General features: G+C 55.3%; 3 protein-coding genes across 8 annotated transcripts; all 3 read left to right on the forward strand.

Moving 5' to 3' along the window:
* Positions 1-22,914: 22,914 nt before the first annotated feature.
* Positions 22,915-146,020, forward strand: PRKCB (protein kinase C beta). 2 transcript variants are annotated; one of them, XM_054180544.1, is made up of 17 exons: positions 22,915-23,244; positions 23,787-23,818; positions 80,925-81,007; positions 96,354-96,465; positions 98,892-99,020; positions 111,559-111,715; positions 112,077-112,211; positions 113,792-113,888; positions 120,113-120,259; positions 125,058-125,231; positions 127,632-127,723; positions 128,770-128,832; positions 129,562-129,700; positions 133,317-133,397; positions 133,666-133,773; positions 134,691-134,831; positions 140,183-141,408. In XM_054180544.1, the coding sequence occupies exons 1-17, from the start codon at positions 23,072-23,074 to the stop codon at positions 140,339-140,341; spliced, it is 2,022 nt and encodes a 673-aa protein (XP_054036519.1). In that variant the 5' UTR covers positions 22,915-23,071; the 3' UTR covers positions 140,342-141,408. The 2 variants fall into 2 exon arrangements, with proteins under 2 accessions (XP_054036519.1, XP_054036520.1); XM_054180545.1 differs by lacking the exon at positions 140,183-141,408 and adding an exon at positions 145,857-146,020 and having other exon boundaries at positions 22,916-23,244.
* A 12,506-nt stretch (positions 146,021-158,526) lies between these two features.
* Positions 158,527-195,099, forward strand: CACNG3 (calcium voltage-gated channel auxiliary subunit gamma 3). The gene is made up of 5 exons (XM_054180550.1): positions 158,527-158,704; positions 159,766-159,987; positions 189,721-189,804; positions 191,576-191,716; positions 193,787-195,099. The coding sequence occupies exons 2-5, from the start codon at positions 159,777-159,779 to the stop codon at positions 194,296-194,298; spliced, it is 948 nt and encodes a 315-aa protein (XP_054036525.1). The 5' UTR covers positions 158,527-158,704; positions 159,766-159,776; the 3' UTR covers positions 194,299-195,099.
* A 21,398-nt stretch (positions 195,100-216,497) lies between these two features.
* On the forward strand, positions 216,498-250,760 carry RBBP6 (RB binding protein 6, ubiquitin ligase). Of its 5 annotated transcripts, XM_054180553.1 has the most exons (18): positions 216,498-217,139; positions 225,594-225,693; positions 227,723-227,761; positions 228,422-228,458; positions 233,210-233,254; positions 235,833-235,921; positions 236,042-236,138; positions 237,394-237,533; positions 238,663-238,835; positions 239,807-239,910; positions 240,343-240,719; positions 241,834-241,924; positions 242,004-242,082; positions 242,183-242,240; positions 243,344-243,706; positions 244,172-244,273; positions 245,783-247,528; positions 248,827-250,760. In XM_054180553.1, exons 1-18 carry the CDS (start codon positions 216,974-216,976, stop codon positions 250,442-250,444), a joined length of 5,424 nt encoding a protein of 1,807 aa, XP_054036528.1. In that variant the 5' UTR covers positions 216,498-216,973; the 3' UTR covers positions 250,445-250,760. The 5 variants fall into 5 exon arrangements, with proteins under 5 accessions (XP_054036528.1, XP_054036530.1, XP_054036529.1 ...); XM_054180555.1 differs by lacking the exon at positions 244,172-244,273; XM_054180554.1 differs by lacking the exon at positions 227,723-227,761.
* Positions 250,761-256,490: the final 5,730 nt, after the last annotated feature.

The following is a 256,490-nucleotide window of genomic DNA, read 5'->3' on the forward strand; positions in this document are numbered from 1 at the left end:
TGCTTCCTCCTCAGAGGGACACTGGGGGGATGTGGGAGCTGGGGGGATGTGGGGAGCCATGGTGGGGAGCCCCAGCCCCTGCTGGGGGTGCAAAGCTCTGCAGAAGTGGGGCTGCGGGCAGCTGGGGTGTGCTGAGGGTGATGGGTGCCCACCTTCCCCTTTTGAGAGGAACCACGGCCCTGTGGCACTGCAGGAAACCAGCTGCTGGCTGCAGCTGCCTCTGCCTGGGGCTGGCCTCCTCCTGCCCCCTGGCTCCATCCTGACCCTGGCTCCATCCTGCACCCCGGCTCCATCCTGCACCCTGACTTCATCTTGTACCCTGGCTCCATCCTGACCCTGGCTCCATCCTGCACCCTGGTTCCATCCTACACCCTGGCTCCATCCTGACCCTGGCTCCATCCTGACCCTGGCTCCATCCTGCACCCTGGCTCCATCCTGCACCCTGGTTCCATCCTGAACCCTGGCTCCATCCTGAACCCTGGCTCCATCCTGACCCTGGTTCCATCCTGCACCCTGGCTCCATCCTACACCCTGGCTCCATCCTGACCCTGGCTCCATCCTGCCCCCTGGCTCCATCCTGCACCCTGGCTCCCTTCTGCCCCCTGACTCCCTTCTGCCCCCTGGCTCCATCCTGCCCCCTGACTTCATCCTGCACACCCTGGCTCCATCCTTCATCCTGCCTCCATCCCGCACCCCAGCTCCACTGGGACCCTCTACCATCTTCACCCTAGTCCCATGAGGGTGCCAGTGCCCCCCAGCTTCTGCTCAGGCCCCCTGGGCACAGGTGAGGGTGGCAGGGGCTGGCCCATGCCTGCCCGTGTTTGCCTCCCTGGCTGGCTGCTGCTGCGCTCGGCACAGCCCTTTTGAATCCATCAGGGTGACTTTTAATAAAGCATCTGTAGCACTGTGTTGTGTTTTTCCCTGAGTATTATTAAAGAGCTTAATTTATGCTAATTAAATACCAATTAACTTCCAAGCACTCAACGTGCTTTAAGGACATACAATATCTCTCATTCCCCTTCAATTCAACGTGCGTCAGGCTTGGCCATGGGTCTGCACCAGGGGTTTGTTGGCACGTGGCCTCTTGCAGGGCTGGGATGGTGCTTTCCAGCTCCTTGATGCCCCTTGGGATGGAGAAGAGCTGCACAGAGGGGCAGGCACTGGGCACCTGTACCCAACACGGAGGTAACTGCCGGGGTTTGGGGCCGGTGAGGGCACCGACACTCACAGCCCTGCATTTGGGTGCTCGAGGAATGAGTAGATCACAGAAGCACAGAATCACCGAGGCTGGAAGAGACCTCAAAGATCATCAAGTCCAACCTGTCACCACAGACCTCAGGACTACTAAACCATGGCACGAAGTGCCACGTCCAATCCCTTGTGAACACCTCCAGGGACGGTGACTCCACCACCTCCCTGGGCAGCACATTCCAGTGGCTAATGACTCTCTCAGTGAAGAACTTTCTCCTTACCTCCAGCCTAATAGATGTGGCAGACTGGGATGTGGTTTAGTGGTCATGGAAGTGTTGGGTAGAAGGCTGAACTTGATGATCTTAAAGGCCTTTTCTAACCTTAATGATTATATGACTCTGTGAGTTGGGAGGCAGAGATGTGGTGCTGAGGAACAAGGGTTTCTCAACCACTCCCTGAGAGGAGGTTACAGTGAGGTGGGGGTTGGTCTCTTCTCTTCTATCAGGGGACAGAATGAGAGGAAATGGCCTCAAGCTGCACCAGGAGAGGTTTAGGTTGGAGATTAGAAGAACTTTCTTTGCAGCAAGAGCGGTCAGGGGTTGGAACAGGCTGCCCAGGAGGTGGTGGAGTCCCTGTCCCTGGAGGTGTTCAAAGAATATGTGGCCATGGCACTTGGGGACTTGGTTTGATGGCCATGGTGCTGTTGGGTTGATGGTTGGACTGGATGAAACCTCTTAGAGGTTTTTGTCCAACCTTAATGCTCCCCTGATTCTGTGAAGGGTCTGGGGATTGCCCAGGGCACTGCTTGGTCTGCAAGAGCCACCAAAGGCTCACCTGGCTCACCTGGGCCATGGCGGTGTCAGCACTTTGGAGACACAGGGAAAAAGATCCAAGGGTGCTCTGGGAACAGCACCAGAGGATGTTTGTCTGTCCCTGCACCTGTCCTAGCCCCTGCTGCCCTCATTGCAGCTCTTTCCCTCTGGACAAACACTCTGGTTAAATATTAATCAGGGGAAGAAAGCCCCACTGCTGCCAGCCTGCTGCCAGCCCTGCTGCAGGGCATGACCTGGAGTTTATCCATGGTGGAGGCTCCTGCTGCAGCCCCAAGTCCCAGATTCTCTGGGTTTTGCCAGCTTTTACCCTGGGAAATGTCTGTTGCTTTCCCAGTCCCTACAAGTGGGCTCTCAGGTGCCCCTGGGGAGGGGGCTGTGCTGGGAGAGCTGTGCCCCTGTGTGGGGCTGCCCAGTCCAGCAGCTGGCACACCAGTCTGGAGACTGGGCTGGAGGGAAGTGGGAATGGGAAAGGGCCAGGCTGCTACAAGCAGGAGCATAAGCATCTCCCCAGGGCTGGGGCCTGGGGCCTCATGATGAAGCCCCAGACCCCAAGGGATGAACACCATGCCAGACTGGCATGGTCTAGCTGACTACTTAGGATTAGGTGTTCAGCTGAACTTGATGATCTTGCAGGTCTCTTCCAACCTGGCTGACTCTGTGATTCTTATGGCCAAAGTCCAGCAGTGGAGGAGCCCCAGTTTGTGGGCTCCAGTTTGAGCCAGACCCCTCCCTGACCTGTGTGAACCCCCCAGCTACAGAGGAGCTCCCAGTGTATTCCATGGCCTGACCTGGGGGCAATGCCCCAGTGCCTGGTGAGGGTGCCCCTGCCCACCCTGGCTGGAGGCTGTGGAGGATGCAGCCCCTGGCAGCAGCATCAGGCTGGCAATAGCTGCTCAGTGGCATGCAAACGTGCCAATTAATGAGCCAAGTAATTGGGCTGAGTCTCTGCTTCCCCAGCTCAGCCCTGCCCAGCAGCACCCCCAGGAGCAGGGAGCTCACAGTCTGCTGTGCTGTGCTGGGCAGGCCAGGGTGGCAGCAAGGTGCAGCGCAAGCTGCCCCCAGCCCTGGCATGGTGCTGGCTGGGATGTTGCCCACCCGCTGCCCATACACTGGGCAGAGCAGCTTGGCACTGGGCTCAATGACACAGTGCTGTGCCCACTTTGGGGGCATTCCCTGTCCCCCTGACCCTCACACCCACCTGGGAATGCCCTGTGGCCATGCCTCTGTGTGGCCTTAGCTATGAGGGCAGCCTGGTCCTTGCTGGGGCTGGCAGTTCGGTCCTGCTGTCTTCTGAAGGTGACTTCTCCTTTCTGCTGCACATGAGGGGCTGGCACCCCAGAGGCAGGTGAGGGATGGACCAGCTGGGAGGGAACTCTGCCCTCCTGAGCTGCTCTGGGAACCCCAGACATGGACACTGCAGGACCAAGCCTGTGCCAATGCCTGAGCACCCCTCTGCTTGCCCCCAGGAGCGAGATGGTCCAGGTGGTGAGGGCAAAAGGGCTGAAGAATCAAGAACTCTCCATGCTCAGACAGCAACACTCCCAGCAAGAAGAACTCACCAGAGCCATGGGCTCAGGAGGCAGCAAGCAGGGCTGGCCCCGTGGTGGGTGTCTGAGGTGGTGGAACCTCACCAGGAGCCACGTCAGGCTCACCAAAGGCTTTCCATGGGCAGGCAGAACGTCTGGCTGTTCCCACCTGCTCACCTGCCACCTGAGCCCACCACCACCCAGGAAAGGAGCAGACCCCAGGTACTGTCCTTCCGAGTTGTCCCCTCAGAAGGGGCAGGGGCGGCCGGTGATGTGCTCCCCAGAAGCCTCCTCTGGAAGCAGCAGCAGCACCCCCGGGCAGAGGCAACACCTCGGGACACCAGGGGGGACATGGTGGCTGAGTGCCCCAAGAGAGCAGCTGGGAGCTGTCCGTGTGCGGGGCTGCAGGGTCTTCCTGCGCCTGCCTGCCGCTGGAAACAGCACAGTATCACAGTATCACGGTATCACAGCCTGGAGAAGCGAAGGTGCTGCAGTCCTGCATCTCCTTCTGTGCTCCCCGAGGAGCCACAGGGCCCGGCAGCAGCCAGCTGGGCACCACGGGATGCTCTGCCCCTCACCGGTGCCCACCACTTGAGGTTGGACACCACCCCACAGCACCAACCTGCTCCCCCGCTCCCTCCTGCCTGCAGGAGCAATCTAGGGAGGCTCTGGCTTCCAAGGCTGCTCCTCATTCGGCTGGCACGTCTCTGCCAGCCTACCCCATGCCCACCTCCCGGGTCTCTGAGTGAGCCCTTGGAGCCTCCTGTTCATCACCCTGCGCGCTGGTGCCACAGGGAGCTCCCACACGGGCACTGGTGCCACAGGGAGCTCCCACGCAGGTGCTAGAGCCGCGGGGAGCTCCCATGGGTGCTGGCTGCTGGGTGGGGGCTCCCCAGGGACGAGCGTGGCGGCGGCTGCGTGGGCAGCAGGGTGGGGGTGCAGGGGACAGTGGAGGTGGGCGATGACGTGCGGAGCCGGTGCCGCGTGTGAGCTGGCAGCTGCATGTAGGAGACAGGGAGCGAGGCGATGGATGGGGAGTGGGAGTCGATGTGTTCCAGGGAAGCTTTGCAGCCCTGGCACCAGCGCCGTCCAGGTGGCACAGGCGTGGGGACGGGCTTGTGCCCTCCAGTGTCTGTGGGGCTGGGGAACAGGTCCTGAGGCCAGGCAACATGTCCCTTGTCACCATGCCACTTCCTTCCCTGCCGTGCCTGTGCCTTGTCACCCTGTGATGTTCCTCAGCACTGTGCCATGTCCCTCCCTGCCGTGCCTGTCCCTTGTCACCCTGTGATGTTCCTCAGCACTGTGCCATGTCCCTCCCTGCCATGCCTGTCCCTTGTCACCCTGTGATGTTCCTCAGCACTGTGCCATGTCCCTCCCTGCCATGCCATGTCCCATGCCACCATGCTGTGTCCCTTGCCACCATGCTACAGCACTTGCTTCCATACTGTGTCCCTCACCTCTGTGCCATGTCCCTTGCCATCGTGCCACCCCGGAGCACCTTGCCAGCCTCTGTTTCCTCTCAGCCCACGGCGAGGCACAACCACCGAGGAGCACTAACGAGCAGCACCGGCGCACACAGAGCGCTGGGGGCTCCGGCAAGCCATGGCAGCCAGAGAGATGAGGGTGCTTCATGGGGGGCTGCTGAGGATGTCCCCAGCTCAGGTCTGGGGATCCTACCAAGGGATGTCAGCCTTGACCCCCTGTGGAGAGAGCCGCAGAGCAAGGCTGGTGGAAGGGCAATGTGGGCAGAGGGGCTCAGCCCTGCGCTCCCACCCCCTGCTTCTGCCTCTGCTCCTCACGTTATTGATTCTTCACCCCGCCGGCAGAGCAGCAGCCCACTCAGGCTCCCCGGAGAGGAGCCAGCGCAGAGCTGGGTCTCCTGAGTGGGAGCCTGGGGATGGGGTGATGCGGGGGCCTGGACCCCCAGAGCCCCATTGCTCCCCTGGCTTGGGGGGAGCTGAGCAGCGGGGGCTGCACCTCCTCCTGCACACCCGGTGACATTCAGCATCGCTTCCCCCAGCGCCAAGCGATGCTGGAACGGGAAGGATTTCCATTTTAAAGGGGTTTTTAAACACTCCCTGCGATCTTTATTGCCAAGGAATGTTTTATTTAGGTTTTTATTTTCCCCAGCTTTTGCTACTTGGAATGTTTGTGGAGAGGAACCAATAAACAGAAGCCACAGAAAGCAAAGCTTTGGGTAAACTCAGTTGTGCTTCGTGCAGATGTGGTGAGAGCGGAAGCCCAGGTTCAGACACAGATCTCCTGACACTCACCATCAGGTTTGGGTGGGATTGTCACTGGTGGAGGTGTGTGAGCAGCCTGTGGTCCTGCTGCTCCTGCTCTCCAAGCCATGGGGACCCTCTCCACCACACCATGTGTCCCCAGCACTCTCTGGTTCCAGCCGGGAGACCCCAGCAGCATGGCCGCTGCCTGCTCTGTACCCCTGCATCTGGCACCAGAGAAGACACCAGCTCCTGGTCACCATGGAGATCTGGAAGGAGGATTTTGAACCATCTTAAAGAAATTTCTGCACCCCCCAGCCGTGCACAGCCTGTTCTCTTGCTGGGCTGCAGCTTTATGCTGCCTAGCCCCACGCAGGGGCTGCAAACCCAACTGCACAACCAAAACCATCACCACGCAGTCTGTCCCTGTCCCTATCTCTGTCCTCCTCCAAGGCCAGCCATGGAGTCATTGATGCTGACCCTCAATACAAGAAGGACATGGTCCTGAGGGAAAGGGTCCAGAGAAAGCCATGAAGATGGTCAAAGGCTGTAGCAGCTCTGCTATGGGGACAGGCTGAACGAATTGGAGCTGTTTAGCCTGGAGAAGGGAAGGCTCCAGGGAGACCTCAGAGCTGCATGTCGATACCTGAAGGTGACCTACAGCACGGCTGGGGAGGCACTGTCCAGAAGGTCCTGTGATAGGATGAGGGGCAGTGGTTTGAAACTAGAGCAGGGCAGATTTAGTAGAATAGAATAGAATAGAATAGAATAGAATAGAATAGAATAGAATAGAATAGAATAGAATAGAATAGAACAGAATAAACCAGGTTGGAAGAGACCTTCGAGATCATTGAGTCCAACCTATCACCCAATACCATCTAATCAACTAAACCATGGCACCAAGCACCCCATCCAGCCTCTTCCTAGACACCTCCAGTGATGGGGACTCCACCACCTCCCTGGGCAGCACATTCCAATGGCCAATCTCTCTCTCTACGAAGAATTTCTTCCTAGCATCAGCCTAAACCTCCCCTGGTGCAGCTTGAGACTGTGTCCTCTTGTTCTGGTGCTGGTTGCCTGGGAGAAGAGACCAGCCCCCACCTGGCTACATTTAGGTTGGACACCAGGAGGAACTTCTGCACAATGATGGTAGGGAGACACTGGAACAGGCTGCTCAGGGATGTGGTTGAGTCTCCATCCCTGGAGACATTCAGGATCAGACTCAATGCAGCCCTGTGGGCAGCCTGCTCTAGTTGGAGGTGTCCCTGCTGAGTGCAGCGGGGGGTGGACAAGAAGAGCTTCGAGGGTCCCTTCCAACCCAGTGCAGTCTGTGAGTCCATGAAGAAGCTGTGTCCAATTCTGGGCCCCTCAGGTTAAGAAGGACATTGAGACTCTTGAACATGTCCAGAGAAGGGCAACGAGGCTGGGGAGGGGTCTGGAGCACAGCCCTGTGAGGAGAGGCTGAGGGAGCTGGGGTTGCTTAGCCTGGAGAAGGGGAGGCTCAGAGGAGACCTTCTTGCTCTCTACAACTCCCTGAAGGGAGGTTGTAGCCACGTGGGGGTTGGTCTCTTCTCCCAGGCAACCAGCACCAGAACAAGAGGACACAGTCTCAAGCTGCACCAGGGGAGGTTTAGGCTGGAGGTGAGGAGAAAGTTCTTCCCAGCGAGAGTTGTTGGCCATTGGAATGTGCTGCCCAGGGAGGTGGTGGAGTCCCCATCCCTGGAGGTGTTCAGGAGGGGATTGGATGTGGCACTTGGAGCCATGGTTTAGCCATGAGGTCTGTGGTGGCAGGTTGGACTGGCTGATCTTTGTGGTCTCTTCCAACCTTGGTGCTGATTCTGTGTGAGCCTGGGGAGGGGCTGGAGCAAAGGCTGGGTGGAAGGGGAATGCTAATCAGGTTGTGTGCTGGCAGCAGCCAGAGCGCCGCACAATAAATAGCGACTTTAATTACCGCACAATATTTACAAGATTGCTTCCTCATTTGGGAAATTAAAACAAATGCTCCATCAAAATGATCAACATTGTGCAGGGAAGCACAGGGGCTGAGGAAAGAAATCCATCGGCTGCTAATGAAGGAGTAATTGGCACCTTGGTGCTGGCGAGGCTCCCTCCTCCGCTCTGCAGCCAGGCCAGGGCTGCTGGAGAGGGGAATCCCCAGGCCTGGCAGAGGAGCCCTGCAATGACAGAGAAACATGGAAGCACGGGGCCAGAGGAACATGGAATGATGGAAGGACTGAATCACAGAAACCTGGAATCACAGGGTCAGAGAAACATGGAATCCTGGAATCAGAGAGAACCATGGAACCCTGGAATGACAGAATCACAGGAACATGGAATCCTGGAATCAGAGAGAACCATGGAACCCTGGAATCACAGAATCACAGGAACATGGAATCCTGGAATCAGAGAGAACCATGGAACCCTGGAATCACAGAATCATAGGAACATGGAATCCTGGAATCAGAGAGAACCATGGAACCCTGGAATCACAGAATCATAGGAACATGGAATCCTGGAATCAGAGAGAACCATGGAACCCTGGAATCACAGAATCATAGGAACATGGAATCCTGGAATCAGAGAGAACCATGGAACCCTGGAATCACAGAATCATAGGAACATGGAATCCTGGAATCAGAGAGAACCATGGAACCCTGGAATGACAGAATCACAGGAACATGGAATCCTGGAATCAGAGAGAACCATGGAACCCTGGAATCACAGAATCACAGGAACATGGAATCCTGGAATCAGAGAGAACCATGGAATCCTGGAATCACAGAATCATAGGAACATGGAATCCTGGAATCAGAGAGAACCATGGAACCCTGGAATCACAGAATCACAGGAACATGGAATCCTGGAATCAGAGAACCATGGAATCCTAGAATCACAGAATCATAGGAACATGGAATCCTGGAATCAGAGAGAACCATGGAAGCCTGGAATCACAGAATCACAGGAACATGGAATCACAGAGTCAGAGAAACCTGGAATCCTGGAATGACAGAATCAGAGGACCATGGAATCCTGTAAGGACAGAATCAGAGAAACATGGAAACCTGGAATCCTGGAATGACAGAATCATAGGAACATGGAATCCTGGAATCAGAGAGAACCATGGAAGCCTGGAATCACAGAATCACAGGAACATGGAATCACAGAGTCAGAGAAACCTGGAATCCTGGAATGACAGAATCAGAGGACCATGGAATCCTGTAAGGACAGAATCAGAGAAACATGGAAACCTGGAATCCTGGAATGACAGAATCATAGGAACATGGAATCCTGGAATCAGAGAGAACCATGGAACCCTGGAATCACAGAATCACAGGAACATGGAATCCTGGAATCAGAGAGAACCATGGAACCCTGGAATCACAGAATCATAGGAACATGGAATCCTGGAATCAGAGAGAACCATGGAACCCTGGAATCACAGAATCACAGGAACATGGAATCCTGGAATCAGAGAGAACCATGGAATCCTGGAATCACAGAATCACAGGAACATGGAATCCTGGAATCAGAGAACCATGGAATCCTAGAATCACAGAATCATAGGAACATGGAATCCTGGAATCAGAGAGAACCATGGAACCCTGGAATCACAGAATCATAGGAACATGGAATCCTGGAATCAGAGAACCATGGAATCCTAGAATCACAGAATCATAGGAACATGGAATCCTGGAATCAGAGAGAACCATGGAACCCTGGAATCACAGAATCATAGGAACATGGAATCCTGGAATCAGAGAACCATGGAATCCTAGAATCACAGAATCATAGGAACATGGAATCCTGGAATGACAGAATCATAGGAACATGGAATCCTGGAATCATAGAATAAACCATAGAATACATAGAATAAACCAGGTTGGAAGAGACCTTCAAGATCATCATGTCCAACCCATCAACCAATCCAACAGCACCCAAACAACTAACCCACGGCACCAAGCACCCCGTCAAGTCTTCTCCTGAAAACCTCCAGTGATGGCGACTCCACCACCTCCCCAGGCAGCCCATTCCAATGTGCAATCACTCTTTCTGTATAGAACTTTTTCCTAACATCTAGCCTGAACCTCCCCTGGTGCAGCCTGAGACTGTGTCCTCTTGTTCTGGTACTGGCCATGGAATCCTGGAATCACAGAATCAGAGAACTATGGAATTTGGAATGACAGAATCATGGAGTCATGGAATTCTGGAATCATGGAATCAGAGAACCAGAGAATCACAGGATGGTCTTGGTTGGAAGAGACCTTTAAGCTCATCAAGTCCAACCCTTACCCCATCCCTGCCAGGTCACCACTAAACCATGGCCCCCAGCACCACATCTCCACACCTTTGAAACCCTCCAGGGATGGGGACTCCAGCACTGCCCTGGGCAGCCTGGGCCAGGCCTTGACAAGCCTTTTTTGGGAAGAAATTGTTCCTCATGGCCAAACCAAATCTTTCCTGGTGTAACTTGAGGCTGTTTCCTCTCATCACTTGCTCCTTGAGAGAAGAGCCCAACCCCCACCTGGCTCCAGCCTCCTTTCAGGGAATTATAGAGAGCAGTGAGGTCTCCCCTCAGCCTTCTTTTCTCCAGACTAAAGAACCCCAGGTCCCTCAGCTGCTCCTCCCCAGCCCTGTTCTCCAGACCCTTCCCCAGCCTTGTTGTCCTTCTCTGGACCCAGTCCAGCATCTCAGTGTCCTGACCCCAGTGCTGTAGGTGTAGCCTCACCAGTGCCCGGGACACAGGGGCACAGTTCCTGCCCTACCCCAGGCTCTGTGCTGTGTCTGTCCTGCTGTTGCCACCAGCCAAGCTTTGCTGCCCACCCCCTGGTGCTGTCTCCCCAGGTCCTGGGCTCCGTTGGTGGTTTGGGACCCACTCCTTGATTTAAGAACCAAACAGGGACATGGAGAAAAGCCCTCAGCCTCAGCCCCGGGAGGGCAGGTGGAGGGCACCGTGGACTCAGCCACTCCATTTGGGGTTTCTGGGTGTTTGATGTGGCTGATGCTGGGTGGTACTGGGAGAGATGGCTGTCCCCAGCCCCACTGCAGTGATTCTGCTGCCCTGGGGGGTTCTGGATCCAGGGTTCCCCCACCGCGGGCATCCTATGGCTCGGCCCGAGAGGGGACTGTCCCCAAGGGTGAGGGTACCGATCCCAGGCACTCCAGTTGCCCTTCCCTTCCCCATTCCCCCTCTCCCCAGCCCCCCTATCTGCCTTCCTCAGCTTCTTTCTCCTTTTCTTCCTTTTTTTATCCCCGCAGCGCTTCCGTTGCCGTGGGAACGGCGACATCCCTGGGGGGGCTGCGGGAGCGGCGGAGACAGCCCGGGGCTGCCGGACACGGGGGGGATCCTGGCGGGGTGTCCCCGGGCAGTGTGACCCCCGTGGGGACGGTCCCGAGTTGTGTGTCCCCGCTTTAGGGCATCCCTCGGCTGGGGGTCCTCGGGCTGGGGGTTCCACGGATGGGGGGTCCCCGGGTGGGAGGGTCCCATGAGTGGGAGGTCCCTGGGGAGGCGTCCCCCGGCTGGAGATCCCTGGGTGAGAGGTGTCTGGGTGGAAGCCTCCCGGACAGGAGGTCCCACAGGTGGTGGGCTCCTGCGTGAGGGGTCCCCCTGCAAGCACCATGGCCAGTCCCCTCCCACCCTCGGCTGGTGTCATCCTCCCCGCCCCGACTGGCACATCCCTTCCTCATCTGCTCACTAATTACAGCCCCTGTCAGCACCCTTTCGCCTTTCCTCATTAACCCTCCCCTCCCACCGAGCATCGATGGTGAAAAGGCAGGGTGCAGGCAGTGGGATTCAGGGGGAGCAGGCAGGCCACTCCTTCCCCCACCCCCCCAGCACTGTCATTGCTGGGATGCAGCCAAAATGGGTCAGGCAGTTGCCTTCCAAGGACATCTGAAAAAGCAGCAGGATTTAATTATGTTCAGAATCCTGCTGACAGCCCAGAAAGTCCTTTCTGGGAAGAGACTCCACCTGGATTTGACTGGGGAGGAGGAAGTAGCAGGATGGTCCTTGCTGTGCCAAGTGTTCATTCCCAAAGGAGCAACCAGGATGGATGGATGGATGTGGTCCAGGCTGAGCTGGGAGCACCGAGGATTTCACCACCCACTCCTCCCAGCATCCTGCAGCAGAGAGAGCAACTGGGGAATTCCAGGTTGTCCTTGTGGGCTGTCCTCAAGCCCCAGCACTGCTCTGTGGGGCTGCAGATCAGCTGGACTTCATGGAGAGGTTGGGAAGAGAGATGCAGAGGGAGAGCTGGGGCAAGCAAGTGGCTCAGGGGCTGCTGCAGAGCACAGACCCTCCTCTGGTGTCACTGTGAAGGGTTATTAGCAGCACACTTCAGCAGCTCTGGGTTGGTTGGCCATGGCCTGGTGTCCACCAACAGAAACAGTTAAACCCCACCCTGAAGACAGGAGTTTCCAAGATGATTTTTACCCCCCTGGACTTGCCCCTCCAGGGGTGAGACCCCTGGCAGCATTCAAGGCCAAACTTGATGGGGCCCTGAGCACCTTGACCTAGTTGGAGGTGTCCCTGCTGAGTGCAGGGGGGTTGGACAAGATGACCTTTGAGGATCTCTTTCAACCCAATGCATTCTGTGATCCCCACAGCCCTTCCAGCAGCCGTGGGGCAGGATCTGGCTCATGCCCTGCAGAGCTGTCCAGGTGCTGTGGAGCTCCCGGCTCAGGGAAGGACAGGAAGGAGCTGGAGGAGCTGTGGTGGGGAGGAAAGAGCCAGAAAAGAATTTACAGCTTCCTGCAGATGGCAACCGGTGAGAGCTGGAGGAGAAGCTGGGATGAGCAGGCGTCAGGGAGGGGATAACGCTCCCAGCTCTGGACTCAAGCAGCCTACAGCAGAAATGTCCTACTTGGCCAGAGCTGAGCTGGCTGCCCTGCGCTGGGATGTGCTGCTGGGGCAGCCCCCTGGGATCCAGAGGATGCTCTGGGGCAGCCTGGCCCCCATAGCCCTCCAACCCACCCCCCACCCCCCACACCACCACCAGGGCTTGCTCAGGGGGTGAAGGAAACCCAGCAGCAGCTGAAGCACTGCTGTCCAAGCCCCAGGCTGAGTCACTGAGGTGGAGAGGAGTGAAAGCCTCATGCAAATGCTCTCCATTCAAAAATCCTTTTCATTTCCAAATCAGTAAAGCAGCAAAAACCTTTGGGGTGGGGGGTGGTGGTGGGGGGAGAGTTGTGGTTTGTTGTTTGGTTTTTTTTCCCCCTTCTTCTCAGCTTTTTTTTGATGAAACATTTGCAGATATTTCTGGAACTTCACCACCAGGCTGGGCTCTGTTTTCAGGGTATGCTGGGGTTTTTTTTTCCCTTCCCCTCTTGCTTTTCCTCCCCAGCTTTGTCTGACTTGAAACGGGAATAATCTGCAGTGGAAAAAACAAGAGGAGATAAAAACGGTGAGAAAAGGCAAACACCCCACCCCCCACCCCCCCCTGCTACCAGATCTGTGCTTTATCCCACACTGGGTTTCGCTGGGAAGTGACTGGATCAGCTGGAGAGAGGGAGGCTCAGGAGCGGAGCAGCTGGGGGAAGGAGAGCAGGGCATGAACACGGTGCTGCAGTGGTGGCAGCAGCAGCAGACCCGTGGCACTTGAAGTGAACAAGCAGGGAAGAGCAGCTGGATTTGCAGGGAAGCATCTGTGTGAGGGGATTTAGGTGCTGAGAACGTGCCAGCAGCCATGCCAGGGTAAGCTGGAGGGGGTGGGGGGGGGTGGACAAAAGCCAAAGCCATCGTAGGAACATCTGAGGATTTCCATCCCCCAGGATTTAGGGCAGCCAGGTGATGGCATTCCTGAGGAAATGGGCACCAGAGCATCCCCCCTTCCCCCAGAGCATCTCTGACCTGCAGCTGGGCTCAGATGGGCTCGGTGGACTGAGGATTTGCTGGCTCAGGGAATGATCTGCTGAATGTAGAGCAGCAGAAGCAGCTGTAAGGAAGAGGTTAAAGGCTCAGCTGCGAGGGAAGTCCTCCAGGCAAAGCTCTGTGAAGAAGTCATGGTGTGACTTGCTGGCGTTTAAATTAGCTCCTCCAAGGGCTGGGGAGCAGCTTCAGGGCCCGGTGATGCTTCTGGGTGGTGTGATGGACCATGTGTGGAGAACCCCCCCTTGGGAGGGGGAGTGCTGTGGAGAAATCCCCTTCCTGGGGGAGGGGCAGCTGGGCTTTGCCATGGCACAAACAGAACTCTTTTGTGTGCCAGAGAAAGGAGGTGCTGCAGCCCGGGTAGGGACAGGGTTAGGGTTAGGGTGGCAGGGACCTCAGCACCACCAGTGGGTGTGGGGGCACTTCTGCTCCCCCTCTGCTCTGCCTCCAGAGTACAAGGCTGATCCTCAGAACCCACCTGGATGTGCTCCTGCCTGACCTTCTTTAGGCTACCCTGCCTTGGCAGGGGGGTTGGTCTGGATGGTGTCCAGAGGTCCCTTCCAAGCCCTAGCACACTGTTAGTCTGTGAAAGGAAGAGGGGTAAAGAGCTGCCTGGCCAGGACTGTGCCCAACACCCATGAGACAGGGGCTGAGTCAGAGCAGCTGATGGGGAAGTGGCCAAGCACCTTGGACCAGTTTGGGTCTCACTGTCTGGTTTGAGTCTCACTTTTATAAGCCAGCAGAAAAGTTTAACGTTCTCCTTGACCTGAAATGCTGCTGCTTGGCTGTCCTGAGCCTGGAGCTCCCCTTTGCACACCAGTGGGAGGCACGGAGGAGGCAGTGCGGTGCCAGCACTTCGGTGGCTCCTACGCCTCTGTGGTTCCTGCCACCACGCTGAATTCACCAGTGGCCTAACCCAGCTTGGGAAGCACTGGGAAGTCCCCACTGGCTTGGATCAATGGCAGGAAGCAATGATCCTTTGCTACCAATCAGGGCACATGAAAGCCACCCATGATCCCAGGGGGTTGGAAACAAGCAGCAGAACCCCCCGGGGACTGGAGCTGCAGCTTTGTTTGAGCAGCGGTGCAGGAGGGTGGTTTGATGTGGGCCATTTCTGGGGACATGAAACAGAATGAATTTGTTCTCCCTGAAAGGCAGCAAGACAGGGATATGAAATATTTAAGCAGCCTAACCATGTTTGTGATGTTCCAAACCACGCAGCCACCTGACGGGCGGCTGCTCCTTCCCGGCGCTCGGCTCCCGCTGCTCCCGGCAGGATTGGTCCTGGGCCCCTTATTGGAGCTCCTGGAGGGGACTTGACCACGGAGCAGGGAAGGACATGGGCTCCCCATCTCATGTATTCACCTGCTTTGCCTTGAGGAGGGCTGGGAGGAGCCTTGGTGGGCCTGGCAGATAGCAGTGGGTCTACAGAAGCTCAACGCCAGGCGCTGCCAGCCTGAGCCAGGGTCTGGCTGGCTTCTGGCTCTGCCCCACTGCTCTGCTCAGCCTGGCAGCTCCTCACTGGGCACTGCACCTCCAGGCTGTCCTTGTGCCCTGTCTTTGCTCTTGGGTGTCCTTGAGTCCTAGGCAAAGGAGCACAGACCACCTGGGAGCCTGGAAACAGGGCACAAGCTCTGCTTCTGGAGGGGGTAGTGCACTCAGGAGATGGGGAGATGCCTGCTCTGCCCCCAGGGGGTGGGCTTGGGGTGGATGGAGCCTTCACTTGCTCGTGTCCTCCTACCCCTGGGGGGCTGGGTGGAGGGTCAGCACGTGCCAGCTCTCTGCCAGCCAAATAACTGCGCTCTGGAGACCATTAGGGACAAGATCCCTTTGTTTGCTTTGCCCAGGTCTCCTCTCTGCCCAGCATGCCTGACCATTGCCTTTCCTACCAGCCAGAGTGATGAAGTGACAACAAAACTGAATCCTCTGAGAGGACCCCAAGGTCCTCTTTGGAAAGGGTGGGTGGCTGCTCTGTCACCTACAGAGGCTCCCTTTCTGTGCTGCTTTGGTGAGCTGGGATCTGCTTTTATGTAGTGAGACACTGGAACAGGTTGTCCAGAGAAGTTGTGGAGGCTCCAAGCCTGCAAGTGTTCAAAGCCAAGGTGGATGGGGGTCTTGAGCAAGCTGGTTGAGTAGGAGATGGCAGGGGGGGTGTGGAACTAAAGCACAGAATCACACAGGGACCTCTGGGGATCATTAATGATTTGTAAGAGATCATCTTAAGATCAATGATCTTTAAGGTCCCTTCCAGCCCAATCTGTTCTATGATTCTCTGATTCTTTGATCCTATGATCCTATGATTCTTTGATTCTGTGATTCTATGTCTTTGCTTTGTGTTTGGAACCCCACCTGGATGAGCAGAGATGCTCTGCAGGGCCAGCTGGAGCCCTCAGCGTTCCCTGGCAGCCTCATCAGCACAGGACATGGTCCTGATGCTCTCAGTGACAGATTCTGGGACACAGCCCCAGAGCACAGAGCCATTCAGCACAGGATCACAGAATCTTCCAGGTTGGAGAAGACCTTCAAGATCCTGAAGCCCAACTATTAACCCTACTCTACCAAGTTCACCACTAAGCCATATCCCCAAGCACCACACCCCCATGGCTTTGAAACACATGCCAGGGTCCAAGATGTCAGGTGGAGGGAAGGCAGCTGAAGGAGCTGGGTGGATGGAAAGGGGCAGGATTGCTCTGGGCATCTGAAGGCAGAGCTGTGGCTGTGCCAGCCAAGCACTGCTGCTCTCCTGTGCCGCTGTGGCTCTCCCCAGTGCTCGGTGGTGAGGGTTTATGTAAGGCTCAGCTGAGCTCTGGGCTGCATTTTCCCAGCCAGCAGCTGGCTGTGAGGGCTGCTGCTGCCCATGGTGGGTGTGTAACTGGGTCTCTCCTCACACGAAGGCAGCTTCCCTCTTCCTGGCTCCATCCTCCCTGCACGGAGGACGTGAAACTGCAAACATCTGCCAAGGCAGAAGGGAGAAAGCAGCACAGCTGATGTCACCTCGCTGTGGGGGGACTGCCTGTCACCCCCTTCATCCCCAGTGTTTCCTGGGGGCCTGGGCAGACTCTCCTCCCCAGTAGGTGGCCAGTGGGGCCAGTGCTGCCCAGAGCAGCAGCAGCCCATGGATCCTGGCTTTGCCCCATGGGCTCTTTGCCCCATGCAGCATCACTGCAGCCACATTGCCCTCGGGTACCACCTAGGCAAAAATCTGCTGGGGGCCTCAAGAGCCAGCTGCTGGTAGCAGCAAGAAGCTTCTCCAAAGTTTGGTGGGACCAGGGCTTTCCTCCAAGGAAAGAAGAGCACCAGTGTGGGGGTTCACATCTTCCATCTCCTGGCACAAACATATGGAGTGAAAGCTTTTCAAACTCTGCTTCTGCCTCCTAGCCCCAGAGCAGCAGTGCTGGTGCCTTAGCACACTCCTCCAGGTACAGGGAGACCCCTCTCAGGACCCTACCAGCCTGCATCCAGCCCACTCCAGGGTGTCCTCAGGAAGCTTCACAGGAGTTCTGCAGAGCTGTGAGGAGGCGTGAGGAGATGAGGAGATGTTGGCGTGAGAGCCACAGCTGAGTCTTGCTGCCCACAGAGTGATTGCTGCTTGGCAGGTCCTGGCTCCAGGGCCACCCAGCCCGGCTCCAGAGTCCTCCCTCCCTGCTCCAGAGTCCTCCCTCCTTGCTTTAGAGTTTCCCTTCCCTGCTTCAGGGTCCCCTGTGCCTGCTACAGGGTCGCCAATGCCTGCTCCAAAGCCTCTTGTTCCTGCTCCAAGATTTCCCCTCACATCTCCATGGTCTTCTCTACCAGCTCCAGGGTCCCCCCCTCCCTGTTCCAGGGTTCCCTGTCCCCATGTCAGCCCCCTGGCAGGCTGTGGGGGGGTGAGATGACATCTGCAAAGGGAGGCAGTGGCTGCTGAGACACCTTTAGATTTCATTAGAGTTTGGCTCTTCCTCCACCTGCTTCCTGTGGCCTTTTTAGGGCCCCGAAAAACAAGCACTCAAAAAACCCAAATCAAAACAAAACAAAAGGAGAATCTGTTAAATCTGTTCTGTTAAATCTGTTCTGTTAAATCTGTTCTCCCTCTTTGCTGAATCCTTTGGAGAAAGCCTGAGTGGACCCTGTGGGAGCAGCAGCCCCACGTCCACGCAGGGCTGGAGGCTGCTGTCACTCTCTCCCACGCCAGCTGCTGCTGCAGGGTGACAGCTCCAGCACAGCTCCCACCCACCCCAGCAGAGCCTGCTTGGCAACTGAGGACAAACTGCCCTCTCCTTTGGCATTCTGCCCCTTGGCTGGGCTTGGGGGCTGGGTCTCCTCACCTGCAGTGTGTCTTGGTGGGGTTGACCTGCTGGAAAGCAGCTCCACGGAGAAGGACCTTGGAGTCCTGCTGGACAGTAAGTTATCCAACGTACCTGGGGGCTGAGGAGGCAAATGGTCTCCTGGGGGTTCATGAAGAAGAGTGTGGCCAGCAGGTCAAGGGAGGTTCACTGCCCTGGTGAGGCCACATCTGGGGTACTGTGCTCAGTTCTGGGCTCCCCAGCTCGAGAGGGTCAGGAATATATCAGAGAGTATCCAACAGAGGCTATGAGGATGATGAAGGGTCTGGAATGTCTGTCTGATGGGGAAAGGCTGAGAGACCTGGGGCTGTTTAGCCTGGGAAAGAGCAGCCTGGGAAAGAGCAGCCTGAGAGGGGATCTTGTGAATGTTTACAAATATCTGGGGGGCAAGAAGAAGGGGCCAGGCTCTTTTCAGTGGTGTCCTGTGACAGGCCCAGGGGCAATGAACACAAACTGGAACCCAGGAGGTTCCATCTGAACAGGAGGAGAAACTTCTTTGGTGTGAGGGTGCTGGAGCCCTGGAGCAGGCTGCCCAGAGAGGTTGTGGAGTCTCCTTCTCTAGAGTCCTTCAGGACCCACCTGGATGTGTTCCTGTGTGACTTGCCCTGGGTGATCCTGACTTGGCAGAGGGGTTGGACTGGGTGATCTCCAGGGGCCCCTTCCAGTCCCTACTATTCTGTCCTTTTTTGGTGCAGCACATCAGGTCGTGCAACTGCAGCAGGTTCTTCACCTGGACCCTGGAGGCTGCTAATTGTGGTTGGGTTTTTTTGTTGGAATGGGGCTTGTGCTCCTTGTCTCCTGCAATCCCAACCCTGCAGCCTTGCTCCAGCCTCTCCACTCAGACGCTTCCTGACACTTTCCCTTCCACAAAGCAGCTCCACCAGTTGCCTGGTGGGAGGATGAGGGCCCTTCCTCAGGATGTGAATCATGTCTCTATGGGAGCCTGCTCCTGAGGTCTCAGCAGCTCTGGAGGCTGCAGGTCTCCATCCCATCCCCAGCTGAGGAGGGAGGATGCATAGCCCACAGGAAAAGCAAGCTAGAGTTTGGCAGCACTGTGCTCACTCGAGGTGCTAGGAAGGAGACCTCATTATCCTTATCACTGTTGGGGTTTGGTGCCCCCCTTTAACCTGCACCTCAAATCCTAGGTTCCTTGCTCCAAGAAGGACTTTGAGGAGCTGGAGTAGGTCCAGAGAAGGGCAATGAAGATGGTGAAGGGTCTGGAGAACAGGGCTGGTGAAGAGCAGGTGAGGGTCCAGGTGTTTTTTAGCATGGAGAAGAAGAGGCTGAAGCTTCTGGTTCTTCCCTGAAAGAAGATTTGAGACAGGGGAGGGTTGGTATCTTCTTTCAGGTAAAAAGTGATGGCACAAAAGGAAATGGCCTCAAAATACCCCAGGGCAGGTTTAGGTTGGACATGAAGAACAGTTTCTTCCCCTTGGGGGGTGTCAAAGCCTGGCACAGGCTGCCCAGGGCAGTGATGGAGTCCCCATCCCTGGAGGTGTTCCAGAGCCATGGAGATGTGGTGCTGGGGGCCATGGTTTAGTGGTGACCTGGCAGTGCTGGGGTAAAGGTTGGACTCCCTGATCTTAAGGGGTTTTTCCAACCCAAACAAGTCCATCAGTGAGTGACTCTCTCTGCTGGCAGGAGCTGGGATGGGAACACACGATCCAGAACCTGCAGTGTTTTGGCAGCAGGAAGGGATGGAGCTGGTTTCCCTTCACTCCATGCTCTCTGCTCCCCTGGGAGTGCTGACCCAGAGCTTTGCACCTGTGGGGACTTGCATTAACACACAGGACAGTTTCCTCAGAGGAAGGAGCTGCTGGGATGTTCAGCCCAAGGTTTCAAAGTGCTGAGGGGCTCTGGTTGCCCACCCCTCCCCCCCCCCCCCCCCCCCCCCCCCCCAAACTAGCCTGGTCTTGAAAATCTTCCTTTAGTATGATGAGACTCTGAGGATGTTAAATAATGCAACTGGGAAAATAAAGGGAGGGGGAAAGAGAAGCAACATCCTGAGAGCAGGAATTGAACCTGGGTTTGGAATGCCTTGGCCCAGGAGAGTGATGACATCTTGGTCATCAATGGCAACTTGATCATCATAGAATCATAGAATTGTGTTGCTTGGAGGAGACCTCTGAGACCATCCAGGCCAGCCACTGACCCAGCACAACCATGGCCATCGAACCATGTCCCCAAGTGCCATGGCCACAGGTTTCTTGAACACCTCCAGGAATGGGGACTCCACCACCTCCCTGGGCAGCCTGTTAGAATAGAATGGAATGGAATGGAATGGAATGGAATGGAATGGAATGGAATGGAATAGAATAGAATAGAATAGAATAGAATAGAATAGAATAGAATAGAATAGAATAGAATAGAATTAACTATGTTGGAAAAGACCTTTGAGATCATCTAGTCCAACCCATCACCCAACACCATCTAATCAACTCAACCATGGCACCAAGCACCCCAGCCAGTCTCTTCCTAAGCACCTCCAGTGATGGTGACTCCACCACCCCCCTGGGCAGCACATTCCCATGGCCAATCACTCTCTCTGTGCAGAACTTCTTCCTAACACCCAGCCTAAACCTCCCCAGGTGCAGCTTGAAGACATTCCAGTGCCTGGCCACTCTTGCAGGAAAAATATTGTTCCTAAAGAGTGTCAAAGGCTTTATCAACACTTGCAGGGGGAGAGGAAAGACACCGTGTGGTACCTGCTGCTGCTGGGTCCCCTGTGCAGCAGCTTTGTGAAATGGGTGCCTGCAGCAGGGGCAGCAGGAGGAAGAAGCAGCAGCAGCAGCAGCAGCAGGCAAAGCTCAGGGTTTGCAGCTCAGAAGAGAAGAATTCAGCCCGGCTACACGTGAAGAGCAGCATGTGCTCAGGGGAACGGGAGGGGCAGAGGGAAGGAACCCAAATGGGCTTGTGATTACCTTCTATTCTTCTCCTGATGCCTCCCAGCCCTCCCCGTGCAGGAGGAGATCTTTCTGCGGCGCTGATTTCCATGTGCAAGCCAGCAGTTGAAAAGTGCTCCCTCCCCGGGCAGGAGACCCCTTGCAGCTTGATAATGGGGAGAAAAAGCCCCATTTGCAGCCCCCGCTTTCCCGGGCAGGGTGTGGGAAGCTTGCCTCCATTTCCCCGTGTTTCAAGGAGGGATGTGGCAATTTGCTTCTCCTTCAGAGCATCACAATCACACGGTGCTGGGTGTTGGTACCAAGCCTGCCTGTTCCTGGTGGCAGCAGCAGGACAGGTCACCAGGCTTGATTACTGTAATGAACCTCGTCACAGAGCTGCCTAATAACAGCTCCAGGCCTATTTCTGGAAGGTCTCCTGGGTGTTTAATTCCACAGAGCTGGAGGAGCAATGCTCAGGAAAGGAACTGGTGGGATGGAGGGCTGGATGGCAGTGGAGTGGGGACGGTCTGGGGCTACAGAAGGAAAAAGATCAGAGGGCTGCAGAGCCAGAATTAAATCCCACAGATGAGAATTTGGAGTTGTTGCTGTTGGCAGAAATATTCTTATGGCTGTGCTTCAGATAAAGCCTTCTCCTGTTCTGACTGGAATTTTCATCCCTTCAGCTCCCAGACCAGGCATGGAAGGAGGGATTTCCTCACAATGAGGGTGGTGAAACGCTGGAACAGATTGCCCAGAGATGTGGTGGAGGCCCCATCTTTGGAGACATTCAAGGTCAGACTTGATGGGGCTCTGACCTGATCTAGTTGGAAATATCCCTGCTGACTGTGGGGGTTAGAGAAGATGACCTTTGAGGGGCCCTTCCAAACCAATGCACTCTATGATTCTATGGCTCCCATGGTCCTCTTGGAATGTTGGTTTTAACCTTACAGCTCAGATGTTGACCATATTGTACCCAGTTCACTGAGGACACCCCTCAGTGCACCAGGCCCTGGGAGGCCTGGATGGCAGAGGAGGAGGTTGACAGACCTGAGCTCCAGATGCCTGCCAGCAGATGTGGTTTGAAACCCCTCTGAGCTACTCAGCTGGGATGTCCTTGGTCAGCTGGATCCAAGATAGTCAATATTTGAACTGTGAGCTTAAAACAAATGTTCCAAGAGGACCCTTCAGCTGATGGGATTTCCATCACCTCTGCCTGTAGGTTTGCCCTGCCCTGTCTCTGGGAGTTTGGCTCCGTGAGCCGTGGTCACCTCAGCTTCCAGCCAGGCATGAAGCCACCTCTCCCTAGATCCCTCTAAACTCCCAGGTGCTGCTCCTGACTTTAGTGAAGCTGAAAACTGAAGCAGAGCAGAATAATTCCAGCCTTGATGCTGGGAATCCTCAGAGTCCTGAGGGAGTCTGGCAAAAATCCATCATTCCCAGTGCCAGTCCTGCAGTGAGCATCGTCCATGGGGAACCCTCCCCCAGGACTGGCTGGAAGGGAGGATTTCCTTGGGTTCATTTTGACTGTTAGTGTAATCATTATCACCATAATTACCATTATTGTCCTCTTTATTCTCATTATTCTCAGCATTATTACCACTTATCCACCTCCCCCCCGCCACTGGCTCAGGCCACAGCAGCAGCAGGACAGGAGGGACGTCCCCACCGCAGCGTCAGAAAGATAGGATGATGCCTCCGTTGTAGTGGCAGCTGGACAGGACAGTGTCCCCACCACAGCTGGACAGGACAGGACAGGACAATGTCCCTACCGCGGTGCAAGCCAGGGGACAAGCAAAGCTCCCAGGGACCCCCAGCCCCCAGCTCCCGGTCGCCGCAGCATCCCGGCGGGATGCAGGGGCTCTATGCTGCGTCCGGGAGAGGCCTCGCCCGCTGCGCCCACCGGATGGGAGCTAGGAAGGCTCCCTCCGCGCCCCGTATGCAAAACAACATGCAAATCAGCATGCAAATCAGCAGGGCGGTGCACACCCGAGCGGCGCGAGCAGGGGGCGTTTCTCGCTATGCAGATGAGGGGGCGGTGCGCGCCGTTATGTAAATGAGGGGGCGGGGCGCGGCCGGGTGTGTGTCGGAGGCTCCCGCCAGCTGCAGCCAGAGGTGCTGAGTATCGCCGAGCCCCGGCCCCAGCTGCAGCGCACGGGGCCGAGCCGAACCGAGCCCAGCCGGGCCCAACCGAACCCAAGCGGGCGGAGCCGGCGGCCGGCAGCCCCGGGTACAGCATGGCCGAGCCGCCGGCAGCGGCACCGGGCTCCGAGGGTGAGGAGGGCCCGGTGCGTTTTGCTCGGAAGGGAGCCCTGCGGCAGAAGAACGTCCACGAGGTGAAGAACCACAAGTTCACGGCGAGGTTCTTCAAGCAGCCAACCTTCTGCAGCCATTGCACCGACTTCATCTGGTGAGCGGAGCCCCCACACGGGAACCTGGCATCCCCCGGAGAACCGGCCCGGGCCGGCGGGACCCCCTCTCAACCGCTCCGGGACGCCTCGACCCACTCCGAGACCCTCTCTCTGCTTGGCGAGGCCCCATCACTTTGTACCCTCCAGGGCTCCCGACCCGCTCCGGGGCCCTCGACTCAGCCTGACAGGACTCCCCTTTGCTCCCTCCGGAACCCTCGATTCTGCCCGGCAGGACCCCCCCTTGCCTGTTTTGGGACCCTCACCCTCTCCGGGATCCCCACCTTCCCCTCTTTAGGACCCTCGGCTTCCTCTGAGACCCCACCTTGTGCCTGCCTTATGACCCCAACCAGCTTCGAGACCCCCAACCCAACCCGGTGGGGTCCCCTCCGCCCCAACTCCATCAGCCTCCTGTGGGGACTCCCTCCCTGGCCAGCTTTCCTGAGCCCTCCAGTGCCCCCAGCCGGTGCCCATCCCGGGCAGGGTCGTTGCGCTGTGAAGCCGGTACCGGGGCCGGTGTCTTACTGCTCTCCTCTCTCCGCAGGGGCTTCGGCAAGCAGGGCTTCCAGTGTCAAGGTGAGTGTCGCGCCGGGGGGGGGGGAACGTCTCAGGGTGGAGGTAGGGTGTGTGTGCAGGTACCGTCCCCCACCCCGGGGACCAGCCCCGGCACCGCTCCCGGAGCATCTCCACCGGGGCTGAGCAGCAGCATTCCCCGGCCACACCGTGCCCAAGCCGGGGAAGCAGCTTAGTCATAATTTTTTAATTAAGTAAGCAACCGATGGGTGGGTTTAGAGCTGTTTGGGGTTTGTTAGTGGTGGCCGAGACCTCAGATAAACGCCCCCTCCCCCTCTAAACGAAAAGGCAGGGGGAAGTTTATCATTTTTAATGTGCTCAGCCCAACGCGGGCGGGGGGGAGGTTAACGGCAAAGCGGCGGCGTGGTGACACCGGGATGCTGGAGGAACTTGGGATGGCTTTGCTGGTGCTGCTGGGGGAAAAAATAAGGCTGGATAACAAAATATGTTTGCAGAAGCTTCTGGGTTCCCACAGCCAGAATTCCCTGTGCTAGTAACGCTGGGATTCTGGGGGGTGTTCCTCAGGGATTGGTGGTGTCGTCCCCCCCCCCCCCCCCCCCCCAGGAAATGGTGATGAATTCCCTGGGCTTTATCTGGTGTCCCAGTGCTCGTGGAGGCTGCACATGCTGGCTGTGTCTGGCTGCCGTGGTGGGGTCACAATCTGCTGGAGGTGAAGGTCTGGGATATGGCTTGCAGCCAGGCTGGTGCCTGCAGCTGCTGGGGGTGAAATTTTGCTTTAGGAATATTTGGGGTAGAGCTTTGGGTGGTTGAAGCCCAGGCTGAGGTATTTAGCACGAAAATGAACCTGCTGGGTGTCTCTGAGGGCTCCACAACAGCTTGTCCGGCTGTGCTTAGAGTGTGAGGCAGAAAGCAGCAACCCTCCCCGACACCACACACACACCCCCCGCCCTGAGCTGGGCTGTGGTGTGGTACAGAACCAAAACTCGAGGTGTTCAAGCCTTGGGATAGCAGCTCTGCCCCCTAGGCTGGCTGCAGGCAGGAGGGCTTTGCTCTCAGGAGCATCTCCACAGAAGCTCCTACAAGCAGTGTAAGTCTAGCTGAGCCTTAGGAGTACAACCTTAAAATACCAAAGAGATCTCCCTGCTGCCTCTCAACCAAGGGCTTGGGCTGGGGTTGGTTAGCAGAGGGCAGCAGATGTGTGGGGACTGAGATGTGTCTTGGTGGTGCTACTCAAGGTCACAGCTTCCCCTGGCACCTGAGGTTTTGCACATGGGCAGCTCAGTCACGCTGCTCAGGAGAGTTCTGTGCAAGCTCCAGGCTCTTGCTGTGGCTCTCAGGCTTTCTTGGCACAGGCAGGGTCATTCCAGCTGGACTTGTGCAGACAGCTTGCTTCAAATACGAGGTGTGCTGGGGAGGGGCTGGTGGGGATGTTCTGCTGGTGGGGCAGGGCTTCTCCTGTGCATTCCTGGTGCTTTGCTCTGCTCTTGCTATAGAGATGCTAGAGAGCGTTGCTGTCAGACAATCAGAGCCTTTCCAAGTCTCTCTCCCAGCAATCAGGAACTGCTGTCCAACCTGTAATTGTGCTTCTGCTCTGAGCTTCATCCTGAAATGATTCATTTAACCAGAGTTCAACCCCTCCTCAGTGCCAGGGCGGTGTGTGGGACCCATGAAACTGGTCTCAGATATGCTAACACAGAGCAGCTGGCCTCCAAATGAGGAGATCCTCCCCATGGAGATGTTAAACAGCTGAGTTCTATCCTGTGGGTCTTGGAGCAGGACCTGTCTGTGGGGCTGCCAGGAGCATCCTGTGCTCAGTGGTGTCTCCCAATGGTGCCTGGTCTGCCATGGCATTTTCTGCCTTCAGAAACCACTTTGCAGGTTGTTGTGTTGCAGCAGACGTGGAGGCTGCAGGACTGCATTGCAATAGGAGATTTTGCAGACTGCAGCATGTGGAGCAGACCAATCTTTACCCCAGATACCTTCCTAAAACCAGTGAGCCTTGGTGGGCTTTCACACACACACACACAGGTGCCCCTCTGTGAGGTTCCTTGCTTGGCAAGGCAGGACTGCAGGCGTGACTCTCGCTGCCACGACAGTGCCATGCACTTGGTGCCCCTGTGATGGAGGGCACGGCACAGCTCCGTGCCCAGCACTTCCAGGTTGGAAAGTCAAGCAGGAGCTAGAAGTTGCTACCTCCTGCCATCTGCTTGGAAATCACAGCTACCCTGGGGAGGCTCTGGGAGGAAGAGCTCAACGTGCCAGGGCTTGGCACCGCGTGCTGCTCCTGCCCCCGGATGGCACCTCGGTGGTGCTGGGTCCTGCTCCTCTTGGCGAGGAGCTTCTGGGGGTGGTGCCCCTCATGTTCTGCTGCAGCTGCTGTTGAACTTGGGAGTTAAGTTGTATTTACATGGAAGGGCTGGTTTGGTTCAGGGGTCCTCAGCTCTGCAGGGCTTGCTCTGGTTGTGGTGTTTGACTCTCCCTGTATCCAGTGCAGCTTCAATCCAACTTTAACAACTTCCACAGCTATTTTTATGCTGCTTTTCAGTGGGGCTGGCTGGAAATGTAGCTGAAGCACCTGCCTGCCTCGTTTCTCAGCTGTTTCCCACTGCCCTGCTCGCTTTAAGTAGGTTTTCACCTGTGCCCTGATTTCTTTCTAGGCCGTTTGCAATAATTAGACTGTTAATTAGCTCATTACTTGTGACTTTTGGCAGGAAGTTAGCAGAAACTGACTCTTTGTAGCTTGAAACACTAATGGATGCCGCAAATGCCACTTAATTGCTTGCTAATCTGCTTCTTATCCTCGTAGACAATCTCCCTCTTATCCTTTTGTGCATCTCAAGACTTCCTGGGCTAACATTGAGCCCGAGAGCCTGGTGCTGCTGGGCAGCAGGAGGGCTGTGTGTGGGCAGCTCTGAGGAACAGGGCTGCCTCTTGTGGGTTTAGCAGCAAATGTCAACATCTTGAGGGTGTTGGGAGTCTGAGGTGCTGGGATGCCTGGAGCTGCCCAAGAGGTGAGCTCTTCTGGGGGGAGATGCGCTGGCAGGGCATCGGCAGGGCTTTCTGCTGGGTTCTAGTGATCCCCTGTGCCTGGAAGGCATGAGAGCTCTTGTGTGAGCTTGTAAATAAGAGAGAACAGGGTGTCAGTGCTGTTCCCTTCCCAAGTTTTAGGATCCAGCTCTCCCATACCATTACCAGGGAACCCATGAGGAAGGAGAGAGCAGCAGCTGGTTCTCTGCAGCCTCTGTGGCGCAGGAGCGACCTGTGGCTGAGCTACAGCCTGTGGTTTGGTGTCTCGGTTCTCTTGGCTGAAGGAGTGCTTTGAGGATGGGAAAGGGAACTGATTTGAAGTCTGAGGGTGAAATTCTTATTCTCCTCCTCAGAATATGCTGCTTCTGAAAACTGACAGCTTTCTCTTTGCTCTGCTTGTGTTCCCATCCTTGGGATGCCTTTTCCCTGCTGTCCCAGCAGCTCTTGGTCCCTCTGCAGATCAGGGTACTGGCTGCATGAGAGGTGTGAGGAGGCACCTCACTGATGGCCAGGTTGGTTTAACCTGAGGGTTGAACTAAATGACCTTTAAAGGTCCCCTCCAACCCAAACTGTTCCATGATTCCTTGACTTGGAGTCATCATTGCGGTTCCTGGGCTGGGCTTGGGCCCTGGGAACTGGGGAAGGGCAGGGAAAGAGGTGCTCCTGGAGAGGTGAGGAGCCATGTAATGTGATTCTCATTTAGGAGCAGGAAAATCACCTGCATCTGTTGCTGCCTTCATGTGCACAGAGTAGAAGAGATCTCAGAGAGAAGAATCTGGATTCCTTAAGAGGGGAGGGGAAAAAAAGCATCCTTTGGTAACAGATCCTTCCAGCCTGCAGTAACTTTTCTGGAGCAAATGTTTAGCTCTTCTCCCTGGTTATGACTCAGGCTGAGCAGAGAGATATTCCTCAGCTTGAATCTCTTCCCAAACTTCATACCACTTCTCATTCCTTCTGCCAGGTTTTCTTCTCCCCCCTCCCCAGCGCTCTCCCTTTTGTCTCCTCACAATTCACGGCTCCGACACCCAGAGCTGAAGCAGCTGGAAAATGTCAGCTGGCTCTTACCTTTTCTTTTTTTTTTTTTCCCAAGCAAGTCTTTTGTGCTTTCTTATTTTCCTTCTCTCCTTGCTCTCTGCCTTCACAACCCACCCTTCCTCCCCTCCCCCCACCCCTTCACCTCCTCGTTGCCCTCCAGACGGAAACGAAACCCTTGAGCAGCGCTGGTCTGAGCTTGCAGCTCCTGCTTGCCTCCTGCTGCCGCTGCTGCGGGCTTTGGGTTGTCGCCATTAGCTCGGCACAGCCGTTCAGTGCCTGCTTTTTATTGACTGGCTTAAAGCAAAGGAGGAACAAAAGCAAAACAAAACTCCAATCGTTCAGAGTTGCCTCCAACCCGGCAATTTGGTGTCAACACATTATGTGCACTGGAGGAACGTTGGTGGTGCAAATAAGGCTAATTAAAAATGTTTCTGCAATTACTTTCTGGGTTGTGTTGGGTTGTTGTTTTCCCCCCCCCCCTTGCAACACAAACGATGCTAATTATATAATGCAGCAGAAATGGGAAGCAGCAGCAGCAGCCCAGGAAGGGGGTTTTGGTGCTTCTTGCAGAGGTGATGCGGCTCTGGACGCCGCGCAGGGCGTTGGGCAGCGGCGGGAGGCCCGGCTTGCTGGCCGCTGGGAGCAGGTGGAGATGGAAAGGGGAAGTTGGTCTGGTCCCAGCGCTGCACCAGCTGCTCTGTGCTTCTGCAGAACTGTGAGTGACAGCAGGGCTGCTGGGGAGAAGGGGAAGGTGCCCCTCCATGCTCTGGTCAAAGCATCCTGCTTCCTCCGAAGCCGAGTTTTAACACCCGCAGCCTGAGCTGGAGTCCCTGACCCTGCTCTTGCCTGTGCTAGGGACCTGCAGGTTTGTCTGGGGAGGAAACCTGTACCTGCAGGAGGTTCTTGACCTGCAAGTTCTTGCAGGTTCTTCTGGGGTTCATCAGGGACCACCTGCTCTGTGGAGCCCTCTCATGCCTCCTGGCAGCTCAGGAGGGCTCATCTGAGCTTCTCAGTGGAAGTGCTTTCTCTTTTCCCTTCCCCCCCTTGCAGGAGAGATTTTCTCTCTTCCTTATCTCCTGAGGTAGCTGACCTCCTAAAATGATCTTGGGCTTTGGTGATGAGGGGTCCACCTCCTTCTTGGGCTATCTGTCACTGACCAGTGTCAGCAGGAGCAAGCTGGGCAGAGGATTCCAGAGCTGTCCCCAGAGGGACTTTGGGTGCTTTTTGGGGGTGGGGTGGCAGGAGGCTTTGCTTCACACCCAGTTGGTATCTGTGAGCTGGGACTCCAGTGCAGAGGTTAAACCACCCCACAACACGAAGCTCTGCCACGCTTGTTCTCCAGGCACTGAGCCTTCCAGGGGAACTGAATGTCTGGGCTGTCTCTGAGGAGGCTTCTCAGCAAAGCCTCCAGACATTTCTGTAGTCTGCTGGCTCATGTGCCTGCCAGCCCACTGATCCTGCAGCACATGGGCTCCTGGCAGGGTCTGCAGGGCACCCTGGTGCTGGCACTGAGCTGTGGGTAGATGCTCACCTGTCTCAGCGCCAGCAGAAGGTGGTGGGGCTGCAAAGCAGAGTGAGACCCAGAGGGTTGGATGTGTAGAACAGGAGGAGGGGTTGAATCTCCTCTCCCAAGCTGGTGTGAATTTTGTGGACTGATGGGCTTTTATCTAGAAGCTGAAGTGAGAGGAGTTGCACAAAGCCCTCCCAGACAGCAAGCAGAGCTCCTCCTCTTCCTCCTGACTGTGCTGCAAGTCTGAAAATGCTGGAGATGCTGGTCAGGGACATCCACTCCCCTCCTGGGATTACCAGCAGATAAGATGTGTGATCCCAGTGACTGGGAAATTCACTTCTAGCTGTACCCATAGCTCAGCTGAGGGCAGACCTGCCTGGCACATGTCATTATGATGTGTGAGATCCGAAGGGGAGCGCTGAAATGCTTTCCCCTGGTCTGAACTGAATCACAGAATGGTTTGGGTTGGAAGACCATCCAGTTCCAACCCCCTGACAGGGGCAGGGACACCTCCCACTAGCCCAAGGCCTCATCCAGCCTGGTCTTGAACACCTCCAGGGAGGGGGCAGCCACAGCCTCCCTGGGCAATCTGATCTAGTGTCTCCCCACCCTCACTCTCAAGAATTTCTTCCTCATCTCCAGTCTCAGTCTCCCCCCTTCAAGCTCATAAGCCATTGCCCCTCATCCTACCCTTGTCAAAAGTCCCTCTCCAGCTTTCTTGTCATCTCCCTCCAGACAAGGACCCATGTGGTAAGGCAAAGGGATGCTTACAGTGCTGGGTGGCATGGGATTCCACCCAGGAGAAGTGCTAGGGTGGATTTTGCTCCTGCAGAAGCCAGCTGTGCAGAGGATTAGTGCTGCACATGGACACAAACAGAGCTGTGGAGCTGCTGGAGTGGGCTGATTGCCTTTCCCTGCATGTGGTGAGGCTCTAAGCACAGGGCAGCCATGGAGGGTGTTTGTGGTGCTGTGCCAGTCATTCCCCCAACCTGCCTTTGTGAGTCATTGTTCTCAGAGTCCCTAAGTTGGAGCCATGTGGAGAAGGTGAGTAACAAGCTCCTGCAGGACAGGGGGAGCTGCAGGTCCTTCAGGCAGTGTGTTCCTCACCTTGTGGGGGCTGCAGCTTGCTAAGAAGCAGCCCTTTGGAAAAGGCAGCTACAAATGGGCATGAAGGAGTCCTTGTGTGGTGATCCTGGGTGCAGTCTTGGGCTGCTGCTGTCGTGTTCCGGTGCCTCCTTGTGTGTCAGCAGCACAAACACTGCAGATGATGCTGTGCATGCTGTCCCTAAGGGCTGGGCAAGGGGGAGAGGCAGGAGAGCACAAAGTGCTGCACAGACACTCCAGCCCTTTCAGGTGAGGTTGTAGGAGACTAAGAATGGCCAAAGGACTTGTTCAGCCCCTGGGCTGATGCTCCTCTACACCTCAGGTTTTAGCAGGAGCTCTTATTGGGAGCAGAGCTGCTGTGCTCCTCAGAGTGGGACTCTTGCAAGGACTCTCTGGAGTGAAACCTTCTTCCTGAGCAGAGATGAGGACAGGCTGTCAGGACTCAGGTGTTGTAGGCAGCACAGTCTGTCCCTTGGGGTTTCACATTCTCCAGGGAAAGGACAGCTGTGAGCTGCTGCTTCCATGCTCCAAGCCAACCCCACCAGCCAGCCAGGGCTGGGCTGTGGTGGTGACCTCAGGTGTTTCTTGAGCCAAGAGGCAAAATAATACTGGAAGAGAAGTGAAGTAGACACAGTGCTCTGGTCCTCCAGACAGTGACCTAATGGATGAAGGTGGAAGCATCTCAGGAGCTTTTCAGCCCACCAGGGCTGGTGCAGGGGGGTGTTGCCTGAGCACATGCACTGTGGCCCCAGCAGAGAAGGGGCTTTCACCAAGAGACTTGCCCCTGGCAGGTCTGTCCTGCCAGCCTGGGGCAGCCATCACCAAGAAGTCAGTTTTTCCACAAAAGCCACAGGAGGGGTGGAGGAGAGGAGAAGAAAGCTCTGGTTGTGTGGTGCTCAGCAGCAGCAGCCAAATGCTTCGTGTTGAGCAATTCCCAGAAGCAGCCCTGCTGGCTGGAACTCTTCCTGGGAATAAAAATATTCCCAGCCACAAGCTGCTGCTGGGAGCCACACTTGATGCTGTGCAGTGGCAGAAGCACCCAGGGTGATGGTGTTTCCTGTGGGCACCACGCAGAGGAGGAGCTGTGGGGTTTGGATCTCTCCTGGGGGGGGGGTTGCTTTGTGTCCCCCTGGCGTGTTTCATACCAAAAATTCATGGTTTCTGGGGCAGCAAATGGCTTCCTCAGTGAGGAGCTGATGCCACAGCTTCCAGGGGTTGCTGTGGAGCTCCCTATGCTGTGGACCCTGCAGCTTGTTCCTCTGCTTGTGGCCCAGGCTCCCCTGAGGCAGCCAAGGATGTCCCTGGCCGAGCAGCTTCCTTGGAAGTTGCTTGTTTGTCTTTTCTGGATTCAATCCTGACCAGTCAGTCCTGAGAGATGGCTGGAAGCTGTTGGCTCCTAAAATACCTTCTTGCCCCATGAGAAGCACTTCTGTGGGTTGGTAGCTGGTGAGCTGAAGCAGAGTGGCAAAAGCCTTCCCTTCCTTGGGGAGCAGCAGGAATCGAGGGTGCCTGGTGCTGTGCGGTGCTGGGGTGGTGGTTGCATGGCCCTGGGGTGCTGATGAGACACTGGAACAGGCTGCCCACTGAGATCATGCATGTCCCCTCCCTGCAGGTGTTCAAGGGCAGGCTGGATGAGGCTTTGAGCAAGCTGGGCTGGTGGGAGGTGTCCCTGCCCATGGCAGTGGGGCTGGAACTGGATGATCTTTGAGGTCCCTTCCAACCCAACCCATTCTGTGATGTGGGCTGTGCCTCAGGGCATCTGCCTGGCTCATGGGTGTTTGTGTCAGCACCACCACACTCTGTGCTCCACTTTCCTTGATGCAGGCTGTGAGTGATTTATTGCTCCTGCTCCTGGACCAGCCTCCAGTGGGAAGATCAAATCAATTAAAATCTCCTTATGAGCAGGCCACCTGCAAGCTCTGCAAGGGGCACAAGAACTCCCAAGCAGAGGCTTTTTTATTCCCCTCCCTGCTGAGGGTTACTTCATAGAAGCCTAGATTGGTTTGGATTGGATGGGACCTTAAAAGAGCATCCAGTTCCAGCAGCCTGCCATGGGCAAGGACACCTCCCACCAGCCCAGGCTGATGGAGGCCTCATCCAACCTGACCCTGGACACCCCCAGGGAGGGAGCATCCACAGCCTCCCCGGGCAACCTGTCCCAGTGCCTCCCCACCCTCATTGGGAAGAATTTCTTCCTAATCTCCAGTCTCAATCTGCCCTCCTCAAGCTTTCACTGCTCAGTGTCAGTCAGGGAGGAAGCCTGAGGAGTCGTCCCAAGGTCCCCCTGTGTGCAGCAGGTCAGCCCTGGCCACCGCTTCCGCCAGCTGCTGCTGGTTCCCTGTAAAAGGAAGTGGATTTCATGAGCCCTGACAGCCCTGCTCCAGCAGCACTGTGCTGCAGATGCTGCTGCCACTGCTGCTGCTCAGCCAGCAGCTGCTGGGCATTGTCTGCTGCCCACAGGCTGCTCTGCAGCCCCCACATCTCTTCAGGAGGCTTCCTCTGCCCTCTCTACTTCAATGCTCACTGCAAGCTGGGATAGGACTCGCCCTACCTTCCTGCAAAGAGGTTACTGGAAACCAGTTACCTTCTTGTTTACAGAGCTCCTCTCATCCTGGAAGCTGTCCAAGGCTGGGCAGACCTGGGCTGTGGCACTGGCTGCTCTGCTGCTAGGTGCTGATAAATGCTGTTTAGATGAAGATGTGATTGTTTGCCTTGCAGCTGCTCCTGCCTGCACAGGATCTGCTGAGGGGGAGCTGGCAGGCAGCAGGGCTGGCCCTGCTCTGGCCAGCTCCGTGGCTCGTGGTTGACCCAAGGCACAACTGTGGCTCTGCTCAAGCTGTTTCTGTTTTGGCTTGGGCTGACTTCCTCAGCTGCTCATAGCTGTCCTGCTCTTCCCATCAAGTGGAAGAAAAAGGCCAGCATGGTACTTGAATCAGCAAGTGGGGGGGTGAACACCTGTGACCTTGTGGTGGGAGACCTTGGAGCAGCCTTCCAGGACTTGGAGGGGCTGCAGGACAGCTGAGGAGGGACTTTTAACAAGGACTTGGAGTGACAGGATGAGGGACAATGAGCTGGAAAAGGGGAGATTGAGGCTGGAGGTGAGGAAGAAATTCTTTAGAGTGAGGGTGGTGAGATACTGGAGCAGGTTGCCCAGGGAGATGGTGGATGCCCCCTGGGCAACACCTGGAGGTGTTCAAGGGCAGGTCGGATGAGGTCTTGAGCAACCTGGGCTAGTGGGAGGTGTCCCTGCCCATGGCAGGGGGGTTGGAACTGGATCATCCCTTCCAACCCAACCCATTCTATGAATCTATGACCTCCTGCTTCCAGAACTGAACTCCAGTAGCAGAGGAGCAGAAGACCTCCTGCCCTGGCTGAAGGACATCTGTGGCTCAGGATCCAATACCTTGCAGTGATGTCAGTTGGAATAATTTGCTTCCATGTTTGGTCTTGCTTTTGTGCCAGATTTCTACATCTTGTTTAAGTGTGACAAGCAAAATAGTCTCACAGCTAATCCAGGCTGGACAGGCAGAGCCTGCCAAAAGACCCAGAATTAATAGGCTCCAGTGCACGCCAGTTACTGGGCTCGTGAACGTGAGACTTGTTACAGCACAGCCTTCCTGGAATTGGCTCTTCTGCAGCCACTTAAAGCCTGTGTTCTTCCAGAGTCAGACACAGAATGCATCAGGTTGGAAAGGATCCTCCAAGGTCATCTTATCCAACCCCCATGCAGTCAGCAGGGACACTTCCAACAAGAGCCAGCTGCCCAGGGCCACATTGAGTTTGACCTTGGGTGTCTCCAGGGAGGGCACCTCAACCATATCCCTTGGGATATGTGTGGCTCTGTGTGAGCTTCCCTCTTTGGGTGGGAGGGAGGGCTCATTCTCATGGTGGTCTTCTAGGTGAATGGTTTTTGGTGTTTGGATAGGGAAATGGGGGAAGAATTCATGGCTTTGCAGGGAAGTCTTTGGAGCAGCTGGGGTTGAGCAGGATGTGTAGTTGTGGGTGCAGGCAGCTTCAGTGGGGCTGTGTACAAAGGACAAGGTGGGTGCTGGAGCTCCTCAGTCCCCAGCAGTCGCCATCACTTGGGGTAGATCAACCCAGTTGTCAGCTTCCCTGTGTGGATGAAGATTTATCCACAGCCTGAAGCAATCTCCCAAAGGATTCACAGCCCTGGAGCAGGCTGCCCAGAGAGGTTCTGGAGTCTTCTCCTCTGGGGAGCTTCCAAAGGCACCTGGCCATTGTGACCCTGAGCAAGCTGCTATGGGTGACCCTGCTGGAGCAGGGGCCTGGGACTGGATGATCTCCAGGGGTCCCTTCCAACCTCACCATGCTGGGACTCAGGGATTCTGTGGCTCTCCAGAGCCTGACAACATCTTTGCTGTGGAGCAGCCTTTGCTCTGTCACCATGATGGAGACAGGCTTCATTTCTTGTTGTCTTGAGGGCTCCTTTAAGGGAGAAGAGAGTCAGGTTCTCCATCTTCACTTGAGCATTGAGGGTGATGCCAAGAGCTGCCTGCTCAGGGTGGCCCTGCCACTGTTCTCAGCTGGGTGTCATGTTTCAAAACTTCAGTCTCCTGCAGTTCTGAGCTGTTCTTCCTACGTTTGGTATTGAGTCAGCAGCAGGGAAGCTAAAAAAGATTGATGCCTAAATCTCAGCCTTCAGCCACTCTTCTTCCTCCCGCTGTGGTGCTGGGGTGCTATAGTTACAAGAGTTGGGGCTGTTCAGCCTGGAGAAAAGAAAGCTCCAGGGGGAACTTGGAGCAGCCTCCTGGTATCTGAAGGGGCTGCAGGAGAGCTGGGGAGGGGCTTTTGACAAGGGCTTGGAGTGACAGGCTGAGGGGCAATGGCTTTGAGCTGGAAGAATGAGACTGGAGATAAGAAAGTGAGGGGGAGGGTGGGGAGAGACTGGAACAGGTTGCCCCAGGAGGGTTGTGGCTGCCCCCTCCCTGGAGGTGTTCAAAGCCAGGCTGGATAAGGCCTTGAACAAGCTGGTCTAGTGGGAGATGTCCCTGCCTACTGAGGGAGATTGGACCTAGGTCATCTTCAAGGTCTCTGCCAAGCCATTCTATGAGGCTCCGCCGGTAGAATCCTCTCCGTGCTGTTGCCAGGCGAAGCGATGCAGCAGTAACAGCTTCACCTTCGGAGGGAGTAGCTGCAGCCCTTTTATTCTGCTGGGCTGTGCAGCCAGCACATCGAGTAGTTGACACTGAGCAGATGAACAAATGCATTTTCATGACTGCCAATTATAGCAGAAGAATGTGAAAGTCAGGTTGTGAAGAGGAGGGGAAGTCGGCTCCTGAATGGCTTCGTGCGACTTTGCCGGGTGACATCGCTGTGAAGTCAGGAGGCAGCACCGGGATTGTTTTAGACTCTCAGGGAGAAGCTGGAGTGAGGGGGAAGTGGCCCACGGGCTGGATTTGCATCAGCGAGTGGCTGAGCTCCTGACGCAGTGCAAAGTCATCACTGACTGCTTCGGAGAGGCTGATTCAGAGAGCAGCACCGGCCGGCAGCCTGCCCGGCGGGGACCGCGCCGCCTGCCCTGCGAGCGCTGCCACAGCCCGGGCTCGGAGCGCCTGCAGAGCAGGGAAAGGGGCCTGGGGGTGCTGATGGACAGCCGGCTGAACACGAGCCACAGGTGTGCCCAGCTGGCCAAGAAGGCCAATGGCATCCTGGCCTGTATCAGGAATGGTGTGGCCAGCAGGAGCAGGGAAGCCACACCTGGAGTCCTGTGTCCAGTTCTGGGCCCCTCAGGTTAAGAAGGACATTGAGACTCTTGAACGTGTCCAGAGAAGGGCAATGAGGCTGGGGAGAGGCCTGGAGCACAGCCCTGTGAGGAGAGGCTGAGGGAGCTGGGGTTGCTTAGCCTGGAGAGGAGGAGGCTCAGGGGAGACCTTCTTGCTCTCCACAGCTCCCTGAAGGGAGGTTGTAGCCAGGTAGGGGTTGGTCTCTTCTCCCAGGCAAGCAGCACCAGAACAAGAGGACACAGTCTCAAGCTGTGCCAGGGGAGGTTTAGGCTGGAGGTGAGGAGAAAGTTCTTCCCAGAGAGAGTTGTTGGCCATGGGAATGTGCTGCCCAGGGAGGTGGTGGAGTCCCCATCCCTGGAGGTGTTCAAGAGGGGATTGGATGTGGCACTTGGTGCCATGGTTTAGTAGTCATGAGGGGTTGGGTGACAGGTTGGACTTGATGATCTCTGAGGTCTTTTCCAACCTTACTGATTCTATGATTCCTTGGGATGGGTGCTGTGCCGTTGGGATGGGTGCTGCTAGGAACAAGTTCTTTACCATGGGGGTAGTGGAACACTCAAACAGGTTGCCCCATCCCTAGAGATCTTCAAGGTGAGGCTCAAAAAGACTGTGGGCAGCCTGATCCAGTTGAGGATGCCCCTGCTGGCTGCAGAGGGGCTTGGACTAGGTGATCTTTGGAGGTCCTTCCTGACCCAAACCACTCTGTGATTCTAGGTTGTGTCAGGGTGGTGTTGTGCCTACCCCAAGAGGCTGAGTAATTTGGATTTGGAGTTGTTTTTTTGCCTCCCTTTACATTCACTCCACTAAATACTTCAGCTTGGCTTAGGGAAAGGATGCTTGGCAATGCTCCAGAACTTGACATTAACTTGAGCAGCCAGGAGGAGAAACGTTGCCTAAGGGATAGAAATGGTGCAACCTGTGTCCCTGGTCTCTGAGACAGATGCACCTCCACCACCAAGCTTCAGTCAATGTTTTGCAGCATTATGTTCCAGTCAAAGAGGGATTAAGGTTGGAACAGGTTGCCTAGAGAAGTTGTGAATGTCCCCTCCCTGGAGGTGTTCCAGGCCAGGTTGGATGAAGCCTTGAGCAAGCTGGGCTAGTAGGAGGTTCCAACCCCCATGGCAGGGAGTTGGAATTGGATGAGCCTTAAGATTCCTTCCAAGCCAACCCAGTCTGTGATTCCATGAAGCTGTAGCCAAGCCATGCTGCTGAGCTTGCAGCAACATAGTCTCTGCAGTGCTTGATGCTTCCAGCCCTGGTCATGGTGCTGGAGCTCCTCAGTCCTCAGCAGTCACCATCACTTGGGATAGGTCAACCCAGTTGTCAGCTTCCCTGTATGGATGAAGTTTTATCCACAGCCTGAAGCAATCTCCCAAAGGATTCAGAGCCCTGGAGCAGGCTGCCCAGAGAGGTTCTGGAGTCTTCTCCTCTGGGGAGCTTCCAAAGGCACCTGGCCATTGTGACCCTGAGCAAGCTGCTATGGGTGACCCTGCTGGAGCAGGGGCCTGGGACTGGATGATCTCCAGGGGTCCCTTCCAACCTCACCATGCTGGGACTCAGGGATTCTGTGGCTCTCCAGAGCTTGACAGCATCTCTGCTGTGGAGCAGCCTTTGCTCTGTCACCAGGATGGAGATGAGCTGTTTCCAGGCTTCATTTCTTGTTGTTTGGAGGGTAGCTTTGGGCAAATGCCTTTTGAGGGAGAAGAGAGTCAGGTTCTCCATGCTTGGTTCCAGAAGGGCTTGGCTTTGTTGGAGGGCTGACCAAAGTGTCCTCATGCAATAGCTGCAATTGCCAGTGGAGAGTTTCTGAGGTTGGTAGAGCTGCTGAGAGGGGACATCCCTCTGTGCAGGAGGAAAGAAGGGCTGAGCAGGAGGACATCTCTGCTGCCTGCCTCTCCATCCTCAAGCCTGGCATGAGAGATTCTGCTGCTTTCTGCCCCGGGAGTGGCTGCAGAGCTGTGCTGTTGCACATTGCCTAACGACCATCTCCAATAGCTCAGTCCATTAACTTCCAAATTTGTCTCACTCGTTTGTCATTGATGGAGAGGAGCCTCGGGGCCAGGCTGTTCTGGAAATGAGGCTTGTAGGTCTGTCACAGCAGTGAGTGATCCTCCTGGGTACAACAAAGTGACCTTCGTGGCAGCTGAGAGGCTGATTTCAATTTGCCTCTGGGGCTTCTCCTTGCCTTGGGAGTCTCTGTCTACACACTCGTGGCCTGATGGACTTGGCCTTTCTGGAGGCTGAGAGGTGTCTGTCCCAGAAGGGCTCTGCTGTCACCTCCTTAATGCCATCTCCTCCCAGCTGGAGTGGGGAAGCCCATGTCCTGTGCCATGGTGATTGCCCGCTGCTAGAGAACTTGTGCTGAAACAGCAGAGCTCTTGCTTTGCTCTTAAGTCTCCTGAGGCTGCCCCTTAGCCTCCAGGTCTCTCCTGGAGCTTCTCTGTGCCACCATGTGTGGAGTGGGCTGAAGGATGCCCTTTGGCCTGGAGAGCATGTCTGCAGGGCTGGTGCTGGGAGCTGTGGCCATAAGGACATCTGGGGAAGGAGAGCTGGAGGTCTGGCTCTCTGGTACAGGCAGTGGTGGCCCACAGACAATATGTGGGACTGGCCACCTTCAGACCAGCCTCTTGGGCCTGTCTAAGGTCCATATGCAGTGAGGTGTCCACTCTGTCTGCAGCCTCTGCTGGGCTTGTAGGAAAAGCTGCAGAAGGTGGGGTGCTGGTTGAGGAGGTGTCCTTGAACCTCTGCTATGTACCATGTAGCTGGGAGAGGAGCTGGACCCCAGCCCGTGTCTCCTCTGCCCTAGACACCACTGCTGGGTAGGGCATGGCAGATGTACAGCCACAACGGTGGCCAGAGCACAGATCCTGACCTAGAGTCTCCTAGGGCTTCTGAGGTGGAAAGAGTCTCACTTGCTGGGTCATTTAGAGACTCTGAATCTGGGGTTTTGGCAGGTGGAGAGGCTTTAATTAGCTGCTGCTCAGTAGGGCTGCCATTAGATCTTCAGAGCAAGATGCTGCTGGGCTGGAAAGAAAAGAGGACAAGAGCTCATTTGCTCAGGGTGGTGATTTGCATTTGGTGGAGTGCTGAGCCCTCGTGGAGGAGTCTTCTGAAATAACTTCAGATTTCTGCCTTCCCTGAGAATCTGTCCTGGTGCCAAGCAGCTTGGAGCCTGAATCCCTTTGCCTGCTCTTGCCAAGGGAAGGGAATGTTTGTCTGGGATGTGGATGGTGCTGGCATCAAAGGCTGCGTGAGGAATGACGCGCTTCACCCCACCTTGCAGCAGGACTCACTTCCCCTTTATCACACCTCAGAGGACTCCCCCTCCTCCCCTCACCAGCAGCTCTTCTACTGACTCCTGAATGCTCAGGAGACATAGAATCATAGGATTGTTTCTGTTGGAAAAACCCCTGTGAGATCATTGAGTCCAACCAGCAGCCAGCATGGCCGTGAAGCCACCTCCCAAGTGCCATGGCCACGTGATCCTTCTGCTGGGGTGGGAAGCTTTGCACCCTGGACCTCAGCTCTGCTGCTGGTTGAAAAGAAGGGGCTTGGAAACACATCTGGGAGCCTTTTGGGAACCAAACCTCCCCTGGCACAGCTTGAGACTGTGTCCTCTTGTTCTGGTGCTGCTTGCCTGGGAGAAGAGACCAACCTCCACCTGGCTACAACCTCCCTTCAGGGAGTTGTAGACAGCAAGAAGGTCTCCCCTGAGCCTCCTCTTCTCCAGCCTAAGCAACCCCAGCTCCCTCAGCCTCTCCTCACAGGGCTGTGCTCCAGACCCCTCCCCAGCTTTGTTGCCCTTCTCTGGACACCTTCCAGCACCTCAACATCTTTCCTAACCTGAGGGGCCCAGAACTGGACACAGGACTCAAGGTGTGGCCTCACCGGTGCTGAGCACAGGGCAGGATGACCTCCCTGCTCCTGCTGGCCACACTGTTGCTGAGCTGGGCTGTGAAGAGCCTGGGGCTGGAGTTCCTCGTGAGGAGCTGCTCAGTTTGCTGGGGAGACTTTCAGCATGGAGCTTTCTGGCCTGCATCACTGGAGGGTGGTTTTCCTTTGATTTAAGGCTTTGACTCAAGTGGTCATCTTTCCTTTCCCAAATGGAAGTTGGAACTCTGCAGCTGTTTAGCCCTCAGTGTTGCCAGGCTCCAGAAGCCAAGTTCCTTTGGCCTTCACCTGCCTGCAGGCTGGCCAAAATAAAAGTGGCCAGGCAAGAGCTTTGTCTCTTAGGTCAGTTTGGGTCATTTCCCTTGGTGGTCCAACAGGACAGGCACTGCTGGTTTGAGCTGAAAGAGGGAGATTCAGCTTGGAGAGAAGGAAAAGAGGGGTTTGTTTTGGTTTTGTTTTTTATGCTGAGGGTGATGAGACCCTGGCTGAGTTTTCCCAGAGAGGTGGGAGATGATCCATCCCTGGAACCATTCCAGGGCAAGGCTGTGTGGGGCTCTGAGCAAGCTGCTCTGGCTGCAGATGTCCCTGCTGACTGCAGGGGGGTCAGGTTAGATGAGCTTTAGAGGTCTCTTGAACCCAAACCAGTCTGGGATTCCATGATTCTAGGGTGTGAGAGTCCCTCACTTGAGTGGGTAGCAAAAATGGGCTGCCAGCCCTGTGACATAAGGAGCTGCCTATACCTGCTGCCAGGAGGTGGGAGAAGGTCTTGCAGGAGGAGGGATGGGGCAGGAAGCTCTCCCTGCCTCCTGGTGCGCTTGCATGGATGGGGACGGAAGCTGAGGCACCACTTCACAGGCTGCTGGTGAATCCCAGTGCTGGTGGTGCATGGCAGGGTGAAGTTACCCCTTAAAGCCTCCCTCCCTCCTTCTGGGGTGTGTGAACTGGGGAGAAACTGAACTTTTCTGCTGTCACTCTGAGCTGAGGCCGAGAGGATGAGAACCAAGGGCTGTTGGGAAGGGCAGACTGAGTCACTTTCTCATCCTCTTGGATGAGGAGGAGAGAAGCACATGGCTCCTGCTCACCTTCTGCCCACTTCCTGGGGCTGCAGAAGGAGAGGTAATTCCATTAGGATGTGAAGATGCTGGGCTCAGCCTTTGCCATCCAAAATAAGGTGCTTCTCATCCTCCTTTCCATGTGAAGTTTGGGTTTAAGCTCAGGCTGGAGGGCAGTGGAAGGTGGCAACTTGTGACAAAGCCTCCTGGCTTGGTTCCTGCCAGCAGAACTCCCCTTGGGGCTGTAGGAATCATCAGGCTCTGCTTCCTGGGGAACTGCTGCTAGGGTGCTGCACTCCTGAGCCACCACCACAAGCTTGAGGCTGGTGGGACTGGATGAGCTTGAGCTGTGGGGGCTTGGTGCTGTTCACCCAAGCCAAGAGCTGCAGGGGGACAGGCACAAGCGAGGTGCTCTTGGCCTTCCCACCACCTGAGCAAGCATCTCCTCTTGATTGCTTTCACTCCCAAGCCACCAAGATGAACTTCAGGCTACTGTACAGCTTGAGCTGTGGAGCCTTGATGCTATTCCCTGCCATGACTCTGCTGCTCACCCAACCCAAGAGCTGCACAAGCAAGGTGCTCTTGGCTCTCCCACCACCTGAGCAAGCACTTTCTCATTTGCTTCTGCCTTTGCTGCTGCTGGCTTTCTCTGTCAGCCTCTAGCTCTGGTCCTAATAGAAACAACTGCCCATCCTCACCTCTGCAGTGCCAGCTAGGGTTCTGTAGGCTTTATGGTGTCCTCCACCACCTGTCCAGGCTGTAGGGTTGCAGCCTACTCCATACCAGTGGTCTTGAAGGTCTTTTCCAACCCATGATGTACCAGCAGCTGGGTCATTTTGACCCCCTCTGCCCTGAGTGCTGCCTCAGGGATGCAGGAAAGTCAGGGCCTTCAAAAAGGGCAAGAAGAGTTTTCTGGCTGCATCACAAGGAGTGCAGCCAGCAGGTCAAGGGAGGTTGACCAGCAGGATGCTGGAGCCCTGGAGCGGGCTGCCCAGAGAGGTTATGGAGTCTTCTTCTCTGGAGAGCTTTTCCAACCCTACCTGGCCATTGTGATCCTGGGCAAGCTGCTGTGGCTGCCCTGCTGGAGCAGGGGGTTGGACTGAATATAGAATCATAGGTTGGAAAAGGTTGGAAAAGACCTCAGAGATCATCAAGTCCAACCTGTCACCCAACACCTCATGACTACTAAACCATGGCTCCAAGTGCCACATCCAATCCCCTCTTGAACACCTCCAGGGATGGTAACTCCACCACCTCCCTGGGCAGCACATTTCAATGGCCAACAACTCTCTCTGGGAAGAACTTTCTCTTCACCTCCAGCCTGAACCTCCCCTGGCAAAGCTTGAGACTGTGACCTCTTGTTCTGGTGCTGGTTACCTGGGAGAAGAGACCAACCCCCACCTGGCTACAACCTCCTTCAGGTAGTTGTAGACAGCAAGAAGGTCTCCTCTGAGCTTCCTCTTCTCCAGGCTAAACAACCCCAGCTCCCTCAGCCCCTCCTCACAGGGCTGTGCTCAAGGCCTCTCCCCAGCCTCGTTGCCCTTCTCTGGACATGTTCAAGAGTCTCAATGTCCTTCTTAAACTGAGGGGCCCAGGGCTGGACACATTCCCCCAGAGGTCCCCTCCAACCCCCACCATTCTGTGCTTCTTTGTGATTATTTTGTTTTTCTAGACCTTTTCCTGCTCTGTGAGGGCTTGAGGGCAGCAAACCTCTCCCCAAGTGGGTGGAGAGCCCACCCTACATCCTCCCAACCCCATGCAGCCCCTGGGCTGGGCTTTCTGGCAGCGGTGGGGGCCCCTTCCTAGCTGTGGGGCACAGTGACTTTATCTTCCTCCTGAATCAGGTGCCTTGGTGGCTGTGGGTGCTTCAGGCTTGGCAGCTCTGCTGCAAGTTCCTCCCTTATCTCTGCCTGCTTGGCTGTAGTTTTTCTTCCACCGTGTCAGAGTGAAAGAAGAAGACTTCTTTAAAAAGCAAGAGGAAAATCATGTGAGTGGGCAGGGTGCTGTCAGCAGCCAGGGTTCAGAGGAGCATGGCTCATCTGGTCACTTCTGAAGGAGGAAGCAAAGGGCTGCCAGGCTCTGCCTCACCCCTGCCCGGGGTCCAGTCGGATGGTGCTGCTGGTTGGTCAGTGCAGAAAGCAGCTCTGGGGCAGAAGGATGGAGCCTGCTGGCCCCCCCATGGAGCCTGCTGGCCCCCCCATGGAGCCTGCAGACATGCTGACTGGTGTGGGTGACAAGAGGAGCAGAACCTGGTCCCCGTGGCATGGCAGTGGGAGCAGTGGGCATGGCTGGCTGCTTGAAGCAGGGCAGGGTGATGCTGTCAGATGTCTCCTGGGTTTGTCAGCATTGCTGACAGGAGCTCCTCGGGGCTGTTTGGCTGCCTGGGTTGTTGCTGTCTTTAGAGCAGGATCCTCTCTTGATGCCAAGTGGCCCGGGGTGCTTGTCCCTTGCTGGCCATCGTCCTGGCTGTAGGGTGGCTGGCACAAGCCTGTGCAGTGGGACACCAGCCAAGGTCTTGGCTGCTGGGGCTGTACCCAGCACACTGCTCCTCTGCACCAGGCTGTGGGGTAGTGATGGCCTCAGAGCTCTGGGTCTGCTGGCGGTGCTTCTCCCCCTGCAGGTGTATGGCTGTGGAGAGGGCCCCCTCAGCTGCACGGTGTCCCTTCCTGTGCCCTTTCTCTTGCCTTTGGGGTGGGTGCTGTGTGTGCCTGAAACTGCAACATGTGGGAGCAAGAGGCACCTTCTCCCTCCAACAGAGCACCATGGTCCCGTGGGGTGCTGAAGGCAGGGTCCTCAGGAGGGTCTCCTCAGCCCTTCTTCCCCTCTCTCTCTAAAGAAACCCATTCCTTGAGTGTGTTTTTGGGATGTGGGAGCTTGGGTAGTGGTTTCTCATCTCCTCTTTCTGCAGCTTCTTGGGTTTAACAAATGGGCTGAGCAGGGTGTGAAGTTTTCACAGCATTTTGCTGCTGAAGCTGGCTGGGAAACTACAGAATCCCAGACTGGTTTGGGTTGGGAGGGACCTTTGAAGCTCATCCAGTCCAACACCCTGCAGTCAGCAGGGACATCCCCAGCTAGAGCAGGTTGCTCAGAGCTCCAAACCACCTGACCTGCAATGGTTCCAGGGCTGAGGCATCTCCCACCTCTCTGGGTGCCCTGGGCCAGGCTCTCAGCACCCTCAGTGTCAAACACTTCTCCCTTCACTCTGAATCAAGTCATTCCCCAGGCCCTGCTCAAAAGTCTCTCCTCCGCTTTCTGCTTAGCCCCTTTTAAGTTCTGAACTGCTCTGTTGTTCTTTGGACCTGGGGGTTGGAAACAACCATCCCCTCCAAGTCAGGCTGTGCCCTAAATTAGAGCTGCAAGATGCTGCAGTGGGTCCATATGGAGACTCCTAAAATAATAGCTGTCAGCTCACTGCTGACTCGCATGGGGTGCAGAAGCTTTGGGCTTCAGCACGTCAGCAAAGGAAGAGGCTGGTGGGCTCCAGCCAGAGCTGAGGTCTGTGTGCCTTGGCCCTGCAGGGCACGTAGAATCATAGAATTGTCAGGGTTGGAAGGCACCTCAAGGCTCAGCCAGTTCCACCCCCCCTGCCATGGGCAGGGACACCTCACACTACAGCAGGTTGCTCACAGCCACCTCCAGCCTGGCCTTCAAAACCTCCAGGGATGAGGCTTCCACCACCTCCCTGGGCAACCTGTGCCAGTCTCTCACCACCCTCATGGGGAAGACCTTCTTCCTAACATCCAACTGGATCTACCCATTGCTATTTTTTATCCATTCCCCCCAGTCCTATCTCTCCCTGACACCCTCAAAAGTCCCTCCCCAGCTTTCTTGTAGCCCCCTTCAGATACTGGAAGGCCACAAGAAGGTCTCCTCAGAGCCTTCTCTTCTCCAGACTGAACATCCCCAGCTCTGTCCTCACAGCAGAGCAGCTCCAGCCCTCTGATCACCCTCATGGCCCTTCTCTGGACATGCTCCAGCACCTCTAGATCCTTTCTGTACTAGGGGCTCCAGAAGTGGGCTTGCTTTGGGGTGGCCACTCTCAGGAGCACCATTGTCCTGTCAGGATATCTTCTGTTAGAATGCCCCACAATTCTGGAGGAGCTCTGATGCCCTGCCCATCAATTACAGGGCCAGAGCTGAACTTTGAGGAGGGCTGGGGGTCAAACATCTCCCTTTCAGCACTTTTATTCATTCCATTTCTGGGGCAGGTGGATGACCCTGAAAGGTGGCTGTCTGGCCAGCATGTGCTGGGAGCCCTGGGGCAGCTGCTGCGTAATTGCCGGTATTTTAGTGCCAGAGGTGTCTGGAATGGCTCCCTGCTGCTGGCATTTAAATCCCAGTTTATTGGCTGCTGGGTTTGATGTTGCTCTCCCTCTAATGAGCGAGGGCTGACGAACATCTAATAAAGAGCTCGCATCTCCTCTCCTCAGCGCTGCAGAGATCGTTGGGCTCCTAATTGCTCTGCAGTGGCCTTCTGGAGGTGGCTGCCCATCAGGACAGCTGTTCCTTTTGATGAGGTTATTGCAGATTCAGGTCTTGTCCTGCTCAGGTTTTGTTTGCTGTCCCTGCCTGGCTGTGTGTGAGCTGCCAAAGCCGTTGCACCAAAACGAGCGGCGTGATTGCCGGGGCTTGCTGCTCGCCTCTGCTGAGGGCTAGCTGGGACCATCCACGGCGCTGCTGCCAAGCTGGGGAGCAGAGCTTGTACCCAGTGAGACTGGCACAAACCTGAGCTGAAACAGCTGAGGGAAGCAGCACTTTGTCTTCCAAACCCCCAGTTTTCTTTTGTTGGTGGAGGCTGCTGATGTTTGGGGCGTGCGGCCATGGGCACAAAGTGGAATCCAGGAGGTTCTATCTCCACAGGAGGAGAGACTTCTTTGGTGTGAGGGTGCTGGAGCCCTGGAGCAGGCTGCCCAGAGAGAAGAGAAGAGAATTAACCAGGTTGGAAAAGACCTTTGAGATCATCAAGTCCAACCTATCACCCAACACCATCTGATCAACTAAACCATGGCTCCAAGTGCCTCATCCAGGCTCTTCCTGAACACCTCCAGTGATGGTGACTCCACCACCTCCCTGGGCAGCACATCCCAATGGCCAATCTCTCTTGCTGGGAAGAACTTCTTCCTAACATCCAGCCTGAACCTCCCCTGGCACAGCTTGAGACTGTGTGGAGTCTCCTCTGGAGAGCCTCCAAACCCACCTTGTAGTTGTGATTCTGGGCAAGCTGCTGTGGGTGTTCCTGACTGCAGTGGGGTTGGACTGAACCATTCTCAGCGGTCCCTTTCAACCCTCACCCTGCTAGGATTCTGTTGAACAGGATCTGGGACAGCTTTTGGTCACAGGAGCCTTGGAGGAGATTCTTTCAAGTCTGGGATGTTCCTGTTCTGGTTTGTCTGGCCAGGGGGTTGTGCTGCACCCTTTGGATGGTGTTCATGTGCTTAGGGCAGATCCCTGGAGCTACTGATGCCACAAGAGGTGATGTTGCTCTGCCTGCTCCTGGGGTGCTAGTGGTAGAATGGTAGGAGGGCTTTGACCATGGGATGCACCATCAGAGTCTTGGCTTGTCACCAGCACTCTCTGCTTCTGGTTGTGCTGGGGACTGTGCTCCCTTGGTCCTGCTGTGCACTAGGAGGCTGAGCAGAGCCCTGTGCCACAGCAGCTGAACCATGCTGGGTGCTCTGGAGCATTCCTTATGTGGTAGTGACCTGGGAGCTCTTGAACCTTGTCCCTGGGCTGTGGTGGCTGGAGCCTGGCCATGCAGTCCCTGCAGCGTTGCCCTTCTGGCCAGATCAAGACCCTGAGGGTGTTTTTTTCACCTTCCTCACCCTCTAGGCTTTGGAGAAAAACCAAAGACCTAAATTAGGACCCAAACCACACCTCCCAGGGCTCTGTGTCATGAGTGAGAAAGGGTCATTTGTTTGCATGTCTGTGAGTGGCTGGGGAGCTGCCCTGTTGGGTGGCCAGCTGGGGCTTGGGGTATCTTATCTGCCTGTCTGGGGGAGGTGACCTCCAGCCTGGCTGCTGTTGTTGTACCCAGATGAAAACATTTCCTGCCTAGCTTAGCTCACTTCCAGGGGCTGCCCTGCCTTCTGGCACCAGCTGCTCAGGGCAAGCTGGACTTGTCCCAGTGTAACCATGTAGATGTGATGCTGCTCTTGGGCCTTCCAAAGCCAGGAGCACACGTGCTGCTTTAGGCACAGCCTTCACCTCAGCGTCCAGGAGATCAGCAGAGGTGGCTGCAGCCTTCTGGCTGAAGCAGCATGGCACAGAAATGACAAAACCTGAGCCCAGGAAGCATATTGTGTGGTGGCCCAAGTTTGTGTGCTGGCAGGAAGGGATGGGAAGCGCCAGAAGATGAACTGCATAGAAAGACAAAATGATTTTGGTAGGAAGAGGGCATTAAAATCCAACCCTTACCCCAGCACTGCCAGGTCACCACTGAACCATGGCCCTCAGCACCACATCTCTGTGGCTTTGAAACCCTTCCAGGGATGGGAACCCTACCAGTGCTCTGGGCAGCCTGGGCCAGGCTTTGACAGCCCTTAAGGGGAAGAGATTTTTGCTCATGTCCAACCTGAACCTCCCCTGTGCCAGCCTGAGGTCATTTCCTCTTGTCCTGTTCCTTGGGAGAAGAGACCAACCCCCACCTCACTACAGCCTCCTTTCAGGGAGGTGTAGAGAGCAATGAGGTCTCCCCTCAGCCTCCTTTTCTTCAGGCTACACAACCCCAGTCCCCTCAGCTGCTCCTCCCCAGCCCTGTTCTCCAGACCCTTCCCCAGCTTTGTTGCCCCTCTCTGGACCTGTTCCAGCTCCTCAATGTCCTCCTTGGAGAGGGTGACCCAAAACTGAGCCCACTATTTGAGGTGTTGCTTCCCCACTACCTAGTACAGGGGGACAGTTGCTGCCCTGGTCCTGCTGATCCAAGCCTTCAAACTCTTCACTTCTTAACAAGCCCTCTGAGGAGCAGCTTGAGCTTCTCTGTGACTCTGAGCTGATGCCACATCCACTTCTCAAGTGTTTCTTCCCTCTGAAACCCCAGCTGCCTTCACCACCAGTCTCTTTAAGCTTTCCCACAGCTTTTGATGTTTCTGCACAATCAATACCTGTCTCTGCTCCTGCTCCTGCCTTGACATGTAGTGATTTTTCTTTCCATGAAGGCTTCTGAGGGATGTTGACTGGAAGAAGGGGTGGATCACTTGCAGGCACCGCTGCAGAACAACTATTTTGAGGCAGCGTTTGGAGGTTTGACTCAACTTCAGCAGCTGCTCTGCAGGGAAGGCTGAATTGAGAGCCAGGAGTGGTGGCAGGTCAGGTAGTTCTATTTTGAGGAGTGCTCCTGGCTGGGTGGTTTGTTATCTGCTGCCCAAGGCTGTCAGCCAGGTCTTGTTGCTTACTTGTGTTCCTTAAATAATAGATCTGGTGTAGGGTCTTGCGGAGAGCCAGAGCAGCTCTTCTCAGCCTCCTGTTCGCCAGTTCCTTCAGCTGCTCCTCAGAAGGAGCCATCAATCCTTACCTCTACAATTTCCTCACAGGAGGTTGGAGCCAGGTGGGCTGGAGCCAGTGATAGGACAAGAGGAAATGGCCTCCAGCTGCCCCAGGGCAGGTTTAGGTCGGACATGAGGAACAATTTCTTCCCCAGAAGGGTTGTTGACACCTGACCTAGGCTGCCCAGGGCGGTGGTGGAGGGGTTTCAGAGCCATGGAGATGTGGTGCTGAGGGCCATGGTACAGTGGTGACCTGGCAGTGCTGGGGCAAGGGTTGAACTCCATGATCTTGAAGGTCTCTCCAACCTTGATGACTCTCAGATCTTGTTCTCTGCATGGACTGGAGCGATGCAGCTTCCCCATCTCTGTCCTAGTGCCAGAGCAATGCTGCAGAGTGGCCTCAGTCTCCTGAGGTTCAACCCCACACCTTCCCTGTGTGCTGCTGGGCTCCTGGCACCCACCCTGGGGAGGCTGCTGTTGGAACTGGGTGCAAGTGATGGCTGTGGTCAGGTTCTGCTGCCCTCTTCTGCTCCTGGCTAAATCTGGTCCCATGCTCTCAGCCCCACCAGGGAAATGTTCTCCATGGCAGGGAGGGCTTTCACTAAATGCTTTTTATTTTGAGGTGCTGCTGCTCTGCATTGCTCCTCTGCTCCAGGACAGGTGGCTGTGGTGCCTGAGACTGCACCAGACTGGCCCAGTGGGCTGTGTGGGTGTCAGTGGGTGGATGGAAGGTGCCTTCTCCACTCATCTGCTGATGTTCATGTTTGGGATGGGTTCTTTCCCACTTTCTGGGCCCAGGCAGCCCTGGTTTTGCCAGCCCCTGGGGCTGTGCGGTGCTCACCAAGGCTTGCAGCAACATGTGGCTCTGCCTGGCTATTCAGAGCTGTCCCTGTAGCTGCAACCCTGCATGTGGATGGAGAAGCTGAGGTCAGGGAACAGGTGAGGCTGGGCTGGAGGTGATGGAGATCCAGTGGCAGCAGGCTGCCTGCTCCTCGGCTTTGCGGAGTGCTGGAGGAATCGCCTCCGGCCTCTGTGGAGTCCAGAAGGGTGGTGGCATGCAGCTCAGCCTTGGCTTTCCCCAGTCCCTGGGGCAAACACCATGGTTTGATGAAGGCTTTGGGAGCTGAGCTGCCCATCAAGTGCTGCTGGTGCCCGTGGGAGAGCAGGAAGCCGGCAGAGCAGAGCGGTGCCAGGCGCTGAGCCGCGAGAAGTCCCCTGGTGCCCTGAAGCGTTGTCTGTAGTATCGCTTCCCCAAAGCTATTTCTGAAGCCTGGAGGCTCTCACTAACCAGCCTGAACTTGTCTTGCCTGGCATCTGGTGAGCTTGAGCAGTAATGCTGTGGCCTGACAGTGTGTCCTCTGCGTGCAGATCATCTGTGCTCCAAGCAGGAGGTTTTGGGGCGGGCGAAGGGGCGGTGTGCCGGTGCTCACAGGCAAGGTGTCGGATGGCTGCAGCTGGTGAGCGTGGTGAAGCCTGGGCACCTGCCTGCTCTCTGGTCTGCTCCTGGACATCCTGCACTGAAAACACTCACTCTTTGGTGCCTGAGGTTTGAAGGCCCTGGATATGCCCCTGGCAAGAGGTCAGGACCCTTCCCTTTGCAGAGGAGCTCTGTGCTGTGCTCAGCATCTCTTGCTGCCTTGTGTGGTTTCTGGCTCTCAGTTGTCTATCTTCTTCCATGCTGGAGCACTGAGCTCCTGGATCCTCCCCAGCAGTGCCATGGGGTTCACCTCCTTTGCCCTCTTTGTGACATCAGGGCCAAAACAGGCTCAGTCTGTAGAGATAAAGCTTCCTGTGAGAGTGGGTCAGGATCTGTAGCCAGGAAGGCTCTGCAGGGGCTTTACAGAATCACAGCATCACCAAGGCTGGAAGAGACCTCAGAGATCATCAAGTCCAACCTGTCACCACAGACCCCATGACTAAACCATGGCACCAAATGCCATGTCCAACATGAACACCTCCAGGGATGGTGACTCCACCATCTCCCTGGGCAGCACATTCCAATGACCAACAACTCTCTCAGTGAAGAACTTTCTCCTCACCTCCAGCCTAACCCTCCCCTGGCACAGCTTGAGGCTGTGTCCTCTTGTTCTGGTGCTGGTTGCCTGGGAGAAGAGACCAACCCTCAGCTGGCTACAACCTCCCTTCAGGTAGTTGTAGAGAGCAAGAAGGTCTCCCCTGAGCCTCCTCTTCTCCAGGCTAAGCAACCCCAGCTCCCTCAGCCTCTCCTCACAGGGCTGTGCTCCAGGCCTCTCCCCAGCCTCGCTGCCCTTCTCTGGACACATTCAGGAGTCTCAATGTCCTTCTTAACCTGAGGGGCCCAGAACTGGATGCAGTTCTTGCCCCCATTCAGAAGGTTTCACTCCAGCCCTTGGATCCTCCACCACATCGGAAGGCAGATGCATGGCTCTCACGTCAAAGAGGACTGGAACCAGATGGTCTTTCGGGTCCCTTTAGAGCCCAGCCATTCTCTGCTTCCATGGAAGCACAGAAGGGTGCCTCTTCAGGAGAGCCACCCCTGCTGGGGATAACAGAACCCCGCAGAGTCCCCGGGGACACCGCTCAAGGCAGCTCCTCGCTCAAGTACAGAAGTGGGAGAGCAATTAGGAGGAACGGCAGCGAGTTTCTCTCCCCCCCTCCAGCCTTCCCACTCCATCCCCCTCGGTGGTGCTGCAGTGCTGGAGCACAGCTCCCCGCCGCAGCAGGAGCTCCCCGCACCTCCCAGCCGCTCCGCCCCGGCTCTGCGCACCGAGCCCAGCCCGGGCAACCTGCGCCCCTCGGCGCCCAAGGGCAACAGAAACATCTGGCCCCACAAAAGAGACGACAAAAGACTTGAGGAGGTTGCAGAAGAGCCGGGGGGGAGCTGCTGCCCGGTCTCACCCATGGCCAGAGACTGGCCTTTTGGAAAGCAGCAGTGACACTAGCAGCAAAGCAGCTCTCCAGCCCTGCCTGCCAGCTGGGGGGGGGGCTCAACAGCACCTCTTGTGTTTCAAGTGAGCAAAGAGACCTCACAGCAGTGAGAGGAGATGGCAGAAGTGCCCAGGATGATGGGGAGGGGTCTGGAGCACAGCCCTGTGAGGAGAGGCTGAGGGAGCTGGGGTTGCTTAGCCTGGAGAAGGGGAGGCTCAGGGGAGACCTTCTTGCTGTCTACAACTCCCTGAAGGGAGGTTGTAGCCAGGTGGGGGTTGGTCTCTTCTCCCAGGCAAGCAGCACCAGAACAAGAGGACACAGTCTCAAGCTGCACCAGGGGAAGTTTAGGCTGGAGGTGAGGAGAAAGTTCTTCCCAGCGAGAGTTGTTGGCCATTGGAATGTGCTGCCCAGGGAGGTGGTGGAGTCCCCGTCCCTGGAGGTGTTCAAGAGGGGATTGGATGTGGCACTTGGTGCCGTGGTTTAGTAGTCCTGAGGGGTTGGGTGATAGGTTGGACTTGATGATCTCTGAGGTCTTTTCCAACCTTATTGATTCTATGATTCTAAGAAGTGCTCTTGCTGTGCAGCCCCAGAGATGGAACTCCCATCACCATGTTTCCCAGCTCCTGCTGAAATGGTGGCAAGCTCTTGCCCTCAGCTCCAGCAGCTTGTCTTCTGAAGAGCATCATTCCCTGTGCCAGCTGGATGCTGCTCTCAGCCCTTAGAGCTCTCAGCCCTGGCGTGGGGACAACCAGGCTCTTGGTTCTCAGCTCTGTTTGAAGCTTTTCTGGGGGGTTATCAGACCTGCTCCATGTGACAGAGAGAAATGAGCCAGAAGCACTCAGCTGGGCATCAGGCTTTGCACTGCTGAGCGTGGTGGGAGCACGGTGGCACCAGGCTTTGCACTGCTGAGCGTGGTGGGAGCACGGTGGCACCAGGCTTTGCACTGCTGAGCGTGGTGGGAGCACGGTGGCACCAGGCTTTGCACTGCTGAGCGTGGTGGGAGCACGGTGGCACCAGGCTTTGCACTGCTGAGCGTGGTGGGAGCACGGTGGCACCAGGCTTTGCACTGCTGAGCGTGGTGGGAGCACGGTGGCACCAGGCTTTGCACTGCTGAGCGTGGTGGGAGCACGGTGGCACCATGCTTTGCACTGCTGAGCGTGGTGGGAGCACGGTGGCACCAGGCTTTGCACTGCTGAGCGTGGTGGGAGCACGGTGGCACCAGGCTTTGCACTGCTGAGCGTGGTGGGAGCACGGTGGCACCAGGCTTTGCGCTGCTGAGCGTGGTGGGAGCACGGTGGCACCAGGCTTTGCACTGCTGAGCGTGGTGGGAGCACGGTGGCACCAGGCTTTGCACTGCTGAGCGTGGTGGGAGCAGGGTGGCACCAGGCTTTGCACTGCTGAGCGTGGTGGGAGCAGGGTGGCACCAGGCTTTGCACTGCTGAGCGTGGTGGGAGCAGGGTGGCACCAGGCTTTGCACTGCTGAGCGTGGTGGGAGCACGGTGGCACCAGGCTTTGCACTGCTGAGCGTGGTGGGAGCATGGTGGCACCAGGCTTTGCACTGCTGAGCGTGGTGGGAGCACGGTGGCACCAGGCTTTGCACTGCTGAGCGTGGTGGGAGCACGGTGGCACCAGGCTTTGCACTGCTGAGCGTGGTGGGAGCACGGTGGCACCAGGCTTTGCACTGCTGAGCGTGGTGGGAGCATGGTGGGGCTTTTTCTCAGTACTGCTGTGAGATGATGTTGGGGCACTCGTGGTGCTGAGCTGGCTGAAGAATGAAGATCAAAACGTAAGTGGAGTGGAGAAGCTGAAGAGTTGCATTTCATTCTTGTGGCCACTTTTGGCTTAAAAAGGAGCTTTTTCTGCTCCAGAGGCATCTGCAAGCTGACTCCAGGCAGGCCCTACTGAAGACAGACATCTCTGGTCTGTAGAAGAATCGGTATGTAAGTGCTGTCTTGCCAGCTGCTCAGGAATTCACTGGAGAGTTGGTAACTCCCCAGAGGGAAAAGTTCATCTGCTGGTGCCTCCTGATTCTGGTTGCCCACCTGGCTGCTTTTTCCCTGGAGACAATCAGTGGTGGTTAAACACATTCTCCTCCCTGCAGATGCCACCAGCCCCTCTTTGTGCTGGGCCATCAGAGCCCATCTTTGGACACCCACTATGCAGATGGCACTGAATTGGGTGGTGCAGAGGGATCTGGCCAGGCTGGATCATTGGGCTGAGGTCAGGTGTATGAGGTGTAACAAAGCCAAGTGCTGGGTCCTGCACCTGGGTCACAACCACCCCATCAATGCTCCAAGCTTGGTGCAGATTGTCTGGAAACTGCCCAGTGGAAAAGGACCTGAGGATGCTTGTTGACAGCAGCTGAAGATGAGCCAGCTGGCCAAGAAGGCCACCAGCATCCTAGCCTGGATCAGCAATAGTGTGGCCAGCAGGAGTAGGGCAGTGATTGTCTCCCTGTACAGGGCACTGGTGAGGCAACACCTTGAGTCCTGGGTTCAGTTGTGGACCTCTCACTCCAAGAAGGACATTGAGCAACTGGAGCAGGTCCAGAGAAGGACAACAGAGCTGGTGAAGGGCCTGGAGAACAGGGGAGGAGCAGCTGAGGGAGCTGGGAGTGTTTAGTCTGGAGAAGAGGAGGCTGAGGGGAGACCTCATTGCTCTCTACACCTCCCTGAAAGGATGCTGCAGTGAGGTAGGGATTGGTCTCTTCTGCCTAGTCTCAGGTGATAGAAGGAGAGGAAATGGCCTGGGAGGTGACAGAGTCACTATCCCTGGAGGTGTTCAAGAAATGCGTGGCCATGGCCCTCGAGCACATGGTTTGGTGGCCATGGAGGTGCTGGGTTGCTGGTTGGACTGGATGACCTCAGAGGGCTTTCCCAACCCAACAAGTTCGGCGGCTTGTGCTCTCAGACTCCTGCCAGGTCAGGCTGTGCTTTTTCTGGGAGGCTTCTGCTAACACCCAACCTCCCCGGAGGCTGCCTCGGGGGTGGGGGAGGCTGGGAGGTTCCCTGGCCCTGTGGGCGCTGGGTGATTAGCAGAGATCTGCATGCAGCAAGCCCCCTGCCTGCGCTCGGCGCCAGCCCCGCCGTTGCCACGGGAACAGGGCTGCTTGGGCTGCAAACCTGCTGCAGCTCCTTCTCCTCCTCCTCCCCGCTCCCTGCTAGTCAAGGCTTTCAGAGGGATTCTGAGTTTCGGGTCTAATAAATGGCCTTCCAGGGCTGTGTGAGGAGCTCAGGAACGTCTTTGGGCTAATGAAGGAGCCGCCTGAGCTCTCAAGGGCTTGGATGGGTTGAGGTTTTTGCTCTCCAAAGCCAATTCCCCAGCCCTGCGTGCCCAGGGCTGCTTGCTGTGCCACCTGCATGGTTAATGGAGACCTTTCAGGTTGCCATAGAGAGTATTTTTGGCTCCCACCGTTGCATCAATTGACATCTGGGGTTTTTTTGCTGCGAAATAGCAAGGGCTGGGCCCTGCCTTTGTGAGGGGCACCGGAGGCAGGTGCGGAAGGGGAGGGCTGCAGCGAGCCTGGTAATTTGTGGGATGGAGGTGATGATCCAGGATCTTGAGTGTGGGGTTTGGAACAAATACTGCCCAGAATGTTCCTTTCTTAGGCTTCAGCAGCCTGCTGGAGGTGTGCTGGGTTTGTATGTAGGGCAGATCCAAAGGAGCCGGTGCCATTATTCCTCAGGTGCAGCAGCCCAGCTGAACAAAACCTGCGCTCATCCTGAACCTGGCACACAGGAGCAGGCACCGCAGCTCTGGGGGAGCAATGCTCTGAGGGGAGTGGTGAAACCCCCCCAGAGTTGGTTTGCTCTGCTCCTGGGAGCTTGCTCACCCTCTGCTGCTTTCTGAGCCCCCTGTTCGTGGCAGTGGCTTGTTTAGGTGGTGATGGAAACCATGCATTTGTGTTGGGACCATAGCTCCACAGCATGCCCAGGGTCCTGCTGCACTTAATCACACAATCATTCATGTTGGAGAGAACCTCAGGATCCTCAAGTCCAACTGCTAAGCCAGCACAGCCAGGTCACCTCTCAACCATGTCCCTCAGCACCACATCTCCATAGCTGTGAAAGCTCTCCAGGGCTAAGGGCTCCACCACTGCCCTGGCCAGGCCTTGACAACCCTCTTGAGGAAGACCACAGGGTTTGGCTAGTTGCTCTACCTGCTTTGGGGCCTTGCAGCACTGAAAAGGAGAGCAGCAGCACAAAGCACTTGTGTTGAGTTTATAGCAGAGAGCTTCTCTGAATGGAGAGTCCCTGCATGCTGAGGTTCTCCTTGCATTAAGTCCTGAGATGCAGTCTGGGACAGCAGCTGGAGAGCAGCCAGGGGATGTGGTGGGGAATGGGGGCTGTGGGTGTGTAAACACCACCCTTGGAGAGGACAAAAAGGCTTGAGCAGCATCCCAGCCTGGCTTTGGTGGACTCCTCTTTGCTTTTGGGTGGTCAGGCTCAATCACAGAACTGTTTGGGATGGGAGAGACACAGCTCTGGAGCTTGCTGGCTCTCACTGAGGTGTTCAAGGCCAGGCTGGAGAGGTCTTGTGCAACCTGGGCTAGTGGGAGGTATCCCTGCCCATGGCAGGAGGGTTGCACCTAGATGACCTTTAAGGTCCCTTCTGACCCAAACCCTTCTATGAATCTCTTGGGGGTGCAGCAGGTCAAGCAGCCAGGACCTGCTGCAGGAGAGGAGCACATGGCTCCTGCTCACCTTCTGCCCACTTGCTGAGGCTGCAGAGGGAGAGGTAATTCCATTAGGATGTGAAGATGCTGGGCTCAGCCTTTGCCATCCAAAATAAGGTTAGGAAGGAATAGAATTAAAAAGTAATTGGTCATAATGGCACCCCAGTGGGAGCTGGGCTGACGCAGGCAGGGCCCTCCTGGGTCAGGGCTGAGCAGGGGGGAGGAGAGACAGGGCTGGGGGAGAGGGGCTGGGGAAGGAGGGGGGAGGAGGGGGATGGATGTGGGAGAGGGGCTGGGGGAGGAGGGAGAAGAAGGAGGGGGATGGATGTGAGAGAGGGCTAGGGGAGGAGGGGGATGGATGTGGGAGAGAGGGGCTGGGGAGGAGGGGGAAGGGAGAGGTGAGCAGCAAACCCTGCAGTCTAAGAAGAGATGCAGCCACCCAAATTTGCTCTGAGAACCATGTTTGCAGCCAATCAAAATCCTGGCAGAGTGCAGAGCAGAAATTTTGGGGGAGAGCACCTTTTTGTGGGTGTGTTTGATGATGTTTGATGTTCCTGGAGTCTGAAGGGCACATGAGCTTCCCCTGGGGGTGGCTGGCAAAAGAGTTTGCTGTCCTAGGCTGAACCTGCTTTGTGGCTCCCATCTCCATCAGTCCCAGGAGATGGGGACAGGCAGGAGATGCAGCAGGAAGGGGGAGATGAGCCTGAGGGCTCCTGTCTTAGAATCATAGAATCAACAAGGTTGGAAAAGACCTCAGAGATCATCAAGTCCAACCTGTCACCCAACACCTCCTGACTGCTAAACCATGGCACCAAGTGCCACGTCCAATCCCCTCTTGAACATCTCCAGGGAGGGTGACTCCACCACCTCCCTGGGCAGCACATTCCAATGGCCAACAGCTCTCTCTGGGAAGAGCTTTCTCCTCATCTCCAGCCTAAACTTCCCCTGGCACAGCTTGAGACTGTGTCCTCTTGTTCAGGTTCTTATGGCAGTTGGAGGTGGGGAGAGGTGATGGGAGATGATAGTACAAAGACATTCTTCCCCATGAGAGTGGTGAGGCACTGGAACAGGTTGCCTGGAGAAGCTGTGAAGGCTCCAAGCCTGGAAGTGTTCAAAGCCAGGTTGGATGGAGCCTTGTGCAGCTCTGGGTGGCAGTGAGCTCCCAGGACCTTCACTCTTCCTGCAGTGTATGTGGGAGGCTGCTGGGCAAAGCACTTCTGGGGACATTTCTGTGACTGTCCCTGGGCTCTGCAGGTGCTGGGAGGTGTTGCAGGGTCTGAGGTGGCTGGGTGGGGGTGATGGTGCTGCACCATGAAGTTCTATAAGGAGAAGGGGAAACTTCAGATGACTCAAGGGGAGATCACCTGGAGCTGCTGCAGCTGCTTTGCCTGCCCTGCTAGAGGTGACCTGGCCCTCTAAGGCATGTCACAGGTAAAGGGTGAGCACCTCTCCTGCTGAAGATTGGCTGTTTCCTCCAAGAATCAACCACGTGCTGGTGGAACACGGCAGAGAAGCTGCTGGTTTGCCAGGCTGATGAGGGCAGGCAGGAGCTCAGGGCTGCTGCAGGCTGTCAGCTGGTCCTGTACCTTTTGGTGAGCTGCTGGAAGCTTCTGTGCTTTCTCCCCCCCCCCCCAGCTCCACAGAGAACTTTTTATGGCTCAGCAGGGAGGAGAAGAGGAGGAGAGACCAGTTTGAATTGGAGGGACTTGCTGGGGCTTCACAACTCCGCTGAGTATCTGTGAGGTTTGCCCTACTTTGTGCCTCTGAAGTGCTGCAGAGCAGCTGGGAGAGATTTCAGGCGAGCTTCCAGATTTGTCTCCTTCCATTTAGCATCTTATGGATGGCTTTTGTTCCTTTATTGCTGCATCAAACGGGACGTGGAGCTGCCTTTGGGCGAGCTGCTGATGGCCCACGTTCATCAGGCTGAGGATGGGGGCGGGGGATGCTGTGCCAGCTGCAGCAGCACAAACCTCCTCTGAAGCGATGCCCACAGCCAAGGGCTCGCTCGGTGGAACAGCTGGATTGCAGAATGCAAGGCAGATCCAGCAGCAATGGAGGGGTTGGCAGTGCCCAGGCTGTGTGTGTGAGGGTTGTGGAGGTTGCTGTTCTGGGGGAGAGGCTTCAATTGCTTCTCCAAATGTCATTAAAAATGCAAATGGGCTCTTCCAGTGGGACGGAGCCGCGGGGAGAAGTAGGACACAGCACAAACATGAATAAAGTCCTGCTGGCCAGCAGGGACCCAGCTGTGGGAGGGGAGCCAAGAAGGCTCTTTGCAGAGCTCCCTGTGAATAAAAGGACTCTTCTCTTCTCCCCCCCCTGCAAGCTGACAGCCTGGGTCATGTTTTGATTGAACACAGCGGCAGGGAATCGTGCAGGACTGGTGTCCAAGCAGAGCAAATTCAATCCATGGCTTGGTGAAGCGTTGCTGGTGCAGCAGAAGCCAGGTGGAGTGGCCACTTGGAGCTGGAGCAACATTCACCCACTCAGGCATTGCCTGAACAAAGGTGAAATCCTGAGCAGGTCTGCTTCTCCCTCCTCCCCCCCCCCAATGTGTTTTGAAACACTTCCCTTAACATGATACTGCAGGGAGTGTCTGGTTCCTGCTTTCTCAGCTGACAGTGCTTGAGCCCTGGAGCTCCTTGGTGCCACCAGCTCCACAGCCATCCCCTCACACTGGTTCATAGATTCATGGTATGGTTTGGATTGGAAAGGGACCTTAAAGATCACCCAGTTCCAACGCCCCTGCCGTGGGCAGGGACAATTCCCACCAGCCCAGGTTGCTCAAGGCCACCTCCAGGCTGACCTTGAACACCTCTAGGGAAGGGGCATCCACAGCCCTCCTGGGCAACCTCTTTTGGTGTTTCCCCAGCCTCACTGTCAAGAATTTATTCTTTATCTGCAGTCTCAGTCTCCCCTCTCCCAGCTCAAAGCCACTGCCCCTTGCTCTGTCCCTGCAAGCCCTTGTCAACGCTCCCTGCCCAGCTCCCCCGTAGCGCCCTTCAGGAAAGGTTTCCGAGTGGATCCCGGAGCTTCCCTGGGGGGAAAAGCTGAGGCCCAGCTGCATGCCGGGGCCAGAGGTGCCCTGCCAGCCTCCTGGAGCAAGGTGACTCTGCCGTGGGACTCGTGCTGCCGGGTGCAGAGCCTGCCTGGCAGCAGCAATAGAGGCTGGGGCTGAGGCGCGAGCGGCCGCGGCCAAGCCCCGCGCTGCCGCTGCCGGTTTAATGTGCTGCCCGTGGAGCAGCAAAGGAGTGCCAAGCACAGCACACAGCCTGCCAGCTGCAGCCCCCTGCATGTCTTCAAGGCAGGAAAGGTTGCTGTGTAATAACATTGCCTGCTCCACGCTGTCAGCAGATAATGGGCTGTTGGCAGGGAGGAAAACCAACGGAGCCTGCTGTCAGCTGCACCCTGCTGCTGCAGGGGAGCTGGGGGGGGCTGGCACTGAGGGGCCGGTGTTTGTGGAGCCTCTCCTCACAGTCACAGAGTGGTTAGGGTTAGAAGAGACCTTTGAGATCATAGAGTCCAACCCTTACCCCAGCACTGCCAGGTCACCACTAAACCATGGCTCCCAGCACCACACCTCCATGACTTTGAAACCCCTCCAGGGCTCCACCGCTACCCTGGGCAGCCTGGGCCAGGCTTTGACAACCCTTTTGGGGAAGAAATTGTTCCTCATGGCCAACCTAAACCTGCCCTGGGCCAGCTTGAGGTCATTTCCTCTTGTCCTGTCCCTCGCTCCTTGGGAGAAGAGTCCAACCCCCTCCTGGCTCCAGCCTCCTTTCAGGGAGGTGTAGAGAGCAATAAGGTCTCCCCTCAGCCTCTTCTTCTCCAGGCTGGACAACCCCAGGTCCCTCAGCTGCTCCTCCCCAGCCCTGTTCTCCAGACCCTTCCCCAGCGTTGTTGCCCTTCTCTGGACCTGCTCCAGCCCCTCAATGTCCTTCTTGGGGTAAAGATGTGGTGCTGAGGGACATGGTTTAATGGCTGTGGTGGTGTGACAGTTGGACCTGATGGTCCTAGCAGGCCCTCAGTGATTCTTTGGAGCTGCTGAGCAGCGCTTTGGGGCTCTCCCCTTTGCCACCCCAAAAGCTGGCTGCTGGCTATGGCAGAGGCATGATGGTGGCCTCCAGATTAGGCTTGGCAATCTGTGACCTTGCCTCGGCCTGGTGCACCTGCAGAGAGCTGTCTCAGTGGGGACAACCCCTTTGTGTCACCACAGGGGCCCCTCCTGAGCAGGGCAGCTGCCTGCTGGTGCCTGGGGCTGCCCCTGTCCTTCCCCACCTCGTCTTGGTGCAAAGCTCTGGGCTGCTGCTGTCCTACTGGGGACCAAACACCTGGAGCTGCTCGTGCTTGATCATGGGCATTGGTCTGGTTGTTCAGTGTAGAGATGAGAAGGCTCCAGGGAGGCCTTCTGGTGGCCTTTCAGGATTTCACAGGGCTGAGCAGAAAGCTGGGGACAGCCTTTTGAGCAGGGCCTGGTGTGACAGGACAAGGGGGGATGGCTTGAACTAGAAGGGGGAGATTCAGATTGGCCAAAAGGGAGAAATGTTTGATACTGAGGGTGGTGAGAGCCTGTCCCAGGTTGCCCAGAGAGGTGGGAGATGCCCCATCCCTGGAACCATTGCAGGTCAGGTTGTTTGGCAAGCTGCTGTAGTTGGGGATGCCCTTGCTGGCTGCAGAGGAGTTGGATTAGGTGACCTCAGCAGGTACCTTCCCACCCAAACCAGTCTGTGGTTCTGGGATCTTTTAGCCTGTTTGAAGATGCTGCAGTGGGGGAATAGCTGCTGGTGACCATGTAGGGAGGTCCTTCAGGGGAAGCTGCTGGTGGAGAGCATCCCTGGTGTCACAGGATGCTCTGCTTGCAGCATCCTGGCACTTTAGCTGCTTCTGCCTGTGGTCTTTTTAAAGCAGAGGCAGTGAGGGCCAAGGCAGGCTTGAATTTTGCTGTCTTCCCCATTTCAGATGAGTCTCAACGAATGCAACACAACTTCTTGAGGTGTCTGCTCAAGGAGGGTGGCTGCTGGCTGCCAAGTGCTGCTCAGACCTTCCTCCCTGGTTGGCTGCTGATGCTTTGGTGGGGTGTGAGGAGGTGCAGAGTGTGGGGGGATGAGGTGGAGTGTGGGGAAATGTGAGTCAGCAGCTGCCCGTGCAGATGGAGCTGCTGCCTCCAGAACACAGCAGGAGGCTGTGGTGCAAAGGCACTTGGACATCAGCCACCCCAGGGTCCTTCCTCTGAACCCCCCCTTTGCTGTCAGCTGTACAGTTTGGGGCATGTCTTATGGGGGTAGCCTGGGAGATCAAACCCTGCAGGAAACTTCTGCTGTGTTTCAGAGCTGTGTGAGAGGAGCCTGCTCGCTGCTGGGCTGCTGCAGGAGGAAGTGGTTGAAATAACAAGATAAAGTCCAGTCAGCTGCTCTCCTCTGGCTGGGGTGTGGGGAGCAGCACAATCCCACATCCCCTGGGACTCCAGGACCCTGCCTGGCCATGCTGGGGGAGGAGACCAGGTTCACAGAAGTGTTTTCTGGCTTCCCACCACCCGGGGGGAGGGATGGAGCTTCATTTCAAGTTGCCCCAGTTGTTTAGGTTGGACATGAGGAACAATTTCTTCCCCAAAAGGGTTGTCAAGGCCTGGCCCAGGCTGCCCAGGGCAGTGCTGGAGTCCCCATGCCTGCAGGGGTATCAGAGCTGCGGAGATGTGGTGCTGAGGGCCATGGTTTAGTGGTGACCTGGCAGGGATGGGATAAGGGTTGGATTTCATCTTAAAGGTCTCTTCCAACCAAACCCATTCTGTGGTTTCCTGCTGCCTGGCAGGTCCTGTAGCTATCTCCAGAGCTTGCATGCTCCAAAGCATGCTGGCTGATGTTCAGCTGGATGAGTTGGTGGGGAGACTACAACGTTGGTGGGCTAGAAGTGCTGAAGGACACGCTGTGCTGCGGTCTGACCCTCTGGCTGCAGGTTGGTGCCCACCAGCGTGTTGGTGATTTGCCCAGCTGGGTCAGAATGTGACACTGGACAGCCTGCAGAAAAGAAGAGCCATAGGTAACTGAAAAAGGCTCTTGATATGGTCTTGAATGTTTGGGGTTTGATAGTGTGATGGAGTCCTGGAACGGTCTCCTGGAAGGGACCCTAATGGTCACTTAGCTCCAGCCCCATGTGTGGGAGGTAGGTTGCTGTCAGGAGCTGTTAGTGCCTCTTGGGGCAGATTCAGGCCCTCCCCACGGGCTGGTGTTGGGGAGCACTTGGTGCTTTGAGGAAACACTTGGCTGGTGGTGAGGGAGCAGGGAAACTGTCACCACTCTGCTGGAGGAAACCCCAGGCTGTGGCACAACCGCCCAGCACCACTGTGGCATTCCGTACATCCTGTGTGGGAAGCTTCACCTTGGGAGGATCTTGGCCAGCTGCTGCCTTCCCTTGTACTTCAGCTGCTCTGGCACTGTTTCTGGGTGTGGAACAAACCCTTCAGACATCACTTGGTGTGCACAGAACAAAACCTCCCAGGATGCAGCCTGCTCAGAATCAGCAGCAGGGAAGTCATCGCTCTTCGTATTGGCCAAACCCTCATCTCTGCTAGCTGGGAGTTATATTTCCTCCCCTGCTCCCCTCCCCCTGGCCTCTCTGCACTTGCCAAGAAGTGAAGGGCCCAAGCAGAAGCTCCAGCAGCTTCTGTGAACTGAGGGGTAGGCACCTGCACCCTCATGGTGTTCTGGAGAGCTGTGCCTGGCAGATCCCCCTGAATGAGGATTCTTCTGATGCAAGCTGCACCAGGGGAGGTTTAGGCTGGGTGTTAGGAAGAAGCTCTTCCCAGAAAGAGAGACTGGCCATGGGAATGTGCTGCCCAGGGGGGTGGTGGGGTCACCATCACTGGAGGTGTTTAAGAAGAGACTGGATGGGGTGCTTGGTGCCATGGTTTAGCTGATTAGATGGTGTTGGATGATAGGTTGGACTTGCTGATCTAAAAGGTCTCTTCCAACCTGATTAGTTCCCCTCTCCCCTCTCCCCTCTCCCCTCTCCCCTCTCCCCTCTCCCCTCTCCCCTCTCCCCTCTCCCCTCTCCCCTCTCCCCTCTCCCCTCTCCCCTCTCCCCTCTCCCCTCTCCCCTCTCCCCTCTCCCCTCTCCCCTCTCCCCTCTCCCCTCTCCCCTCTCCCCTCTCCCCTCTCCCATTTGAAGCCTGGTTTTGAGCAGCCCAGGGGCAGAGGCTTGGGAGGTCACCTTGCTGCCTTTGGAGCTGGGTGTGGAGAACACCTCCCAGACTTTGCCATGTGGTAGCTCTGTGTTCATGGTCTGCTCTTGACGTTGTCCTGGCCAAAGACCTTAAATCCTTCATGTTTGTAGGGCTAGTGGTGAACTCCAACTCTTGACCCACCTGGTTAGAAGATGCTGGAGGTAGCACAAGTGCTCCCAAGTGCTCCTGGAGGGTGAGTGGGAAAGAAGAGCTGCCACTTCTGGCCAAGGGAGCTGGAGAAACTTCTCACCCATGTATGGGCTCAGCCCTGTGCTCCAAATAGACTGTCCAAAGGAAATGAGGGCTTTATCTTGCAGCCTGTGCTCAGCAGGAGTTCCTCTTGCTGCAAGCTCCAGGCACACACAGCAGCTCAGCCCCTGCATCTCCAGAGCCATGGAAAAGTAATGTTGATACCAGGATTATGAAGCCCCTTGGCCAGGGGCTCATGAGTGGAGTGGAAGTCTTGCCCTGCCTTGACTTCCATCTGCAGGTTTCAGTGTGCTGCAGGTCCAGGAGGAAGACATGGGCTGTTTGGGAGACACCTGCACCCCAGACACCATGGGGCTTTGGGGCAGCTGATGAGGTGAGGACACCAGGGAGAGAGGCTGGGTCAGCTGCTCAGACCTCCTTGTGGGCACGGGGTTGACTCCAAAGCCACCATCCTGATGTCTCCAGGATTTCTGCAGGGAACTGGTGCAGTGTTGGTGGACCTGCCTTAGCAAGAGGTCCCTGTTGCCAGGCTGCAGCCTCCTGTGTGCTTGCTCCCCCATGGCTTCTGGTGCAGCAGCAAGCCTGGAGGAACACAGCATTGCTGGAAAGGATCTCTGCAGATCCTGTTCCTTCACATGACTTGAGCAGGAGCTGCCCCTGCAGACCCTGCTGAGGTTGATGAAGGGAACTTGCAGGAACCTGCCCACGTGTCCTCCATCAGCTGTGGGAGTCTCTGATCCTCTGCACAGTCTGACACCCTGTTACTCCCAACAGGCTAATCCTGGCTCTGTGGCGTTTGAAAGACATCTTCTGTCGAGGAGCTGTCATTGATCTTAAATCCCATCTGGGAAAGCATCCCTGGAGGTTACCCTGGCTGTCAGACAAGCTGCTGCGGCAGGGGGAGCAGCTTGAAGCGCTGGTGGGGCACAGACAACATTGTGGTCAAGGGCAGGGACTCAAAATAACCACCCCACGGGCCTGGGGCGGGCAGGCCTGGTGCTGGGAATGGAGGGCAGTGGCTGCAGAGGTTGGGGATGGCTTTTCACTTGATGCTGCAGAGGTTGTGATGCCCTTGCCATGGGCCAGGGGGCTGGTGCCCGCTGGGCAGCACCAGGAGAGCTGTGTGGGCACCAGCTTTCAGGCAGTGCTGGAATCAGTGCTGGTTTCAGGCAGTGCTGAGGCTCTGGCCAGCCTGATCAAGTGTGAGGTGTCCCTGCCCATGGCAGGGGGCTTGGAACTAGCTGATCCTTGTGGTCCCTTCCAGCCCTGACTGGTTCTATGATGATCAGGGCACGGTGGAACAAATTGGGAGGTGGTGGGATGCAGGCACACAGCAGTGGAAGAGAGGAGATGATGTGTGCACCATGAACTGTTCACATGCTGCAGGGTCCTTCCCAGACTGATCTATGCCAGAAGCCTCCTGGGGCTTTTTTGGAGGAGAAGATGGCACTGTCTGGGCATCACTACTTAATCCTCACTCCTGTCTCTGCTTTTGGAAGTAGGGCAACGTTCAGGGTGTTAAAATCTAAGGAAGAGGGATGCAAGGAGGAGAATGGGAGCAAAGTTCCCCTCTTTGTCTTGGAGATGAGTGACAAAGTCCAGCTTTAACCAGGCGGTATGATGATGGCTTTGGTCTTTATCTTCCTCGGGTGGGATTAATGCAGTTACACAAGGAATGCCTTCAAAGCCAGCCAGCAGCCCTCTTCTGGGGCTCTAGGAGTGGGCTGCTGGTGGTGGGTGATCACTCTGGTGCTTGCCTGGGTCTGTGGCAGGGCAGCTCCTGCAGGGCTGCTCTCCGGAGCCCTGCCCAGGCGTTTCAATTACAGTGTTAAATTACCAGGTCAGCAGCGCTAGAGGAGGCTGCCAGGGCTTTAATGATCTTCCCTGGCCATGTGCAGGCTCGGTGGGGTGGGTTTGCATCTTTCCCAGCCGCCTTTCTGTGTGTTTCCCTTTCAGTGGAGCCCACCTGCAAGTGACCACATCAGCGTGGTGAGGTGGAAGAGAGAGCAGTGGGGTTGTGGAACCAGCCCACGGCTGGGGGGAGGATTCAGTGCTCCCCCCACCCCCCACCCCCCCTGGTTCTGCTGCAGCTTTCCACCATCTTCAGAGGAATCCAGAACTAATTGCCAGCATGGTTTAATCTGCTCCCTCGGGGCCTTGATTAATCACACAGAGCTCATTCTGCCTCTCGCGCTGGTGGAGATGCTGAAGGTGGTGTTGGGGGGCTGGCACAGCTCTTGAAGCTGTTGTGGGGGTGTGTGGAACAGAGCTGGCTGCAGGCACCAGGCTGCCCCCAGCGCTGTCCCCGGGGACCCAGGCCCTGCCAGGCTCAGAGGAGTGCATCAGTTTCCCCCATGCTGCCTGCCCATGCCAGCCTAAGGTAGAAACTGAGTTTGTCCCTCAGTCCTGCACCTCAAAGCTTCTCATCTGCCCAGCCTTGGCCAGCACCTGGCTGCTCTTCCTCCACTGCCTGCAGCCATAGACTCACTGACAGGCTTGGGTGGGAAGGGACCTTTAAAGGTCATCCAGGGACCTTTAAAGCTCATCCAGTCCAATCCCCTGCAGCCAGCAGGGATATCCCCAACTAGAGCAGGTTGCTCTGAGCCCCAGGCAGCCTGACCTGCAATGGTTCCAGGGATGGGGCATCTCCCACCTCTCTGGGCACCCTGGGGCAGGGTCTCACCACCCTCAGTGTGAAAGATTTCTCCCTTTTGTCCACTCTGAATCTCCCTCTATTTGTTCAGGCCATCACCCTTTGTCTTGTCACAACAGGCCCTGCTCCAAAGGTTGTCCACAGCAATCCCCAGGACAGCTGCTGAAGTGTCACTGTCCCTGCTTGCCTCAGCCCTGTGAGGAGAGGCTGAGGGAGCTGGGGTTGCTTAGCCTGGAGAAGAGGAGGCTCAGGGGAGACCTTCTTGCTCTCTACAACTACCTGAAGGGAGGTTGTAGCCAGGTGGGGGTTGGTCTCTTCTCCTAGGCAAGCAGCACCAGAACAAGAGGACACAGTCTCAAGCTATGCCAGGGGAGGTTTAGGCTGGAGGTGAGGAGAAAGTTCTTCCCAGAGAGAGTTGTTGGCCATGGGAATGTGCTGCCCAGGGAGGTGGTGGAGTCCCCATCCCTGGAGGTGTTTAGGAAGAGACTGGATGGGGTGCTTGGTGCCATGGTTTAAGTTGATTAGATGGTGTTGGGTGACAGGTTGGACCTGATAATCTCAAAGGTCTTTTCCAACCTGATCTGATCTATTCTATTCTATTCTATTCTATTCTATTCTAGTCTAGTCTATTCTATTCTATTCCCATCTCAAGATGGCTCCATAGCCCTGGAGCTGGGACCAGGAGCTGGGACCCTCCTGCTCCAGGCTGGTGCCATCCTCCCATTGTGAACTTCTCCGCAGGCGCCATCACGAGGCTCGTAATTGGAGCTGTTCAAACCCAGCTTGGAGGAGATGCTAAGGTGGCAAGGAACAAATTCCAACTGGAGAAATGAGCAGCTGGGGTTGTCACCTGGCTGCCAATGAGAGGTGAGGGAACAGCACGGCTCCCTCCATTGAATCGGGGCTGCTGCGTGGGCAGCGTCACGGCCGGGGCCCTTCCCCGTGCGTGGGTCTCAGCTGCGGCACCTGGCACCGGGGGAAAGGGCCCAGAAGAAAGGTGGCTGCAGCTCCTGCCTGCTTCCTGCAGGCAAGGGCATTGCTGGCTTCCTTCTCCTGCCTCCGAAGGGCTGAGCCGTGCCCCAGGAGGGGCTGGCGGCGGGCGGATGGTTCCGCTGGGGTCTGCCCCCCCCGGGCCGGCGCTGGGGCTTGCAGCGCTGCTGGCTGCCGGCAGCCTCTCTGCAGAGGGTCCCGCAGCGGGGCAGCTCTGCCAGGGCCTCTTCATAGCTTCGTGGTGGGACTTGGCCGTAAGCCTGTGTGACCAGCCCTGCCTGCAGGGCGCGATTCCTTACGGCATGGCTTTGGATGCTGGGGGTGGAGCTGCTGCTGGGCTCTGCTCGCTGCTCCAAAGCAGCTTCGGAGACCTTTTGGAGATGAAGCAGGAGCCGGACTTTGGCTGTGTCCTGGGTGGAGGGAGCCACCCTCTGCCACGTCCAGAGAACCCTGTGCCTGCAAGAGCTGCAGAAGCTGCACAAGCCATGGCACCCCTCATGCTTTTGGCAGCCCCCCCATGCCTTGCAGCCCTGTCCACCTCCTGCTCCCTGGAAGACCCTCAGTCCCTTGCAGCCCTGTCCACCTCCTGCTCCCTGGAAGACCCTCAGTCCCTTGCAGCCCTGTCCACCTCCTGCTCCCTGGAAGACCCTCAGTCCCTTGCAGCCCTGTCCACCTCCTGCTCCCTGGAAGACCCCCAGTCCCTTGCAGCCCTCCCATGCCTGGCAGCCTGTCTGCAGCTCAGGGTGTTCCTCAGGCACATGTGGTGGCAGAATGAAGATCCTTCCCCAGCCCAGCTCTGAAGCTGTCATTGTCCCTTCCCCTCCCACACCTTTTCTGCGGAGGATGATGGATGTTCCTCACCCCCCTGGCCTCCAAAGGCTCATTGTCATGCAGTGGATGTTCTCAGATCGTTTGTGCTACTTGGTGTAAAAGCTGCAGACTGTTTGGGGGATTTTTGGATGCTCTGGGGGTTTGTGCCAGGATCCTCCTCTGCATGTGGGGTTGGGCTCAAACGTTGAACCCCTTTCAAAGCAGAAAGGAAGGAATCTTAAAGATCTTCTGTCAGAAGGGAGCAGCAGAGGAGCCTTCCTCTCCCTGCTCTTCAGCCCAGCTGCAGAGGGCTGCTCCTGGCTGGTAGACACTTGCAACGCTGGGTTTGTCTGGTGGCTGTTGACAGGGTCACACCTTGAGGAGTCACAAGTGCCAGTTGTGCCCCCAGGCTCTAGCACCAGAACTCTGCTGATGAGGCTTGGCCATGGATGGTGATGTTCCCGAGCTGCTGGGCTGGGATCCAGGCAATCCAGCGGCCCCGGGAGGAAGGGACAGCCCTGCTGCATCTGACTCAACATCTCTGTCCTGCAACTGCCAAGGGGGCAGTGAGGCTGTGTTGTCCTCCTGCTTTTGTACTTATGGGGTCTGTAATTAGTGGAAGGGCTTGGGCCCTGGGCTGGGCACTGGGGAGGCCACACCTCCAGCTCTGGGTGCAATTTCAGGCCCCTCACTCAGAAAAGGATTGAGGGGCTGCAGCAGGTCCAGAGAAGGACAGCAAAGCTGGGGAAGGGTCTGGAGAGCAGGGCTGGTGAGGAGCAGCTGAGGGGACTTGGGTTGTTCAGCCTGGAGAAGAGGAGGCTGAGGGGAAACCTCATTGCTCTCTACACCTCCCTGACAGGAGGCTGGAGCCAGGAGGGGGTTGGGCTCTTCTCCCAAGGAACAAGGGACAGGACAGGAATAAATGACCTCAAGTTTATGTTAGGCATGAGGAGCAATTTCTTCCCCAAAAGGGTTGTCAAATCCTGTCCCAGGCTGCCCAGGGCAGTGCTGGAGTCCCCATCCCTGGAGGGCTTTCAAAGCCCTGGAGATGTGTTGCTGAGAGCCATGATTTAGTGGTGACCTGGCAGTGCTGGGTTCACAGTTGGACTTGATGAGCCTTAAAGATTTCTTCCAACCCAAATGTTTTGCTCTTTCTATTGCTGGAGTTTCACTGTTCTGATTTACTGCTGTGTTGGAGGGATCTGAACCTCAAGCACCTCTCAGGAGGTGGAACTGGAGTATGTGGAAAAGTCAGCTGCTCCAGGGGCACAGATGCAATGCCAGGGGGGAGTGCTGGGTCCTGCTGCCACCATCTAGGGACTTTGCTGACCCTGGTGTGACATCCAGGGACCTTGCTGGGGGCCAGAACTGCAACATGGGGACCCTGGACAGCTGAGTGGTGCTTGAACTCCTTCACCCATCACATCCTCATGCTCCTGAGGACCAAAGGTTGAGGCAAAACCTTTGTTAGGATGTTCTGAGTTCACCTGGCCCTCGAGTGTGAGAAAGTGGAGGAGCTCCTAGAGCAGCCAAGTCCTGTCTGGCTTGTGAGGAGGGGGCAGAGATAACTAACTGAAAGTGAGCATGGGGGCCATGGAGGGTGGCCATGTGAATCTTCTCTGCTGGATGAGGGGAAGGGCTGGGTGGCTGCATCTGAGCCAGCCTTGTCTGGGAAATCAGGCAGGTGCTGCCACGCTGAGCTGTGTTTGGGAGATGCTGTGGGAACGTGGATGAGCAGCAGAGCATGGAGACAGCAGGAGCTGCAAGGCTCAGTCATCCATGAAGTGCAGGAGGAGAGAGGGGAGGAGATAATGATGGTGGAATCTACAGGAGCCTTCCAAGAAAGCCAGTGTGAGGAGCAGCTCAGCTCCTGTGCTTAGCAACTGGATGCATTTTGCTTCCCATCCTGGGGCACCAGGGACAGAGGAACGTTCCTGAGCAGCCCTCAGACTTGTGCTTTGTGAAGGGAGCAGGGATGGGGTAAAGCTGGGCTAGCACAGCCAGGACTTCTGCCCAGCTCTGGAGCAAGTCCTGCCTGTGCCAGAGCCTGCTTGCCAGCTGGGCTCTGCTGCCCAGTGCTGCTGAGAAGTGTCTCTAGCTTGCGCCACCCTTGGTGCTCTGGCTGTGCAGTTGGGGCTGAGGGGCTCAGTGGGGCTCACCAAGATGCTGCTGGTTCCTGCTGGCACAGCTGGCAGAGCCACAGCTGCCACTTCGTGTGTGGCACCAGCCAGGAGCATGCAGGGGGTTAAATTATTCAGTCTGAAAGTGAATCTCTGTTCCAGCTCGGCCAGGAGCTGCTGATGAAGTATTTAAGGTCCGGGCTGAGGCTCAGCTGATGCAAAATTCATGTCTGGGTGTCTCTGGAAATAGCCACCAGCCCTGCTGTGGATGTGCAGAGCAGTGGGTGCTGCTTGGGGGCTTTGGGAGATGGACCCTAGGTCTTCCCTGAGGGATCCTGGATGTCTTCAGGCACAGGTTGTCCCTCTTCACTTCCCAAAGAGCATGCAAGCAGGACAGCAAGGGCTCGATTTGCTTGCAGAACTGGGAGATGTGAGCTGGAAAGCCTGGAGCTGGTGTCAGGTGGCTGGGCAGGTGAGGAGCCCAAAGAAATGAGGATGTTTCAGTTTGCCCCTTCCCCAGCAGGAGTTGCACAGAAGAGAGGATTCCAGCCCTTCAGATGCCTCTTCCCTGGATCTTTGCTCCTTGCCTGGAAGGCTCCATCCTTCCTGTGGTGCTGGGGACCAGGGGGAGCAGGATCATCCTCCTCTGCCTATGGAAAGGGGAAATGGCATCAACCAAGGGGCTGCTTGGTTGGGGATAGCTCACGGAACCCATGGCAGGGCCTGATCCTGTGTGGGTGAGGGCAGGGGTTTGAGTCTCTGGCTCTGTCCTCAGAGCAGACTCAGACACAGGAGCAGTGCTTCAGCCCGGCCTGCTCCCCGGTGCCTTTCTGCAGGGGACACCCCGAACATCCCAGCGCAGAGCGGGGCTGGGTGTGCTGCAGCCCTCTGGCGCTGCCAACAGGAAAACCTCTGGAGCCTGCTGAGGAGCTGAAGTTGTCTGCTGTGCTCCAAGCACTCCAGCAAGCTCTTCAGCCAAGCTGGGGATTAAATCCAGAGGGCCCAAATTTCAGCTCAGCCTCTCTCTCTCTGCGCTGCAAGCGATTAAAACGCTGCAAAGAGCTGTCAGAAATTCAGGACCTCCCTTCCTGGAAACCTTTTTTTCCTCCCCCCCCCACCCCTCCTCCCTTATTTTCTGATTCTTGTGCTTCATTGCCTTTGTTTGGTGTAAAAAACCCAATAATAATAGTTGTGGTTTTCTCCTGTGGGGCTGGAAAGTGGTGGGCAGCTGTTGGCTGGGACAAAGCCTGGCCAATGCAGCTGACCCCATGGGGGTTTGTCCAGCGGAGGTGGAGCAGCACAAAGCTCCTTTATTAAGAACAAATTAAATCCTCCCTTTTTTTGGGGGGGGAGGGAGGGGGGGAGGGGTTATTTTGGGTTGGCTAATCCAAATTCCAGGCTGTTTCATGATTCTCTTGTTCTTTTAGAAGTGGAATCCAAAGGAGAATCTGTACAGGTAGTATGGGAGCAGCTACGCACGGAGATGTGCTCCAAATAATCTTGGAGCTCCCATGATCTTGGAGCCATCTGCTAAAGCATCTCTCTGGCAGCTCTCTGGGGAGGCTTTAACTCCTCCTGGGGTTTGATGGTTTATTTTTTTTTTGAGATGAACCTTTCTTGAACCTCCTTCTGTCTCTTAGCTCTCCCATCTGTCTGCCTTCTTTCATGTACCGTAGCTCAGACTGTTCCTGGTGCCTCCAGACCTTGCTTGGTGGAGGTGGACTAAGGGCTTCCATGCAGTGGGGACTGGTGTCCTGGGCCACCAAGATGATCAGAGGGCTGGAGCACCTCCCCTGTGGGAACAGGGTGAGAAAGCTGGGACTGTTCAGCCTAGGGAAGGCTCCAGGGAGACCTTAGAGGTGCATTTTGATATCTGAAGGGATCCTACAGGAAGGCTGGGGAGGGACTGGTTGGAAGGGCCTGTGGGGATAGGGCAAGGGTCATTGGTTTGAAAGTGGAGCAGGGCAGATTTAGGTTGGGCATCAGGAGGGAGTTCTGCACAATGAGGGTGGTGAGACACTGGAACAGGCTGCCCAGGGATGTGGTTGAGGCTCCATCCCTGGAGACATTCAAGATCATCCTTGATGTGACCCTGGGCAGCCTGATCCAGTTGGAAGTGTCCCTGCTGAGTGCAGGGGGGTCAGACAAGATGACCTTTGAGGGTCCCTTCCAACCCAATGCAGTCTGTGAATCTGTGGATGTACTCAGGGGGAGGCTCTGGAGATGACTTCCTTGAATTATTCATTTCATGAAGGACTCAGGCAAAATTGATGAGCCCCTTCTTCAGAACATCAGGACAAGGAGTTCAGGCAATGAAATTAGAGCCACAAATGGAGATCAACTGGAAGGGAGCAGCATGTTCTGCAGCAGGGAGTTGCTAGGCAGGGTTCAGTCCTGCAGGAAGCCATTTGTCACAGAGCCTGGGTTTGGAGGAGGCCTGGCACCTTCCTGCCAGCTAAGAGGTTCTGTGTGGGAGATGAGGTTAATCAGAGCTCCTGTGGGGGGCCCCCAGCCGACGGCATGCAGGGGGCAGGAAGGTATGGAGCATCTCCAGCCAGCTGGGCTTGGCTTGCCCAGGCCATGCAGGTTTGTGCTCCCCTGGCATGTCTAAACCCTCAGCTCTAGGCTGGTGCCAGGGCCACAGGTAGGTGGCACAGAGCTTGTGTGGCTTGGAGGCAGCTTTGGGGCTCATCTGGCTTTGATGGGCCACATGGAGATGTGGTGCTTTCATGGGTTGATAGAATGTGTTGGGTTGGAAGGGACCTCAAAGCTCATCCAGTTCCAAGCCCCCTGCCATGGGCAGGGACACCTCCCACCAGCCCAGGTTGCTCCAAGGCCTCATCCAACTTGGTCTTGAACAGCTTCAGGAAAGGAACACAGAATCACAGAATCAATAAGGTTGGAAAAGACCTCAAGGATCATCAAGTCCAACCTGTCACCCAACACCTCAGGACTACTAAACCATGGCACCAAGTGCCACATCCAATCCCCTCTTGAACACCTCCAGGGATGGGGACTCCACCACCTCCCTGGGCAGCACATTCCAGCAGCCAATCTCTCTTTCTGTGAAGAACTTTCTCCTCACCTCTAGCTTAAACTTCCCCTGGCACAGCTTGAGACTGTGTCCTCTTGTTCTGGTGCTGGTTGCCCGGGGAAGAGACCAACCCCCTCCTGGCTACAACCTCCCTTCAGGGAGTTGTAGAGTGCAATACGGTCTCCCAGTCTGAGCAGCACTGGCCGCTGTGTCAGGCAGAAAGGTGTCTCAGCACAGGCAGAGATGCAGCTCCAGCTCTTGGGTCTGCTGCTGTGTGGTGGTGTCCAGGATGGGCTCTGCAGCCTCCAACGTTTGCAGTCTGCAAACAAATCAGCAGCCCTGAGGCTCCGCAGGGCTTCCGCGTTCCTGGCAGTGCCGGCGCAGCCCTCGGGCTGGCTCCGCGGGCAGCCTGATGCCACTCTAAGGAGCTTAGAGCTTTGCTTAAGGGCTTTTCCTGGGCAGAAGGCACTGGGCCGGGGAGGATTTTGTATGCTGAGAGCAAATCTTGCAGCATTGTTGTGTTTGGGCAGCCTGCCCAGCTGTCTGCTGCTGGGAGAGCTCTGAACGGGGACGGAGCAGGCGAGGGGAGCCCTGCTGCTGGGGAAGCTCTCTGCAGGGCTTCCCAGTCTGGAACCACCAACTCACAGGCTGCACTGGGCTGGAAGGCACCCTCAGAGCTCATCTTGTCCATCCACCCTGCACTCTCCAACCTCCCTGTACTCAGCACTGGTGAGGCCACACCTCGAGTCCTGTGCCCAGCTCTGGGCCCCTCAGTTTAGGAAAGATGTTGAGGTGCTGGAAGGTGTCCAGAGAAGGGCAACAAAGCTGGGGAGTGGTCTGGAGCACAGCCCTGTGAGGAGAGGCTGAGGGAGCTGGGGTTGCTTAGCCTGGAGAAGAGGAGGCTCAGGGGAGACCTTCTTGCTGTCTAGAACTCCCTGAAGGGAGGTTGTAGCCAGGTGGGGGTTGGTCTCTTCTCCCAGGCAAGCAGCACCAGAACAAGAGGACACACTCTCAAACTGTGCCAGGGAGGTTTAGGCTGGATGTTAGGAAGAAGTTCTTCCCAACAAGAGAGATTGGCCATGGGAATGTGCTGCCCAGGGAGGTGGTGGAGTCCCCATCCCTGGAGGTGTTTAGGAAGAGCCTGGATGGGGTGCTTGGTGCCATGGTTTAGTTGATTAGATGGGCCATCAGCCATGAAACCTCCTCATATGGATGGTCTTCAGCACCCAGGCTGGGGCTGCTCCTGTGTGGGGTGGGCAGGAGTAGGGGGGGCCATGCTCAGATCCCCAAACAACCTGACCTGCAGTGGTTCCAGGGATGGGGCAGCTCTCACCTCTTTGGGCACCCTGTGCCAGGCTCTCACCACCCTCAGTGCTAAATGTTCCTTCTCTCCAGTTTGAATCTCCCTCTTTCAGTTTCAAACCATGACCTCTTGTCCTGTCACAATAGATCCTCAAAAGTCTGTCCCCAGCTTTCTGCCCAACCCCTTTCAGCACTGAAAAGCCACCAGAAGGTCTCCCTGGAGCCTTCTCCAGGCTGAACAACCCCAACTCTCTCAGCCTGGCCTTGCAGCAGAGGGCTTCCAGCCCTCACAGCAGCGCCATGGTCTCTCTGCCCCCCCTCCCAAAGGTCCCTGTCTATCCTGTGCTGAGGACTCCAGAGCTGGACTCAGTATTCCAGATGATGTCTGTCCCCATCAGCTCACCCCCATGTTCCTTAGAACCTGCCTGCCTGCTCCCAGAGCTGCTTCAGCATCCTGGAGCCTCCTGCTCTCCTCCAGTGCCACTCTGGTCAATGTTGTGCTCTCTCCTCTCTTTGTACTTTCACTGAGAATTTTGGTATCTGTTCTGTCCTGTTGACCTCCCAGGTCAGCTGCTGGGGTCCAGGTGTCGTGCTGAGACCTTGCCCTCCAGCAGGACACACACAGAGCAAAGTGAGGCAGGCAGGGCTGGAGAGGATTCATCTCCAAGATGAACATTCAGTGACAAAAGTCCTCAGCAGTCCCAGATCCCATCGTGGTGTGGCTTGGAAGAGACCTCTGGAGCTCCTCTTGTCCATTCAGGAGCAGGGTCACCCCCAGCAGCCTGACTCAGGGAACTTCCCTCCCCCCAGCTTCTTGCAGCAGGATTTCCACTCCAGAGCTGGCTTTGTCCTTCCTGCCATCACTGAGGGCTCGCCCAGGGCTTCTGTCTGCTGCAGTCATTTGTGGTGGTGTTCCAAAACATGGGAAGATACAACTGCTGTTGGGTAAAGCTCTGCTCTGCTGGCCCATTTCCCTGCCTTCAGCAGCCTGGCTTGGCTGGCTGTCAGCAGCCTGCAGCTGATGGATGCTCTGCCTGCTGCTGAGCTGCTCCGGCAGCCCTCGTGGCCGCGGGAGGTCCCTGCCAGGGCTGGAGGTGCAGCTGGATGTGTGCTCTGCCATGTGTGGAAGGTGTTCTGAGGAGGTTTTTCTGCTTGGCAGGTTCTGGGAGCTCTTTGGGGAGCTGCTTGATGGTTTTCCTGGAGGAGTTTTGAGCGGAGGTTGAGCCCAAGGCACCTTCAAGTGTCCATGTGTGTATTTCATAGTACCATAGTATCACAGTATCAGTCAGGGTTGGAAGGGACCACAAGGATCATCTAGTTCCAACCCCCCTGCCATGGGCAGGGACACCCCACACTAGATCAGGCTCAGAGCCTCATCCAGCCTGGTCTTAAACACCTCCAGGGACAGGCCTTCAGCCACCTCCCTGGACAACCATCAGCATTTCTGTCTTTTCATCCTTCACAACAGGGCCAGTTCCTAGGCTCTGCAACTACCCTGCTTCTGGGGAGCTCGTTTGGTTTCTTAGCTCTGAAACCCAACCTTTCAGAGCTCCAGGAGCTCTAAAACCCAACCTTTCTTGCCAAAAGGACATCAAGACAATGAGGACTGAAGGTGCCTGACCCTGCTCTGATGGCTTGGTGCAAATCTTCCCAGATCTGAGAAGCTCTGCTGGGGCTGCTGTTGGAAAGGTGTCTTCCAGCAAGCCTCTTCAGCCTGTGGAGAGCCAGTGACCTCCAGGGCTCTGTCTCTTGTCCTTCACAGGGTTTTGTGTCCTTCTCTTGCTCCAGGAGAGAGAAGTCTCCCCAGACAGTGGAGATAACTCTGAAGAAGAGTTTAGGGCCAGCAGCTGTTCAGCCCTTGTGCAGTGATGAGTGGTAAAGGTTACTGTGTGGGGTTTGTGGGGTAGAAATGACTCAGGACATTTGCAGCTCAGCAGCAGGGTTTGATTCACTTTATTGCCCATGTAATCAGATTTACAAATTAACCAATTAATGACCTGGGGAAGCTGCTGCTTGTGCTGCAGTTTCTGAACTGGCAAAGACACAGGCTGGAAATGCTGAAGAGCCAGGAGCCCAGATGAGCTCCTAGCAGACCTGATCCCTGTCCTGGTGTTGTGCTCCTGGAGATCCCACACCTGGCTCCTGCTTGGCATGGTGGAAACCAACAATCTCTTCCCAGGATAGCACACTGGATTAATGATGGGAGGAGAGATCATAGGATCATAGAATCAAACAGGTTGGAAAAGACCTCAGAGATCATCAAGTCCAACCTGTCACCCAACACCTCAGGACTACTACACCATGGCACCAAGTGCCACATCCAATCCCCTCTTGAACACCTCCAGGGACGGTGACTCCACCACCTCCCTGGGCAGCACATCCCAATGGCCAACAGCTCTCTCTGGGAAGAACTTTCTCCTCACCTCCAGCCTAAACTTCCCCTGGCACAGCTTGAGACTGTGTCTTCTTGTTCTGGTGCTGCTTGCCTGGGAGAAGAGACCAGCTCCCTCCTGGCTACAACCTCCCTTCAGGGAGTTGTAGAGAGCAAGAAGGTCTCCCCTGAGCCTCCTCTTCTCCAGGCTAAGCAACCCCAGCTCCCTCAGCCTCTCCTCACAGGGCTGTGCTCCAAACCCCTCCCCAGCTTTGTTGCCCTTCTCTGGACATGTTCAATGTCCTTCTTAACCTGAGGGGCCCAGAACTGGACACAGTACTCAAGGTGTGGCCTAACCAGTGCTGTGTACAGGGATACAATGACCTCCCTGCTCCTGCTGGCCACACTATTCCTGATGCAGGCCAGGATGCCATTGGCCGCCTTGGCCACCTGGGCACACTGCTGGCTCATGTTCAGCTGGCTGTCAATCAGCACCCCCAGGTCCCTCTCTGTTTGGCAGCTCTCCAGCCACGCTGACCCCAGCCTGTAGCACTGCATGGGGTTGCTGTGGCCAAAGTGCAGCACCTGGCACTTGGACTTGTTGAATGCCATCCTGTTGGCCTCTGCCCATCTGTCCAGCCAGTTGAGATCCCTCTGCAGAGCCCTTCTTCCCTCTAACTGATCAACACCTGCTCCCAGCTTGGTGTCATCTGCAAATTTACAGATGACTGACTCCATCCCCTCATCCAGACCATCAATAAAGATATTGAACAGGATGGGGCCATGGTTTAGTTCTGGGAACAAACCTCACTGCCCCCAAAGTGCAAAAGCTTCTCAGGAGCTGGGGAAGCACCAGAGGAGCTGCTTTGCCTTCCCTTCCCTTTGCATCCAGCAACCTTCTCCTATGTGGCACGGAGGAATGGCCTGAGGAAGCTCAGCCTGGCAGCAGCCCTGTTTCTCCTGTTGGACCAAAATCGTTCTGGCTCCTCTGGGACCCTCTCAGCACAGCCCAGATGCTGCCAGCAGCCTGAAAGCCTTCCCCCGAGCCTGCGCCCCGGGAGCCTCTCCGAGTTCCTGCACACACTTCAGGACAAATCTTTGCTAATAAGAGTTCTAATTTCTTCCTTCCTGCTCCCCAGATGCTTCTGTCTCTGTAGGCAAACGACAGAAACAGTGAACCAAAAAAAAAACCCCAGACCCTGGAAATGTTTGTTTGTTTGTTTGTGAGGCTCAGAAAAGCAACTGAGAGGTTCTGCCAGGAGAGAGAGCTTGGCAGCGTTGATGCCTTGCAGACCTTGGGGGTTTGGTGTTTCTCGTGGTGACAAATGTGAAAAAGAAAACAAATTTCAAGCTGGATGCAGCAGGGCACAGGGAGGGGATCAGGGATTTAAAGGCAAATGTCACTTGGTTGTTTTTTTCCCTTGCTCCTCAGAAAAGATCTGGCAGTGAGGCTCTGAAAGCTGCTGCGTCTTTAGCCTGGGTGCCACAGAGACTGAGACTGGAGAGGAGGAAGAAATTCTTGACAGGGAGAGTGGGGAGACACTGGGACAGCTTGCCCAGGGAGGTTGTGGATGCTCCCTCCCTAGAGGTGTTCAAGGCCAGGCTGGATGATGCCTTGAGCAAGCTGGGGCTGGTGGGAGGTGTCCCTGCCCACGGCAGTGGGGTTGGAACTGGATGAGCTTTGAGGTCCCTTCCAAGCCAAACCATTCTGTGACTCTATGATTTTTCCACTGCTTGGTTCATTTGATGTGCTTGGTTTCTCTGGCCCCCAGCAGGCTGAGCAGCTTCATCTTCTAGGTGCTTCCATTTAGTGTCCCTGCAGCTCTTGGGAAAGGGATGTGGCAAGTAAGAGAGCTCTGAGACAAGCTGAGTTTGGTGCCCAGGGTTCCTGCAGGTGAAGTGCAGCCACTACCCAGCTTGGCTTTGTTCACAAAACCAGCACTTGGTGGCTTCACTTCACTCCCATGTGGACAGCTTGCCTGGTGAAGCTGAAGATGCCCCCACCCAGAGGTGTTCAAGGCCAGGCTGGATGAGGCCTTGAGCAACCTGGGCTAGTGGGAGGTATCCCTGCCCATGGCAGGGGGTTGGAACTGGATGAGCTTTGAGGTCCCTTCCAACCCAACCCATTCTGTGGTTCTCTGACCCCTTTCATATGTGGTGTTGCCTTGGAGTCAAGATGCTATCCCTTGGGCTGGGCATGATGTGGATGTAAGGGAGGAGAATGGTTGGACCTGGAAGGGCTGACATCCAGGGGCGCAAGGTGGTGCCTCTGTTCCCCAGACCTGGGACACCCCAGCAGCAGTGCCACCTCCAGCTGCAAGATGAGGGGGGCTGAGACCCTCAGAGAAGGACCTGGGCCATCAGTTGAAGTTTATCTGCAGCACCAAGTGGCCTTTTTAAGGTCTGCCACTGAAATTAAGGTGCTTGGTTAGTTAGGGTTGGGCGATTGGTTGGACTTGATGATCTTGGAGGTCTCTTCCAACCTGGTTGATTCAGTGCTGCTTTGGTATTTGGGGGGAAACATAGCCTGGAAGTGCAGCTCTTTGACTGCACAGCCTGCAAAGGTGCTGTTGGTGGCTTCAGGTCATGTTGGTGGCTTCAGGTCATGCTGGGCCTGGTGGGTGAGGAGATGTGGGGTTAGCTCTGGATGCTCACACAGCAAATTCTGGGCAGCACCACGTTGGGATCAGTTTTCCTGCAGTGTGCCCAGAAGGGTGCCTTTGTCATCACCCTGCCTGTGTGAGGAGAAGACATGCATGTCTTCTGGCCTGGGAAATGGAGGCTGTGGAGCTGCTGAAGGGAAGCAGAGGTGTGGGAGGAACGTTGCCCACCTGTTCCCAGCTTCTGTTTTTGGCCACATGCACTTCTCAGCTCTGATACCCACTGATGCCAGATTCTGCCTCTCTTTACACGTGGTGGTGACCTCACAGTGTGAGGTGCTGGGAGTGACAGGGAGCTCAAAGTGAACAGAAGGGTTCCCAGCCTGCCTTTGACGCCACCTCAACGTTTTCCTCCTCCTTAGTTTTCCTGCAGTGCCTGCTCTGGTTGGTGATCATTGGAACAGGCTGCCTGGGGAGGATGGTGGTGGAGTCCCCATCCCTGGAGGTGTTCAAGAAACCTGTGGCCATGGCACCTGGGGACAGGGTTTAGTGGCCATGGGGGTGCTGGGATGATGATTGGACTCAATGATAGGATAGGATAGGATAGGATAGGATAGGATAGGATAGGATAGGATAGGATAGGATAGGATAGGATAGAGCAGAATAGAATAGAATAGAATGGAATAGAATAGAATTATCCAGGTTAGAAGAGACCTTTAAGATCATCGAGTCCAACCTATCACCCAGCACCATCTGATCAACTAAACCATGACACCAAGCACCCATCCAGTCTCTTCCTAAACACCTCCAGGGATGGTGACTCCACCACCTCCCTGGGCAGCACATTCCAATGGGCAATCTCTCTTTCTGGGAAGAACTTCTTCCTCACCTCCAGCCTAAACCTCCCCTGGCACAGCTTGAGACTGTGTCCTCTTGTTCTGGTGCTGATTGCCTGGGAGAAGAGACCAACCCCCTCCTGGCTACAACCTCCCTTCAGGTAGTTGTAGAGAGCAAGAAGGTCTCCCCTGAGCCTCCTCTTCTCCAGGCTAAGCAACCCCAGCTCCCTCAGCCTCTCCTCACAGGGCTGTGCTCCAGACCCCTCCCCAGCTTTGTTGCCCTTCTCTGGACACCTTCCAGCACCTCAACATCTTTTCTAAACTGAGAGGCCCAGAGCTGGACACAGGACTCCAGGTGTGGCCTAAGCAGTGCAGTGATCTCTAAGGCTTTTCCAACCTTGATGATTCTATGTTCTACAGGGTAGAAAATCTGCCCCAGGTCCACTCTAACCCTCTTGAGTGCTGGTGTCTGCCCTCAGAAACCAGGCAGATCTCAGCTGCTCGTTTCCCCATGCTCTGGGCTGACCTGGTGCCAGTCCCTTCACGTGCCCCTGACACCCTCTCTGTCTTCTCTCTGCAGTTTGCTGCTTCGTGGTGCACAAGAGGTGCCATGAGTTCGTCACCTTCTCCTGCCCTGGTGCTGATAAAGGTCCTGCCTCCGATGTAAGTACCTGGTCCCACATCCTGCGCGAAGGCACAGCCCGAGGCAAACATTATCTCCATCTCTCTGCTCCACAGCAGCTTGGAGATGGGCAGAGGGCTGCCAAGATGCTGAGGGGACTGGAACATCTCTCTTGTGAAGAAAGGCTGAGGGACTCGGGGCTTTTTAGCCTGGAGAAGACTGAGGGGGGGATCTCAGAGGGTGGGTGTCAGGAGGATGGCAGCAGGCTCTTGTCAGTGGTGCCCAGTGACAGGACAAGAGGTGAACAAACTGGAACCTAGGAGGAGAAACTTCTTTGGTGTGAGGGTGCTGAGGCCCTGGAGCAGGCTGCCCAGAGAGGCTGTGGAGTCTCCTTGTCTGGAGAGCTTCCAGCCCCACCTGGCCATTGTGATCCTGGCAAGCTGCTGTGGGTGCCCCTGCTTGAGCAGAAGGCTTGCACTGGGTGATGCCCACAGCTCCCTTCCAACCTCCACCGTGCTGGGATTCTGTGACAACAACATTCCTGGGGGATATCAGATCAGGTGTGACCTTTGGCCACTCTTTAAAAACCAGAAAGCCACCCAAATGCTCTAAGTCAGTCCCTGGAGTGGATTTCCCAGTGGATCCTGGGCTCTGGGGGTGGATGGGGGGAGCTGGAGCAGTGGAGCTGGCTCAGGCTCCTCAGCGTGGTTCTGCCAGCTCCTTCCAGGTCTGTCTGGCAGGTTTTGTGTTTTCCCATGGAAACTGGTTAATCTGGGGAGCTGCCAGGAGAGAAGGGATGGAATTGGGGGAACAGCAGAGCACCACAACTCTCACCTTAAAAATAGAAGTGGTGGGAGCAGGCAGAAGCTGAAGGTGGATGATGAAGACAAGCCGTCAGCCGCCCTGCCCCTGCCCGGAACTGGGCTGTGCTGGGGTGAAATAGAATCACAGAATCAAGCAGGTTGGAAAAGACCTCAGAGACCACCAAGTCCAACCTATTACCTAACACCCAACACCCCCTGACAACTAAACCATGGCTTCAAGTGTCACATCCAATCCCCTCTTGAACACCTCCAGGGATGGGGACTCCACCACCTCCCTGGGCAGCACATTCCAATGGCCAACAACTCTCTCTGGGAAGAACTTTCTCCTCACCTTGAGCCTAAGCTTCCCCTGGCACAGCTTGAGACTGTGTCCTCTTGTTCTGGTGCTGCTTGCCTGGGAGAAGAGACCAACCCCCACCTAGCTACAACCTCCCTTCAGGTAGCTGCAGACAGCAAGAAGGTCTCCCCTGAGCCTCCCCTTCTCCAGGCTAAGCAACCCCAGCTCCCTCAGCCTCTCCTCACAGGGCTGTGCCCCAGACCCCTCCCCAGCTTTGTTGCCCTTCTCTGGACATGTTCAGGTGTCTCAATATCCTTCTTAAATTGAGGAGCCCAGAACTGGACACAAAGGGGAGCTTCTGCAGCAGGGGGAGGCTCACAGCAGGGTCAGCACCCTCTGTCTGCAGCATTGGGTAGGGGCTGCCTCTGCCCCTAGAGAGGACAGACTGTGGGAGGGTGTGGAGGGCCAGGGCTAAGTGTGGGTCATGGTCATCTGGGATCATAGCATCACAGAGTTGTTTGGGTTGGAAAAGCCTTCAAGATTGTCCACTCCAGCCATCAACAGCTCCATGGCCACTGAACCATGTCCCCAAGTGCCATGGCCATACATTTTCTGAACCCCTCAAGGGATGGGGACTCTACCACCTCCCTGGGCAGCCTGTTCCAGTCCCTGACCACTCTTGCAGCAAAGAAATTGTTCCTCATCTCCAGCCTAACCCTCCCCTGGTACAATTTCAGGCCATTTCCTGCCCTTCTATCACCTGAGACTAGGGAGAAGAGCCCAACCTACACCTCACTCCGACCTCCTTTGCCCAGAGCTCATCTGGCTGCCTGCCCCTTTGCTCTGCTTTCTCCTCCTCCTCCTCCAGGAGTGTGCTGGGTTTGGTGCATGCCTGGTTTGGAGCTGAGAAATCTGCCTGGGTTTTGCAAGCCTGACTCTGAAGAGGTGGTGAAAGCAAGCAAAGCAGGGCCTGTGGTGCTTCCCCAGCTGCTGAGAAGGGTCTGCACTTTGGGGACAGCACTCTTTGCTTCCTCATCACATGCTTTGGGTGGGAAGGGACCTTTCAAGCTCATCCAGTCCAACCCCCCTGCAGTCAGCAGAGACACCTGCAACTAGAGCAGGTTGCTCAGAGCCCCCAGACAGCCTGCCCTGCAGTGGCTCCAGGGATGGGGCATCTCCCACCTCTCTGGGCACCCTGGGCCGGGCTCTCACCACCCTCAGTGCAAAATGTTCCTTCTCTCCAGTCTCCATCTCCCTCTTTCAGTTTCATACCATGACCTCTTGTCCTGTCACAACAGGTCCTGCTCAAAAGTCTGTCCCCAGCTTTCTGCTCAGCCCCTTTAAGTGCTGAAAAGCCACCAGAAGGCCTCATGGAGCCCTCTCTTCTCCAAGGCAGAGGGAGATAAAACCCTGAAACCACTTAACCTTGCTGAAAGAAAATGAGGTTTGGCAGCAGGAGAGCAGGGATGGCCATGATCCAGATGCCACCTCCAGAGTGTTGCTTGGGCACTGGGCATCCTGCCCATCCAGTCACCACTTCCTCATCCTTGCTCATCATCTGGGTAGCAGCTGGCAAGAGAGGCAGCAGGTATCAGGAGAGGCTTTGCTTGTTTCTGCAGGGCTTTGGCTGAAGGTGCTTGTGATGCTTTTCTTATGGCTTCTCACCAGCCCTGTACAAACTGGGATGGGCATGGAGCAGCAAGAAGCCCCTTGGTCCCTCAGCAGCAGGTCTCACCCTTGTGCCTCCTCTGGGCTGTAGGTTACTGTGAACAGCCCCTGGGCAGGGAAAGGTCTAAATTCCACCTCAGCTGTTGCATTTGAAGAGGCACCACTTGTAACCAGGGCATGTGAGGAGCCCTGGATGGGATCCTCTGTTGCTGGTGTCCCTGCTGGGTGAGATCCTTGCTGGGGCTCAGCAACAGATGGGTGAAGCTGCCCAGCTGGTGCTAATTAATTTTTAATACATGATTTCTGCAAATGAAGAGAGGGATGCAGATGCTGAGGACTTCAAGCAGGGAGTGAAAAAAAGGCCCTTCTGTAGCTGATATTTTTTTGTCTCTCTCTCTCTCTGGCAGCCCCTCTGGTTTGTCCCCCTGCAAAGCCATCAGCTGGGCTGTGACTGGGGGGGGGTGGGTGCACTGGGGCAGGCACTGGTGTGACTGGGACAGGCTTTGTTCCTTCTGCACTGGCAGTCAAGCTTCTTACAGCAGGATAAACCTTCAGGAGCTTGGCATGAGGAGACAGCAAACTCCTTCAGCAGCCAGGGATGCTGTGGCTGCTGGGGATGAGGCCTGGGGCTTCACTTTGAGCTGATGCAAAGCTGGAGAGCTCCTCTGCTCTGTGGCTGGTGCTGCCTGTGGTGTGAGTCCAGAGGCAGCTGAGACTGTGCCCAGTGCTGGTCACATGAAGGTTGTGATGGCTGTAGCTGGGCATCTCTCAGCTGGTGCAGCACTCTGGGAGCTGCCTTTTCCTTTCCCCTTTCCTGCAGAAAGAGGAGCTGAATGGATGTGGTTTGTTTAAACCTTGTGTGGACTGTGCAGAGCTGGAGAGGGAAGAGGAGATGGCATCTGCAGGGGCAGCACAGAGCTGGTGGGGAGGCTCTAGCTGGGGCTGCAAAGGGGAGATGCTGCAGTTCCAGCCAGATCCCAGCCTGAGCTGGAGCTTTTCATGCCAGCTGGCTGCTGGTTTCATCCCCAGAGCTGCTCCACTCTGCTATGCTGTTTGTGGAGCCCAGGCAGAAAAATACATTAAAAGGAGAAACTGCTCTCACTTTGCTCCTTGGTCTCAGGCTCTTGGAGGGCTGCAGAGTTACTTGGAAATCAAGGAGAAAAACATTTTGTAACTGGGAAGGGCTTATGGTGCCCATGGATCATAGAATCAATAAGGTTGGAAGAGACCCCAGAGATCATCAAGCCCAACCTGTCACCCAGCACCTCATGGCTACTAAACCATGGCACCAAGTGCCACATGCAATCCCCTCTTGAACACCTCCAGGGATGGTGACTCCACCACCTCCCTGGGCAGCACATTCCAATGGCTAACAACTCTCTCTGGGAAGAACTTTCTCCTCACCTTGAGCCTAAACTTCCCCTGGCACAGCTTGAGACTGTGTCCTCTTGTTCTGGTGCTGCTTGCCTGGGAGAAGAGACCAACTCCCTCCTGGCTACAACCTCCCTTCAGGTATGAATGCTTCATTTCAAACATCTGAGCAGTGCTAGCTACTTATTCAGTCTACAGTGCTGCTCTGCTGTGAGATCCAACACCCTTAACTCCTGACCATACATCTATGACAAGGGATGATGACTTGAACCAAAAGAGGGAGATTCAGACTAGAGAGAAGGAAGACATTTGTGACATTGAGGGTGGTGAGAGCCTGTCCCAGGTAGCCCAGAGAGGTGGTAGATGCCCCATCCCTGGAACCACTACAGGTCATGTTGTCTGGGGCTCTGAGCAACCTGCTCTAGTTGGGGATGTCCCTGCTGACTACAGGGGGTTGGACTGGATGAGCTTGAAAGGTCCCTTCCCACCCAGCCCATACTGCAACTGCATGATTTGAACCAGCCTGGGATTCACTCCATGAAGTTAAGTCAGTGTTTGAAGTGCTCTGTGGGGTGGATTCTTGTGCAGATAACCCTGGTGGGGGAGGACCTTTCCCACAGCAGAACTGGAGGGCACTGAAAAGCCTAAGTCCATCTCTGTCAGCACTGACCAGCTCTGGAGCTGTTTTCTCTTTGACCTGGTTGTGTTTGAACCTCCTTGAGGAGGAGAGTGTCTCTGTGTTTAACCTTGCAAAGCCTTCTGAGGAGCAATCTTCCATCCAGGAGAGGAGCACTAATTACCCAGCCATGATAGGCTCTCTCAGGCAGAAAAATTAATTGCTTCTTGCAGTAGAGAATGAAGCTGAGCAGTGCTGAAGACACCGGGGCTGCTCTCATGCTGGATTGCTCTAAAGCCATGCCAGGATGAATTCTGATTCCTTTTGCTGGCTGAAGATCTCCTGGGGAGGCTGTGTTTGGAGCTGTGGCATTGCTGAGTGCATTGTGGCTGCCACACAGGGCTGCTGAGATGAGGGCAGTGATGTGCTCACCTTTGGCTCCTCTAACCTGCTCTGAACGTGTGTGGTGCTGAGCTCAGAAGTGTTGATGACAATGAGCTGCTTGTTCCCATGCTGTGTTCCTCCAGAAGCTCTGAGCTTCATCACAGCTTTCACCTGGTGTGCTGTCAGTGGGATGGAATCCCAGAGTGGCTTGGGTGGGAAGGGACCTTTAAAGTTCATCCTGCAGTCAGCAACTAGAGGAGGTTGCTCAGAGCCCCCAAACAACCTGGCCATCAGTGGTTCCAGGGATGGGGCATCCCTGGACAGCCTGGACCAGGGGCTCACTACCCTCAGGGGTAAAACATTTTTTCCTTCTCTCCAGTCTGAATCTCCAGCAGGAGCAGGGAAGTCATTGTGCCCTGTACTCAGCACTGGTTAGGCCACACCTGGAGTCCTGTGTCCAGTTCTGGGCCCCTCAGGTTAAGAAGGACATTGAGACTCTTGAAGGTGTCCAGAGAAGGTCAATGAGGCTGGGGAGAGGCCTGGAGCACAGCCCTGTGAGGAGAGGCTGAGGGAGCTGGGGTTGCTTAGCCTGGAGAAGAGGAGGCTCAGGGGAGACCTTCTTGCTGTCTACAGCTACCTGAAGGGAGGTTGTAGCCAGGAGGGGGTTGGTCTCTTCTCCCAGGCAAGCAGCACCAGAACAAGAGGTCACAGTCTCAAGCTGCACCAAGGGAAGTTTAGGCTGGAGGTGAGGAGAAAGTTCTTCCCAGAGAGAGTTGTTGGCCATTGAAATGTGCTGCCCAGGGAGGTGGTGGAATCCCCATCCCTGGAGGTGTTCAGGAGGGGATTGGATGTGGCACTTGATGCCATGGTTTAGTAGTCCTGAGGTGTTGGGTGACAGGTTGGACTTGATGATCTTTGAGGTCTTCTCCAACCTTGTTGATTCTATGATTCCCTCTTTTAGTTCAAACCAGCACCCCTTGTCCTGTCACAGCAGGCCCTGCTCAAAGTCTGTCCTCAGCTTTCCTCTAAGCACTGAAAGGTGTCAACAAGGTCTCCCTGCAGCCTTCTCCAGGCTGAACAACCCCAACTCTCTCAGCCTGGCCTCACAGCAGAGGCCTTCCCCCTTTCATCATTGCTGTGACCTCTTCTGGCCCTGCTCTGACAGCTCCCTCTCTGTGCTGAGGACTCCAGAGCTGGCCCCAGCTCTGCAGGGGGAGTCTCAGCGGAGCAGAACTTCAAACTGAAGGTGCTGCTGAAAAGATTCTCCCCAGCTTGCAGTGACAACTGGTGGGCTGCACTGGAGAGGGGGACCAGCCCAAGCCCACCAGTGGCAGTGTTAAGCTCTGCTCCTGGCTGTGCCAAGCTCTGCCACTCCATCCTCTCCTGCTCGCCAGGAGGCAGCGCCAGCAGAAGCTCTCTGAAACACAGCGAGGTCTTCAGGAGCTGAGCTCAGGTTTAGGTAATGCCAACCTAATTATAGTCAGAGCTATTAGTGGAGTGCATAATTATTTAAATTGTAGACAAAATCCTCATTAAAATGACCTTCTTCACATTCTCCTGCTAAAGGTCATCCAATCAGGAGCCATTAATAAATATCAGAGGTGCTCTAGGAAGGGAAGAGGCCAAGGCAGCTTTGTTCGAGGTTTGCATTTCATTCCTCCACCCTTTGCAGCTCTAGCAGAGGCTTCCTGTCCTGCTCTCATCATGCCTGAGCCTCCTCCATGCTCTGTTTGCTGGAGGCAGAGTCATTTCATCTCTGCCTTGGGCTCTTCCTTTCCTGGAAAGCTGCAGAGCTGTGTCTTTGTCCTGAGCAAGTATCACTGCCACCTAGAGCAAGACACTGCCCAGGGGGTGATCATCCAGGTGGTGGGAGAGACAGGATGTGAGAAGCATTGGTTGGATTGGAAAAGCCCTCCAAGATCATCCAGTCCAACCATCAACCCAACACCACCATGGCCCTCAAACCATGGCCCCAAGTGCCATGGCCACAGGTTTCTTCAACACCTCCAGGGATGGGAACTCCACCACCTCCCTGGGCAGCCTGTTCCAATCCCTGACCTCTCTTGCAACAAGGAAATTGTTCCTCATGTCCAACCTAACCCTCCCCTGGCACAATTTCAGGCAATTTCTTCTTCTTCTTCTATTACCTGAGGCTAGGTTGAGCAGAGACCAACACCCACCATGTCCCCAAGTGCCATGGCCACAGGTTTCCTGAACAGCTCCAGGGATGGGGACTCCACCACCTCCCTGGGCAGCCTGTTCCAGTCCCTGACCACTCTTGCAGCAAAGAAATTGTTCCTCATCTCCAACCTAACCCTCCCCTGGCACAATTTCAGGCTATTTCCTCTTGAAATGATGTTCAGACCCCCAAGCTGACCCTTGGAGCAGGGTGTAGAGAGGGTTGCTCCACTTCCCCAAGTCTGGGATCTTCCCTGGAGTGAGCTTTGGGCAAGTGTGGGCTGGCAGGAAGGAGCTGGCAGCAGTAGCAGGAGTGAAGATGCTGTTTGTACCACCTGAACATCCTCAGCCCCTTCAAGTTTCTTCTCTCTGGGCCTATCTGTGGTGGGAAGGGACACTGCTGCTGGGCAGTCCCTTTGTATGGGATATCACCAAGCTCTGCCTGCCCAGGTTGGGGTGGGGTGAGCAGCTGCCTTCCCTTCCTCTAGATGTGTCCACTGAGCCAGGACCTTCCTGAAGATGCCAACACCCTCTTGCCCAGGCCCTGCCTTGGAGAGCAGGACCCCAATCCCTCCTCACATCTCCCACACTTTTGGGATGCCCTGGCTCTGGTGCATGCTCAGATCTTCTCAGCCTTGCTGCAGCTTGCTGCTTCCTTTTGGCTTGCTAATTAACTTCTCCAGCTCTTGTGGTGAGCCATCTGCCCCTTGTGCCAGGGCACATGCTCCCTGCTCCTGCTGGCGCTGCCATCCGGTGCCAGTTCCTGTGGGATGAAGATGTCTCTGCTTTGCTCCATCCCAGCACCTTCTGGTGCTTCCCTGGCTCTTCTGGAGCCCAGCCCTTCCTTCTGCCAGCCTGCACATGGCCTCAGCCCTGCAGCTGAAAAGCTCTGCTCTTGCTTGCTTGGGATGTGGGGGGATCACAGAGTGGTTTTGGCTGGCAAAGACCTCGAAGATCACCAAGTCCAGCTGCTCACCCAGCACTGCCAGGTCACTACCAGAGCATGGCCCTCAGCACATCTGTGGTGGCAACCTGTCCTTAAAGGATTGGACTGGAGAGGACAATTGGGTCCACATCCTCCTGCTGGTGCCTCTGGAGGCTGGATCTGAGGTGGGTTTGTGCAGAGAAGACCTATCAGGAGAGCAGTGACATGAGTGGTGCAGCCTGTGCCTACCTTGGTGGTGGCACTGTGGGGAGGATCAGCCATGTGTCCTGCAGGCAGTGGTAGCCTCAGGGTCTTGGTATTCTTGCAGGCACCTGGAAGCTGCAGGGCAGCATGGTGGGAGGGAGCCCTGCTCTCATGGAGAGCTTACACTGAAATCACCCAGCCCCTGAGGCACATGGGAGGTCACAAACCTTTCCAGATGATGAACCTGGAACTGCTGCAGCAGATCCAGAGGAGGCCACCAAGATGATCAGAGGGTGGAGAACCTCCCCTATGGGGGCAGGCTGAGGGAGTTGGGGCTCTTCAGCCTGGAGAAGAGAAGGCTCCAGGGAGACTTTAGAGCAGCCTTCCAGTACCTGAAGGGTGCTGCAGGAGAGCTTTTGACCAGGGCTCAGAGTGCTAGGATGAGGGGCAATGGCTTTGAGCTGGAAGAGGGGAGACTGAGACTGGAGATTGAGAAGAAATTCTTGACAGTCAGGATGGGGAGACACTGGGACAGGTTGCCCAGGGAGGTTGTGGCTGCTCCCTCCCTGGAGGTGGTCAAGACCAGGCTGGATGAGGCCTTGAGCAACCTGGGCTGGTGGGAGATGAACCTCTCCATGGCAGGGGTTTGGAACTGGATGAGCTTTGAGGTCCCTCCCAATATGAACCACTCCAGCATCCTGTGAGATGCTCAGGGAGAAAAGCTGAGCTGGAAGGTTTTGCTGCTCTCCAGGAGAGTGCCTTTTACTGGGTACTGGCAGCAGCAGAAGAGGAGCTGTCATCCCCATCTCTCTGCAGCTGCCTGCCTAGCAGATGAGATCTCCTGTCAATAACCATGTAGGGACTTGCTGGAAGCTGTCAGGAAAGCTGTCAAGGGCAGGTTTTATCTGCAGCCATGCCTGACATGGAAGCAGTCCAGGCTGTGATGCTCGTGCCCACAGACACGTTAGCTGCTGCTGTGTGGCTGCCTATGCTCTGGGACCTCCTGTCCTCCCATGGCCAAGGTCTGACCATGCTCAGGGACCTCCTGTCCTCCCATGGCCAAGGACTGACCATGCTCAGGGAGCTCTTGTCCTCCCATGGCCAAGGTCTGACCATGCTCAGGGACCTCCTGTCCTCCCATGGCCAAGGTCTGACCATGCTCAGGGACCTCTTGTCCTCCCATGGCCAAGGTCTGACCATGCTCAGGGACCTCTTGTCCTCCCATGGTCAAGGTCTGACCATGCTCAGGGACCTCTTGTCCTCCCATGGCCAAGGTCTGACCATGCTCAGGGACCTCTTGTCCTCCCATGGCCAAGGTCTGACCATGCTCAGGGACCTCTTGTCCTCCCATGGCCAAGGTCTGACCATGCTCAGGGACCTCCTGTCCTCCCATGGCCAAGGTCTGACCATGCTCAGGGACCTCCTGTCCTCCCATGGCCAAGGTCTGACCATGCTCAGGGACCTCCTGTCCTCCCATGGCCAAGGACTGACCATGCTCAGGGAGCTCTTGTCCTCCCATGGCCAAGGTCTGACCATGCTCAGGGACCTCCTGTCCTCCCATGGCCAAGGTCTGACCATGCTCAGGGACCTCTTGTCCTCCCATGGCCAAGGTCTGACCATGCTCAGGGACCTCTTGTCCTCCCATGGTCAAGGTCTGACCATGCTCAGGGACCTCTTGTCCTCCCATGGCCAAGGTCTGACCATGCTCAGGGACCTCTTGTCCTCCCATGGCCAAGGTCTGACCATGCTCAGGGACCTCTTGTCCTCCCATGGCCAAGGTCTGACCATGCTCAGGGACCTCCTGTCCTCCCATGGCCAAGGTCTGACCATGCTCAGGGACCTCCTGTCCTCCCATGGCCAAGGTCTGACCATGCTCAGGGACCTCCTGTCCTCCCATGGCCAAGGTCTGACCATGCTCAGGGACCTCCTGTCCTCCCATGGCCAAGGTCTGACCATGCTCAGGGACCTCTTGTCCTCCCATGGCCAAGGTCTGACCATGCTCAGGGACCTCCTGTCCTCCCATGGCCAAGGACTGACCATGCTCTGGGACCTCTTGTCCTCCCATGGCCAAGGTCTGACCATGCTCAGGGACCTCCTGTCCTCCCATGGCCAAGGTCTGACCATGCTCAGGGACCTCCTGTCCTCCCATGGCCAAGGTCTGACCATGCTCAGGGACCTCCTGTCCTCCCATGGCCAAGGTCTGACCATGCTCAGGGACCTCCTGTCCTCCCATGGCCAAGGTCTGACCATGCTCAGGGACCTCCTGTCCTCCCATGGCCAAGGTCTGAGCAGAGGAGCTGCTTGCATGGAATTATTAAGGCTAGAAAAGCCCTCTAAGATCAACCCAACCACCAACCCACCATCACTGTGCCCACTAAACCATGTCCCAAAGTGCCATGCCTGCACTGCTGTGCCCTCACTCTCTGTCCTGGGGGGAGGTTTCTGAGGGTGGAATGCTTCAAATGATGTCACTCAGTGGAGCTGCAGGATCCTTCATCTGTAAAACTTTGCTATTTAGCTGCACAGGGGCTGGGCCATCTCCTCTAGACCAGGCTTTGGCCAAGAAAGATTGGGCCAGAGGTCCCTTGAGGTCCCTTCAACCTGGGACTCTGGGAAGATGTGGTGTGCTGAAGCAGGCTTTCCTCATAGTGAGAGAGAAGAGAGCCCAAACCAGACCCCTCTGCTGTGAGGACAGGCTGGGAGAGTTGAGCTTGGAGAAGAGGAGGCTCCAGGAGACCTTCTGGTGGCCTTTTGGTGTTTAAAGGCATCAAAAAGAAAGCTGGGGACAGCATTCTGAGCAGGACCTGCTGTGACAGGACAAGGGGTGATGGTTTGAAGCTAAAAGGGGGAGAGTCAGAGTGGAGAGAAGGGAGAAATATTTGACACTGAGGGTGGTGAGAGCCTGGCCCAGGTTGCCCAGAGGGGGGGAAGCTGCCCCATCTCTGGAAGCATTGCAGGTCAGGCTGCCTGGGGCTGTGAACAACCTGCTGAAGTTGGGGATGCCCCTGCTGGCTGCAGTGGGGTTGGACTGGATGAGCTTGAAAGGTCCCTTCCCACCCAGACCATTCTGTACCTCCATGATTTGAAGCCAGGGATGCAGTGGCAGAGGAGCAGTGTCAGGGACTCAGCATTGCACTGGCTTGGTTCAGACCAGGAACCTGCTGTCCAGTGCAGGAGCAGAAGCTGGCTGCATCTGCTGGATCAGTGCTTGCTGGCTGGCAGGTCAGAGCCAGCAGCTGCTCTCCTTGCTTGGCTCCTCTGGTGGGGACCCTCGGGACACACACAGAGCCTTCAGAGGGTGACAGATCTGTGTCAGCCCTGATGAGGTAGGTCAGAGCCTCAGGTGCAGCAGAAGCCCCCTGAAGGCATCTGTCAGCTTTCTCTGCCCTGCTGCCAGCAGGAGCAGGGAGGTCATTGTGCCCTGTGCTCAGCACCGCTTAGGCCACACCTGGAGTCCTGGGTCCAGCTCTGGGCCCCTCGGGTTAAGGACACTGAGACTCTTGAGAAGGGCAGCAAGGCTGGGGAGGGGTCTGGAGCACAGCCCTGTGAGGAGAGGCTGAGGGAGCTGGGGTTGCTTAGCCTGGAGAGGAGGAGGCTCAGGGGAGACCTTCTTGCTCTCGACAGCTACCTGAAGGGAGGTTGTAGCCAGGAGGGGATTGGTATCTACTCCCAGGCAACCAGCAGCAGAACAAGAGGACACAGTCTCAAGCTGTGCCAGGGGAAGTTTAGGCTGGAGGTGAGGAGAAAGTTCTTCCCAGAGAGAGTTGTTGGCCATTGGAATGTGCTGCCCAAGGAGGTGGTGGAGTCCCCATCCCTGGAGGTGTTCAAGAAGGGGTTGGATGTGGCACTTGGTGCCATGGCTTAGTAGTCAGGAGGTGTTGGGTGAGGTTGGACTTGATGGTCTCTGAGATCTTTTCCAACCTTATTGATTCTGTGATTCTGTGGGGCTGGCTCTGCACTGCTGGGTGCAGGAGGAGCCTTCTCTTCTCTTCTCTTGGCAAACTTCTTTTGAACCATTCTGGGTTGAAATCTCTCAGCATCTGCATGCACAGTGAGCTCTTCATCCCTGTCCCTGCTACAAAAATAGTCTCTTTGTGCAACAGCTTCAGCCTGCTTCCAAAAGGATGCCCACAGCTTCCACTTTCTGGCACTTTCTAAAGCAGAGCTCAAGGTGGAACTGGCCCCCACCAACCCTGCTAGCTGGAGAAGCTGTTCCACCTCCCCCACCGTGCTGTCCCATCACCCTCACACCCTCTGGGCTCTGGCTGCTGGCTCTCCTCAGAGCAGCCCCTCAGGCTGGGAGCAGGAGGTGAAGCCTGAGATGCTCCTGGGAGGGGCCCAGCTGCCCCCCCAGGGCTGGGATGCTGAAGGAAAGGTTTGGAAAGCCCTGGCCCTTCCCGTGCCAGCTCACTCCTGCACTGCTGGCTCTGCTTTTTTAGCTCCCAGCTCCAGTGGGAACTGAGCATCCCTCGCACCAAGTGGGCAGGGGCTGGCTCTGCAGGGAGCTGCTGGTTTTATGAATGACAAAAGCTCTGCTGTGCCTGAGCTGCAGGAGCTGCTGCCTGAGGGGAGCACAGGAGCTGCAGGGCTTGGGGGCAAACCCTCCCTGTGGCTTTGGCTGTCCCTGTGCCCTGCCACCACTGTCCTCATCCTGCTGCCAGCGAGGGTCAGCATCATGGAATTGTCTAAGTTGGAAGAGACCTCTGAGATCCCCCAGTCCAACCTTCAACCTAACCACCATGGCCACTGAACCACGTCCCAAGGTGCCAGGGCCACACATTTCCTGAACTGCTCCAGGGATGGGGACTCTACCACCTCCCTGGGCAGCCTGTGCCAATCCCTGACCACTCCTGGAACAAAGACATTTTTCCTCATCTCTAACCTAACCCTCCCCTGGCACAGCTTCAGGCCATTTCCTCTCCTATTATCTGATGCCTGGCTCCAAGCTCCTTTCAAGGACTTGTAGAGAGCAGTGAGGTCTCCCTTCAGCCTCCTCTTCTCCACACTAAACAACCCCAGCTCCCTCTGCTGCTCCTCACCAGCCCTGTTCTCCAGACCCTTCCCCAGCTCTGTTGCCCTAAGGGTGCCCAAGCATCCTGGGGGTGCCCTCCTCTGCAGCCTGCAGTCCAGCTGGCCAGCCAGAGGCCTTCTTTCACCTGGAGTGATGGCAGAGGAAAGCTTTTCCTTTCCTTGGGTGCTTATCTCCAGGCAGAGCCACAGAGGCAGGAGCTGGAAGATCAGAAGTGCCATCTGAGCACGAGGAGGAACTTCTGTAATTCAAGGGCTGCTGGAGCAGGCTGCCCAGAGAGGTGGTGGAGCCTCCATCTCTGGAGACATTCCAGACTTGCCTGGCCCTGTTCCTGGGTGACCCTGCCTTGGCAGGGGGGTTGGGCTGGATGACCTCCAGAGGTCCCTTCCAACCTCCCCATGCTGTGGTTCTGTGGAAGCTGCAGAGCAGTTGGGATGGGCAGATGCACTTCAGGGGAAGGTGATGCTTTGGCAGCTGGCTTCTGACTCCACTCTTTATTTATTCACTCAGCTCACAGTGCCCTCAGAAGGTGGCTTTCCTAATGGCTGGGCACCCTTCCAGGCCATTAAAAAGCCACTCAGCTCAAATGACCCAGCTGGGAGCTATGCCTCAGCCCTAACCCCTCAGCAATTAACCTGAGATGAAATGAAGCCAGGTGCTGCTTGCCACAGGCTTCTCCTTTGCCTGTGTGCATGCTGCTGCCCAGCACCCTGCCCAGCACAGCCCTGCAGCTCTGGGCTCTCCATGCAGGAGCAATGCTGCTCACCCATAGAATCATAGAATTGTCAGGGTTGGAAGGGACCTCGAGGATCAGGCAGTTCCAAACCCCCTGCCAGGGGCAGGGACACCTCACACTACAGCAGGATGCCCAGAGCCACATCCAGCCTGGCCTTAAAAACCTCCAGGTGGTGGAGTCCCCATCCCTGGAGGTGTTCAAGAGGGGACTGGACGTGGCACTTGGTGCCATGGGTTAGTAGTCATGAGGTGCTGGGTGACAGGTTGGACTTGATGGTCTCTGAGGTCTTTTCCAACCTTATTGATTCTATGATTTGATGTGTTTAGTGGGCAGGGGTTGGGAGCTGAACACCAAGGTGCTAGCTGGGCAGGGGCTGGGGGCTGAACCCCAAGGTGTTTGCTGGGCAGGGGGTGGGGGCTGAACCCCAAGGTGTTTGCTGGGCAGGGGGTGGGGGCTGAACACCAAGGTGTTAGCTGGGCAGGGGCTGGGGGCTGAACACCAAGGTGTTTGCTGGGCAGGGGCTGGGGGCTGAACACCAAGGTGTTTGCTGGGCAGGGGCTGGGGGCTGAACACCAAGGTGTTTGCTGGGCAGGGGCTGGGGGCTGGGGGCTGAACACCAAGGTGTTTGCTGGGCAGGGGCTGGGGGCTGAACCCCAAGGAGTTTGCTGGGCAGGGGGTGGGGGCTGAACACCAAGGTGTTTGCTGGGCAGGGGCTGGGGGCTGAACACCAAGGTGTTTGCTGGGCAGGGGCTGGGGGCTGAACACCAAGGTGTTTGCTGGGCAGTCTCAGTACAGCTGGGCACCATGGGGGCTGCTTTCTGTGCTTTACCCCACTGGGTTGATGTGGAAGTTGAACGGTGTCCAGTCCTTGTGCAGGTTCTTTCCCTGCCAATTTCACCTGGTGGCTTCTGTGCTAAACCCCACTTCTTTCACAGCAATCAAGCCCAGAGCAGCCCCTGCCTTGCTTTTGCATTGTTATGGCAACAACAGAGGAACAAGGAATGATGCTGGACAGCGGAGACTGCTGGAAAAGGTCCACACCAGTCGGTGGCAGTTGACTGAAGTCCATTACCAGCACCTCCAAAGCCAGCTGGCATGTGGAGCCTGGAGAGCTGTGGTGCCCTGCCAATGTTTGATGCAAGCTTCTCATCCTTGCTCCTTTGTTTCCCTCCCAGGATCCCCGGAGCAAACACAAATTTAAGATCCACACCTACTCCAGCCCCACCTTCTGCGACCACTGCGGCTCCCTGCTCTACGGGCTCATCCACCAGGGCATGAAGTGTGACAGTAAGTGACGGCACCCTTGCCTCTGCCTGAAGCAGGGGGGAGGTGGGGCGGTCTCTGGCACCCTCAGGCCCTGGGCAGAGGCTCCCAGTCTTCCCTGAGCTGCAGTCAAGGCCCTGTCCTCTCTGCTGTCGGTGTGGAACATGGTGCTGGCACCCGAGGGGCTGGGCACCAGCGTGCACCTTCTCACCCCTGCTGTTCCTGCAGGGAGAGAGGAGGGGAAGGTGACTGGCTGGGGGAAATTCTGCCTGCAGCCCCCCTGCAGCAGCCCCCCTGCAGCAGCCCCCCTGCAGCAGCCCCCCTGCAGCAGCCCCCCTGCAGCAGCCCCCCTGCAGCAGCCATCCTGCAGCACCCCCCACATCTCCCTGCAGCATCTCCAGCATCCCTCTCCTTCCCTTCCCACCTCCAGCATCCCTCTCCTTTCCTTCCCACCTCCAGCATCCCTCTCCTTCCCTTCCCACCTCCAGCATCCCTCTCATCCCCCTCTACCCCCAGCATCCCTCACATCCTTCCCTCTCCAGCATCCTTCTCAGCCTCCCCCACCTCCAGCATGCCCTCATGTCGTGTGTCCCCCCCTCAGCACCCCCAGGCAGCTCTGGCTCCTGTCCCTTATGTAACCAGCTGCCACTTGGCTTTATCTGCTGGGAGTGCTTCCCCCAGCGCAGCCCTGACAGCACAGCAGCTTTAAACCCTGGCTCTGTGCACTGTTTGTTCCCTCCTTGCTTCTGACCCTGTTTTTTTTTGCCTTCCCACGGGAGGCAGGGTTGCTCCACCCTCCCTGATGGGTTTCAAGGGAGGGGAAGTGGAGTTGTGAGAAAAATGACAGAAGCCATCAGTTTTCCTTCCAGTGTTTCCCAGCCAACTCCATTTCCAGGGAAGAGTTGTTGGGGGTTTTTTTCATGGGCTTTTTCTGTGCATCCTTTAGAAGCCTAATCTTGAAACAAACAGCCCCCAAAAGCCTTTGCAGGGCTGCTTCAGGAGCTTAGCAAGGGCTGAAGGAGGAGAGCAGCTCACACTGGTGGGGATTGAACTGCTTAGGGCAACTTTCCATTGTGGCAGTGCTGGGCTAATCGTTGGGCTCAGGGGTCTCTCCCACCTTCATTAACCCCCCCCAATAGCACCACCTTCACCATCCTCTCCCCACAGCACCACCTTCACCATCCTCTCCCCACAGCACCACCTTCACCATCCTCTCCCCACAGCACCACCTTCACCATCCTCTCCCCACAGCATCACCTTCATCATCCTCTCCCCACAGCATCACCTTCATCATTCCCCACCCCCCCCCCCGGCATCACCTTCCTCATCCCCCCTCAGCATCACCTTCCTCATCCCCCCTCAGCATCACCTTCCTCATCCTCCCCACAGTATCACCTTCCTCATTCCCCACAATAGCATTGCCTTTGTCATCCCCCCCCCAGCATCTTTATCTTCCCCCCCCAACAGCATCACTCTCCTCTTCCCGCCCCCCAGCAGCATTGCCTTCATCATCCCCCCCTACAGCATTGCCTTCATCATCCCCCCTGACACCATCACCTTCACCATCGCCCTCATCATCCCCCCGCCCAGACAGCTTCACCTTCATCCTACCCTCCCCCGCGACAGCATGACCTTCCTCATCCCTCCCGTCGCCTGGCCAGCAGCATCCCCCTCCTCCCCTGCCCCCCGCACCACCTCTCTCCGGCCCTGCGCCGCTGCAGCGCTTGGCTGCTGCTGCCACCCTGTGGCCGTGCTGCCGCCACAGCCTCTCCAGAGCCCGCGGGGCGGCAGAAGTCCCTGCGCAATGAGTGCGGGCAGAGGGGGTGAAGGAAGAGGAGGAGGATGAAGAGGGACATCAGTTGTTTTCCAAGCTGATCTCCTCGGCCGCTCTGTAAGGGACTGGGCCATGCAGTGGCTGCTTCCAGCGCCTCGAGCTCAGAGAGGCAGATTCAGACTGGAGACAAGGAAGAGAACTTTGATCCTGAGGGTGGGGAGAGCCTGGGAGGTGGGAGATGCCCCATGCCTGCAACCTGCTCAGGTTGTCTGGGGCTCTGAGCAACCTGCTGCGGTTGCAGACGTCCCTGCTGGCTGCAGGGGGGTTGGACTGGCTGGGCTTGGAAGGTCCCTTCCTACCCAAACCAGTCTGGGATGCCATGAGCGGAGCTAAAAGGCTCCAGAACTGGTGGGCAGGTCCCCGTGTCCTGGCAGACCCCTGCCAGAGCCTCCAGCCGCATCTGAAGGGTGCATCGCTGCAGGTTTACCCCAGGACCCCTCCCAACCGTCCCCACTTTCAGAGGATCCCAGAGGGGTCTGGCTTGGGGAGAGGAACCTTGAGGATCAGCCGGCCGCAGGGAGCCCTCGCAGCCCTGCTGGCCCGGGGCACTCCAGGCCTCGGCCAGGGCCAGTGTGTGCGTGTGGGGTGGCAGCAGCGTCCCTCCCTCTCTCCCCAGCCTGCATGATGAACGTGCACAAGCGCTGCGTGATGAACGTGCCCAGCCTCTGCGGGACGGACCACACCGAGCGCCGCGGCCGCATCTACATCCGCGCCGACATCGAGAAGGACGTCCTCACCGTCGTGGGTAGGGCTGCCTCGGCGGCACCGCCCCGGCCCCGGCCGGCCCCTTACCGTCCCACCCGGCCCCGGGCAGCCCCTCACCGTCGTGGGTAGGGCTGCCTCGGCGGCACCGCCCCGGCCCCGGCCCCGGCCAGCCCCTTACCGTCCCACCCGGCCCCGGGCAGCCCCTCACCGTCGTGGGTAGGGCTGCCTCGGCGGCACCGCCCCGGCCTCGGCCCCGGGCAGCTTCTCGACGCCGCCCCGGGCCCTGCCGCCGGTGCTCGCACCCACGGTGCCCTCCGCTGAGCCAGCCCGGGGCAGTGAGGCTGGGGAGAGGCAACAAAGCTGGGGAGGGGTTTGGAGCACAGCCCTGTGAGGAGAGGCTGAGGGAGCTGGGGTTGCTTAGCCTGGAGAAGAGAAGGCTCAGGGCAGACCTTCTTGCTCTCTACAACTCCCTGAAGGAAGGTTGTAGCCAGGTGGGGGTTGGTCTCTTCTCCCAGGCAAGCAGCACCAGAACAAGAGGACACACTCTCAAGCTGTGCCAGGGGAAGTTTAGGCTGGAGGTGAGGAGAAAGTTCTTCCCAGAGAGAGTTGTTGGCCATTGGAATGTGCTGCCCAGGGAGGTGGTGGAGTCCCCATCCCTGGAGGTGTTCAAGAGGGGACTGGATGTGGCACTTGGAGCCATGGTTTAGCAGTCATGAGGTGTTGGGTGACAGGTTGGACTTGATGATCCTTGAGGTCTTTTCCAACCTTATAGATTCTATGATTCAGCCTAACCACCATGGCCATCAAACCCAGTCCCCAGGTGCCATGGACACAGGTTTCCTGAACACCTCCAGGGATGGGGACTCCACCACCCCCCTGGGCAGCCTGTTCCAGTCCCTGACCACTCTTAGAGCAAAGAAATTTTTCCTCATCTGCAACCTAACTCTCCCCTGGCACCATTTCAGGCCATTTCCTCTCCTTCTGTCACCTGAGTGACACCAGTGGTGACACTCACAGTGTGTCCACAGAGGGTCTGACTGGTCAGGAGGAGGTCAGGCAAGCAGGGCAAGGCTCTGGGTCTGACTGGTCAGGAGAAGGTCAGGCAAGCAGGGCAAGACTCTGGGTCTGACTGGTCAGGAGGAGGTCAGGCAAGCAGGGCAAGGCTCTGGGTCTGACTGGTCAGAAGAAGGTCAGGCAAGCAGGGCAAGGCTCTGGGTCTGACTGGTCAGGAGAAGGTCAGGCAAGCAGGGCAAGACTCTGGGTCTGACTGGTCAGGAGGAGGTCAGGCAAGCAGGGCAAGGCTCTGGGTCTGACTGGTCAGAAGAAGGTCAGGCAAGCAGGGCAAGGCTCTGAGCCTTTTCCAGGCATGCTCCTGCCCTCTGCCAAGCATGGGCTGGAGCTCCAGGGCTGGCTGCATGGAGCTGCTTTTGCAGTCTCTGACTTTTCCAACTGCTCTTTGGATCCTGGAAGGTTTCAGCATCCTGGGGAAGGGTGGCAGAAATGTCTTTCATGCCAGTGTGTCCTGTGAAGGTGTGTGGTGTGGGGTGTCCCTTTGATGAGCATCCCTTCCTGCTGTTCTCTCCGTGCCCTTAGTGGTACCTGTGCCCTTACAGGCCTGGTGGCAGTCTGGGATGGTCCTTTAACCTGGTTAGAGCTTTGCAGCATTCCTCCAATGGTTCAGAGACCACTCCCTGGCCTCCTGTATCAGCAAAGGTGTGGCCAGCAGGACCAGGGCAGGGTCAGCTCCCTGTACTCAGGGGGCACTGGTGAGGCCACACCTTGACTCTTGGGGTCAGTTTTGGGCCCCTCACTCCAGGAAGGAAGCTGAGGGGCTGGAGGAGGTCCAGAGGAGGACAACAAAGCTGGGAAGGGTCTGGAGAACAGGAGCTGAGGAATGTGGCAGAGCTGGAGCATGGGGTAGAGCTCTCAGGACAGGCTGCTTCAGCACTCTGGGGGCTGGTGTGGGTCAGGGGAGGCTGATGGGATCCATGGGCTGTGTGGATCCAGGATGGGCTGTGAGGATCCAACCACCCCAGCGATGGGTGGAGGCAGGTGCCATCCATCATGGCCACACTGGCAGCAGTGGTGCAGGGTGGCAGTGCCATCTCCTGGCATCCACCTTCAGGGATGTGCCAGGGGGTGGGAGATGGGGCTGGAGGAGGCTGCAGGGCTGGGCAGTGCCAGGCTCAGCAGAGGCTCCTGCCCTGAGTGTCCCAGGATCCTGCTGGCTGCCCACAGAGAGGCCTCTTGTCACCCATCCTGGCTTCCTCCATCCTGGGGCTGTGCTCTCAGGTGGTGGCAGGAAGCAGGATTGCCTCACCTCTGAAGGCTTTGGAACCCAGATTTTGAGCTCCTAGAAGCTTATGCTTCCCCTGTGACCTGTAAGCATCTCATGAAACATCAGCTGTGCTCCTGTAAAGCCTCTTGTCCCCACATGCAGAGGTCACCCTGAAGATGTGACTCCATCAGGTGCCAGTGACTGGCATCTCGTGGGGGTAGGAGGCAGGGTGAGCTCTGCACAGGCATGGCAGCAGCTTGGGGGAGAGCTGGGGCTTGTCTCAGGAAGCTGAGCCCAGAGCAGCTGTGGGGAAGGAGGTTTCTGCCCATGCTGGGTAAGCAGGCAGCTCCTGGTGGTGATGCTGGCTGCAGGGGGCCAAGCTGTTCACACTTGTTCCCAGGGTGAGGTGGGACCATGGGGAGTGAAACACCACCTGCCTGCCCACGCTGCAAAGGGCAGGGAGCCCCAGGGGGTACCAGCCTGATGGCACCAACAAGGACCACATTCTTCCCTGTCAGCCCACCAGCCTTGGCTGGCTGCTGCTGGAGAAGTCTGGTCCCCAGCACCCTGCTGGGCTGGCAGCAGGAGATGCTGTGACATCCCCAGGGTCTGCTTCAGTGGGATGGGCTCAGCTCTGAGACCTCCTGTTGTGCCCAGCACCACTCCTGGGGGTGCTTCATCCCCCAGGGAGAGCGTGGGGCTGTGGAGGTCTCCCTGCTCTGGGCTGACAGCTCCTCCCTTAGGAGAGCAGAGCACAGCCAGAGACAGCTCCAACCTGTGTGACCCCAGCTCCAGCCCTCCCAAACCCCTCCTGCCCCTTCTCCTCTTCCCAGTCAGCCCCCACAGGTTGCTGGGAGACCAAGAGGAGGCTTGGTCCATGCTGGGCACAGCAGCTCCCACGCCTCATGGAGCTGCCTGAGGGTAGGCAGGCAGGCTGAGGAGATGCTGGGATGTGATCTGGGAGGCAGGGTCCCTGCTGGCCTGGAGAGCTGTCAGCACTGCTTTCAAGAACACCAGCAAATGACTGCAAATAGCAATGGAAGAGTGCCAAAGTGCCAGGGCTGGGGGTTCCATTCTGCTTCCTCTTGATTTGTCCTGAAAGAAATGCTGCACTGAGCCACACAGAGCTTTCCACCCCAGGCTGCTGTGAGTGGGAAGGAGCCTGTCAAGGTCACCTAATCCAACCCCCCTGCAGTCAGCAGGGGCATCCCCAGCTAGAGCAGGCTGCTCAGAGCCCCAGCCCACCTGACCTGCAGTGGTTGCAGGGATGGGGCAGCTCCCACCTCTCTGGGCACCCTGGGGGAGGCTCTCACCACCCTCAGTGTCAAACATTTCTTCTTTCTGCCTGATCCAAATCTCCCTCTTTCAGTTCAAAGCCATTGCACAAAAGCCCTGCTTCTCAGGTACCTTCCCTGCAGGGGATGAGGTGGGACTGGTACCCAGCCTCCCAGCAGGGGCTGATGGGGCACAGAGGTCCCCTCCTGCTGGCACCACAGCCATGTTCCCACAGCTCTGAAGGAGAAACTCCCTCAGCCTTCCTTTCTGTGCAGCTGGATTCTCTTTTCTTCAGCTGGCTCTGAAAGCCTGGTTTATTTCTGGCCCTTCCTGGAGGTGTGGGTGCAAACAACTCATCTGCTGGCTCCTCCAGAAAGGCAGGGAAATGTTCTGTGCTCTCCAGCTCTGCTGCATAGCTCAGGATGGAGTGGGAGCACCTTGGGAGAGCAGAGGCTCTGCTGGGCTGGGGCTCTGCCAGCCCTCCTACCCCTGGGGCTGCTGAGGGGCTCAGGATCTTCACTGCTGAGCTTGGAGGAGAGGTGGAAAGGGCAAAGCAAACCTATCTGGTTTCAAGATGAGAGGAAATGGAAGCTTGGGCTTGAAATTGGAATGGGCTGCCCAGGGTGGTGGTGGAGTCCCCATCCCTGGAAGTGTTTAAAATAAGACTGGCTGAGGCACTTGGTGCCATGGTTTGGTTGATCAGGTGGTGCTGGGTGATAGGTTGGACTTGGTGACCTCAAAGGTCTTTTCCAACCTGGTTGGTTCTGTGCAAGGTCTCTTCCAACCCAAACAATTCTGTGGTTCTTTGGGATGGCCTCAGGTTTGCACCAGGGGAGCTTTAGGTTGGGCATTAGGAGAAACTTCTTGGCTGAAAGGCTTCTCAAAGGCTGGAGCAGGCTGCTCAGGGGGGTGGTTGAATGCCCATCCCTGGAGCTGTTTCAGAGAGGCAGAGATGTGGTGCTGGGGGATGTGGGTTAGCCTTAGCAGAGTTAGAGAGGGTTGGACTCAGTGGTCTTCAAGGTCTTCTCCAAGCAAAACCAGTCAATGATTCCAGGATTCAGAGGTGGCTGAGGGGTGGTCTGGGTTTGAGCAGCTGGGGACTTGGTGTGTAGGGGGGTGGTGATGGTGGGGGGTGTGGCTGAGCTGGAACAGCCACATCATGGCACTTCAGACGTGGCCACAACCAGGGCATTGGGCTGCTTGAAGGGATCTGGTGCTGCATGTGCCAGCAAAGCCACCCATACCTTCTTCTCTGCCCCTCTGGGGTGGCATGGCTGGAGAGTGGCACAGCCTGGCACAGGGAGGCAGCAGGCTGAGCTGGCAGGAAGGCTTCTGCAGGAACAGATTTCTGATGGAAAATGCCTTGTAGATGTGTTCTGCAGGAATCTCAGTAGGGGGTGAGCAAGGGGGTGGGTTTCTGTCAGGGATGGGATGGCAGCGTGGTGGGGGGTGGGTGGCACAGCACCCCCAGCCTGGCAGGGTGGGTTGGGAGTGAGCCCCACCTCGGGGGGTTGGAATTGGGATGGGTTGGAGGTGGAAGCCTGGCTGCTCACCCACCCACATGCCCTTCCAGCAGGCGGCTGAGGGCTGTTTGGGGTGCAGCAAACCTGTGGTGGCCACTTGTGGGATCACAAATGAGCACAGAGGGCAGAGGGGAAGGGGGAAGAGGTTTCTCCAGAGCAAGGAGATCCCTTTGGAGCAGCAGGATCAGAAGTCAACTTAAAGGTGGACCTTGTCCAGCTGATGTGTGTGGGGTTGTGTGACCCAGCTGTGCTGTCCCCATCCTGGCATGGAGCAGGCAGAGGGTCAGTGCTGCAGCCAAGCACCAGCAGGCATCACCCCTCGTGGCAGGTGGGGGTCATCTGCCAGCCAGTGGGGTGCCCATGATGGCATCTCTGCTTCTCCCAAGAACACCTCCCTGCTAGGGTCAGCAGAATGGGGCTGGGGCTGGAGCTGTTGGGGTGGGGGAGGACAGGGGGAGCTGTGGTGCACAGGCACCTTTGGTCACTGCATGGGGGGTGGGAGGGGTTGGAAAGGACCTCTGGAGCTCACCCAGTCCAACTCCCCTGCTGGGGTTGTTTAGCCTGCAGAAGAGGAGGCTCAGGGGAGACCTTCTTGCTCTCTACAACTCCCTGAAGGGAGGTTGTAGCCAGGTGGGGGTTGGTTTCTTCTCCCAGGCAACCAGCCCCAGAACAAGAGGACACAGTCTCAAGCTGTGCCAGAGGAGGTTTAGGCTAGAGGTGAGGAGAAAGTTCTTCACTGAAAGAGGAATTGGCCCTTGGAATGTGCTGCCCAGGGAGAGGGTGGAGTCCCCATCCCTGGAGGTGTTCAAAAAAGGCTTGGATGTGGCACTTGGAGCCATGGTTTAGTTGTCAGGAGGTGTTAGGCATTAGGTAGTAGGTTGGACTTGATCTCTGAGGTCTTTTCCAACCCGGTTGATTCTGTGACTCAAGCAGGGCACCCGCGGCAGCCTGCGCAGCCCGGAGCGAGTTCCGATGGCGAAACACAGCTTCTGGCGGAGGGACGAGGGCTTCTCTCTGCGGCACCAGGCGTGGAGACCCCTGCCCAGAGACGTGGGCAGCTCTCCCGAGAGGGTCTGCGGCGTGCGAGGCGGCGGCGCCCGGGCGCTCGGCAGGGCCGCTCAGGTGCAGGTGCCGGCAGCGGCCAGCAGGCGGCAGCAGAGGCCGGGGGGACGCCGCAGCCCGAGGCTGCTGCTGGCGTCCCGGCGGAGCGGGCAGCGCTTCGCCCTCTGCTGTGCGGCAGGAGCCTGCCCTGGGGGCTTGCGTGGTGGTTGGTGGTTGTTTGCTTTGGGGTTTTTTCCCCTCTCTTTGTGGGCAGGGGCTGGCTCTGCAGGGAGCTGCTGGTTTTATGAATGACAAAAGCTCTGCTGTGCCTGAGCGGCAGGAGCTGCTGCCAGAGGGGCGCGCAGGAGCTGCAGGGCTCGGGGGCAAACCCTCCCTGTGGCTTTGGCTGGCACCTGGCGTCTGCTGGAGCTGTCCCTGCGCCCTGCCACCACTGCCACCACCATCCTGCTGCCAGCGAGGGTCAGCATCATGGAATTGTCTGAGTTGGAAGAGACCTCTGAGATCCCCCAGTCCAACCTTCAACCTAACCACCATGGCCACTGAACCACGTCCCAGGGTGCCAGGGCCACACATTTCCTGAACTGCTCCAGGGATGGGGACTCCACCACCTCCCTGGGCAGCCTGTGCCAAGCCCTGACCACTCTTGGAACAAAGACATTTTTTCCCATCTCCAACCTAACCCTCCCCTGGCACAATTTCAGGCCATTTCCTCTCTACCACCTGAGACTACTGAGGAGAGACCCCCCCCCCCACCTGGCTCCAGCCTCCTTTCATGGAGTTGCAGAGAGCACTGAGGTCTCCCCTCAGCCTCCTCTTCTGCAAGCACAGAATCACTGAGGCTGGAAAAGCCCTTTAAGGTCGTGGAGTCCAACCTTTGCCCCAGGACTGCCAGGTCACCACTCAGCCATGTCCTTCAGCACTTCATCTACATGGCTCTGAAACCCCCTGAGGCTTCTTTTGCTGTGGTGGGCAGTGGGAGCAGAACATTCTGCAGTGGGGCTGTGGTGCCAGCCCTGCTTGCTGAGGGGTGGAGGTGAGGGCTTTGGCAGCCAGCTCAAGCTGTCTCTAGGAGCAGGCTGGGAGTGGGTTTTCTTGTAGGCTTTTTCTTTCTTAACATAGAAGTGAGCCCCTAGCTGGCACTGCAGATTTAGCAGAGAACTTTCTGAGCTTTATTTAGCCAGCACATGAATCTTCCCTTCCCATGGAACCCAGCTACCAGCCATCAGCAGAGCCACCACCCCAGGCAGATGTAGGGCTGGGCAGCATCTCCCGTGCCCAGGAGGTGTCTTTGGGTCAGGGGGTGCTGTTCTGGAGGGCAGGGGAGCAGAGTCCCTTTGGACCCACCTTGCAGGTGGGGAGCAGACCTGAAGGTGGGCTGTGGTCTGCTCCTTCCCCAGTTTGCTGCTGGTGGGGCACCAGCCCCCTTTGCTTGCTGTGTGTATCCTCTCCTGCTTGCCACCACCTTGGCTGGCAGCAGAGCTCAGCAGGACCATGCCTCATGGTGGTAGGACTTGCAGTGAAATGGTCTTCAGGGTGGTTTTCCTGGTGGATTGCTGGAAAAGCCCCTCCCCATCACTGGGAGAGGGACATGATAGACACCTGAGTGCTGCATTGCTCCCTGATCCTCCTGGATCTCTCTGACCTGCTCTTCCAGGGTGCAGCTCTCACTGGAAATGGAGAAAGGACCTTGCCCTGCTCTTGCAGCTGCTGGGAGCTTGTGGCCATGACCTCCATGGCTGGAAGGAGCTGCCTGAAAAGGCTTCCTGTCCCCTGCTTTGGGCATTGGCTCTCTCTCCCCGTGTTCTCCACTGGAGACGTGGATGTCTGGGGCAAGTGTCTGCTCCCAAGCCTGTCCTGCAGCTGGGGCTGGCTGGGCAAGTCAGAGCTGTTGCCTGAATCATTCATGTGAGACACTGGAACAGGCTGCCCAGGGAGGTTGTGGCTGCCCCCTCCCTGGAGGTGTTCAAGGCCAGGCTGAATGAGGCCTTGGGCAAGCTGTGCTGGTGGGAGGTGTCCCTGCCCGTGGCAGGGGGGTTGGAACTGGAGGAGCTTTAAGGTCCTTTCCAACCCAACCCTTTCTGTGAGTCTATGATTTTGCAAAATGAACTATTCCAATACCATGCAGCACCTCTGGCCCTGCATGGTGGAGCAGGTGGTGGCACCTTCCTCATGGCAGTGACACAGCCTGTGCCAAGCCCTGGCATACTCGTGTTGCACCCACCTGTGTCCTGTGAGTGTGTGCAGGTACCCATGGTGTGTGGAAGGGATTTGGGCACTGCCAGCACTGCCCCCCCCATACAAAGATCCCCCCTAGAGCCATTGAAAGCCAAGATCCTTGTACTAAGACATCAGTGGAGATGCTGAGATCCTGGAGCATCTCTGTAAGGAGAGGCTGAGAGCCCTGAGGCTGTTGAGCCTGGAGAAGGGCAGCCCCAGGGGGGATCAGATCAATGCTCAGCAAGAGCTGAAGGACCCCTGGACAAGGGGCAAAGGGTGTAAACTGGAGCCCAGAAGGTTCTGCCTGAACAGGAGGAGAAGCTTCTTTGGTGTGAGGGTGCTGGAGCCCTGGAGCAGGCTGCCCAGAGAGGCTGTGGAGTAAATCTTCCAACCCCACCTGGCCACTGTGATCCTGGGCAAGCTGCTGTGGCTGCCCCTGCCTGAGCAGGGAGGTTGGGCTGGATGATCTGCAGGGGTCCCTTCCAACCCTGACCAAGGTTCTGTGACACTGAAGCCTCTCCCTGAGCACAGGCTGGAGCCAGGGCAGCTCCTCCTCAGCCACAGCTGGGCTTGGTACCCGCAGTGATTTAAGACCAGCTGCTTTAACTTGTGCTTGTCATTTTCTCCCTCATCACTATTAATAGTGGTGTTACTACTTAATGATGCACAGAGCTGTCAGGGGAAGGCAGATCTAAAACTGCTTTCCATCAAAGGGAGCTGTCAGAGGAGTGCCAGAAGCTGTTGGAGGGGAGCAGCTTCCTCTCAGCACTAGGTCTCAGCACTGCACTTCCTGGGGGGGGGTGGTGGTGGTGGTTCTTTTTCTCTCACCTCAATGTGGGTTTCTGCTTGAGAAGCCAGGGGGTTACTTAAGGTCAAGCAGAAGCATTGGGGCTTGGCTTTTGGTTGGCTGGTTTTTTTTCTGTTGGGTTTTTCAAAGGAAGAGATAAAAAAACCTCTTCCTATTTAATGACACGTTTTGGGGGCTGCAGGCTGAGATAATGAGGTGAGGTAATCACATCCCATGCTTCAGGGCAGGGACTGATGGAGTGCCAGGGTCAGGAATTGCCTTTCCTGTTCCTTAAAGAAGTGTAACAATGGCCAGAGAAATGACAGAGGCTGACTCATCTCCAGTGCCCAGCTCTGGGCCCCTCAGGTTAGGAAAGATGTTGAGGTGCTGGAAGGTGTCCAGAGAAGGGCAACAAAGCTGGGGAGGGGTCTGGAGCACAGCCCTGTGAGGAGAGGCTGAGGGAGCTGGGGTTGCTTAGCCTGGAGAAGAGGAGGCTCAAGGGAGACCTTCTTGCTCTCTACAACTACCTGAAGGGAAGTTGTAGCCAGGTGGGGGTTGGTCTCTTCTCCCAGGCAAGCAGCACCAGAACAAGAGGACACAGTCTCAAGCTGTGCCAGGGGAGGTTCAGGCTGGATGTTAGGAAGAAGTTCTTCCCAGCAAGAGAGATTGGCCATGGGAATGTGCTGCCCAGGGAGGTGGTGGAGTCCCCATCCCTGGAGGTGTTCAAGTAACCTGTGGCCATGGCACTTGGGGACATGGTTTAGTGGCCATGGTGGTGTTGGGTTGGACTGGATGATCTTGGAGCTCTTTTCCCAGCCAAAATGCCTCTGGAGCCCCACTAAGCACCCATCTGAGGGATGAGAGCAGATTTAGGAGAGACAACATGGGCAGGGTTCCCAGGTCCCAGCAGATCTCTGCTGCCTAAAAGAATCTGCAGGAGGGCACTGCCCAGGGACCAGAGCCCTTGACACAGGTCCTCTTGCAGACAGCAAAGCTGCTTCTTGTACACCAATAGAGCTCTTAGTGCTGATGCCACACCGGTATCCCTCCCCCACCCATGGGCCTCACCCTCCCAGCCAGGAGATCCAACCTGTCCTGGGCATGATGGCATCCACAGCAAGGTCACTGTGTGGTGCTGCTTCTGGGGCTGTCACCAACAAGGGCATTCCTTCCTTTTCTGCCAGAGGGGCAGGAGGTGGCTCCTGTGGCTGCCTCATCTCAGGAGTCTGAAGAGTATCTAAAGCTGGAATCCCCCCAGCACCTGGCATGGGCAGGAGATGATTCCCAGCAGCTCTGGCTCCTGAGCTGCTGGCTGGGCTGCCAGCTTTGGTTCAGGAGCTGCTTTGGGAATGCAGCTCTGGGTTTCTTCTGTGGAGCTGGGAGCTGGGTGATGCTGCAGGAGGCCAGCAGCAGACTGCAGAGTTGGGAGCTTTGCTGTGCTTTCCACAACCAGCTGGCTGCCAGCCTGGCCTGAGAAATGCCTCACTGGTGGACTGGGAGCTGAGGGATTGTTTTGAGTCCTGCTGACTCCCTCAGAGTAGCTTTAGCAGGCTGCCCAGAGAGGTCCTGGAATCTCCTTCTCTGGAGAGCTTCCAACCCCACCTGGCCATTGTGATCCTGGGCAAGCTGCTGTGGGTGGATGAGCTGCTTGGACTGGATGAGCTTCAGAGGTCCCTTCCAACCCCCCCATGCTGGCATTTGGGGGTTTTAACGTCCTGCAGCACTTCACAGCAGCTGGAGTCCTGTGCTCCTTGGGGTTAGGATGTGTGAGGGAAGCTGTAGCCCCAGGGGAGCTCACAGGAGAGCTGCTGGTGGGATCTGGTGGCATTTCAAGCAGTGCTGAGTTCTCTGTTCCTGACACAGCACAACCCTCCATGCCTGACCCCAGAGCACTGGACCTGGAGAGATGGTGGTGGGCACAATGCTGTGCCAGGGAGGGGTGGGAGGGAAGCCCCCAGCCCTGCAGTTTGAGCAGGAGAAGGTGTGGAAGCACCCATGGGAGATGTGTCTGCTGCCTCCTGAGGGCAGCAGTTTCTGCTCTGGACTTCCTCAGAAGCAGCTTCTCTCCTGGTGGTTGCTCTGCTCCCTCATGTGCCATCAGACCTTCCATCTCTGAGATCTTTGTTGCAGCCAGAGGGAAGCTCAGCCCTTTGCCCCAGAAGATAACCCCTCTTTGATGTAATGAGCCTGAGTGATTTGATTTGTCAGGCACAATCCAATTACCAGCAGCTGAGGTCACCACAGGGCTGCTCTCCCCTCTTCTGCTCCGTGTTCTGCTCCCTGGGGAGATGCTCCAGCTCCTGGCCCCGGGATGCTGCTTCCCTCTCCCCATGGGCATCTCCTGGGTTGGTCCCTTGGGCACACAGCAGCTGAGCCTGAAGGGATCTGAAAGGAAAGCTTGGGGCTGGATCCAGCTCCTCTGCTGCTGCCTGCTGGTTCTGCTCTCCCCTGTCTGGTTGCTCTTTCCACTGTCTGTGGGAAGCTCCATCCCCATGATCCCATTTGGCCCAAAAGGAAGGTGCAGCTGGGTGTAACCTGCCTACCAAGGTGCAAGACCAAGGCACCTGCTGAGCAGGGTGACCAGCAGCATGGGTGAGGTGATCCTTCCCTCCAGTCTGCTCTGGTGAGACCCCACTTGGAGCACTGGCTCCAGTTCTGGAGCCCCCAGCATAAGAAGGACCTGGAGCTGCTGGAGTGGGTCCAGAAGAGGGCTGAGGAGCACCTTCCCTATGGGGACTGGCTGAGGGAGCAGGAGTTGTTCAGCCTGGAGAAGAGAAGGCTCCAGGGAGAACTTAGAGCAGCTCTCCTGTACCTGAAGGGGCTCCAGGAGAGCTGGGGAGGGGCTTTTGGCAAGGGCTCGGAGTGACAGGATGAGAGGCAGTGGCTCTGAGCTGGAAGAGGGGAGACTGAGACTGGAGATTAGGAAGAAATGATGTAGAGGGTGGAGAGACCCTGGAACAGGTTGCCCAGGGAGGCTGTGAATGCCCTCTCCCTGGAGGTGTTCAGGGCCAGGCTGGATGAAGCCTTGGAGCAGCCTGGGCTGGTGGAGGTGTCCCTGCCCATGGCAGGGGGTTGGAACTGGATGAGCTTTGAGGCCCCTTCCAACCCAACCCATTCTAGGATTCTAAGAGGAAACAAAGAGCTTTGAGCCATTTAAAGCCCAAAGCAGGCACCAGGTGATCCCAGCAGAGACTGAAACAGTCTCTGGCACTGATCCTTGAGCCTCCCTTGCCCGTTAGGGCTGGAGCTGCTTTGCCTTGGTGCCTGTAGGTTGTTTCCTCCTGCAGCGTCTGTGTCTGCTCAGCTTCCATTTCAATTCTCCTCTCAACCACTATTTTCCCCCCCCCCCCCCCCTCCTGGCTCCCAGGGAAGTTGTCAGTTGTTGGCTATTTTTATAGTTTGCCTGCTGAATTTAATCCCTTTCTCTCCTCCCCAGTCAGAGATGCTAAAAACCTCGTCCCTATGGATCCCAATGGCTTGTCAGATCCCTACGTGAAGCTCAAGCTAATCCCTGACCCCAAAAACGAGAGCAAACAGAAGACCAAAACCATCAAGTGCTCCCTGAATCCTGAGTGGAATGAGACATTTAAATTGTGAGTGCCAAGACACCCCAAACCTTGACACCTGTAAACTGCTTTCTCTCCTCCCTAGGAGCTGTGTTTCCCCTGGCTTTAGCTGTTCAGAGACCCTGAGCTGGTGGAACTCGGAACCGCTCTTTGTGGTGACTCAGAGAGACTCAAAGCTCTGCCCCTGCCCCCTGGTTAAAGCTGTTTGAGGGCAGGAGCTGTGTCTTCTGCCTTTGAAATGGATGTGGTTGGGAAATTGAAGTCCTCAGGGGTCACTGAAGTCCAACCCCCTCCCTTGGCATCCACCTTCTGGGGAGCGTGGAGGGGCAGGGGGCTGCAGCAAGGCCCTCCAGAGTAAAACCTCCCCTGTGTCCTTTCTCTCTTCCAGCCAACTGAAAGAGGCAGACAAAGACAGGAGGTTGTCTGTGGAGATCTGGGACTGGGATCTGACCAGCAGGAATGATTTCATGGGCTCCTTGTCCTTTGGCATCTCTGAGCTGCAGAAGTCAGGAGTTGATGGATGGTAAGAGCTGGAAGAGTTTTCAGAGTGCTGTGGGCAGTGGGGATCTCCTTGTACAGCCTGGATCCCTTGGGCTGTGGGGGAAGATGTTGGAGCCCTGGTGGGAAATGCTGCAAGTTGTGGCAGCCCTGGTGGGAGACAGAATCACCTTGGTTGGAAGAGACCTTCAAGCCCATCAAGTCCAACTGTTCTCTAACTCTTCCATGTCAGGTGCTAGCCTGTGGCCCTGAGGACCACAAGATGTGGCAGCCCAGCACACTGCCCAGGGTGTAAGGTGCCACAGCTCCACTTCTCAGGCTGGTGACCATGGCTGTTGCTGTGGTGGGCTCTGGGGTGTCCCTTGGTGCCAGCACAGCACCTGAGTGCCCAGTGTGGGCTGGTTTTGTGTTCACCTTCTGTGCATCCTCCTGCCCCTTGCAGGGTTGGGAGCTCAGGAGGCTTTTCCATGCCACTGGCAGGCACAGCCACAGGGATGCTATGTAGGCATCAGGAGAAGGTGGGCATCATCTTCCAGGTGTTTCCCAGCCTTTTCTGGTTGAATTCCCAATGTGGCTCCATCAGGCATGGAGGAGAGCTGGCTGGGAGCAGGAAAAGGGCTGGGGCCATACTTTGAGCGGTGGTTTGTGACAACACAGCTGCTGTGTGAGCCCAAACCCTGCACAGCATTGATCTGCATTGCAAGAGCTGAGCAAACAGCCCAGCCTCTGGCTGTCCCCTCCATGGAAGCTCTTCATGGCTCACTGAAAGCAGAAGAGGAGGAGAAATTAGCAGCTCAGATGAGACAGCAGGAAGAAATTCTTTCCAGTGAGGGTGGGGAGACACTGGCACAGGTTGCCCAGGGAGGTTGTGGCTGCCCTCTCCCTGGAGGTGTTTAAGACCAGGCTGGATGAGGCTGTGGCCAGCCTGATCTAGTGTGAGGTGCCCCTACCCATGGCTGGGGTTTGGAACTAAATGATCTTTAAGGTCCCTTCCAACCCAAACCATTCTAGGATTCTGTGATTATCCTGCCCATCCAGCACCTGGCACCACCCAGGGCACCCACCACCTGCCCTGGCACTTAGAGGGCAGAGGTGAGGGTGGTCCTGGCAACATCCACCTCATCCTGCCTGGTGTCTGCATCCCCACAGGGAAACCCACCCATGCTGGGGCTGCAGGCAGAGTGTGGCCATGCTGCCAGTGGCTTGTGGCAGTGAGTGTGTGGCCAGCAGGACCAGGCCAGGGATCATCTCCCAGTACTGGGTACGACTGAGGTACTGAGGTCATGCCTTCACTTTTGGACCCATCACACCAAGAAGGACATTGAGGAGCTGGAGCAGGTCCAAAGAAGGGCAACAGAGCTGGAGAAGGGTTTGGAGAGCAGGGCTGGTGAGGAGCAGCTGAGGGAGCTGGGGGTGTTCAGCCTGGAGAAGAGGAGGAGTGAGGTTTTAGGGGTCCTGTAACCATGGGGAAAGGTCACCTGGGTGGTGGGAGAGCAGAGGCAGAGCTGTGCTCAGAGTGTGAGATGAGATCCAGCCTGCCCATGGCCCTGCCTTTCCCTGCCCCTGCATCCTGACCCAGCATTCTCCCTGTCCCTCTCTCTCCAGGTTTAAGCTGCTGAGCCAGGAGGAGGGGGAGTATTTCAACGTCCCGGTGCCTCCCGAGGGAGAAGAAGGAAATGAGGAGCTGAGGCAGAAATTTGAGGTGAGTTGATGTTTCCTGGGGACTCAGGGGGTTGCTCACTGCCTGCCATGGCCTTAGCAGGGGCTTCTCCCTGCCAGCTCTTCCTCCAGCAGCTCAGGGAACACCAAACAGGTTACAGCCTCACTCCTCCCTCTTCCCACTTTGCACCCTCTCCTGGGGGCCTGTGCCCTTGGCTGGTCCTCCCTGAGGCTCTGTGGGACACCACCTCTTGAAGTTGTTCTGTTGCATTTTGCAACCAAAAGTCCCTCTGAAGGTTTGAAGCTTCCCAGCAATGCTTTGGCTGCATGCAATGAGTAACAAGGACCAGATGGGAAGGGGAAGTTTGTGGTGGATCTGCAAGAGGTTGGGCCATGGCACCATGCCAGGCTGGGGGCTTTCAGCAGGGACCTGCTCACTCCTTGGACCATTCCAGCTGCACAGTTCCTCCAGCACAAGCCACATGGAGAGCCAGGAGCAAGAGCAGCCCAAGGATGATAGGCAGCTGGGATGGCTGAGCCAAAGGGCAAATTTAGGCCACACCTTGAGTCCTGTGTCCAGTTCTGGGCCCCTCAGGTTAGGAAAGATGTTGAGGTGCTGGAAGGTGTCCAGAGAAGGGCAACAAAGCTGGGGAGGGGTCTGGAGCACAGCCCTGTGAGGAGAGGCTGAGGGAGCTGGGGTTGCTTAGCCTGGAGAAGAGGAGGCTCAGGGGAGACCTTCTTGCTGTCTACAACTCCCTGCAGGGAGGTTGTAGCCAGGTGGGGGTTGGTCTCTTCTCCCAGGCAAGCAGCACCAGAACAAGAGGACACACTCTCAAGCTGTGCCAGGGGAAGTTTGGGCTAGATATTAGGAAGAAGTTCTTCCCAGAAAGAGGGACTGGCCATTGGAATGTGCTGCCCAGGGAGGTGGTGGAGTCACCATCCCTGGGGGTGTTTAGGAAGAGCCTGGATGGGCTGCTTGGTGCCATGGTTTAGTTGATTAGATGGTGTTGGGTGATAGGTTGGCCTTGATGGTCTCAAAGGTCTTTTCCAACCTGGTTAATTCTATTCTATTCTATTCTATCCTATTCTATTCTACTCTAATTTCATTGGGGTTTGCAGAAGGGCAAGTTAAGGCAGAAGGATTGGATTCACTAGGAGCTGGAAGTGCAGGGTTCAGTTGTTCTGAGAGAAAAAGGCCTGAGGTTGAGCCAGGGGAGGGTTAGGTTGGAGATGAGAAAGAATTTCTTTGCTGCAAGAGTGGTCAGGGATTGGAAGAGGCTGCCCAGGGAGGTGGTGGAGTCCCCATAGAATCAGCCAGGTTGGAAGATCATCCAAGATCATCCAAGATCATCCAGCCCAACCTATCACCCAGCCCTATCCAATCAACTAGACCATGGCACTGAGTGCCTCATCCAGGCTTTTCCTGGAGATCTCCAGGGGCAGTGACTCCACCACCTCCCTGGGCAGCCCATTCCAGTCCTCCATCCCTGGAGGTGTTCAAGAAGCTGTCAGCTCGTGGTTTGGACCACAACACTCTGTGCTGGGTTAGGAACTGGCTGGAGGGCCGAGCCCAGAGAGTGGTGGTGAATGGTGCCACATCCGGCTGGCGGCCAGTCACCAGTGGCGTCCCCCAGGGATCAGTGCTGGGCCCCATCCTCTTTAACATCTTCATTGATGATCTGGATGAGGGGGTTGAGTCAGTCATCAGCAAGTTTGCAGATGACACCAAGTTGGGAACAGATGTTAGTCAGTTAGAGGGTAGAAAGGCTCTGCAGAGGGACCTTGACCGACTGGACAGATGGGCAGAGTCCAATGGGATGGCATTTAATAAGTCTAAGTGCCGGGTGCTGCACTTTGGCCACGGCAACCCCATGCAGAGCTACAGGCTGGGGTCAGAGTGGCTGGAGAGCTGCCAAACGGAGAGGGACCTGGGGGTGCTGATTGACACCCGCCTAAACATGAGCCAGCAGTGTGCCCAGGTGGCCAAGAAGGCCAATGGCATCCTGGCCTGTATTAGGAATAGTGTGGCCAGCAGGAGCAGGGAGGTCATTGTGCCCCTGTACTCTGCATTGGTTAGGCCACACCTTGAGTACTGTGTCCAGTTCTGGGCCCCTCAGTTTAGGAAGGACATCGAGACACTTGAACGTGTCCAGAGAAGGGCAACAAGGCTGGTGAGAGGCCTTGAGCACAAGCCCTATGAGGAGAGGCTGAGGGAGCTGGGATTGTTTAGCCTGGAGAAGAGAAGGATCAGAGGCGACCTCATTGCCCTCTACAACTACCTGAAGGGTGGTTGTAGCCAGGTGGGGGTTGGTCTCTTCTCCCAGGCAACCAGCACCAGAACAAGGGGACACAGTCTCAAGTTGTGTCAGGGGAGGTTTAGACTCGAGGTGAGGAAAAAGTTCTTCACTGAGCGAGTCATTCGTCATTGGAATGGGCTGCCCAGGGAGGTGGTGGAGTCGCCGTCCCTGGAGGTGTTCAAGGGGAGATTGGACGTGGCGCTTGGTGCTATGATCTAGTTGTGAGGTCTGTTGGAACAGGTTGGACTTGATGATCCTTGGGGTCTCTTCCAACCTTAGTTACTGTGATACTGTGTGATACTGTGAAGAAACCTGTGGCCATGGCACCTGGGGGCATGGTTCAGTGGCCGTGGTGGTGCTGGCTTGATGGTTGGACTGGATGGTCTCCGAGGGCTTTTCCAAGCCAAACAATTCTCTGTTCTGTGCCTTCACACCACAAAAGCACCCAGCAGAAGGGACTGAGGGGTCAGCTTGGATGACACAGAAGATGTGTGGATGCTCATGGAGCTGCCAGGCAGAGCAGGGCCCCTTCTGAAGGTGCTGTTCTTGGCTGAGGTCCTGCTGCTGCAGTGGGCACATCCCAGGCTTGGCAGGAAACCATCCTGAGACAAAAGCAGAGCGTGAAGCCCTGTGCTGCACCCCCTGCCAGCTCTGCTGGGTCTTTATCAGCCTCTTCCTTGGACAGCTTGATGGATGTGACCATCAGCTGCTGCTGCAGGAATTCAGATGTAGTCAATTAAGGCTGACAAATGGAGCTGGATGGGGAAGGTCAAGAGCTCTCTGTGACAAATGTGGTGAGCAGTGCTTGGCATGCTCCAGCTGCAGACCTCAACGAGGTGCTGAGACGGTGTGAGCATCAGGAGGGCATTCACAGCAGGTCAGAGGGGTTCTGTGCTCACTGAGGGAGACACTAGAGACACCCCCCAGCAAAAGCAGAAGGCTTCACCTGGGTGATGATGATCTTCACATCTCCCTGACTCGTGGTGTGGGCTCTCTTTTGCAAAGACCTTTCCCCTTCCAGCCAAGCTCCATGCTGAGCCTGTTCAATCACTCCTCTTTTTATCTCAGGTAGTTGTAGAGAGCAATAAGGTCTGCCCTGAGCCTCCTCTTCTCCAGGCTAAGCAACCCCAGCTCCCTCAGCCTCTCCTCACAGGGCTGTGCTCCAGACCCCTCCCCAACCTTGTTGCCCTTCTCTGGACACCTTCCAGCAACTCAACATCTTTCCTAGACTGTTGGCAAAGCCTGGAGACCCCCTTCCCTTCCCTTCCCTTCCCTTCCCTTCCCTTCCCTTCCCTTCCCTTCCCTTCCCTTCCCTTCCCTTCCCTTCCCTTCCCTTCCCTTCCCTTCCCTTCCCTTCCCTTCCCTTCCCTTCCCTTCCCTTCCCTTCCCTTCCCTTCCCTTCCCTTCCCTTCCCTTCCCTTCCCTTCCCTTCCCTTCCCGTGCGCAGGTGCCGCAGGTGACCTTGCCGGGGGGATTTTGACAGCGTGGAGAACCTCGCCAGAACCAATTAGCAGCAGCAGCAGAGGCTGGGAGATTACTTGGGAGGCTGCTATCTGGAGGAGCTGCTATCTGGAGGAGCTGCCATCAGCAGCCAAATTGAGCTGCTGGAAGCGGGTTAATGGAATTTCATGCTAGGCTGAGCCGAGCGCCAGCCCCGCGCTGCCGCAGAGCTCGCCCAGGCAAGGCAGCAAGCGTCGGGGGGTGGCTGCTGCAACGCCTGCTCCTGCACATGACACAGCCCCTGGCCCCAGGAGGAAGGGGCCAGCCAGCCAGGAGGCTTGGAGCTGAAAACGTGGCGGGGTTGTGAGGCTCTGTCCTGGCCCGATTGTGCTTGCGGCTGCTGGGCGGTGCGGGAGGAGAGCCGCTGGCCAGGCTGGGCTCTTCAGAGGCTTTGTGGCTTCCACCCTCCAGCCTGAACTGGCACAGGAGGGCAGCTCCCTTCAGTGTCAGCCAGCAGTGGAGCTCACAGGATCACAGGATGTCAGGGCTTGGAAGGGACCCAAAGAGATCATCGAGTCCAACCCCCCTGCCTGAGCAGGACCATGCAATCCAGCTCAGGTCACGGAGGAACGCATCCAGACAGGCCTTGAAAGGCTCCGGAGAAGGAGACTCCACAGCCTCCCTGGTGAGCCTGTTCCAGTGCTCTGTGACCCTTACTGGCCACTGGAATGTGCTGCCCAGGGAGGTGGTGGAGTCCCCATCCCTGGAGGTGTTTAGGAAGAGACTGCATGGGGTGCTTGGTGCCATGGTTGAGTTGATTAGATGGTGCTGGGTGATAGGTTGGACTCGATGATCTCAAAGGTCTTTTCCAACCTGGGTATTCTGTTCTGTTCTGTTCTATTCTATTCTATTCTATTCTATTCTGTTCTGTTCTGTTCTGTTCTGTTCTGTTCTACTCTATTCTATTCTATTAGTAAAGAAGCTTCCCCTTGTGCTGAGGTGGAACCTGCTATGCTGCAGCTTACATCCATTGCCCCTTGTCCTATCCCGGGGTGCAACGGAGCAGAGCCTGTCCCCTCCCTCCTGACCCCCAGCCCTCTGATATTTATAAACATGTATTAAATCCCCTCCCAGTCTTCTCTGAGGTGGGGGCTGGGTGAGCAGCCCTGTGTTCTGCCTCCATAAATTGGGATGTATGGACCCAGAGGATCGTTTGGGGTGGAACAGGCAGCTTAAGGTCATCGAATCCGAGCAGCGTCCAACGCTGCCCAGTCCGGTGCTAAACCCTCGGCACCACATCTCTGTCTCTTTCAGCTGGCCCTGTTCTGCTGAGGTGAGAGACAGGAACCAGCTTTGAGGAGGGGAAAAAAACATCACCAACAACAGAAAAGCTTATTTAAGGCGCTGTTGTGCCCCTGGGATGATGCAGAGCATGTTGTGGGGCAGCTCCCTGGGCACGCACAGTGCTGTGTCCTGCTGGCTGCAGGGAGAGGGCTAATGGAGCTGTGGTTCCCACTTACTAGAACCCAGGAGGTTCCATCTGAACAGGAGGAGAAACTTGTTTGGTGTGAGGGTGCTAGAGCCCTGGAGCAGGCTGCCCAGAGAGGTTGTAGAGTCTCCTTGTCTGGAGAGATTCCAGCCCCCCTTGGCCATCATGATGCTAGGCAAGCTGCTGGGGGTGCTGCTGCATGGGCAGGAGGTTGGACTGGGTGAGCTACAGGGGTCCCTTCCAACCCCACCATGCTGGGAGGCTGGAATTTTGCTCTCACAGAGATTAACTGGGAAGCAGCTGAACAGGGCAAGGTGTTGGAGCTGATAACTTGCCTGGTGCCCACCTGTGTCCCACTCACAGAGAAGGTTCCTGTAGCTCAGGGTAGGTTTGACAGAATAGAATACAGAATACAGAATTAACCAGGTTGGAAGTGACCTTTGAGGTCATCAAGTCCAACCTATCACCCAGCACCATCTGATCAACTAAACCATGGCACAAGCACCCCATCCAGTCTCTTCCTAAACACCTCCAGGGATGGGGACTCCACCACCTCCCTGGGCAGCACATTCCCATGGCCAATCTCTCTTTCTGGGAAGAACTTCTCCCTAACATCCAGCCTGAACCTCCCCTGGCACAGCTTGAGACTGTGTCCTCTTGTTCTGGTGCTGCTTGCCTGGGAGAAGAGACCAACCCCCACGTGGCTACAACCTCCCTTCAGGTAGCTGTAGACAGCAAGAAGGTCTCCCCTGAGCCTCCTCTTCTCCAGGCTAAGCAACCCCAGCTCCCTCAGCCTCTCCTCACAGGGCTGTGCTCCAGACCCCTCCCCAGCTTTGTTGCCCTTCTCTGGACACCTTCCAGCACCTCAACATCTTCCCTGAACTGAGGGGCCCAGAGCTGGACACAGGACTCAAGGTGTGGCCTCACCAGCGCTGACCTGGTGAGGCTGGGGTGTGGGGAGCACCACTCGCTGGTTTCCTCAGCTTTCTCTACACTCCTCTCAGTAATTGCTTCCCTTTTGTCCTATCTCCATCCTTGCAGAGGGCCAAGATTGGAGCAGGGTCCAAGGCTGCAGATGAGAAGACCACAAATGCCATCTCCAAGTTCGACAACAACGGGAGCCGGGATCGGATGAAGCTTTCGGACTTCAACTTCCTGATGGTGCTGGGCAAAGGCAGCTTTGGGAAGGTGCAGTACAACCTCCTCCTACAGCCTTTCTCCTCTCTGCCTCCTTTGGAGCATCTCTGAGCTGTGCAGTGTGGGCTGTCCTGGCTCTGGCTGGCAGCACTGGGAATGGGAGCCCGGGGTGGCTCCTTTCTGGGCTGTGGCACAGCTGAAGGCCTGAAGGTGTCTGCTCAGACCATCGCCATCATCAGATGGTCCCTCCTGGGAAGCAGGATGGGTGCTGGGGCTTTAAAGCTCTCTTCTTTTTTTTTGGTGGGGAGGGAGGACACCTTCTTGCTGTCTGCAGCTACCTGAAGGGAGGTTGTAGCCAGGTGGGGGTTGGTCTCTTCTCCCAGGCAAGCAGCACCAGAAAAAGAGGACACAGTCTCAAGCTGTGCCAGGGGAGGTTCAGACTGGATGTTAGGAAGAAGTTCTTAATAGAAAGAGAGATTGGCCATGGGAATGTGCTGCCCAGGGAGGTGGTGGAGTCCCCATCCCTGGAGGTGTTCAGGAGGGGATTGGATGTGGCACTTGGAGCCATGGTTTAGCAGTCCTGAGGTGCTGGGTGGCAGGTTGGGCTGGATGATCTCTGAGGTCTTTTCCAACCTTATTGCTTCTATGATTTTCCCCTGTGACAATTACCAGTGTAAATGAACATTTTAATTGCCTTTCCAGACTGGTTCTGAGTGGTAAGAGAATTTCATCCTCCTACCACTGATGTGATTTGGAGCCTTTGTTTCTCCTGGGGGCTTGCCAACCTTGTCAGGATTTCCTCTAGGCGTTCCAGTGCTCAGGGCAGGCAGGGAGGCATTGCCCCAGCTTGGTGGCTGCTGGTGGGCTGGCTGGTCCCACACTGCCCTGACTAGGGAACTGCATTAATTGCAGGGAATCTTCTTCTGCCTTCAGGCCCAGCCCCTGGGAGGGTGGCAGAGGTGAGGAGGGAATGCCAGGGAGTGATTCATAGATTGCTTGTGGTTGGAAGGGATCTTAAAGCTCCTCCAGTTCCAACCCCCTGCCGTGGGCAGGGACACCTCCCACCGGCCCAGGTTGCTCAAGGCCTCATCCAGCCTGGCCTTGAACACCTCCTGGGAGGGGGCATCTGTGACCTCCCTGGCAACCTGTCCCAGTGTCTCCCCACCCTCACTGGAAGGAATTTCTCACCCATGCTCCCCCATCACTTGGTGACACTCCAGGGAGTGCTGCTCACCTGTCAGTTGGGGAGCACAAGGAGTGAACCCAGCTTCTGCTGCTAGTGCTTGAGCTTGGGGAGTTCCCTGCCTCTCCAGATGGGTGTCTGCTCCCTCTCTGAAGGTGAAGAGCTTGGAGACCTGCCAAAACATCTGTGCCAGGAGGAGGATGAGGCCTTCCTGATGGTCCCCAGTAGAATCAGCCTACTGTGTTTCCTGTGCCAGTGATGCTGCCATGGGTGGGGGGAGGCTGATCTTCCTCTGTGCTTTGCCCCTTTGCTGTGGGTTGGCAGCCTGGGGCAGCAGGAGTGCCCTGTGCCCATGCTGCTGTCACTCAATCACATTCACACATCCCTGCTCCCATGTGGTTTTCCCTCCCTTCCTCTTCTCTCCTCTCCCTCCTAGTGCCTTTCCAGGTCTGTGCCTGGCAGCTGGCAGTGCTGTTGGTTGTGGTTTCCCCCACCTCTTTTCTCTTTTAATTTGAGCAACATTAGCAAAGTCTTCAGTGGGGCTGGTGGCTTATGTAAGGGATGTGTGACAGAAACTGTCCCTGGAACAGAATGTTATAAATATGCTAATTGGTGCTGATTAAAGCAGCACGTTGGCTTCTGTGGCTGGATGCAGCCTCACCCTCACGTGTGCCTGCGCCTGGCAGCGTTCCCCCAGCTCCCTCCTGCAGCCCTGGCATCCCTCTGCCTGTCCCCTGACGTGGGGACACCAAGGTGGCACAGTGACAGCTCCTTCCTGCAGCCCTGGCATCCCTCTGCCTGTCCCCTGACGTGGGGACACCAAGGTGGCACAGTGACAGCTCCCTTCTGCAGCCCTGGCATCCCTCTGCCTGTCCCCTGACATGGGGACACCAAGGTGGCACAGTGACGGCTCCCTCCTGCAGCCCTGGCATCCCTCTGCCTGTCCATGGGGACACCAAGGTGGCACAGTGACAGCTCCCTCCTGCAGCCCTGGCATCCCTCTGCCTGTCCATGGGGACACCAAGGTGGCACAGAGACAGCTCCCTCCTGCAGCCCTGGCATCCCTCTGCCTGTCCATGGGGACACCAAGGTGGCACAGTGCCACCAAGGTGGCACAGCAGAAGGTGCCTGACTGTGAGGCCTTGCTGCAGGAGGTGCTTTGCTACCTGCTTGCTTTGCACCTACATGAAGGTGCCAGCTGGTTGAGAGGAGCTGGGCAGAGGGGCAGAGATCCCTGGGGAGAGGAACCCAGCTACCAGGCTGACTCCTGGCACATGCCCAGCCCTTGGAGTGTGGAGCAGCTGGGCACAGCCACAGCACTGACAGCCTTCTCCGGGGCTGGCACCGCTGCTCTGCTGTGTGCTGCCAGCATCCCTCCTCCCAGGCCCTGCTGCTGGTCCCAGCAGGCTCTGAGAGCTCTTGGGAGGATAAACAGCCTGGGTCAGGGCATTGTCTCAGGCAGGAGCCTCTTAACCCTTTGGCTTCAGCAGCTCAGGTTTGCTGCTTTGTGCTGCTTTCCAGCACTTCCTGGCAGTGCTGGGCTCCTGGTGGGACTTGATGATCTTGAAGGTCTTCCAACCAAAACTGTTCTGTGATTAGGGCTCTGCAGATGCTGAGGGGCCTGGAGCAGCTCTGTGAGGAGCAAAGGCTGAGAGCCCTGGGGCTTGGAGCCTGGAGAAGAGCAGCCCCAGAGGGGATCTGATCAGTGCTCAGCAACAGCTAAAGGCTGAGGGGCAAGAGGCTGGGGCCAGGCTCTTGTCAGGGGTGCCCAGGGACAGGACAAAGGGCAACAGGCACAAACTGGAACCCAGGAGGTTCCATCTGAGCAGGAGGAGAAACTTGTTTGGTGTGAGGGTGCTGGAGCCCTGGCCCAGGCTGCCCAGAGAGGTTGTGGAGTCTCCTTGTCTGGAGAGCTTCCAACCCCTCCTGGCCACTGTGATCCTGGGCAGGCTGCTGTGGGTGCCCTGCTTGGGCAGGGGCTTGGAGTGGGTGATGTCCAGAGGTCCCTTCCAACCCCAGCATGCTGGGATGCTGGGATTCTGTGGCTCTCCAGGGTCAGGAGCACCTAGGTGTTGGCCTCATGGGGTGTGATGAACTCGCTCTCTACACTCACCAGCAGAGTGCCTCCAGTTCTCTGCTGGAGCATTCCCAAAGAAATACTCTGGATTACAGGAACCAAAGCATTTAAATCTCAGCCTTTTCTGCACCAAACCATTAAAAAGGGAATGCAGTCTGCTTTCCAGAGAGCCAGCTGGCAGATGGAGTCCCACGGAGCCAGGCAGCAAGGTTTAGGGGGGTGGAGAAGTTCTCTGATTTGGAAAGCAGCTCAGAAGCTGCAGCTTTGCACGGTTCTGCCTCAACATCTTCAGCCCAAGAGCACTCAGGGAGGCCCTCAGGGTTCTTTGAAGGTCCTGAGTGTCTCATCAGAGCCCTCAGGAGCTGTGCCTGGTGGCATGGGGAGGGAGATGTTCTGCCTGGGGAAGGCAGCAGTTGGCACAGCTGGGGCCTTTAGCTGTTGCTGAGCACTGCTCAGATCCCCTCTGGGGCTGCTCTTCTCCAGGCTCAGGGGCCTCTTTCTCCACCACCTTCCAGTGGCCAAAGCCTCTCTGCTTTTAGCACTTCCCAGCCAGCCTCATTCCTTAGCACCTCTGCTTGGTGACTCTCTGGATCTCAACTCCTGTAAAAGCAGTGAGGAGAAATGGGGGCAATGACCTGAAATGGCTCAGAGTCATCAGGGAGGGCAGAGCTGCAGGCTCCACACAAAGCCTGCCTCAGAAGTCCTCTGTGAGACCCACTGGTGTCTCCTCTGCCAGGCTGCCAAGCTCTGAACTGCTCCTCAGTTCCACCCTGTTGATGTTGGCTGCTTTTGATTTGCTTTCCAACCCCCCCAGCTGCTGCTCCTGTCGTGGCTGGGGGATTCCTGCAGCCTCTTGCAGATAAACAGGAATTAATTGCCAGAGAAGGGGTGTGAGGAGGGGAAGGGGCAAGCAAAGGTGCTTTCAGAGCCCATTCCTTTTGCCAGCAGCCTGAGGGGCAGCCCTTGCTGCTGGAGCATGGTGCTGGGGCTGGGGATCCCCCATGGGATTAACAAGGGAGGTTTGCAGCAGCAGAAGCAGCACAGCCCAGGTGTTGTGATAACCCAGCCTGCAGATGGGTGAAGCTGGTTTGAAATGGGGGCTTAGATGGACTCCCCTGGGTGAGAGCAGCCTTGGGTGGGTGATGGACCAGCAAGGAGCTGGGGTTTTGATCAGTGTGTGTTGTGGGTGTGAGGCAGGGAAAAGCTGGCTGCTGTTTGCATGGCAGTGCCTAGCTACTGGCTCTCTGCCACTTCATCATTTGATGGGCTCTCTGCTCAAGCTCTTGCTGCTTCCCTCCAATGCTGTTTGCACCCTGAGGGTGCCAAAGCAGGGCCTGACCCTTAGGTCAGGTGATCTGTGGCTCAGAGATCCTTGGGCTGGGCTCCTCAAGGTGATGCTGTGGCCAGGAAGGAGATGTGGTACTTGTTAGACTCCAGGCTCCTGCCCCCTCCTGGAAGTACCACTGGCAGCTCTCTGCAGCAGAAATGTCTCTCCAGGGTTCTGCTGGGAGCCCTGGGATGATGAGCAAGCTGTGACTTTGAACTGCTGGCCATGGAGCAATGCAGATCCCTGTGCTCTCCTCCTGCAGGTGATGCTGGCTGAGAGGAAGGGCACAGATGAGCTGTATGCTGTGAAGATCCTGAAGAAGGATGTTGTCATCCAGGATGATGATGTGGAGTGCACCATGGTGGAGAAACGTGTCCTGGCTCTCTCTGGGAAGCCTCCCTTCCTGACCCAGCTCCACTCCTGCTTTCAGACCATGGTGAGTGCTGGTGCCACCCCTGCCCCTGGGCAAAGGGCAGCTGCTGGGTGGGCCCTGAACGTTGAGCAAGGAGAGCCTGAGGCATTGCAAAGTGGATCTTAGTCACTTGGCTTCAGTGCTGAGTTTGTGACCTGTCCTCTTCCAGGGCCCCAGTGGCACCAGTTATGCAGGACCAGTGTCTCTTGGGGTGGCTGCAGGGTAGCTCTGTGGATGGAGCTGCAGCAGCTTCTGCTCTGGTCACATATTTTAGCTTCTCTGATGGTTCACAGCTTCACAGTTTGCATTGGGTTGGAAGGGACCCTCAGGGGGCAGGGTTTAGGTTGGACACCAGGAGGAAGATCTGCACAGTGAGGTGGTGAGACACTGGAGCAGGCTGCCCAGGGAGGTGGTTTGAGGCCCCGTCCCTGAAGACATTCAAGATCAGACTCAACGTGGCCCTGGGCAGCCTGATCCAGTTGGAGGTGTCCCTGCTGAGTGCAGGGGGGACAGGCACCATGACCTTTGAGGGTCCTTTCCAGTTTGATCCTTTCTGTGAGTCTGTGATTCTGTAACAGGAGGGTGGTGTTGGAAGGAGCCCCAGGAGCTGCCCAAGGAGGGAGGTGTGGTGCCAGCTCCTTGCAAGGCTCTGCAGAGGACTTTTCCATGCTCAGACCCTGCAGCCCAGAGCCAGGACAGCTCTGCATGCCCAGCCCTGTCTCACAGCCTGCCTAGCCATCTGCCTGCTTTATTCATCACAGTTTTTTCCCCTCCCAAGCATTCTCTTCTCCACCCAAATGAGGAAAGCTCAGCTCCTGCTTTTGGCGCTCAGCTGGCTGCTTTGAGAGACCATCTCCTCAATCTCCTTCCTCCCTGCAGCCAAGGGATATATTTAGGCAGCAGCTGCACAGAGCTGCTTTGCTCCCCAGTGGCTGTCACAGGGTGACTGGTGTGGTGGTGACTGCAGGAGGTGACTTGCTGGGCCCCATGCCTCCTGCTGAGCTGGACTGGTGCCTTGGCAGAGGCAGTCACAGAGGGGTTTGCTCTGAAACTCCCAACCATCTGAGGAGCCAGAAATCTCCCCTCCATCCCATCAGCATCATGTGTAGATGGCCTCATTGCCTCCTCAGTGCCACACTGGATTCTTCTGAGGTCACCCTGCTGTCAGGGTGACCTGTGCATGGCCAGGCTGTGCTGCTCCTGGGCTGGAGGAGCTGAGGACCCCAGATGCTCCCTAGCCCTTCTTATGGTAACACATCTGCACATCTTCTGGGCTCCTTGGCCTTGGTGTCTTGAAAGCAGGGGAAGTTTAGTGATAAACCTCCAGGGCAGGTTGGAGAACAATTTCTTTGCTGCCAGAGTGGTCAAGGATTGGAACAGGCAGGTGGTGGAGTCCCCATCCCTGGAGGTGTTCAAGCAATGTGTGGCCATGGCACTTGGGGACAGGGTTTGATGGCCATGGTGGTGCTGGGTTGAAGGTTGGACTTCATGTTCTTGGATCTTCTCCAACTGAAAGGATTTAATGATTGACTTAAGGAGGAAATGAGGGGCAATGTCATGAATTATTCTAGAACACTGCAGAGCTGAAGCTCTGGCAGGGCTCCAAGCTTTGTGTCTTCCCTTCTGTGGTTCAGGGCTTGGGCAAGCCCAGGGATGCCTTTTGGGTTCCTGGGATGTTTTGGGTTCTTGGGATGTTTTGGATTCCAGGGATGAGCCAGCAGTTTGCCCAGGTGGCCAAGAAGGCCAATGGCATCCTGGCCTGCATCAGGAATGGTGTGACCAGCAGGAGCAGGGAGGTCATTCTGCCCTGTGCTCAACACTGCTTAAGCCACACTTTGAGTCCTGTGTCCAGCTCTGGGCCCCTCAGTTTAGGAAAGATGTTGAGATGCTGCAAGGTGTCCAGAGAAGGGCAACAAAGCTGGGGAGGGGTTTGGAGCACAGCCCTGTGAGGAGAGGCTGAGGGAGCTGGGGTTGCTTAGCCTGGAGAAGAGGAGGCTCAGGGGAGACCTTCTTGCTCTCTACAGCTCCCTGAAGGGAGGTTGTAGCCAGGAGGGGGTTGGTCTCTTCTCCCAGGCAAGCAGCACCAGAACAAGAAGACACAGTCTCAGCCTGGGCCAAGGGAAGTTTAGGCTTGAGGTGAGGAGAAAGTTCTTCCCAGAGAGAGTTATTGGCCATTGGAATGTGCTGCCCAGGGAGGTGGTGGAGTCCCCATCCCTGGAGGTGTTCAAGAGGGCACTTGGTGCCATGGTTTAGCAGTCCTGAGGTGCTGGGTGACAGGTTGGGCTTGATGATCCTTGAGGTCTTTTCCCACCTTATTGATTCTATGATGTTTGCCATGAAGAATAGAGCCCTGGCAGGTGCCTTGGTCCTTCCTGCTGCCCCCTGCAGCCCCCCTGCTGAGTGTGTGTGGTGTTGCTCCTGCAGGACCGCCTGTACTTCGTGATGGAATACGTCAACGGGGGGGACCTGATGTACCAGATCCAGCAGGTCGGGAGGTTTAAGGAGCCCCACGCTGTGTAAGTTCAGCAGCCCTGCTCTGGCACCTCCAGGGCTGGTATCTGGGGTCCCTTTCTCATGGAGCTCAAGCCACAGGCTTTTGTGGCGCCCAAAGGGAGGGCAGAAGGGACTTGAAGGTGCAGGAGGGTTCTGTGCCTGCTGCCCGAGGGTGCCGGTGCCTCCAGCTCGTCACTGGGGCGCGTCGCGCTCCTCGGTAGGTGACATCATTGAGCCTCCTAAAAGAACCTGGTAGGGAGGCTTGGAGGCTTCCTGGGAGGGAGCAGCAGCACCCAGTGAGCTGCCAGCTGCTCTGCTGCCAGCACACCTCTGGCCTGCCTTGTGTCCTTCCCAGGGTGTATGAGGAATGGTGAGTCTTTGGCTCCTCTGCTGGGGTTACCGAGCTGCGTATGAGCCGGTGGGGGCTGGCTCCTGCTCCTGTACTGTGTCTTCAGAGCTTTCAGATGCTTAATTAAAAAACCCCAATGAGCAGAATTCAGGTGGGTTTGATCCCCTGGGTGGCTTTGATGAGGTGTTTTGGACCTTCAAGGTCAGGCTTGATGGGACTCTGAGCAACATGCTCTACTTGCAGAGATCCCTGCTGACTGCAGGGGGTTTGGACTGGATGACCTTTGAAGGTCCCTTCCAACCCAGTGCATTCTGTGGTTCTGTGACCCAGGCAGATTCCTCCCAAGACCCAGAATGTTCTCTGGAGAAAGCAGAGGTAGTGCCTTTTACCTCCTCAGCTTCCCTGAAGTGACAAGTGACTTCCCTAGCCATGTTACCAGCACTCAGTACCCCAGACTCCAGCTCTCCTTAATGAGAGCTTGTGTCACAAGAAGTGACAGTCCTCTGCTGGCCCCCAGCAGGAAGGTCACATCCCTGCCTGATGCCTGCAGAGGGAGTTGTGTCACTGCCTGGTACTTGCCTGGGGGTCCCACGTTGTGGCTGTCTTCACCCTCTGGTCGTGTATGGCCAGCACGTTCCCTTCAGTGTGATGGGGCTGGGGAGGTTCCATTTTGACTCACCTCCTTTCATTGCCCTCTGCCTTTCCCTCCTCTCATTTCAGATTCTATGCAGCAGAAATTGCCATTGGGCTCTTCTTCCTGCAGAGCAAAGGCATCATTTACCGGTAGGTGAGCAAGTTCTCCTGCCTCTCTTCCCCCCTCCAGCCACAGCCAGCTCTCCCCCAGCCCTGTGGCGTGGGGCTCAGCTCTCTGCAGGTCCCACAGATGGGCTCTGGCAGCTGCCTGTTGGGTCCACACAGCCAGCACACAGCTGGCAGCCTCCTAGCATCCCTGGGCTCTGAGGGGATCTTTGCACTGTTGAGGCTGGAAGAGACCTTTGAGATCATCAAGCTCACCCAGAGCTCATGCTCCCACCACTGCTGCTGAGCTTCCACCACTGCACCATGTCCTTCAGCACCACACCCAGGGGGCTTTCAAACACCTTTCCTGTACCCTCTCCAGCAAGTCCCTGTCCTTTTTGAACTGGAGGGCCCAGAACTGCACCCAGTACTCCAGATGTGGCCTCAGCAGGGCAGACTAGAGGGAAAGGAGAACCTCTCTCAGCCTGCTGGCCACACTCTTCTTCATGGACCCCAGGGTACCATTGGCATACAAAGTGACCTGCACAGCATGGTGCTCCTGTGGATCCATCATCCTGATGGATCCCTCTTCATGCTGAGGGGTCCCTGACTGACTCCCACTCATTCCCCTAGACGTTGTCCTACAAAGGGTCTGGGTGTGAGCCAAAGGCAGAGCTCACTCCCAGGAGAACCCTGGAGCTGAGAAACTGGTGTCCTTGCTGGGGGGCTTCACAGGTGGTCTTTGTGTCATGGGGTTTTGCTTTCTCCTTGCAGAGACCTGAAGCTGGACAATGTGATGCTGGACAGTGAGGGGCACATCAAGATCGCTGACTTTGGCATGTGCAAGGAGAACATCTGGGATGGGGTCACCACCAAGACCTTCTGTGGCACCCCAGACTACATTGCACCTGAGGTAGGGGATGTGGAGAGGCAGCAGATGCTGCACAGACATCAGGCAGCCTGTCTGATGCTCTTTTCCATGGGGTGACCTTGCTTTGTGCAGCTTCCTGAGGGGATCAGGAACAGGAGTGAGTTCACCAGCAACATGGAAGCTTCACCCCCTCAGCTCTGTCCATCCCTTGTCCCCCCAAGGGCTGTCATTAAGGGAGCAGCAGTGCTGGAGCTGCTCCCCTGGTTGCACTTCCTGCTGTGCCTCCAGCACAGCCCCTCCTCTCTGCTGCTCTCCCTGCAGTCTGTTCCCTCTCTGGGTGATTTATCCATGCCTGTGACACTGCTGTCACCGTGCCTGTCCATCCTTGGCAAGTTCAAACCCACCCAGGGCTGCTCCTCACATGCTTCCCTGCTCCTGGAAAAGATGAGCCCAGGAGCTCAGCTTTGCCATCACCATGTGACAGCTGCTGCCAGCACAACATGAGCCGTGGGAGAAATGGGATTGGGGAGTGGATAATATTCCCATGGGAAGTGGGGATCTCTCCAGCCTGCTACATACAGCAAAGGGCCTTGTGTCTGTTGGGGACAGACTCCTCACCCTCAGCTCTGGGCCACCCCAAAATGCCTTTGGATCTGGTTATTGGTTCTGTGGTGTGACCCTGCATGAGGTGCTCCATGGGTGCAGTTTGATAGGATACTATAGGACAGGATGGGATGGGATGGGATAGGATAGGATAGGATGGAATGGAATGGAAGTAGAATAGAATAGAATAGAATAGGAGGAGAATAGAATAGACCAGGTTGGAAAAGACCTTTGAGATCATCAAGTCCAACCTATCACCCAGCACCATCTGATCAACTGAACCATGGCACCAAGCGACCCATCCAGTCTCTTCCTAAACACCTCCAGGGATGGGGACTCCACCACCTCCCTGGGCAGCACATTCCAATGGCTAACAACTCTCTCTGGGAAGAACTTTCTCCTCACCTCCAGCCTAAACTTCCCCCTGCACAGCTTGAGACTGTGTCCTCTTGTTCTGATGCTGGTTGCCTGGCAGAAGAGACCAACCCCCACCTGGCTACAAACTCCCTTCAGGTAGTTGTAGAGAGCAAGAAGGTCTCCCCTGAGCCTCCTCTTCTCCAGGCTAAGCCCCCAGCCTATCACCCAACACTAACTGTTCCTAAATCTCTGCTCCTTCAACATAAAAATATCCTTCTGGAACCTTCTCTGCTGAATTTGGAGTGATGAGGTTCATATTTATTCATTTAAATCCTGGAGAGAGAGAGAGAGAGAGGGGGAGAGAGAGTGAGATTCTCTGCTAGGACATGGAAGTGCCTGCACACAAACCAGCTTGTGTTTGGCTGCAGCCAGGGAGGTCTTTAATGATTCATTTAAATGTATGCTGGAGATCCTGATCCCACCAAGATGGATATTAGGGCTTCTGCTGGTGCATGGCTCATTGCTGTGTGTGATTAATCCTCTCCCCAAGCAGGACAAGTGACCACTTCTCTCTGTGTTTGCCTCAGCAGTCTCTCCAGCTCTTATTTTCTTCTCCTTGCTCTGGTTTATTTCCCCCCCAAAAAAAAGAACAGAAAATGGGAAATTAGGATGCAGCTCATGTCAGTATCAAAGCCCTCCAGGAGCCAAGGGCCACATCCCCTGTGTTGTAAACAGCACAAGGGGGATGTGGTCCTGGCATGGTCTCCTGCAGGGTGGCCAAAGCCCGTGGCAGAGCCAAGGTCTCTGCGTGTGGCTCTGCTCCAGGGCCCTTCTGGTGGCCCCTGCTGCCTGCTGTTAGGAAGCTGCAATGTTCTCAAGCCAGCATGTCTCCAGGCTAAGGGTGTCCTGTGGTCTGCCTGACCCACTTTAAGGGCTTCCTGTGGTCTGAGGCAGGGCTCTGTGTGCCAAGGTGACAGGTTCTGACCCTGCACGTGTGACTGCCTCTGAACGCAGCATGTTCCTCAGCTGCTGGGCTTTGACCTTCCCCAAGGTGCAGTCAGCAGCCTCACTTGGCAGGGACTGCTCCTCTCTGAGCATCTCCTTCAAGCACTGCTTTCTTCCCAAGGCCTTTGTGTGTGGACAGCTCACACCTACACCTCCCAGAGCGCTCAGGAGTCAGCTGCACAACGAGGAGGAACAACTTCAGGGGCACTGGGTCAAGGCATTTCAGAGCTGAAAGCTGGGAAGGGTCAGGCCTGGCTGGAGGGCACTGTCAGGGTCATGTCACACTGTTTGGATGTGTGGCTGGACCAGCACCAGGGCAGAAGAGGAGACTGACATTGGTCTTTTTCTGTAATCATGGAGCTCATCTCTTCTCAGGTGGGATGGCAGCACCTGGTGTACCTCTTGATGTACCTCGTGGCCAGACTCTGCTGCACACTGGGGAGGTCCAGTGTCCACTGGAGGCCTCTGGCTGAATACCAGGACTCTTGAGGTTGCAGGCATTGTGGGAGCTGTAGAACTGCAGCCTTGACAGGAACAGGGGCAGGAAGGCAGGAGCAGACCTCTGGGCTGGGCTGCTGAAGGTATTCTGTGAGCAGCACAGGATTTGCATATGTGCTGGAAAGCAGAACTGCAGCACACAGCCTGACTGCAGCTCAGCCTGGACTCTGCAGCTCAGCCTGGACTCTGCAGCACAGGACCTGACTGCAGCTCAGCCCTGGACTCTGCAGCACAGGACCTGACTCTGCAGCTCAGCCTGGACTCTGCAGCACAGGACTTGACTGCAGCTCAGCCCTGGACTCTGCAGCTCAGCCTGGACTCTGCAGCACAGGACCTGACTGCAGCTCAGCCCTGGACGCTGCAGCTCAGCCTGGACTCTGCAGCACAGGACCTGACTGTAGCTCAGCCCTGGACTCTGCAGCTCAGCCTGGACTCTGCAGCACAGGACCTGACTGCAGCTCAGCCTGGACTCTGCAGCTCAGCCTGGACTCTGCAGCACAGGACCTGACTGCAGCTCAGCCCTGGACTCTGCAGCTCAGCCCTGGACTCTGCAGCTCAGCCCTGACTCTGCAGCACAGGACCTGACTCTGCAGCTCAGACCTGGACTCTGCAGCTCAGGACCTGACTCTGCAGGTCAGACCTGGACTCTGCAGCACAGCCCTGGACTCTGCAGCCCAAGGCCAGGCTCTGCAGCACAGGACTCTGTCAGCAGGATGAATAAATCACGTTGTTGTTGTTGTTGTTGCTTTGCATCATGTAGTAAATGGCAAAGTCTGAGGCTGTCAGACCCCAAGTGCTGAAGTGAGGCACATCAACAGCAACCCAGTGAAGAAACCAGAGCTGAGGGGCCCAGAACTGGACACAGGACTCAAGGTGTGGCCTAAGCAATGCAGAGTACAGGGGCACAATGACTTCCCTGCTCTGCTGGCCACACTGTTCCTGATGCAGGCCAGGATGCCACTGGCCCTTTTCAGGATGCCATTTTCATGTTCAGTGCCCATCTGAGGGCTGCTGGCTCTTGCTGAAGCTGTTGCCTGTGGAGTGCTGTGTTCCTGACTGCAATCTCCCACCCTTCAGGAACTGGTCTCACAGTAACCTGGTCTTTTTTGACCTGGACTGCAGCCTGAAATGAGCTTGCATTGTGCCCCCAGGTTCCCATGGGGGGATGTAATGCTGCTGCTTGTCTTGTTTCCAGATCATTGCTTATCAGCCCTATGGGAAGTCCGTGGACTGGTGGGCATTTGGAGTCCTGCTCTATGAGATGCTGGCTGGCCAGGTAATTGAGTTTTAATTGATTCCTCTGAGGCTCTGTGAGATTCCACTGTGAGCACCTGCTGCCCTGTGATTTGCTCTGCTGCTGCCACACTGTGGGGCTTCATCTCCTCAGGGCTGGAGGTGAAGCTGTGGATGCAGCCCTGGGGGTGGAGATGCAGAACCCGGAGTCGTGGCAGGGCTGTGGCTGATCCAGTGGCTGAGGACCACAGGAGCAAACAGAAGCTCAAAGCCCAAGACAGGCCTCTGACCCTCTGTCTGCTTTGCTGTAGGCTCCCTTTGAAGGAGAAGATGAAGATGAGCTCTTCCAGTCTATCATGGAGCACAATGTAGCCTACCCCAAGTCCATGTCCAAGGAGGCAGTGGCAATCTGCAAAGGGGTAAGGGCTGCCCTTGGGTTTTGGGAAGGAGGGGAGAAGTGGAGCTGCTGGGCATAGTGTGGGGGGGTCCAAGGTTCTCCTTGCTTCTCCTCACAGAAGCCCAGCATGGTGGGGTTGGAAAGGACTCCTGGAGACCATCCAGTCCAGCTCCTCCTGCTCAAGCAGGGCACCCACAGCAGCCTGCCCAGGATCACAATGGCCAGGTGGGGTTGGAAGCTCTCCAGACAAGGAGACTCCACAACCTCTCTGGGCAGCCTGCTGCAGAGCTCCAGCACCCTCACACCAAACAAGTTTCTCCTCCTGTTCAGATGGAACCTCCTGGGTTCCAGTTTGTGCCTGCTGCCCTTTGACCTGTCCCTGGGCACCACTGACAAGAGCCTGGCCCCAGCCTCTTGCCCCACAGCCTTTAGCTGTTGCTGAGCATTGAGAAGATTCCCTTCCAGGCTGCTCTTCTCCAGGCTCCACAGCCCCAGGGCTCTCAGCCTTTGCTGCTCACAGAGCTGCTCCAGGCCCCTCAGCATCTTTGGAGCCTTTGCTGGACTCTCTCCAGTAGTTCCCTGTCTCTCTTGAACTGGGAACCCCAGAACTGGGCCCAGGACTCCAAATGTGTCCTCACTGGGGCAGAGCAGTGGAGGGGCTTTTCTCCCCAGCTTTGTTGCCCTTCTCTGGACACCTTCCAGCATCTCAACATCTTTCCTAAACTCAGGGGCCCAGAACCGGACACAGGACTCAAGGCGCGGCCTCCCCTGGCACAGCCTGAGACTGTGTCCTCTTGTTCTGCCGCCGGTCGATGGCGCTGAGGGCCACGGCTCGGTGGTGTCCTGGGGCAGGGGCTGGACTGGACGATCCCAAAGGTCTCTCTGGTGTCTCTGAAGCCAAAGGCTCCCGTGCCCCTCTGACTGTCGCTCCTCCCCCAGCTGATGACCAAGCACCCTGCGAAGCGGCTGGGCTGCGGCCCCGAGGGGGAGCGGGACATCAAGGAGCACGCCTTCTTCCGCTACATCGACTGGGACAAGCTGGAGCGCAAGGAGATCCAGCCGCCCTTCAAGCCCAAGGCTGTAAGTGTGCCTCGGCTGCCCGCCGCCTCCCTCCCTCCCTCCGGCCGCTCCTGCCGGCGCCTCGGCAGGGCTGGGGGCGCGGCGGCGCCGCCGGGGGGCTGCTGCCCGGCTGCAGCAGGCTGCCCGGGGCGGGTGGGAGGCTCCCTCCCTGCAGGTATTCAGGACTCACCGGGATGCCTTCCTGTGTCATCTGGTGTAGCTGATGCTGCTCTGGCAGGGGGGTTTGGACTGGATGAGCTTTCAAGGGCCCTTCCAGCCCCTGAAGTTCTGTGATTCTCCTCACAGCTCCACTCTGGCAGTGCCAGGCTGCTGCTGTGGAAGGAGCACCCTCAGCTGCCTTGGCTAGCTCTGGCTTGCAGGGGTAGAAGCTCCACAAGCTTAGCTCCTGAATTCCCTTCTCTCTGTGGTGGAGTTACCACTATTGGAGGTGTTCAGGAGGAGACTTGATAGGGTGCTTGGTGCCTTGGGTTAGTTGATTAGGTGGTGATGGATAATAGGTTGGACACAATGATCTTGAAGGTCTCTTCCAGCCTGGTTAATTCTGTTCTATTCTATTCTATTCTATCCTATCCTATCCTATCCTATCCTATCCTATCCTATCCTATCCTATCCTATCCTTTCTTCTCAAGCTGAACAGGTCTCTCTCATTGGTTTCATCCAAGCTTTGTTTCCACTCTGGGGTCTGCCCAAGCTGGCGGTGGAGCAGTGTCTCACCCAACAGCAGCTCCTGGATTCCCTTCTCTCTGTTCCTCCTTTCTTCTCAAGCTGAACAGGTCTCTCTCATTGGTTTCATCCAAGCTTTGTTTCCACACTGGGGTCTGCTTCTCTCCAAGGTGAAGTGGTGGAAGGCTGGAGCCTGGCTCACGTGTGGGCAGAGAGGAGCTCCACAGCAAGGAGAACCTGGCTGGCTGCCTTGCTGTGAGACAGGCTCTGCTAAGCAAGGAGATGCTGTGTGAGCTGTGGAGCTGAGCTGCCAGCAGCACCATGGCCTGGAGGCAGCACTCATCTCAGAGGTCTTTGAATGAAGGAGGAGGCCTTGACTTGACTGCTCCTTGGTCCAGAACCTTTGCAGTGACATCTGCCCATGCAGTGCTTGTGCCGGGGGTGGACTGAGGCAGAGCCATAGGAAGCCACAGAGCTTCATGCTGAAGCCTGGAGCCTGTGGTGGCTGGGCTTCTTGGTATGACCCTGAGCATGTTGGGGTGCTCCAGGTCAGTGACCTGAGGACTCACAGGCAGCAGTGACCATGTAGGCTCAAGGACAGGGGTATCCCCCTGGAATTCTCTGTTGCCCAGAGAGGTGGGAGAAGCCCTGTCCCTGGAACCATTGCAGGTCAGGTTGGTTGGGGCTCTGAGCAACCTGAGTGCAGGGGATTGGACTGGATGGGCTTGCTCATGGTGGAGTCACCATCCCTGGAGGTGTTCAAGACATGCATGGACATGGCTCTTCAGGACGTGGTTTGATGTGTTGGGCTGATGGTTGGAGTCAATGATCTCAGAGGTCTCTTCCAACTGAAACAATTCTGTGGTCCTGTGGTGGGTTGGCACAGAGGTCCAGCTGGCTCCTGCTGTCCTTCCTCTTGGCAGGAATGGGGTCTCCACCAGACCATGCAGGAAGAGTTTCAGAGGGCTGTGGAGGTGCAGCAGTGTAGAAGTGTCTGGGGCCTGTTGGCTCTGATGTGTGTGCAATGGACACTGAGACACGAGGGCTGTGGGCTCCAGTGCTGGGGGGTTGCTGCTGCAGAGGGCCCTTGGGAGGGCTGAGCTGGGGCTTTGAGGGGCTTGCCCATTTCTCCTGGAATCCCAAACCCCAGCCCTTTCCCCCTCTGTGTTTGTTTGCCAGTGAAGCTGTGGCCGTGTCCCTGCTCCGCGTCCGTCCCCTCTCCCTGGGCGGCTCCGGGGCTGCCGGCTGCCCTGGGCTGTGGCTTTGTGCTGCTGCCTGGTGTTTTGCAGTCAAAACCGACTCAGTTCTGTCAGAAGTGCTTTCCTCCTGGCTTGATGCTTTAAAAATGTGCAAATTTTGTCCTGCTTTCAATGTCTGATTTCCTGAAACATCCCTTTGATGCCAGCCCTGCGAGAGGGGATGGGGAGCTGCCGTCTGTCGCGTGTCACCCGGCGGCTGCTGCTGGGGACAAGTTGTTTGATAGCAGAGGGAGATTAGCAGAAGGTAGGAGCAGTAGACTGAGGATTTAAGTAGGATTAAGACAACTCAGGTACCTGCTGATAGCTGATATTTCAGCAGCAGTGCTTCAGCTGCTTGGGTGCCAGCTGGGAGCACAGCTCGGAGCAGCACGGGGATGGAAATCCAGGCTTGGGAACCTTCATGATGTGCTTGGGTGGGTCAGGAGGAGAGATGCTGCTTACTGATCCTGACCTTCAGCTGGGCACAGAGGGGCTGGAGTGCTCCTGGAGATAGTGTTTGTGCCAGCCTGGCTCTTTACCTTGCCTGTAATCTTCTTTATCCATACCCCACCCCTGCCCCCATCCCTGCTTTTCTCTTTTCAATTGGCCTCTCTGAAGATAAGGTTGCAGTGGTTGCCTGCCAGGCTTCCCAGCCATGGAACAATAAATGAGTTACTCCAAAATAGGGAATGGTGGGCTCAACATCTGCCCACCAGCACGAGTTGGGATGAGCAGAGCCAGGTCCAAGATGTCCTCAGCATCATGTGCACAAATCCTGCTGCTCAGGAGGAGTCACTCATTCTCGGTTCTCATTGCTGGATGGGTGCAGGAAGTGCTGTGGAGGCACTGGGAAGGTCCTGTTGGAGAGCAGGTGGGTGGGCAGCTCCCCACACCTCTCCCCAGAGGGTGGTCCCCACCAGCACCCACTGCCCACAGAAGCATCTTTGCCAGTCATCTCTCTGGAGCACCCACAGGGTTTGGCCACATTTCTATATGATGGATAAGATGAAATGGCCTCAGGCTGCTCCAGGGTGGGTTTAGGTTGGCCATGAGGAACAATTTCTTCCCCAAAAGGGTTGTCAAGGCCTGGCCCAGGCTGCCCAGGGCAGTGGTGAAGTCCCCATCCCTGGAGGGGTTTCAAAGCTGTGGAGATGTGGTGCTGGGGGCCATGGTTTAGTGGTGACCTGGCAGTGCTGGGGTAAGGGTTGGACTCCAGGATCTTAAAGGTCTCTCCCAGCCAAAACAATTCCATGATGCTGTGATGTCTTTGCAGATAGTGAGGGGCTCTCTGCACCTCCCCAGGAACGGGGAAGGAGCAGCAGCCCAGCATCCTGCACCATTTTCCACCAGCAGCAGGATGGTTCCTCAGCCTGCCTGGGGTGTCACGTACCCAGAGCTGCAAATATAGCCCTGGGAGCTCCTGTCTTGCCTCCTGCCCTGTGCTTGATTAACCTTTATCACAGAGATGCTAATGAGACAGACCAGGGGCTGGACTGTCTTGGGCTCTGCAGAACCTCAGCAGCTCTGACAGGGGGCTCTGCTTGGCTGCTCCCTGATCTGGCTGCTGCAGAACAATCCTTTGGTGGGGCTGCATCTAGCTGGGGAAGTGGAGCTCCAGTGCCTGCTTTCTCTGCTCACATGGAGATAATTACTGTTTTGGCTTTCTAATTACTCCTTTACTTTCCATGCAGCCTGGTGATTTGCAAAGTCTCCTCATTTGGAAGGCAGTGAAATCACAGAGCAGAGCAGGGGATTGCTCACAACAGGACACTGCTTGTAGGAGCTGCTTTTAATCTAATAATTGTTAATTGCATAAATTAATTTTCCCCCTTAACTGCATTGAATTAATTAATATTGAGATGCCACTCCTGGAGCTGGGGGTGCCAGAACTCCACTTCTCCTCCATGGGCTGTTCTCTAGCCTTGGTTTCAGCCTTTAGGAGGAGAGCTCAGATGCTGGCAGAGGAAATTCCCAAAGGAAATGAGGGTTAGGGATTGTGGAGACCACCAGTGGGCAGGAGCATGCTGGGGGGAGGTGGTGGATGTGTCAAGCTCACACCTGGGACTGGTTTGAAGCTGAGGGAGAGCAGGGTTAGACTGGATCTTAGGGAGAAGTTCCTTAGTACAAGGGCAGTGGGACTCAGGAATAGGTTGTTGAGGGAGGTTGTGGATGCCTTCTCCCTGGGGGTGTTCCAGGCCAGGCTGGATGAGGACTTGAGCATCCTGATCTAGTGGAAGCTGTCCCTGCCCATGGCAGGGAGGTTGCAGTAGATGATCTCCAAAGTCCTTTCCAACCCAAGGATTGTATGATCTCCTCTCATAGGAGCTGCTCTGGCAGCCTCAGGCTCCTCTGAAGCCTTGCTCTGAGAGTCTCCTCTGGTTATTCAGCTGATATTTTCAGTATGGTGGGCAGCAAGTTGGCTTCGGTCATAGGAGAGAGATGAAAGCTAGGGTCCTACAGCAGAAAAAAACCCTCCCAGCTCAAGGCTCATTTTGGGCACCCTCCTGGTGACCTGCTCTGCACTGTGTTCACCTTGTTTGGTTTGGAGTTTTGGGTGACTGAGGGGGTGAAGGCCCAGGAGTCATTCAGAAGAAGCTGCTGTGTGTGGTGTAGGCAGTGAGAAAGTCCTTGGGTACTGTGTTCAGTTTGGGGCTCCTTGCTCCAACAATGACATTGAAGGGCTGGAGCAGGTCCAGAGAAGGGTAATGAAGGTGGTGAAGGGTCAGGAGAACAGGGCTGGCGAGGAGCAGCTGAAGGAACTGAGAGTGTTTAGTCTAGAGAAGAGGAGGCTGAGGGGAGACCTCATTGCAACTCCCTGAGAGGAGGCTGGAGCCGGGTAGGGGTTGGTCTCTTCTCCCTGGTATCAGCTGATAGAAGGAGAGGAAATGGCCTGGAATTGTGCCAGGGGAGGGTTAGGCTGGAGATGAGGAAAAATTTCTTTGCTGCAAGGATGATCAGGGATTGAAACAGGCTGCCCAGGGAGGTGGTGGAGTCCCCATCCCTGGAGGTGTTCAAGAAATGTGTGGCCCTGGCACTTGGGGACAGGGTTTAGTGCCTGTGCTGGTGTTGGGTTGCTGGTTGGACTCAGTCCTAGAGGTGATTTCCAACTGGAACAATTGATTCTATGATTCTAAGGAACAATGCTGTGTGCAGGCAGGGAACCACAGCAGGTGACTGCTCCCATCCCATCCCATCCCATCCCATCCCATCCCATCCCATCCCATCCCATCCCATCCCATCCCATCCCATCCCTCTCCTGCAGCGCCTGGAGGCTTCTGCTGGTCTCCAGCCGTGCCACGAGATGCCATCCCCTCAGCCTAAGCCAGCTGCCAGCTGTTTTCCCCTTGTGTGGAGGCTGGGTGGGTGGCTGCAGCCCCCTCCCCAGGCTGCTGCCCCCTCCCCAGGCTGCTTTCTCCACCCCACCACGGTTCTTCTCTTCCCCTCTCATAGTGTGGCCGCAATGCTGAGAACTTCGACCGGTTTTTCACTCGCCATCCACCTGTCCTCACACCTCCTGACCAGGAAGTCATCAGCAACATTGACCAGTCAGAATTCGAAGGATTTACCTTTGTTAACTCTGAGTTTTTTAAACCTGAAGCCAAGAGCTAAAGTCCCTTGGGTAGATCTCCTCCCTGCACCTCTCCCCCCTCCGGTCCCAGCTGCTGCCCTGGTGACGTTTCCCGTTGCAAACCTTGCGTTCGTGGTTGGGTGCTGTTCTGTTTCTTTAGCCCTGCTACTAGAGTGACCGTGTTCCAGAGCCAGAGGTGTCTGCAGAGGACTGTGGGGTGTGCCTGAAGGGTGGGTGGTGTGCTGGAGGCACTGAAAATGTGCTTCCATGGCATCTGAGGGAGAAGGAGGAGAGTTCGTTGCGCAAGCAGAGGTGAAAGGGGAGAGGGCTGAGCTGGGACGATGAGGAGGAACCTCTGCAGCATGGGATTTGCTTCCTGCTCTTCCTGTTCCAGTCCTTTGATGCAATAGGCTTGGTCTATTAGAATAAGAATATTGGATATTCTGGCCTTTTTAGTCATGGTGAACAGTTCATGGTTAGCCTCAATGGCAAGGAAGAGTTTTTACCAAAGCCTCTCCCTGCTGGCGCAGCTTCTCGGCTCCCCCCAGACCTGAGCAGTGACCCCACAGAGCTGAAAAGCCACTTCTGGCCCCTTCCACAGCTCTGTTCTCTGCCCACCACAGCAGCCTTCACCTTCATGGCCTCACCCATGAGCAGCTTTGGGCAGGGGCAGTTCCCTGGGCCTTCAGCAGCAGTGAGGAACCGTCAGGGACCAACTGCTGTCCGCTTGCAAAGATCTCTCCTGATGGTGCAGTTTCCAAGTTCCAAACCATATCCAGCTGGAAAGTTTGATGGAGCTGCTGCAGATGCTTCCAAGTCCATGGTCACCTTAGTGCACAGCACATCCCCTCAGTTTCCAGAGCAAAGCTTTCTCTCTCCTTTTCAAATGCCAAAGGAATGTGTTGAGTTTGTTGCCTGTGCTTTCAATGTGTCAAAAATGGGGTGAGCGCCCTCGGGATGCTGTTGAACCTTGAGCAGCGTGGTGAGTTCTGGTCTTGAAGCTTGCAAAGAAACTTCTTTCCACTTCTAGTCCTACTTTCTGCCACTGGATGTCCAACTGGCCCAAGCTTGGTTGCTGGCATCAAAGAAAAAAGAGTTCCAGGAGGGCTGAGTTTCTCCTGGGACAGTCAGAGTCCTGCAGCTTCCTTCGGTGCTGCCCTGCAGGTGGCCATGGGCTGTTGGCTGTGGATCTGCTCTGTACTGTGCCATTGCTGGGGTGATTTTAGGTTGGTTTGGGGGTTGGGTGGGGTGTTTTTTTTGTTTTTCCTCAATACTGATTCTAAAATAAACAAAAATGAGAAATGACCCCAAAGGAACCTGCACCTGTGTGCCAGTGACCAGGCTCTGCAGCCCTGTGCTCAGAGGTGAGCGCTGGGAGTCAGGGCTGCAGTGTGCCCAGGGCTGGGAGATGCTGCTGCTGCTGCCTGAGGGTGTGCTGCAGGCAGCAGTGCAGGTAGCAATGCAGGCAGGGGATGCAGGCAGCAGCACAGCACTGGTATGGGCAGGGGATGCAGGCAGGGGTGCAGGCAGCAGCACAGCACTGGTATGGGCAAGGGTGCAGGCAGCAGCACAGCACTGGTATGGGCAAGGGTGCAGGCAGCAGCACAGCACTGGTATGGGCAGGGGATGCAGGCAGAAGTACAGCACTGGTATGGGCAAGGGTGCAGGCAGCAGCACAGCACTGGTATGGGCAGGGGATGCAGGCAGAAGTACAGCACTGGTATGGGCAGGGGATGCAGGCAGCAGCACAGCAGTGGTATGGGCAGGGGATGCAGGCAGGGGTACAGGCAGCAGCACAGCACTGGTATGGGCAGGGGATGCAGGCAGCAGCACAGCACTGGTATGGGCAGGGGATGCAGGCAGCAGCACAGCAGCAGTGCAAGCAGAGGCACAGGCAGGAGTGCAGGCAGCATCCTCCATCCCAGCACAGCCTCCTGCACCACCACTGGAGCCACGGCCCAAGCCCCAAGACTGAAGGCATCTCCCAGGCCTGGAGCAACCACCAACCCCTGTGCCACCTCCTGCCTCCCAGCCAGCCGCCCGTTCCCTCCAGCGTGGCCGGGGCAAGGAGCTTCTCTCTGCCGTCCCTCGGAGCATGGATGCTGTGGGGCATCAGGACACCTCCCAGGAGGCCAGCAGAGCTCTGTGCTTGGGGACTCCCAGATGCCTTGGATGGAGACAGCTGCGGCGCGAATGCCACCGGCGCTGGGGACCCAGGGCTGCTGTGGGCTCTCCCAGGAGCCGCGGTAGCTGCAGCTCAAGAGGGATCCCAGGTCCCTCTGAACCTCCCTCACAAGCACATCCAGCTTTTCTCTTCTCCCCTGGACACCCTCTGGGCTGCAGGATTGCTCTGGAAGGCACCCAACAGTGGCACTGAGGGTATCAGCTGGAGATGCTCCCAGGATGCCCCCCAAGAGCTCTGCCTCCAGGAAGGGGCAGTGCTCAAGGAGGATTCCCAGCCCTGTGGTCCAGGCACAAACTGTTCTGGAGCAGACACGTCCAAGCTGCCCTGGGCACGCAGGAGCTCTCAGTCCCACTCATGCTCATCATACCCCTTTGCTGGAGGCACTTTCAGCCTTGACTTTCCCTGCCTTCCCCTCTCCCTGCTCACCAGATTCATGTAGCTGTCCCCCACCCACTCATGGGCTCGTCACCATCCTTGACAGAGGCCAAACTGCCACCCGTTCCAAGCCAACCTTGAGGTAAGAACCCAGCAAACTCCACCCTGCTGCACGGGTAGCTGGGCTCTCCTGGTGCTGCTGGGGAACCCCAGCCCTCTCCCAGGCACACCCCAGCCTGGGCCAGAGCTTGTTGCTGCCAGAAAAGCAGCAGGGGGTTTGGCTCACCTGTGGGTCCCAGGCTGAGCAGCCTCCCTCTCTTGTCCCAGCACCAGAGGCCACTCCCAAGGGCTGGGAAGCAGGGTGGCACCATAGCAGATGTGGATGTTCCTTCCCCTTTGCAGCATCCCACAGCATTCCAGCTTGGGAGGAGCTCCTGGCTTGGTGGGGTGGTGTTGACTTGGAGCACATTGGTCTGGATGGATGTGGACTTCAGAAACCTTTTGGTCAGCTCAGGATCCCTCTGAGACTGGGGCAAGAGCCTGGTGGCCCCATCAGCTCCTTCCTGCATGTGCTGGGGCTGCAAGACCTGTGGAACCACTTCAGAAGGTCCTCTGCCAGCAAAGGGCTGTGCCTCTGCTCCACACCAGCTCCTCTCATCCCAGGAGGACTCTGCCATCCCTCGAGGTGGGCTCACGCTTCTGTTTCAGCCACTTCACCCTTTGCCTGCCAGAACTCTGCACCTGAAGCTGGTTCCTTCACCCTCTCTGTCCTTCCTCACTCCTGCCCCCAGATCTACCTCTTCTTCCTTCTCTGTGGGACTGTGCCAGCTCCAAGCATCACTGGCCCAAGACTGAAGGCAGAGACCCAGCTCCTGCTTGGGGACAGGCTGGGACACCTGTGTGCTGAGCACCACAAAGCCTCACTGGCTTGATGCCACATCCTGACTCTTCTCCTGGCTCTCCTCTCGTTGGGCCTTGAGCTCCAGCCCCGTTTGTATTCCCACCTCATCTCCTCTCAGCCATCCTTGGCTCTCTGCCCTCTGCTGCTTCCCCCAAGGCTAAAACCATCCCAATGGATCCCTCCTGCAGCAAGTGGAGTCTCCAAGCAGCCATGGAAGTCCTGTCCCACTGCTGGTGTTTGTGCTCATCTCCAGAGTCTCAATCCAGCTGCAGTTGTGATGTGATTCAACTGGACTGGCAGGAGAAGGGCAGGGAGGGCCTGGCTCTATCTGGCCATATTCTCTCCTGCTTGAGGTGTGAAGGTGCTGCTGGCTCTGCCCCAGCAGAGCACCTGCTGGGTGTTCTGTGCTGGTGGAGGCTCCTGGGTGCTTCTGTTGTATCTTTGGGGGTCTGGTTCCCCTCTGAGCTGAGGCACCATAACCCCCCCCCCAGCCAGAACAGACCTAACCTGGGCCATCCATAAAATGTCCTCTGGTGGAAGGGCTCTGCCCTCCCACAAGCAGGTTACCCTCTGTGATCCAGACACTAACTGCCTTTTCTTTCCTTCTTTTATTCTGGCTTGCAGCTGCCAAATTGTTCTGAGGAAATGAGACTGATCAGAGGTTGCAGGGGTGGGATTTTCTTTCCCCTCAGGTTCTCCACTGCTGTGTGTTTTCTGCACACCCCCTGGAGCAGCAGCACCACCCTCCAGCCCCCTAACCCTGTCGTGTGGTGGCAGAATCTAAACCCCTCAAGCTTAAAGCCAGAGGAGCTCCTGCAGCTGGTGGCTTTCTGCAAAGCTGTTTCCATTCTCAGGCTTCCTGCAGGCTGCCCTGTGCTGGCAGCCTCTCTTTGCAGTCAGGGGGGGTTGCACGCTGGGCAGCTGCTCTCTCAGTCTCTCTTGCAGCTGCCAGGAGAGGAAGGATTCTCAGCCTGGGACCACCACAACCCTTCCTGATGCTCTGTGCTCTCCATTCCTGTCCCCTTCCTCTCTGGTTGTGTGCTTGAAGGTGTCAAACTGGTGCTGTGGTGTTGTCTGAAGTGGTGGGGGTCCTTTCTGTTGCTGCTCTTGTCTGGGTCTGTGCCCCTTGTCTGCAGCAGCTGTAGAAACTAGGATGGAGATCTTCAGTGCTGGGCATGGTGCTTGGGGGACAAAGAGTTCTCCTGGGGGCTGGCAGAGCTGCCCTGGGTATTGCAGAGCTGGCCTGGGGGCTGGCAGAGCTGCCCTGGGCATTGCAGAGCTGCCCCAAGGGCTGGCAGAGCTGCCCCGGGGGCCGGCAGAGCTGCCCTGGGTATTGCAGAGCTGGCCTGGGGGCTGGCAGAGCTGCCCTGGGGAAGGCAGAGCTGCCCCGGGGGCTGGCAGAGCTGCCCTGGGGATGGCAGAGCTGCCCCGGGGGCCGGCAGAGCTGCCCTGGGGCCGGCAGAGCTGCCCTGGGGCTGGCAGAGCTGCCCCGGGGCCTGGCAGAGCTGCCCTGGGGCTGGCAGAGCTGCCCCGGGGAAGGCAGAGCTGCCCCGGGGGCTGGCAGAGCTGCCCCGGGGGCTGGCAGAGCTGCCCTGGGCATTGCAGAGCTGCCCCGGGGGCTGGCAGAGCTGCCCTGGGGATGGCAGAGCTGCCCCGGGGACTGGCAGAGCTGCCCTGGGCATTGCAGAGCTGCCCCGGGGGCTGGCAGAGCTGCCCCGGGGGCTGGCAGAGCTGCCCTGGGTATTGCAGAGCTGCCCCGGGGGCTGGCAGAGCTGCCCTGGGGAAGGCAGAGCTGCCCCGGGGGCTGGCAGAGCTGCCCTGGGTATTGCAGAGCTGCCCCGGGGGCCGGCAGAGCTGCCCTGGGGATGGCAGAGCTGCCCCGGGGGCTGGCAGAGCTGCCCTGGGGATGGCAGAGCTGCCCTGGGGCTGGCAGAGCTGCCCCGGGGGCCGGCAGAGCTGCCCTGGGGCTGGCAGAGCTGCCCTGGGGGGCACCAGAGCTCTCCCGGCCGTGCCCCCGCGGGCGCTGGCGGCGCCGGTTCCCCGGCCGGGGCTCGCCGCCGGTCCCCTCTTAACTCTCTGCTCTCCCCGCCAACAGAAGGACAAACGAGACACCTCCAACTTCGACAAGGAGTTCACCCGGCAGCCGGTGGAGCTGACCCCCACGGACAAACTCTTCATCATGAACTTGGACCAGAACGAGTTTGCAGGATTCTCCTACACCAACCCCGAGTTCGTCATTAACGTGTAGAGCGGCGCCGCCGGCCCCGCCGCGCCCTCCCGAGCTCCGCATCTCCTCTGTACATTACCGACAGTAGTCTTCCGGGGTTAGCAGTGCAGACACACATCCCCCACTGCTTCTGTAGGAGCCTGCCCACGTCTGTGTCACTCGCTAGCTTGGTTTCCCCTCGCTGGAGGTGTGGCTGGGGGGGGGGGGAGGGGGGTCCGGGGAAGAGGTGGTTGTGCTTCTAGGGCATCTTGCTTTGGTGGTGACTGGAACAGGCTGCCCAGGGATGGGGGTGAGGGCCTGGCCCTGGAGACTGAGGCTGTTCAGGCTGGAGAAGAGGAGGCTGAGAGGGGACCTGATCGGTGCCTGTAAATACCTGAGGGGTGGGTGTCAGGATGGAGGTGCCAGGCTCCTTTCAGTGGTGCCCAGTGATAGGGCAAGGAGCAGGGGGTACAAGCTGGAACCCAGGAGGTTCCTCCTCAGCACGAGGAGAAACTTCTTTGCTGTGAAAGGTGCAGAGCCCTGGAGCAGGCTGCCCAGAGAGGTTGTGGAGTCTTCTTCTCTGGAGACTCTCAGGACCCACCTGGATTCATTCCTGTGTGCCCTGCCCTGGGTGACCCTGCTTTGGCAGGGGGGTTGGATTGGATGATCACCTGAGGTCCCTTCCAACCCCTACCATTCCGTGATTGAAGATCAGACTCGATGTGGCCCTGGGCAGCCTGATCTAGCTGGAAGTGTCCCTGCTGGCTGCAGGGAGGTTGGACAGGGCGAGCTCGGAGGCTCCCTTCCAGCCCGATGCAATCTGTGACTCTGTGACCGGTAGAGGCTCTTTGAAACAGAAACCATCCCCAACTGCTGCAGTCCTTGGGACTCTGGGAGATGGGATGCTGAGATCCCCGTGACCCTCCCCTCCCCCCCCTCAACCCTCCCCCCTCCCCCCAGTCGTGTCTGTGGAATGCTAAAGCATGGTTGATATCTTAAAGCCTTGTGCCGAAGCTTGCACTGACTGTGAGCTTGTCTTAGAGGAGCCTTTTGTTCCAGACAACGGATACCTTTGGTCAGTGTGGAAAAGTCTGCTTATAGACATCTATTTTTCAATGCATTGTATATAGGACCCACCCTGGCTCCTTCCCCCACCCCTGCACGCCCACCCTTCACCCTTCACCCTTCCTACACTCGGCCAGCCCCCTACGCCCCCCCCCCCCCCATACCCCCACTCCAGACCAGTTCCACGCCACTTCTTGTAAATGGGAGCACCCCCTGTTTTTTTTCCTAAGGGAGAGCTGGGGGTTTTTTAACATCTGGAACAGTTTGCAGTTTTGATACACTCCCTCAGCACCCCCTGCCCCCCCCGCAGGCGCCGCTGGAAGCCAGCAGCTCGGGGAGGGGGAGCTTCCCCTTCTCCCAGAACACACCCAAGCCCCCTTTGTGGGCTGGGGTTTTACAATGCACCCACCCGGGAGCGTGGCCCTGCTGCACCGGGGCTGCCCTGAGGGCTATTTGTAAAAGCAACTTTTCTACTTCCCAACCCACCCCCACCCCCACCCCGCCTCTGCTCTTCTCTCAAAGCCTCCACACCCATCGGTTCCATGGGCAGCTCCAGTTACCTGGCTGCAGCCAGGGGCCCTGGGGCTCTTAAGTCAGGGATTCCAGGACCTTCCACATCACCTACCGGATTGTAAGGCAGAAGAGACAATTCCAGCAGCTGGGCTGGGCCGGGCTGGGCCACGGCAGTGCCCTGCGGGAGGGCTGGGGCTGGCAGGAGCGGGCAGGAGTGGGAGAGAGATGGAAGGGGCTGGCAGAAGTAGGGATGGGTAAGGGGCAGGCAGGAGTGGGAGAGAGATGGAAGGGGCTGGCAGAAGTAGGGATGGGTAAGGGGCAGGCAGGAGTGGGAGAGAGATGGAAGGGGCTGGCAGAAGTAGGGATGGGTAAGGGGCAGGCAGGAGTGGGAGAGAGATGGAAGGGGCTGGCAGAAGTAGGGATGGGTAAGGGGCAGGCAGGAGTGGGAGAGATAGAAGGAGCTGGCCGAAGTAGGCAGTGATGGGTAAGGGGCAGGCAGGAGTGGGAGAGAGATGGAGCTGGCAGAAGTAGGGATGGGTAAGGGGCAGGCAGGAGTGGGAGAGAGATGGAAGGAGCTGGCAGAAGTAGGGATGGGTAAGGGGCAGGCAGGAGTGGGAGAGATAGAAGGAGCTGGCAGAAGTAGGCAGTGATGGGTAAGGGGCAGGCAGGAGTGGGAGAGAGATGGAGCTGGCAGAAGTAGGGATGGGTAAGGGGCAGGCAGGAGTGGGAGAGAGATGGAAGGAGCTGGCAGAAGTAGGGATGGGTAAGGGGCAGGCAGGAGTGGGAGAGATAGAAGGAGCTGGCAGAAGTAGGCAGTGATGGGTAAGGGGCAGGCAGGAGTGGGAGAGAGATGGAAGGGGCTGGCAGAAGTAGGGATGGGTAAGGGGCAGGCAGGAGTGGGAGAGATAGAAGGAGCTGGCCGAAGTAGGCAGTGATGGGTAAGGGGCAGGCAGGAGTGGGAGAGAGATGGAGCTGGCAGAAGTAGGGATGGGTAAGGGGCAGGCAGGAGTGGGAGAGAGATGGAAGGGGCTGGCAGAAGTAGGGATGGGTAAGGGGCAGGCAGGAGTGGGAGAGATAGAAGGAGCTGGCAGAAGTAGGCAGTGATGGGTAAGGGGCAGGCAGGAGTGGGAGAGAGATGGAAGGGGCTGGCAGAAGTAGGGATGGGTAAGGGGCAGGCAGGAGTGGGAGAGAGATGGAAGGGGCTGGCAGAAGTAGGGATGAGTAAGGGGCAGGCAGGAGTGGGAGAGAGATGGAAGGAGCTGGCAGAAGTAGGGATGGGTAAGGGGCAGGCAGGAGTGGGAGAGAGATGGAGCTGGCAGAAGTAGGCAGGGATGGGTAAGGGGCAGGCAGGAGTGGGAGAGAGATGGAAGGAGCTGGCAGAAGTAGGCAGCAATGGGTAAGGGGCAGGCAGGAGTGGGAGAGAGATGGAAGGGGCTGGCAGAAGTAGGCAGTGATGGGTAAGGGGCAGGCAGGAGTGGGAGAGAGATGGAAGGAGCTGGCAGAAGTAGGGATGGGTAAGGGGCAGGCAGGAGCAGGCAAGAGTGGGAGCAAGATGGAAAGAGCTGGCAGAAGTAGGTAGGGATGGGTAAGGAGCAGGCAGAGATGGTCAGGAGCAGGCAGGGATGGGTAGGGTGAAGCAGGATCAGACAGAAGCAGGTGAGGGTAGGCAGGGATAGGTAGGAGCAGGCAGGGTCAGGCACAACCTGACAGGAGCAGGCAGGAGTGGGACATGTGGAGGGAACTGTCAGGAGCAGGCAGAGGTGGACAGGGGCTGGCAGGAGTAGATGGGATGGGCAAGGGCAGGCAGGAGCTGACAGGAGTGGGCAGAGTTGGGCAGGAGCAGGCAGCAGTGGGCAAGGAGATGGCAGAGGGAGGCAGGAGCAGGCAGGAGCTGTCAGCACCCAGGCTGAGCAGGGTGAGCCCCGAGTGGGCATCTCTGGGTTACCAGGGCCGTTGCCCCTCTCTCACACGGGTGTGGTGGGTTTGCAGATAACCCCCAGGGGATGCTCTGGCCCCCAGCAGTTCCCCTGTGAATAGGTTTGACTCCAGGGAAGGGGGCAGGGGGGTGGAAAGCTGTGAGTCAGGAGGACTCCTCGGGGGGCAGTCCTTCTTTCTAGGCCTTTTCTAAACGTCAGACTCTACCTTAGGAAATAGTTTTCTTCTCTTACTGATGCACTGAGGAGGGGAAAAAAAACCCAACCAAGGCTGCTAGAAGCTGCTGTGCCCCTTGGTGGGGAGCAGCTGGCTGGGCATCCTCTCCCAGTGGTTAAATGGGAGGTGGGCAGTGCCCCAGGCAGGCTGGGGATGGGAGCTGAGAGTGCCTGGCCCCGGGCACTGACCTGGCCTGGGGGAAACAAAACCAAACCCAGAAAAACTGCAAATTGTGCCAGATTGGGGAGGGGGGAGGGAGGGTCATGAGAGGCTCTGCCCCAGACAAAGCCCAGGGGAGGCTCCCTGGTGGGCTGGGTTCTGGGCAGGGCCCTCATAAGGCCAGCAGAGGTTTCAGAAGACATCTTCAGCATCCTCTGCAGACCACAGCTGCTGTTCAGAGCATGTACCCTACTGTGACCTCTGCCTCTGCTGCTGCACAGTTAGCATCCCCTCAGTGCTGAATGTCCTTCATTTCTCTGTCTCCTGAAGCTCTGAAGCTGCTCCCAGGGCCTGTCCAGGAGGATGCTGTCAGGTCTCTGGTGCCAAGCCTCCCCCACCCCCAGGGCTGTGGTGACATGGAGGGGCTGCTGGGGGGGGCAGGGGAGTGAGTTCTGTCTTTTCTGTCTGGGATTTGTGTGTGTGTGTGTGTGTTGGGCTGACAACACCTCTGCATGGAGAGGAGATGCTGCACTGCTCTCTGAGCTGGGACACCTGGGGTGGGCCCATGGAGAAGCCAGGCTGGCACATAGCCAGGCTCAGCTGTGCCACCTGGGCAATCTCCATGGCATCCTTGGGAGCTGCAGGGTTGAGATCTGTGCTCCAGGGGAAGATCCAGCTCTGTAGGGTGAGGATCCATGCTCCAGGGGAAGATCTAGCTCTGCAGGGTTGGGATCCATGCTCCAGGGGAAGATCCAGCTCTGCAGGGTGAGGATCCATGCTCCAGGGGAAGATCCAGCTCTGCAGGGTGGGGATCCATGCTCCAGGGGAAGATCCAGCTCTGCAGGGTGAGGATCCATGCTCCAGGGGAAGATCCAGCTCTGCAGGGTTGGGATCCATGCTCCAGGGGAAGATCCAGCTCTGCAGGGTGAGGATCCATGCTCCAGGGGAAGATCCAGCTCTGCAGGGTGAGGATCCATGCTCCAGGGGAAGATCCAGCTCTGCAGGGTTAGGATCCATGCTCCAGGGGAAGATCCAGCTCTGCAGGGTTGGGATCCATGCTCCAGGGGAAGATCCAGCTCTGCAGGGTGAGGATCCATGCTCCAGGGGAAGATCCAGCTCTGCAGGGTTGGGATCCATGCTCCAGGGGAAGATCCAGCTCTGCAGGGTGAGGATCCATGCTCCAGGGGAAGATCCAGCTCTGCAGGGTTGGGATCCATGCTCCAGGGGAAGATCCAGCTCTGCAGGGTTGGGATCCATGCTCCAGGGGTAGATCCAGCTCTGCAGGGTGAGGATCCATGCTCCAGGGGAAGATCCAGCTCTGCAGTGTTGGGATCCATGCTCCAGGGGTAGATCCAGCTCTGCAGGGTTAGGATCCATGCTCCAGGGGAAGATCCAGCTCTGCAGGGTGAGGATCCATGCTCCAGGGGAAGATCCAGCTCTGCAGGGTGAGGATCCATGCTCCAGGGGAAGATCCAGCTCTGCAGGGTGAGGATCCATGCTCCAGGGGAAGATCCAGCTCCTAGCAGAGACCACTCCTAGCAGGGCACACTCTGACCACGTCTGATGTTCTTTATCCTGCTCCACTCTTGCCAAAGCCCTCTCTGAGGGCTGGTTTCCAGGGGCCCTGTTCCTTGTGGAGGAGCAGGGAAGGGGCTGTGGCTGCCCTGCCAGGCGCTGGGATCGCTCCAGCTCCAGGGGAGGGCTGAGCAGCAGTGGCTGACTCATGTTTGCTGTAATTTGATGATTTAATCTTCACTCTGGGGTGGGGAAAGCAGCTCTTCAGGAAGCTGCTGAGAGCTGGCAGGCTCCAGGAGAGCTCTGTTAGTCAGTCCCCAGGTGCTCTGCTAGACCCCAGATGGCAGTACCTGGGCCGGCGCTGCGGGGACAAGGGGACAGGGGGAGCCAGCAGCAGTGGGGCAGCAGAAGGAGGCTGGTGGGGTGCCTGCGGGGGGCACCCTGGCTGCTTGCTGCACACTGGAGTGGGGTTTGGCTGAACATCTGGTATCCCACACTGAGCAGTGGGGCCCGGGGGGGGGGGGGGGGGGGGCAGAAGGGACCCACAGCCCTGCACCCCCCAGATGAGGGCAAAGCAGGGACCAAAGAAGCAGGACACACAGTCAGCCCAGTCCTGGCTCTGAAAGCTGCAGGTAAGTGGGGTTCAGGCCCCTCAGGTGGTTCCCCATGGGGCAGGATGGGTTAGACAGTGTCTCTCACCCTGGGGCTGTGGTCACTGCTGCTCGTTGGCTGCAGTGGGCAGCAGAACCTGCACCCAGCCCCAGTACCGGCTCTGCAAAGCTGACCACAGGCTGTGTGAAGGTGACACAGGGCAGGGCTGAGGCTCCTGGAGGTGGAGAATTAACCTCTTGCATTTACCCACTGGCTGAGGATTTCTATCCCAGCGCTGGTGCTTGGGACCATGCCAGGATTCCGTGGTGCAGGAGCAGATTCCCATTCCTCTCAGGAGATGTCAGGGCTGCAAACCCTCCCTGGCCATGCTGGAGACTTTCACTTGGACTTTTGCCAAAGAAAAGGAGAGAGGACCGTGGCTGTTTGTGCTCTTGGTCTGAACTGCAGCCCAGCTTGAGTGTGGGGAGGCTGCTGGAGAGCTTGCATGGCACATGGGGATGGTGGAAGAGCAAAGGGGATGGAGGAGAGCCTGAGTAAGGTCCTGCCTGCAGCCAGGGACACAGCCAGAGCTGGCTGCTTGGGCTCAGCCTGAGGACTTGCCCAGTCCTGGTGATGTGCAGGTTCTGTGGGGCCATGGATGGGTGAGGGGTGGTCAGAAACCCTGATCCACCTCAGCTCTGCTCCCTGCAGCTGCTGCTTGGGGCAGAGCTGGTCCTGACCCAGCAGCTCAGGGTCGGTGTGTGCCAGGGCTCTCAGCCCTGCTGTAGCTGTTCTCCAGCCAGTGGGTGCCAGGGGATGGCCCCAGTGCAATGCCATTTGTGCATGGCACAGGGAACCTGCTGCTACTGCCCTTATCTCCTCTGGCTGACATCAGAGCAGCCCTCTCTTGATCAGAGAGCCCTCACCAGAGGAGCTGGTTGGTGATCCAACCGAGTCATCAACTTCACCCATGTAATTAATGCAGGGCTGCCCAGGGGCCAACCCAGGTGGGTGGTCTCAGAGATGGGGAGATGAGTGCCCTGGGCAGCAGGTAGGCTCTGGGGGTTGTGAGCTCTGAAATGAGTGAAGAGCCAGGGTGGTTTCCAGCACAGAGAGCCAGGCTCCAGCTCTTCTGGCTTACAGCAGGAGGGTGGAATGGGCTCACAGGAGAAGCGCTGCAGCTCCTCTGCTTTTGCAGGAGCACCCAGCCTGCAACAGCAGAAGCCAGCAACCAACCAGCATCTTGCCCCATGCATGGAAGTGTCCTCTGAGCTCTTGGCTTCTGATCCCCCCCTTCACAGTGGCAGTTAAAGCAAGGAAACAAAAACCAGATGCTGTCTGTTGCTGGGTTTGTGTTTGTGACTTCGATTTCACCTGCGAGTATCTCGATGACTTTTCTACGTCCTAGACTCCCTGCTGTGTGTTGTCAAAAGAGTCTCATCCAGACCTCCTTTTAGCTGGGCATATACTCTGGATTCTATTTGCTGCATGTGTGAAAAAACAAAAACAAAAGAAGAGAACAGCCCCACCAACCACCCCAACTGAAAATAAAAGCTATAATTTTAAAGAAGTCCTGAGAGCTTCTCTTCCTTCCCCCCCTGGGGGGGCTGGGAGTGCCAGTGGGCAATCAGCTGCTGGCTCTGGCTCTTGGCCACCCAAAGGGGAGCTGCCAAGCTCTGGTCACAGCAGCACAGGCTGAGGTGTTGGGAGATGCTCTGTTAAAGGTGGGTGGAGGGTGGGGGGTGTTCTGTGCAGCTGGAGGGCTCTGGGAAACGGAGCCGTGCCTGGGCTTGAAGGTAGGTAGAGGCCATGGGAGGGGAAGGGAAGATGTGGGCTGTGTGTGTTAATTAGGATGAGTTAATTAACACTGTTGCAGGTGCTTTCCCCACCGCTGATTCCCAGTGGCTCAAAGAGGGGAGTCGGCTGCAGAGGGCTTGGGTGCTGGGCAGACCCTCTGTGGGTGCTTTGATTTGCCCAGCAGTGAGGGCTTGGGGAGGCTGGGTGTCTGCAGCTCCCCCAGCATCTGCCTGTGATCCTGAGGGGCTGGGGAGGCTCTCCTGGCCAAGCACACTGTGAGGAGACCTGCTGCTGCTGCTCACAGGAAGGGCTGCGCTGAGGAGATCAGCTTGGCCATGTAGTGTCCATGTGAGGCTGGTGAGTGTTCTAGGGTGGGCTTGGCCTGCATCCCTTGGGGGCTTCAGCTGAGCCTTCAGCAGCATGTCCTCAACTTACAGAGTCATAGGGCAACGGGGTTGTAAGGCACCTCTAGAAATCACCTAGTCCAACTCCCCTGCTCAAGCAGGGGCACCCACAGCAGCTTGCCCAGGATCAGGTGGGGTTGGACTCCACAGCCTTTCTGGGCAGCCTGCTCTAGCAGCCTCACACCAAAGAAGTTTCTCCTCCTCTTCACATGGAATCCCCTGGGTTCCAGTTTGTGTCCCTGAGAAGAGCCCAGTCTCATCCTCGTGGCTTCCACACTTTAGATATTTATCTCTCCCACCTGGTGGTGGTCACCAGGGACTACCCTGGAGCAGGGAGAGACAGGGTGGATGGTCACCAGGGCTATGCCAGGAAGGTCTCCAGTGACCCTGGAGCAGGGAGAGGCAGGGTGGATGGTCAGCAGGGCTATGCCAGGAAGGGCTCCAGTGACCCTGGAGCAGGGAGAGACAGGGTGGATGGTCAGCAGGGCTATGCCAGGAAGGGCTCCAGTGACCCTGGAGCAGGGAGAGACAGGGTGGATGGTCAGCAGGGCTATGTCAGGAAGGGCTCCAGTGACCCTGGAGCAGGGAGAGACAGGGTGGATGGTCAGCAGGGCTATGTCAGGAAGGGCTCCAGTGACCCTGGAGCAGGGAGAGGCAGGGTGGATGGTCAGCAGAAGGTCTCCATTGCCCTAGTGCAGGGTTTTGGAGGGGGGGGGTCTGGTCCACCCCTTCCCCAGCTTCCCTGCCCTGCTGGTTTCCAGTGCCTGGGAAATGCTTCCCAGCTGTGTCCTGGCTTCTGTAAGTGAAACGTTTGGGTTTGTGACACTTCCCTTAATTACGGGAGCTTAATGACAAAGCCATTGTGACAAATGACTCAGCTTTTGATAGTGAAGTTAATTAATTCTGAAGCTGGAGTGGCTGCAAAAACCTGGTGAGGAGGCCGGCGGTGTGACAGGGGCGGCAGAACCCGGCCCCCTCCACCAGCCCAGGTGAAACCCTTCCCAGCAGGGAGAGGATGATCCACGTGGAGTGGGGAGAAGAAAGGCCAGCGCTTGCCTCCCGAGCCAGCCCTCCATCCATCAAAGGCACCAGCAGGAACGGAGCCTCGTTAATGTTGGAGTGAGTGACCAGCAGCAGCTCTGCGCTGGGCTCTGACCTTCAAGAGCTGTCTCCCTGAAGCCATCTTTCATCTCTTTCATTTGCATTACAATCCTGTTTGCCTCATTATTCCTTCTCCACCTCTCCTTCAAAGAGCTGAAATCAAATCAATTAAATTGCAGTGGGTGGGAGCAGCAGCAAACCTTTTGTGGTGGCTCAGCAGGGTCCAGCTGGACCCGGGCTACAAAATTCCTTCTAATCTCCTGCTGTTTGATCTTTTATTGCTTGTGTGGCACCAGTGCCTGGCAGAACCCCTTTGAGAGTCTTCTCCCTCCCCACCCATCCTCTCCAGCCATGCTCCATGCAGGGTCTGGTATGACCTTGGGGAAGAGATTCCTTTGGCTTCCCTCTTGCAGCTTGGGTTCGGGATTGGGATGTTCCCATCCGGGCTGTTGGATGAGGAGCTGCTGAACCACACTGAGCATCCTCAGAGCAGCTGGGGGAACCCTGCAGCACTGATGTGATGTTTGCCGTCCCCATCACCCCCATCCCTCTCCTGGGCTTGTTTTGTCTGCTCAGGGTATTGGAAGAGAGGGGACAAAAGCAGATGTAATGGTAGCCGTGCCAAGGGTGTGCAGCTGGGGTGTGTGGAAGAACTCTGGGCAAAGCACGGTGGACTTGAGGAGATAAGGAATAAGTTCTTTACAGAGAGGGTGGTTGAAGCACTGGAAGGGGTTGCCCAGAGAAGCTGTGGAGGTCCCAAGCCTGGAAGTGTCCAAAGCCAGGTTGGATGGGGCCTTGAGCAACTTGGTCTACTGGGAGGTGTCCCTGCCCGTGGCAGGAGGGTTGGAACTGGATGATCTTTCAGGTCCCTTCCAACCCAAACCTTTCTGAGTCAAGGTGGCTGCTGTGTCTTCACCCAGGGCTCTGTGTGCTGCTCTCCAGCTCCTGCATGGCCACCCCTACACGACCACCGCTGCACTCCCTCTGCATCTTCCCCAGTGAAGAGGCTCATGCAGGCTGCATTTCTGTTTCCATCTCCTGCTATTTTCGTTGCTACTAAACTGTCAAAGTCCAGCTGGGAGCTGCGGAGCTGGGAGGCAGCCGCAGCAGCTCGCTCCGAGGGAGCCTGCTCGTGCCTCACACGCTGGGGCTGGGGGCAGGCATGGCTTTGCTCCCCCCTGACACATCCTGGGGGACCTCCCTGGACTCTTCACCACCTCACGTTAAGGCCACAGCCACCGGGGTCCTATCGGAGCCAGCAGACCGCAAGCCAGGCGTGTGCAGATCTCAATAATCCCCGGCAGGAGCGGGGAGGGATGAACACAGGAGCCAAAGGCTCCGGAGCGCTGATCCCCTGGCAGCCCCCAGGAGCAGGGAAATGAAGACCAGGCAAGGCTGGGGCTCAGCATCTCGCTGCATTGCTAATGACCTCCCCTTTCCGTGTTTCAGAGCTGCTCTTCCTTCAAGGAAAAACCTAATCCAGCTAGGGATTATTTCTGACTGCTTACTTTCTGTCACTTTGCCAATTTAAATGCAGCAAAGCTTTCAGCACTGGATTTGGAAGGACAAAGCCTAACAGATCTCGGTTTAGGACGTTTCTGCCTGCAAGGACGGGGGGATTGCTTTGCACAGGTTGTACAATCCCTGCAGCCTGAGCTGATTTCTTTTGTTTCTTTCTACTTTGCAGAGTTCAGAAGGGTCCAGGTCCAGGTAGGTGATGACGAAGGTGGTGAACGGCAAGAGGTGATGGAACTAAAGGGGCACAGGCTGCACAGGGTAAGGTGCTGGGTTGGGGTGGCCAGAGCATGCTGAGCTGAGCCCCAGATTCCTGCTGGCCACAAATCTGAGTGACCCTCCTGCATGTCCTCTGGGGAGGCTGCTTTAGGCAGAGCTCCAGGCTCACTCCTGGGACCGATTTCTCCATGCAATGAGTGGTGAGAGGAGTGCAGGGCTCGGTGAGGGGTGTCCTTGGCACCAGCCCTGGCAAGGGCCAACGGGCTCCAAAGTGGACTTTGCTTCTGTTTGAGCCTGCTCTATGCAAAGCCTGGGAAACGGAACATGTGCTCTCTGCACACACCTACACACGCCGAGCTAAAATAACACAATGGAGGCTGCAGCATCCCCCACTCGGGATGCAATTTGCAGCCCCTCGCCCGTGGGTGTGAGATATCTTTGCTGCCTCTGCGCAGGGTGGGGGCCGGGCAGGGTGCTGGCGTCAGGCTCTGCCCCACACGCTGCGGGAGCCGGGTGACAGGCGGTGGGCAGGGTGGGGGTGGCAGGACAAGGGAGAGAAATGCCAGGGCTGAGGCGGGGAGAACCTTCGTGGTGCGCTCAGGAAGAGCCTCCTAGTGTGGGGGCTTGTCTTGGCGTCCAGCTGGGGACACCACCGTGTGGCCTGCGTCAGCTGTGTGCTGCTTCTGAAGCCAGTCACAAAAAACAGGCAACCAGAACCCCTCCTCTAAATGAACCCACAGGAACAAGCCCTGTGATTCAGCCTGGGGGAATGGTTCTGAGTGCAATCCCTGAGTCTCCATCCTCACCCTCAGAATCCCCAAATCCCAGCATGGTGAGGGTTGAAAGGGACCTTTGGAGATCACCCAGTTCAAACCTCCCTGCTCAAGCAGTGCACCCACAGCAGCTTGCCCAGGATCACCAGGGTTGGCAGCTCTCCAGACAAGGAGACTTCACAACCTCTCTGGGCAGCCTGCTCCAGGGCTCCAGCACCCTCACACCAAAAAAGTTTCTCCTCCTGTTCACATGGAACCTCCTGGGTTCCAGTTTGTGCCGCTTGGCCTGTCACTGGATACGACTACAAAGAGAGAGGGATCAAGAGGATGGGACCAGACCTTCTGGTCTTGCTGAGCATTGAGAAGATTCCCTTCCAGGCTGCTCTTCTCCAGGCTAGACAGCCCCAGATCTCTGAGCCTTTCCACCTCACAGAGGTGCTCCAGGCTCCTCAGCATCGTAAGGTGCTGTTGATCCCCATTACCTGAGCACCACAGCTCTCCAGGTGGGAGAAGCAGGAGCTGGTCCTGTTCACCCTGGACAGCTCCCTTTGTTCCAGCCCGGGCACGGAGCAGGGAAAGGGCTCATAATGGAGATGGAGAACAAGCTGGGGGTGACCACAACTGTACCCCCGGAGGGGGGGGGGTGGGGGTGGGGTGGTGGTCTTGTGTGGTGGGGGGAACTGGGGAAGAGATTTCAGACCCATCAATAACCGCGGTGTTGCAATCAGCGTGCCCTGCCTAGCGAGTGTGCTCCAAGGGGATGGTTTCAGGGCGAGGAGGCTGCTGGATTTTCACACTCAGTGTCTCGGCACCTGAGGTTTTGGTGTCCCTCAGAATTCCCTGTTTGCAGCTCAGGATGCAGCGTGTGTCCGTGTGGAAGCTTCCACAGCCCAGGCTCAGCGCCGTGGCCCTTCAAACGCCGTTAATTGCAGAGGTGGGTATGTGATGGGGTTTGCTGGAAAGGTCGCATGAGTCAGAAGCTCAAACGAGCGGCTGCGGAAACGTTCGAGAGAGCAGAGTGTGAGGGGCTGCACTGGTTTAACTGGGGGCAGACACAGAGGAGGGTGATGGGAGACCAGCCCGAGGCTCAGCGGCTCTCTGCTGGGCTGGGGCTGTGACCGCACTGGGAGAGGGAATAAAAACGGGGCAGGCAGGGCTGAGCCCCCTCCCCATCACCGGGAGCCCTGGACTGGAACGGATCGTGCAGGGGAGTCCTGGGGGCCCCGCACCCCGGGGAGGGATCTCCCGTAGAGGTCCTTGTCCCGGTCCCAGTACCCAGGAGTGGGGTCTCCCGCCCTGTCTCTATCTGCCGGGGCAATTCTGGTCTCATTCCTCATCCTTGCTCGGTCCCGGTCCTCGCCTCGGAGCAGTCCCCGCCCGGTTCCGGCACCCTGGCTTAGGGTCCCTCTCGTGTTCCCCGTTCCTCGGCGCAGACCCGATCCCCGTTCTCGACCGGTGCATGTCTCTGACCGGCCCTGGCACAAGTGGGTTGGGCTTGTTCCCGGTCCCTGTCCCTCATCCGGGATATCCCCTACCTGTCCTGGTCCCCGTGTTTCCCCCTCCCCATCCCGGTCCCGGTGTGCCCCCCACGCTTCCCCCCTCCCCATCCCGGTACCCACCCCCGGGCGTTTCCCCACCACTGTCCGGGCGGGGGGCGGTTTCCCATTGCTGCAGCCTCCCCAAACCGGAGGCTCCCCGCCCTCCGCTGCCCCCCGCCCCCGCCGCCCCCCGCCGCTGCCTTGGCCGGGCGGCGCGGGGGAGGCGCCGGGAGAGGCTCCGCGCTCCCGCTGCGGGCACACGGCGGAGCCGCTCCGCGCTCCCGCTGCCGCCGGTTGGGCCATGCCGGGCGGGCACCGGGGGGCTCGGCGGCCCCGAGCTCCGCCGCCGCCGCGGGGAGCGGGCTGTCCGCGGGCCGCAGGGGCATGAGGAGCCGAGCGCGGAAGGCGGCGGCGGGCGGCGGCGCCGGGCCCTTCCCCTGCGAGCCGCCGTCCGTAGGATGAAGCAGCATGAGGATGTGTGACAGAGGCGTCCAGATGCTCATCACCACGGTGGGAGCCTTCGCAGCCTTCAGCCTGATGACCATCGCCGTGGGCACCGACTACTGGCTCTACTCGCGCGGCGTGTGCAGGACTAAGTCCCTGAGCGACAACGACACGAGCCGCAAGAACGAGGAGGTGATGACCCACTCGGGGCTCTGGAGGACGTGCTGCCTGGAAGGTACCGAACCATCCCCTCTCCGGACCCCAGCTTAAAACTTCAGGGTGGGGCAGGACCATCCCGGACCCCCCCCACGCCCCGCAGCCGAGACCCCGGCCCCGCGGAGCGTCCTCCTCCACCTCCCTGACCCCCACCCCCCGCCCCACGCATACCCCCGGCTGCCTCCTCCCGGGCATGGACAAAGCCATTTGCTGCTGGGGGACCCCCACGGGTGGCTCCGACATGCAGGACTCGGGGGATGGGTGGGGCAGGGCCCGGGGTGCTGGGTACCCTCCCCCATGCCCGGGCACCGGCCGCGCTGGGCATCCCCCTTACCGCGGCAGCACCAGGCAGCCGGGAGCGGCAGGCAGAGAGGCTACAGGTCCCTCTCCCGGCCCCGAGAGCTGGTTAAGTGCTTTCAGCTGCCCCCCAGCCCCTGCCCCTCCCCGGGGCTCTACGGGCACCGTGTCCCTGTCACGGCAGACCCGTGCCACCCACGTTCCTGTTGCTGAGCCCCTCACTAATGCAGGGTCTACTGCTGCCCACCGCATCCTCAGCAGCTGTGCCCCAGGACCTGCCACGGCTGTCCCACGGCTGGGCTCGGTCCTGCATAGCTACCCCACGGCTGGGCTTGGTCCTGCATGGCTGCCCTACAGCCCCTCTGCCCCACCACAGCTGCCCACAGCCCAGCTCCTGCTTGCTGCTTTGCCCCATTGCCTTCCTTCAGCAGCAGTGCTTGGCTGGAGAGGCCGTGGCAGCTGCTGCCCTCCTGCAGCACAGGCCATACTTTGGGGACAATTTGTGACCCAGAGCTCCCGGCTGAGGCTGATACCAGCACCAACAGGCTGTGCTCAGCCACGAGTGTGAACGGAGCCAGGTGCTGGCACCTGCGCAGCAAGAAATGGCTGATGGAACCACGCTGGGCCATAACTTTGAAAATTGGCATCAGCAGCTGGTGTCCTGTGTGCTTGGGGAGGGTCCTGCCCCACTCTCCTTGGGGCTCTGGGGGTGCCAGGCTCCCCCAGCCCACGATTGGTGCCTGCAATGGTGGGGACAAGCGATGCGCAGCGGCCGGGCTGTGCCCTCCACGTTGGAAAGTTCTGGGTGAGTCACGGCCAGGGATGCAGAAATACCCTGCCTGTGCCTGGTGCTCGGCTCCTACGCTGGATGAAGTCAGTCAGAGCTTTCTTATTGATTCAAGGAGGGTTTGGATCATGTTCTAATTCCCTAATAAATAATTGGAGATAATATGTCTCCTCTCTTGGGCTGAGGGGAGCCAAGGAGGGCAGCAGCCAGGGCTGTGAGGGATGGCAGTGCTGGGGGTGGGTTTTCAGAGGGTGTTTAATGCTTCCCTCGCCACAACAAATCATGGTTTTGGAAGGAGCTGGCAGGCCCCTGCTCTCCTGGTCATGGCAAGCTAAGGAAAGGGTCTAAATGGTGCCAGGGCAGAGCTGGGAGCTGACTCACAGCCCACCACTCTTTGCCTGGGCATGGGAGTGGGGGCAGTGGAGCACATGCTCACCATGGAGTCATCTCTCCACACTTGTGATCCCCACTCCCTGGTCACAGAACATTGTCCTGCTGGTTGTGACCGTGGCACAATCAAGGCCTCACGCTGGGCACAGCTTCATCATCCCTTGGGGGTGAGAATGTGGTGGGCAATGGGGGCTGTGAGGGGGCAGATGGCACTGAGCTGGAAGCTGGGTGAGGCTCGCAGGGTGAGCAAGATGAAGCTGCTGAGGCGGACGTGGTGGGGCCGCTCACCACCCTCCTGGGTTGTGCTGGAGAAAGGAGCTGGTGTCTCACAGGCTGGTGACTGATGTGATGCTAGGGAGGGAGAACCCCCCCCAGACTGAGCTGTGCCATGCTCACACAGGGTCTAGGTAGAGGAAGGACCATGCTGCAGCAGGGCTGAGGACCCCCAAGCTGAGGATCTGTGGCTGCTCTGACCAAGCTCCCGCACCCAGCAGCAGGTCCTGTCCGAGTCCCACTGGTCTCGCTGAGCCCCTGATTTCTGTACCTGGCTTGACAAATGGGCAAGGCTTGCACTTCATGACCTGTGCTAGATGTGTTCTTGGTCAGTGCAGGTGGTGCACTGATGGTGGAGAAGATGCTTTTAGCTTCTGTGGTGCAGGAGATGCTCTCAGCACCAGGCAGTGTTCTCTGCCCATCAGGAAGCCATTCGGCCGTGACCTTTCTGCTGCTAATAGGGGTTTGAGGTGTGTTGGGGTGAAGGTTTGAGGACAGAGGGGTGAAGTGCTGAGCTCTGGGGGCAGGTGGCTGGGGGCACCAATGGGGGCATGCTCCATGAGAGCTGCTTTCACTCCGTGTCAGTCCCTGGCGCCTGCGTGGGAGCCGCGAGCACCACGTGAGCCTGTGAAGCCCACAGGAGACAGTGGATAAATCTTGAATGAAGCTGCTGCAGACCTGTGTGGAGACACCCACAGTGCACAGCACAACTCGGGGCTTGACTCAGTACCTGGAGCCCAGGCTGCTGTGCTGGGGTAGCCTCTCTTTCTAATGGCAGCATTTGAATCCTGGTTATCACCTTTTGCAGCATGTGTGTAGCAAGTAGGTGTCTCCTTGTCCCCTCAGCTCGTGGGGGAGACCTTATTACCATCCACCAGTACATAAAGGGTGGCTACCAGGATAATGGAGACTCCCTTTCAACAAGGAGTCCCACGGAAAAGGCAAGGGGTGATGGGGACAAGTTACTGCTGGGGAGATTCCCGTTGGGCTCCAGGGGAAAGTGTTTCCCCATGAGAACAGTTGGGCACTGGAATCATCTCCCAAGGGAAGCATTGACAGGTTGAAGACTCAGTTTGACAGGGTGCTGGGCCAGCTCATTTCAGCTCCATCATCACCTAGAAAGGTTGGGCCAGGTGATCCTTGGGGTCCCTTCCAACCTGGCACTCTGTGATTCCGTGAGCAGCGGTTGCCACCGTGTCCCCCCCATGGCTGTTTCTCGTCGGGGCTTTTCCTCTGTGTCTTCAGGCACAGCCCTTCAGGGAGAGAGCTGGAGCTGAGCAATAGTTGCTCAGGCTTGTGTTGTTTTAGGAAAGTGGAAGAACTTTAGTTTTCATCAAACTTAATTAAATTCAGCCTCATTAAGAGCAGGGAGCTTCCTTGTCCTCCCTGCTGTGTGGTATAGATTGGGACTGGCTCCACGGCATCATGTGGAGCTGAAACAGGCAGAAGGAGCGGGAGGAGCAGGCCAAAGCTGCTCAAAATACCATATTTTAAGATGTTGTGGTATTTTTCCTTTCCTCCTTCCTTTCCCTCAGCAGAATAAAGTCCTCCACCATTTCTGGAGGACTGTGAGTGCTGCTCTGCCTGCCTCCCTCGCAGGGGATGCACAGTGTCCTGCCGTCCTGCCATCCCTTGGGGCCATCCTCAGCTGGGGTGGGACATGGAGTGGTTTGTAGGGGACCTGAGGGCTCCCAGAGCTATTCCTCAGCCAAGCTGTCCTGCTTGGACCTGTCCTAGTGCTCCCACTCCACTGTCCCCCACAGCAGCAGCATTTCAGCCTTCACTGAGCCAGCAGCTCCTCCCTGCCAAAGCTGCAGAACTTTGCTTGGGGGTTGATCTTTAGGGGAAGAATGCTGTCTGGATTCAACCATAATATTGTGGATATCATCAGCTGAGTCCTACAGCCCCAGGATCCTGCTGAGCCATTCCCACACCTGACCTACAACTCCTGCTTGGCCCCTGGTGTGTCTTACACAGATGGTCAGTCCTGGGGACTTCTGGTGGGGGTCATGTCCCTAGGCTTGTTGTGGCACTGGGAGAAGGAGTGAACTCCTCAAACTTCCCTTGAACAGAAGAGATGATTTCTGGTGCTGCAGCCTCCCATAGCTACCCAGCTGGTGTCTTGATGCCTGCCTGTTGTCAGCCTGTTGATACTCGTGGGTCACTTTAGCCCTCTCAGCTACAGCCCCTCATGGGGACCTCCTTCTGTGCCACTGAGCATCAGGGAATCACCTCCCACACCCACACTGGCACTTGCTTTCCTAGCTCCTGACTGGAGCTTGGACTTGGATGTCTCAAAAGGGCCATCACTGAACAAATCCAAGCTGCCCCAACCCCCCCCCCCCACCCCATCTCCATCACTCCACTCTGGTCTCTGCTGTTTGCCTCTCCTGCCCACAATTCTTTCATCTTTTCTTTAACACTCTCCCTAAAGACTTGTTGTAGCTCAGTGCTGTTCCAGGAGCAGCTGATCCTGTGCAGGAATACCCCACTGGATGGCCACGTTCAGCCTCTGCTCTCCCTCCCAGTCCTGCTAATAAAGCCCTGTAGGTTCTGCATAACCTGGTCTTTAGCTTCTTCAGCAGAGCAAAGTCAAATACCCACTGGAAGTCTCCATCTACTCTCTTACTGATTTCCTTCATCAGCTGAATTTGCAACCATACCCAGAAAAATTGATGAGGTTAGGTTGGGTAAATCTATATTTCATGAGGCTGTTTGACATTTATTCTGTCCCTTGGTTCCTCTCCCACCACTGCCCACCTCAGCTGACCAACAGGCCATGTTTGGGGTCATAGAATCCTAGAGCAGTTTGGGCTGGAAGAGACCTTAAAGCTCATCCAGTTCCAACCCCCTTCCAGGGGCAAGGACACCTCTCACCAGCCCAGCTTGCTCAAGGCCTCATCCAACCTGAACTTGGACACCTGCAGGGAGGGGGCATCCATGCCCCCCTGGACAACCTGTCCCAGTGTCTCCCCACCCTCACTGTTAAGAATTTCTTCCTAATCTCCAGTCTAAATCTGCCCTCTTCCAGCTCAAAGCCATTGCCCCTCATCCTGTCACTGCAAGCCCTTGTCAAAAGTCAGTGGATATCAGCATCACTCATGGTGCTGACCCAGCTTCTCCTGCCTTCTAGGAATGCAAAGAACGCCAGGGTTTATTAAAATCCATTTTAGATCTTCAGCAAAACCCTCAGCATTTGCTCCAAAGACTCCTGGGAGAAGCTCTCTAGTCTGACCAGGTTCTTGTTTACACTTAATGGTGGCTGTTTGGCATCCTCCCCATCTCCTGACAGGATGCAGGAGCCTATTTGTCTGCAGGTAGAGAGCAGGATGAATAAATAATTGTGTGTCACTTCTGCCTCCTGACTGACAGCTGCATTGCCATGAAGCCTCCTGCTCTGGAGACTTTTGAGACCCATCTGGATGCAGTTCTGTGTGACCTGCCCTAGGTGATCCTGCTCTGGCAGGGAGGTTGAACTCAGCCATCTCTGGAGGTCCCTTCCAATGCCTGCCATTCTGTGATTCTAGCAATCCATGATCTGGAAGTGGTTTACACCAGTGGTGAAGCTTCTTTCTTCTGCCTAAAGACTAAAGAATTCCTCCTTGTTTTGCTTAAACCTTTTGGTTGCAAGAATAGAATAGAATAGACCAGGTTGGAAGAGACCCTTGAGATCATCAAGTCCAACCTATCACCCAACACTATCTAATCAACTAAACCATGGCACCAAGTGCCTCATCCAGTCTCTTCCTAAACACCTCCAGGGATGGGGACTCCACCACCTCCCTGGCAGCACAGTCCAATGGCCAATCTCTCTCTATCTATGAAGAATTTCTTCCTAGCATCCAGCCTAAACCTCCCCTGGCACAGTTTGAGACTGTGTCTTTTTGTTCTGGTGCTGCTTGCCTGGGAGAAGAGATCAACCCCCTCCTGGCTACAACCTCCCTTCAGGTAGTTGTAGAGAGCAAGAAGGTCTCCCCTGAGCCTCCTCTTCTCCAGGCTAAGCAACCCCAGCTCCCTCAGCCTCTCCTCACAGGGCTGTGCTCCAAACCCCTCCCCAGCTTTGTTGCCCTTCTCTGGACACCTTCCAGCACCTCAACATCTTTCCTAAGGCCCAGACTTTACTTGGAAGAATGCCTTTAGCTTCTCTGATCAGCCACCTCCCTCTCTTAACTGCCACTTCCCATCTCAACCCCCTGAGTTTTAATTTCATTATGGCAATTCTCAGTTCTTTCAGCAGCAAAGGTGGGGTGCAGGGCAAGGCCCTGCCCCTGCTCCCCGTAGCGGTGTCCACGCAGTGCGGGGCACCTCGGGCCGCGGTTTAATGGCCACGGTGGTGTTGGGTCGATGGCTGGGCTCCATGATCTTGAAGGTCTCTCCCAAGCAGAACAGTTCTGTGACTGCCTGATTCTGTGATTTTCAGTCGTGCTCCTGCATCTCCATTTCCCCACCCAGCTGGTTTTGCCCATGGCTGTTTTTGGCTCTGCTGAGCCGAGCTGAGCTGGTTCGCACCGAAGGCGTTCGACTGGGCTGCAAGCAGCTGCCCCTGGACAGGCACCAGCTCTTCCCCCGCCTTTCAGCTCCTCTCAGGCTCTTCTGAGTGAGGCCAAGCAGAGAATCTCCCCAAGGTGACAGCAGTATTGTTTCTGCTAGGAAGTTAATATCTTTAATTTTTAGAAGCAGCCAGCAAAGGTGCCTGAGATTGCGATCACCCATGATGGAGCACTCCTGCTCACTGCGGGGGGCGCTTACGGAGCTGCTCGTCCTGTTCCTCTGTCTGCTTGGTGTCTGCAATAGATTCTCATCAACAGCCTGACTTGCAATTGAGCTCTTCTCCGTGCTGCTCTTGGTCCAGCCTGGCAGTGCTGCCAGGTCAGTGATGGTGTCTCTGCCATGGCTGCCAAGCTCTCTGTACGTGGCCACCCTGACCTGCAGGCAGCTGCTCGGGCCCACCAACCTGGCAGCCTTGGTGTGGCTCTCTGTGCCAATGCCACCTCACAAGTCTCTGTCCCAGGGATGCCCATCAGCTCCAGCACCAAGGAGAGCCAAGGGATGATGGCCATGTGGATGGGGGACCATGAGTATGGGCTGGAGGTGATGTGAGGGGTCTGTAACAACCTGGGCTGATGGAGAAGGGGACAGGACAGGGCTGTAACAACCTGGGCTGATGGTGATGGAGAAGGGGACGGGGCAGGGCTGTAACCACCTGGGCTGATGGTGATGGAGAAGGGGACGGGGCAGGGCTGTAACCACCTGGGCTGATGGTGATGGAGAAGGGGACAGGAGAGTGCTGTAACCACCTGGGCTGATGGTGATGGAGAAGAGGACAGGACAGGGCTGTAACCATCTGGGCTGAAGGTGATGGAGAGGGGGACAGGACAGGGAGGTGGTGGAGTCACCATCAATGGAAGTGTTTAAGACTGGATGAGGCACTTAGTGTTGTGGTTTAGTTGATTTGATGGTTGAATTTGATAGGTTGAACTTGATGATCTTGAAGGTCTTTTTTCAGCCTGCTTAATTCTGTATTCTGTAACCCAGGCTGAAGGTGATGGAGAGGGGGACAGGACAGGCCTGTGACAACCTGGGCTGAAGGTGATGGAGAGGGGGACAGGACAGGCCTGTGGCAATGTGGGATGAAAGTGATGGAGAGGGTGACAGGACAGGTCTGCAGCAGTGTTGGAGAGGAGCTGTTTGCTCTTAGAACCACAGAATTGTTATGGTTGGAGGAGACTGCCAAGATCACCAAGGCCAACCTTCAAATTCTTCATTAGGTGAGAGATGGACACCTCAAAGTGTATGATGGGAAGTAGAGGATGGAGGCATCCAAGATGCCAGTGAAGAGGGACCAGTTCCCCATTGGATAAAATCCCCATGCTGCAGGTTTAACAACCCTTCCCCTCCACCCCTAGCCAGCTTTTCCAGCAGGTCAGCACTGGAGGAGGCCAAGCCACAAGCCCAGCACTGGGGTCACTTCTGTCACCAGGGTCAGAAGAGGACTGAACAAACATCTTGGTCGTGGGGATCTGCCAGGTGCTCCAGGTGTAGCCTCTGGGCTTAAGAAGCCCCTGAAGCTCATCTTGGTGGAGGATATATTGATTAAGCATTCATTACTGTCCTCTGACAGAGGTGGCAATCGGGCTAGCTGGACCCTCGGGCTGCTCCAGCCCCATCTTCTGGTGGCATGTGGCCAAATGGCAAGAGGCATAAAAAACCCTTTTGGACAAAGAGAGGCCCTGTGCTTCCAGGCAGCCCTGTCTCTGGACCCCACTGCTGTTGGGAAGGGCTCCTCTTTGGACACATGTGTCAGCTCTGCCCTGAGAAACTGCCCCTTGTAAGGGGGGCTGCAGAATTTACCCCCTGGGGTGCTGCAGCATTCAGTCCTCAGGGTATTGTAGGATTCAGCCCCCTGGGATGCTGCAGAATTCAGGCCCCTGGGAAGCTGCTGTGTTTATCTGGATAACAGTCCCCATTTTGGGGTGGTGTAGGGAGCTGGTTCCCACGTTGCCAGCCAGCAGCACGTGAGGAGCTGCTGTGAGCAGCTCAGGAAGAGGCGTTTCAGTGCTGCAGAGGCGTGGTGCAGAGCCTGGCATCTCCAGAGCCCTTGCTCTCTGATGGAGGTGGAAGTCTGAATGAGAATGAGGCTCCAGTGGTTTGGTTTTATTTCCCATGCAAGGTCACCATCTCCATTAGGGCTGTAAATAATTAGGGATGGCTAATGAAGGCGGCGAGGCTGGGACCGTGGCTGGGGTTTGGGGGAGGATGTCCCCCACGGACTGGTGCTGGACCCTGCTCTCCCAGGCCCCGGGGAGGTGGGGAGCTGGCACGGGCTGGCCGGGAGGTGCCAGCAGGTGATGTCTGTGGAGATGGTTGGCTCTGCTGCCCAGAGTTCCGTGGCCGCTGGTCAATCGCTGCCCTGCCCTCTGCAGGAGGTTTGCCTGTTGTAACGGTGAGCCTGGGTGCCTTCAGCAGTGCTCATCTCCTGCATAGCTGCTGGGGGGCCGCACAGCACTGGGGGCACTGCTCTGTAGGACCCAGACCCTTCCCTGTCCCGTGGCACAGCCTGGACCACTTGGTGCTCTTTGGTTCGGGGTGGTGGTCCCGGTCTGGAGGCCTGGATGCTCTTCCATCACTCTTCCCTCTTTAAAACAGCCAGAAAATTGGGCTTTGTTTTCCCAGCAGCTCTTTCTGCTGCCCTCCCTGCCCAGTGTTCACTCTCCCAGAGGAGCAGGGGTGGAAATATTCTCCACACAATGGGATTTGGGTGCTTTTGGCAGCGTGGGGTGGAACAGCTGGGCTGTGCTGATCTCCTTCACCCTTGCAGAAATCCCTTGTGCAGTGGGTGAGTGCTTTGGACAGGCTTGGAAAGTACCTGAGAGGTTTTCACAGTGCTGGTGGGGAGAGGCAGGAGGAGTGGCTGTGGCAGCTGGGTGGGGGTGCATGGTGATGTTCTCTGCTGCTGCCCATTTCTTATCTCCTGGCATCACAGTCTCCAGACAGACCCGGCCTGTGGAGCTGCAGAGGATGGCTCAGCCCTTCCATGCCAGGTTATGAGGAGCTGGCTTGCTCCACAGGATAGAGACAGAGTGCCAAGGGCATGCCAAGGCTGGGGAGGGGAGGGCAGGCATGGGAGCAGGAGCAGGAGCAGCACTGGGCTGCCAGCCCACCATGCTCACCAGAGGCTTCTGCCTTGGCTTTGTGTGCTGAAGGAGAACTGGGCTAGGGCAGGGGCCCCCAGAGTGGGCACAGGGTGGGGGGACAGGGGGAGGAGTGATATTGTGTGACCTTTCAGCCTTTCCAGCAGCCTGTGGGGGTAATGGTGCTGGCAATAGACTCCCTGGGACTCGGGCAGTGGAAATCAGTGACAAAAGGTGGCATTTGAGGGTGACATTTGTGTTTGTGCTTTTCACACCCTCCCATTTCCAATTTCACTTGGTGATTGTCCCCTAATTACACCTTTATTCCCAGTGCCTGCCTGGAATCACAATGGGAGGAGAGAGGCTACCAACAAGCAGCTACCCTTTCAGAAGTTAAAATCAGGAATCCCTTTGAGAGGTTAAACTTAAAGAGGGAGATTCAGACTAGAGAGAAGGAAGGAACATTTTGTGCTGAGGGTGATAGACCCAGGTCAGCACAAAACCCGCAGATGTACGACACCAGCAGAAGAGCAGCTACCACCAGCTTGCTCCTCGAGGCTGGCATCCCCAGGCTGAGCTTCTGTGCATACTATGGATGCGTGCTGTGCAGCTTCCCTGTTTGTCCCAGCTCCCTGAAGTGAGAGACAGAGGTGTCAGAGCTCCCACCCTGCAGCCACGTCCTGCAGCACAGCAAGCTCTTGGCTCTAGGGAGCAAGAGGTGCCGTATGGTGCGGCACGGGGCTGGGCCGGGCGCTGCTGGGCCGGGCGCTGCTGGGCCATGTGTTGCGGTGCTGGGCTGGGCTGTGTGGTGCTGGGTGGTGTGATGCTGGGCTGTGTGGTGCTGGGTGGTGTGATGCTGGGCTGTGTGGTGCTGGGTGGTGTGATGCTGGGCGGTGTGGCGCTGGGCTGGGCTGTGTGGCACTGGGCTCTGTGGTGTGGCTCTGGGCTGCATGGTGCTGAGCTATGTGATGCTGGGCTGTGTGGTGTGGCTCTGGGCTGCATGGTGCTGAGCTATGTGATGCTGGGCTGTGTGGTGTGGCTCTGGGCTGCATGGTGCTGAGCTATGTGATGCTGGGCTGTGCAGTGTGGTGCAGGGCTGTGCGGTGCTGGGCAGTGTGGTGCAGGGCTGTGTGATGCTGGGCTGTGTGGGTCTGTATTATGCTGGGCTGTGTGGTGTGGCGCTGGGCTGTATGGTGCTGGGCTGTGGCACAGGGCTGTATGGTGCTGGACTGTGTGGCGCTGGGCTGTGTGATGCTGGGCTGTGTGGTGTGGCACAGGGCTGTATGGTGCTGGGCTGTGGCACAGGGCTGTATGGTGCTGGGCTGTGTGGTGTGGCACAGGGCTGTATGGTGCTGGGCTGTGGCACAGGGCTGTATGGTGCTGGGCTGTGTGGTGTGGCACAGGGCTGTATGGTGCTGGGCTGTGGCACAGGGCTATATGGTGCTGGGCTGTGGCACAGGGCTGTATGGTGCTGGGCTGTGGCACAGGGCTGTATGGTGCTGGGCTGTGGCACAGGGCTGTATGGTGCTGGACTGTGTGGTGTGGCACAGCGCTGTATGGTGCTGGGCTGTGGCACAGGGCTGTATGGTGCTGGGCTGTGGCACAGCGCTGTATGGTGCTGGGCTGTGGCACAGCGCTGTATGGTGCTGGGCTGTGGCACAGGGCTGTATGGTGCTGGGCTGTGTGGTACGGCACAGCACTGTATGGTGCTGGGCTGTGGCACAGGGCTGTATGGTGCTGGACTGTGTGGTGTGGCACAGCACTGTATGGTGCTGGGCTGTGGCACAGGGCTGTATGGTGCTGGACTGTGTGGTGTGGCACAGCACTGTATGGTGCTGGGCTGTGTGGTGTGGCACAGCGCTGTATGGTGCTGGGCTGTGTGGTGCTGGGCTGTATGGTGCTGGGCTGTATGGTGCTGGGCTGTGTGGTGCTGGGCTGTATGGTGCTGGGCTGTGTGGCGTGGCGCTGGGCTGTGTGGTGCTGGGCTGTGTGGTGCAGGTGCTGAGCTGGGCTGTGGCACAGCGCTGTGTGGCGCTGGGCTGTGTGGTGTGGCACAGCGCTGTATGGTGCTGGGCTGTGTGGTGTGGCACAGCGCTGTATGGTGCTGGGCTGTGTGGTGCTGGGCGGTATGGTGCTGGGCTGTATGGTGCTGGGCTGTGTGGTGTGGCGCTGGGCTGTGTGGTGCTGGGCTGTGGCACAGGGCTGTATGGTGCTGGACTGTGTGGTGTGGCACAGCGCTGTGTGGCGCTGGGCTGTGTGGTGTGGCACAGCGCTGTGTGGTGCTGGGCTGTGTGGTGCTGGGCTGTATGGTGCTGGGCTGTGTGGTGCTGGGCTGTGTGGTGCTGGGCTGTATGGTGCTGGGCTGTGTGGCGTGGCGCTGGGCTGTGTGGTGCTGGGCTGTGTGGTGCAGGTGCTGAGCTGGGCTGTGGCACAGCGCTGTGTGGCGCTGGGCTGTGTGGTGCAGGTGCTGAGCTGGGCTGTGGCACAGCGCTGTGTGGCGCTGGGCTGTGTGGCGCTGGGCTGTGTGGTGTGGCACAGCACTGTATGGTGCTGGGCTGTGTGGTGCTGGGCTGTGTGGTGCAGGTGCTGAGCTGGGCTGTGGCACCAAGCAGCGGCAGCTCGCTCTCTGCCCACACAGGCAGCAGCCACCTCTGCCACCGGTGTCTGGGGTTGTGAGCTGCTCTCCATCACCGCTGGCTCAGTGGATGCAAGCCTGCAGCAGCTCAGTTCGTAGGTTGGTTATCCCAGAACCCCAGCACGGTGGCATTGGCTGGAAGGGCCCCTAAAGATCATCTCACTTAGGAATTCTTTGCAGTGTCAGCCTGGACAGAAGTGTCTCCTCCTAAGGGTAAGGAAAAGCCTTCCAGAAAACAGCAGAGGCAGAACATCCCTTTGGGACCCAGCAGCTTTGTTCCTCGTGGTCCAGGTCACATCATCATGGCCCGATGGGCTCTGGCAGGGTGGCAGTGCTGGCACTGCCCACACAGAGCCTGTTTTCAGGGCTGTGCAAGCTCCAGCTGAGCCCCCAAAAGCAGCAGAAGCTTGGGAGCTGCATCTCTCCAGCCCTCTTCTCCTGATCTCTAAGTTGGGACAGCGTGACCAGCTCAGGGCAGGAGCTGAAGGAGCCCCTGAAAGGCTCCTGTGCTGCTGGAGCTGAGAGCCCAGGCAGGGGAATTGACTCCTCCTGGCAGTGCCAGCACTGCAGCGTGGGCAGGGAAAGGGGAAGCCTTGGATAGAGGGGTCCCACACGCTGCCCATGGGCAGGAGAATGTTTGGAGGGACTGGGGGTGCTGGTTGCAATGTGCTGGGGGCTCTTGGTGCTGCAGAATCCCAAAGTGGTGGCTGGTGGATGGGATGCACCATCCTCTGGTACCCATCCTTCACAGAAAGGCTGATGAGGCACTGGAATGGGCTTCACAGGGAGGTGGTGGAGTCGCCATCACTGGAGGTCTTTAAGAGAAGATTGGATGTGGTGGCACTTGGGGGCATGGTTTAGCTGATCATAGGCTGGACTTGGTGATCTCAGAGGTCTTTTCCAGCCTCAGTAGTTCTGTGATTCTGTGATCCTCACCACTGCCTCTGGGGAGGAGTTTCCAAGGGCAAAGCCCTGGCCAAAGCAGTGGGACAGAGCTGCCTGATGGAAGTGGCTCCAAGGTTCTGGCAAGCTTACAGGGCATGGGTGGGCACCTTTAGTTGCTGAAGGGAAGGGCAAGGTTGGCATCCCTCACTTGCCCACCAGCAAAGTCCTCTCCAAAGTCTGGAGGACAATCCCATCTTGTCCTCCCCAGAAAAGCCCAGAGTGACACTACAGTGCTACTCCTGAGCACCACTTCCCCCATCTGGGGGCTGGAGCTGCTCCACGGGGCTGTCATCCCCTCCTGCAGATGGTGAGGAGGCGGCTGAGCCTCCGGAGGCAGCGAGCTAAATCCGGTGGGGTTGGAGCTGCTCCGGGACCTGCAGAGCGAGCAGGGCTGAGCTGGACCCCAACCCCCAAGCCTGCACCATGGGGCGAGGCCACGACAGGCTGGGCGGGGGAAAGTGGGAACCCCATGGTTGGCAGCACCCTCCCCCTCCCAGCAGCAAATGCTGCACAGTACCCAATGGGTTCCCTGGCATAAATGGGCTTTGATGGAGCGAGTCCCTTTGGGTGGATCAGCTGAGAACTGCAGGTTGGAGTGAGGTGGGGGTTGGTCTCATCTCCCTGGTATCAGGTGATAGAAGGAGAGGAAATGGCCTGGACTTGTGCCAGGGGAGGTTTAGGTTGGAGATGAGGAAGAATTTCTTTGCTGCAAGAGTGGTCAGGGATTGGAACAGGCTGCCCAGGGAGGTGGTGGAGTCCCCATCCCTGGAGAGGTCCAACAAACCTGTGGCCATGGCACCTGGGGACATGGTTCAGCGGCCATGGTGGTGGTGGTGGGTTGATGGTTGGCCTTGATCTTTTCTTTTGCAACCATTCTATGATTCAGGTCATGGTTTAATGGCCTTGGTGCTCTTAGGTTGATGGTTGGACTCGATGTTCTTAGAGGGCTTTTCCAGCCAAACCCCTTCTATGATGCCAATAATTAACTCTATGATTCTAATAATTCTAATGTCCTAATAAATCTGTTGATGGGGATTGTAGCTCTCTCTATAAAAGGCAGGTCCTTGAGTGGCAGGCACAGAACTCAAGTTCAGTGCTTACCTTCAGAGAGGGGAAACAAAAGAGACTGAATATCCCTTTTGCAAGGCAAACAACCCCCTGAGCCTCCTCCCGGAGGGCTGAGCCTGTTTGGAGGCTTCAGTGTGTGGCTGGAGCAATTCCTGGGAGCTGCAGAGCTGAGAAGCTGGCCCTGCTCATGGGCTGGCAGAGGCAGTAGGCTGGAAAGGCTGCACCATGACTCACCCCTCCTCAGCAAATGTTTATTTGTAAAGATCCCCATTTCGGGAGTGACCTTTCCCAAGCCTCGCGCGGCCGGCTCGGCAAGGTGGAATGGCCTCTTGGCACCGCAGGAGCCCTGCTCAGGCTCTGTCAGGGCTTCCCACAGCCATTCACAGGTTTTCAGCCTTGCCACTGGGCTTGGCAGGGCTCCTCTGGAGGGGGGGCTATGCTTGGCAGAGTCCTGGGTACAATTTGGCATCTGTGGCGTGGGGCTGAGCTCTGGCTGGGCATGGGGCACCGGGGCTTTGCTCCTCACAGCCCAGCTTCCCAGCTCCTGCTGCTCGGAGCCCTCCCTGCTCCCATTAACATCCTCCTTGGAAGATGGACCCTGGTATTAGTCACAGCTCTGAGCAGCTCCTTCACCTTGAGCTTTGAAGCTGTTAGTGCAGGTTGCTGGGCATCAAATAGCTGGGTCAGCTCTTCTGGCTGTCACACTCACCATCACCTGTGCTTGCTGGCACCAAGCCCCCCGTGCTGGTACCAAGCCCCCTGCCACCAGCACTCCTGCAGCCTGGCATTGGCTGAACCAAAGCAAATTTGGTGCCCAATTGCCATGTTCTCTGTGTCACAGAGTCACAGATTGCATTGGGTTGGAAGGGACCCTTGAAGGTCACCTTGTCCAACCCCCCCCTGCAGTGAGGAGGAGCGTCCATGCTCTGTCCCCTTGTTCCAAGTCCCCATTTGTGCCATCAGGTGCCATGGAGTGGGGGAAGGGAGGCTGGGGTGAGGGAAGGGATGCAGCAGCATGGTCCTTCAGCAGGTTGGGGCATGCTGGAGCTCAGAGAGGATGGCAGCCCTCAGCCTCCAGCCTCAACCTTCTCCAGACCTTCCCAAGGCATCAAGCATCGCTGTTACTTCTCAGTTGGCTCCTCCATAGGATCAGAGAGGGATCAGAGGGCACCCCTCTCACTGCAAAGAAATTGTTCCTAATGCCCAGTGTCCAGCAGCTCCCTGAGCTCTGGGATGTGGCCAGGCTGAGTGTGAGATGTCTGGGCTCTATCAGCAGCTCTTTATCCTTCCCCCAGCCTGTGCCCAACGCTTCTGTCCTGTGTTTGGTGGCAGGCATTGCTCCCTTCTGCTGCTGCTATTCCTCCTGCTGCAGCCAGAGCAAGCTGGTCCTGACGGCTTTTCTGCTGCTTGTTTGTGTCCTTACTCAGTGCTTTAGGGTTGCTGATTTCTATTCTGAGTTATGAAATCTCCTTTCTTCTTGTGGCTGGGCTGGGGTTTATTTTTATCACTGTTTACATATTAACCAGGTGGGTTTCAAACTGCTGCAAGCTCCCCGGTGCAGGGATGAGGCTGGGGATAAAACCACTCGAATCATTCTTCTATTCAGCCAATGCTTTTGATGCTTTAATCCCTTCTCCTAACTGATTTGGCTCATCATTGTTTCCTGCTCTGTGAATTAACCTTTGGAAGCAGGGGTGCCGTGGGCTGGCCTCTGTTTGCCCATGAGAAGCGTAATCAAGTCGTGATTGCTCGGGCTTGAGCAGCGACTAGTTCTTAATGCTGTGATCCATTCCCCTTCAGCTGTCAACACAGAGTCTAAAATAGCTCTCCCTGCGCTGGGAGCCACGCTTCAGAGCTGGGAAATTGGCATTTATAGGTTTTTAGCAATTCAGAGGCCTTTGTAATACTGGTGTGAAGCGAAACCGCCCCTCAGAACACAGCTCTCGCTCCTCCTCGGCATAGCCAGCGGCTGGGGCAGCCCCTGGCCACGGCTTGGGGTTTGGAGGGGACACCAGAGCTGCCTGTGCCTGCAGACTGACTTTGTGTGAGTTGCTGGTGACTTGCTCAACTAGGGTGTTGGGTAGGGGTAGGATGAGGGGGAATGGATCCAAGCTAGAGGAGGGGAGATTTAGATTAGATGTCAGGAAGAAGCTCTTCCCCGTGAGGGTGGTGAGGCACTGGAACAGGCTGCCTAAAGAGGTGGTGGAAGCCTCATCCCTGGAAGTATTTAAGGTCAGGTTGGATGTGGACAGCCTGATCTAGTGTGAGGTGTCCCTGCCCATGGCATGGGGGGTTAGACCTGGACGGTCCCTGAGGTCCCTTCCAACCCTGACAAGTCTGTGAGATCCCAAGTTATTACACTCTTAGGCTCATAGAATGGTTTGGGTCAGAAAAGCCCTCCAAGACTGAGTGCAGCCATCAACCCAACACCACCATGGCCACCAAACCATGTCCCCAGGTGCCATGGCCACAGGTTTCTTGAACACCTCCAGGGATGGGGACTCCACCACCTCCCTGGGCAGCCTGTTCCAGTGCCTAACCACAATTCCAGTAAAGAAACTGTTCCTAATGCCTTGTTTCTTAACATCCTGAGCCTTTGCTGTTTCCCCCTGGTCCCTTCTGGGTAGGTTTTAGCATTTTTCATCATTCTGGCTGTAGGGATGTGTGGATTAAACTCACTCCAGGTGGGTCCTTCTGGATTCTTCTGTTCCTTCTCCTAACTTGTGCTGGAATCCACAAGCTTCTGAACTGCTGCTCTTTTGCTTTCTCTGTGAGTCTTGCTGTCACCATCTTGATGTTGTGCTGAAGAGGACTTGTTTGGCTCCTGGTTTCCTCCTCTTCTTTTTCTGCCAGTTTAATACCTCTCCTATGAGGACAGATTGAGAGAGTTGGGGCTGTTCAGTCTGGAGAAGAGAAAGCTCTGAGGTGACCTTATTGTGGCCTTCCAGTACCTGAAGGGGGCTACAAGAAAGCTGGGGAGGGACTTTTGAGGGTGTCAGGGAGTGATAGGACTGGGGGGATGGAACAAAGCCAGAGATGGGTAGATTCAGATTGGATGTTAGGAAAAAGTTCTTCCCTGTGAGGGTGGTGAGAGACTGGCACAGGTTGCCCAGGGAGGTGATGGAAGTCTCATCCTTGGAGGTTTTTAAGGCCAGGCTGGTTGTGGCTGTGAGCAACCTGCTGTAGTGTGAGGTGTCCCTGCCCATGGCAGGGGGGTTGGAACTGGCTGAGCCTTGAGGTCCCTTCCAACCCTGACGATTCTATGAAGTTACTCCACCAGTGCTGGGGAGACCATCACTGTGCAAGCAGTGAGCTCTAGCCTTGGAGAACAAAATGGCACAGAAATGGAGTCTGTAGATGCACTGTTGCTTTTTGGAGGAGCTACTCAGAAGCCAGACAAGGGACACAAGTCCTGGGTTTAGTCCTGTGTCCCAGGTCTGATCTATGAGGTTGTTCAGTGACCAGAGAAGGGTGATGGAGTGCTGCAGGCATGGTAGAGATGCAGCAGCAGTGAAGAGGACATCAAAAAGATATAATGAAAGAGCAAAGGGGAGAACAAGACCTCATCTCTGCTGAGTTGCTGATGAAGTTGTGTCCAAACACAAGAAACAGCAAGGGGCAGGGATTTCAACACGTTTAAAGTGGAGCCATTGCAGGGCAGGCAGAAATGCTCTCAGAGGACAATTTGCTGAGGGCATAAAAAGCAATAATAAAATCTTTACTCTCAAATCCATCTCCAGCTGCTCTGGGCTGTGGGGACAGGCTGGGGACAGGCCCACATTGCCATGTCCTGCTAGCAGGAGGCTTTGTGACCCTGGAACCTTCTGGAGCTGAGCTGGCTGCCCCTGTTACTGAGAGCTGGAGGGGAGGCTGGGAGGCAAAATCCTTCCCAGAAGCTCCTGTCAGCTCAGGTGGCCATGGTGCTTTGGGACATGGTTTGATGGCCACAGTGGTCTTGGGTTGATGGTTGGACTCAGTGAGCTTAGATCTTCCAACCAGAGTAATTCTATGATTCTAAGTGAATCCAAACTGCTTATTAAAGGAGAGATCCTTTAATGAGCAGGATCCTACCCTGGCTCTGCCTGTGCAGGGGAGGTCCCAGCCCTGGGGCAGAGGGATGCTCAGCCAGGGCTCCTCCTTTGGCCACTGATGCCCACAAGCAGCCAAACAAGCAGCAGGCTGTCTTGTTATCTCTCTCTTTATTAAAGTGAGTAGAATTGTCTTCATTTGAATGGATCAACTCAGCCAGTGAAGCTCATTAATTTCTAGCACATGGTTTGCTGAGGCTGAGCTGGGCTGCTGCAGCCTTCCTCTCGCTGGCAGGGGAATGCCAATTACCTCTGGAAACAGCAATCAATCTTCACCCACCCTTAAAAGAGAAAACATGGAGCAGTTGCCTCAGACCCAAGGAGGTGCAAGCCCCATCCCAGAGCTCCCAGCAGGGAAACCAGAGTGCTGCTGATCCCCTCCATGGCATGGGGACAGTGATGGGCAGTGGCCACATGCGTGCACGTTGGCTTCCCCCCCTAGGAAGACACCACCCTCCCCTCCCCCTGCTCCTTCCCATCCCATGCTGGCCAGCTGGAAGAGCCTGGCATTTTCCCAGGAGCTGGGATTGCAGTTGGGTGTTCCCCTGCCATGAGCTCCACCGATGAGGAAGGAGGGAAGGAAGGAAGGAAGGAAGGCAGGGGAGGAGAGGAGAGGAGGGGAGGGGGAGAGCCCCTGGAAGGCAGCTCCACTGCCTTCCCTGGATTGCTTTAATAAAGAGGTAAAACAAAGCTGAGCCCTTGGAGCCAAGTGCTGGAAATTACCTCTCATCTTCAAACTTTATTTCCCCCCCCCTCCTCTCTTCCCCCCCACCACCTCCCCTATTATTCAGAATTGTTTTGCCTTTCTGAGCTGCCTTGTGTAGGTTGCACCAACCCCACAGATTCCAGAATGGGAGATGATGAGTCACTGTCAAAATCCAGAGAGGGTTTTTTTCTTACCTTTTTATTAGTTGGGTGTTGGTTTTTTGGGTGTATTTCCCTCTCCCCCCACCCCTCCCTTTTAGCAGTGCTGAGGGAGGGAAAGACTCGGTGACACCCACCCATCACTGGCACCTCAAACTGGCAGGAGCTCCCAGTCCTCCCAGGGCTGTGTGTGCCTGGGCTGTGCCCATGACCACCCTGAAGGTCAGGGGTTGGAAGGCACCTCCCAAGGGTTTGTGCCAGAGGGATGGTGTCGGGTGATGGGTTGGACCTGATGATCTCAAAGGTCTTTTCCAACCTGGTTGATTCTGTGTAAGATCATCAGTATGCCCTATGGGTTGGCTGTTCTGCAGCCACAGCCACAGTGCCCAGCACTAGCCAGCTTCGCAGGCTCACAGGATGTTAGGGGTTGGAAGGGACCTCCCAAGGTCATCGAGTCCAACCCCCCCTCCAAGAGCAGGACCATAGAATCCAGCTCAGGTCACACAGGAACACATCCAGGTGGGGCTTGAAAGTCTCCAGAGAAGGAGACTCCACAACCCCTCTGGGCAGCCTGCTGCAGTGCTCTGGGACCCTCACAGAGAGGAAGTTCCTCCTCACGTTGCCCCTTGTCCTATCACAGGGTGCAACTGAGCAGAGCCTGTCCCCTCCTTCCACAGGTTCCTGGGGTCCATTGCTCAGTGAGCAGCTCTGCAGAGCTGAAATGTTCCTTCTCTAAAGCAAATGGTGTGCCTCCTGCCCCTTTGGTGAACCTGAGCACACATCCACTCTGGGTGCACATGAAGATGGGTGGGGAATGGGGACAAGAGCAGAGCCCTAGGATGGGGTTTGGTCCCAGCATGTTGACACAAGAGTTGATTCCCCATGGGAGCTGGGGATGGGGGCTGTGGCCCCTGGCACCCTCCTGGGCACCCCCTGATGTTGAGGTGGAACCTCCTGTGCTGTAGTTTGTATGTATTGCCCCTGGTCCTATCACAGGGTCCCCTGTGAGGATGCCCATCACAGGCAGCTGGGTGCTGGGGATGCTCTGGGTGCTGGGGATGCTCAGGGGGCTGGGTTCTTGCACTGTTGTCTGTGTTCCACCGTGAATTTGTGTGGCCTCTGTGTCCAGCCAGCACCACAGAGCCCACCTCTGCCACCTCCTCCTCCTCCTCCCCCTGCACTCATTTCATTTGAGTTGGCTTTTCCCACACACACACTGTTTGTTTGGGGGTTGTGAGGTTTTGTCTGTTTGATTGGTTGGGCTTTGGGGGTTGTTTTGTTTTGCTGGGGTTCTTTTTAACAACAGGAAGACAATCCTCCAGCAAAGGCAAGTCTGTGTAGGTGACTCTGCTCTGCCACCAACCGCCACCACAGAGAGGGGGAGAGAGTGCGAAGTGGAGAGGCAGCCAGATTCCACCAGCACCACCCTGGGCAGCTGGTGAGGGGCTGCTGGGTGATGGGGATGTGCTGGGAGGAGGAGGAGGAGGACTCAGTCCTGAGGAGGAGGATTGGTCCTGCTAGCTGGTGGTGGGGAGCCCAGCACCCATCTGCTGTGGGGAGTGACACGGAGCAGGGACTCTATCCACAGAGCTTTGCCTTCAGTGAGCTGCTCTCCAGTGGAGCTTCAGCAGAGAGATGCATGAGGAGTGGTGGCAGTGGTGTGGCTGGAGGGTCACAAGGCAGTTGGATGGTGAGGACTCTTCTCTTGCCTCTGGGTCCCCTGGCTTTGGGATGGCAGCTGTGTCGGGCAGCATCCTTGGCTTGCTGGGGTCCTCTGCGTTGTGGATCTGGGGTGTCCACGGGCCTGGGGTGGCCAAATCCATCCCAACAACTTTCCCTGATGCTGTTCTAAGCTGTTTGTGGTGTTTGGGACTTTGCTGTGTCATAGACTTTGCGATGTGGGAGGTGAACAAGATGCTGGAGGGCGGCCAGGACCCCGGCAGCCCTTCCTGGGGACATGGGACAGAGCTGCTGCTCCGTGCCAGCTGAGCAGAGCCTATGTGGTGGCCATGGCTCAGTGGGTGACAGCTAGGTCTGACATGGACCTGACACCCTGGAGCTTTGCAGTCACCACAGGGACCTTGTGCAAAGAGCCTCAGGATCCCTTGCAGAGCCTGGAGCTGGGGAAGGAGTAAAGATGACTTTATATATTTATTTTTTTCCATCTCTCCAAGCATCTGGGAGGTGGGTGGGAGGTAAAAAAAGATGAGCCCTGAAGTTTTAATTCCTTGGAGATATTTAGGTATCCTGCTCTTGTTACTCAAGGGAGTGCAGAGCCTGAGCGGCTCTGGGGATGTGCTGCAGGCTCCTGCCCCCAGCTCCTGCCCCCAGCTCAGCCTAGACCTGTGGCTCTCATTTTGAGAGAGCTTGAACCATAATGACCCCCCCCACTTCTCCAAAGGGATTGGGTGTGATGAGACATCTCTAGGAAGCCCATTACTGTAAGCCACAGCTCAGGAGATAACTCACTTCAATTTACTGGCAGCTGCAGAGCGCTGAGGGCTGAAATGTGACCTTGCCCTGGGATTCTCCAGGCTAAGCCAACCAGAGCGAGGAGAGGAAGGAATTTTGGTCTCATTGAAGTGCCTCAGTGTGCAGAGTGAGCAGCAGCAGCCAGAGCAGCCCCTGGAAAACTGTTCCACTGGAAGGGAAGTAATGAGATGTTAACTCTGGCACTGGAGCTCTTTAGGCTGCGGCTCTGTGGGTTGGGATCGATGTTCCCAGCCCTGCTTCCACCATCACGAGACTCCTGCTTCCCTCACCCCCTCCCTGGGGAAAGGCCTTTTGGAGGAGGAAGCCCCAGCTCAGATCAATTAATTGCCTTTGCATTCTGCAGTGAGTGCAGCTCAGAGCACAGGCATCAAAACAGGAACAAAGCAGAGCAGCAGCCAGCAAACCCTGCTGGCAGCGGCTGTGTCCCTGCCTGGGGCAGCCCCTTGGCAAGGGAAGCCCCTGGTCCTCTTATGTACCCTGTGGGTTCTGGGTGCTCTGATCCCATGGAGATGAGAGAGGTGGAGGCATGGAGCATGGAGAGTGGGATGGAAACCAGCACCATGGGAGGGAGGGGATCATAGAATCACTATGTTGGAAGGGGCTCTGGAGCTCATCCACTCCCACCCCCCTGCCCAAGCAGGGCACCCACAGCACCTTGCCCAGGATCACAATGGCCAAGGGGAGTTGGAAGCTCTCCAGCACAGGAGGCTCCACAACCTCTCTGGGCAGCCTGCTGCAGGGCTCCACAGCAGCCCCACTGCAGGAGAGTTTCCCCTTAAGGGAAGACGTGCCAGGAATGGGATATTCCAGGCTGGATCTTGTCCCCACGTTGGGCACCATGCCCAGAGATTTGTCTCCAAAAGCAGTGAGAGCAGAATGTGCTCTGTGGGGTCATGGCTTCTGAGTAAAGCCCTGAGGGCCTCTGAGCTGTGCCAGCTGCAGGAAGCCTGCAGCTGTTGGGCAGGGACAGTCCTGCAGGCACTGCACTGCCAGCACTGGCACTGCCATGGCCACATGGAAGATGTCCTGCAGCATTTGGCAGCTGAAGAGGGCTTCCCCATAGTGCCTGAGGACACCTGGGGTGCCCTGACATTAAAGTGGGAACATTAAATCAAGAGCTTGGGCTGAAGCTCACTGAGACTGGTGCAGAGCATGGACCTTGAATATTTGGTTCAGTTTTGGGTCCTTCACTCCAAGAAGGACATTGAGGGGCTGGAGCAGGTCCAGAGAAGGGTAACAAAGCTGGGAAAGGGTCTGGAGAGCAGGGCTGGGGAGGAGCAGCTGAGGGACCTGGTGGGTGTTCAGCCTGGAGAAAAGGAGCCTGAGGCTGCTTCTGGCTCTCTACAACTCCCTGAAAGGAGGCTGGAGCCAGGTGGGAGTTGATCTCTTGTCTCAAGGAATAGGCAACAGGACAAGAGGAAATGGCCTCAAGTTGCTCAGGGGAGGTTTAGGTTGGACATAAGAAAAAAATTCTTTGCTGGAAGAGTTGCCAAGCCCTGGCCCAGCCTGCCCAGGGCAGTGGTGGAGTCCTCTTCCCTGGAGCGGTTCCAAAGCCATGGAGCTGTGGTGCTGAGGGCCATGGCTTGGTGGTGACCTGGCAGTGCTGGGGTAAGGGTTCAATTCCAGCATCTCAAGATGTCCTTCTCAGTTCTGTGATCCTATGAATCTGCTGCTGGCCAAGAGCCTGTGGCAGCTGTGAAGAATGAGGAGGGAGCTGATGGCAGAGCTGTGGTTGCTCACACTGACCCTGCCACACAGGGCAGGAGAGGCAGGAACAGGCTTCCTGCAGGGCCGTTCAGCTCCTGGCTGGGTCCTTGCAGCTGCTCCTTGGCATGGGAGCAGCTCAGTGATCAGTGTGGAAGGTGCTGGGGCTGCACCCACAGGGTCAGGAGCTGCTCAAGTGCTCAGCTGCCTGGCAGAGATTTAAATAGAGGGTAGGGAGCGTGGTGCCACGCCGCACAGTGAGTGTTTGAAGGACTTCAGATGGCCCTGTGCTGCTGTGAGCATCCCTGTGGGGAGGACATGGCTGGTTCCCAGGACTCCTGTTTCCAACTGGTTTGGGGTGTCTTACCCAGGAACTTGCATCATTTGATGTTGGATGATTTATTGGGCTTCCAAGTGCTGATCCCTAGGGGCTGCTCCTCTCTTCCCCAAGCAGGTCTGGCTCTGCGGTACAGAACAAGAAGGGTGAAGCTGCCCCATGCCAGGGACATGGAATGCTCCAGAGAGGGTCTGTATGAGCTGCCAGCTGCCATGTAGGGCTGTGGGCAGGGAAGGGCAGCAAGAGGCTGAGTTGGATGCTGAGGAGAGAAAATCCCCAGCTCCAGCACAGAGATGCTGAGCAGGGATGAGAATGGCAGCAGCAGGAGCTGCTTCCCTGGAGCAGTCCCAGGCTGAGCTGGGATGGGAATGGCAGCAGCAGGAGCTGCTCGCTGCAGGACTCCCAGGCTGAGCTGGGATGGGAATGGCAGCAGCAGGAGCTGCTCTCTGGAGCACTACCAGGCTGAGCTGGGATGGGAATGGCAGCAGCAGGAGCTGCTCTCTGCAGGACTCCCAGGCTGAGCTGGGATGGGAATGGCAGCAGCAGGAGCTGCTCTCTGGAGCACTACCAGGCTGAGCTGGGATGGGAAAGGCAGCAGCAGGAGCTGCTCTCTGCAGGACTCCCAGGCTGAGCTGGGATGGGAATGGCAGCAGCAGGAGCTGCTCTCTGCAGCAGTCCCAGGCTGAGCTGGGATGGGAATGGCAGCAGCAGGAGCTGCTCTCTGGAGCACTACCAGGCTGAGCTGGGATGGGAATGGCAGCAGCAGGAGCTGCTCTCTGCAGGACTCCCAGGCTGAGCTGGGATGGGAATGGCAGCAGCAGGAGCTGCTCTCTGCAGCAGTCCCAGGCTGAGCTGGGATGGGAATGGCAGCAGCAGGAGCTGCTTCCCTGGAGCAGTCCCAGGCTGAGCTGGGATGGGAATGGCAGCAGCAGGAGCTGCTCTCTGCAGGACTCCCAGGCTGAGCTGGGATGGGAATGGCAGCAGCAGGAGCTGCTCGCTGCAGGACTCCCAGGCTGAGCTGGGATGGGAATGGCAGCAGCAGGAGCTGCTCTCTGGAGCACTACCAGGCTGAGCTGGGATGGGAATGGCAGCAGCAGGAGCTGCTCTCTGGAGCACTCCCAGGCTGAGCTGGGATGGGAATGGCAGCAGCAGGAGCTGCTCTCTGCAGGACTCCTAGGCTGAGCTGGGATGGGAATGGCAGCAGCAGGAGCTGCTCTCTGCAGGACTCCCAGGCTGAGCTGGGATGGGAATGGCAGCAGCAGGAGCTGCTCTCTGGAGCACTACCAGGCTGAGCTGGGATGGGAATGGTAGCAGCAGAAGCTGCTCTCTGGAGCACTACCAGGCTGAGCAGATGAATTAAACCAAGGTGCAGTGAGTCATGCTCAGGAGTCATCAGCTGGGGAGTTACCATGAGCAGGCTGGGATGTGTTGGAACCAGAAGCTCCTAGCTGCTGGGAGCTCTTGCCCTTCCTTCTTCTAAAGGAGAAGAGCTGGAGCACCAGCAGCAGCCCCTGTCCTCTTCAACCCATCCAGCATGAGATGCTGTGCCCAGCAAGACTCACAGCAGAACTCTGGTGAGTGGCACAGTGCCACCCAGACAAGGTGTGAGCAGGAGCTGGGGCAGTGGGTGCCAGGAGCAAGCAGCTGAGCTTGCAAGGCAGGAAAGCACCCCAGGGAGTCCCATCCTGCCCAGTCCTCCCCAGCTGGCTCCTGCATACAGCCAGCTGGAGCTGTGGGTGCCAGGGGCATCTTGTGCCCCAGCTCACAGCAGTGGCCTCAGTGCTGGCCGGGGTCAGAGCAGCCTGGAGCAGGTGATGTGGCATCAGCCTTGCTAAGGAAAGGTTGGGGCAGGCTGCAGGGTTTGAGGGCTCAGGCAAAATCTTCTTCCCTCCTGCCCATGCTGATGATGTCCATGGCAGGGAGGTGGTACTAGATAATCTTTAGAGCCCCTTCCAACCCAAACCTTGCCATGATTCTGTGTGGTGCTGCATTTCCCAGGCTGGGATGCAACACCAGCAGAGCAAAGCCCAAAGTGGCATCTGCTGTCACAGGGGGACAGGAACGGCTCAGGAGGTGCCGTGGGACGTGTGGGGTGTGAGGCTGTGCACCCTGGCTGCTCAGGGTGCAGGCCCCCAGGCAGGGCCAGGAGCAGCCACCCCAGCCTTCCCCAGAGCCTTGTCCTGCCCGGGGCACGGCTGAGGGAGCAGTCCTGGGGGCTGAGGGAGGGCCTTCGGTGTGGCCTTTGTTTGGAGGCTGGGACGTTGGGTGTCAGGTGACTCAGCGGTCGCCATGGCAACGAGCATCAGTTAATGAACAGAGGGAGGGAAGGAGCCAAAATAAATGTCAGAGCCTGGAATGGGTGCGGCAGAGCTGCTGCTGCCCTGCCTGTCCCGCCTCGGCAGGGGGCTCCCTTGGCCGCGGGGGGGGGGCAGATTTGGTTAAACCCCCTGCACGGTGCCAGGCGAAGGGCTGGAGAGAGAGGAGCGTGGCAGGAACCCAGCGCTGCTGCTGTCCACATCCCCCGGCACCAAGCAGCTGGGGCTCTCCTGCCCACAGGGACACGGTGCCCTCTGCAGGCGTTGGTGACGCCGGGATGCTTCCCTGCTCCTGCCTTGGCCATGCCTGCTGGGCTGCCGTGGGCAGTGGGGAGGGAGTTGGTATTGCAACAGCAGCTCTGAGCAAAGGCTCTGCCCTGCCCAAGGAAAATCACTCGAGGGGGTTTTTTCTCCCCTTTTATTATATTATTGTTCAGTTTTGTCTCATTCCTGCTGCAAAGGAGGCCTTTGGGTGGGACAGGCAAGGCTGAGGGAAGGAGAGGGATTGTGGATACTGGTGGAGCAGAGCAGATGCAACGTGGCTGTGTGAGATCCTGATGGATGGATGGATGGATGGATGATCATCACAGCCCAGCTCAGCTCTGCACCCCAGCCCTGCATGGGCATGGATTATCTGCATCCAAACAGAGCACCCCTGTGCTTGCAGCTGCCTCCTGCTCCAAGGCTTGTCCTTGCTCTCCACACTCACAGATTTACCTTAGGCATTGTATGCCAGAAATTAGGCCCTTAGGGGTCCTGGCTTGCAGAGGGTGCTGGCCCTGCCCTGGGTTTTGGTGGAGGCTCAGCAGCATAAGGAGCCTCTGAGAACTTCAATGAGATCAGACCCAAGGAAATTAGCATCCTGGCATGCAGGCTGTGCTGATGGGCTGCCTCAAGCTCCAGGCTCTGCTCCCAGGTGGCATCAAGGGAAAGTTTCCTTTCATTAACCAGACGATGAGCGCTGGCCCCATGGTCTTAGGAGGGAGGCTGCTGCAAAGGAAGATGTTCCTGGGCTGTCATGGTGCTGCTGGAGAAGCTTCTGTGGGTCCTGCATGGGGGGTCTCTGACTATGCAGCTGTTAACAGCAGAAGAGGGAAGATCTGCCCCACCAGAGCAGGCTGGGGCTGTGGTGCAGAGAAAGGACCAAGATGTTGAGGGACCAGCTGGAGATGGAACCCTCAGTGCTGTCCCACCCCCCTTGGGGTGACACTGGAGATGTGTCCAGGAGGACTAGGTGCATCCAGGCACATGCTGGCTCTGTACAACCTTCTGGATCCTTCAGGGGGTAGCTTTGGGGTGCTGCAGGTTGTCATGGCTCCACTGGCTGGTGCCACTGCCTGATGGCTGGAGAGCAAAGGGATGAATGTTGGGGGGCAGATCTGGGGGGCATGTTGGTAGGGACAAGCAGAAGGTTGGAGAAGGAAGGTGGAAATCCAAAAGCTGAGAGGAGGAGGAGAATGGGGACTGTGCCATGCAGCTGCTGTGCTCCTGCCATCCTCAGGTGCCCGGTGCCTCCCCAGCCCCATTCCTGGGGCCTGTTTTCAGCCTCCCCTTTGCCCGCAGCTCCCCAGGTGCCGGCAGCAGGCGGTTCTCCCTCAGTGCCGTGTCTCCTGCTCAGATGACAGCTTCCCACCTCCAGAGCTTCATCTCCAGGCTTTAATTGATGCCTGTCACGATGCTCAGCTCCCCCAAGCCCGTAGCCAGAGCATAGGCTGGCAGTGGGACACCAGGCACGTTGGCTTCTCTTGCCTGGAGCCTTGTCCCTGGGTGGCACATCCCTTCTGATCCCACGGGAGAAGAGCCAGAGCCAGCATGACCTGACCATGTTCTCCAGCATTGGTGACATGTCCTATGGGGAGATGGTGTGAGAATTGTTAACACCTCTGCTTCCCATTCTGGAGCAGTTCTGCTCTGTGCCTCAGTTTCCCCATGCTAACACCAAGTGTTGGTTGGCACCAGCAAGGAGGCTCTGCTCCTGCTCCTGCCCTGGCATTTGCTGCTTGCATTGAAGAAGGGCCCCCTGTGAATGCTGCAGGCAGAAGCAGCTGCCCTGAGGAGCTGTGTTCCTATCCAGCCCCATGGCACTAGCTGAGCTCTGAGCTGTCCCCTGCAGCTGTGGAGCATGGTGCTGGGTGTCCTGGCATGCTGCCACCAGGAGCAGCTCACAGTGCCCACAGGAGCTGGCAGGCTGCATCAGTCACAACAAATCCGTGACAGGAGATGAGGAGACATTCCTTTGCTGCAGGAGTAGCTAGGGACTGGAACAGGCTGCCCAGGGAGGTGATGGGTCAGGGTTAGGATTAGGTCTCTTCTCCCTGGTATCAGGTGGCAGAATGAGAGGAAATGGCCTAAAATTGTGCCAGGGGAGGGTTAGGTTGGAGATGAGGAAAAATTTCTTTGCTGCAAGAGTGGTCAGGGATTGGAACAGTCTGCCCAGGGAGGTGGTGGAGTCCCCATCCCTGAGGGGTTCCAGAAACCTGTGGCCATGGCACTTGGGGCCATGGTTTAGTGGCCATGGTGGTGCTGGGTTGATGGTTGGACTGGATGATCTTAGAGGACTTTTCCAACCCAAACAATGCTGTGGTGCTCTCAGTGCAATGAGCATAGCCAAGATTTTGATATTGGTTTTTAATGCCTTTAATTTCTGTCAGCAGCAGCCCAGGGACCAGGCTGCTGGCTGGAGGAGCAGAGGCAGCCAGAGCCTGTTCACAGCCAGCCCCTCCCCCAGGCCGGTCCATGGACACGTCTGAGCCATGTGGCTCTCCCCTGCCGCGGCCGCGGCTCTTCTGCCCCGTTCCCACCTTGTCTCCACATCTTGCAGCGCGTAACTGAGTCCCCAGGACATAACCTGTGCTCGTCCCTGGCTTGCTCCTCTCATGGCACCGCTGCAGGGCTTCGGCAGAGGAGCTGAGCCAAGCGCACGGCGAGGAGAAGCCAAAGCAAAGAGGCTGGCGTTTAACAGTGAAATGCATTTGTTTTGCTTCAGAGGCAGGAGGGACGGAAAAGAAACCTCACAGAAAAAGCCTTTTCCCCCCCCAATGCTAAGTGGGAGGCCAGCAGATGCCAGAGCATCTGCCTTTTTCTGCAGGCCTTCCAGGCGGCGCTGCCGGCGCCCACTGCGGCAGGGCTGCTCTCGCCCCCGCTCCCGAGTCGTGCTGTGGGGGCCCGCGAGCAGGCAGCAAAAGGAGGCACATGCAGAGGGCTGGGAGATCCTGGTGGGACCATGCTGTGGTGCAGGTGGCACTCCTGCCCACGCCAAGCTCAACTGCGTTGCCCACCCGTGGTGCTGGGTGCTCGTCCGTGGCCGCTGCTGGGTGCGCTGTGGGGAGGCGCGAGAGCAGGCTGGGCACGGAGCATGGACAGAGCTTCTGGGGGACTTCCTACCTCCTTTGGTCTCTGCTTGTATCTCAGGCATGACACCAGGCTCAGAAGTGGCAGGAAGGGATAAGAGGGCCAGAAACGTTTTGGGAACTAATCTGCACCACCAAAACACCAAAATCCCATCTTGGAAGATGCTGTGCCAGCCCTGACAGCTCCTGTCACAACAAATCCATGACAGGAGATTAGGAGACCTTCCTTTGCTGCAGGAGTAGTTAGGGACTGGAACAGGGAGGTGATGGGTTAGGGTTAGGTCTCTTCCCCCTGGTATCAGGTGATAGAAGGAGAGGAAATGGCCTGGAATGGTGCCAGGGGAGGGTTAGGTTGGAGATGAGGAAAAATGTCTTTGCTGCAAGAGTGGTCAGGGATTGGAACAGGCTGCCCAGGGAGGTGGTGGAGTCCCCATCCCTGGAGGGGTTCCAGAAATGTGTGGCCATGGCACCTGGGGACATGGTTCAGTGGCCATGGTGGTGTTGGGTTGATGGTTGGACTCAATGCTCTCAAACAGTTCCCTGATTCCAAGGCTTCCTGGTTTGTGTCTCCCCAGGAACCTTCCGAGGAGTGTGCAAGAAAATCGACCACTTCCCCGAGGATGCGGATTACGAGCAGGACACAGCTGAGTACCTCCTCCGTGAGTCTGCCTGCCTGCAGCATGGCACAGCTGCCTGTCCCCCCCACAGCCTGTCCTCCAGCACCAGACTGGGGGCACAGCTCCCCAAGCTCCCAGCACAGCAGTGCTGACCCTCTGGGTTACCTGAGCGTGGCCGCATCCTGCTGCCCTAACGGTGTCAGTGGCACTCGCCGTCCCCATGGCTCATCCCAGCAGCTGATGTGCTGGGGTGAGAGGGGAACGTTTGTACTGGAGTGGGTTTGCAGTTTCAGGAGATGAGTGTTGAAGTTCTTCTCCCACCCCCTCCCACATTTAACACACAGAGTCTATTTTAGAGCCCCCAGCATGGCATTTTAATGGGGCTGCGCCCTGCTCTGTGCTGGGAATCAAGGCCCTGCTGGAGGGAGGGCTGAGAGCCTCAGGCAGGCACAGGGTGTTTTGGGTGCAGCAGGCAGTGATTTGCTGGACTAATTCTTCTTGGCTGTCATTTTGGAAGCTGAAATCTGACAGGCCATGGAGAAAAGCCTCTTCTTTGTGCAGAGCTCCATCAGGGACGCCTGAGCATACAGAGGTGAACCCCGCTGGGAATGGAGCCCAGCATGGGGTTGTGGCATCACATCTGGTGGGCTCAGGGTCTTGGGCTCCTGGGTAAATTTGCTAATGTTCCTCCTCTGTGTCAGAAAATGGCTTTTGGCTTTTTGTTGAACCCATAGAACCACAGACTGGTTTGGGTTGGAAGGAACCTTAAAGATCACCTAGGTCCAACCCCTTCCCATGGGCGGGGACCTTCCACCAGCCCAGCTTGCTCAAGCCTGAGGTATAGGATGGTCAGTTCTTAACTTTGGAAGCAGCTCTGATGCTTTGGGGACCTGAGTGACAGGTCCCCGACCCCCCCCCCCCCCCCAGTTGGCAGTGCTGTTCTTTGCCAGCCTGGTGAGATCTGGAGAGGGGGAGTTCTTCAGTCCTAGGCTCCAGAGTCACGTCCGTAGCCCAGCCCTGTGGGTGGTGTGCTGGGCGACGGGGAGGCAGGTTGCTGGTGCTGAGCGTGTGACAAGGCTGGAAGGGAAAATTCCTTGAAATAGTCTGGGAGGAAAGGGAAAAAAAAAGAAAGAAAGAAAGAAATGCAGGGCCTGAGCTGCTTCTGCAAGGGGAAGCCTGAACACAGGGGGTTGCTGGGCTCCAGAGCATAGAATCATAGAACTGTCAGGGTTGGAAGGGACCTCAAGGACCATCTAGTTCCAACCCCCCTGCCATGGGCAGGGACACCTCACACTACAGCAGGTTGCTCACAGCCACAACCAGCCTGGCTGCAAAAACCTCCAGGGATGAGGCTTCTACCACCTCCCTGGGCAACCTGTGCCAGTGTCTCACCACCCTCATAGTGAAGAACTTCTTCCTAACATCCAACTGAATCTACCTATTGCTATTTTTGTTCCATTCCCCCCAGTCCTATCACTTCCTGACAGCCTGAAATGTCCCTCCCCAGCTTTCTTGTAGCCCCCTTCAGATACTGGAAGGTCACAAGAAGGTCTCCTCAAAGCCTTCTCTTCTCTAGACTGAACAGCCCCAACTCCCTCAGTCTGTCCTCACAGGAGAGGTGCTCCAGCCCTCCCCAACAAGCTCAGGGACAAGCAGAGGATGCCTGGCAGGACTGGTGCTGGGTATCCTCCACACATCATAGGGAGAGACCACGAGCAGCGTTGCAATAATGCCATCTGGATGCTGGCTTTGGCTGGCAGGTGCTGGGAATCCCCAGCCAGGGGCCCACCCTACCCCAATTCCTGTCCCACAGGTGCAGTGAGAGCATCCAGCATCTTCCCCATCCTCAGTGTGGGTCTGCTCTTCTTCGGGGGCCTGTGCGTGGCGGCCAGCGAGTTCTACAAGAGCAAACACAACGTCATCCTCAGCGCGGGCATCTTCTTTGTCTCTGCAGGTAGGAGCTGCCTGCCAGGGTCTGGAGAGGGTGGGCCTCCCGGGGCAGGAGTGTGGGAGGACACAGGGGAGCTAGAGATGGGTTGTGGGTCTTCCTGGGCTGTCAGATTCTGAAGTTCATGAGCTGATGGAAAAGTCCTCCTGGCTGGGGTAAAACCGGCAGAGGCTTCTGGTGAGTGGTTGTGGTGCTGAGCAGCTTCACCCTGCTCCTCCTGAGCAGGCTCCATGTGGGTGCTGCAGCCCAGGAGGAGCCTGCAGCAGGTTTGGAGGGGCTCTACCCTCCGTCACCACCAAGCAGCAGGTCACGGGGCTGGGCGCTGGTGCAGCCAGGACCTGGCAGAGAGTCTGCCACAGTCCTGCAAGGAAAACCACTCTCTGGAGGCCCTTCCTTCTAGATTAGTCATTGCTCTGTCCCCTGCTGATTGTGCCGTGACAAGGGCTTTGTCTGGAGGAACTGCTCTGCTTGGTGGTTTTTCTTCTCCCCACAAAGACACAAATTGCTCTTCCTCCTTGGCTGCGGGAGCTGCTGGTGCAGATGAGCAAACAGTGGCAGGAAAATGCATCATGGATTCAGTAAGGAACTCCAGGAGCACTCCAGCTGCTTCCAGCCCCACGGCACAGCCCCACAGAACTGCTGGCAGCCAAAACCTGCCCACAGGCCCAGGAAGGCTTCAGGTTCCACCAGGAATGGCAGGAGATGGAGTCATTCCCTCTCCCCTGTGCTCCCAGGGATGTGCAGGGCTTGTGCCAGAGGGATCATCAGTATGCCCTATGGGTTGGCTGTTCTGCAGCCACAGCCACAGTGCCCAGCACTAGCCAGCTTCACAGGCTCACAGGATGTTAGGGGTTGGAAGGGACCTCCCAAGGTCATCGAGTCCAACCCCCCCTCCAAGAGCAGGACCATAGAATCCAGCTCAGGTCACACAGGAACACATCCAGGTGGGGCTTGAAAGTCTCCAGAGAAGGAGACTCCACAACCCCTCTGGGCAGCCTGCTCCAGGGCTCTGGGACCCTCACAGTGAGGAAGTTCCTCCTCACGTTGCCCCTTGTCCTATCGCAGGGTGCAACTGAGCAGAGCCTGTCCCCTCCTTCCACAGGTTCCTGGGGTCCATTGCTCAGTGAGCAGCTCTGCAGAGCTGAAATGTTCCTTTTCTAAAGCAAATGGTGGTGTGCCTCCTGCCCCTTCGGTGAATCTGACCACTCATCCACTCTGGGTGGGGAATGGGGACAAGAGCAGAGCCCTAGGATGGGGTTTGGTCCCAGCATGTTGACACAAGAGTTGGTTCCCCATGGGAACTGGGGATGGGGGCTGTGGCCCCTGGCACCCTCCTGGGCACCCTCTGGGTTGTGACTGGCAGGAGAAGGGATGGATTCCTCCACCCTGTGCACTTTCTCTGCTCTCCCACAATCATAGAATGGTTAGGGTTGGAAGGGACCTCAAGGCTCAGCCAGTTCCAAGCCCCCTGCCATGGGCAGGGACACCTCACACTACAGCAGGTTCCTTGCAGCCACATCCAGCCTGGCTGCAAAAACCTCCAGGGGTGAGGCTTCCACCACCTCCCTGGGCAACCTGTGCCAGTCTCTCACCACCCTCATGGGGAAGAACTTCCTAACATCCAACTGAATCTACCCATTGCTATTTTTTATCCATTCCCCCCAGTCCTATCTCTCCCTGACACCCTCAAAAGTCCCTCCCCAGCTTTCTTGTAGCCCCCTTCAGATACTGGAAGGCCACAAGAAGGTCTCCTCAGAGCCTTCTCTTCTCCAGACTGAACAGCCCCAGCTCTCTCAATCTGTCCTCATAGGAGAGGAGCTCCAGCCCTCTGATCACCCTCGTGGCCCTTCTCTGGATATGTTCCAGCACCTCCAGGTTCTCCCTGTACTAGGGGCTCCAGAACTGGATGCAGTACTCCAGGTGGGGTCTCACCAGAGTGGAGCAGAGGGGGATAATCACCTCCCTCAACCTGCCAGCTGTGCTTCTCTTGCTGCAGCCCAGGATGTGATTGGCTTTCTGGGCTGCAAGTGCACAATCCCTCAAGCGAGTTCCCCTCCCTCTCCTCCTCTCCCGAAGGTCTCAGCAACATCATTGGGATCATAGTCTACATCTCGGCCAACGCGGGGGACCCGGGGCAGAGCGACTCCAAGAAGAGCTACTCCTACGGCTGGTCCTTCTACTTCGGGGCGCTGTCCTTCATCATCGCCGAGGTGGTGGGGGTGGTGGCGGTGCACATGTACATCGAGAAGCACCGCCAGATCCGCGCCAGGTCGCACTCGGAGCTGCTCAAGCGGACCGCCTTCACCCGCCTGCCGCCCTACCGCTACCGCTTCCGCCGGCGCTCCAGCTCCCGCTCCACCGAGCCCCGCTCCCGGGACTTGTCGCCCATCAGCAAGGGCTTCGGCACCATCCCCTCCACCGACATCTCCATGTTCACCCTCTCCAGGGATCCCTCCAAGGTCACCATGGGGACGCTGCTCAACTCGGAGCGGGACCACGGGTTTTTACAGGTCCACAACTCCATCCCCAAAGAGTTCAAGGAGGCTTTGCACAACAACCCGGCCAACAGACGAACCACGCCGGTCTGAGCGGGCACGGCCGGGCTGGCGGGCTGCATGGCACCGCCCTCCTGACGCCTGCAACCCTGTTTTTAAGGACAAACCCAGATGGCTCGCCCTGCCCCTACCTGTGGGGCTGATTTTTTTCACTCCCCCAAAATGCCGCCGGCCGGGCCGGGCTGTCGCGCCCACGTTGGGACCGGGACCCCCCACCCCCGTGCCAGGGGCTGCGCTGTGACCCTGGCTGTGGTGCCCTACAGACTGAGCAGGGCTTCCAACACCACCCGGGAGAGTGGCTCCCCGAGGTCTCCATCCTTCGTGTTGCTCATAACCGCGGTGTTCCCTTAGCTGTGTGTCCATGGAATTGCTGGCCGTGGCCCTGGCCGCGAGAACCCCCACCCCCGGGAGGCACATTGGGGTGAAACCGCCTGGAAATGGGGAGTTTGGAGCCCTTGTGGCGCCAGCCCCTTCCCCGGTGGGTGGCTGCAGGGGCTGGGGCCGGCTTTCTCTTTGGCGTTTCGTGCATGCATTAAATAGCTTGGAACTCAATTTTTTGTCATGTTGGGTTGGAAGAAATCATCCTTTTCCAATTTCCTGTGGTCTTGAAAGGGCTTCTTTCTTTCCTCCTTGCTTTCTCCTTCCTTTCGGTGCAATTCAGGCTATGAAACGGACTCAGGAGCAGCATTCCTCCAGTGACTGGTAGCAGTTAGCCAGCGTTTCACTAACCTCTGATGTTGCAGTGAATTCCCTCCCTTGAACACAGCCAGAGGCACAAGTTGCTGCCTGGGCACAACCAAGGAGGCGACGCCTTGTGGAGGAGCTGGGCTGGGCTGGGGGAGGGGGGCTGGGCCGTGGGCTGCGTGCCCCTGGGGTTTGGGTGGTGGCTGGGAGAGTGGTGGGAAAACAACAATAAAACCTGCCCAGTTTGGCAAAACCAAAAAGTCACTTGGCTGAGTAGGTCACCTTGAGCCTGCTGTGGGCAGCTGCAAAACCGTGTCCCATGGGTGTGCCACCGCTCCCCTGGCTGTGGGGGGTACTCGGGGTTGGGGCTCCCCAGCTGCAGGGGGTTGGAGGAGTCCCCACCCTGCTCTCCAGCCCATTGCCTCCCCTGGTTTGTGTTGTAGAGTGGCTGGTGGGACATGGGGTGCATGGGGTGTGGGTGTGTGCCTGTGCACCCCCCTGAGGCTGGGCACCAACAGGGTGAGCACCACAGAAAGAGTGGCTCAGAAAAGCCATTTGCCCCAAAAGGTGCCAAGATGGGATCATGTCTGCTCCCTGGGGGCAGAGGGGCGTCCCAGGACAGTCACAGCGAGACAGCTCTCCCAGGGAAATGCCAAGTCTAGAGCCAACTGTAAGAGCTTCTTGGGAAGCACCTCTCATGCCCAGAGAGGTCGTGGAGTGCCCATCTCTGGAGACATTCAGAACCCACCCAGATGTGTTCCTGGGTGACCTTCTCTAGGCAATGCTGCCTTGGCAGGGGGTCTGGACTGGATGATCTCCAGAGCTCCCTTTCAACTCCCCCCACCCCCCTTCTCTGATTTTGTGAAGCAGCACCTGTAGGAGTTGTTCTTGTTCTGGGTATGAGTGTCCCCCCCCCTTTGAGCTGCCTGGTAGGGCCGTGCCAGCTGTCTGTATGGTGCCATGGTTGCGGATGGCACAGGCTGGCAGGGAAGGAATCAGCCTGGACCTGCCAAGGTGTCTGTGAGCAGCTGGAGAGGTGACTTTCAACACTGAGATGTTGCCAGAGTGCTGAAGGGAGGCCATTAGGAAGCAGCTGATCCTGGTGTGATGTGTCACTGAACTGGAGTCTTGTTTAACCTCCCACCAGAAGCCATGGGCTTCACAGGAGCTGGGGGGCTCCTTAGGAGCTGCATCATCTGGGGCCAGTGGAGCTCTTCTGCTGCTGCTCTGTGCAGGGGAAAACTTCTGGTGCCTGGGGTGAGCTTCTTGGAGCAGCCTTGTTCTGGATCTCCTGCCCAAAGATGGAGTGTGTCTGCTAGTGAGTGTATCATGAGTGCTCCAGAGAAGGCTCCAGGGAGACCTTAGAGCAGCCTTCCAGTACCTGAAGGGGGCTCCAGGAGAGCTGGGGAGGGACTTTTGACAAGGACTTGTAGTGACAGGACAAGAGGCAATGGCTTTCAGCTGGAAGAGGGGAGATTGAGACTGGAGATTAGCAAGAAATTCCTGAGAGTGAGGATGGGGAGACACTGGAACAGGTTGCCCAGGGAGCTCATGGATGGCCCCTCTGTTCAAGTCCAGGTTGGATGAGGCCTTGAACAACCTGGGCTAGTAGGAGGTGTCCCTGCCCATGGCAGGTGGTTGGAACTGGATGAGCTTCCAGGTCCCTTCCAACCCAAACCATTCTATGGTAATGGGCAGGTCATAGTGGGGAGCCCAGAACGGGAGCTCTGCTGGAGCAAAATCCCTCCTGGACCCCTCAGACACTCCCAGCAAGGACCATCTGCCCTGGGCTGGTCCCAGCTGCAGGGTCTTCAGCACCATCACTACTTACTAGCCCTGTGAAGGGAGCTTGTGGAGAAGAGTGACTCAGATGCTCATTAGGCTTCTTAATTGGTGCATTTGCCGACTGCTTGTGTTATAAGCAGCCCAGGAGCACAGAACTGGGATCTTGGGGAAACATTTGAAAACAAAGTAGTGGAGGGACTGGCAGCCTGAGGCATGGGATGAGCTGCACCTCCACTTACCTGGAGGTGGCTGCAGGTCTGGCCAGAGCTGCCCCACAGCTCCATCCTGCAGCCTTTCACTGGAGGCTTCAACAGGGTTTGCTTTGGTAAGTTACTAATGGACCCCAGACCTCTGCAGTCCCTCGCAAAGATGCACAATTAAGCCCCTGCCCATGAGTCCTGCAGCACTCTGGCTCAGGAGCTGTAGAGAGCTGTGGTTCCCTGCAGGAGGGGACCACTTGTCATCATCACGCTGCTCAGCACAAGGGAAGTGGTTAACAGGACCAGGGCAGGGATTGTCCTGCCCCATGCTGGGCATGGTGAGGCTGCATGTTGAATCCTGGGTTCAGTTTCAGGCCCCTCACTCCAAGAACTGGAGCATGTCCAGAGAGCTGGTGAAGAGTCAGAACAAGACTGGTGAGGAGCAGCTGAATTACTGCTGGGTCTTGCTGGGTGAGCAGATCCCAGTGCTTGGTGAGGGCAGTTGGAGACCTGGGAGTCCTCAGTTATGGCAGAGCTTAAAATGGGACCTAGGGCTTGTCATATGCCACAGCTCTTAGGCAGGCTGTTCATGGTTTGGGGGCTTCCAGATGATCAAACCTCTCAGCAGACAGCCTTCAACAAAGCACCAGCTCCTGAGGTGCTGGGCACCAGCACTGCTGGGGGAACCCCTACGGTGTGAGGACATCCCAGTCCCACCCTGCCGGGAGCCCGGTGCAGGCAATGCTGGGACAACACATGGGAGCTACTGGTGGTGGTGTCTCTGGTGACAGGTCCCCAGACAGCACCAGAGGAAGCAGACTGACAAGAGTGTGTGTGTGCCACGTCTGAGAGGTGCCACTTTGCACAGATGCCACTGAGATATTTTTAAGTCAAGCAGAGTCTTCCCTTCTCCTCAATGAGCTGGTTCCTGTCTGTGGTCAAAAGGAGCCTGCCAAGATGTCCGTCACTCCAGGTTACTCTCACCCTGCCCAGCAGAGGACAGGTAGTGCTGGAGCTGCACAAACCATCCTCCCCTTCCATCTCCTGGGGTTTGTCATCACAGTTCTCAGAGGGTCTCTGCTCTCTCTTGGCAGCAGGCTCAGAAGTGTCCAGGAGTGCTGGCCTGAAGTAAGCCTGGGCTGAGCTGCAGGTCCTGGGAAGGGCAGGAGTTTGTGTTCTGTTTCCACTCTGTGTGGTACAGGTCTGCAAAATTTGAGTCTGAATGAGCAGAGCACCAAGTTCCCCCCTCACTGAAGCTCCATGTCCTCAGGCACATCAAGGCCCTCCCTAAGGCCAGGGGCTGCAGCTTTCTGCTCTCTTTCCATCCACGTGCAGTGGGTTTTAGCTCCTGTTAAGGAACTTTCTTTCCTCCCTCTCTGGTTTCCTTAGTTATTCTCGCTCCTTCCAGCCTCATTAGCATTCACACCACTGTCACAGCGTTGGCTGCCTCCTGCACCATCAGAGACAGGCAGTACCAGCCAGCATGAGAGGGGAGCCAGACCCTATGGGGACAGCCACAAACAGCCTCATCTGTCTCCTCACCTGGAAACCCTCTGGCCAAGGGCCTGGTGAGCATGTCCCTGCCTGCCTTGGTACAAAGATTCCCAGGTTGTATAAAGTCTCCAGAAGGAGGCTGGGGACCTGGAGGATCCACCCAGTCTGCCACTGATGTTTTCAGGAGCATGGCACCAGAACCTCCTTTGCACCCTTTCTGCCTCCATGACTATGGGCTTCTCTCCACCATGAGAGCAGCAGTGCTGGCTGGAGCTGCCCAGAGGAGGCTGTGCCCTCAACAGGGCTCAGCCTTGGCTGGGGACATGGACACTTGACTCTGCCCAGGCTTTTTTTTCTCAGGCAAACACTTGGTCCCAGTGCATGGCAAATAGTGCTGCTGGTTTCTGTGGATTTCCTCCAGCAAAGCAGGTCCTGGAGGGTGGGCAGGGCTGGAGGCTGCCCCTGGAGGTGTGGGCCTCTCCAGTGCCAGCAGCTTCCAGCACCATCATCCTTGTGTTGTACAGCCAGGAGCTAAGTGATGGATTTCTGGATGTCTGCCTGTGCTGGTCAACTGGGAAGGGAGTGTGCAGCGCTCCTAGGAGCTGAGAAGCTTCTTGGAAGTGGAGGAGAAGGGGAAGCAGTCATTGGAGCCCTTGGCAAGCCCTAGGGACAGACGCAGGGGTGGCATGAGAGCAGCATGGGCAGGATGATCCCTGGGGTGTCCTTGCAGGTGCCCAGCTGAGTGGCAGTGGATGTGGTGCTCAGCAGCTTCAGCACATCTGGAGGGAAGGAGGCAAGCAGTTTGGAGTCAAGGGGGTGAGCAGCTGGGGCCGTGGCTGCAGCAGGGGGTGATGAGGTGGCTACAGGGGAAGGTGGCAGTTGCCACTACTCGGTGGGAATTCATCAGACACAAGAGTTTGGGGATGGGCTGCAGAGCAGTGCCAAGGCAAGCACCTGGCCAGGGGGGCAGTGGGAATGTCACTGGTGCTACAAAACCCTGGTGAGGGTGGCAGAGCTTTTGTTTGGAGCCTGCAGGTGATACTGCCCCAAGCTGGGCTGGCCTAGGGCCACCAGAGACACGTTGGGGTCAGTACAGTGAAGGCCTTCTCATTGCGACTTGATGACCTCAAAAGTGTGTTCCAACCTCCACACCTCTATGATTCCCAGGGTGAGGATTCGCCTCCTGCCCATCCTGACCCTGCATGTGCCAGGCTGATGTCTGTAGTGGTGCTCTCCTCCTTGGAGAACCAAAGCTTCAGCTCCTTTAGTAACCCCTAGGTCCTTCGGCGAGCGGCGAGGAGGATCGGCGGCAGGGAGAGGAGCGGCGGGCAGGGAGCGGAGCGGCGGGCAGGGAGAGGAGCGGCGGGCAGAGAGCGGAGCGGCGGCAGGGAGAGGAGCGGCGGGCAGGGAGAGAAGGGCGGCAGGGAGAGGAGCGGTGGGCAGGGAGCGGAGCGGCGGCAGGGAGAGGAGCGGTGGGCAGGGAGCGGAGCGGCGGCAGGGAGAGGAGCAGTGGGCAGGGAGCGGAGCGGCGGCAGGGAGAGAAGGGCGGCAGGGAGAGGAGCGGTGGGCAGGGAGCGGAGCGGCGGGCAGGGAGCGGAGCAGTGGCAGGGAGCGGAGCGGCGGCAGGGAGTGGAGCGGCGGGCAGGGAGCGGAGCGGCGGCAGGGAGAGGAGCGGTGGGCAGGGAGCGGAGCGGCGGCAGGGAGAGGAGCGGTGGGCAGGGAGCGGAGCGGCGGCAGGGAGAGGAGCGGCGCCGAGCCGCAGCTCGGTGAGTTTATTTTGATGAAATCCAATAATTATCGTGCTTAGCAGCTGCTGCTATTTAAAATAAGAAAAAAACCCGGGGCTTGCATTGAAAATGTTTTGTAAACCATGTGCACCAACAATCTGTTCCAGTGCCACCAGCCATTATGGAAAGGGGATAATAGCGGGAGCTCATTAGGGAAAGTTAAATTGCAAATCATATTTTGTTTCAAATGAGCGAGATGAATGCATCATCTGCCTCAAAGAAAGAGTTTTGTGCTTCTGATCCTCCTGCCAGGAGCTGAAGCTCTTGGGCTTGCAGCTGCCAGAGTGGCCCTGATTGTCCATTTCAAACTACAGGAAGTTTGGGGTTCAAAGGAAGATTTGAAGAGAAAGGAAAAGAGAACAAAAAGAGAGAGAGAAAGAAAGCAAAGAGAAAAAAAGGCAGCAGGCAGGGACTGCCTTTGAGCAGAGAAGTTGGTTTCCTACCCCAGATCCTGGTGCCCATGGGGCTCTGCAGGTTGGGCTCAGAGCAGAACAAGCCAGTGAAGGAGCTGTGTGACTGGAGTGAGGTGGCACTGGCCACGGGCACACTGTGCCAGACTTAGACCTTGCTTTGATGGGCAGAGCTGTGTCCTGTGTGCTGCCAGGGGCCTGAGCAGCATGAGACATCCTTGGCAGCTGCATTAAAGGGCTGGGGCCGTGTCTAGGGATGGCACAGCACATGCTTGGGCACTGTGGATGATGCCCAATCATAGGATTGGCTGCAGCAGGAGCTGGCTGCATGTACCAGAGCATCACCTCATAGGGAGTCACCCTGTGCTCCCCCATGGCACAGTCAGTGCTGATGTGGTCCCTTGCAGGTGCACACCCTGAGTTCTGCCTAGCTGCCAGCTTTGGCCAGGGAGTCTGCAGGAAATCCCTGAACCCCAGCAGTGTGGGGATCCCCCAGTCCAACCCCCTGCTAGAGCAGGGGCACCCACAGCAGCCTGCCCAGGATGGCAATGTCCAGGAGAAGACTTCACAACCTCCCTGGGCAGCCTGGGAAACATGTCAGGATTAACCCCACACATCTGCACACCCCTCACCCCCCATCCTTGAGACATCTGGAGTTTGGGGGTGGAGGAGCTGGACAGCAGTGGGATGTGGGTTGGGGGCATGGCTGAAGACATTTGGTGGGGGGTGAACAGCCACGGTGCTGACTGGGAAAGGACAGGATGGGATGGGGACAGGCACCATGACACTGGCATGGCTGGCACAGGTAGAGAGCAGCACCCTGCCCATGCCAGGAGCACCTCTCCTGTTCAGGCTGCTCAGCTCTGCGAGGTTCAGCACTTAAAGCTGACACCCAGCATGTGACAGGCCCCACCTGCCCCCCACCCTGAGCCAGCACAGCCCCATCACTGCTGCAGCAGCTCCTCTGCTAATCTGATGGCTGCCAGGCACCAGGATTAAGGCCCAGATCTGGCAGGATGAAGCCTTGTGCTGCTGAGACTTGACCTACAAGTGGTGGCACGTGAAATGCCACACATTAGTCCATGGGCAGCTCCCCCACAGAGCAGTTCCTCAGAGAAACAAGGCAAAGGCTGAAGAACCACCAGAGTCCTGGCTCCTTCCACCACCATTGCAGTTCCACATCTTATCCCTTTCTTTCACTCTCCAAGAGCCAAGCTACCCATGACCTTTCCACCTGCTTGCTCTGTCTTCTCAGAACAGCAGCTCCAAGATGGGACCAGAGAGCAGGAGCCTCCCAGACACCACACAGATGAGCACACAGCTGGGGCTGGAGGAGCTGCTGCTGCCCTGGTTCTGCAGGATCTTCAGAAAACAGTCCAAAGTTCTGGCCAAGCACATGGATGTGCATGTGGTTATGGTCTGAACTGGGTGCTGGACCTTCCCAGCCTTCATTCCTTTGTCATCCCACGATGGAGCTGTACCAGAGCCTTGAAAGCTGGACTGGGTTTGCAAGGGAAGGTTTGGAAGCAGGGGCTGCAGCCACAGTGGAGATGGGGAGGCGAAGAGATGGGGAGGTGGGGAGATGGAGAAATGGGGAGGTGGTGGAGAGATGGGGAAGTGGAGAGATGGGGAGGTGGAGAGGTTGGTCCAGGACTCTGCTGTGCTGCTCTGCTCCCCCTCTGGGCTCATTAGCAGAGCCCATTAAACCTTAAGCCACTCAAGGGATGCATGAAGAGAGAAGGGAAAGGAGCATGAAATCTGCTTGCAAGGTTGGTGAGAGCTGATTGACCTGGACAGCCACAACAGCTGCAGCTGGAAGGAGGATCGGCAGCAGCCGTCGGGCACTTCTGAGGCATCACCAAACCCTCTTCTGTAGGAGATGACTATTCATGAGCACGATGAAGACGATCGGGAGGGATCGTCAGCGGCTCATCCCCGTTTGATCTGGCGAGGCTCTGGTGCAGCATTTGCATGAGGCAGGAATTGCTGCTTCAGCTGGAGGAGAAGGATTACGGGAGGAATCTGCATACATTTCCTGGGCACTGTCACTCAGCATCTCTCCAAATGTGATTTACCACGGGTGTGTGCTGCAGACGCTCTGACTCACGCCGGGCTGGCCCTGGGTTGGGTCTTTTTGTTGTTTGTTTGTTTGTTTCAGTAGATCAATAACCCCCCGGGGCGAAATTGCCTCATTGGAAGGATCCTGCTATGAAATCTTTATTGTTGCAGGTGAACTGAGCCTGCTCCAGGCAGCTGCTCATAGCCTGAGGCAGGCCCAGGCTGGGTGATGTGGAGATGAGGAGGGTGAAGGGAACGCTAAGAGGAGCTTGTGCTCTTCTGGAGCACAGAAGGGCACCCACCTGGATGTGTTCCTGTGTGACCTCCCCTAAGTGAGCTTGCTTTGGCAAGGGGGTGTGGATCTCCAGGGGCCCCTTCCAACCCCTACCACTCTCTGATTCTCCTGCCTGCTGTGCTTCATACCAGTTCCACATATGTGCTGGCAGTCACCCTGCACCAGAGCCCTCTCCTTCTGCCTCCTGGCACAGAAACATGCCGAGGATTCCATCTCAGCTGCCATCCTGGCCATGGGGACAGCCCTGTGCTCCCAGCTGGCCAGCTTCCTCCCCTGAAGCCCTCCCAAGCCCAGCAGCCGAGCCCAGGCATCTCCTCAGGAAGGGTTTCCCTGCAAGCCAGCAGCTCCCACAGCCTTCTGTTTGAGTTCACTTCACAGCTGCTGGGTCTCCTCCTGCCCTTGAGTATCTCTCCAAAGGGATGTGCTCATCCACAGAGGCTGCTCCAGCTGCCTCAGCTTTGATCTCCTCTCTTCCCCTCTGTGATGTGAAGTTGTTTAACACATTGGCTGTGACAGGGCAAGGACTTCCTGGCAGCTCAGAGCCTGCCAGAGCATTGCTGGCAAGCTCAGAGCAGGTCCTGCTAAACCAGAACAGCAGCCCAACCACCTGGCTGAAGATGAATGTCCACATCCACCCCCACAGACACCCATCCCATAACCACCAGCATGTCCATCCACACAGCTACCACAGGTATTTTAATCATGATTCCAGCCTGGCAGAGGTGAAGGTCACTGCAGTGACTGCCTCAGAAGTGACAGGCATGATGGCACTGGGACAAAGAGGCTTGGTCTCCTGCCCCATGCCCATCCTGCCATCTCCTTCTCCCTGGGGCAACATCTGCAGGGGTGTGCTCTGGGCAGGGATTAGGGAGCTGCATCTTGAGAACCAACCAAAGTTGGAAAGCTCTTTGAACTTTCCATAAATACAGCAAGACAAACTCAGGCCCCCTGAGACGGGGAGGGGAGCCCATGTACATCCTCAGCAGAGCTGATCCCCAGCTGCACACAGTGTGACCTTGCAAAGGTTCCTGTTCTGTGAGGAAGCCAAGCCTGAGAACTGGGAATCTCAGCCGGCTTTGAGCTCCAGCCCTGGGAAGGCTGAAGGTGATGCCAAACCCAGTCCTCCCAGGCCAGGCAACAGCTTCTAGCTGTCAGATCTCCATGTCTGCAGGGCTATCTCACTCTGCTTCCCCACTTTGCTCCCAAGCAAGCAAAGGCCTGCTCCATCCTGCCTGCCTGATGCTCTTATCATCTTGTTAGCAATTAATGTTAGCACGCTGGAAATTGCTAATGTGTGATAGGCAATCATTAGAATTCAATTGAATTGCCCAGCAGCTCTTAAACTGCTTGCAAACCTGGCTGCCACTCCCTGGAGCACAGAGAATGGCCCAGGAGGACAAAGTCAGCCCTGAGAGGTGGGTGAGGCCAATGCAGCCCAGCTGAGCTCCGGGGGGGGGTGGTGTTGCAGGGCAGCACCAGTAAAGAAGGATCTCCTGCCCTCCAGGCTGATGGGAAAGGCTGGAGCTCAGCAGGGCAGCATCAGTGGGGTGCTGAGAGGAGCACAGATGGGCTGGGACTGATCAGGCAACACTGGTCACAGGCTCACCGAATGTATCAGCTTGGAAAGAACCCTCAAAAGTCATCTTGTCCACCCTGCCTGCAGTGAGCAGGGACATCTCCAGCTCAGGTGGGTCTCACTGCACCAGAGGATGCAGCCTTTCCTCCTTGGTCTTGGGTGAGGTTGGGAAGAGAGATGTTTCTCCAGGAAACAGCAGATGCTTTGTGCTAAGCTGAAGGTACCAAAAAGCAAACCAAAAGAGGGACCTCGGGAGGGTTTTCCAGGGGTCAGTGCCCCCTGGGATGTTGGGGCAGTGGGGAGGTGAGGGGGTGTGACCAACAGCGAGGGGCTGGGTAAGGAGGAGCAGGTCTCAGGATGGGATGGCTTCTGCAGAAGGCTTTAGGACATAGGGCAAGCACCAGCTGGATGCAGTCCCAGCATGATGCTGCAGTTAATGTGATTCCTGGGTACCAGCAGGCAGAATGTTCTCTCTGTCCAGCACCAGTGTGACCAGTAATGCCCTGTGGCCAGTGCTGGTGACCTCCCAGCGAGATGTTAAGAAGCTATAGCGTCCTGGCAAGAGCTACAAGAGCTGCTGGAGGCCTGAAAACCTGCCCCAGGGCAAAGATTAAAGAGGTGAGCTGCTGTGTCTTGTTAGAGAGGGTTGGCAGGTGATGGTTGTGGTCTGCAGGTGTCTGTCTGTGTGTGGAAGGTTTGGATAGTGGGTGGCACAAAGTGGAGTTTAACCCAGACAGGTTTCAGATGGAGAAAAACTCAAACACATTTAGCTACAGCTGACATAAATCTGGGGCCAGTTTAAGGAGGGACACATAGAAGGTGTTCAAAGGAAGGCTGCAAACAATGCTAGATTCCAGCTGGTCCTTCCTGGGGGCTGTATCCTCTGGTGGGGCTGAGCCATGCTAGGACAGGGAGCAGGGACAGGGAGGGACTCCAGCAGGGTCATCTCACACAAGCAGGGGGTCCAGGAGGGACAGGAGCCCCCCCCAGACCAGTGAGCAGCAGTGGCTGAGAGCCCTGGCTCCTCAAGGTGATATGAGAGCTGCTGTGAGGGAGTGACCCCAGGGCACGTCCTGGTGTGATCCCACCAGCCCCCCACCTCTCCTGGATTTATTCCCCTTTTGAAGCACAAGTGCAGAGGGAAAAGTACCAGTAGAAAGAGCTGGATCAGGCCCTTATCTCCAAGGGCTTAACGGCTGCCGGTGACTCAGAACTGAGATGACTCAAAGCAGCATCCTGAGGATAAAGCCAACCACCACAGACCCATCAGCAGCCAATTCCACAAACTCAGCACCGGCTCCTGATTAGGGCAGCCACGCAGGGGGGGCTTGCAGGGCAGAAATGCTCCATCTCGACTCTCCAGCTCCTAGAAGCTGGCATCTGCACCTTCTAATAGCTGCCTGCACAGCCAGCCAGGCTTGGCCAGGGCTGAAGGACGCTCCAGAGGACAGAGAAGGGCCCTTTGATCCCTTTAATTAACTCTGATGTAAAAGGTTTCATGAAGCTGGGAAGCAGGAGAGCTGAGGTTGCTTTGATGTGCATGGGTGGATGCGGCCAAGAGGCTGCACAGAAGGCACAGATTTGAAATGGGAAGGGGTTGAGGCAAGGACCTGGGAGCAGCAGAGGCTGATGAGTACTGCTGAGGACAGACCCAATGGTGTTCTCACTGGGGAGCCCAGGAGGAGCACTGGGGATGGTGCAGAAGCTGCTGGTCGTGGTCCAGCAGTGTTTGCTCCCTGTGCAGAGGGTTCAGCTGCTGCAGCAGAGCCTTGGCTGCTCCATGCTGTTGGACTCTGATGTCCTCTGTGCTCACTCCAGTGAGGGCACTGGGAAAGGCTGTGAGCATGGAGCTGCAGTGTGCAGAAACCCTCTGAATTTGCTGCCAGATGTCACTTTGTGTGGGAGTGTTTCTGCCCTTCCTAACAGATACAACCACCCCCATCACACACCAGCACTTGTCTCAGCACTGATTGCCAGGGTGGCAGCTTGCAGGGACCACTGGTAGCTGCAGCCCCACTGCCCTGGGTGCCATCAGAGGACAGGGGTCACCAGCCAATAGAAATCTCACAGGTTCCCCCAGAAGCAAACCTGCTCCTGGACTCTAGGTGTGAACAGGCTGCCCAGAGAGGCTGTGGAATCTCCTCCTCTGGAGAGCTTCCAACCCCAGCTGCTCGTGATCCTGGGCAAGCTGCTCTGTGTGCCCCAGCTTTAGCAGGGGGGGTGGACTGAGGGATCTCCAGAGGTCCTTTCCAACCCCACCATGCTGGGAGTCTGGGATTCTGTGCCTGCAGCTGGAAAAAGCTGTTTTGCAGGATGCTGAGCCTCTGAGCTCCTGCAACCCCAAATTTCTGAATGCCTGAACTGCATCTCTGACTCTGTACCACTGAACTCCCGGACTTCAGTACCCACCCCCACCACCCCCTAAGCTCCTGAGCTCTGAACCTCTGAGGTCCTGAACTCCTGCACCCCTGAGACCTTGTGCCCCTGAACCTCCCAATTTCTGAATCCCTGAGGCTCTGCAGCCCTGAACCTCTCAATCCCCAACCCCACGAGCCCTTGAGCCCCTGTACCCCCTAATCTCAGGACCCCTGAATCCCCCAGTTCTCAGACCCCTGCACCCCTGAGCCCCTTCACCCCTGAGTCCTTGTGGTGGGGTTCAGGACCCCGGGGCCCCCATCCCTGCACCCTTAAAGCTCTGATACGCTGCACCTCCAAATCCCAACGCCCCTGAATCTCTGACTGTCTGAGTTCTCAAACCGTTGCATCCCTGAGTCCCCGCGGTGGGGTCCGGGACTCCGACGCTGCCGCCGCCGCCGCCGGTCGCTCTCCCGGTGCTAAAATGACCTCTAGTGGCAAGCGGGGACCGGGCGGCCCCGGAGCGGGACGGACTGAGGCCGGGAAGGCTCATTTTCTCCTAAAACATGAAAACGAGAAGCCAAGCGCCCCCAGCCCCGCTCCGCTGCGGCTGAAACTGCCCCTGCCCAGCCCACAGAGACCCCGGCTCCGGCTCCGGCTCCTCTTGGCTTGCGCCGGTGCCATGGGGACTCTGGAGCCTGCTGATGGCTCTCTCCGTGGTGGCTTTGCTGAGGAGAATTTGCGGCCAAACGCTTTTCCGTGGTGTTCAGCGACAGGACAAGGGTCAATGGGCACAAACAGAGGCCGTGCCAAGCAGTGTCGGTGATGGGGAGGTAAGGAGCTGGCGTCTGCCAAGAGGCAGTGAGCTCCCCAGGGGAAGGGGAGGTGTCCTCACCAGCAGCGTGTTCCCTCTCTGTCATTCTGGCCACAAAGAGCTGGTGGGAGGGCTGGCCTCTGCTGTCCTCAGAAGAAATGCTGGTGGGCTTGCTCTCAGACTGAGTCCTCTGCTGCTCTGCTGCTTGTCTGGTGGGTCACAGAGGTCTGTGCTGCAATACCAGACCCAGAGATGAGCTCATCTCCTGGCATCTATCTGAGACAGGATCAAAGGAAAACCCTCTCTGGAGGAGATCTTGCTTGAAATTGGAAGCATGGCCCAGAGAGAGCTCCATCCCCATGAGGACAGGTTCTGTGGTGGGGTGTGTGGAGCTGGGACTGAGCATTGCAGTGGTCCAAGAGCAGGCCCTTTAGGGGGAAACATTCAGAATCCCAGATTGGTTTGGGTGGGAAAGGACCTTTAAAGCTCATCCAGTCCAATCCCCTGCAGCCAGCAGGGACATCTGCAACTAGAGCAAGTTGCTCAGAGCCCTCAACAACCTGACCTGAAATGGTTCCAGGAATGGGACACGTTCCACCTCTCTGGACAACCTGCTTAAGGTGCTGATAAAGTTCTTTATGTGGCTTTTATGGCTCCTTGGATTAACTTAACTGTGGTTATCACAGCAAAAGTTACTTTGACCCCAGGACTGTTCACATGGGGAGGAGTTGTTTGTCCTGCTCTTTATCTTCTCGTTCATTTTGTGACAATGGCAAACCCATCCTGGCTGGCAGGGCATGGAGACCAGGCCAATGGCTCACTGAACCTTCCAGCTGAGGAGGACAAACCCAGGGGTTTTACTTCAGCTGGTGAGAGGAGCCAGGGCTGGGGAGGAGGAGGCTACAGGGGTGTCTCCTGGGGAAGCCAAGCAGGAACAGTGAGGGATGAAAGGTGTTCCTTTCTCTGCACACAGGGGTTGTTTGGCACAGATGTAAAGTATTGGTGCCACACAGGGGTTTTTTGGCACAGATATAAAGTACTGGTGCCACACAGGGTGGCAAGGGAGCTCCAGTTTACAGGCTGAGGGAGCCTGGGAAGCCTCTGAATGTGCCTGACACTGCCATCTTACATCCGTGCTTCTCTGCAGCTCTCTATTGTACTTTGAGGCTTAATTAACATTTGAGAAGCAATTTACAGATGAAAAGCACAAACGTGCAACAATCACAAGAAACAGGTTGGTCAGGAAGAGGCCTGAGCCATCAGGATGCTTTCTGGTGGTACTCATGCAGCAGAGAGCAGGTTTCTGTGGCACTGGGGCGTGGAGCAGGGACGTGGGAGCCCGAGCAGGCATTGCTGGGCTGGAATGAGTGCCTGCTCCCACCCAGCCCCTGCCCCGTGCTGTGACAGGATAAAATCCACAGGGGATTTGCTTCCTCACTGCCTGGGCTGCCTGGCTTTAGCAGGGGCACTGCATTAGTGTTCATGTGCTGCACTGCAAAGGAGCTGTAGGGACAAGTGAGCCCCAAACATCTGAGCAGTTCTGGTGACCTGTGAGAGCAGTCCCAGAGCCATGGGCAGGATTAAATCCCTCATTAAGCTCAGGAATTACAAGTGGTGGAAAGTGACTAAAGACACCCTGTGAAACCAAACTGCTACTCAGTGTCTTAGGATCTTTCAGTGGTGCCCAGTGGCAGGACAAGGGGTAACAGACACAAAGTTGAACGTGAGGAGTTCTAGCTACACCTAGGAAGAACTTCTGTAATTTAAGGGTGCTGAAGCCCTGGAGCAGGCTGCCCAGAGAGGTTGTGGAGCCTCCATCTCTGGAGAGATTCCAAACCTGCTTGGATGTGCTCCTGTGTGACCTTCTCTAGGTGATCCTGCTTTGTCAGGGGTGTTGGACTGGATGATCTCCAGAGGTCATTTCCAGCCCCTACCATCCTGTGATTCTGTGATCTCCAGGCCCTTCCCTTCCACCTGTTAATTATTTCTCCTCCCTGTTGCTTTGCAGACTGCAGAACAGTTCCTCACAAACATCCAGGATATGTGTTAGCATTTAAATAATAAACCAGTCCTTACTTGGACACCTGTGCCCACTGAGTGCCACCCCAGAAGCCATACATCAACAGAGCAGTGCAGATATGATGATGTAGGATGCTGAGGAGTCACCCAAACACTGGCACTCTAATGCCGTGCTTGATGCAGGGCTATCACTCCATGATGGATGGATGGATGGAGCTGCTGCCTTGACCATTACCAGTCACAGAATCACAGAATGCATTGGGTTGGAAGGGACTCTTGAAGATCATGTTGCCCAGCCCTTCAGTGACTGCTCCTGGAAACCATCTCCAGGGTTCAAAACGCCCATTGTGAATCCCAGCCTCCCTTCTAGCCCAGAAAGCTCCTGGCATGGGGTATCAGCAGGTGATGGGGCTCTGCAGTGCTCAGAGTAACTGGGGTTTCAACTTCCTCTGCAAATAGATTATCCTTCCTTCTGCTCTCAGCAGCAGAACTTGACCCCGTGTTAATTGTCTTTTGCCTTTTATTTGGCAAAATCCCTTTCCCCTTTCAAGAATTAGTCCTTCAAAGTCCTAGCCAAAGCCAGAACAGATCCAGCTCTCTGCAAAAGCAACACTAAAAACCTTGGGAACCTTTGAAGTATCCTCAACATGCCCAAGGGACCAAACTTAGAGGAGGAATGTGGTCAAGGTCACACATGATTCATCCACTGCTCTGGGTTTTAATGCAGTTCACAGAGGATTATACTAAATGATGGCAATTTGCTTCTTGTCCTTAAAGTCTGTGAGCATCTGAGTAAAGTCAGCCAGGGTTCAGGCAGCTGTGGGTGTGCCATGCTTGTGCTGTACATTACTTTGTGGCAGTAAACAAGAATGATCTGTGGATAGAAAGGTTAAGATGTAAATTTGGTGGCTATGATATGTTGCCACCCTCCATGTGCTTGCTGTGTCCAGGAACTCCAAGAGCTGCTTTTCCTTCCTTCAGCAATGCAAAAGTACAGACATTTGCATCACATTCCTCTTGTCTAATTAGATGCCTTTGTTGACCACCCTCTAGGCTCCAAATTCTGATGGCTGTGCTCAAAATGTAATGATTGATCAATGGTAATAAGTTGGTGTGATGTGGTGGTGAGAGGGGGTTTGCTGTGCCTGTGAGGTGTGCACAGGGAGAGTGGAGGAGCTCAGCAGCAGTAGAGCAGGGACCAGAGTTTGGGGGTTGGTTTGGGTTAATGACACTGTCATTCTTAATTAAGGCTCAGCTTTAACCAGTGCCTGCCCACAGCAGCTGTGCTACCTCAGCAGCTGGACTGATGACACCAAGCTATGGAACTGAGAAGCAATGTGGCTATTCCAGTAAAACCGGCCATGAGGGGGCCTTGGCTCTTGGGTTGCTCCAGCCCTGAGTGCTTGTGGCAACACAAGGTCCTCTTCTCCTGCAGGAACTCATAGCTAAAATAAAAGGGGGGGGAGAGGGGAAAGAAGAAGAAGTAGAGTCTTTGCTGCTGACAGAACAAACTGAGGAAGGAAATGCAAACACTCACTTATCCACTGCACCAACCTGCTCCTCTACACATCCTTTGCCCACAGACCTGATCATGCAGCTCAGAAGCTACAGAATCTGTCTTTCCTGGTTTTGAGTTCTTTTTGGCTTTGTTTCTTTATTTTTGTATCACTGAGACACTTGAATGTGTCCAGAGAAGGGCAACGAGGCTGGGGAGAGGCCTCGAGCACAGCCCTATGAGGAGAGGCTGAGGGAGCTGGGGTTGCTTAGCCTGCAGAAGAGGAGGCTCAGGGGAGACCTTCTTGCTTTCCACAACTACCTGAAGGGAGGTTGTAGCCAGGAGGGGGTTGGTCTCTTCTCCCAGGCAAGCAGCACCAGAACAAGAGGACACAGTCTCAAGCTGTGCCAGGGGAAGTTTAGGCTGGAGGTGAGGACAAAGTTCTTCACTGAGAGAGTTGTTGGCCATTGGAATGTGCTGCCCAGGGAGGTGGTGGAGTCCCCATCCCTGGAGGTGTTCAAGAGGGGATTGGATGTGGCACTTGGTGCCATGGTTTAGTCATGAAGTCTGTGGTGACAGGTTGGACTTGATGATCTTTGAGGTCTTTTCCAACCTTGGTGATTCTGTGATTGTACAACAGGTACTTTGCACACGCCCAGGAACAATCCTGTCTTCACCCAAGTGCTTGTGAGGTTCAAAATTAAAGCAACATGGACAAAGGTGCTCGGCACAGAGCACCAGCACAGGGCACAGATAAGCTGCTTCTAAATCAGCAGGGGGGTAAACAAGATGAAGTTCCCCACACAGGTCCTGCTAATCTGGGATGGCAAAACATTGAAACTACATTTTAAAGCAAATAGTTTCTCTTTGTTGGTCTTTTTCTTTTTTTTCAAACCACTCTGTGAGTATGATCTAAAATAGTGACAGCAAAATTTGGGTACCTCACACTCCAGGCTGTGTTTGCAGAACCTGGAGAACAATTTGCTGGCTGCAAGCATTTGAAAGCAGAAGGGTTCAAAGTTACAGAGCTAACTGAAAGCTTCAAAAATAGCCTTGATGGCAGCAGGTGTGCAGAGAACACCAGGTCTCAACTTTGCTCTCCTTTCTGAATGGGTTTCAGAAGCTAACCCAGCTGCTCTGACAGCCACAGGGCATTGCCATCCTCCCTGGGAGGTGCCTCATTTGCTTTCTGAAGTTGTGAGTGTGGGTATCTGAGAACACTTCCTGACTGCTGCAACAGCCAGCTAATTGTTTGTTATGCCACAAGCATTTTGCTGAGGGTGGTAAACATCATTTTAGCAGGGCAGCTCAAGCCCTTTGTGCAAGGCATTCAAGTAAAGCTACCACAGCGTTCTAGGCAGCCAGGATCTGGTCACGCATGCTCCTCGGGGTGCAGATGGGTGGCTGCCCCCTGGATTGTGTCTTTACCTGCCTTCACCACCCTCCTGCCAGAGGTGACTCCTCTGATCTCATAGCTCTGATGGAATCATACAAACATGGAATTGTTTGAGTTGGAAAAAAACCTCTAGAATCATCGAGACCAACTATCAACCCCAAGCCACTGTGGCCACCAAACCCTGTCCCCAGGTGCCATGGCCACAGGTTTATTGAACACCTCCAAGGATGGGCACTCCACCGCCTCCCTGGGCAGCCTGTGCCAATCCCTGACCACTCTTGCAGCCAACAAATTTTTCCTCATCTCCAATCTAACCCTCTCCTGACACAATTTCAGGCCATTTCCTCTCCTTCTATCACCTGAGACTAGGGAGAAGAGACCAACCCCCACCTCACTGCAACCTCCTTTCAGTGAGTTAGAGAGCAGTGAGGTCTCCCCTCAGCCTCCTTTTCTCCACAATAAACAACCCCAGTTCTCTCAACTGTTCCTCACTGGACCTGTCCCAGACCCTTCACCATCTCTGTTACTCTTCTCTGGACACTCTCCAGCAACTCAAAGTCTTCTCCTGCTTCAGTCCAAATGAGCAGCATCAGCTTCAATAGCTTGAGCAGCAGCTCATCACCAGGGCAGGCCATTTTGGCTGAAGAGAGAGCAACCAAACAGGTTCTGCTGGACTCTGAAGGGAGATTAGCCTTGGGCAGGGCTATGGAGAGTGGTGGAAAGCCATCAGCCGCCTCAGATATGTGATCTTCTGGCTGTGTGGGCAGACCCTGAGGCCATGCTCCATCAGCCACCACATCCATTATAGGACACCAGATCAAAGGAGCTGGGATTATGCAGTGTGCTGACCTGGCACAAACTCTGCTGATACACTTTTGTCCTGGAGTTTGTTGAGGAGGCAAACTGGTCTCAGCAGACCTTATGCTGAGTTGCTGGAACATGTCCAGAGAAGGGCAACAAAGCTGGGGAGGGGTCTGGAGCACAGCCCTGTGAGGAGAGGCTGAGGGAGCTGGGGTTGCTTAGCCTGGAGAAGAGAAGGCTCAGGGGAGACCTTGCTGTCTACAACTCCCTGAAGGGAGGTTGTAGCCAGGTGGGGGTTGGTCTCTTCTCCCAGGCAAGCAGCACCAGAACAAGAAGACACAGTCTCAAGCTGTGCCAGGGGAGGTTTAGGTTGGATGTTAGGAAGAAGTTCATCACAGAGAGAGTAATTGTCCATTGGAATGTGCTGCCCAGGGAGGTGGTGGAGTCACCATCACTGGAGGTGTTCAGGAAGAGACTGGATGGGGTGCTTGGTGCCATGGTTTAGTTGATTAGATAGTGTTGGATGATAGGTTGGACTCGATGATCTTTTCCAACCTGGTCTGGTCTATTCTATTCTATTCTATTCTGTTCTATTCTATTCTATTCTATCCAGCAGGCAGCAAAAGGCAGTGGGCAGCAGGAGCCCAGCATGGCATGTGCTGTTTGGTCAACACAGTTTGGCTGTGTACCACCTCTGAACCAGCACAAATCCATGTGGCAGGTGATCCACAACACACAGATGTGGAACTTTGGTGGGAAATGGTTTTTAAAGTGTTAATCCAGGGGTGCTGACAGTCTCTGATTATTGAAAACTAACCCAATGACACCCTACTTGGAGTCACCATCCCTGGGGGTGTTTAAAAGCGTTGTAGATGTGGTGCTGGGGAATATGGCTTAGTGGTGGACTTGGTAGAGTAGGGTTAATGGTTGGATTTGATGACCTTGAAGGTCTTTTCCAATCTAAGTGACTCTGTGACTCTATTGGAATGGGCTGCCTGGGGAGGTGGTGGAGTCGCCATCACTGGAGGGTTTCAGGAGGAGACTTGATGGGGTGCTTGGTGCCGTGGGTTAGTTGTTTGGGTGGTGTTTGCTTGGTTGATGGGTTGGACGCAGTGATCTTGAAGGTCTCTTCCAACCTGGTTTATTCTATGTATTCTATGTATTCTAATGGAGAGAAACTGTTTTACACAGCCCCTGTGTAATCTGAAGTCCCCAAATACCTGTAGCCCTGTGGAGATCCCCTGGAGTGGATGAAATCCACAAATGCTACCCATAGGGATCAGATCTCAGCGATCTCTTAGACTGGAGTTTTAGATGAGAAGCGTTTCTTCAAGCCTGCACTGTTTTCACTTTAAAACCGCACTTGGTTTTGGGTTGATGTGAGAAAGCATTGTGACAGCTGATGTTCAAAAGGTGGTTTGGGTTTTTTTTTTCCCTGCAAGGACTTGCAGCAGAGGATTAGAAAATAAAGATTTTTTTTTTTTGAGAGTGAAAGGCTTTGCAAGTTTGAATGAGTGGGTTGGACATGCCACCAGTCCATCACTTTAAACAGCTGGGGGTTTAATTATGGCATTCATAAAAATACGAAATCCACAAGAAGGTGACTAATGTGAATTGTTATAATTTCATTTCCTGCAGTGTGTTAGCAGGGAAATGACTGGTAAAGGGGGAAAAAAAATGAGGATTCATGCAAAAAAAAAAAAAAAAAGGAGCAGAGTATAAATTACTTCATAAATTACTTCATAAATTACTTCATCTTCTAAAAAGCTTGGGATGCCTGGAAAGAAAGTTAACTGTGCACCACAGATTTGGGGCAATAACAAATAACTCTTCTACTTAAAAGCAACCATTTGCATCATAAAACATTAGCAGCTATTTGAAGTTGCAGTCATTGCCTGCAGAATGGAAACCCTGAAATGATGATTTTCCTTCCCCTCTTGCGGTTTATTTTGCTGTTCACACACAACACTTCATTTCCTTATTCCTGCTCCTCGAGTCCTGTTCCCTGTTGTAATTAATGCCTTTCTCATTTCTAGCCCAGACTCCTCATGCTGCCCTTTGAGAAGGGGATGGTATGCAGTCTTGCCTGAAATCTGCTCTTTTTGAGTCATCTGTCGCTGTGCCAGGCAGTCTGTGGCACCAGGGTGATGCTCAGCTGCGTGGCAGGAGCCTTCCTGCTCTGTAAATCGTTTGGTGGGACATTCGGAGATGCACACACACACACACGAATTTTTGTTCATTTTCTTCCAGTGCAGGAAATCAGGGAAATGCTGGTGGTGTTTCCCGTGGGCAAAATGGGAGGTTGAAGAGCCTAGAAGTCCTCCTTGTTCCCTGGTAGTGGCAAAGCCGATTCACTGCACCTCCCCCAGGCTGCCTTGCCCTGGCTGGCAGTTGGCAGGAGAGGACGCTGGGTGGTGACAGCCTGGGGAGCGGCAGCCTGAGCGGTGACAGGAGGGGCACCAGGCAGTGATAGGACATCTGGAGGAGAGCCACCACAGGACCGGGGGCTAGAGGGAGGTGCTGCTGGGTGTGAAGGCCCAAGGGTTACAGCACGGACCGGGGGTGTGATAGGGCACTGAGCAGTGACAAGCCCAGAGGGTGGCTGGAGGGACACTGGGCAGCCAGGGGCTTCAGCAGTAGCAGGACACCGGGTGGTGAAGGCCTGGGGAGTGGCACGACACTGGGCAGTGACAGGATGGGTGGACAGCAGGGACACCGGTGGTCTAAGCGGGCAACAGGACACTGGGCACCGGCAGACAAGCAGGCGGGTGACATGCTGGGTCAACAGGCACAACAGCAGCCCGGGCGGGTAGCAGGAGGGGGACAGGGCACAGGTCTGGAGGGTGACCGGGCAGTGGCAGACCCCGCAGGTGACCGCAAACAGGGCACCGCCAGCGCGCGAAGTCCCAGAGCGGCGGCAGACACACACCATCAACGGCCTCCGCTAGGGGGCGGTCGCCGGCAGCCCCGGGAGGGCGTGACCACCCCCCCACGTGACGCGGCCTTTTGTCGTAGTGCGCTGGGTCACGTGAGGCGCGGGTGGGCGCGGCGAGGCCGTTTGCGCCTGCGCAGTGCGGGGCTGGCGGCGGCCCGTGCGGTTGGCGGCCGGGAAACCCCTCGGCGGAGCGCGGACGCAGGGGCGGCCGCGTCGCCATAGCGAGTGAGCCGGGCCTGGGAGCGCTGCGTGCGGGTGAGAGGCAGCGAGCCGAGCCGGGGGTTGCGGGGGACGCCTCCCGTCGTCCGCTAGGGCCGTGAGGAGGAGCCGGGCGGCCGCGACCTAGTTCAGTCGCTGGGGGCCGCGAGCCGGAGCCGTTGCGGGGCGGCCCCGGGGCCTCGTAGCGCTGCCGCGATGGAGCCCTGAGGCCTCCGCCAGTGAGTCTGCCTGAGGCCTCGGGGCCTGACCATGGCGGAGCGCCGCGGCCTCTGAGCGCCGCCCGAGCTCAGCCCGCGCTGCTTGCACCGGCCCTCCCCCGAGCGCTGCGCGGCGTGGAGGCCGCGACGCCGTCCAGCCGCGGAGCAGGCAGCGCCTGGGCCCGACCATGTCGTGCGTGCATTACAAGTTCTCCTCGAAGCTCAACTATGATACGGTCACCTTCGACGGCCTCCATATCTCCCTGTGCGACCTCAAGCGCCAGATCATGGGCCGAGAAAAGCTGAAGGCGGCCGACTGCGACCTGCAGATAACCAACGCGCAGACCAAAGAAGGTGCGTGCGGGCGGCGGGGCCGGCGGTGGCACAGGCCGCTTCGTCGCGGCCTGCTCTTTGTGGCTCGACCCCGCGTAGCGTGAGTCAGCCCGGGGCCCATCCCGCCGGCGTGCGGGGCTCCGGGAGGGCAAGCGGCGGCGGGAATCGGGCCGGGTGGGAAGCGCTAACGCGCTCTGGCCGCGATCGTTAGCAGCGAGATGTGCTGCGGGCCCGGCAGAGCGGTTCTTTTGTAGTTTGTGGTGCTGACAACTGCTTTCGTGTGGGTGTTGTAGACGCAGAGCTAGGCGTAGAGCAGTGCGTGGTCAATGTACGACACACGGTGCTTACGAAAGTTTGTGTTTCCTGGAATTTACCTAAAACAAGAAGCCGATGTGGGAGGAAATCTTATCATTACAAACTTAGAAGATTTCTGTGGAATCTAGCGGCGAAATCCGAACGTGACAGAAATAGAACAGATGGCCGATTTGGAAAGAGTGGTTTGGGAGGCTTGATTGTCCTCGACTACTTTTACCTCACTTCATCGAAAAAACTGCCCTTGCGCCTGTTGTGGGAATTATTCCCTAGCAACATTTTGTCCGAGTCACAATGTATGCAGACCTTTTAAAGTCATTTTGCAGGGCTGTTCTCGGTCTCTCTTTTCAGCTTTGGAATTTTTTTGTAATGTAACTCCCTTAACGTGCTGCTGAGCATCATTTTATCATTCATTTCTAACCGTGGTTGGGTTGTTGTTTTTTTTCTTCCTGAGACTGTCTCTCAACCAGATCAGGGCAGTACTGAAGTTTTCTGGCAGAACATTTCTGGTGATCTTCTATAAAAAAAATGCTCTGAGTGAAATCATAAATCCCTTTAAATCTCATCAGTGGTGCTTGATTCTCAGAGGTGATCGTGGGGTTGAGTTATTTTCTACAATATTATAGCTTGATAATCTGACCTCCTGAAAAGTTTGAATGTGCTTGAAGCCTTTGGGATGTGAGCTTTTAATAATAACAAGAGTTGTGAAGTAGTTTCATTCCTTAAACACACAAATTTTGTTTTTCTGGTGCTTCTGTGACCCCAGCAGGCTTTTCTTTAGAATGTGTGCTAGTGGGTTTTTTTTCTCTCTGATGTATTTAAACTTAGATAGAAAGATCTGTGACCTTCAGCCTTTTAAGTGGTTGGAGCTAAAGCTCTCTGTTTATCTGCAGATACTGAAACTTTCAGGGGGAGAAACTTAACAGCCTGAGCTTAGAGGGCTCATTGGGGTGCCATTGAATTGTTTGACCTATGTAGATGGAGATACAGTTCAGAATTCTTAACTTTTTCTGGTACTATTTACTAAGATGAGCATTTGTAAAATGATCAGTTTTGCTTTAAGGGCTTTGCTGGAGAAGGGACTCTTGAGTCTTCAGCTGCTAATGCATTTTCAGCTCCATGGATGCTAGCAGGCAGCAAGGCCAGCTGGCTGATGTCACTCTTGTAACAGCCAGGTCTGGGTAAAAGGGCCTTAAAACCATCATGTTGGGTGGTTGGAAAGTGTGATGGAACCCAGCTATTATCACCAGGAGAGAAAATGTTTTGAAATGGGCCAAACAGGTGGATTCTGTTACAGCACAGCCAGTGAGGAAATAATGAGGATGATCAGAGTGCTGGAGCACCTCTTCTATGAGGGCAGACTGAAAGAGTTGGGGCTATTCCGTCTGGAGAAGAGAAGGCTCCAAGGAAACCTTATTGTGGCCTTCCAGTATCTGAAGAGGGCCTACAAGAAAGCTGGAGAGAGATTTTTTTAGGGTGTCAGGTAATGACAGGGCTAGGGGGCATGGAACAAAAATAGAAATGGGTAGATTCAGATTGGGTGTTAGGAAGAAGTTCTTCACTATGAGGGTGGTGAGTCACTGGCACAGGTTGCCCAGGGAGGTGGTGGAAGCCTCATCCCTGGAGGTTTTTAAGGCCAGGCTGGAGGTGGCTGTGAGCAACCTGATCTAGTGTGAGGTGTCCCTTGCCATGGTAGGGGGGTTGGAACTGGATGATCCTTGAGGTCCCTTCCAACCCTGACAATTCTATGAAATCCAAGCAAAGTTTTAGTGGGAAAAAACATAAACCTGTTACCTCATGAAGTGTAATGTAAATCATACCAATTTTACCAAGATACTGCATCATTTTCATTCCTAATCAGAATCCAGGGAAGCCAAGTATCTGCTTCACTAGGTTAAGTGTGGTGTTGCCTAAAGGTTAAAGAAGGAATACCCTCTGTACTCTAAAGAGCATTACTCTCGTTTGACGGGGACAGGACCCTTCTCTGTAAGTTTACTTGCACTTTGACCTTTGTAGAATGAGTATAGCATTTTAAATTGTGACACAGAAACCTTACTGAAGGCTTCCTAAGGGTGTTTTCCATGTGAAAACACAAAAAATGGGACATTTGGAATTCTTGGGTGTGTACACAGGGCTTTGTAGCTCTTTGGAGGAGTCCTGACTGAATTTGGAAAGTCTCTTGGAAAGAACAAAGTGAACCTGGAGCTTGTGCAGATGTTTCTGAGTGTTCTATACTCTTACAGCTCAGGAACTGTTACTCTTCAGAATGGAAATGTAGTAGTAGAGGTGTGGGGGGGTTAGGCAATGCCTTTAAAGTTTATTTACAGATTTTGAGCAGATAAGTAGGAAAATAGAAACCAACCACTATTGGGTGTAAAAAGGAGAACAAAAGATTATTCTAAGCAAATTCATTGGGTAAATATCCAGAATAAGAGGAGCTGTTCCATAACAATTCTTCCCTCTTTTCTCTTCTGATCTTGGCTGGTTTTGCTTCACTTGGGAGAGACAATGTGCTCTGGCTGGCCTTGGCTAAGCCTAACTTCTCTGTTCCTTTCTCTTGTCCCTTTTATACAGGGGGGTGAGGGGAAGGCAGGCAGGGAGAAGCTAGTAGCTTCCCTTGGTCCTTGGCCAGGGTGGTCCTTGGGCTATTCACTAATGGTAAATATCTGTGTAATATTGTAGATACTGTGTACTTTGTACATATTCATTGCATTCCTTTATAGAGTGTAGATTTTGCTTGTAAATACAGCTTCTGAGTTGGTCTGGCAAAAGTTAATGCTGGGGGGAAACTTCAACCCACCACAAGAGGCAGTGCTGATAAAAAGAAACACCCAGGATTTGACATTCCAGTGGGCTCTTCCTGACATGCTTTGAAGGCAAAATGGATGGTTTGGGCCTGTTTTAAAAAGAGGTGTGGTGTCTTGTGTCCCCACTTCCATGCCTGCTCTAGAGGCATGTTCTGTAAAAGCAGAATTCCTTTCCAAAGGTCTTTGCTCAGGAGTGATACATTTAAACTTCCCTCCTTTTAATTGGATCTGAACTTCTGGACCTCTCTTTTCTAATGGATGTTCTCAAAATACCTGGTAGAGCTGCAAAGTCCAGAGCTGAGGTCTCATAAGTGCTTTTCCCTGCCCTGTAACATTCTGACTTGAAAGACTTGCAGAATGTGCAGTTCTGCTTGTCAAACAAAACACACGAAAAAGGAAGACCAGAAATGGAGCTCTGAACTGCTCTAAGAGTGTAAGACTGAACTCAGAACTTGCTGGAGAGTGAGCAGCATGCCCTTGACAGTTTCAGTGTGTCCTTGGCCTTCAAACCAAGCTTGTACCAACCCAGTGAAGTCCTGAGGCCTGGCAGTTGGTGTACGTGTGCTGGGAGGTCAGGAAGTGGTGCAGATGTAGCCTTTTGGAGCAGACATTTCAGCAGCATTGAAAGCCTGCTGTTGGCTGAGCCAGGCTGTGCTGCAGTGGTTGTGTGGGGGTCACTGTGCACCTCAGTGCAATTCATTCTTGGGCTGAGTTCCACGTTTCTTAGGTTGAGGTGAGGGTAGGTGGTACCCGTTCAAAATCATGATGGTCCAGTGGGGCTCCAGCACTGTCTGTCTGGGCTTCAGCTGTTCTGCCTCTGCCACAGCGGGTGTGGGACCTCAACTCAGTTAATATCCTTTGATTAGGTCCTTAGGGTAGACTCTGTTAGGTTCATGATTGTGGTGTCTCCAGCATTGCTTCAGCTTTCCCAGACAGGCTGGAACACCCAGCAGTGCCAGGAAGACATCAAGGCATTGGGTGGTCTGTGTAGGATCAGATTATTGATTGAAAGCGTGATAGATGTATTGACTGATCCTTTCTAAGCAGTAGAGATGCTCTTTTGGAGAACAGCTCTGCCTGAGCTCCATGAACAGTCTGCCTTACCAAAGTAGCTCATTCCAGAAATGAGGAGAGACCAGTTGTAAAAGAGATGATTGATTCATCTTCTGTTGGAAGCTGCAGATCCAGAAAGCAGAAAGTCCAATCTGTTAATCAGGATGTTTTGAGGCAGTGCTTTCAGTGCCAGCTACAGAGATGGTTTGTTTGTCACAAAGTGTGCACGTGGTGGTGATTAGAACAGAGCTAAAAAAGCACGGAATGAGAAAGCATATTTTTAGGCACTAGGGAGAAAATGTGTTCTTGGGAGTTACTCTGTGTTCTGGTAGAGACAGTCTGGCATGTTAGGAGCCATTCTCATCCCTTAACTCTACACAGTCTGCTCCCAGTTGCATAAAAGCCTAAGAAAGTGGGGGGAGGAGGTGTGTGTGGGGGTGCCATTTCATATAGGTTTTTGTTCTGATGAGCTTCTGAACTTGCTCTGGGTGAAAAGACTTCTTCAGCTACTGCTCAGAGAGATGCTTCTGCTGTCAGACTCAAAATGGTGGATTAAAGCAGGCCATCAAATGAAGTAGGGGCTTCTTTCAGGAACTCATTGCATACATGTGACACAAGTGATTAAAACTAGCAAATTTTCACAATTAAAGGTGAATTTAGACATGGGGTTTTTAAGTTATCTGTTGACTATGAAACAGTACAAACTGCAGAGCCCAACCTGAGCTCTTAGTACTTTTCTGCAGGAAGAAGGTTCTGGACATTAAATCCAACTAACGCAGTTTTGATTTAAGCTTCCTAAGCCCATGTGAGACAGCAGTCAAAGTAGCTGTTAACTTGTCTGTCTCCACTTGTTCCTTGAAATCCTTCTTTCTCTTGACTCTTAAGTGTGATATTTTCTTGTAGAAGAGATACCAAGTTCTAGACTGCTGTGTCTTTTCCAGTCTTGGCTTTATACAATATCCAAATCTTCCTTTGCTTTTGCAGGCTTTCTGAGTTACTATCATAGAATGGTTTGGGTTGGAAGTGACCTCCAAAGGTCATGCAGTCCACCCCACCCTGTAGTCAGCAGGGACATCCTCCACTAGATCAGGTTGCTCAGAGCTTTGTTCATCTTCAGGGATGGGACCTCAACTATGTCCCTGGGCAACCTGTTGCGGTGATCCAGCACCCCTGTGGTGCAGTTGTTCTTCACATCCCATCTAAATCTGCTCTTCTCTCATTTCAAATTAATTGTCCCTCGTCCTACCACTACCTACCTTTGCAAACAGTCCCTCTGCAGCCTTCTTGTAACCCTCTTCAGGTACTTGAATGCTGCTCTGAGGTCTCCATGGAGCTTTCACTTCTGCACACTGAACAACTCCAGCTCCCTCAGCCTGTTGTCTCGGCAGAGGTGCTCCCAGCCCTTTGGACCTGCTCCATCAGGTCCATGTCCTTCCTGTGTTGAGGGCTGCAGAGCTGGACACAGTTGATTGACTCTTTGTTTTTAGTCATAGATCAGTTTGTCAAAATCCCAGCAGCCATTCACTGGCCATCACCAACAGTAAAACAAGTTTAGTGCTGTAAGGGACTGGGAATCCATGCTGTTGCTTGTGCCATTAACGTTGCTGTTAGAGCTCTGCATGTGTGACAGGCTGCCTGGTTGAGTGTGCTGACATGGCTCCCTTTGCAGATGTGGAGTCATGTGGTGACACAATGACAGTGCTTCACAGGTCTTGCCTTGCCAAGTCTCTGCTGGGGTATGTTGCTGCCCTCAGGGAGCTGCTTTCTGCTGCAAGATGCCAGTTTATTCTCAGAGCTGTTAGGCTAAGCTGGCATCTGTTAGAAGTCCAAGTGTGCCAAGAAACATTTCAGGGATCTCAGGAGTAGCACTCCAGCTTTAGTCCCTCAGTGTATTGTTTGACTTCAGCTTTAACAAAATAGGGCAACCAAGCTGGCAAAGCATCTGGAGAACAGGGCTGATGAGGAGCAGCTGAGGGAACTGGTGGTGTTTAGCCTGGAGCTCACTGAAAGGAGATTGCAGTGAGGTGAGGGATGGTCTCTTCTCCCTAGTCTCAGGTGATAGAAGGAGAGGAAATGGACTGAAATTGTGACAGGGAAGCTTCAGGTTGGAGATTAGGAAAAATTTCTTTGCTGCAAGAGTGGTCAGGGATTGGTACAGGCTGCCCAGGGTGGTGGAGTCACCATCCCTGGAGAGGTTCAAAAAGCATGTGGCCATGGCACTTGGGAACATGGTTTAGTGGCCATGGTGGTATTGGGTTGATGGTTGGACTGGATGATCCTAGAGGGCTTTTCCAACCCAATCAGTTCTATGATTCTATGAAAACTTCCTCAACTAAAATTCATTCAGTTTATTGCATTGAAGGAAGAATAAATGCCTCAAGCCAAGTGGGTGTCAGGTCCCTCAGAGCTAGCTGAGTAGTGTGCTCAGCTGTGTGTGAATACCCTTCCACATGTTCTCTGACCCAGGGACCCAGAGAGTGGCATGGCTCTAGTACCAAGTATGACCACATGCTGCGTTAAGTGTCCTCTACAAATGAAGCCTTAACCAAGCTGTTGTCCCTGTTCAGTTGATCCATTTAAATGTGGGAAGATCAAGAATTAGTTTCAGCTAAATGACTTCTCAATTTTCTGCAAAAGCATCCTGTCAGTTGGAAAGAGAAGGGACATGTTCATTGTGGTGGTGAAATTACTGCTTCTGGTAGGTTTTGGTCTGAGGGAGGTTGCTGCCTCTAGGAATAATACACTGAAAAAGAGAGATAAATTGGGACATACTCATATTGTGTGTGTGTTATCACTGGGCAAAACCACCCTGACAGAGCTTCTTTGGTTTGCAGAGCATCTTTCTGATCTGCTCTGCAGATGTCAGGGCTTTCCATCTTTAAGTCTGTAGGCAGATTACAAAGCATGACCCTGGAAGTGCCTCAGAATACATAGTCACATCCAGCTTGTGGCAGTACAGTATAAAAATCATTCTCGTGGAGAGATTTTTAAGCTCTTTAAGCTCACTCAGTCCAAGTCTCTCAGGTAGTTGTGTTTTTTTGTTTGGGCCTTACATAAAAGGTCAGATTTTCCTTCTCTTCAGAAAGCTACCATGGTGTAAGCCAAGGCAGAGTGTGGATAGCTTCAGGCACACACCGCTTTCAAAAGGCTTTTCATGGCTGTCTCCATAAGTAATGTTGTTTGAGTCTCTGCTGTGCAGTGAGTGCATCCAAAGGATTCATGTCCCTTTGGTTAACTCAGACTAGATGATTAGCTTGAGGGGGGAGATACCACTGCAGCTTGAGCCAGTTCTGCCCTACTTGTGAAAACAAGCTCAGAGAAAAAACCCTAAATTCCTGTGATCCAAATTCTGGCACTGCCAGTTTCAGTTCCACTTCAGTGTAAAGCGCTGAGTGGTGTGTGGGTGGTGAGGGATGAAGCTTCTCTCTGTCCTGTCAGCCTTGGGCATGGGCAGCAGAAGGGCATTGGTTTTAGGTGGCAGTGGTGAAAACGCTGGCACAGAGTTTGCAGGCAGTCATTAAGTACCTGTTCTGTTGCAGGACAATGTAGCTGGAAGCTGATTTAGGCAGATGAGACTCTGCTGTGGTTTGGGTTGCTCCAGAGACCCCTTGGTTTTATAGCCTAAGAGCAGCAAAAGCAACTCCACGTAGGTCACGAACGAACCTCCTGCGTTAGCAAATTGTCCTTTAGCGAGCTTTGAGACCATTTTCACCTATGGCCTGAAGTTGTGCCAAGGGGAGGTTTAGGTCAGATACTAGGAAAACTTTCCCTCCTGCAAGAGTGGTCAGGAATTCAAACAGACTGCCCAGGGAGGTGGTGGAGTCACTGTCCCTGGAGGTGTTGAAGAAAGGTGTGGTCATGGCACTTTGAAACGTGGTTTAGTGGCCGTGGTGGTGGTGGGTTGATGGTTGGACTCGATGATCTCAGAGGGCTTTTCCAAACAATTCTGTGATTCTATGGTTTTGCTGTTGGCATTGGAATGATTTTAAAAGAACTAAAAAATATCTTTAAAATACAAAATAAAGAACTGTATGATAAGAAGAACATTTTTTGCTGCTTGTGTTTGATTATCAAACCTGAAGGTGTTTCGAGGTACGCCGTTAGTGTGTTGGGACGAGAGAGGCACAATGTTACCTGTGAATTTTGCTTTCCTCTCCACCCAAGGGGCTGTGAAGGGCTGTGTGATTGCACATAAGTACCCAGTTTTCCCAGCTGCCTGATTGTGGTAGTGAGAAAAGTTCGATTCTCCCCCCACACCTCAAACTGTCCCACTGATGTTCTGCTGTGCTTCTGGTGTTTGCAGAGTACACGGATGACAATGCTTTGATTCCCAAGAACTCATCAGTGATCGTGAGGAGAATCCCCATTGGAGGAGTCAAAGCCACCAGCAAAACATACGTCATGTGAGTACCCCCAGAGCATCCCAGGCTTTGCCAGAGGGCTGGCAGTCTCTGCACTTTGTCATGGATGTTGGTGTACAGAGGCATTCAGATTGTGTCTGTCACATTAAAGCTGCTGCAAGTTTTTGTTGGCATGGGGTAGATTTTCACCTGTCTACCCCAAAGCAGGCTGACATAATGTCTCATCCCAGCAAGTGTTGTAAGACAGGGCTGGATGAGGCTTACTTTGAGCAACCTGGTGTGGTGGAAGGTGTCCCTGCCCATGGCAGGGGGTTGGAAATAGATGATCTTTAAGGTCCCTTCCAACTCAAGCCATTCTGTGTTTGGGCCTGCTGGGACATGGGGTTCAGACTCAAGCACAGGTCACTTATTAGATGATTCTGTTGAGTTTGTTCTTGGGGTTGATGTTTGTAGACACCCAAGTTGTTGATTCTTTCCTCTATGTGGGCTTATTACTTGCTGGATGTGTTTGCTTTTGTAGCACAGACACATTGTAGTCTAAATTCCCCATCTGAGAGGAGTCCTAGTCTCACTGTTTGGCTGTGTCTTGCATTTGAGGGTGGGCAGCACATGGCAGGTGTTGGTTACATCCCAAACCCAGAGGTTTTGTGTAACTACAGAGGCAAGACCGAGGGCTTCCAGCTGTTGAATCAACCACACAAGAAGTTCCATTCCTGAGGGATTTCTCTTAGCTTCTTAAAAGCAAAGTGTGATTCAGGCAGGAGAAAAGGAACAATATCCTACAGTTTATTGCCTTTGTGTGAGTACTCTGAAGGAATAGTTAATGCTTTTCAGACTCAAAGCACAGGAGATGCTTGAGCATATTACAAATGTTGTGGTTACTTTTCTCTAAGTCTGGTTTGCCCTAAGCTGATACCTCTGCTCCAGGTTGCAGTTCTGGGTTCTTAAGATTTCTGGAGGACAAAGTATCAGATGTATTAAGAGAACAGATCTGCAGTCCTGACCACAGTGTTATTGCTGGCCTGTTCATCCAGCCCAGTTCTGTCGGTTACATTCACATTGGTTAATGGCCATGCTCTCCAGCCTTCTTGGAGATGCCTCTCCCTCACAATCAGACATTATTAGCATGTGGTTTAGCCATGTCTTTCTCTTGTTGGTTGTCAATCAATAAAGTATTCTGATGAGTTAATGTGTCTGGAACAAGCAGTGCAGCAGCATCCTGGTACCCATGAAGCATTTGCAAATACAAACCCCCGAACTGATGTGGCTCTGTTTGTAAACTTTGGGCATATTACTGCAGCAGTTGTGGCAGTGCTTACCTACTCATTCTGGATGCCACAGCACTGTGGCCTTGTTTGGGGATTATTTGCAGTACCTCTGCTTAGTGCTGTCTTGTCAGTGCCCTCCGTGGCTGGCTGGCACCTTTCCCCAGTATGGTAAAGCTGCCTTAAAACGTGGGGAGAGGTGCTGATAGCACCAGAGGTCGAATAAACCCCTCCACCTGGGGACAAGGAAAGCATGGCACTACTATTCTAGTGCTGAACATCAGCCAGGCTGATGAGCTTGCTTTCAGCTAGAAACACTGCAGAAACCACTGCTAGAGTGGGTGGTGTTTGGGGGAGATGTGTGCTGTAGTGGTGGAGAGGCCTTCAAAAACACCTTGTCACTCGCCCTATAGCATGTTCCTCCACGCTAAACGGATGAGGAAAGCATTGTTTGGTAATCTGAAGGATTTCCTTGCACTTCCTCATCCTCAGGAGGTCCATGTGAGCCTGGTGGTACGCTGGCAGTGGCAGGAAGCACGAGCCTTAACTATTCATACATAAATTCCACACTAGCCTTTGAGTTCCTCTCTGCTCATGGGACACTTGGATGATGCGTGGATTGTTTGTTCCCTGCACTAGCAGTTGCATGTGCGAGGTGTGCTGAGTAGCATGCAGATACAGCTCACTGAGTATGTGGAATCTCAGCAAGGTTTCAAATGTCATAAATATTTCCTGAAAGACTGTTAGCATTTTCAAGATTATCTGAAAGCAAATTCTGGCAATTAAGACCTTTTTTTTTGTCACAGGACTCCTAAATCGCACAAAACCCTAGAAACTTCCTTCAGGTGACATTTCTACTACTATTTTTAGTCAATATAGCATTTGTAACAAGTTTGGTGTATTCTGGCACTTGATGGTTAAATGCAGTAGATATCTGAACACAGTGCTTGGGCTTCCACAGAGAACCTCTGTTCTGAGACGATGCTGCTGACCTTTTGATGTTACTCCTTTGTCAGATGGCTGAGTTTTGTTTCACTTAAGTGAACTTGCACTTGAGAGTGTCTCAACTGTCACTTTTCTCAGAAACTTTCTTAATGATTAAAGTGCTTGTAGTAGTAGAGACATACAGGTTAGCTAAAGCTGCCTTTGCACTTGCTGGTGGAGAATTTAAGAGCACAAAACTGCAGTGCAGGCTTCGTCTCTCTGGTACTTACATAGCAGAGACGAAATAGCTGAGGGCTTCCTCTTGCACTGTTGTGTTCTCTTTTGTAAGTCCTCATCTGTGTCAAAGCAGAAATGGGATACTGGGGATGGGGGGGTGGGGGTTGGTTGAGTTGCACTAAGTGTACCGAAAGAACAACTTTATGTATGCAAATGAATCTCCACACTCCCTAGAGGATGGGAAGATGATGTGAGTGCGGGTTTTGTGGTCTGCTTTCACTGCTGTGTGCTGTGCGTCCGGGCGCTGGCCTTTCCATGCTAACCGCCTCTGTTTCTTCTTCTAGAAGCCGAACTGAGCCAGTGAGTGGAACATCAAAAGCAGTATGTAAAAACACAATCTCACACTTTTTTCTACACACTGCACTTAATTCTAAGCAACGTAGCCTTTCATTAATAATTTCCCAAGCCTTAACTTAAATCTCCTTTTCCAGTCAAACCTAGTGTATGTTGTCAATACTATGTATTTGATCCAGCCATAGTGACCAACTGAGTAATCTGCACAGTTCTGATGTGAATATTGGTTGTATTTCATATTGAATCTGCTAGAACATCTCCTGTATGACTCGGGGTTGTACAGCTAATGTATGGTCTGGTTTAGACCCTGTAGGCTGAAGGTTTGCACCCCAGGACGTGGTGCCATGTTCTACATCTGTCTGTCTCTAGCTTAGTAATATGTATGTTTGTATAGGTTGTTGTGTGCTTTTTGTTTCTTGCAATAAAATTGTTTGGAGTGTATTTTTTGCCATTCTCACATTGTATCACTTAGCTTTTGGTTTTAAAGAACTCTTTTTTTTATTATTATTATTTATTTAATTAATTAATTTTTTTTTTTGGCCTAATGGTTTTTGAGAATGTTATCAAAAACCACTGAGAAACCATTGTCAAACCTGGGACTGTTTCTTACTTTTGCCTTGGGGATTCCAACAAATACCAAACCCAGCGTATCCCACGCATTTTGAGGACAGCTCTGTGCAGCTCAAACTATCCCTTTCCACGTCCTTAACTCCCTGAGTATTTGTTCCTAAAGCTGTTGTAACCAAAGTGCTATTGTTTGGGCCCCTCTGAGTACGTGAATGTCTTGCACAGGTTGCCGGGGGTTTGGGTATCGTTGCTACGCAAAGTGGTATTCTAAAGTTCTGCCTTTTGATCTTTTCCACTTCCATCTGCTGAAGTTTAGTCTCCTAGTTTTGTCTGCAAATGCAAATATGGAGTACAAATTTTGGCATGAGCTTAGAGCCTGGTGCCTTTGTGGGTGAAAGCCCCCTGCCATTTTTCTCCTGCCTGCACTACATTTTTGAGTTTGGGTGACCTGGGGGGTCGGATGCCACTTTAACTTCCCCAATTCAGCCTTTCTTTAGTATACCACCACTTTGAATTGACACTTGGACAAGGGGCAGCATTTTCCTGTAGGCTTGAAAACGTTGCTGTTGTGCTGCTGCAATCTAAATAACACTGAAATACTTGACTGGTGATGGTCTAGATCTCGATTTGCCACTCGGGTCGAACGCTGTGTGTAAACTCCGCCTTTCAAAATAGTCCTTAGAGTATAAAGAAAATAACTGTGTGCTTTTTGATTTTTTTTTTTCATCTTTATTTTAAGTATAACTGCTTTTTTCTTCACTAGAATGGTGTGAGGCATTACACTAACCCTGGATCATTGGATCTGATCACTCAATAAGCTGTTAGGAGAACTTGATCTAGAAATTCCTGCACTCTGGGTCTGTGTTCTGTGAAGAATGCAGCCTCTGATTCCCATGGAATGCTTTACAGCTTCAAATTCAACACTCTGTGTGTGTAGGTCTAAAACCACCAAGTCTAAATCTGCACCCTTATTCTATTGCTGAACAATTTGAATTCCTTTTTGGACATGAATGCCTCTCATTGTGAGTTTGAGTTAGTTTAACTGGCCCAGTGACCCTAGCAGTTAATGTAATGCATTGATGTGAACCACGTTGATAGTATTTGATCTAACTCAGATGGGTTTTAATTTCTTGAAAACAGTTCTTTTTTTCTTTTTGTTTACTAGCATGTGTATAAACACCAATCACATGTTCATAAATAAAGTTAACATTCTTTTAGCCTCCTGTGTTCCCTGGCATGTCTGTATTATGTTTCTAAGTAGCATCTTACCACAAGCTAACATAGGTGTCTGAAGGAAGAATCCTGGAGTGGGAGGGAAGACTTAGTGTTAGTTACAGGTAACTAAAGGAGAAGAAAGGCCAAGCAAACCCCTTCCCTCGTGTGCCCTGGCTGGAACTTGATTTGGGTTGTGGGTAGCCATAGAGAGGAATCTTTGCATCAATCTTTCCAAGTCCTGTCTCTCACTGTAACAGCAGAGCAGCCTCAGGCTCTCCCAGTGTGGGAGAAGCTTTATTCTTAAAGCTACCTCAGGTCTTGGCCTAAAGTGTGGGGGTTGTTTGGTTTTTGGTGGGTTTTGTTTTGGTTTTCATACACATTCCTATCTGGATTTTTAAGCAGAGCCTGGATCTTAGTGTGGTAGGAATAAATCCCTGGAGAGTTTGCCAATTTTTGTTTGACAGTGAAGCAGCAAAATGAAAATCAGTGAAGATTGATTTTTTTTTTTTTTTTAACCAAGGGCACACAAAGCTTCTCCTTTGACTCTCTTCATTTTCTTGCTCTTCTGTTAGCTGGCAGCCTCCACTTGCAGATCTGTGCTGCTGTCCTCCTGTTACTACAGCCAAAGCAAGGAGGTGGATCCTTTTTTGGGTTAGTGTTGCTATTTGAGTCACTGCGAGGATCACTGGCTGGTATTTGTCCTTGGAGGCTGCTAAAGTACAGAGAGTCATGACCATTGTTACAGTGCCTTCAAGCCTAACCTTGGAGTGATCCTTCTTGGCTGAATTTGTAGCTTAGCCAAGCTGATGGGTTCTAAGAAATTGCTCTCATTCAGGTGTAGCACTTCAGCATTGAGATCAGCCTTTTCCTTCTCTTCTCTGTCCCCTTTCCCACTTGATTTCTGTTAGTTCTTGCTTAGTCTTCTGCAGAAATGGGAGTTAATACATTGTTGATGCTGGGGCTTAGGGTTTTCTGGGCTATTTTCAGTTCTTCTGCAGTATTAGGGCTGTATACAAGTTTCATGGAGATGTTATTTGTGCTTGACTGATTGGAAGGAGTAGCTGGAAATACTTGAGCAGAAATTTAACAGCAGAAAGAAAGATGCAGGGATGTAGGATGACTGGAAGATGGCCATTGGGCAAATGTACTAACTAGTACATTAATTCTCTTTGCTTTTATAAGTCTTCAGTAGAAAGGAGTGCTAGCACCTCCTTTAAGAAATGAGACTGTTGCCTGCAGGCCATGCAGTAGCTGCTTCCTAAAAAGATGCAAGAGCTCATTAATAGTTGATTAACTGTTATGTTTGAGTTACAGTCAGTACTGGACTGCTTAACTCCAGTGGAGAGCTTGCCTAGCCTCTCCTTTGCTCCTGCCAAACCACAGAATGGTTGTGGCTGTGCCTGCCCTGAGAGAGCATAGGTCTGTTTCACCACCTGTGACAAGAATGGCACACGGAGCTGCAAAACACTTGCTCAGGCTTTCTTTTTACAGAATGAGGTACAAAATGTTCTGGCAAGAAGGAAAGCTAAGTGTTCTGGTAAGGCTTGCAGTGGAAGCAGGTCTGCCCTTCCAGAACTGGGCATTCCTTTCCCAAGGCATACTTCCAAGCACCGCTTAGTTAGTAGTACAGTGATGTTGTGTGTGCTTCCCTGCACATGCAGAGAAGTAATGATTAACTGGAGTCAGGAATCATCTTCTGCATGTAGATTTATTACCTTTTTTTGTCTTCCTGGAGTCTGGTAAAACAGCTCCCATGAATTCTTCCACTTCATCAGGTAATAAAGGACAAGAGCTTTTGCCAAGGAAGGGTTTTAATCTCTCTCCTGAGCCATTCAGTGACCTCCTGAGGAGAGCTCTTCAGTTTATCCTGTGAAACTCTTGTCTACATTTTTGAGCAACTGAAGACATAAGCAGTGATTTTTAAATGTCTTTCTGATGATGTTTGGGTGTGGGTTTTTTTTTTGCTATTGGCAGCTCCACTGCTGCTTGTGATATAATACAAGTTAGTATATTGGGAAAAGAGCTAGGGAAGAGTTACCCTGCACTCCAGTTAAGTCCTCTCTGAACACTGCGCTGCTAACTGCTGCCTGGGGGTTCCACTTCTGCAGCTGGGAGGGAGGAGTGGGGTTGCAGTGGAGATAGAAAGATGGGAATGTGCTCTGAATCCATGTTTTCCTCATCAACAGGATGCTTTACACCTCCTTGCCTTTGTTCCTTTAATACTGGGCTGCTGTTAAAAAATTGGTTTGGTCAATAGTAAGTTACATAGCAAATTGTCCCACTTCCCAAAGCAATCTGGACAGTGTGGGCTGTGCTCTAAGACAATAGAAGCAATCCATTTTCTAGACTACTCCAAACACCTCCATTTCAATGGTTTAATCTGGTTTGGGTTTTTCTAGATGAAGTGGTTGGGTAGCTTTGTGGCTGATGTTTTAAGATTGGTGGTTGTTATTTGGGGGTTGTGGGTATGGGGAGTTTGACATTTTTAACCTTACTGCAGGAGGGGCGCAGATCCAGTTTCAGGGCTGAGGTGCCTGTGCTTTATTCTGCCAGGCAGCTGCTGCCTTCCTAAAAGCAAAGCCATGTGCATAGTGAGACATGAACTAATTCAGTTACAAACCACCCTGAAGTGTCCTGTAGTGATGCTTCCTTCTCAAAGAAATAGTTGGGTTTAAATCCTCCTCAGCTGAGAATTGACAGCTTCTTACCCCTTTGACTCGTAAGCAGCTGTCAGCTTTTGACAGAGGTCCCTCTCTGAGATATTCTGGGGCAATAAGTTGATCTTGAGAGGGCTTGGTTATTTCAGTTCCTCCTCGTTAGCCACATCCAGGCTCCCTTAAGCTGTCTTAGCCTTTAAATACAAATGACCCGGGGTTGGCAATGCCTCTTGCAATGATACTCAGAGGGTATAGTGCAGATTTACAGACTACTAGAGGTTAACTGTTGCTATGTTTTGACTGTAGAACTTGAATATGTGTTTAATTTTTTGTGAACAGATTGATGACTCTTCTGCATCTATTTCTCTGGCCCAGCTTACTAAGGTATATATATATATATATATTCTTGTCAAATACTTTAAACAACAACCCAAAAAACGTGTTTGCTATCCTATTTTTAAATTGATTCTGTGATCTCTAGCTGGATAATTGTTGTAATTTGAGCAGAGCTTTAATTCAAGCCTTTAACCACTTAAAAGTATTTATTTATCTGCTTAAACTTTCTCAAAAGAAAAATGTGTGTATATTTGGATAACTATCCTGTAAAGAGTAGTTCCCAGTTTGGGAAGATAGAAGGGGAGTACCTTATCAGCCTCAACATAATGTTGCAGTATTACTCATCCTCAAGACCCACAGAAGAAGCTCTTCAGAAGCTGTTTACCGTTTTTCATACCTTTCGTTAATTTTCCCGTTGGAAACTAACACAATTTTTACAGAAGAATTTAATTGGCTGTAAGTTATGGACATTGCATTGGAGGCGGGGGGGGGGAGGGGGTTTGCAACAGCCAAACTAGAAGCCTTTCTGTAACATGGACAATTGCATGGCTCTCTCTGAATTGCTAGTCATTACAGTTACAGATCCACCCTTTGAATGCTGCACAAGCTCGCCCATTGTAGTAGGTTTGCAGCGGACACCCCCAGCTAATTTGTTTGAACGCAGACCGTGTAAATTGTGTAACTGTACCTCATTGTTTATAGGAATATACCAATGTGTGTGTGTGGCATATTAGCAGCTGTGACCTTCTGAAACTGTTGTAATGCCATGTTTTGCTCTGGAACTGCTTGCATTTTTTTGCTCACCGATGTGTAACTTTGTCTGGGAAAGCACTAGTGACTGCTCCTGGGGCGAAGGCGTAGGGCTAGCCAGCTGCGTTCCTAGGCTGTACAGCTGCAGAGAGCAGAGAAGGCAGGGCCCGGTGCAGAAGAGCTAGTTCTTATTTCTGAAAATCAAAGCTGGAGTCCCATTTCCAAGAGAGAAATCTCTTCCCACTGGTAACTTCTTCCCTATCTCACCGCAGCAATTCAAATTTGGCACAACCCCCAAACCCCAGTTTGGAAGGGAAGCCACCAAAAGAACTTGGGTCTCCATTAGTGCTGTCCCTAAATGTGTCCTCGGCTCTGTAAACTCATGTGAAGTTTTACTCTCAAATGTGACAACTTGTGGTGTGCACAGTTCAGCTTTTGAGACTTATTTACCTTCCTGAGTTGTTCTGAAAGAGTTAACATAACTTTTCAGCAGCTCAAACCTGTGCCTTACTCTGACCTCTTTAGTGCAGAGCGACTTAGCACGGAGGCAATGTGTGGAGAGTTCTCTGGTTTATGATTACTATGTATTAAATGCCATCTTCTGAATTTTGGTCTATTCCTACTAATGTTTTTGTGGGTTTTTGGAGATGTTTTTTTTTTTTTATTATAATTATTATTATTTAATTTTAATTATTTTTATTTTTTTTTGTAAACTGTTTGGGTTCAAACAAATTAGTCAAGAATCTGTAAAGCTTTCTGTACCTGTCAATGGAAATGATTTCGTAGCTGTCGATCTGGATTATGTTGACTGTCAAGCAAATAACTGTGTATTTGAAACAACCATTTTAAATAAAATGTTGAAACTAGTTGGTTGCTTTTGTGAATGAATGCATCTAAAGCCAGAAGAGAGAAAAGAAAAAGAAAAACAAAACAAACAAACAAAAAGAGTGGTTGATTTGAATGCTAGGTGCTTGAAGGTCCAAATCGTTTGCAGTCACTCCCTTAGACCCTGCTTGTATCTGGACTAGTGTGTAATAAAAACATTGATGCAAATGCTGCTTTGGAAAAGCCAAAAACCAACCAACCAAAAAAAAACAATCAATAATTTGAAGATCTAGCTCTGCAGAAGGTTTATGTTACAGTTTGTGTGTTAAAAGGACACAGTCAACTGGGGGGGAAATAAAAGAAAGAAAGAGGTGGCAGGTTTTGCTTCCTGCGGTTAAGTCATTTAACCAGGGTGAGCAGGGGAAGGAGCGTGCAGCTTGGGCGGCCTGCAGCCACGCCGCGGGCGAATTTCTGCTCACCAGAATCTTGTGCTGAGGGAATTATGGAAAGGCTTGATTGCTTTTAATGCCTCTGTGTCTGAAGCTGTGCATTTCAGCAAGCAGAAACGACTGCCCCCGCTCTCGAGTTGTGTGTCCTTTTAATGCTGCAAAATGTAAATAACAACGCTCGCATACCTCTGAATTAAACGGGCAGCGGATGGCTTCTCCTTCAAATAGTCTGGAGCTTAACAATCAGGTCCAAAATACTGGATAGTGCATATTTTTGTCTCCACGTAGCTTCAGCCCACTTGGAAGAAAATTGGATTGGTTACACAAGTCTTGATGTAAGGTACAAACAGAGCCTAAGGTTTTGAGTGCCCAAGAATGCTCTTTTTCAAGTAGGTTGGCAGGCACGTAAACATCATGTAATGGCATAAGGACTCCCCAGAACATCTTCAGGACAAACAGATTTTATATAAAGCAGCTGTGTTCATGCAACCTCAGCTAGAGTTGTGCTGCTCTTTACAGGATTGGATGAGTGGTGTTGTCTTTGGCTGTGTGGGCTTAAATGTGTTTCTAATGTGTGTGTCAAATAATTACCTGTTAAACAGACTGCCAATCTGGCTGAAGCCAATGCTTCCGAGGAAGATAAAATTAAAGCTATGATGACACAGTCTGGCCATGAATATGATCCAGTCAAGTAAGTGTCAATTCTTTCCTCTGAAGATGATGAAAAAATTGTAGAGCTGGTTGTTTCAACAAGAGACACACACTCATGCCTTCTTTGTCTTTTTTTCCCCCCTTCTCCCAAAACTTTTAGCTACATGAAGAAACCCTTGGGCCCACCTCCACCATCGTATACTTGCTTCCGCTGTGGGAAACCTGGCCACTACATAAAGAACTGCCCAACAAATGGGGTAAGAAGTTGGGGGTACTTTGGGTGTTGCTTGGCTTTTAATCTTTATTACCTGGGCAGTTAAGAATTATTTCTCTTGGGGTGAAATGTAGCGGGTTTTGGTATGGCACCTGGGGATGTGGCTTAATGGCCATGGTGGCATTGGGTTGATGGTTGGACTCAATCTTAGAGGTCTGTTGCAACCAAAACAATGATTCTGGAAGTGTAAGGTTTTTCTCTTTGGGTTATGGGCATTAAATATGTCTGTAGCTCTTCCATGTGTGTTTTGGTATTTTTTTCCATATACATTTGATATTATTCAATCTTACTGGGGAGAGGCTTTGAGCACAAGCCCTGTGAGGAGAGGCTAAGGGAGCTGGAATGGTTTAGCCTGGGGAAGAGGAGGCTCAGGGGAGACCTCATTGCTCTCTACAACTACCTGAAGGAAGGTTGTAGCCAGGAGGGGATTGGTCTCTTCTCTCAGGCAGCCAGCACCAGAACAAGAGGACACAGTCTCAAACTGTGCCAGGGGAAGTTTAGGCTGGAGGTGAGGAAAAAGTTCTTCACAAAGAGTTGTTGGCCATTGGAATATGCTGCCCAGGGAGGTGGTGGAGTCCCCATCCCTGGAGGTGTTCAAGAGGGGATTGGATGTGGCACTTGGTGCCATGGTTTAGTAGTCATGAGGTCTTGCATGACAGGTTGGACTTGATGATCTTTGAGGTCTTTTCCAACCTTACTGATTCTATGTTTCTATGATTACTGGAAAGCGTTCTGGGTTTGGGGGTGGTTAACTCTTTTTATGAGAGTTGACCGTTTTTAGTGTTTGCTCTAGAAAGCTGATGCTGCTGTTGACCCCAGCCATTGAATATTTGCATGCAGTAATTTCACAAGTCTCTGCTTGAATATCAATACTGTTCAGTGGTAGTGACTGTGTGGATGTGCCTGAGGTGTGGATTGAACGTTCACGTAGAGATGGGGAACGTTTCAGAGCTTGGAATTAATTTTCCCCTCTGAATAGTGTTTTGGAGGAGGAGCTGATTTGTGACTCTTCTCTGGTGAGCTAAGGGATGTTTCACCCTGGAGGAACCTGATGTTAAGCCAAAGAGTGTTGAGTTCAAACCACTGCTGAAGCCTTTAGAACATCCTGGCTGTACTCAGTCAGGGAAATAAAACATTTTACCCTGAGTACCAGGAGAGGTTTTGCAGCTTGAAATAACCATTGGAATGGCATTTGAAGCATCAGCCATGAGATGTGTCTGCATTTCTTTTCTCAACAGGACAAAAATTTTGAGTCTGTTCCTAGAATTAAAAAGAGCACAGGGATTCCCAGGAGCTTCATGATGGAGGTTAAAGACCCAAACACCAAGGGTGCTATGCTGACCAACACCGGCAAATACGCGATCCCGACCATCGACGCGTAAGTGCGGGGAGCCTTGGGCTGGCCAAGAGTGAGTGATGCCCTTGTGGCGCTGCAACCAAGCAGCCCAGCAGCTGTCATTAAGGAGAGGAGTTGCTGTACCTCACAGTGCTGGTTGACAGCAGCTGAACATGAGCCAGTGTGTGGTTAGGTGGCCAAGAAGGCCACCAAGCATCCTGGCCTGGATCTGCAATGGTGTGGAGAGCAGGAGCAGGGCAGGGTTTGCCCCCCTGTACCAGGCACTGGTAAGGCCAGACCTCAAATACTGGCTTCACTTTTGGGCCCTTCACTCACAGGAAGGACATTGAGGGGCTGGAGCAGCTCCAGAGACGGGCAGTGAAGCTGGAGAACAGGGCTGGTGATGAGCAGCTGAGGGAACTGGAGTTGTTTAGCTTGGAGAAGAGGCAGCTGAGGAGAGATCTCATTGCTCTCTATAACTCCCTAAAAGGAGGTGGGAGCTAGGTGGGATTTGGTCTCCCTAGTCTGAGGTAATAGGAGGAGAGGAGAAGGCCTGAAGTTGTGCCAGGGGAGGGTTAGGTTGGAGAGAAGGAAAAATTTCTTTGTTGCAGAAGTGATGAGTGATTAGAACAGTCTAACCAGGGAGGTGGTAGAGTCACCATCCCTGGAGAGATTCAAGCAATGCATGGCCATAGCACCTCGGGACATGGTTTAATGGCCATGCTGGTGTTGGGTTGAAGGTTGGACTCTTATCTTGGAGGTCTTTTCCAACCAAAACAATTTTGTGAGTCAACCTTAAAATGTGTGATGCCTTCTAATAAAAATAGAATAGTGCTGCTACCCCTGGAGGTTGGCTGCAGAATCTCTGGTGTTTATACTTGGAGTTGCTCTCATTGAGAGCTCCTTTTGCTTCTGGTTTTTAACAAAGAGCAGACCTTCACCATGTGCCAAACCAGCTGAAATGTGCCCTAACTGGGAGAGTTCTGCAAAAGGAAAATTGTTGCCTCTTCTAGTCTAGAAAAGTAGCTGTAATTAAGTGTCTGCAGTTTAGAAGGCTGATGTGGAGTGAGAGGAATCCCAGCTCTTACCTTCCTTTGCTAAAATCCAATCCTTGGAAAAGTTTCCCTTTGCCCATCTCTAACTTTTTCCTTTTTTCCCACCCTCCCTCTAGGGAAGCTTATGCTATAGGCAAGAAGGAAAAGCCTCCCTTTTTACCAGAGGATCCATCATCCTCCTCAGAAGAAGATGATCCTATTCCAGATGAGTTGCTGTGTCTCATCTGTAAGGACATCATGACAGATGCGGTTGTTATTCCCTGCTGTGGAAACAGCTACTGCGATGAGTGTGAGTGTCCCTGCCATCCTTGAGAGCTGAAAACATCACATCTGAGCTGCTGAAGGCAGAAACGGGAGATAAGAGCAGTGCTTTGGTCCTGCCAGTTCTCTTCAGCACTTAAATATAGCCAGAATAGGAAAGAACTCTTCCTCTATAACGGGGAACACAAAAGCTTCTTTACCTTCTTCCCTCTCTACTTAAATACTCATTGCAGGTGGATGGATGAGTGAGTGCAAAGTTGAGGGGTGGCTACAGTGTCAGCTAGTTTAAAACCCTGGTTTGAAGCTGAGAGGGAGTAGGTTTTGACTGGATTTTTGGAGGAAGTTCCTTCAGTACAAGGATTGGTGAGACTTTTAACAGGCTACCCAGGGAGGTTGTGCATGCCCCCGCCCTGAGGAATGTTCAGGACCACCTTGGTTGAAGCCTGGAGTACCTGAGTCTAGTTGAGAGGCATCCCTGCCCATGGTGGGGGAGGTTGGAGTAGATATCTTTTAGGTCCCTTCCAACCTGAGCCATTCTAGGTTTCTGTGAATGCACTGAGTTTATCTACTGGTATTTCTCTCACACAAGTACACATCCACCTATGGGGACTCCCTGTGAACTGTACCAAACAGGGTTTGGCCTTTAATCCACATTCCTTTCCAGGGGAGAGTCAGTTAAAACCAGAACTCCAACCCTGCTAATGGGGTTTTGCAGTGGTTTAGTTATTGACTTCTTTCTGTACTAGACAATGGAAAAAGGATTACTTAAAACATCAAGGCCAGCCTGCTCCTCATCTTCAAATGGTACAATAGTTTGTGTATCAGTAGCAAATCTGTAGTGATTTTGCTGCCTGCCTGGAACTGAACATTTCTAGCTTCATACTCTCAGTTCCAGACCCTGTTCACCTATCAATTGTATAGATGTTATTAGAATTGATGAGAACCCCCAGATTTCCTCAGCTTGCCTAACAAAACCCATCTGCCTCATTCTGATGACAGGTATTAGAACAGCACTGCTGGAATCTGAGGAGCACACGTGTCCAACGTGTCATCAAACAGATGTCTCTCCAGATGCTCTCATTGCCAACAAGTTCCTCCGCCAGGTAAGGGAACGGGCTTTCACAGCAAATGGGGGTGAGAAAAGGCTCTCTGGGAAAAGCTGGAAGGGAAGAAAATACTCAGCAATTTCATCTTGCTTAAGGAAAGCTAACTGAGTTAGCTTTCCAGGCTGTTTACCTGTTGTTACAGGGGCTTGGAACTCCTGAGAGTCTGGCAAATTCAGGTCACATTTCTGTTGAGCATGGTTTGCGTTGCCTCACTTCAGATTCAGTGTTAACACAGAAATGCAGACACTCTGAGTTCCCAGTCCCTGCTGTCAGTGTTCAATGTGATGTGTTGATGCATCTGTGTCCTGATCTGTTTCGGGGTTAATAGCGTTTGCAGCAATCCACCAGCAGCTTCCCTCTCAGGAGCTTTTGTTTGTGTCTCTGCCGAAGCTTCATGTTAGCTTTCTGTAAATGTTTTTCTGCCTCTAGGCTGTGAACAACTTCAAAAATGAAACTGGCTACACGAAGAGGCTCCGTAAGCAGATTCAGCAGCAACAGCAACAACAACAGCAGCAGCAGCAGCAGCAACAGCAGCCACCACCTCCACCACCACCTCCACCTCCACCGCCCCTGATGAGACAAACGATAACGCGCAACCTGCAGCCGCTGATGCGGCCAGCCATGGCCAGGCAGCAGGATCCCCTCATGATCCCGCTGGCTTCTCTGGCCTCTCGTTCAGCTGCTTTGTCGTCCCTGGGCCCTGGTCAGGCACCTGGGCTGCCAGTAAATCCCAATTCCGTCCTTGTCTCTGATCTCCCTCCAGCAGTGTCCCTCCTCCGTGGTGAAAAGCCCGATGGACCTTTTCGGTGAGTAAATCTGTGCCTGAACGTGAGAGACACTAGCAAGCTGAAGCTGGATGCTTGAGCTTCTCAGCTTGTGATTTCTCTATGATCAGTCAGAGTTGCAGATCATTTGGGAAGCTGTGCTTTTTGCTTTCACTTGGAGTAAGGACACTTTGATCAAATCTGTGTGCCTTGGGCCAGAATTGTCCCAGAAGCATTTCTCAGTCATTCAGTGTAGATTTACCCTGAACCTTTGCTCCCCAGGAGCCTGCTGAGCCTTTTCTTATGGACATGGCTTAGCATGGACTATTCATTGCTGGGTCAAAAGTTGGACTGGGTGATCTTGGAGGTCTTTTCCAACCAAAGATATCCTGTGATTTTTTGGGTGATTCTAAGTGGCTAGAAACTCCTACAGCAACCACTTAGTGATGTCAGACCTTCTTGAGTGTGTTCACTTCTCTGTAGTACTGAGGAGGTCTTCTCAGGAAAAGTGGGAAAGCACAATTGCAGGTAAAGCTGACCAGGTGTTTGGTGCAATGATTTTTTTCCCCCATGGTATTTCCATTCTCTGTATTTCTGAATCCCATAGAATCACTATGGGTGGAAAAGACATTCTGGTAAGTCAGAGTCATCCTCAGAAATACACAGTGCAGTCAGGTTTTGTAGAGAGTATTTTGTAGGTCTTTACAATAATTCCTCTTTACACCTGCAATGTAGACAGCTGCTCTGTCCAGAAGGCTCAGGCTCAGCTTTACCATGAATACAAAGGATCACAATCCAAAAGAGCAGCCCCTAAAGGAGCAGATAAACATTTCCTGGTGGAGTTTGAGTTCTTTCACCTTCCACACCTGACATTCAGTGTGTGGGGTTTACATTCTCTAGCCCATTCACGTGCTGCTGACTTCAGAGGATATTTTTCCAGTGAGCTTCCTCTTCAAGTGCTGGCAGTGTGAAGTGACTCCTAGTCAGTCCTTCCTTTGGAATCAGCCAACTTCACACTTGTAAATCTAGTGGAGAGTGGGGGGTTAATTATTTTTCCATTTATAGTAGTCAGTCTTTTCTCAGCTTGGGCTTAATATTTCAAGCAACCCTTCAAAACAAGGTGAGAAGAATTAAAGTGGGTTTTGTTTTGTTGCAGTGATCCTGATACTGTTTTACCTCCTGCTCTGATGTCTGCTGACCTTTCTAAAACTTCCTCTCTGTCAATCAGCAGTTTATTGGAAGAGAAGGTAAGTTTTATGTCAACAGCTGCAGTGATTCTTGTCCTGTAGCAGAGCTTGTTGCTAACTGTTTGCATTTATTCACAAGGGTTATCAGGTTCCCGTGCTAAGGCAGCCAGCAATACCAAGTCTTCTGGGCCCTCAAGGACAATCCATACCCACAACTGGTAAGTAACTGTAACCTTAGGATTTCTTCTCTGAAAAATCACTCTTCAGATAAAGTAACTGTTGGGATTTTTGTTCTTTTTCCTATCCCTGCTCCCACAGGTCACCCCATGAGAGCGGGCACCCTTCGCTCGGCAGGTGGCAGACCAGGCTGGGAGCTGTAAGTATCCAGCAGAAATTCCATGTATTGCTGCTTGTAAGCTGTGAAATGAGGCTGTAGCACAGAATTTAGCCCACAGCCTGCTTCTAAGGAAATGAGTATGCACAGATAGTTGTGGAGAATACAAGTGGTAATTAATTTTTAAACAGCTTAATGTGTGTTGGCTTTAACAAAGGAGATCTGTGCTTGCAGTGAGATTATTGAGAATAAAACTCAGTGTATAATTGAAAAGAGGACTCTGAAACATGACCAATTTTGAGGAAACCATAATTATACACAAAAATTTAATTAAAAGATCAGATGGAAAGCCACTCTTTGATTACTGGCTCAATAGGGCCAAAGAAATTGATTTCCCAATAGAAATCAGGCTCCAACATTCTTTAACAACTTTGTTGGTGATGAATGAGCAAATTATTGGAGCTGTTCTTGTATGGCAGCTTCCAGTTCCTTCAGATGAGTCCTCTCAAAGAGCCAGGCTGCTTTCTCTCAGTTGGAGGGAGAGGAGTCTGTCTTACCTGTTACTGTGGTGGCAAGTTAGGTCTTCCTGTTGGTGTCTGTGTGTTACAGACAGCTCATAAGGGCTCCTTGTGTCTATAAAGTCTTAAAGCACAAGCCAAGATCCATCCCACAGGTTGTCTAAAATTTCAGATTCCATAAGTAGGAAGATAACAATTCAGGGATGAGAACAAGCCAAACACATCATCACAAGGCAACAGCACAGGAAACCTGCATAGGAGAGGTTAAAACCAGTTGAGAGAAGTGCTGTCTGTACTGTACTTTGAAGGTCAGGAGTGGCGAAGGAGCAGTGGGTCTGTGGCCCGTGGGAGATGGGAGTCTGGTTTACACCCAAGCAGCCTCTGTACAGAGTCACAAAGCTGAGTGTGAGAGGAGGAGGCTGAGGGAACGGTTGGGGTTAACGATGTGGAAGGCAAGTCTGAGGATGAAGAGTTGGGTGTAGGCTGAAGTGAAGAGAAAGCAGGGAGGAGATGGCATAAGCTGAGAACCAGAAGTGCTGGGCACCGTGCTGCTGCTTCATTCGCTGGCCTCCCCAGAGGCGGGGCAGAGTGCCAAACAGTGACACGTGTTTCTGGGTTTCTTTAAAGTTCAAATCGAGGACGCCTGCACAGCGAACGTTCCCAAAGGACTCAGGCCCCAGCACTACCAGCATCATCACCAGTCTTTGTGCCTGTGCCTCCACCTCCCTTGTATCCTCCACCACCCCACGCACTTCCTCTTCCACCCGGGGTACCACCACCACAGTTTCCTCCTCAGTTTCCACCTGGCCAACCTCCGTCTGCTGGGTACTCTGTCCCCCCTCCAGGATACCCCCCAGCTCCTGCAAACATATCATCAGCTTGGGTCCCAGCAGCAGTACCAGCGGGGCACTCAAACACCATCCCAACGACACAAGCACCTCCCCTCTCTAGGGAGGAGTTTTACAGAGAGCAGCGGAGACTGAAAGAGGAGTAAGTATCGGCTGGGCGAAGCGGCCTTTTGTCGTGTCTGTGTTTCGGGAGCACCTGACATAAGCCAAAAAAGCCCACCACGCGCTGTGGGGTTCTCTTTGCCCCCCCAGCTATTTTCCCCACCTTGGCAGCCAGTAACCCGTGCAAAACTAAACCCAAAGAGAGATGTAAACCTAAAACTCGCCCTAAAACCCTCTCCTCAGGAGTTCCACCTCGGTTTTGCTGAGCTAGGATCGTGCACCCTTGGCGTTTGCATGCGATGAACATTTTCTCATGTTGGCCTTGGTTCTTTCTTTCTTTTTTTTTTGTTGGTTTCTTGATGTCTTGGTTTTTTTTTTCTTTCTTTTTTTTCTCTCTGTCGTTCCTTTTATTTTTTTTGTCTTTTTTTTTTGTCTTTTTTTTTTTTTTTTTTTTGTAATAAAGGTCAAACTATCATTGTAATAAAGGTCAAACTTATTTTAACAGGGAAAAGAAAAAGTCCAAACTTGATGAGTTTACAAATGATTTTGCTAAGGAATTGATGGAATATAAAAAGATTCAAAAGGAGCGTAGGCGTTCGTTTTCCAGGTAACTGCTTTACATGTCCGTAATGGAGAAGCAGATTGGCTAGAAGAGGCAGGAGGAGTCCTACTCCACCTCCCTGTTAGATGCATTGGAGCACTGCAGGGATTAGCAGTGACAGGAGTTTGAAATCTAGGTTACTAGCTCAGCTACGGCAGGGATTACGGTTGACTGTTACCATTTGGCAGGAGTTGAGGAGCAGGTGCCTCTTACTAAAGCTTCCTGGTAATCCCTCACCTCCTGCCAGCTGGGAGGAGACTGGAAGTTCAGTAGGGGTAGCTGTTGGATTTTGTGTGTCCCCCTACTCTGATTGTGACCATTGATGGTTGGACTTGATCTTAGAGGTCTTGTCCAACTAAAATGATTCTGTCGTTCTGTGATTACCTCAGAACACTTTGGAGGAGCTTGAGAGACATTGTCTTCATGTCCTCGTCTGTTTATCTCACGTGGACACATGGAGAGATTTTAACCTGGACTGCAGACTGGTGGCTTTCACCGGTTTGGTTTTTGTTGACACTGTTAAATTTTCCTTAGGACTTCAAAGACCAGACCTGTTTGTTAAATTTCCCTTAGGAGTTCAAAGGCCAGACATGTTTGTAAGGAAATCTTACCTTAGTGAAGGGCTTGGAGAGGAGGAATGATTCTAATGAATATTCACGGAATCACGTGCAGTGGTTCCTTACACAAAACAGTAACACTGAAAAAGAACTTGGGGTAGCAGATGTTTTCTGTCCCCAAAAATGACTTGGGCAGGAGTCTGAGTAGCTCTCTACTTGTAGTGCTGGCAGTAGCTTTCCTAGAGTAGTGGCATTGAGCTGTATTATTACTAGAGGCTGAGATTAGAAGCTTTTAGAGACAATTTTTCTTGAAGTGGTCCCTAGCCTTGGTTAGAGCTAGAGCTGTGTGCAGACCCTTGCTAGAGGCGTTGCTGAAATAGCCTTGTGCATAGGGTTGTAGTCAAGCGTCGCAGGTCCTCTGCAAACGAGCGAAGCTGAATAGTCTACGCTGGCTTTTTTGAATTGAGCTGCGCTGTCTTCAGGCGGAGTGGTGGGTTTGGATGTTTGGTGGTGCACTGGAGCTGTGAAGACTTGCTCTTTCTGCATCTTATGCAACAAGAATGATCTGCATGCGTGTAGGTGCTGCGCAGTGAAAACCCGCGGGTTCCCATACCAGTAGAGGCCAGTATAGACCACCCCAAAGCAATGAGTAGCTGTGGTAGCTGGTGGGCTAGAAGCGAGTGGAAACAGACTCACCCTTCCTGTGTGTTTTTCCCCCACTAACAAAGCAGCAGCTGTTCTGTCTTGTAAGCAGAAACTCTGTGCTCTCAGGTTTTTCAGTTTGCAGTAGTTTTATGTCAGCAGCTGAAAGAAGCTTTGACATGAGCATATGGAGAGGAGAAAAGAAACCAAACCAGATTTGAGAGGAGGAAAAAAAAAGCAAAAGAAAAAAAAGCCCTGTGCAGAGTGACTGTTGTGAATTAACTGCAGCTCTTCTTCTGTTGTGCTTGCTTTGAAGGTCCAAGTCTCCCTATAGCGCCTCGTCCTACTCCAGAAGCTCCTACACCTACTCCAAGTCGCGCTCGGGCTCCTCGCGCTCGCGCTCCTACTCGCGCTCCTTCAGCCGCTCCCACTCCCGCTCCTACTCGCGCTCCCCCCCGTACCCCCGCAGAGGCAAAGGCAAGAGCCGCAACTACCGCTCCCGCTCTCGCTCCCACGGCTACCACCGCTCCCGCTCCAGGTCCCCGCCCTACAGGAGGTACCACTCGCGCTCCAGGTCGCCAGCCTTCAGAGGCCAGTCTCCCACCAAGCGGACTCTGCCGCAAGGGGAAGGGGAGCGGGAGTACTTCAACAGATACAGGGAAGTGCCCCCCTACGATATGAAGGCTTACTATGGCAGATCCGTTGACTTCCGAGACCCCTTTGAGAAGGAGAGATACCGAGAGTGGGAACGGAACTACAGAGAGTGGTACGAGAAGTTCTACAAGGGCTACGCGGTCGGCGCCCAGCCTCGGCCTCCAGTAAGCAGAGAGAACTTCTCTCCGGATAGGTTTGGTCCGCCTGGGACCAGACGAGAGAACTCCCCCTACGCTCGCGGGCGCAGGGAGGATTATCCTGGTGGGCAGAGCCACAGAACTCGTAACATAGCTGGGAATTACCCTGAAAAACCTGGGAGAGAGAGCCATGGCATCAAAGATCCTACAAAATCAAAGGAGAAGGAGGTGGAAAATCCCCTGGGAGACAGCAAAGGAAATAAGCATAAAAAGCACAGGAAGAGGAGAAAAGGGGATGAGAACGAGGGGTTCCCCAGTGCCGAGCTGCTAGAAGGCGCCAGAAAGCCAAGAGAGACGGTTCCAGCAGAGGATGTGAAAACAGACTCCCTGTTCATGCTGCCCAGCAGAGATGATGCCACCCCCGTGAGGGATGAGCCCATGGAAGCAGATTCTATTGCTTTCAAACCCGTGTCTGAAAAGGAGAAGAAGGAGAAGGACAAGCCAAAAGCAAAGGTTGAGAAGACAAAGCGAAAAGCAGAAGCGGCTGCTCCTCCGAAGAAGGACACTGTGGTAAAACCAGCAAAAGCTTCCCAAGAGAAGGTGGACACCGACCGCGAGAAATCTCCTCGAGCAGAACCTCCTGCCAAAAAAACCAAGGAGGAGCTGCCAAAGACAGACAGTGTTAAGACATCTTCCTCTCAGAAGGACGAGAAGGCTCTTGGTACCCCGCGCAAAGTTCACCCAAAAGCCACGAAAGATCACCCGGAAACCAGACCAGCCAAGGAGGAGAAGGCCAAGAAGGACCATCCGAAGGAAACCAAGTCGGAGAAGCCCTCCAACAAGGAGGACAAGTCAAAGAAACCTGCTGAGAAAAGCAAACCTTCTGATGCCAAACCTGAGAAAAGGAAAAGGAAGGCAGATGAAAAGGTGGATAAAGAGCACGAGGCCACTTCTGCGAAGACCTCGAAACCAGAAAGCGCGGAGTCAAAGACGTCGCCGAAGGGGAAGCTTGAACCCGACGGTGACAAAGGTGAGCGGACTCCGGAGAAGGATAAATCTGCTTTTCTCAACAACCCTGCAAAGAAGATTAAACTGAACAGAGAAACTGGCAAAAAGATTGTGAGTACAGAGAACCTGCCGCCGGGGAAAGAGCCTGCTGAGAAACCTGAGCCCAGCAGCAGCAAAGTTAAACAAGAGAAGACCAAGGGGAAAGCCAGAAGAAAAGTAACTGCGGCTGATGGAACCAGTTCAACCCTTGTGGATTACACCAGGTACCTTCTCCTTTCTTTCCTCTCTCCAAAAATGGTGTGTCTAATAGAAGGAGCAGCTAAGTCTGTGCTGAATGAGTGAGGAGTCATTGAGCTTTCCTGTACTTGGATCACCACCACATCTTCTTTAAGGAGAGTCCATGTTGCACAGGGAACTGAGGAGGTTAGCTCATTTCACATTGTTTCACCAACTTCAAACCTTACTGATGGGACCTGTTTTTCCCCTTTTATTCATTACCTGTTGCCTGTAAGGTGGCCCTTGTGTCTTCCTTCAAACATCTCCTTTAAGGAGAGTCCATGTTGCACAGGGAACTGAGAAGGTTAGCTCATTTCACATTGTTTCACCAACTTCAAACCTTACTGATGGGACCTGTTTTTCCCCTTTTATTCATTACCTGTTGCCTGTAAGGTGGCCCTTGTGTCTTCCTTCAAACATCTCCTTTAAGGAGAGTCCATGTTGTACAGGGAACGGAGGAGGTTAGCTCATTTCACATTGTTTCACCAGCCTGAAACCTTACTGATGGGACCTTTTTTTTTCCCCTTCTATTTGTTACCTGTTGCCTCTAAGGTGCCTTTGTGTCTTCCTTCAAAGCCAGCTTATTGCTGAAGGCCAAGATACAGCCATGGCCATGCCATGGAAGAATCTGCATTTACTGTACTGCTGTACTTTTGGCAGGGTGATGTGGAGTTAGACTCGTCATGAACAGCACCTTGCTTCCAATACATTGTAGTGGCCTTAGCTTTGAGCATAGTGCACAGCTTGCCTTTCCTTCCTTCCTTCTTCCTAGCTTACTTTTCCCGCTTGGCTTCCCTCCTTTCCTCCCTTGGCTTCCTTTTCAGGACTAAGCAAACTGAAACCATTTCAGGCATCCCTGGAGACATAGGATAGTATCTTGATAATCTAAAAAGCTTTAAAAGGTACAAACTGTGAAGAACAGCAGTAGGGCACAAGGAGCAGCCCTGCCTTGTGCATCCCTCTCCATAATTGCTTGCTTCCATGTTGAAAGAACATGGATCTAATTTCTCTGCCGTTGGTGGAAATAGGACATGAAGGAGTTAGCAGATCAGACAGTCCCCAATCTGATCATCTCATGCCTGTTAATTAAATACATAGTAGCTAGATAATTAATTGATTGCTCATAATCTTGGCTGGTGGACTCGGCCTTTCTCTTGTCTGCTCCCTTAATTGAACGTCTGAAGGCCCTGAAGATTTAGCCCTGAATCAGTGCCCAGTTGCTGAAGGCTGCAGAAGCAGTGGGTCTGTGTCTCACCCATTACTAACCCCTTGTTTTCTCCCCCAGCACCAGCTCCACTGGAGGAAGCCCTGTCAGAAAGGCTGAAGAGAAGCCAGATACCAAACGAACTGTCATCAAGACCATGGAGGAGTACAACAATGACATCACAGCCCCTGCTGAGGATGTCATCATCATGATCCAGGTCCCTCAGTCCAAGTGGGATAAAGATGACTTTGAGTCTGAGGAGGAGGACATTAAAACTACCCAGGTGCCCACAAGCATAGGGAAACCCGCCAGCGTGATCAAAAACGTTAGTGCAAAGGCACCAAACCCTATCAAACACAGTGAAAAGGAGCTGGAGCCCCTGGAGAAGCTGCAGAAGGCTGTGAAGGAGGCGAGCTACGAAAGCGCCCAGCACGAGGCCAAAAGCTCCAAAAGCTCTGCCTCGACCGAAAAGGGCAAAGCCAAAGACCGAGATCATCCTTTGCCAGACAAGGACGCCTCCGAGAAGAGGAAGAGCGGTACTCAGCCAGAGAAGGACCACTCGGAACGGGCAGCTGAGCAGGGCAATGGGAAAGGCGTTTCTCAATCTTCCAAAGACGGCAGATCCTCGGAGAAGCACGACGCCGGCCGCGGGGCCACCACCAAAGACTTCACCCCCAACCGCGACAAGAAGTCTGAGCACGACGGCAGCAGGGAGCACTCCAGCTCCAAGCGCAGGGAGGAGAAGAGCGAGTCGGCCAGGAGGAAAGAGTCCCCCTCTCGAACCAGGGACTCTGCGGCGGCGCAGAAGAGCAAGCCGAGGGAGGAGCGGGCAGAGCCCTCCAAGAAAGGTGCTGGAGAGGCCAAGAGGAGCAGCTACAGCCCCTCACGTGAGCGCAAGCAGGCCGAGCACAAGGCAGCTCACGACTCCAAACGTGCAGCGGAGGAGCACAAACCTCCAGAGAAGAACCCGGCAAAAGAGAAGGAGAAGCACGTCCCTGAGGTGAAGAGCAACAAAGAGAAGGAGAAGGAGAAAGAAAAAGAGAAAGAAAAGGAAAAAGAGAAGGAGAAAGAGAAGGAGCCCAGTGGTAATAAACCCCCTGCGAAGCAGGAGTCACCCGACGTCAAGAGCGAGAAGGAGAACCTGCCTGGGCAGAACGACAAAAGCGTGATGAAGCCCAAGCCTCAGGCCAGCAGCTCCTCACGGCTCTCCTCAGACCTCACCAGAGAGACTGACGAGGCTGCCTTTGTGCCAGACTACAACGAGAGCGACAGCGAGAGCAACCTGTCGGCCAAAGAGGAGGAGGCTGCGGGAAAGGCTCCGAAGGAGCCCAAGGAGAAGGCCGTGGAGAAGGCAAAGGAGGAGCCGGCCGCGCCTGCTGCGGTGGAGCAGCCTGAAGCAGCCCCGAGCCAGAGCAGCCCCAGCGTCAGCCGCAGCCGCAGTCAGAGCCCATCCGAGAGCCAGACCCGGAGCCACAGCAGCAGCGCCAGCTCCGGGGAGAGCCAGGACAGCAAGAAGAAGAAGAAGAAGAAAGAGAAGAAGAAGCACAAGAAGCACAAGAAACACAAGAAGCATAAGAAACACCTGGGGAACGAAACGGAGTTGGAAAAGAGCCAAAAACACAAACACAAGAAGAAGAAGTCCAAGAAGAGCAAAGATAAAGAGAAGGACGACCAAAAAGTGAAATCTGTCCCCACGTAGAGCGACAGATCGGTGCAAAAGTGACTTAATTCCTAAGTCATCTGTATTAAATTTTGTTTAAAATGTAAAACCAATTGGAGCATTGTACATAATGAGATGAAAAAAGACCCTGTGCTGCACTTAAACTATTGCTGCTTGATTCTTTGATTTTTACATCAGAGCTTTATAAAGGTGAACATTTTTGTACAGAATCGTGACTTGTGACCGTGTAACATGGAAAGGGGTTTGGCTGGGGCCCCTCTTTTTAACCACCGTGGATGAACTGGGGTGGACTTTAACTGTACTGTGAAGGTTTTCACATTTGAGGATGGTTGGGTTCTTTTTTTTGTTCGTTTGGTTTGGTTTATTTTGGGGTTTGTTTTGTTTTGGGGGGGGGTTGGTTTTGTTTTGTTTCGTTTTGTTTTGTTTGTTTTTTAAATTGCCTGGCAGAAAGCAGCTGGCCTGGGGTAGGGAAGGCCAGCAGGCTGAGTTGCAGAGTCCATTGCAGCCCTCTGTTAATGTCACTTTTTTGATTACAATAAAAGGTTTTCAGTAAACTATCCCAAATGTGACGAGCTTTGCAGTGCCAGCTCCATGCCAGCAGGGACAGGAACATTCCCCCTCTGAGAAGCCTGCTGGCAGCTGACCCCAGTGGAAAGCAGACAGCAGCAGCTTGAGTTTGGAGAAGCCTGGTAGGAGTAGAATAGAATGAAGCAGGTTGGAAGTGACCTTTGAGATCGAGTCCAACCTATCACCCAACACCATCTGATCAACTAAACCATGGCATGAAGCGCCTCATCCAGTCTCTTCCTAAACACCTTCAGGGATGGTGACTCCACCACCTCCCTGGGCAGCACATTCCCATGGCCAATCTCTCTTTCTGGGAAGAACTTCTTCCTAATATCTAGCCCAAACTTCCCCTGGCACAGCTTGACAGTGTGTCCTCTTGTTCTGGTGCTGGTTGCCTGGGAGAAGAGACCAACCCCCACCTGGCTACAATCTCCCTCCAGGTAGCTGCAGACAGCAAGAAGGTCTCCCCTGAGCCTCCTCCAGGCTAAGCAACCCCAGCTCCCTCAGCCTCTCCTCACAGGGCTGTGCTCCAAACCCCTCCCCAGCTTTGTTGCCCTTCTCTGGACACCTTCCAGCACCTCAACATCTTCCCTAAACTGAGGGGCCCAGAACTGGACACAGGACTCAAGGTGTGGCCTCACCAGTGCTGAGTACAGGGGCAGTCACCACCAGGGAGACAGTTGTCCCTCTGGGCTGAGCGCTGGTGAGGCTACACCTCAAAATACTGGGTTCATTTTGGGGCCTCTCAGTCCAAGGAGGACATGGAGGAGCTGGAGCAGGTCCAGAGAAAGGCATCAAATCTGGGGAAGGGTGGTGACACCTTCAGTCCACCTCGATGGGTCACTGGTGAGCAGCTCCCTGCTGGGTGTGCCACAAGGGGCCAGCGCCTCCACTTGCTCTGCCACATTGCAGCGCTGCAGTAGGAGCTCCTGTGCTCACCACACTGGCTCAGGACTGGTGTTTTGCCCACGGGCTCGCACAGCTGCTTTCCTCCCTGGCTCAGTGTGTGCGGTGCAGAGGTTAGCAGTGCCTGACCTGGGGTGGGTGCAGGTGCCCAGTGAGCTGTGGTGCCCTTGCAGGCAGTCCTGGCTCTGCAGTGGGGGGGTGCTGGCACCTTTCCAGACAGGGCTCTCTCTGCTACAACAATGAGGCAGTGCCCTGCTGGCTCATGCCAGGATCATTGGGGTAGGGGAGAGGGCAGGAGGGGTTTGGAGGAGGATGACGGTGGTGGTGAGGAAGATGATGCTGTGTGGAGGATGAAGTTCATGGCAGCACTCCAGGGCATTGTGTGCTTTGCTGATGCTGAGCCGTAGGGGATGCCTGGCACCGGTGCTGCCCTGGCTCAGCAGGGCTGATGTCACCGTGGGGCACAAGGGGCTGCATGCTGAGCCCATGACCCAATTTCCCTTCCCAGCAGCGAGGGGTTTGCTCACAAACACACAGCCCTAATCCAGTGCCAGGCTGCTGGCAGAGCCCACCCCAGTGGGACCCTGCAAACATCCTCTCCTCCTCCTCTTTCTCCAGTGGAAACGTCTCTGCCAGGTCCGTCAGCGGCTGCTGCATCGAGAGGTAAATGGGAGCTGGATAACGAGCAGGGATGCATCGGGGGGGGGAAGTGCCTCAGCTTTGATGCCAGCTCTGCCAAGCTGGGCTGGGCTGGCGGTGAGGGTGGGCAGGATGGGGCAGCTCTGGCCAGGTTCTTTCCAGCCCCATCTTCCCTCTGGGGGCTGGGGCAGGACAAGGCTGTTGGAGGAGGTTTTCCTCCCGTTGCTTTCCTGGCCCTTTTGTGAGCAAGATGGTTGTAGCAAGGGGGGAGGGCTGCGTGCCAAGGGTGCCTCATTAAGACGAAGCAGATGCAGATGGGCCTCATCTGCAGCTAATGATGGCTGCAAACAGTTTTTGTCATGGTCCCTGAGTGTTGATTGGTAAAGGCCAGGACTGGAGGATCTGCCCATGCATGGTGGCCGTGGCCATGGGTGTGAGCGGCAGTTGCTATCCTGGTGCCTGGTTCCTACCAGCTCATGCCCTCCGTGGTCCCTGGCTCAATTGGTTAGTCCTCCGTGGTCCCCAGCTCTGGGCTCAGCTGATGCCTTTGGTGGTACCCAGCTGCTCAGGGCTCAAGCCACATCCTTGGTGATCACTGGCTCTGGGACTCAGCTCAGGTTCCTGGTGGGCCCTGGGGTCAGCTTCTTGTGCCCTTGGTGGTCCCTGTTTCCATGGCTCAGCCTTTCTCAAGGGCTGTGGGCAGCTGGCCATGGCATTGCCCCCACAGCTCGTTGGCTTGAGACCTCCTGGAGGTGAGAAGGGTTTTTCCTGCTGCTCCATCAGCACAGACCTGATGCTGCTTTCCCAGGAGAACATCAGAAGTGCAGCTCAGGAAGCACCTTGGCACCTCTCCTGACTGCCTGGGCTCTTGAGGGGTGTTCTCAGAAATGCTCATTTAATCTGGTGCTGCTGATGCCTCTCCCACACAAGGATGCCCAGGCAGATGAAATCCTCGGTGTCCCAGATGAAAGCTCTCTGCTTTGTTTGAAGGAAGGCACAGAAATGAGGGCACGGTGGGGAAATGGTCCCTGCAGAGGGGTGGGTGTGTTCTGTTTGCCATCCATCCCCTCACTGATGTGTGCCACCCTCACAGCATCCCTGGCCCTGCTCTGCAGCCCTCAGCTGTGGGCACACAGAGCCCTTTTTCAGCGGCATTTGGATTCCTTCCTGGGTGATCTGGCCCCTTCCTATCAATCTCTGCAGGCTGGTTTTAGTCTGGGGTAAGGAGAGGACCCCTCCAGCCCTGGAGAGTGGTGAGGGCAGCTCCTGCCCCACCCCATGGATGTGGGTTACCCAGGGCTGCACTGTGCCCCCTGAGCTGCTCATCTGCCAGGCACATTGAGTCTGTCTGTGCTGGGAGGTTCTGACCTTGGCTTTGAGAGCCATGCTTGGAAGCAGAGCGAAGGACACTTGGAAGATGGGCTGATGTGCAGGAGCCCCAGCATGGGGGTGAGGCCAGGCCCCTCCATCCCACTGCACCTCAAACCCCAAGCCCCTGGCAGCTTTGCACCCCGTGCCCAGCCCAGTGCTTGGCCGCATCCCTGGCACGCAGGTGCTGGTGTTCCTCCTGCCAGGAAGCGAGGCCAGGGCTCAGGCACTGCTGGGGATCTCTTGGAGCGTTTCTGATTGTTAATTTGGTTTACTTAATTATTTTTTACTCTGCCTGAAGAAACTGTTGTATTTAAATAAGGCTGCTCTTGCCAAAAGGCTGTCACGGAGAAGCTGCTTTCCCTTCAGGAGCCCTCAAACATGGGCTTCCTTCCAAGCCCCTGGGCTGGGCGGCTCGTGGAGCAGCATCCCTGGGGCTCCTGCTCCTTCCTTTGTGCTCCTGCAGCCCGGGAGGTGAAACGGGAGCTCCGCTGCTGCCAGGCACCTCCAGCCTCTCTGGCCGGAGCTCCGCAGGGCTGAGGGGCCGGGCTGCGAGCGTCCTGCAGCTGGGCTGCCCCTGGCCAGGGGCTTGGGAGGGGGAAACAGACCCAAAGGGCATCCGCAGACACGGGAGGGGTGAGGGGCTGGGCTGGGAAGGCAGATGGGAAGAAAGCTGAACCTTGAGGAATGAAGAGCAGCCTGAAATTAGAGTGACAGGAAGATGGCCATGGTGGTACCCGGCGGGGCAGCTGGACTTGACCTTCGGGGTCTTTTCCAGCTGAACCAAGTCTGTGGTTCTCTGAAGCAGGGCATGCACTGAGCCCCAGGCAGATACAGTCTCATTGCAGACCATTGTGTGGGGCTGGGGGGGTTGTTGTTTATCTCTTGTTGTTCTTATCTCTTTTTGGGTGGGTTGGTTGGGATTTGGGGGGGTTGGGGGATGTTTTTTGTTTGGTTGTTGTTGGGTTTGGGTTTTTTTAATCACAGTTAAGACTTGATGATCTTTGAGGTCTCTTCCAACCTTGGTGAGTCTGTGATTCTCCTTGGAGCTGGAAATACCAGTTCCTGAGAGCTGCAGTTCCCCTCACACCCCTGCTGCTTTGCCATCCCATGGTTTGGGATAGAACCAGGCAAGTGATGCTCCATGGGGACCTGGAGCATCCTGACCCCCAGCACTGGGTGAGCCAAGGGCCTTGGGATTTCTCCAGCGTGCCATGGGCAGGGCAGCAGGATGGTGCTGGGCAGATGAAGCCCTGACCCTGCTCAGTTCAGCACTCAAACTCCTGTTGAATGAGAGGGGACAGGATTATGTTTGGATCCTTCTTTCACCATAGGGAGCCTTTCATGTCCCCGAGGCAGCTCAGGAAGAAGCAGGCAGGAAGGGATGGGGTATCCCAAAGGATCAAGGCCAGCAGCCTGGTACTGGGTCACTGAAATGGAATCGTTGAAGGTAATCCGAGCCGGGGGGGCAGGGGGAGGGCAGCGGTTGCAGGGGTGGGCAGGGCTGGGAGCTGCTTCCACCCAGAGTGTGTTTCAGGGCTGGTGGTGGAGAACCTCACACCCCAGCCCTTACCTTGCCCTTCAGAACAGTTTTCTCCAGGTTGCTCAGCTGCCTGTTTGCCGGTGTTCGGGGGTGATTGCTTGCTTGTTTGTTTGCCTGCTTTGCTGGTTGCTCAGGGGGTTGGGGCTTGTTTTGGGGGGGGGGGGGGTGTCTGGTTTTTTCTTTTGCCCTCTTTTTTTCTGTTATGTTTGTTTGGGGCTTGTTTGGTTTTTCCTGGTTTTATTTTGTTTGCTTTTTGGGTTTGGTTCATGGTTTTTTTGGGGGGGAGGGATTGCTGGGGTTTGGATGGCTTTTTGTTACGTTGGGTTGCTTTTTTTCCTCCCTTCCTCCTTGCCTTCCCTCCTTGCCTTGCCTTCCCTCCATTCCCTCCCTTCCCTTCCCTTCCCTCTCTTCCCTTCCCTCCCTTCCCTTCCCTCCTTTCCCTCCCTTCCCTTCCCTCCTTTCCCTCCCTTCCCTTCCCTCCTTTCCCTCCCTTCCCTCCCCTCTCTTCCCTTCCCTCCCTTCCCTTCCCTCCTTTCCCTCCCTTCCCTTCCCTCCTTTCCCTCCCTTCCCTTCCCTCCTTTCCCTCCCTTCCCTTCCCTCTCTTCCCTTCCCTCTCTTCCCTTCCCTCCTTTCCCTCCCTTCCCTTCCCTCCTTTCCCTCCCTTCCCTTCCTTTCCTTCCCTCCCTTCCCTTCCCTTCCCTTCTCTTCCCTCCCTTCTCTTCCCTCCCTTCTCTTCCCTCCCTTCTCTTCCCTCCCTTCTCTTCCTTCCCTTCCCTTCCCTCCCCTCCCTTCCCTTCCCTCCCTTCCCTTCCCTCCCTTCTCTTCCTTCCCTCCCTGTTTCTGCTTGGGGTTTTTGCCCTTCTTTTGCTGAGCTTTGTGCTGGTTTTCTCCATGGCTATGAGCATCACAGGCCCTCACAGCCCCTCAGGGCAGGTCTAGAAACGGGTCCGGGTCTAGGACTGGGCTGAGAGCTGTGCCCAGCTCTGCAGGGTTCGGGTTATCCAGCACCACAGCAACTCTTCCCCCTGCCGTCACCACCCG

This window comes from Dryobates pubescens, chromosome 4, assembly GCF_014839835.1.
Source record: "Dryobates pubescens isolate bDryPub1 chromosome 4, bDryPub1.pri, whole genome shotgun sequence".
NCBI lineage: Eukaryota > Metazoa > Chordata > Aves > Piciformes > Picidae > Dryobates > Dryobates pubescens.

What these genes read in the sequence shown, in the direction of transcription:
- PRKCB (XM_054180544.1), top strand. Translation starts at nt 23,072, where the DNA reads ATGGCCGAGCCGCCGGCAGCGGCACCGGGCTCCGAGGGTGAGGAGGGC. An exon ending in AAGTCAGGAGTTGATGGATG is followed by an intron (nt 112,212 to 113,791) that starts GTAAGAGCTGGA and finishes CTCTCTCTCCAG; the next exon opens with GTTTAAGCTGCTGAGCCAGG. An exon ending in GCAAAGGCAGCTTTGGGAAG is followed by an intron (nt 120,260 to 125,057) that starts GTGCAGTACAAC and finishes CTCCTCCTGCAG; the next exon opens with GTGATGCTGGCTGAGAGGAA.
- CACNG3 (XM_054180550.1), top strand. Translation starts at nt 159,777, where the DNA reads ATGAGGATGTGTGACAGAGGCGTCCAGATGCTCATCACCACGGTGGGA. An exon ending in GAGGACGTGCTGCCTGGAAG is followed by an intron (nt 159,988 to 189,720) that starts GTACCGAACCAT and finishes GTGTCTCCCCAG; the next exon opens with GAACCTTCCGAGGAGTGTGC. An exon ending in CACAGCTGAGTACCTCCTCC is followed by an intron (nt 189,805 to 191,575) that starts GTGAGTCTGCCT and finishes CCTGTCCCACAG; the next exon opens with GTGCAGTGAGAGCATCCAGC.
- RBBP6 (XM_054180553.1), top strand. Translation starts at nt 216,974, where the DNA reads ATGTCGTGCGTGCATTACAAGTTCTCCTCGAAGCTCAACTATGATACG. An exon ending in CAACGCGCAGACCAAAGAAG is followed by an intron (nt 217,140 to 225,593) that starts GTGCGTGCGGGC and finishes TGGTGTTTGCAG; the next exon opens with AGTACACGGATGACAATGCT. An exon ending in ACCAGCAAAACATACGTCAT is followed by an intron (nt 225,694 to 227,722) that starts GTGAGTACCCCC and finishes TTTTTGTCACAG; the next exon opens with GACTCCTAAATCGCACAAAA.